The sequence below is a fragment of the Phyllobates terribilis genome, unplaced genomic scaffold (assembly GCF_046119375.1).
Source record: "Phyllobates terribilis strain yellow unplaced genomic scaffold, ASM4611937v1 Scaffold_204__1_contigs__length_3514536, whole genome shotgun sequence".
NCBI classification, from domain to species: Eukaryota; Metazoa; Chordata; class Amphibia; order Anura; family Dendrobatidae; genus Phyllobates; species Phyllobates terribilis.
The window spans coordinates 1,634,720-1,923,077 of record NW_027362964.1 but is presented as its reverse complement, the minus strand read 5'-3'; positions in this window follow the sequence as shown (position 1 = coordinate 1,923,077).

Below are 288,358 nucleotides of genomic sequence, written 5' to 3'. Positions count from 1 at the left end.
GGAAGAGTGGTGGAGGTTAGAGTGGAATAAAAGGACAATACCAATGCTCCTTGGTAGAGCTGTAGAGTTCAGAGTGGTTTAAATTGACGGTTTTAAGCCCCTTGGAAGAGACGTGGAGGTCACAGTGGATTAAAAAGACAAAATCAATGCCGCTTGGAAGAGAGGTGGAGGTCACAGTAGCTTAACAAGACGGTTTTAATGCCCCTTGGAAGAAAGGTGGAGGTTGCAGTTGATTAAAAAGACAATATCAATGCCACTTGGAAGAGTGGTAGTGGTCGCTGTGGAATGAAAAGTCAATATCAATGCCCCTTGGAAGAGTGGTGGAGGTTACAGTCGAATAAAAAGACAATATCAATGCTCCTTGGAGGAACTGTGGAGTACAGAATGGTTTAACCAGATGGTTTTATTGCCCCTTGTAAGAGACATAGAGGTCACAGTAGCTTATCAAGACTGTTCTAATGCCCCTTGGAAGAGAGGTGAAGGTTACATTGGAATAAAAAGACAATATCAATGCACCCGTGGAATAGACATTGAGGTTACAGCAGCTTAACAAGACGGTTTTAACGCCCCTTCGAAGAGTGCTGGAGATTACAATGGAATAAAAAGACAATATTAATGCCTCTTGCAAGAGCTGTGGAGTTCAGAGTGGTTTAAATTGATGGCTTTAATGCCCCCTGGAAGAGAAGTGGAGGTCACAGTAGCTTAATAAGACGGTTTTAATGCCACATGGAAAAGTGGTGGAGGTCGCAGTGGATTAAAAAGACAATATCAATGCCTCGAGGAAGAGTGGTGGAGGTCGCAGTGGAATAAAAATACAATATCAATGTCCCTTGGAAGAGTGGTGGAGGTTACAGTGGAAAAAAAAGACAATATTAATGCCCCGTGGAAGAGACGTGGAGGTCACAGTAGCTTAACAAGACGGTTTTAATGCCCCTTGAAAGATTGGTGAAGGTCACAGTTGATTAACAAGACTGTTTTAATGCCCCTTGGAAGAGTGGTGGAGGTCGAAATGGATTAAAAAGACAATGTCAATGCTCCTTGAAGGAGTGATTGAAGTCTCAGTGGAATAAAAAGACAATATCAATGCCCCTTGGAAGAGTGGTGGAGGTCGCAGTGGATTAAAAAGACAATATCAATGCCCCTTAGAAGAGAGGTGGAACTCGCAGTGGAATAAAAAGACAATATCAATACCCCTTGGAAGAGTGGTGGAGGATACAGTGGAATAAAAAGATAATATCAATGCCCCGTGGAATAGACATGGAAGTTACAGTAGCTAAACAAGATGTTTTTAATGCACCTTGGGAGAGTGGTGGAAGTCGTAGTGGAATAAAAAGACAATATCAATGCCCCTTGAAAGAGTGCTGTAGGTTACAGTGGAATACAAAGACAATATCAATGCCTCTTGCAAGAGCTGTGAAGTTCAGAGTGGCTTAAATTGACGGTTTTAATGCACCTTGGAAGAGACGTGGAGGTCACAGTAGCTTAACAATACGGTTTTAATGCCCCTTGGAAAAGTGGTGGAGGTCGCAGTGGATTTAAAAGACAATATCAATGCCACTTGGAAGAGTGGTGAAGGTCCCAGTGGAATAAAAAGACAATATCAATGCCCCTTGGAAGAGTGGTGGAGGTTACAGTGGAATAAAAAGACAATATCAATGCCCCGTGAAAGAAACGTGGAGGTCACAGTAGCTTAACAAGACGGTTTTAATGCCCCTTGGAAGAGAGGTGGAAGTTGCAGTGGAATAAAAAGACAATATCAATGCCCCTTGGAAGAGTGCTGGAGGTAACATTGGAATAAAAAGACAATATCAATGCCCCTTGCAAGAGCTGTGGAGTTCAGAGTGGTTTAAATTGACGGTTTTAATGCCCCGTGGAGTTGACGTGGAGGTCAAGGTAGCTTAGCAACACGGTTTTAAGGGCCCTTGGAAGAGTGGTGGAGGTCGCAGTTGATTAAAAAGACAATATAAATGCCCCTTAGAAGAGTGGTAGAGGTCGAGGTGGAATTAAAAGACAATATCAATGACCCTTGGAAGAGAAGTGGAGGTCGCAGTGGAAGAAAAAAACAATATCAATGCCCCTTGGAAGAGTGGTGGAGATAACAGTGGATTAAAAAGACAATCTCAATGCCCCTTGGAAGAGCAGTGGAGTTCAGAGTAGTTAAACCAGACAGTTTTAATGCCCAATGGAAGTGACGTGGAGGTCACAGTAGCTTAAAAAGACATTTTTAATGCCCCTTGGAAAAGTGGTGGAGTTCGCAGTGGATTAAAAAGACAATATCAATGCCCCTTGGAAGAGTGGTGGAGGTGGCAGTGGAATAAAATGACAATACAATGCCCCTTGGAAGAGTGGTGGAGATTACAGTGGAATAAAAAGACAATATCAATGCCCCGTGAAAAAGACGTGGATGTCACAGAAGCTTAACAAGACGGTTTTAATATCCCTTTGAAGAGAGGTGAAAGTCTCAGTGGAATAAAAAGACAATATCAATGCCCCTTGGAAAAGTGCAGGAGGTTACAGTGGAATAAAAAACAATATCAAAACCCTTGCAAGAGCTGTGGAGCTGAGAGTGGTTTAAATTGACGGTTTTAATGCCCCTTGGAAGAGACTTTGAGGTCACAGTAGATTAACAAGAATTTTTTAATGCCCCTTGGAAGAGTGGTGGAGGTCGAAGTGGAATAAAAAGACAATATCAGTGCCCTGTGGAAGAGACATGGAGGTCACAGTAGCTTAACAAGATGGTTTTAATACCCCTTGGAAGAGTGGTGGAGGTCGCAGTGAATTAAAAAGTCAATATCAATGCCCCTTGGAAGAGTGGTGGAGAATACAGTGGAATAAAAAGACAATATCAATGCCCCTTGGAAGATCTGTGGAGTTCAGATTGGTTTAACCATACAGTTTTAATGCCCCATGGAAGAGACGTGGAGGTCGCAGTAGCTTAACAAGACGGTTTTAATGCCACATGGAAGAGTGGTGGAGCTTGCAGTGGATTAAAAAGACAATATCAATGCCCCGAGGAAGAGTGGTGGAGGTCGCAGTGGCATAAAAAGACAAAATCAATGCCCCTTGGAAGAGTGGTGGAGGTTACAGTGGAATAAAAAGACAATATCAATGCCCCTTGGAAGAGCTGTGGAGTTCAGAGTGGTTTAACCAGACGGTTTTAATGCTCCTCGGAAGAGACGTGGAGGTAACAGTAGCTTAACAAGATGGTTTTAATGCCCTTTGGAAGAGTGGTGGAGGTCGTAGTGGATTAAAAAGACAATATCAATGCCCTTTGGAAGAGTGGTGGAGGTCGCCCTGGAATAAAAATACAATATCAATGCCCCTTTGTAGAGTGGTGGAGGTTACAGTGGAATTTAAAGACAATATCAATGCCCCGTGGAAGAGATGTGGAGGTCACTGTAGCTTAACAGGACAGTTTTAATGCCCCTTGGAAGAATGGTGGAGGTCGCAGTGGAATAAAAAGACAATGTCAATGCCCCTTGGAAGAGTGGTGGATGTTAGAGTGGAATAAAAAGACAATACCAATGCCCCTTGGAAGAGCTGTGGAGTTCAGAGTGGTTTAATAAAACGGTTTTAATGGCCATTGGAAGTGACGTGGAGGTCACAGTAGCTTAAAAAGACGTTTTTAATGCCCCTTGGAAAAGTGGTGAAGGTGGCAGTGGATTAAAAAGACAATATCAATGCCCCTTGGAAGAGTGGTGGAGGTGGCAGTGGAATAAAAAGACAATATCAATGCCCCTTGGAAAAATGATGGAGATCGCAGTGGAATAAATAGACAATGTCAATGCCCCTTGGAAGAGCTGTGGAGTTCAGAGTGGTTTAACCAGACGGTTTTAATGCCCCTCGCAAGAGACGTGGAGGTAACAGTAGCTTAACAAGATGGTTTTAATGCCCTTTGGAAGAGTGGTGGAGGTCGTAGTGGATTAAAAAGACAATATCAATGCCCTTTGGAAGAGTGGTGGAGGTCACACTGGAATAAAAATACAATATCAATGCCCCTTTGTAGAGTGGTGGAGGTTACAGTGGAATTTAAAGACAATATCAATGCCCCGTGGAAGAGATGTGGAGGTCACTGTAGCTTAACAGGACAGTTTTAATGCCCCTTGGAAGAATGGTGGAGGTCGCAGTGGAATAAAAAGACAATGTCAATGCCCCTTGGAAGAGTGGTGGAGGTTAGAGTGGAATAAAAAGACAATACCAATGCCCCTTGGAAGAGCTGTGGAGTTCAGAGTGGTTTAATAAAATGGTTTTAATGGCCATTGGAAGTGACGTGAAGGTCACAGTAGCTTAAAAAGACGTTTTTAATGCCCCTTGGAAAAGTGGTGGAGGTCGCAGTGAATTAAAAAGACAATATCAATGCCCCTTGGAAGAGTGGTGGAGGTGGCAGTGGAATAAAAAGACAATATCAATGCCCCTTGGAAGAATGATGGAGGTCACAGTGGAATAAAAAGAGAATGTCAATGCCCCTTGGAAGAGTGGTGGAGGGTGGAGTGGAATGAAAAGACAATACCAATGCCCCTTGGAAGACATGTGGAGGACACAGTAAATTAACAAGACAGTTTTAATGCCCCTTGGAAGAGTGGTGGAGGTCGCAGTGGAAAAAAAAGACAATATCAATGCCCCTTGGAAGAGCTGTGGAGTTCAGAGTAGTTTAACCAGACAGTTTTTTTGCCCCGTGGAAGAGACCTGGAGGTCACAGTAGATTAACAAGATGGTTTTAATGCCCCTTGGAAAAGTGGTGGAGGTCACAGTGGATTAAAAAGACAATATCAATGCCCCGTGGAAGACATGTGGAGGACACAGTAGATTAACAAGACAGTTTTAATGCCCCTTGGAAGAGTGGTGGAGGTCGCAGTGGAATAAAAAGACAATATCAATGCCACTTGGAAGAGCTGTGGATTTCAGAGTGGTTTAACCAGACAGTTTTAATGCCCCTTGGAAGAGACGTGGAGGTCACAGTAGCTTAACAAGACTGTTTTAATGCCTCTTGGAAGAGTGGTGGAGTTCGCAGTGGAATAAAAAGACAATATCAATACCCCTTGGAAGAGTGGTGGAGGATACAGTGGAATAAAAAGACAGTATCAATGCCCCGTGGAATAGACATGGACATTATAGTAGCTAAACAAGATGTTTTTAATGCACCTTGGGAGAATGGTGGAAGTCGTAGTTGAATAAAAAGACAATATCAATGCCCCTTGAAAGAGTGTTGTAGGTTACAGTGGAGTAAAGTGACAATATCAATGCCTCTTGCAAGAGCTGTGGAGTTCAGATTGGTTTAAATTGATGGTTTTAATGCACCTTGGAAGGGACGTGGAGGTCACAGTAGCTTAACAATACGGTTTTAATACCCCTTGGAAGAGTGGTGGAGGTCGCAGTGGATTAAAAAGACAATATCAATGCCACTTTGAAGAGTGGTGAAGGTCCCAGTGGAATAAAAAGACAATATCATTGCCCCTTGGAAGAGTGGTGGAGGTAACAGTGGAAAAAAAATACAATCTCAATGCCCCTTGGAAGAGGGCATTGAGAAATTGACGGTTTTAATGCCCCTTGGAAGGGACGTGGAGGTGACAGTAGCTTAATAAGACGGTTTTAATGCCCCTTGAAGAGTGGTGGAGGTCGCAGTGGATTAAAAAGACATTATGAATGCCACTTGGAAGAGTGCTGGAGGTTACATTGGAATAAAAAGACAATATCAATGTCCCTTGCAAGAGCTGTGGAGTTCAGAGTGTTTTAAATTGACGGTTTTAATGCCCCTTGGAAGGGACGTGGAGGTGACAGTAGCTTAACAAGACGGTTTTAATTCCCCTTGGAAGAGTGGTGGAGGTCGCAGTGCATTAAAAAGACAATATCAATACCCCTTGGAAGAATGGCGGAGGTTTCAGTGGAATAAAAAGACAATATCAATGCCGCTTGGAAGAGCTGTGGAGTTCAGAGTGGTTTAACCAGACGGTTTTAATGCCCCTTGGAAGAGATGTGGAGGTCACAGTTGCTTAACAAGACTGTTTTAATGCCTCTTGGAAGAGTGGTGGAGGTCGCAGTGGATTAAAAAGACAATATCAATGCCCCTTAGAAAAGAGTCGGAAGTCGCGGTGGAATAAAAAGACAATATCAATGCCCCTTGAAAGAGTGGTGGAGAATACAGTGGAATAAAAAGACAGAAACAATGCCCCGTGGAATAGACATGGACAGTACAGTAGCTAAACAAGATGTTTTTAATGCACCTTGGGATAGCGGTGGAAGTCGTATTGGAATTAAAAGACAATATCAATGCCCCTTGAAAGAGTGTTGTAGGTTACAGTGGAGTAAAAAGACAATATCAATGCCCCTTGCAAGAGCTGTGGAGTTCAGAGTTGTTTAAATTGACAGTTTTAATGCCCCCTTGAAGGGACGTGGAGGTGACAGTAGCTTAACAAGACGGTTTTAATGCCCCTTGGAAGAGTGGTGGAGGTCGCAGTGTATTAAATAGACAATATTAATGCCTCTTTGAAGAGTGCTGGAGGTTACATTGGAATAAAAAGACAATATCAATGCCTCTTGCAAGAGCTGTGAAGTTCAGAGTGGTTTAAATTGATGGTTTTAATGCACCTTGGAAGAGACGTGGAGGTCACAGAAGCTTAACAATACGGTTTTAATGCCCCTTGGAAGAGTGGTGGAGGTCGCAGTGGATTAAAAAGACAATATCAATGCCACTTGGAAGAGTGGTGAAGGTACCAGTGGAATAACAAGACAATATCAATGCCCCTTGGAAGAGTGGTGGAGGTTACAGTGGAATAAAAAGACAATATCAATGCCCCATGAAAGAAACGTGGAGGTCACAGCAGCTTAACAAGATGGTTTTAATGCCCCTTGGAAGAGAGGTGGAAGTTGCAGTGGAATAAAAAGACAATATCAATGCCCCTTGGAAGAGTGCTGGAGGTTACATTGGAATAAAAAGACAATATCAATGCCCCTTGCAAGAGCTGTGGAGTTCAGAGTGGTTTAAATTGACGGTTTTAATGCCCCGTGGAATTGACGTGAAGGTCAAGGTAGCTTAGCAACACGGTTTTAATGGCCCTTGGAAGAGTGGTGGAGGTCGCAGTTGATTAAAAAGACAATATAAATGCCCCTTAGAAGAGTGGTAGAGGTCGCAGTGGAATTAAAAGACAATATCAATGACCCTTGGAAGAGTAGTGGAGGTCGCAGTGGAAGAAAAAAACAATATCAATGCCCCTTGGAAGAGTGGTGGAGATAACAGTGGATTAAAAAGACAATCTCACTGCCCCTTGGAAGAGCAGTGGAGTTCAGAGTAGTTTAACCAGACAGTTTTAATGCCCATTGGAAGTGATGTGGAGGTCACAGTAGCTTAAAAAGACATTTTTAATGCCCCTTGGAAAAGTGGTGGAGTTCGCAGTGGATTAAAAAGACAATATCAATGCCCCTTGGAAGAGTGGTGGAGGTGGCAGTGGAATAAAAAGACAATATCAATGCCCCTTGGAAGAGTGGTGGAGATTACAGTGGAATATAAAGACAATATCAATACCCCTTGCAGGAGCTGTGGAGTTCAGGGAGGTTTAAATTGACGGTTTTAATGCCCCTTGGAAGGGACGTGGAGGTGACAGTAGCTTAACAAGACGGTTTTAATGCCCCTTGGAAGAGTGGTGGAGGTCGCAGTGGATTAAAAAGACAATATGAATGCCACTTGGAAGAGTGCTGGAGGTTACATTGGAATAAAAAGACAATATCAATGTCCCTTGCAAGAGCTGTGGAGTTCAGAGTGTTTTAAATTGACGGTTTTAATGCCCCTTGGAAGGGACGTGGAGGTGACAGCAGCTTAACAAGACGGTTTTAATGCCCCTTGGAAGAGTGGTGGAGGTCGCAGTGCATTAAAAAGACAATATCAATACCCCTTGGAAGAATGGTGGAGGTTACAGTGGAATAAAAAGACAATATCAATGCCCCTTGGAAGAGCTGTGGAGTTCAGAGTGGTTTAACCAGACGGTTTTAATGCCCCTTGGAAGAGATGTGGAGGTCACAGTTGCTTAACAAGACTGTTTTAATGCCTCTTGGAAGAGTGGTGGAGGTCGCAGAGGATTAAAAAGACAATATCAATGCCCCTTAGAAAAGAGGTGGAAGTCGCAGTGGAATAAAAAGATAATATCAATACCCCTTGGAAGAGTGGTGGAGGATACAGTGGAATAAAAAGACAGTAACAATGCCCCGTGGAATAGACATGGACTGTACAGTAGCTAAACAAGATGTTTTTAATGCACCTTGGGATAGCGGTGGAAGTCGTAGTAGAATTAAAAGACAATATCAATGCCCCTTGAAAGAGTGTTGTAGGTTACAGTGGAGTAAAATGACAATATCAATGCCTCTTGCAAGAGCTGTGGAGTTCAGAGTGGTTTAAATTGACAGTTTTAATGCACCTTGGAAGAGATGTGGAGGTCACAGTAGCTTAACAATTCGGTTTTAATGCCCCTTGGAGAGTGGTGGAGGTCGCAGTGGATTAAAAAGACAATATCAGTGCCACTTGGAAGAGTGGTGAAGGTCCCAGTGGAATAAAAAGACAATATCAATGCCCCTTGGAAGAGTGGTGGAGGTTACAGTGGAATAAAAAGACAATATCAATGCCCCTTGGAAGAGTGCTGGAGGTTACATTGGAATAAAAAGACAATATCAATGCCCCTTGCAAGAGCTGTGGACTTCAGAGTTGTTTAAAATGACAGTTTTAATGCCCCCTAGAAGGTACGTGGAGGTGACAGTAGCTTAACAAGACGGTTTTAATGCCCCTTGGAAGAGTGGTGGAGGTCGCAGTGGATTAAATAGACAATATTAATGCCGCTTTGAAGAGTGCTGGAGGTTACATTGGAATAAAAAGACAATATCAATGACCCTTGCAAGAGCTGTGGAGTTCAGAGCGGTTTAAATTGACGGTTTTAATGCACCTTGGAAGTGAGGTGGAGGTGACAGTAGCTTAACAAGACGGTTTTAATGGTCCTTGGAAGAGAGGTGGAGGTTGCAGTGGATTAAAAAGACAATATGAATGCCCCTTGTAAGAGCGGTGGAGGTCGCAGTGGAATAAAAAGACAATATCAATGCCCCTTGGAAGAGTGGTGGAGGTTACAGCTGAATAAAAAGACAATATCAATGCCCCTTGGAAGAGTAATGGAGGATACAGTGGAATAAAAAGACAATATCAATGTCCCTTTGAACAGTGGTGGAGGTTACAGTTAAATAAAAAGACAATATCAATGCCCCGTGGAAGAGATGTGGAGGTCACAATAGCTTAACAAGACGGTTTTAATGCACCTTGGGAGAGTGGTGCAGGTCGCAGAGGAATAAAAAGACATTATCAATGAACCCTTGGAAGAGTGGTGGAGGTTACAGTGGAATAAAAAGACAATTTCAATGCCCCGTGGAAGAGACGTGGAGGTCACAGTAGCTTAACAAGACTGTTTTAATGCCTCTTGGAGGACTGACGGAGGTCGCAGTGGAATAAAAAGACAATATCAATGCCCCTTGGACGAGTGGTGGAGGTTACAGTGAAATAAAAAGACAATTTCAATGCCCCGTGGAAGAGACGTGGAGGTCACAGTAACTTAACAAGACGGTTTTAATGCCCCTTGGAAGAGTGGTGGAGGTCGCAGTGGAATACAATAACAATATCAATGCGCCTTGGAAGATTGGTGGAGGTCGCAGTGGAATAAAAAGACAATATCAATGCCCGGTGGAAGAGATGTGGAGTATAGAGTGGAATAAAAAGACAATATAAATGCCCCTTGGAAGAGCTGTGGAGTTCAGAGTGGTTTATCCAGATGGTTTTAATGCCCCTTGGAAGAGAAGTCGACGTCACTGTAGCTTAACAATATGGTTTTAATGCCCCTTGGAAGAGTGGTGGAGGTCGCAGTGGAATAAAAAGACAATGTCAATGTCCCTTGGAAGAGCGGTGGAGTATAGAGTGGAATAAAAAGACAATATAAATGCCCCTTGGAAGAGCTGTGGAGTTCAGAGTGGTTTATCCAGATGGTTTTAATGCCCCTTGGAAAAGAAGTCGACGTCACAGTACCATAACAAGACGGTTTTAATGCCCCTTGGAAGAGTGGTGGAGTTCGTAGTGGATTAAAAAGACAATATCAATGCCCCTTGGAAGAGTGGTGGAGGTCGCAGTCGAATAAAAAGACAATATCAATGCCCCGTGGAAGGGACGTGGCGGTCACAGTAGCTTAACAAGACACTTTTATTGCCCCTTGGAAGAGTGGTGGAGGTTGCAGTGGAATAAAAAAACAAAATGAATGCCCCTTGGAAGAGTGGTGGAGGTTACAGTGGAATAAAAAGACAATATCAATGCCCCTTGGAAGAGCTGTGGAGTTCAGAGTGGTTTAACCAGACGGTTTTAATGCCCTTTGGAAGGGACATGGAGGGCAGAGTAGCTTAACAAGTTGATTTTAATGCTCCTTGGAAGAGAGGTGGAGGTCGCAGTGGAATAAAAAGACAATATCAGTGCCCCTTGGAAGAGTGGTGGAGGTTACAGTGGAATAAAAAGACAATCTCAATGCCCCTTGGAAGAGTGGCGGAGATCGCAGTGGATAAAAAGACAATATCAACGCCCCGTGGAAGAGACGTGGAGATCAGAGTTTCACAAGACGGTTTTAATGCTTCTTGGAAGAGAGTTGGAGGTCGCAGTTGATTAAAAAGACAATATCAATGCCCCTTGGATGAGTCGTGGACGTCGCAGAGGAATAAAAAGACAATATCAATGCACATGGAAGAGTGCAGGAGGTTACAATGGAATAAAAAGACATTGCCAATGCCCCTTGGAAGAGCTGTGGAACTCAGAGCGGTTTAACCAGACGGTTTTAATGCCCCTTGGAAGAGACTTGGAGGTCACAGTAGCTTAACAAGACGGTTTTAATGCCCCTTGGAAGAGTGGTGGTGGTCGCAATGGAATAAAAAGACAATATCAATGCCCTGTGGAAGAGTGGTGGAGGTCGCAGTGGAAAACAGAGACAATATCAATGCCCCTTGGAAGAGTGGTGGAGGTTACAGTCGATTAAATAGACAATATCAATGGCTCTTGGAAGAGCTGTGGAGTACAGAGTGGTTTAACCAGACGGTTTAATGCCCCTTGGAAGAGACGTGGAGGTCACAGTAGCTTATCAAGACTGTTTTAATACCCCTTGGAAGAGTGGTGGAGGTCGCAGTGGATTAAAAAGACAATATCAATTCCCCTTAGAAGAGTGGTGGAGGTCGCAGTGGAATAAAAAGACAATATCAATTCCCCTTGGAAGAGATGTGGTGGTCGCAGTGCAATAAAAAGACAATATCAATGCCTCGTGGAAGAGACTTGGAGGTCAGAGTAGCTTAACAAGTTGGTTTTAATGCCCCTTGAAAGAGAGGTGGAGTTCGCAGTGGAATAAAAAGACAATATCAGTGCCCCTTGGAAGAGTGGTGGAGGTTACAGTGGATTAAAAAGACAATATCAATGCCCCTTGGAAGAGTGGTGGAGGTCGCAGTGGAATAAAAAGACAATATCAACGCCCCGTGGAAGAGACGTGGAGGTCACAGTAGCTTAACAAGACGGTTTTAATGCTCCTTGAAAGAGAGGTGGAGGTCGCAGTTGATTAAAAAGACAATATCAATGTCGCTTGGAAGAGTGGTGGAGTTCGCAGTGGATTAAAAAGACACTATCAATGCCCCTTGGAAGAGTGGTGGAGATCGCAGTGGATAAAAAGACAATATCAACGCCCCGTGGAAGAGACGTGGAGATCAGAGCTTCACAAGACGGTTTTAATGCTTCTTGGAAGAGAGGTGGAGGTCGCAGTTGATTAAAAAGACTATATCAATGCCCCTTGGATGAGTCGTGGACGTCGCAGAGGAATAAAAAGACAATATTAATGCACTTGGAAGAGTGCAGGAGGTTACAATGGAATAAAAAGACATTGTCAATGCCCCTTGGAAGAGCTGTAGAACTCAGAGCGGTTTAACCAGACGGTTTTAATGCCCCTTGGAAGAGACTTGGAGGTCACAGTAGCTTAACAAGACGGTTTTAATGCCCCTTGGAAGAGTGGTGGTGGTCGCAATGGAATAAAAAGACAATATCAATGCCCTGTGGAAGAGTGGTGGAGGTCGCAGTGGAAAACAGAGACAATATCAATGCCCCTTGGAAGAGTGGTGGAGGTTACAGTCGATTAAATAGACAATATCAATGCCTCTTGGAAGAGCTGTGGAGTACAGAGTGGTTTAACCAAACGGTTTAATGCCCCTTGGAAGAGACGTGGAGGTCACAGTAGCTTATCAAGACTGTTTTATTACCCCTTGGAAGAGTGGTGGAGGTCGCAGTGGATTAAAAAGACAATATCAATTCCCCTTAGAAGAGTGGTGGAGGTCGCAGTGGAATAAAAAGACAATATCAATTCCCCTTGGAAGAGATGTGGTGGTCGTAGTGCAATAAAAAGACAATATCAATGCCTCGTGGAAGAGACTTGGAGGTCAGAGTAGCTTAACAAGTTGGTTTTAATGCCCCTTGAAAGAGAGGTGGAGGTCGCAGTGGAATAAATAGACAATATCAGTGCCCCTTGGAAGAGTGGTGGAGGTTACAGTGGAATAAAAAGACAATATCAATGACTATTGGAAGAGTGGTGGAGGTCGCAGTGGAATAAAAAGACAATATTAATGCCCCTTGGAAGAGTGGTGGAGGTTAAAGTCGAATAAAAAGACAATATCAATGCCTCTTGGAAGAGCTGTGTAGTTCAGAGTGGTTTAACCAGATGGTTATAATGCCCCTTGGAAGAGATGTGGAGGTCACAGTAGCTTATCAAAACTGTTTTAATGCCCCTTGGAAGAGTGGTGGAGGTCGCAGTAAAATAAAAAGACAATACCAATGCCCCTTGGAAGAGTGGTGGAGGTTACAGTGGAAAAAAAAGACAATATCAATGCCCCTTGGAAGAACTGTGGAGTTCACAGTGGTTTAACCAGAAGGTTTTAAGGCACCGCGGAATATACCTGGAGGTCACAGTAGCTTAACAAGACGGTCTTAATGCTTCTTGGAAGAGAGATGGAGGTCGCACTGGATTAAAAAGACAAAATCAATGCCCCTTGGAAGAGTGGTCGAGGTTACAGTGGAACAAAAAGACAATATCAATGCCTCTTGCAAGAGCTGTGGAGTTCAGAGTGGTTTAGATTGACGGTTTTAATGCCCCTTGGAAGAGACGTGGAGGTCACAGTAGCTTAACAAGACGGTTTTAATGCCCCTTGGAAGAATGGTGGAGGTCGCAGTGGATTAAAAAGACAATATCAATGTCCCTTGGAAGAGTGGTGGAGGTCACAGTGGATTAAAAAGACAATATCAAGGCCCCTTGGAAGAGTGGTGGAGGTTACAGAGGAATAAGAAGTCAATATCAATGCCCTGTGTAAGAAACTTGGAGGTCACCGTAGCTTAACATGACGTTTTTAATGCCCCTTGGAAGAGTCGTGGACGTCGCAGAGGAATAAAAAGACAATATCAATGCACTTGGAATAGTGCAGAAGGTTACAATGGAATAAAAAGACAATATCAATGCCCTGTGGAAGGGACGTGGAGGTCACAGTAGCATAACAAGACGGTTTTAATGCCCATTGGAAGAGTGGTGGAGGTCGCAGTGGATAAAAAAGACAATATCAAACCCCTTGGAAGAGTGGTGGAGGTCGCAGTGGAAAACAGAGACAATATCAATGTCCCTTTGAACAGTGGTGGAGGTTACAGTTAAATAAAAAGACAATATCAATGCCCCGTGGAAGAGATGTGGAGGTCACAATAGCTTAACAAGACAGTTTTAATGCACCTTGGGAGAGTGGTGCAGGTCGCAGAGGAATAAAAAGACATTATCAATGAACCCTTGGAAGAGTGGTGGAGGTTACAGTGGAATAAAAAGACAATTTCAATGCCCCGTGGAAGAGACGTGGAGGTCACAGTAACTTAACAAGACGGTTTTAATGCCCCTTGGAAGAGTGGTGGAGGTCGCAGTGGAATACAAAAACAATATCAATGCGCCTTGGAAGATTGGTGGAGGTCGCAGTGGAATAAAAAGACAATATCAATGCCCCGTGGAAGAGATGTGGAGTATAGAGTGGAATAAAAAGACAATATAAATGCCCCTTGGAAGAGCTGTGGAGTTCAGAGTGGTTTATCCAGATGGTTTTAATGCCCCTTGGAAGAGAAGTCGACATCACTGTAGCTTAACAATATGGTTTTAATGCCCCTTGGAAGAGTGGTGGAGGTCGCAGTGGAATAAAAAGACAATGTCAATGCCCCTTGGAAGAGCGGTGGAGTATAGAGTGGAATAAAAAGACAATATAAATGCCCCTTGGAAGAGCTGTGGAGTTCAGAGTGGTTTATCCAGATGGTTTTAATGCCCCTTGGAAGAGAAGTCGACGTCACAGTACCATAACAAGACGGTTTTAATGCCCCTTGGAAGAGTGGTGGAGTTCGCAGTGGATTAAAAAGACAATATCAATGCCCCTTGGAAGAGTGGTGGAGGTCGCAGTCGAATAAAAAGACAATATCAATGCCCCGTGGAAGGGACGTGGCGGTCACAGTAGATTAACAAGACACTTTTATTGCCCCTTGGAAGAGAGGTGGAGGTTGCAGTGGAATAAAAAGACAAAATCAATGCCCCTTGGAAGAGTGGTGGAGGTTACAGTGGAATAAAAAGACAATATCAATGCCCCTTGGAAGAGCTGTGGAGTTCAGAGTGGTTTAACCAGACGGTTTTAATGCCCCTTGGAAGGGACATGGAGGGCAGAGTAGCTTAACAAGTTGGTTTTAATGCCCCTTGGAAGAGAGGTGGAGGTCGCAGTGGAATAAAAAGACAATATCAGTGCCCCTTCGAAGAGTGGTGGAGGTTACAGTGGAATAAAAAGACAATATCAATGCCCCTTGGAAGAGTGGTGGAGATCGCAGTGGATAAAAAGACAATATCAACGCCCCGTGGAAGAGACGTGGAGATCAGAGTTTCACAAGACGGTTTTAATGCTTCTTGGAAGAGAGGTGGAGGTCGCAGTTGATTAAAAAGACAATATCAATGCCCCTTGGATGAGTCGTGGACGTCGCAGAGGAATAAAAAGACAATATCAATGCACTTGGAAGAGTGCAGGAGGTTACAATGGAATAAAAAGACATTGCCAATGCCCCTTGGAAGAGCTGTGGAACTCAGAGCGGTTTAACCAGACGGTTTTAATGCCCCTTGGAAGAGACTTGGAGGTCACAGTAGCTTAACAAGACGGTTTTAATGCCCCTTGGAAGAGTGGTGGTGGTCGCAATGGAATAAAAAGACAATATCAATGCCCTGTGGAAGAGTGGTGGAGGTCGCAGTGGAAAACAGAGACAATATCAATGCCCCTTGGAAGAGTGGTGGAGGTTACAGTCGATTAAATAGACAATATCAATGCCTCTTGGAAGAGCTGTGGAGTACAGAGTGGTTTAACCAGATGGTTTAATGCCCCTTGGAAGAGACGTGGAGGTCACAGTAGCTTATCAAGACTGTTTTAATACCCCTTGGAAGAGTGGTGGAGGTCGCAGTGGATTAAAAAGACAATATCAATTCCCCTTAGAAGAGTGGTGGAGGTCGCAGTGGAATAAAAAGACAATATCAATTCCCCTTGGAAGAGATGTGGTGGTCGCAGGGCAATAAAAAGACAATATCAATGCACTTGGAAGAGTGCAGGAGGTTACAATGGAATAAAAAGACATTGCCAATGCCCCTTGGAAGAGCTGTGGAACTCAGAGCGGTTTAACCAGACGGTTTTAATGCCCCTTGGAAGAGACTTGGAGGTCACAGTAGCTTAACAAGACGGTTTTAATGCCCCTTGGAAGAGTGGTGGTGGTCGCAATGGAATAAAAAGACAATATCAATGCCCTGTGGAAGAGTGGTGGAGGTCGCAGTGGAAAACAGAGACAATATCAATGCCCCTTGGAAGAGTGGTGGAGGTTACAGTCGATTAAATAGACAATATCAATGCCTCTTGGAAGAGCTGTGGAGTACAGAGTGGTTTAACCAGATGGTTTAATGCCCCTTGGAAGAGACGTGGAGGTCACAGTAGCTTATCAAGACTGTTTTAATACCCCTTGGAAGAGTGGTGGAGGTCGCAGTGGATTAAAAAGACAATATCAATTCCCCTTAGAAGAGTGGTGGAGGTCGCAGTGGAATAAAAAGACAATATCAATTCCCCTTGGAAGAGATGTGGTGGTCGCAGTGCAATAAAAAGACAATATCAATGCCTCGTGGAAGAGACTTGGAGGTCAGAGTAGCTTAACAAGTTGGTTTTAATGCCCCTTGAAAGAGAGGTGGAGTTCGCAGTGGAATAAAAAGACAATATCAGTGCCCCTTGGAAGAGTGGTGGAGGTTACAGTGGATTAAAAAGACAATATCAATGCCCCTTGGAAGAGTGGTGGAGGTCGCAGTGGAATAAAAAGACAATATCAACGCCCCGTGGAAGAGACGTGGAGGTCACAGTAGCTTAACAAGACGGTTTTAATGCTCCTTGAAAGAGAGGTGGAGGTCGCAGTTGATTAAAAAGACAATATCAATGTCGCTTGGAAGAGTGGTGGAGTTCGCAGTGGATTAAAAAGACACTATCAATGCCCCTTGGAAGAGTGGTGGAGATCGCAGTGGATAAAAAGACAATATCAACGCCCCGTGGAAGAGACGTGGAGATCAGAGCTTCACAAGACGGTTTTAATGCTTCTTGGAAGAGAGGTGGAGGTCGCAGTTGATTAAAAAGACTATAACAATGCCCCTTGGATGAGTCGTGGACGTCGCAGAGGAATAAAAAGACAATATCAATGCACTTGGAAGAGTGCAGGAGGTTACAATGGAATAAAAAGACATTGTCAATGCCCCTTGGAAGAGCTGTGGAACTCAGAGCGGTTTAACCAGACGGTTTTAATGCCCCTTGGAAGAGACTTGGAGGTCACAGTAGCTTAACAAGACGGTTTTAATGCCCCTTGGAAGAGTGGTGGTGGTCGCAATGGAATAAAAAGACAATATCAATGCCCTGTGGAAGAGTGGTGGAGGTCGCAGTGGAAAACAGAGACAATATCAATGCCCCTTGGAAGAGTGGTGGAGGTTACAGTCGATTAAATAGACAATATCAATGCCTCTTGGAAGAGCTGTGGAGTACAGAGTGGTTTAACCAAACGGTTTAATGCCCCTTGGAAGAGACGTGGAGGTCACAGTAGCTTATCAAGACTGTTTTATTACCCCTTGGAAGAGTGGTGGAGGTCGCAGTGGATTAAAAAGACAATATCAATTCCCCTTAGAAGAGTGGTGGAGGTCGCAGTGGAATAAAAAGACAATATCAATTCCCCTTGGAAGAGATGTGGTGGTCGTAGTGCAATAAAAAGACAATATCAATGCCTCGTGGAAGAGACTTGGAGGTCAGAGTAGCTTAACAAGTTGGTTTTAATGCCCCTTGAAAGAGAGGTGGAGGTCGCAGTGGAATAAAAAGACAATATCAGTGCCCCTTGGAAGAGTGGTGGAGGTTACAGTGGAATAAAAAGACAATATCAATGACTATTGGAAGAGTGGTGGAGGTCGCAGTGGAATAAAAAGACAATATTAATGCCCCTTGGAAGAGTGGTGGAGGTTAAAGTCGAATAAAAAGACAATATCAATGCCTCTTGGAAGAGCTGTGTAGTTCAGAGTGGTTTAACCAGATGGTTATAATGCCCCTTGGAAGAGATGTGGAGGTCACAGTAGCTTATCAAAACTGTTTTAATGCCCCTTGGAAGAGAGGTGGAGGTCGCAGTAAAATAAAAAGACAATACCAATGCCCCTTGGAAGAGTGGTGGAGGTTACAGTGGAAAAAAAAGACAATATCAATGCCCCTTGGAAGAACTGTGGAGTTCACAGTGGTTTAACCAGAAGGTTTTAAGGCACCGCGGAATAGACCTGGAGGTCACAGTAGCTTAACAAGACGGTCCTAATGCTTCTTGGAAGAGAGATGGAGGTCGCACTGGATTAAAAAGACAAAATCAATGCCCCTTGGAAGAGTGGTCGAGGTTACAGTGGAACAAAAAGACAATATCAATGCCTCTTGCAAGAGCTGTGGAGTTCAGAGTGGTTTAGATTGACGGTTTTAATGCCCCTTGGAAGAGACGTGGAGGTCACAGTAGCTTAACAAGACGGTTTTAATGCCCCTTGGAAGAATGGTGGAGGTCGCAGTGGATTAAAAAGACAATATCAATGTCCCTTGGAAGAGTGGTGGAGGTCACAGTGGATTAAAAAGACAATATCAAGGCCCCTTGGAAGAGTGGTGGAGGTTACAGAGGAATAAGAAGTCAATATCAATGCCCTGTGTAAGAAACTTGGAGGTCTCCGTAGCTTAACATGACGTTTTTAATGCCCCTTGGAAGAGTCGTGGACGTCGCAGAGGAATAAAAAGACAATATCAATGCACTTGGAATAGTGCAGAAGGTTACAATGGAATAAAAAGACAATATCAATGCCCTGTGGAAGGGACGTGGAGGTCACAGTAGCATAACAAGACGGTTTTAATGCCCATTGGAAGAGTGGTGGAGGTCGCAGTGGATAAAAAAGACAATATCAAACCCCTTGGAAGAGTGGTGGAGGTCGCAGTGGAAAACAGAGACAATATCAATGCCCCTTGGAAGAGTGGTGGAGGTTACAGTGGAATAAGAAGACAATATCAATGCCCATTGGAAGAGTTGTGGAGGTCACTGTAGCTTAACAAGATGGTCTTAATGCCCCTTGGAAGAGTGGTGGAGGTCGCAGTGGAATAAATAGACAGTGTCAATGCCCCTTGGAAGAGTGGTGGAGGTTAGAGTGGAATAAAAAGACAATACCAGTGCTCCTTGGAATAGCTGTGGAGTTCAGAGTGGTTTAAATTGACGGTTTTATTGCCCCTTGGAAGAGACGTGGAGGTCACAGTGGATTAAAAAGACAATATCAATGCCCCTTGGAAGAGTGGTGGAGGTCACAGTGGATTAAAAAGACAATATCAATGCCCCTTGGAAGAGAGGTGGAGGTCGCAGTGGAATAAAAAGACAATATCAGTGCCCCTTGGAAGAGTGGTGGAGGTTACAGTGGAATAAAAAGACAATACCTATGACTCTTGGAAGAGTGGTGGAGGTCGCAGTGGAATAAAAAGACAATATTAATGCCCCTTGGAAGAGTGGTGGAGGTTAAAGACGAATAAAAAGACAATATCAATGACTCTTGGAAGAGCTGTGGAGTTCAGAGTGGTTTAACCAGACGGTTTTAATGCTCCTTGGAAGAGACGTGGAGGTCACAGTAGCTTATCAAAACTGTTTTAATGCCCCTTGGAAGAGTGATGGAGGTCGCAGTAAAATAAAAAGACAATACCAATGCCCCTTGGAAGAGTGGTGGAGGTTATAGTGGAATAAAAAGACAATATCAATGGCCCTTGGAAGAGTTGTGGAGTTCACTGTGGTTTAACCAGAAGGTTTTAAGGCACCGTGGAATAGACCTGGAGGTCACAGTAGCTTAACAAGACGGTCTTAATGCTTCTTGGAAGAGAGATGGAGGTCGCAGTGGATTAAAAAGACAAAATCAATGCCCCTTGGAAGAGTGGTCGAGGTTACAGTGGAATAAAAAGACAATATCAATGCCTCTTGCAAGAGCTGTGGAGTTCAGAGTGGTTTAGATTGACGGTTTTAATGCGCCTTGGAAGAGACGTGGAGGTCACATTAGCTTAACAAGACGGTTTTAATGACCCTTGGAAGAATGGTGGAGGTCGCAGTGGATTAAAAAGACATTATCGATGCCACTTGGAAGAGTGGTGGAGGTCGCAGTGGAATAAAAAGAAAATATCAATGCCCCTTAGATGAGTGGTGGAGGTTACAGTGGAAAAAAAGACAATATCAATGTTCCTTAGAAGAGGAGTGAAGGTCGCAGTGGAATAAAAAGACAATATCAATGTCCCTTGGAAGAGTAGTGAGGTCGCAGTGGATTAAAAAGACAATATCAATGCCCCTTGGAAGAGTGGTCGAGGTTACAGTGGAATAAAAAGACAATATCAATGCCTCTTGCAAGAGCTGTGGAGTTCAGAGTGGTTTAGATTGACGGTTTTAATGCGCCTTGGAAGAGACGTGGAGGTCACATTAGCTTAACAAGACGGTTTTAATGACCCTTGGAAGAATGGTGGAGGTCGCAGTGGATTAAAAAGACATTATCGATGCCACTTGGAAGAGTGGTGGAGGTCGCAGTGGAATAAAAAGAAAATATCAATGCCCCTTAGATGAGTGGTGGAGGTTACAGTGGAAAAAAAGACAATATCAATGTTCCTTAGAAGAGGAGTGAAGGTCGCAGTGGAATAAAAAGACAATATCAATGTCCCTTGGAAGAGTAGTGAGGTCGCAGTGGATTAAAAAGACAATATCAATGCCCCTTGGAAGAGTGGTGGAGGTTACAGTGGAATAAGAAGTCAATATCAATGCCCTGTGTAAGAAACTTGGAGGTCACAGTAGCTTAACATGACGGTTTTAATGCCCCTTGGAAGAGTCGTGGACGTCGCAGAGGAATAAAAAGACAATATCAATGCACTTGGAAGAGTGCAGAAGGTTACAATGGAATAAAAAGACATTATCAATGCCCTGTGGAAGGGACGTGGAGGTCACAGTAGCATAACAAGACGGTTTTAATGCCCATTGGAAGAGTGGTGGAGGTCGCAGTGGATAAAAAAGACAATATCAAAGCCCCTTGGAAGAGTGGTGGAGGTCGCAGTGGAAAACAGAGTTAACATCAATGCCCCTTGGAAGAGTGGTGGAGGTTACAGTGCAATAAAAAGACAATATCAATGCCCAATGGAAGAGTTGTGGAGGTCACTGTAGCTTAACAAGATGGTCTTAATGCCCCTTGGAAGAGTGGTGGAGGTCGCAGTGGAATAAATAGACAGTGTCAATGCCCCTTGGAAGAGTGGTGGAGGTTAGAGTGGAATAAAAAGACAATACCAATGCTCCTTGGAAGAGCTGTGGAGTTCAGAGTGGTTTAAATTGACGGTTTTAATGCCCCTTGGAAGAGACGTTGAGGTCACAGTGGATTAAAAAGACAATATCAATGCCCCTTGGAAGAGTGGTGGAGGTCGCAGTGGATTAAAAAGACAATATCAATGCCCCTTGGAAGAGTGGTGGAGGTCGCAGTGGAATAAAAAGACAATATCAATGCCCCGTGGTAGGGACGTGGAGGTCACAGTAGCTTCACAAGACGGTTTTAATGCCCCTTGGAAGAGAAGTGGAGGTCGCAGTTGATTAAAAAGACAATATCAATGCCCCTTGGAAGAGTGGTGGAGGTCGCAGTGGAATAAAAAGACAATATCAATGCCGCTTGGAAGAGTGGTGGATGTTACAGTCGAATAAAAAGACAATATCAATGACTTTTGTAAGAGCTGTGGAGATCAGAGTGTTTAACCAGACGGTTTTAATGCCCCTTGGAAGAGACGAGGAGGTCACAGTAGCTTAACAAGACTGTTTTAATGCCCCTTGGAAGAGTGGTGGAGATCGTTGTGGATTTAAAAGACAATATCAATGCCCCTTAGAAGTGTTTTGGAGGTCGCAGTGGAATAAAAAGACAATATCAATTCCCCTTAGAAGATTGGTGGAGGTTACAGTGGAATAAAAAGACAATATCAATGCCCCTTGGAAGAGAGGTGGAGGTTACATTGGAATAAAAGAACAATATCAATACCCTGTGTAAGAAACTTGGAGGTCACAGTAGCTTAACAAGACGGTTTTAATGCCCCTTGGAAGAGTCGTGGACGTCGCAGAGGAATAAAAAGACAATATCAATGCACTTGGAAGAGTGCAGAAGGTTACAATGGAATAAAAAGACATTGTTAATGACCCTAGGAAGAGCTGCGGAGCTCAGAGCAGTTTAACCAGACGGTTTTAATGCCCCTTGGAAGAAACTTGGAAATCACAAAGCTTAACAAGACGGTTTTAATGCCCCTTGGAACAGTGGTGGAGGTTGCAATGGAATAAAAAGACAATATCAATGCCCCGTGGAATGGACGTGGAGGTCACAGTAGCATAACAAGAAGGTTTTAACGCCCATTGGAAGAGTGGTGGAGGTCGCAGTGGATAAAAAAGAGAATATCAAAGCCCCTTGGAAGAGTGGTGGAGGTCGCAGTTTAAAACAGAGACAATATCAATGCCCCTTGGAAGAGAGGTGGATGTTACAGTCGAAAAAAAAGACAATAACAATGCCTCTTGGAAGAGCTGTGGAGTACAGAGTGGTTTAACCAGACGGTTTAATGCCCCTTGGAAGAGACGTGGAGGTCACAGTAGCTTATCAAGACTGTTTTAATGCCCCTTAGAAGAGATGTGGAGGTCGCAGTGGAACAAAAAGACAATATCAATGCCCCTTGGAAGAGTGGTCGTTGTTACAGTGGAATAAAAAGACAATATCAATGACCGTTGGAAGAGTGGTGGAGGTCACAGTGGAATAAAAAGATAATATTAATGCCCCTTGGAAGAGCTGTTGAGTTCAGAGAGGTATAACCAGACGGTTTTAACGCTCCTTGGAAGTGACGTGGAGGTCACAGTAACTTAACAAGACAGTTATAATGCCCTTGGAAGAGTGGTGGAGGTCGCAGTGGAATAAAAAAACAATATCAATGCCCCTTGGAAGATTGGTGGAGGTTGCAGTGGATTAAAAAGACAATATCAATGCCCATTGGAAGAGTGGTGGTGGTTACGGTGGAATAAAAAGACAATACCAGTGCTCCTTGGAAGAGCTGTGGAGTTCAGAGTGAATTAAATTGACGGTTTTAAAGCCCCTTGGAAGAGTGGTGGAGGTCGCAGTGGATTCAAAATACAATATCAATGCCACTTGGAAGAGTGGTGGAGTTCGCAGTGGAATAAAAAGACAATATCAATGCCCCGTGGAAGGGACGTGGAGGTCACAGTAGCTTCACAAGACGGTTTTAATGCCCCTTTTTAAGAGAGGTGGAGGTCGCAGTTGATTAAAAAGACAAATATCAATGCCCCTTGGAAGAGTGGTGGAGGTCGCAGTGGAGTAAAAAGACAATATCAATGCTGCCTGGAAGAGTAGTGGATGTTGCAGTCGAAGAAAAAGACAATATCAATGCCTCTTGTAAGAGCTGTGGAGTTCAGAGTGTTTAACCAGACGGTTTTAATGCCCTTTGGAAGAGACGAGGAGGTCACAGTAGCTTAACAAGACTGTTTTATTGCCCCTTGGAAGAGTGGTGGAGATCGTTGTGGATTTAAAAGACAATATCAATGACCCCTTAGAAGAGTGGTGGCGGTTGCAGTGGAATAAAAAGACAATATCATTGCCCCTTGGAAGAGTGGTGGAGTTTACAGTGGAATAAAAAGACAATATCAATGCCCTGTGTAAGAAACTTGGAGGTCAGAGTAGCTTAACAAGACTGTTTTAATGCCCCTTGGAAGAGTCGTGGACGTTGCAGAGGAATAAAAAGACAATATCAATGCACTTGGAAGAGTGCTGAAGGTTACAATGGAATAAAAAGACATTGTCAATGCCCCTTGGAAGAGCTGTGGAGTTCAGAGTGGTTTAACCAGATGGTTTTATTGACCCTTGGAAGAGACGTTGATGTCACAGTAGATTAACAAGACGGTTTTAATGCCCCTTGGAATAGTGGTGGAGGTCGCAGTGCATTAAAAAGACAATATCAATACCCATTGGAAGAATGGTGGAGGTTACAGTGGAATAAAAAGACAATATCAATGCCCCTTGGAAGAACTGTGGCGTTCAGAGTGGTTTAACCAGACGGTTTTAATGCCCCTTGGAAGAGATGTGGAGGTCACAGTAGCTTAACAAAACTGTTTTAAGGCCTCTTGGAAGAGTGGATGAGGTCGCAGTGGATTAAAAAGACAATATCAATGCCCCAAAGAAGAAAGGTGGAAATCCCAGTTGAATAAAAAGACAATATCAATACCCCTAGGAAGAGTGGTGGAGGATACAGTGGAATAAAAATACAATATCAATGCCCAGTGGAATAGACATGGAGGTTACAGTAGCTAAACAAGATGTTTTTAATGCACCTTGGAAGAGTGGTGGAAGTCGTAGTGGAATAAAAAGACAATATCAATGCCCCTTGAAAGAGTGCTGTAGGTTACAGTGGAGTAAAAAGACAATATCAATGCCTCTTGCAAGAGCTGTGGGGCTCAGAGTGTTTTAAATTGACGATTTTAATGCACCTTGGAAGAGACGAGGAGGTCACAGTAGCTTAACAATACGGTTTTAATGCCACTTGGAAGAGTGGTGGAGGTCGCAGTGGATTTAAAAGACAATATGAATGCCCCTTGGAAGAGTGGTGGAGGTCGCAGTGGAATAAAAAGACAATATCAATGCCCCCTGGAAGAGTGGTGGAGGTTACAGTTAAATAAAAAGACAATGTCATTGCCCCTTGGAACAGTGGTGGAGGTTACAGTTAAATAAAAAGACAATATCAATGCCCCGTGGAAGAGATGTGGAGGTCACAATAGCTTAACAAGACGCTTTTAATGGCCGTTGGAAGAGTGGTGGAGGTCGCAGTGGATTAAAAAGACAATATCAATGAGCCTTGTAAGAGTGGTGGAGGGCGCAGTGGAATAAAAAGCCAATATAAATGCCCCTTGGACGAGTGGTGGAGGTTACAGTGGAATAAAAAGACAATTTCAATGCCCCGTGGAAGAGACGTGGAGGTCACAGTAGCTTAGCATGACGGTTTTAAGGCTTCTTGGAAGAGTGGTGGAGGTCGCAGTGGATTAAAAAGACAATATCAATGCCCCTTAGAAGAGAGGTGGAAGTTGCAATGGAACTAAAAGACAATATCCTTGCCCCTTGGAAGAGTGGTGGAGGATACAGTTTAATAAAAAGACAATATCAATGCCCCGTGGAATAGACATGGACGTTACAGTAGCTAAACAAGATGTTTATAATGCACCTTGGGAGAGTGGTGGAAGTCGTAGTGGAATAAAAAGACAATATCAATGCCCCTTGAAAGAGTGCTGTAGGTTACAGTGGAGTAAAAAGACAATATCAATGCCTCTTGCAAGAGCTGTGTAGTTCAGAGTGGATTAAATTGACGGTTTTAATGCACCTTGGAAGAGACGTGGAGATCACAGTAGCTTAATAATACGGTTTTAATGCCCCTTGGAAGAGTGGTGGAGGTCGCAGTGGATTAAAAAGACAATATCAATGCCACTTGGAAGAGTGGTGAAGGTCCCAGTGGAATAAAAAGACAATATCAATGCCCCTTGGAAGAGTGGTGGAGGTTACGATGGAATAAAAAGACAATATCAATGCCCCGTGAAAGAGACGTGGAGGTCACAGTAGCTTAACAAGACGGTTTTAATGCCCCTTGGAAGAGAGGTGGAAGTTGCAGTGGAATAAAAAGACAATATCAATGCCCCTTGGAAGAGTGCTGGAGGTTACATTGGAATAAAAAGACAATATCAATGCCCCTTGCAAGAGCTGTGGAGTTCAGAGTGGTTTAAATTGACGGTTTTAATGCCCCTTAGAAAGGACGTGGAGGAGACAGTAGCTGAACAAGACAGTTTTAATGCCGCTTGTAAGAGTGGTGGAGGTCGCAGTGGATTAAAAAGACAATATGAATGCCCCTTGGAAGAGTGGTGGAGGTCGCAGTGGAATAAAAAGACAATATCAATGCCCCTTGGAAGAGTGGTGGAGGTTACAGTTGAATAAAAAGACAATATCAATGTCCCTTGGAAGAGTGATGGAGGTTACAGTGCAATAAAAAGACAATGTCAATGCCCCTTGGAACAGTGGTGGAGGTTACAGTTAAATAAAAAGACAATATCAATGCCCCGTGGAAGAGATGTGGATGTAACAATAGCTTAACAAGACAGTTTTAATGCCCCTTGGAAGAGTGGTGGAGGTCGCAGTGGATTAAAAAGACAATATCAATGAGCCTTGGAAGAGTGATGGAGGTCGCAGTGGAATAAAAAGACATTATCATTGCCCCTCGGAAGAGTGGTGGAGGTCGCAGTGGAATAAAAAGACAATATAAATGCCCCTAGGACGAGGGGTGGAGGTTACAGTGGAATAAAAAGACAATTTCAATGCCCCTTGGAAGAGACGTGGAGGTCACAGTAGCTTAACAAGACGGTTTTAATGCATCTTGGAGGACTGGTGGAGGTCGCAGTGGAATGAAAAGACAATATCAATGCCCCTTGGAAGAGTGGTGGAGGTTTCAGTGGAATAAAAAGACAATAATAATGCCCCTTGGAAGAGCTGTGGAGTTCAGAGTGGTATAACCAGATGGTTTTAACGCTCCTTGGAAGAGACATGGAGGTCACAGTAACTTAACAAGACGGTTGTAATGCCCGTTGGAAGAGACGTGAAGGTCACAGAAGCTTATCAAGACTGTTTTAAAGACCCTTGGAGGAGTGGTAGCGGTCGCTGTGGATTAAAAAGACAATATCAATGCCCCTTGGAAGAGCTGTGGAGTTCACAATAGTTTAACCAGAAGGTTTTAAGGCACCATGGAATAGACGTGGAGGTCACAGTAGCTAAACAAGACGTTTTTAATGCTTCTTGGAGGAGAGTTGGAGGTCGCAGTGGATTAAAAAGACAAAATCAATGCCCCTTGGAAGAGTGGTGGAGGTTACTGTGGAATAAAAAGACAATATCAATGCCTCTTGCAAGAGCTGTGGAGTTCAGAGTGGTTTAAATTGACGGTTTAATGCCCCTTGGAAGAGTGGTGGAGGTCGCAGTGGATTAAAAAGACATTATCGATGCCCCTTGGAAGAGAGGTGGAGGTCGCAGTGGAATAAAAAGAAAATATCAATGCCCTTTAGAAGAGTGGTGAAGGTTACAGTGGAAAAAAAAGACAATATCAATGTTCCTTGGAAGAGGGGTGAAGGTCGCAGTGGATTAAAAAGACAATATCAATGTCCCTTGGAAGAGTGGTGGAGGTCGCAGTGGATTAAAAAGACAATATCAATGCCCCTTGGAAGAGTGGTGGAGGTCGCAGTGGAATAAAAAGACAATATCAATGCCCGTGGAAGGGACGTGGAGGTCACAGTAGCTTAACAAGACGGTTCTAATGCCCCTTGGAAGAGTGGTGGAGGTCGCAGTGGATTAAAAAGACTATCAAATCCCCTTGGAAGAGTGGTGGAGGTCGGAGTGGAAAAAAAAGACAATATCAATGCCCCTTGGAAGAGTGGTGGAGGTTACAGTTGAATAGAAAGACAATATCAATGCCTCTTGGAAGAGCTGTGGAGTTCAGATTGGTTTAACCATGCGGTTTTAATGCCACTTGGAAGAGCCGTGGAGGTCACAGAAGCTTATTACGACTGTTTTAAAGCACCTTGGAGGAGTGGTAGAGGTCGCAGTGGATTAAAAAGACAATATCAATGCCCCTTGGAAGAGTGATGGAGGTTACAGTGGAATAAAAAGATAATATCAATGCCTCTTGGAAGAGTGGTGGAGGTTACAGTGGAATAAAAAGACAATATCAATGTCCCTTGGAAGAATGGTGGAGGTTACAGTGGAATAAAAAGACAATAACAATGACCCTTGGAAGAGTGGTGGAGGTTCCAATTAAATAAAAAGACAATATCAAAGCCCCTCGGAAGAGACGTGGAGATCACAGTGGAATAAAAAGACAATATTAATGCCCCTTGGAAGAGTGGTGGAGGTCGCAGTAAAATAAAAAGACAATATCAATGCCCCTTGGAATAGTGGTGAAGGTTAGAGTGGAATAAAAAGACAATATCAATGCCCCTTGGAAGAGCTGTGGAGTTCACAGTGGTTTAACCAGAAAGTTTTAATGCACCGTGGAATAGAGGTGGAGGTCACATTATCTTAACAAGACGGTTTCAATGCTTCTTGGAAGAGTGATGGAGGTCGCAGTGGATTAAAAAGACAATATCAATGCCCTGTGTAAGAAAGTTGGAGGTCACAGTAGCTTAACAAGGCGGTTTTAATGCCCCTTGGAAGAGTCGTGGACGTCACAGAGGAATAAAAAGACAATATCAATGCACTTGGAAGAGTGCAGAAGGTTACAGTGGAATAAAAATACAATGTAAATGCCCCTTGGAAGAGCTGTGGAGCTCAGAGCGGTTTAACCAGACGGTTTTAATGCCCCTTGGAAGAGACTTGTACGTCACAGTTGCTTAACAAGATGGTTTTAATGCCCCTTGGAAGAGTGGTGGAGGTCACAGTGGAATAAAAATACAATATCAATGCCCCTTGAAAGAGTGGTGGAAGTTACAGTGAAATAAAAAGACAATATCAATGCCCCTTGGAAGAGCTGTGGAGTACAGAGTGGTTTAACCAAATGGTTTTAGTGCCCCTTGGAAGAGACGTGGAGGTCACAGTAGGTTAACAAGACGGTTTTAATGCCCCTTGGAAGAGTGGTGGAGGTCGCAGTGGATTAAAAAGACAATATCAATGAACCTTGGAAGAGTGGTGGAGGTCGCAGTGGAATAAAAAGACAATATCAATGCCACTTGGAAGAGTGGTGGAGGTTACAGTGGAATAAAAAGACAATATCAATGCCTCTTGGAAGAGTGGTGGAGGTTACAGTGGAATTAAAAGACAATATCATTGCCCCGTGGAAGAGACGTGGACATCACAGTAGCTTAACAAGACGGTTTTAATGCCCTTGACAGAGTGGTGGAGGTCGCAGTGGAATAAAAAGACAATAACAATGCCCTGTGGTAGAGACGTGGAGGTCACAGTTGCTTAACAAGACGGTTTTAATGCCCTTTGGAAGAGTGGCGGAGGTCGCAGTGGAATAAAAAGACAATATCAATGCCCCTTGGAAGAGTGGTGGAGGTCGCAGTGGAATAACCTCACTGGTACATGCTCTGCATAACTTCTCTGCTTGCTGTGTCTGCTGTAATCTAATGCTCTGCTTTGCTGATTCACCTCACTGGTACATGCTCTGCATAACTTCTCTGGTTTATCTGTCCCACTCCATTCAATACCCACATATGTCTGTCCCTTCCCCACTATAGATCTTATCTGATTTTTAGAGGTGCTATACTGCAGAGACTAGAGTCCTAGCTCTGTGTTTGATCACCCAGCCATCTCCTGGTGAGACCACCAGCTGCTAATTTAGCCATATGCAGCTCCCACAATGCCCTTCACCTGATAGTTTAATGTGCCCTATTTATTTAGAAGCTCTGTAAGGGGTGCACTTGTGCTGGGGTGTGCACGCGTCTTCTCGTGCAAAGTGGCTTCGTAGATTAGTGGCAGTTATTTCAGAGGCAGTTAGTCAGGGCAGGAGTCAGGTAACCAACACTTTGACTACTTACTCTCTTTTAACTATGTTTCTGTTAGCTCTCACTTTTTCCTCTATAGTCCTCCACTTTCTAGTAACCCCTCAAATCCCTACACCTAGTAAGAAACTCTTCATCTCTCCCTCCATCCTCCCCATTCATCTCACCTCCTCCTCCAAATTATTCCTAAACACTCAATCCTGGATCTCCAAACACAGACAGCCACCTCATGCTCTCTCTTGCTCCCACCTGCTAACACTTTCTCTGCTCCTCCTCACTGCTGGAGATATCTCTCCAAATCCTGGTCCTCCTCGCCATAACCCCACAGTTACTTCTTCCTCCTATCCACGCCCTTCCGCAAACTGTCGCAACCCTTCTAACCTCATATCCATCCAACCAATCCCCACTCCCTTAGTTGATCTAACAGGAGCTCTATGGAACGCTCGCTCTGTCTGCAACAAACTTTCCTTCATCAACGATCTTTTCATTACAAACAAACTTTCCTTCCTCACCATCACTGAAACCTGGCTCACCCCCTCTGACACAGCCTCCCCAGCTGCACTTTCATATGGCGGATTCCACCTTTCCCACACCCCTCGCCCCAACAGCAAACATGGCGGACGCGTAGGTTTTCTCCTATCAGAACACTGCGCTTTCACCCAAATCCCACTGCCACCCTCCGTTACACTCCCCTCTTTTGAGGTGCACTGTGTGTGCATCTATTCCCCCTCCAACCTCCAACTGGCTGTCTTTTACCGACCCCCAGGGCAAGCCACCACCTTCTTAGACCACTTCACCACCTGGCTGCTTCACTTCCACTCCACTGACATCACCACTATCATAATGGGTGACTTCAACATCCCCATTAACACTTCCCACTCGTCTGTCTCTAAGTTCCTATCTCTCACTTCCTCCTTCGGACTCACTCAATGGTCTTCCACACTCACCCACAAAGATGGCCACACACTGGACCTCATCTTCACCTGCCTCTGTTCCCTATCTAACCTCTCTAACTCACCTCTCCCTCTCTCTGATCACAGCCTACTTACATTCTCTTCTCTCTCCTCCCCGGGCAACAATCCCCACTCCACAAACTTGCATACCCTCGCTGAAATCTCAAACACCTTGACTTACACTCACTCTCTGAATCCCTCCTCCCTCTTAAATTCCTTACACGATGCAGACGTTGCTGCTGCTCCATATAACACCACAATAGCTGCAGCTGTAGACTTGATCGCCCCCCTCACACACACCACATCTCGCACACGCAACAGTCAACCCTGGCACACTAAACTTACTAAATAACTGCGCCGGGCCTCCAGGGTTGCGGAGCGGAGATGGAAAAGGTCTCACTCCATCGAGCACTTCATCGCATTCAAGCAATCCCTCACTAATTTCAAGTCCGCACTCACTACAGCAAAACAAATCTACTTCTCATCTCTCATATCCTCCCTATCTCACAACCCTAAACAGCTATTTAACACTTTCAACTCTCTCCTTCGTCCCCCAGCACCTCCTCCCTCTTCTCTCATCTCAACCGACGACTTTGCCTCATTCTTCAAACAGAAGATTGACACCATCAGACAAAACTTTTGCCTTAAGTCCACACAACCCCTCCTCATATCTATTAAACCCTCCTCATCCAAACCCCACTTCTCCACCATTACAGAAGGTCAAGTCTCCTCTTTACTCTCCAAATCACACCTTACCACCTGCGAACTTGACCCAATCCCATCCCACCTCATCACTAACCTTACCACAGTCTTCATCCCAACCCTAACCCACCTCTTCAATCTGTCACTAACAACCGGTGTCTTACCCTCATGTTTCAAACATGCAGCAATCACACCCATCCTCAAAAAGCCCTCCCTTGACCCTTCCTCTCAGACTAGCTACCACCCAATATCACTCCTCCCCTTTGCCTCAAAACTACTAGAACAACATGTCCACCTTGAACTGTCCTCCCACCTCTCCTCCTGCTCCCTCTTCGACCGCCTGCAATCTGGCTTCCGACCGCATCACTCGACTGAAACTGCCCTGACCAAACTCACCAACAACCTACTAAATGCCAAATCCAAGCGACACTACTCCATCCTCCTCCTTCTGGACCGGTCATCTGCCTTTGACACAGTGGACCATTCCCTCTTACTCCAGATTCTCTCATCTCTTGGCATCACGGACTTGGCTCTATCTTGAATCTCCTCATACTTAACAGACAGGACATTCAGCGTCTCGCACTCATGCACCACCTCCTCATCTCGCCCCCTATCTGTCGGTGTCCCCCAAGGTTCAGTTCTAGGACCTCTGCTCTTCTCCATCTACACCTTTGGCCTGGGACAGCTCATAGAGTCTCACGGTTTTCAGTATCACCTCTATGCTAACGACACACAGATCTACCTCTCTGGACCCAATATCTCCTCCCTACTAACCAAAATCCCATAATGTCTGTCTGCCATGTCATCCTTCTTCTCTGACAGATTTCTAAAAATCAACATGGATAAAACAGAGTTCATCATCTTTTCACCCTCTCATTCACATCCCCCATCTGACCTAGCCATCAACGTCAATGGCTGTTCATTCTCCCCAGTCCCACAAGCTCACTGCCTTGGAGTAACCCTGGACTCTGATTTCTCCTTCAAGCCACATATCCAAGCCCTTTCCACTTCCTGCCGACTCCAACTCAAAAACATCTCCCGGACCCGTGCATTCCTCAGCAAAGACTCTGCAAAAACACTAGTGCATGCCCTCATCATATCCCGCCTCGACTACTGAAACCTCCTGCTCCGTGGCCTCCCTTACAACACTCTTGCGCCTCTCCAATCTATCCTCTCTGTCAATCTCTTCACTGGCTCCCCATTGTCCAGAGAATCCAGTTCAAAACTCTAACCATGGCATACAAAGCCATCCACAAACTGTCTCGCCCATACATCTGTGAACTAGTCTCCCGGTACTTACCTGCACTCAACCTCCGATCCTCACAAGATCTCCTTCTCTACTCCCCTCTTATATCCTCCTCCCACAATTGTATACAAGATTTCTCCCTGCATCCCCCCTACTCTGGAACGCTCTACCCCAACACAACAGACCCTCGCTGACCGTGGAAAACTTCAAAAGAAACCTGAAGACCCACCTCTTCCGACAAGCCTACAAACTGCAGTAACCACCGTTACACGACCAGTTCTACCCTCACCTAATGTATCCTCACCCATCCCTTCTAGAATGTGAGCCCTCAGGGGCAGGGTCCTCGCTCCTCCTGTACAAGTCGCTGACTCGTTTTGTTAAGAATATGTAAATGCTTTTGTTATGTATATCCCTATCACATGTAAAGCGCCATGGAATAAATGGCGCTATAATAATTAATAATAATAATAATAAATATAAAAAGACAATATCAATTCCCATAGGAAAAGTGGTGGAGGTTACAGTGGATTAAAAAGACAATATCAATGCCCCTTAGAAGAGAGGTGGAAGTCGCAGTGGAATAAAAAAACAATCTCAATGCCCCTTGGAAGAGTGGTGGAGGTGGCAGTAGAATAAAAAGACAATATCAATGCCCCTTGGAAGAATGATGGAGGACGCAGTGGAATAAAATGACAACATCAATGCCAAGTGGAATAGACATGGAGGTTACAGCAGCTTAACAAGACAGTTTTAATGCCCCTTCGAAGAGTGGTGGAGGTTAGATTCAAATAAAAAGACAATACCAATGCCCCTTGAAAGAGCTGTGGAGTTCAGAGTGGTTTAACCAGACGGTTTTAATGCCCATTGGAAGTGATGTGGAGGTCACAGTAGCTTAAAAAAACGTTTTTAATGCCCCTTGGAAAAGTGGTGGAGGTCTCAGTGTATTGAAAAGACAATATCAATGCCTCTTGGAAGAGTGGTGGAGGTGGCAGTGGAACAAAAAGACAATATCAATGCCCCTTGGAAGAATGATGAAGTTCGCAGAGGAATAAAAAGACAATGTCAATGCCCCTTGGAAGAGTGGTGGAGGTTAGAGTGGAATAAATAGACAATACCAATGCCCCTTGGAAGAGCTGTGGAGTTCAGAGTAGTTTAATCAGATGGTTTTATTCCCCCTTGGAAGAGACGTGGAGGTCACAGTAGATAAACAAGACGGTTTTAATGCCCCTTGGAAAAGTGGTGGAGGTCACAGTGGATTAAAAAGACAATATCAATGCCCAGTGGAACACACGTGGAGGTCACAGTAGCTTAACAAGACAGTATTAATGCCCCTTGGAAGAGTGGTGGAGGTCGCAGTGGAATAAAAAGACAACATCAATGTCCCTTGAAAGAGTGGTGGAGGTTACAGTGAAATAAAAAGACAATATCAATGCCTCTTGAAAGAGCTATGGAGTTCAGAGTGGTTTAACCAGATGGTTTTAATGCCCCTTGGAAGAGTGGTGGCGGTCGCAGTGCATTAAAAAGACAATATCAATACCCCTTGGAAGAATGGTATAGGTTACAGTGGAATAAAAAGACAATATCAATGCCCCTTGGAAGAGCTGTGGAGTTCAGAGTGGTTTAACCAGACGGTTTTAATGCCCCTTGGAAGAGATGTGGAGGTCACAGTAGCTTAACAAGACTGTTTTAATGCCTCTTGGAAGAGTGGTGGAGGTCGCAGTGGATTAAAAAGACAATATCAATGCCCCTTAGAAGAGAGGTGGAAGTCGCAGTGGACTAAAAAGACAATATCAATGCCCATAGAAAGAGTGCTGTAGGTTACAGTGGAATAAAAAGACAATATCAATGCCTCTTGCAAGAGCTGTGGAGTACAGAGTGGTTTAAATTGACGGTTTTAATGCACCTTGGAAGATACGTGGAGGTCACAGTAGCTTAACAATATCGTTTTAATGCTCCTTGGAAGAGTGGTGGAGGTCACAGTGCATTAAAAAGACAATATCAATGCCACTTGGAAGAGTGGTGAAGGTCCCAGTGGAATAAAAAGACAATATCAATGCCCCTTGGAAGAGTGGTGGAGGTTACAGTGGAAAAAAAAGACAATATCAATGCCCCGTCAAAGAGACATGGAGGTCACAGAAGCTTAACAAGACCGTTTTAATGCCTCGTGGAATTGACGTGGAGGTCAAAGTAGCTTAACAAGACAGGTTTTAATGGCCCTTGGAAGAGTGGTGGAGGTCGCAAATGATTAAAAAGACAATATAAATGCCCCTTTGAAGAGTCGTGGAGGTCGCAGTGGAATAAAAAGACAATATCAATGCCCCTTGGAAGAGCAGTGGAGTTCAGAGTAGTTAAACCAGATGGTTTTATTGCCCATTGGAAGTGACGTGGAGGTCACAGTAGCTTAAAAAGACGTTTTTAATGCCCCTTGGAAAATAGGTGTAAGTTGCAGTGGAATAAAAAGACAATATCAATGCCCCTTGGAAGAGTGCTGGAGGTTACAGTGGAATTAAAAACAATATCAAAGCCCCTTGCAAGAGCTGTGGAGTTGAGAGTGGTTTAAATTGAAGGTTTTAATGCACCTTGGAAGAGACGTGGAGGTCACAGTAAATTAACAAGACTGTTTTAATGCCCCTTGGAAGAGTGGTGGAGGTCGAAGTGGATTAAAAAGTCAATGTCTATGCTCCTTGAAGGAGTGTTTGAAGTCTCCGTGGAATAAAAAGACAATATCAATGCCCCTTGGAAGAGTGTTGGAGGTTACAGTGGAATAAAAAGACAATATCAATGCCCTGTGGAAGAGACATGGAGGTCACAGTAGCTTAACAAGACGGTTTTAATGCCGCTTGAAAGAGTAGTGGAGGTCGTAGTGGAAAAAAAAGACAATATCAATGCCCCTTGGAAGAGTGGTGGAGGATACAGTGGATTAAAAAGACAATATCAATGCCCCTTGGAAGATCTGTGGAGTTCAGATTGGATAACCATACGGTTTTAATGCCCCTTGCAAGAGACGTGGAGGTCACAGTAGCTTAACAAGACGGTTTTAATACCACATGGAAGAGTGGTGGAGGATGTAGTGGAATAAAAAGACAATATCAATGCCCCGTGGAAGAGACGTGGAGGTCACAGTAGCTTAACAAGATGGTTTTAATGCCCTTTGGAAAAGTGGTGGAGGTCGCAGTGGATTAAAAAGACAATATCAATGCCCTTTGGAAGAGTGGTGGAGGTGGCAGTGGAATAAAAATACAATATCAATGCCAATTGGTAGAGTGGTGGAGGTTACATTGTAATTTAGAGACAAAATCAATTCCCCGTGGAAGAGATGTGGTGGTCACTGTAGCTTAATAAGACAGTTTTAATGCCCCTTGGAAAAATGGTGGAGGTCGCAGTGGAATAAAAAGACAATGTCAATGCCCCTTGGAAGAGTGGTGGAGGTTAGAGTGGAATAAAAAGACAATACCAATGCCCCTTGGAAGAGCTGTGGAGTTCAGAGTGGTTTAACCAGACGGTTTTAATGCCCACTGGAAGTGACGTGGAGGTCACAGTAGGTTAAAAAGATGTTTTTAATGACCTTTGGAAAAGTGGTGGAGGTCGCAGTGGATTAAAAAGACGATATCAATGCCCCTTGGAAGAGTGGTGGAGGTGGCAGTGGGATAAAAAGACAATATCAATGCCCCTAGGAAGAATGATGGATGTCGCAGTGGAATATAAAGACAATGTCAATGCCCATTGGAAGAGTGGTGGAGCTTAGAGTGGAATAAAAAGACAACACCAATGCCCCTTGGAAGAGCTGTGGAGTTCAGAGTAGTTTAACCAGATGGTTTTATTGCCCCTTGGAAGAGACGTGGAGGTCAAAGTAGATTAACAAGACGGTTTTAATGCCCCTTGGAAAAGTGGTGGAAGTCACAGTGGATTAAAAAGACAATATCAATGCCCCGTGGAAGACACGTGGAGATCACAGTAGCTTAACAAGACAGTTTTAATGCCCCTTGGAAGAGTGGTGGAGGTCGCAGTTGAATAAAAAGACAATATCAATGCCCCTTGAAAGAGTGGTGGAGGTTACAGTGAAATAAAAAGACAATATCAATGCCTCTTGAAAGAGCTATGGAGTTCAGAGTGGTTTAACCAGACAGTTTTAATGCCCTTTGGAAGAGTGGTGGAGGTCTCAGTGCATTAGAAAGACAATATCAATACAACTTGGAAGAATGGTGGAGGTTGCAGTGGTATAAAAAGACAATATCAATGCCACTTGGAAGAGCTGTGGATTTCAGAGTGGTTTAACCAGACGGTTTTAATGCCCCTTGGAAGAGATGTGGAGGTCACAGTAGGTTAAGAAGACTGTTTTAATGCTTCTTGGAAGAGTCGTGGAGGTCGCAGAGTATAAAAAAGACAATTTCAATGCCCTTTAGAAGAGAGGTGGAAGTCGCAGTGGAATAAAAAGACAATATCAATACCCCTTGGAAGAGTGGTGGAGGATACAGGGGAATAAAAAGACAATATCAATGCCCCATGGAAAAGACATGGACGTTACAGTAGCTAAACAAGCTGTTTTTAATGTACCTTGGGAGAGTGGTGGAAGTCGTAGTGGAATAAAAGACAATATCAATGCCCCTTGAAAGAGTGCTGTAGGTTACAGTGGAGTAAAAAGACAATATCTATGCCTCTTGTAAGAGCTATGGAGTTCAGAGTGGTTTAAATTGACAGTTTTAATGCACCTTGGAAGAGATGTGGAGGTCACAGTAGCTTAACAATGCGGTTTTAATGCACCTTGGAAGAGTAGTGGAGGTCGCAGTGGAATAAAAAGACAATATCAATGCCACTTGGAAGAGGGGTGAAGGTCCCAGTGGAATAAAAAGACAACATCAATGCCCCTTGGAAGAGCCGTGGAGGTTACAGTGGAATAAAAAGACAATATCAATGTCCCGTGAAAGAGACGTGGAGGTCACAGTAGCTTAACAAGACGGTTTTAATGCCCCTTGGAAGAGAGGTGGAAGTTGCAGTGGAATAAAAAGACAATATCAATGCCCCTTGGAAGAGTGCTGGAGGTTACATTGGAATAAAAAGACAATATCAATGCCCCTTGCAAGAGCTGTGGAGTTCAGAGTGGTTTAAATTGACGGTTTTAATGCCCCTTGAAAGAGTGGTGGAGATCGCAGTGGAATAAAAAGACAATATCAATGCCCCTTGAAAGAGTGGTGGAGGTTACAGTTGAATAGAAAGACAATATCAATGCCCCTTGGAAGAGTGATGGAGGTTACAGTGGAAAAAAAAGACAATATCAATGCCCCTTGGAACAGTGGTGGAGGTTACATTGGAATAAAAAGACAATATCAATGCCCCTTGCAAGAGCGGTGGAGTTCAGAGTGGTTTAAATTGACGGTTTTAATGCCCCTTGAAAGAGTGGTGGAGGTCGCAGTGGAATAAAAAGACAATATCAATGCCCCTTGAAAGAGTGGTGGAGGTTACAGTTGAATAGAAAGACAATATCAATGCCCCTTGGAAGAGTGGTGGAGGTCGCAGTGGAATAAAAAACAATATCAATGCCCCTTGGAAGATTGGTGGAGGTTACAGTGGAATAAAAAGACAATATCAATGCCCCGTGGAAGAGATGTGGAGAACTCTGTAGCTTAAAAAGATGGTTTTAATGCCCCTTAGAAGAGTGCTGGAGGTCGAAGTGGAATAAAAAGACAATGTCAATGCCCCTTGGAAGAGTGGTGGAGGTTAGAGTGGAATAAAAAGACAATACAAATGCCCCTTGGAAAAGCTGTGGAGTTCTGAGTGGTTTAACCAGATGGTTTTAATGCCTCTTGGAAGAGAAGTCGACGTCACAGTAGCATAACAAGTCAGTTTTAATGCCCCTTGGAAGAGTGGTGGAGTGCGCAGTGGATTAAAAAGACAATATCAATGCCCCTTGGAAGAGTGGTGGAGGTCGCAGTGGAATAAAAAGACAATATCAATGCCCCGTAGAAGGGACGTGGAGGTCACAGTAGCTTAACAAGACAGTTTTAATGCCCCTTGGAAAAGTGGTGGAGGTTGCAGGGGATTAAAAAGACAATAACAATGCCCATTGGAAGAGTGTTGAAGGTCGCACTGGAATAAAAAGACAAAATCAATGCCCCTTGGAAGAGTGGTGGAGGTTACAATGGAACAAAAGGACAATATCAATGCCGCTTGGAAGAGCTGTGGAGTTCAGAGTGGTTTAACCAGACTGTTTTAATGCCCCTTGGAAGAGACGTGGAGGTCACAGTAGCTTAACATGACTGTTTTAATGCCCCTTGGAAGAGTGGTGGAGGTCGCAGTAGATTAAAAAGACAATATCAATGCCCCTTAGAAGAGAGGTGGAAGTCGCAGTGGAATAAAAAGACCATGTCAATGCCACTTGGAAGAGTGGTGGAGGTTACAGTGGAATAAAAAGACAATATCAATGCCCCGTGGAATAGACATGGACGTGACAGTAGCTTTACAAGACGGCTTTAATGTCCCTTGGAAGAGTGGTGGAGGTAGCAGTGGATTAAAAAGACAATATCAATGCCCATTGGAAGAGTGGTAGAGGTCGCAGTGGAATAAAAAGACAAAATCAATGCCCCTTGGAAGAGTGGTGGAGGTTACAGTGGAATAAAAAGTCAATATCAATGCCCCATGGAAGAGTTGTGGAGGTTACTGTAGATTAACAAGATGGTCTTAATACCCCTTGGAAGAGTGGTGGAGGTCGCAGTGGAATAAATAGACAATGTCAATGCCCCTTGGAAGAGTGGTGGAGGTTAGAGTGGAATAGAAAGACAATACCAGTTCTCCTTGGAAAAGCTGAGGAGTTCAGAGAGTATTAAATTGACGGTTTTAATGCCCCTTGGAAGTGACGTGGAGGTCGCAGTGGATTAAAAAGACAATATCAATGCCCATTGGAAGAGTGGTGGAGGTCGCAGTGGATTAAAAAGACAATATCAATGCCCATTGGAAGAGTGGTGGAGTTCACAGTGCAATAAAAAGACAATATCAATGCCCGTAGTAGGGACATGGAGTTCAGAGTGTTTAACCAGACGGTTTTAATGCCCCTTGGAAGAGACAAGGAGGTCACAGTAGCTTAACAAGACTGTTTTAATGCCCCTTGGAAGAGTGGTGGAGATCGTTGTGGATGTAAAAGACAATATCAATGCCCCTTAGAAGAGTGGTGGAGGTCGCAGTGGAATAAAAAGACAATATCAATGCCCCTTGGAAGATTGGTGGAGATTACAGTGGAATAAAAAGACAATAGCAGTGCCACTTGGAAGAGTGGTGGAGGTTACAGTGGAATAAAAAGACAATATCAATGCCCTGTGTAAGAAACTTGGAGGTCACAGTAGCTTAGCAAGACAGTTTTAATGCACCTTGGAAGAGTCGTGGACGTCGCAGAGGAATAAAAAGACAATATCAATGCACTTGGAAGAGTGATGGAGGTTACAGTGGAATAAAAAGACAATATCAATGCCCCTTGGAACACTGGTGGAGGTTACAGTGGAATAAAAAGATAATAATAATGCTCCTTGGAAGAGCTGTGGAGTTCAGAGTGGTATAACCAGATGGTTTTACCTCTCCTTGGAAGAGAGGGGGAGGTCACAGTAACTTAACAAGATGGTTTTAATGCCCCTTGGAAGAGTGGTGGAGGTCGCAGTGGAATAAAAAAACAATATCAATGCCCCTTGGAAGATTGGTGGAGGTTACAGTAGAATAAAAAGACAATATCAATGCCCCGTGGAAGAGATGTGGAGATCTCTGTAGCTTAACAATATGGTTTTAATGCCCCTTGGAAGAGTGGTGGAGGTCGCAGTGGAATAAAAAGACAATGTCAATGCCCCTTGGAAGAGTGGTGGAGGTTAGAGTGGAATAAAAAGACAATACAAATGCCCCTTGGAAGAGCTGTGGAGTTCAGAGTGGTTTAACCAGATGGTTTTAATGCACCTTGGTAGAGAAGTCGACGTCACAGTAGCATAACAAGACGGTTTTAAAGCCCCTTGGAAGAGTGGTGGAGTTCGCAGTGGATTAAAAAGACAATATCAATGCCCTTTGGAAGAGTGTTGGAGGTCGCAGTGGAATAAAAAGACAATATCAATGCCCCGTGGAAGGGAAGTGGAGGTCACAGCAGCTTAACAAGATGGTTTTAACGCCCCTTAGAAGAGTGGTGGAGGTCGAAGTGGAATAAAAAGACAATGTCAATGCCCCTTGGAAGAGTTGTGGAGGTAGCAGGGGATTAAAAAGACAATAACAATGCCCCTTGGAAGAGTCGTGGAGGTCGCAGTGGAATAAAAAGACAAAATCAATTCCCCTTGGAAGAGTGGTGGAGGTTACAGTGGAATAAAAAGACAATATCAATGCCCCTTGGAAGAGCTGTGGAGTTCAGAGTGGTTTAACCAGATGGTTTTAATGCCCCTTGGAAGAGACGTGGAGGTCACAGTAGCTTAACAAGACTGTTTTAATGCCCCTTGGAAGAGTGGTGGAGGTCGCAGTGGATTAAAAAGACAATATCAATGCACCTTAGAAGAGAGGTGGAAGTCGCAGTTGAATAAAAAGACAATGTCAATGCCACTTGGAAGAGTGGTGGAGGTTACAGTGGAATAAAAAGACAATATCAATGCCCCGTGGAATAGACATGGACGTGACAGTAGCTTAGCAAGACGGCTTTAATGCCCCTTGGAAGAGTGGTGGAGGTTGTAGTGGATTAAAAAGACAATATCAGTGCCCATTGCAAGAGTGGTAGAGGTCGCAGTGGAATAAAAAGACAAAATCAATGCCCCTTGGAAGGGTGGTGGAGGTTACAGTGGAATAAAAAGACAATATCAATGCTCCATGGAAGAGTTGTGGAGGTCACAGTAGCTTAACAAGATGCTTTTAATGCCCCTTAGAAGAGTGGTGGAGGTTGAAGTGGAATAAAAAGGCAATGTCAATGCCCCTTGGAAGAGTGGTGGAGGTTAGAGTGGAATAAAAAGACAATACAAATTCCCCTTGGAAGAGCTGAGGAATTCAGAGTGGTTTAACCAGATGGTTTTAATGCCCCTTGGAAGAGAAGTCGACGTCACAGTAGCATAACAAGTCAGTCTTAATGGCCCTTGGAAGAGTGGTGGAGTTCGCAGTGGATTAAAAAGACAATATCAATGCCCCTTGGAAGAGTGGTGTAGGTCGCAGTGGAAAAAAAAGACAATATCAATGCCCCGTGGAAGGGACGTGGAGGTCACAGTAGCTTAACAAGACGGTTTTAATGCCCCTTGGAAAAGTGGTGGAGGCTGCAGGGGATTAAAAAGACAATAACAATGCCCATTGGAAGAGTGGTGGAGGTCGCAGTGGAATAAAAAGACAAAATCAATGCCCCTTGGAAGAGTGGTGGAGGTTACAATGGAACAAAAGGACAATATCAATGCCCCTTGGAAGAGCTGTGGAGTTCAGAGTGGTTTAACCAGACTGTTTTAATGCCACTTGGAAGAGACGTGGAGGTCACAGTAGCGTAACATGACTGTTTTAATGCCCCTTGGAAGAGTTTGTGGAGGTCGCAGTAGATTAAAAAGACAATATCAATGCCCCTTAGAAGAGAGGTGGAAGTCGCAGTGGAATATAAAGACCATGTCAATGCCACTTGGAAGAGTGGTGGAGGTTACAGTGGAATAAAAAGACAATATCAATGCCCCGTGGAAAAGACATGGACGTGACAGTAACTTAACAAGATGGCTTTAATGTCCCTTGGAAGAGTGTTGAAGGTAGCAGTGGATTAAAAAGACAATATCAATGCCCATTGGAAGAGTGGTAGAGGTCGCAGTGGAATAAAAAGAAAAAATCAATGCCCCTTGGAAGAGTGGTGGAGGTTACAGTGGAATAAAAAGACCATATCAATGACCCTTGGAAGAGTGGTGGAGGTCGCAGTGGATTAAAAAGACAATATCAATGCCCCTTAGAAGAGTGGTGGAGGTTGCAGTGGAATAAAATGACAATATCAATTCCACTTGGAAGAGATGTAGAGGTCGCAGTGGAATAAAAAGAAAATTTCAATGCCCCTTAGAAGAGTGGTGGAGGTTACAGTGGCAAAAAAAGACAACATCAATGTCCATTGGAAGAGTGGTGGAGTTCACAGTGGAATAAAAAGACAATATCAATGCCCGTGGTAGGGACGTGGAGTTCAGAGTGTTTAACCAGACGGTTTTAATGCCCCTTGGAAGAGACAAGGAGATCACAGTAGCTTAACAAGACTGTTTTAATGCCCCTTGGAAGAGTGGTGGAGATCGTTGTGGATTTCAAAGACATTATCAATGCCCCTTAGAAGAGTGGTGGAGGTCGCAATGGAATAAAAAGACAACAACAGTGCCACTTGGAAGAGTGGTGGAGGTTACAGTGGAATAAAAAGACAATATCAATGCCCTGTGTAAGAAACTTCGAGGTCACAGTAGCTTAGCAAGACAGTTTTAATGCCCCTTGGAAGAGTCGTGGACGTCGCAGAGGAATAAAAAGACAATATCAATGCACTTGGAAGAGTGATGGAGGTTACAGTGGAATAAAAAGACAATATCAATGCCCCTTGGAACAGTGGTGGAGGTTACAGTGGAATAAAAAGACAATAATAATGCCCCTTGGAAGAGCTGTGGAGTTCAGAGTGGTATAACCAGATGGTATTAACTCTCCTTGGAAGAGACGTGGAGGTCACAGTAACTTAACAAGACGGTTTTAATGCCCCTTGGAAGAGTGGTGGAGGTCGCAGTGGAATAAAAAAACAATATCAATGCCCCTTGGAAGATTGGTGGAGGTTACAGTGGAATAAAAAGACAATATCAATGCCCCGTGGAAGAGTTGTGGAGGTCTCTGTAGCTTAACAATATTTTTTTAATGACCCCTTGGAAGAGTGGTGGAGGTCGCAGTGGTATAAAAAGACAATGTCAATGCCCCTTGGAAGAGTGGTGGAGGTTAGAGTGGAATAAAAAGACAATACAAATGCCCCTTGGAAGAGCTGTGGAGTTCAGAGTGGTTTAACCAGATGGTTTTAATGCCCCTTGGAAGAGTTGTGGAGGTTGCAGGGGATTAAAAAGACAATAACAATGCCCCTTGGAAGAGTGGTGGAGGTCGCAGTGGAATAAAATGACAAAATCAATTCCCGTTGGAAGAGTGGTGTAGGTTACAGTGGAATAAAAAGACAATATCAATGCCCCTTGGAAGAGCTGTGCAGTTCAGAGTGGTTTAACCAGACGGTTTTATTGCCCCTTGGAAGAGACCTGGAGGTCACAGTAGCTTAACAAGACTGTTTTAATGCCCCTTGGAAGAGTGGTGGAGGTCGCAGTGGATTAAAAAGACTATACCAATGCCCCTTAGAAGAGAGGTGGAAGTCGCAGTGGAATAAAAAGACCATGTCAATGCCACTTGGAAGAGTGGTGGAGGTTACAGAGGAATAAAAAGACAATATCAATGCCCCGTGGAATAGACAAGGACGTGACAGTAGCTTAGCAAGACGACTTTAATGCCCCTTGGAAGAGTGGTGGAGGTTGTAGTGGATTTAAAAGACAATATCAATGCCCATTGGAAGAGTGGTAGAGGTCGCATTGGAATAAAAAGACAAAATCAATGCCCCTTGGAAGAGTGGTGGAGGTTACAGTGGAATAAAAAGACAATATCAATGCCCCATGGAAGAGTTGTGGAGGTTACAGTAGCTTAACAAGATGGTCTTCATGCCCCTTGGAAGAGTGGTGGAGGTCGCAGTGGAATAAATAGACAATGTCAATGACCCTTGGAAGAGTGGTGGAGGTTAGAGTGGAATAAAAAGACAATACCAGTGCTCCTTGGAAGAGCTGTGGAGTTCAGAGTGGTTTAAATTGATGGTTTTAATGCCCTTTGAAAGAGACTTGGAGGTCACAGTGGATTAAAAAGACAATAGCAATGCCCCTTGTAAGAGTGGTGGAGGTCGCATTGGATTAAAAAGACAATATCAATGCCCCTTGGTAGAGTGGTGGAGTTCGCAGTGGAATAAAAAGACAATATCAATGCCCAGTGGAAGGGATGTGGAGTTCAGAGCGTTTAACCAGATGGTTTTAATGCACCTTGGAAGAGACGAGGAGGTCACAGTAGCTTAACAAGACTGTTTTAAAACCCCTTGGAAGAGTGGAGGAGATCGTTGTGGATTTAAAAGACAATATCAATGCCCCTTAGAAGAGTGGTTGAGGTCGCAGTGGAATAAAAAGACAATGTCAATGCCCCTTGGAAGATTGGTGGAGGTTACAGTGGAATAAAAAGACAATATAAATGCCCCTTGGAAGAGTGGTGGAGGTTACAGTGGAATAAAAAGACAATATCAATGCCCTGTGTAAGAAACTTGGAGGTCACAGTAGATAAGCAATACGGTTTTAATGTCCCTTGGGAGAGTACTGGACGTCGCAGAGGAATAAAAAGACAATATCAATGCACTTGGAAGAGTGTAGAAGGTTACAATGGAAGAAAAATACATTGCCAATGCCCCTTGGAAGAGCTGTTGAGCTCAGAGCGGTTTAACCAGACGGTTTTAATGCCCCTTGGAAAAGAATTGGAGGTCACAGTAGCATAACAAGACGGTTTTAATGCCCCTTGGACGAGTGGTGGAGGTCGCAATGGAATAAAAAGACAATATCAATGCCCCGTGGAAGGGACGAGGAGGTCACAGTAGCATAACAAGATGGTATTAATGCCTATTGGTAAAGTGGCGGAGGTCGCAGTGGATAAAAAAGACAGTATCAAAGCCCCTTGGAAGAGTGGGCGAGGTCGCAGTGGAAAACAGACAATCTCAATGCCCCTTGGAAGAGTGGTGGAGGTTACAGTCGAATAAAAAGACAACATCAATGCCTCTTGGAAGAGCTGTGGAGTACAGACTTGTTTAACCAGACTGTTTAATGCCCCTTGGAAGAGACGTGGAGGTCACAGTAGCTTATCAAGACTGTTTTAATGCCCCTTGGAAGAGTGGTGGAGGTCGCAGTGGATTAAAAAGACAATATCAATGCAACTTAGACAAGTGGTGGAGATCGCAGTGGTATAAAAAGACAATATCAATTCCCCTTGGAATAGATGTGGAGGTCGCAGTGGAATAAAAAGAGAATATCAATGCCTCGTGGAAGAGACTTGGACGTCACAGTAGCTTAACAAGATGGTTTTAATGCCCATTGGAAGAGAGGTGGAGGTCGCATTGGATTAAAAAGACAATATCAATGCCCCTTGGTAGAGTGGTGGAGTTCGCAGTGGAAGAAAAAGACAATATCAATGCCCAGTGGAAGGGATGTGGAGTTCAGAGCGTTTAACCAGATGGTTTTAATGCCCCTTGGAAGAGACGAGGAGGTCACAGTAGCTTAACAAGACTGTTTTAAAACCCCTTGGAAGAGTGGTGGAGATCGTTTGTGGATTTAAAAGACAATATCAATGCCCCTTAGAAGAGTGGTTGAGGTCGCAGTGGAATAAAAAGACAATGTCAATGCCCCTTGGAAGATTGGTGGAGGTTACAGTGGAATAAAAAGACAATATAAATGCCCCTTGGAAGAGTGGTGGAGGTTACAGTGGAATAAAAAGCAATATCAATGCCCTGTGTAAGAAACTTGGAGGTCACAGTAGATAAGCAATACGGTTTTAATGCCCCTTGGGAGAGTAGTGGACGTCGCAGAGGAATAAAAAGACAATATCAATGCACTTGGAAGAGTGCAGAAGGTTACAATGGAAGAAAAATACATTGCCAATGCCCCTTGGAAGAGCTGTGGAGTTCAGAGCGGTTTAACCAGACGGTTTTAATGCCCCTTGGAAAAGAATTGGAGGTCACAGTAGCATAACAAGACGGTTTTAATGCCCCTTGGACGAGTGGTGGAGGTCGCAATGGAATAAAAAGACAATATCAATGCCCCGTGGAAGGGACGAGAAGGTCACAGTAGCATAACAAGATGGTATTAATGCCCATTGGTAAAGTGGCGGAGGTCGCAGTGGATAAAAAAGACAGTATCAAAGCCCCTTGGAAGAGTGGGCGAGGTCGCAGTGGAAAACAGACAATCTCAATGCCCCTTGGAAGAGTGGTGGAGGTTACAGTCGAGTAAAAAGACAACATCAATGCCTCTTGGAAGAGCTGTGGAGTACAGACTTGTTTAACCAGACTGTTTAATGCCCCTTGGAAGAGACGTGGAGGTCACAGTAGCTTATCAAGACTGTTTTAATGCCCCTTGGAAGAGTGGTGGAGGTCGCAGTGGATTAAAAAGACAATATCAATGCAACTTAGACAAGTGGTGGAGATCGCAGTGGTATAAAAAGACAATATCAATTCCCCTTGGAATAGATGTGGAGGTCGCAGTGGAATAAAAAGACAATATCAATGCCTCGTGGAAGAGACTTGGACGTCACAGTAGCTTAACAAGATGGTTTTAATGCCCATTGGAAGAGAGGTGGAGGTCGCAGTGGATTAAAAAGACAATATCAATGCCCCTTGGAATAGTGGTGGAGGTTACAGTGGAATAAAAAGACAATATCAATGACCCTTGGAAGAGTGGTGGAGGTCGCAGTGGAATAAAAAGACAATATTAATGCCCATTGGAAGAGTGGTGGAGGTCGCAGTAAAATAAAAAGACAATATCAATGCCCCTGGGAAGAGTGGTGGAGGTTACAGTGGATTAAAAAGACAATATCAATGCCCCTTGGAAGAGCTGTGGAGTTCACAGTGGTTTAACCAGAAGGTTTTAAGGCACCGTGGAATAGAAGTCTAGGTCACAGTAGCTAAACAAGACGTTTTCAATGCTTCTTGGAAGAGTGATGGAGGTCGCAGTGGATTAAAAAGACAAAATCAATGCCCCTTGGAAGAGTGGTGGAGGTTACAGTGGAATAAAAAGACAATATTAATGCCTCTTGCAAGAGCTGTGGAGTTCAGAGAGGTTTAAATTGACGTTTTTAATGCCCCTTGGAAGAGACGTGGAAGTCACAGTAGCTTAACAAGACGGTTTTAATGCCCCTTGGAAGAGTGGTGGAGGTGATAGTCGAATAAAAAGACAATATCAATGCCTCTTGGAAGAGCTGTGGAGTTCAGAGTGGTTTAACCAGACGGTTTTAATGCCCAATGGAAAAGACGTGGAGGTCACAGTAGCTTAACAAAACTGTTTTAATGCCCCTTGGAAGAGTGGTGGAGGTCGCAGTGGATTAAAAAGACAATATCAATGCCCCTTAGAAGAGTGGTGGAAGTCGCAGAGGAATGAAAAGACAATATCAATTCCCCTTGGAAGAGATGTGGAGGTCGCAGTGGAGTAAAAAGACAATATCAATGCCCCTTGGAAGAGTGGTGGAGGTTACAGTGGAATAAAAAGACAATATCAATGACCCTTGGAAGAGTGGTGGAGGTCGCAGTGGAATAAAAAGACAATATTAATGCCCCTTGGAAGAGTGGTGGAGGTCGCAGAAAAAAAAAGACAATTTCAATGCCCCTTGAAAGAGTGGTGGAGGTTACAGTGGAATAAAAAGACAATATCAATGCCCCTTGGAAGAGCTCTGGAGTTCACAGTGGTTTAACCAGAAGGTTTTAAGGCACCGTGGAATAGACGTGGAGGTCACAGTAGCTAAACAAGACGGTTTTAATGCTTCTTGGAAGAGAGATGGAGGTCGCAGTGGATTAAAAAGACAAAATCAATGCCCCTTGGAAGAGTGGTGGAGGTTACAGTGGAATAAAAAGACAATATCAATGCCTCTTGCAAGAGCTGTGGAGTTCAGAGTGGTTTAAATTGAAGGTTTTAATGCCTCTTGGAAGAGACGTGGAGGTCACAGTAGCTTAAGAATACGGTTTTAATGCCCCTTGGAAGAGTGGTGGAGGTCGCAGTGGGTTAAAAAGACATTATCGATGCCCCTTGGAAGAGTTGTGGAGGTCGCAGTGGAATAAAAAGAAAATATCAATGCCCCTTAGAAGAGTGGTGGAGGTTACAGTGGAAAAAAAGACAATATCAATGTTCCTTGGAAGAGGGGTGAATGTCGCAGTGGAATAAAAAGACAATATCAATGTCTGTTGGAAGAGTGGTGGAGGTCGCAGTGGATTAAAACGACAATATCAGTGCCCCTTGGAAGAGTGTTGGAGGTCGCAGTGGAATAAAAGACAATATCAATGCCCCGTGGAAGGGACGTGGGGGTCACAGTAGATTAACAAGATTGTTTTAATGCCCCTTGGAATAGTGGTGGAGGTTGCAGGGGATTAAAAAGACAATAACAATGCCCATTGGAAGATTGGTGAAGGTCGCAGTGGAATAAAAAGACAAAATCAATTCCCCTTGGAAGAGTGGTGGAGGTCGCAGTGGATTAAAAAGACAATATCAATGCCCCTTAGAAGAGAGGTGGAAGTCTCAGTGGAATAAAAAGACAATGTCAATGCCACTTGGAAGAGTGGTGGAGGTTACAGTGGAATAAAAAGACAATATCAATGCCCCGTGGAATAGACATGGACGTGACAGCAGCTTAGCAAGACGGCTTTAATGCCCCTTGGAAGAGTGTTGGAGGTTGCAGTGGATTAAAAAGACAATATCAATGCCCAGTGGACGAGTGGTAGAGGTCGCAGTGGAATAAAAAGACAAAATCAATGCCCCTTGAAAGAGTGGTGGAGGTTAAAGTGGAATAAAAAGACAATATCAATGCCTCTTTTAAGAGCTGTGGAGTTCAGAGTGGTTTAACCAGACGGTTTTAATGCCCCTTGGAAAAGACGTGGAGGTCACAGTAGCTTAACAAATTTGTTTTAATGCCGCTTGGAAGAGTGGTGGAGGTCGCAGTGGATTAAAAAGACAATATCAATGCCCCTTAGAAGAGTTGTGGAGGTCGCAGTGGAATGAAAAGACAATATCAATTCCCCTTGGAAGAGATGTGGAGGTTGCAGTGGAATAAAAAGACAATATCAATGCCTCGTGGAAGAGACTTGGAGGTCACAGTAGCTTAACAAGATGGTTTTAATGCCCCTTGGAAGAGAGGCAGAGGTCACAGTGGAATAAAAAGACAATATCAATGCCCCTTGGAAGAGTGGTGGAGGTTACAGTGGAATAAAAAGACAATATCAATGACCCTTGGAAGAGTGGTGGAGGTCGCAGTGGAATAAAAAGACAATATTAATACCCCTTGGAAGAGTGGTGGAGGTCGCAGTAAAAAAAAAAGACAATATCAATGCCCCTTGGAAGAGTGGTGGAGGTTACAGTGGAATAAAAAGACAGTATCAATGCCCCTTGGAAGAGCTCTGGAGTTCACAGTGGTTTAACCAGAAGGTTTTAAGGCACCGTGGAATAGACGTGGAGGTCACAGTAGCTAAACAAGACGGTTTTAATGCCCCTTGGAAGAGTGGTGGAGGTCGCAGTAAAAAAAAAAGACAATATCAATGCCCATTGGAAGAGTGGTGGAGGTTACAGTGGAATAAAAAGACAATATCAATGCCTCTTGCAAGAGCTGTGGAGTTCAGAGTGGTTTAAATTGAAAGTTATAATGCCCCTTGGAAGCGACGTTGAGGTCGCAGTAGCTTAAGAAGACGGTTTTAATGCCCCTTGGAAGAGTGGTGGAGGTCGTAGTGGGTTAAAAAGACATTATCGATGCCCCTTGGAAGAGTTGTGGAGGTCGCAGTGGAATAAAAAAAAAATATCAATGCCCCTTAGAAGAGTGGTGGAGGTTACAATGGAAAAAAAGACAATATCAATGTTCCTTGGAAGAGGGGTGAAGGTCGCAGTGGAAAAAAAAGACAATATCAATGTCTGTTGGAAGAGTGGTGGAGGTCGCAGTGGATTAAAACGACAATATCAATGCCCCTTGGAAGAGCAGTGGAGGTTACAGTGGAATAAAAAGACAATATCAATGCCCCTTGGAAGAGTGGTGGAGGTTACAGTGGAATAAAAAGACAATATCAATGCCCTGTGTAAGAATCTTGGAGGTCAGAGTAGCTTAATAAGACTTTTATAATGCCCCTTGGAAGAGTCGTGGACGTTGCAGAGGAATAAAAATACATTATCAATACACTTGGAAGAGTGCAGAAGATTACAATGGAATAAAAAGACATTGTCAATGCCCCTTGGAAGAGCTGTGGTGCTCAGAGTTGTTTAACCAGACGGTTTTAATGCCCCTTGGAAGAGACTTGGAGGTCATAGTAGCTTAACAAGACCGTTTTAATGCCCCATGGAAGATTGGTGGAGGTCACAGTGGAATAAAAATACAATATCAATGCCCCTTGAAAGAGTGGTGGAAGTAACAGTGAAATAAAAAGACAATCTCAATGCCCCTTGGAAGAGCTGTGGAGTACAGAGTGGTTTAACCAAATGGTTTTAGTGCCCCTTGGAAGAGATATGGAGGTCAAAGTAGCTTAACAAGACGGTTTTAATACCCCTTGGAGGAGTGGTGGAGGTCGCAGTGGATTAAAAGACAATATCAATGAACTTTGGAAGAGTGGTGGAGGTTACAGTGGAATAAAAAGTCAATATCAATGTCCCTTGGAAGAGTGGTGGAGGTTACAGTGGAATAAAAAGACAATATCAATGCCTCTTGGAAGAGTGGTGGAGGTTACAGTGGAATAAAAAGACAATATCAATGCCCCGTGGAAGAGACGTGGACATCACAGTAGCTTAACAAGACGGTATTAATGCCCCTTGGCAGAGTGGTGGAGGTCGCAGTGGAATAAAAAGACAATAACAATGCCCTGTGGAAGAGACGTGGAGGTCACAGTAGCTTAACAAGATGGTTTTAATGCCCCTTAGAACAGTGGTGGAGGTTACAGTGGAATAAAAGACAATATCAATGCCCTTTGGAAGAGTGGCGGAGGTCGCAGTGGATTAAAAAGACAATATCAATGCCCCTTGGAAGAGTGGTGGAGGTCGCAGTGGAATAACCTCACTGGTACATGCTCTGCATAACTTCTCTTCTTGCTGTGTCTGCTGTAATCTAATGCTCTGCTTTGCTGATTCACCTCACTGGTACATGCTCTGCATAACTTCTCTGCTTGCTGTGTCTGATGTAATCTAATGCTCTGCTTTGCTGATTCACCTCACTGGTACATGCTCTGCATAACTTCTCTGCTTTATCTGTCCCACTCCATTCAATACCCACATATGTCTGTCCCTTCCCCACTATAGATCTTATCTGATTTTTAGAGGTGCTAAACTGCAGAGACTAGAGTCCTAGCTCTGTGTTTGATCACCCAGCCATCTCCTGGTGAGACGACCAGCTGCTAATTTAGCCATATGCAGCTCCCACAATGCCCTTCACCTGATAGTTTAATGTGCCCTATATATTTAGAAGCTCTGTAAGGGGTGCACTTGTGCTGGGGTGTGCACGCGTCTTCTTGTGCAAAGTGGCTTCGGAGGTTATGTGGCAGTTATTTCAGAGGCAGTTAGTCAGGGCAGGAGTCAGGTAACCAACACTTTGACCACTTACTCTCTTTTAACTATGTTTCTGTTAGCTCTCACTTTTTCCTCTATAGTCCTCCACTTTCTAGTAACCCCTCAAATCCCTACACCTAGTAAGAAACTCTTCATCTCTCCCTCCATCCTCCCCATTCATCTCACCTCCTCCTCCAAGTTATTCCTAAACATTCAATCCTGGATCTCCAAACACAGACAGCCACCTCATGCTCTCTCTTGCTCCCACCTGCTAACACTTTCTCAGCTCCTCCTCACTGATGGAGATATCTCTCCAAATCCTGGTCCTCCTCGCCATATCCCCACAGTTACTTCTTCCTCCTATCCACGACCTTCCACAAACTGTCGCAACCCTTCTAACCTCATACCCATCCAACCAATCCCCACTCCCTTAGTTGCTCTAACAGGAGCTCTATGGAACGCTCGCTCTGTCTGCAACAAACTTTCCTTCATCCACGATCTTTTCATTACAAACAAACTTTCCTTCCTCGCCATCACTGAAACCTGGCTCACCCCTCTGACACAGCCTCCCCAGCTGCACTTTCATATGGCGGATTCCACCTTTCCCACACCCCCCGCCCCAACAGCAAACATGGCAGAGGCGTAGGTTTTCTCCTATCAGAACACTGCGCTTTCACCCAAATCCCACTGCCACCCTCCGTTACACTCCCCTCTTTTGAGGTGCACTGTGTGCGCATCTATTCCCCCTCCAACCTCCAACTGGCCGTCATTTACCGACCCCCTGGGCAAGCCACCACCTTCTTAGACCACTTCACCACCTGGCTGCTTCACTTCCTCTCCACTGACATCCCCACTATCATAATGGGTGACTTCAACATCCCAATTAACACTTCCCACTCGTCTGTCTCTAAGTTCCTATCTCTCACTTCCTCCTTCGGACTCACTCAAAGGTCTTCCACACCCACCCACAAAGATGGCCACACACTGGACCTCATCTTCACCCGCCTCTGTTCCCTATCTAACCTCTCTAACTCACCTCTTCCTCTCTCTGATCATAGCCTACTTACATTCTCTTCTCTCTCCTCCCCGGGGCAACAATCGCCACTCCACAAACTAGCATACCCTCGCAGAAATCTCAAACACCTTGACTTACACTCACTCTCTGAATCCCTCCTCCCTCTTACAGACATAAATTCCTTACACGATGCAGACGTTGCTGCTGCTTCATATAACACCACAATAGCTACAGCTCTAGACTCGATCGCCCCTCTCACACACACCACATCTCGCACATAAAACAGGCAACCCTGGCACACTAAACTTACTAAAGAACTGCGCCGGGCCTCCAGAGTTGCGTAGCGGAGATGGAAAAGGTCTCACTCCATCGAGCACTTCATCGCATTCAAGCAATCCCTCACTAATTTCAAGTCCGCACTCACTACAGCAAAACAAACCTACTTCTCATCTCTCATATCCTCCCTATCTCACAACCCTAAACAGCTATTTAACACTTTCAACTCTCTGCTTCGTTCCCCAGCACCTCCTCCCTCTTCTCTCATCTCAGCCGACGACTCTGCCTCATTCTTCAAACAGAAGATTGACACCATCAGACAAAACTTTTGCCTAAAGTCCACACAACCCCTCCTCATATCTATTCAACCCTCCTCCTCCAAACCCCACTTCTCCACCATTACAGAAGATCAAGTCTCCTCTTTACTCTACAAATCACACCTGACCACCTGCGAACTTGACCCAATCCCATCCCACCTCATTACTAACCTTACCACAGTCTTCATCCCAACCCTAACCCACCTCTTCAATCTGTCACTAACAACCGGTGTCTTCCCCTCATGTTTCAAACATGCCGCAATCACACCCATCCTCAAAAAGCCCTCCCTTGATGCTTCCTCTCTGACTAACTACCGCCCCATATCACTCCTCGCCTTTGCCTCAAAACTACTAGAACAACATGTCCACCTTGAACTGTCCTCCCACCACTCCTCCTGCTCCCTCTTCGACCGCCTGCAATCTGGCTTCCGACCGCATCACTTGACTGAAACTGCCCTGACCAAAGTCACCAACGACCTACTAAATGCCAAATCCAAGTGACACTACTCCATCCTCCTCCTTCTGGACCTGTCATCTGCCTTTGACACAGTGGACCATTCCCTCTTACTCCAGATTCTCTCATCTCTTGGCATCACGGACTTGGCTCTATTTTTAATCTCCTCATACTTAACAGACAGGACTTTCAGTGTCTCCCACTCACGCACCACCTCCTCATCTCGCCCCCTATCTGTCGGTGTCCCCCAAGGCTCAGTTCTAGGACCTATGCTCTTCTCCATCTACACCTTTGGCCTGGAACAGCTCATAGAGTCTCACTGTTTTCAGTATCACCTCTATGCTGACGAAACACAGATCTACCTCTCTGGACCCGATATCTCCTCCCTACTAACCAAAATCCCACAATGTCTGTCCGCCATGTCATCCTTCTTCTCTGACAGATTTCTAAAACTCAACATGGAAAAAACAGAGTTCATCATCTTTCCACCCTCTCTTACACATCCCCCATCTGACCTAGCCATCAACGTCACTGGCTGTTCACTCTCCCCAGTCCCACAAGCACGCTGCCTTGGAGTAACCCTGGAGTCTGATCTCTCCTTCAAGCCACATATCCAAGCCCTTTCCACTTCCTGCCGACTCGAACTCAAAAACATCTTCCGAATCCGTGCATTCCTCAGCAAAGACTCTGCAAAAACACTAGTGCATGCCCTCATCATATCCCGCCTCGACTACTGCAACCTCCTGCTCCGTGGCCTCCCTTACAACACTCTTGCGCCTCTCCAATCTATCCTAAACTCTGCTGCTCGACTAATTCACCTGTCCCCCCGCTATTCCCCGGCCTCTCCTTTCTGTCAATCTCTTCACTGGCTCCCCATTGCCCAGAGAATCCAGTTCAAAACTCTAACCATGGCATACAAAGCCATCCACAACCTGTCTCCCCCATACATCTGTGACCTAGTCTCCCGGTACTTACCTGCACGCAACCTCCGATCCTCAAAAGATCTCCTTCTCTACTCCCCTCTTATCTCCTCCTCCCACAATCGTATACAAGATTTCTCCCGTGCATCCCCCCTACTCTGGAACTCTCTAACCCAACATATCAGACTCTCTCCGACCGTGGAAACCTTCAAAAGAAATCTGAAGACCCACCTATTCCGACAAGCCTACAACCTGCAGCAACCACCGCTGCACGACCAGCTCTACCTTCACCTAATGTATCCTCACCCATCCCTTCTAGAATGTGAGCCCTCGCGGGCAGGGTCCTCGCTCCTCCTGTACCAGTCGCTGACTCGTTTTTTTATGATTATGTAAATGCTTTTGTTATGTATATCCCTATCACATGTAAAGCGCCATGGAATAAATGACGCTATAATAATAATAAATAATAATAATAATAATAAAAGAAAGAAAATATCAATTCCCATAGGAAAAGTGGTGGAGGTTACAGTGGATTAAAAAGACAATATCAATGCCCTTTAGAAGAGAGGTGGAAGTCGCAGTGGAATAAAAAGACAATGTCAATGCCACTTGGAAGAGTGGTGGAGGTGGCAGTGGAATAAAAAGACAATATCAATGCCCCTTGAAAAAATGATGGAGGTTGCAGTGGAATAAAAAGACAATCTCAATGCCCCTTGGAAGTGTGGTGGAGGTTAGAGTGGAGTAAAAATACAATATCAATGCCTCTTGCAAGAGCTGTGGAGTTCAGAGAGGTTTAAATTGACTGTTTTAATGCCCCTTGGAAGAGACGTGGAGGCCACAGTAGCTTAACAAAACTGTTTTAATGACCCCTTGGAAGAGTGGTGGAGGTCGCAGTGGATTAAAAAGACAATATCAATGCCCGTTAGAAGAGTGGTGGAGGTCGCAGTGGAATAAAAAGACAATATCAATTCCCCTTGAAAGAGATGTGGAGGTCGCAGTGGAATAAAAAGACAATATCAATGCCTCGTGGAAGAGACTTGGAGGTCACAGTAGCTTAACAAGATGGTTTTAATGCCCCTTGGAAGAGAGGTGGAGGTCGCAGTGAAATAAAAAGACAATATCAATGCCCCTTGGAAGAGTGGTGGAGGTTACAGTGGAATAAAAAGACAATATCAATGACCCTTAGAAGAGTGGTGGAGGTTACAGTGGAATAAAAAGACAATATCAATGCCCCTTGGAAGAGCTCTGGAGTTCACAGTGGTTTAACCAGAAGGTTTTAAGGCACCGTGGAATAGACGTGGAGGTCACAGTAGCTAAACAAGACGGTTTAAATGCTTCTTGGAAGAGAGATCAAGGTTGCAGTGGATTAAAAAGACAAAATCAATGCCCCTTGGAAGAGTGGTGGAGGTTACAGTGGAATAAAAAGACAATATCAATGCCTCTTGCAAGAGCTGTGGAGTTCAGAGTGGTTTAAATTGAAGGTTATAATGCCCCTTGGAAGCGACGTTGAGGTCGCAGTAGCTTAAGAAGACGGTTTTAATGCCCCTTGGAAGAGTGGTGGAGGTCGCAGTGGGTTAAAAAGACATTATCGATGCCCCTTGGAAGAGTTGTGGAGGTCGCAGTGGAATAAAAAGAAAATATCAATGCCCCTTGGAAGAGTGGTAGAGGTCGCAGTGGAATAAAAAGACAATATCAATTCCCCTTGGAAGAGTAGTGGAGGTCGCAGTGGAATAAAAAAACAATACCAATGCCCCTTGGAAGAGTGGTGGAGGTAACAGTGGATTAAAAAGACAATATCAATGCCCCTTGGAAGAGCAGTGGAGTTCAGAGTAGTTAAACCAGACGGTTTTAATGCCCATTGGAAGTGACGTGGAGGTCACAGTAGCTTAAAAAGACGTTTTTAATGCACCTTGGAAAAGTGGTGGAGGTTGCAGTGGATTAAAAAGACAATATCAATGCCCCTTGGAAGAGTGGTGGAGGTGGCAGTGGAATAAAAAGACAATATCATTGCCCCTTTGAAGAGTGGTGGAGTTTACAGTGGAATAAAAAAAAATATCAATGCCCCGGGAAAGATATGTGGATGTCACAGTAGCTTAACAAGATGGTTTTAATGTCCCTTGGAAGAGAGGTGAAAGTCGCAGTGTAATAACAAGACAATATCAGTGCCCCTTGGAAGAGTGCTGGAGGTTACAGTGGAATAAAAAACAATATCAAAGCCCTTTGCAAGAGCTGTGGAGTTGAGAGTGGTTTAAATTGACGGTTTTAATGCCCCTTGGAAGAGACGTGGAGGTCACAGTATATTAACAAGACTGTTTTAATGCCCCTTTGAAGAGTGGTGGAGGTCGAAGTGGATTAAAAAGACAATGTCAATGCTCCTTGAAGGAGTAGTTGAAGTCTCAGTGGAATAAAAAGACAATATCAATGCACCTTGGAAGAGTGTTGGAGGTTCCAGTGGAATAAAAAGACAATATCAATGCCCTGTGGAAGAGACATGGAGGTCACAGTAGCTTAACAAGACGGTTTTAATGCCCCTTGGAAGAGTGGTGGAGGTCGCAGTGGAATAAAAAGACAACAACAATGCCCCTTGGAAGAGGGGTGGAGGATACAGTGGAATAAAAAGACATTATCAATGCCCCTTGGAAGATCTGTGGAGTTCAGATTGGTTTAACCATATGGTTGTAATGCCTCTTGGAAGAGACGTGGAGGTCACAGCAGCTTGACAAGATGGTTTTAATGCCCTTTGGAAGAGTGGTGGAGGTCGCAGTGGATTAAAAAGACAATATCAATGCCCTTTGGAAGAGTGGTGGAGGTCGCAGTGGAATAAAAATACAATATCAATGCCTCTTGGTAGAGTGGTGGAGGTTACAGTGGAATTTAAAGACAATATCAATGCCCCGTGGAAGAGATGTGGAGGTCACTGTAGCTTAACAAGACAGTTTTAATGCCCCTTGGAAGAATGGTGGAGGTCGCAGTGGAATAAAAAAACAATGTCAATGCCCCTTGTAAGAGTGGTGGAGGTCAGAGTGGAATAAAAAGACAATACCAATGCCCCTTGGAAGAGCTGTGGAGTTCAGAGTGGTTTAACCAGAGAGTTTTAATGCCCATTGAAAGTGACGTGGAGGTCTCAGTAGCTTAAAAAGACGTTTTTAATGACCCTTGGAAAAGTGGTGGAGGTTGCAATGGATTAAAAAGACAATATCAATGCCCCTTGGAAGAGTGGTGGAGGTGTCAGTGGAATAAAAAGACAGTATCAATGCCCCTTGGAAGAATGATGGAGGTCGCAGTGGAATAAAAAGACAATGTCAATGCCCATTAGAAGAGAGGTGGAGGTTAGAGTGGAATGAAAAGACAATACCAATGCCCCTTAGAAGAGCTGTGGAGTTCAGAGTGGTTTAACCAGATGGTTTTATTGCCCTTTGGAAGAGACGTGGAGGTCACAGTAGATTAACAAGACGTTTTTAATGCCCCTTGGAGAAGTGGTGGAGGTTACAGTGGATTAAAAATACAATATCAATGCCTCATGGAAGACACGTGGAGGTCACAGTAGCTTATCAAGACAGTTTTAATGCCCCTTGGAAGAGTGGTGGAAGTTGCAGTGGAATAAAAAGACAATATCAATGCCCTTTGAAAGAGTGGTGGAGGTTACAGTGAAATAAAAAGACAATATCAATGCCTCTTGAAAGAGCTATGGAGTTCAGAGTCTTTTAACCAGATGGTTTTAATGCCCCTTGGAAGAGTGGTGGAGGTCGCAGTGCATTAAAAAGACAATATGAATACCCCTTGGAAGAATGGTGGAGGTTACAGTGGAATAAAAAGACAATATCTATGCCCCTTGGAAGAGCTGTGGAGTTCAGAGTGGTTTTGCCAGATGGTTTTATTGCCCCTTGGAAGAGACGTGGAGGATACAGTGGAATAAAAAGACAATATCAATGCCCCGTGGAATAAACATGGATGTTACAGTAGCTAAACAAGATGTTTTTAATGCACCTTGGGAGAGTGGTGGAAGTCGTAGTGGAATAATAAGTCAATATCAATGCCACTTGAAAGAGTGCTGTAGGTTACAGTGGAGTAAAAAGACAATATCAATGCCTCTTGCAAGAGCTGTGGAGTTCAGAGTGGTTTAAATTGGCGGTTTTAATGCACCTTGGAAGAGAAGTGGAGGTCACAGTAGCTTAACAATACGGTTTTAATGCCCCTTGGAAGAGTTGTGGAGGTCGCAGTGGATTAAAAAGACAATATCAATGCCACTTGGAAGAGTGGTGAAGGTCCCAGTGGAATAAAAAGACAATAACAATGCCCCTTGGAAGAGTGGTGGAGGTTACAGTGGAATAAAAAGACAATATCAATGCCCCGTGAAAGATACGAGGAGGTCACAGTAGCTTAGCAAGACGGGTTTAATGCCCCTTGGAAGAGAGGTGGAAGTTGCAGTGGAATAAAAAGACAATATCAATGCCCATTGGTAGAGTGCTGGAGGTTACATTGGAATAAAAAGACAATATCAATGCCCCTTGCAAGAGCTGTGGAGTTCAGAGTGGTTTATATTGGAGGTGTTAATGCCCCTTGGATGGGACGTGGAGGTGACAGTAGCTTAACAAGATGGTTTTAATGCCCTTTGGAAGGGTGGTGGAGGTCGCAGTGGATTAAAAAGACAATATCAAAGCCCCTTGGAAGAGTGGTGGAGATTACAGTTGAATAAAAAGACAATATTAATGCCCCTTGGAAGAGTGATGTAGGTTACAGTGGAAAAAAAAGACAATATCAATGCCCCTTGGAACAGTGGTGGAGGTTACAGTTAAATAAAAAGACAATATCAATGCCCAGTGGAAGAGATGTGGAGGTCACAATAGCTTAACAAGACGGTTTTAATGCCCCTTGGAAGAGATGTGGAGGTCGCAGTGGATTAAAAAGACAATATCAATGCCCCTTGGAAGAGTGGTGGAGGTCGCAGTGCATTAAAAAGACAATATGAATACCCCTTGGAAGAATGGTGGAGGTTACAGTGGAATAAAAAGACAATATCTATGCCCCTTGGAAGAGCTGTGGAGTTCAGAGTGGTTTAACCAGACGGTTTTAATGCCCTTTGGAAGAGATGTGGAGGTCACAGTAGCTTAACAAGACTTTTTTAATGCCTCTTGGAAGAGTGGTGGAGGTCGCAGTGGAATAAAAAGACAATATCAATGCCCCTTAGAAGAGAGGTGGTAGTCGCAGTGGAATAAAATGACAATATCAATACCCCTTGGAAGAGTGGTGGAGGATACAGTGGAATAAAAAGACAATATCAATGCCCCGTGGAATGGACATGGATGTTACAGTAGCTAAACAAGATGTTTTTAATGCACCTTGGGAGAGTGGTGGAAGTCGTAGTGGAATAATAAGACAATATCAATGCCACTTGAAAGAGTGCTGTAGGTTACAGTGGAGTAAAAAGACAATATCAATGCCTCTTGCAAGAGCTGTGGAGTTCAGAGTGGTTCAAATTGGCGGTTTTAATGCACCTTGGAAGAGAAGTGGAGGTCACAGTAGCTTAACAATACGGTTTTAATGCCCCTTGGAAGAGTTGTGGAGGTCGCAGTGGATTAAAAAGACAATATCAATGCCACTTGGAAGAGTGGTGAAGGTCCCAGTGGAATAAAAAGACAATAACAATGCCCCTTGGAAGAGTGGTGGAGGTTACAGTGGAATAAAAAGACAATATCAATGCCCCGTGAAAGATACGAGGAGGTCACAGTAGCTTAGCAAGACGGGTTTAATGCCCCTTGGAAGAGAGGTGGAAGTTGCAGTGGAATAAAAAGACAATATCAATGCCCCTTGGTAGAGTGCTGGAGGTTACATTGGAATAAAAAGACAATATCAATGCCCCTTGCAAGAGCTGTGGAGTTCAAAGTGGTTTATATTGGCGGTGTTAATGCCCCTTGGATGGGACGTGGAGGTGACAGTAGCTTAACAAGATGGTTTTAATGCCCCTTGGAAGGGTGGTGGAGGTCGCAGTGGATTAAAAAGACAATATCAAAGCCCCTTGGAAGAGTGGTGGAGATTACAGTTGAATAAAAAGACAATATTAATGCCCCTTGGAAGAGTGATGTAGGTTACAGTGGAAAAAAAAGACAATATCAATGCCCCTTGGAACAGTGGTGGAGGTTACAGTTAAATAAAAAGACAATATCAATGCCTAGTGGAAGAGATGTGGAGGTCACAATAGCTTAACAAGACGGTTTTAATGCCCCTTGGAAGAGAGGTGGAGGTCGCAGTGGATTAAAAAGACAATATCAATGCCCCTTGGAAGAGTGGTGGAGGTAGCAGTGGAATAAAAAGACAATATCAATGCCCCTTGGATGAGTGGTGGAGGTTACAGTGGAATGAAAAGACAATTTCAATGCCCCATGGAAGAGACGTGGAAGTCACAGTAGCTTAACAAGACGGTTTTAATGCCTCCTGGAGGACTGGTGGAGGACGCAGTGGAATAAAAAGACAATATCAATACCCCTTGGAAGAGTGGTGGAGGTTACAGTGGAATAAAAAGACAATAATAATGCCCCTTGGAAGAGCTGCGGAGTTCAGAGTGATATAACCAGACGGTTTTAACGCTCCTTGGAAGAGACGTGGAGGTCACAGTAACTTAACAAGACGGTTTTAATGCCCCTTGGAAGAGTGGTGGAGGTCGCAGTGGAATAAAAAGACAATATCAATGCCTTTTGAAAGAGCTATGGAGTTCAGAGTGGTTTAACCAGATGATTTTAATGGCCCTTGGAAGAGTGGTGGAGGTAGCAGTGCATTAAAAAGACAATATCAATACCCCTTGGAAGAATGGTGGAGGTTACAGTGGAATAAAAAGACCATATCAATGCCCCGTGGAAGAGTTGTGGAGGTCACTGTAGCTTAACAATATGGTTTTAATGCTCCTTGGAAGAGTGGTGGAGGTCGCAGTGGAATAAAAAGACAATGTCAGTGCCCCTTGGAAGAGTGGTGGAGGTTAGAGTGGAATAAAAAGACAATACCAATGCCCCTTGGAAGAGCTGTGGAGTTCAGAGTGGTTTTGCCAGATGGTTTTATTGCCCCTTGGAAGAGACGTGGAGGTCACAGTAGATTAACAAGACGGTTTTAATGCCGCTTGGAAAAGTGGTGGAGGTCACAGTGGATTAAAAAGACAATATCAATGCCCCTTGGAAGACAAGTGGAGGTCACAGTAGCTTAACAAGACAGTTTTAATGCCCCTTGGAAGAGTGGTGGAGGTCGCAGTGAAATAAAAAGACAATATCAATGCCTTTTGAAAGAGCTATGGAGTTCAGAGTGGTTTAACCAGATGATTTTAATGGCCCTTGGAAGAGTGGTGGAGGTAGCAGTGCATTAAAAAGACAATATCAATACCCCTTGGAAGAATGGTGGAGGTTACAGTGGAATAAAAAGACAATATCAATGCCCCTTGGAATAGCTGTGGAGTTCAGAGTGGTTTAACCAGACGGTTTTAATTCCCTTGGAAGAGACGTGGAGGTCACAGTAGCTTAACAAAACTGATTTAATGCCCCTTGGAAGAGTGATAGAGGTCGCAGTGGATTAAAAAGACAATATCAATGTCCCTTAAAAGAAAGGTGGAAGTCGCAGTGGAATAAAAAGACAATGTCAATGCCAGTTGGAAGAGTGGTGGAGGTTAGAGTGGAATAAAAAGACAATATCAATGCCCCGTGGAATAGACATGGATATGACAGTAGCTTAACAAGACGGCTTTAATGCACCTTTGAAGAGTGGTGGAGGTTGCAGTGGATTAATAAGACAATATCAATGCCCATTGGAAGAGTGGTAGAGGTCGCAGAGGAATAAAAAGACAAAATCAATGCCCCTTGGAAGAGTGGTGGAGGTTACAGTGGAATAAAAAAACAATATCAATGCCCCATGGAAGAGTTGTGGAGGTCACTGTAGCTTAACAAGATGGTCTTAATGCCCCTTGGAAGAGTGGTGGAGGACGCAGTGGAATAAAAAGACAATATCAATGCCCCTTGGACGAGTGGTGGAGATTACAATGGAATAAAAAGACAATAATAATGCCTCTTGGAAGAGCTGTGGAGTTCAGAGTGGTATAACCAGACGGTTTTAACGCTCCTTGGAAGAGACGTGGAGATCACAGTAACTTTACAAGACGATTTTAATGCCCCTTGGAAGAGTGGTAGAGGTCGGGGTGGAATTAAAAAACAATATCAATGCCCCTTGGAAGATTGGTGGAAGTTACAGTGGCATAAAAAGACAATATCAATGCCCTGTGGAAGAGATGTGGAGGTCACTATAGCTTAACAATATGGTTTTAAAGCCCCTTGGAAGAGTGGTGGAGGTCGCAGTGGAGTAAAAAGACAATATCAATGGCCTGTGGAAGGGACGTGGAGGTCACAGTAGCTTAACAAGACGGTTTTAATTCACCTTGGAAGAGTGGTGGAGGTTGCGGGGGATTAAAAAGACAATAACAATGCCCATTGGAAGAGTAGTGGTGGTCGCAGTGGAATAAAAAGACAAAATCAATGCCCCTTGGAAGAGTAGTGGAGGTTACAGTGGAATAAAAAGACAATATCAATGCCCCTTGGAAGAGCTGTGGAGTTCAGAGTGTTTTAACCAGACGGTTTTAATGCCCCTTGGAAGAGACGTGGAGGTCGCAGTAGCTTAACAACACTGTTTTAACGCCCCTTGGTAGAGTGGTGGAGGTCGCAGTGGATTAAAAAGACAATATCAATGCCCCTTGGAAGATTGGTGGAGGTTACAGTGGAATAAAAAGACAATATCAATGCCCCGTGGAAGAGATGTGGAGGTCACTATAGCTTAACAATATGGTTTTAATGCCCCTTGGAAGAATGGTGGAGGTCGCTGTGGAATTAAAAAACAATGTCAATGCCCTTGAAAGAGTGGTGGAGGTCAGAGTGGAATAAAAAGCCAATACCAATGCCCCTTGGAAGAGCTGTGGAGTTCAGAGTGGTTTAACCAGACGGTTTTAATGCCCATTGAAAGTGACGTGGAGGTCACAGTAGCTTAAAAAGACGTTTTTAATGACCCTTGGAAAAGTGGTGGAGGTCGCAATGGATTAAAAAGACAATATCAATGCCCCTTGGAAGAGTGGTGGAGGTGGCAGTGGAATAAAAAGACAATATCAATGCCCCTTGGAAGAATGATGGAGGTCGCAGTGGAATAAAAAGACAATGTCAATGCCCCTTGGAAGAGAGGGGGAGGTTAGAGTGGAATGAAAAGACAATACCAATGCCCCTTAGAAGAGCTGTGGAGTTCAGAGTGGTTTAACCAGATGGTTTTATTACCCTTTGGAAGAGACGTGGAGGTCACAGTAGATTAACAAGACCGTTTTAATGCCCCTTGGAAAAGCGGTGGAGGTTACAGTGGATTAAAAATACAATATCATTGCCTCGTGGAAGACACGTGGAGGTCACAGTAGCTTATCAAGACAGTTTTAATGCCCCTTGGAAGAGTGGTGGAAGTCGCAGTGGAATAAAAAGACAATATCAATGCCCTTTGAAAGAGTGGTGGAGGTTACAGTGAAATAAAAAGACAATATCAATGCCTCTTGAAAGAGCTATGGAGTTCAGAGTGTTTTAACAAGATGGTTTTAATGCCCCTTGGAAGAGTGATGGAGGTCGCAGTGCATTAAAAAGACAATATCAATACGCCTTGGAAGAATGATGGAGGTTACAGTGGAATAAAAAGACAATATCTATGCCCCTTGGAAGAGCTGTGGAGTTCAGAGTGGTTTAATCAGACGGTTTTAATGCCCCTTGGAAGAGATGTGGAGGTCACAGTAGCTTAACAAGACTGTTTTAATGCCTCTTGGAAGAGTGTTGGAGGTCGTAGTAGAATAAAAAGACAATATCAATGCACCTTAGAAGAGAGGTGGTAGTCGCAGTGGAATAAAAAGACAATATCAATACCCCTTGGAAGAGTGGTGGAGGATACAGTGGAATAAAAAGACAATATCAATGCCTCGTGGAATAGACATAGATGTTACAGTAGCTAAACAAGATGTTTTTAATGAACCTTGGGAGAGTGGTGGAAGTCGTAGTGGAATAATAAGACAGTATCAATGACACTTGAAAGAGTGCTGTAGGTTACAGTGGAGTAAAAAGACAATATCAATGCCTCTTGCAAGAGCTGTGGAGTTCAGAGTGGTTTAAATTGACGGTTTTAATGCCCCTCGGAAGAGAGGTGGAGGTCGCAGTGGATTAAAAAGACAATATCAATGCCCCTTGGAACAGTGGTGGAGGTCGCAGTGGAATAAAAAGACAATATCAATGCCCCTTGGACGAGTGGTGGAGGTTACAGTGGAATGAAAAGACAATATCAATACCCCTTGGAAGAGTGGTGGAGGTTACAGTGGAATAAAAAGACAATAATAATGCCCCTTGGAAGAGCTGCGGAGTTCAGAGTGGTATAACCAGATGGTTTTAACGCTCCTTGGAAGAGACGTGGAGGTCACAGTAACTTATCAAGACGGTTTTAATGCCCCTTGGAAGAGTGGCGGAGGTCGCAGTGGAATAAAAAAACAATATCAATGCCCATTGGAATATTGGTGGAGGTTACAGTTGAATAAAAAGACAATATCAATGCCCCGTGGAAGAGTTGTGGAGGTCACTGTAGCATAACAATATGGTTTTAATGCCCCTTGGAAGAGTGGTGGAGGTCGCAGTGGAATAAAAAGACAATGTCAGTGCCCCTTGGAAGAGTGGTGGAGGTTAGAGTGGAATAAAAAGACAATACTAATGCCCCTTGGAAGAGCTGTGGAGTTCAGAGTGGTTTTGCCAGATGGTTTTATTGCCCCTTGGAAAAGTGGTGGAGGTCATAGTGGATTAAAAAGACAATATCAATGCCCCGTGGAAGACACGCGGAGGTCACAGTAGCTTAACATGACAGTTTTAATGCCCCTTGGAAGAGTGGTGGAGGTCGCAGTGGAATAAAAAGACAATATCAATGCCCCTTGAAAGAGTGGTGGAGGTCGCAGTGAAATAAAAAGACAATATCAATGCCTGTTGAAAGAGCTAAGGAGTTTAGGATGGTTTAACCAGATGGTTTTAATGGCCCTTGGAAGAGTGGTGGAGGTAGCAGTGCATTAAAAAGACAATATCAATACCCCTTGGAAGAATGGTGGAGGTTACAGTGGAATAAAAAGACAATATCAATGCCCCTTGGAAGAGCTATCTAGTTCAGAGTGGTTTAACCAGACGGTTTTAATTCCCCTTGGAAGAGACGTGGAGGTCACAGTAGCTTAACAAAACTGTTTTAATGCCCCTTGGAAGAGTTGTGGAGCTCGCAGTGGATTAAAAAGACAATATCAATGCCACTTGGAAGAGTGGTGAAGGTCCCAGTGGAATAAAAAGACAATATCAATGCCCCTTGGAAGAGTGGTGGAGGTTACAGTGGAATAAAAAGACAATATCAATGCCCCGTGAAAGATACGAGGAGGTCACAGTAGCTTAACAAGACGGTTTTAATGCCCCTTGGAAGAGAGGTGGAAGTTGCAGTGGAACAAAAAGACAATATCATTGCCCCTTGGTAGAGTGCTGGAGGTTACATTGGAATAAAAAGACAATATCAATGCCCCTTGCAAGAGCTGTGGAGTTCAGAGTGGTTTATATTGACAGTGTTAATGCCCCCTGGATGGGACGTGGAGGTGACAGTAGCTTAACAAGATGGTTTTAATGCCCCTTGGAAGAGTGGTGGAGGTCGCAGTGGATTAAAAAGACAATTTCAAAGCCCCTTGGAAGAGTGGTGGAGGTTACAGTTGAATAAAAAGACAATATCAATGCCCCTTGGAAGAGTGATGTAGGTTACAGTGGAAAAAAAAGACAATATCAATGTCCCTTGGAACAGTGGTGGAGGTTACAGTTAAATAAAAAGACAATATCAATGCCCAGTGGAAGAGATGTGCAGGTCACAATAGCTTAAAAAGACGGTTTTAATGCCCCTTGGAAGAGAGGTGGAGGTCGCAGTGGATTAAAAAGACAATATCAATGCCCCTTGGAAGAGTGGTGGAGGTCGCAGTGGAATAAAAAGACAATATCAATGCCCCTTGGACGAGTGGTGGAGGTTACAGTGGAATGAAAAGACAATTTCAATGCCCCGTGGAAGAGACGTGGAGGTCACAGTAGCTTAACAAGATGGTTTTAATGCCTCCTGGAGGACTGGTGGAGGTCGCAGTGGAATAAAAAGACAATATCAATACCCCTTGGAAGAGTGGTGGAGGTTACAGTGGAATAAAAAGACAATAATAATGCCCCTTGGAAGAGCTGCGGAGTTCAGAGTGGTATAACCAGATGGTTTTAACGCTCCTTGGAAGAGACGTGGAGGTCACAGTAACTTATCAAGACGGTTTTAATGCCCCTTGGAAGAGTGGCGGAGGTCGCAGTGGAATAAAAAAACAATATCAATGCCCATTGGAATATTGGTGGAGGTTACAGTTGAATAAAAAGACAATATCAATGCCCCGTGGAAGAGTTGTGGAGGTCACTGTAGCATAACAATATGGTTTTAATGCCCCTTGGAAGAGTGGTGGAGGTCGCAGTGGAATAAAAAGACAATGTCAGTGCCCCTTGGAAGAGTGGTGGAGGTTAGAGTGGAATAAAAAGACAATACCAATGCCCCTTGGAAGAGCTGTGGAGTTCAGCGTGGTTTTGCCAAATGGTTTTATTGCCCCTTGGAAAAGTGGTGGAGGTCATAGTGGATTAAAAAGACAATATCAATGCCCCGTGGAAGACACGTGGAGGTCACAGTAGCTTAACAAGACAGTTTTAATGCCCCTTGGAAGAGTGGTGGAGGTCGCAGTGGAATAAAAAGACAATATCAATGCCCCTTGAAAGAGTGGTGGAGGTGGAAATGAAATAAAAAGACAATATCAATGCCTGTTGAAAGAGCTAAGGAGTTTAGGATGGTTTAACCAGATGGTTTTAATGGCCCTTGGAAGAGTGGTGGAGGTAGCAGTGCATTAAAAAGACAATATCAATACCCCTTGGAAGAATGGTGGAGGTTACAGTGGAATAAAAAGACAATATCAATGCCCCTTGGAAGAGCTGTCTAGTTCAGAGTGGTTTAACCAGACGGTTTTAATTCCCCTTGGAAGAGACGTGGAGGTCACAGTAGCTTAACAAAACTGTTTTAATGCCCCTTGGAAGAGTTGTGGAGCTCGCAGTGGATTAAAAAGACAATATCAATGCCACTTGTAAGAGTGGTGAAGGTCCCAGTGGAATAAAAAGACAATATCAATGCCCCTTGGAAGAGTGGTGGAGGTTACAGTGGAATAAAAAGACAATATCAATGCCCCGTGAAAGATACGAGGAGGTCACAGTAGCTTAACCAGACGGTTTTAATGCCCCTTGGAAGAGAGGTGGAAGTTGCAGTGGAATAAAAAGACAATATCATTGCCCCTTGGTAGAGTGCTGGAGGTTACATTGGAATAAAAAGACAATATCAATGCCCCTTGCAAGAGCTGTGGAGTTCAGAGTGGTTTATATTGACGGTGTTAATGCCCCTTGGATGGGACGTGGAGGTGACAGTAGCTTAACAAGATGGTTTTAATGCCCCTTGGAAGAGTGGTGGAGGTCGCAGTGGATTAAAAAGACAATTTCAAAGCCCCTTGGAAGAGTGGTGGAGATTACAGTTGAATAAAAAGACAATATTAATGCCCCTTGGAAGAGTGATGTAGGTTACAGTGGAAAAAAAAGACAATATCAATGCCCCTTGGAACAGTGGTGGAGGTTACAGTTAAATAAAAAGACAATATCAATGCCCAGTGGAAGAGATGTGGAGGTCACAATAGCTTAACAAGACGGTTTTAATGCCCCTTGGAAGAGAGGTGGAGGTCGCAGTGGATTAAAAAGACAATATCAATGCCCCTTGGAAGAGTGGTGGAGGTAGCAGTGGAATAAAAAGACAATATCAATGCCCCTTGGACGAGTGGTGGAGGTTACAGTGGAATGAAAAGACAATTTCAATGCCCCATGGAAGAGACGTGGAAGTCACAGTAGCTTAACAAGACGGTTTTAATGCCTCCTGGAGGACTGGTGGAGGACGCAGTGGAATAAAAAGACAATATCAATACCCCTTGGAAGAGTGGTGGAGGTTACAGTGGAATAAAAAGACAATAATAATGCCCCTTGGAAGAGCTGCGGAGTTCAGAGTGATATAACCAGACGGTTTTAACGCTCCTTGGAAGAGACGTGGAGGTCACAGTAACTTAACAAGACGGTTTTAATGCCCCTTGGAAGAGTGGTGGAGGTCGCAGTGGAATAAAAAGACAATATCAATGCCTTTTGAAAGAGCTATGGAGTTCAGAGTGGTTTAACCAGATGATTTTAATGGCCCTTGGAAGAGTGGTGGAGGTAGCAGTGCATTAAAAAGACAATATCAATACCCCTTGGAAGAATGGTGGAGGTTACAGTGGAATAAAAATACAATATCAATGCCCCGTGGAAGAGTTGTGGAGGTCACTGTAGCTTAACAATATGGTTTTAATGCTCCTTGGAAGAGTGGTGGAGGTCGCAGTGGAATAAAAAGACAATGTCAGTGCCCCTTGGAAGAGTGGTGGAGGTTAGAGTGGAATAAAAAGACAATACCAATGCCCCTTGGAAGAGCTGTGGAGTTCAGAGTGGTTTTGCCAGATGGTTTTATTGCCCCTTGGAAGAGACGTGGAGGTCACAGTAGATTAACAAGACGGTTTTAATGCGGCTTGGAAAAGTGGTGGAGGTCACAGTGGATTAAAAAGACAATATCAATGCCCCTTGGAAGACAAGTGGAGGTCACAGTAGCTTAACAAGACAGTTTTAATGCCCCTTGGAAGAGTGGTGGAGGTCGCAGTGAAATAAAAAGACAATATCAATGCCTTTTGAAAGAGCTATGGAGTTCAGAGTGGTTTAACCAGATGATTTTAATGGCCCTTGGAAGAGTGGTGGAGGTAGCAGTGCATTAAAAAGACAATATCAATACCCCTTGGAAGAATGGTGGAGGTTACAGTGGAATAAAAAGACAATATCAATGCCCCTTGGAATAGCTGTGGAGTTCAGAGTGGTTTAACCAGACGGTTTTAATTCCCTTGGAAGAGACGTGGAGGTCACAGTAGCTTAACAAAACTGTTTTAATGCCCCTTGGAAGAGTGATAGAGGTCGCAGTGGATTAAAAAGACAATATCAATGTCCCTTAAAAGAAAGGTGGAAGTCGCAGTGGAATAAAAAGACAATGTCAATGCCACTTGGAAGAGTGGTGGAGGTTAGAGTGGAATAAAAAGACAATATCAATGCCCCGTGGAATAGACATGGATATGACAGTAGCTTAACAAGACGGCTTTAATGCACCTTTGAAGAGTGGTGGAGGTTGCAGTGGATTAATAAGACAATATCAATGCCCATTGGAAGAGTGGTAGAGGTCGCAGAGGAATAAAAAGACAAAATCAATGCCCCTTGGAAGAGTGGTGGAGGTTACAGTGGAATAAAAAAACAATATCAATGCCCCATGGAAGAGTTGTGGAGGTCACTGTAGCTTAACAAGATGGTCTTAATGCCCCTTGGAAGAGTGGTGGAGGACGCAGTGGAATAAAAAGACAATATCAATGCCCCTTGGACGAGTGGTGGAGGTTACAATGGAATAAAAAGACAATAATAATGCCTCTTGGAAGAGCTGTGGAGTTCAGAGTGGTATAACCAGACGGTTTTAACGCTCCTTGGAAGAGACGTGGAGATCACAGTAACTTTACAAGACGATTTTAATGCCCCTTGGAAGAGTGGTAGAGGTCGCGGTGGAATTAAAAAACAATATCAATGCCCCTTGGAAGATTGGTGGAAGTTACAGTGGCATAAAAAGACAATATCAATGCCCCGTGGAAGAGATGTGGAGGTCACTATAGCTTAACAATATGGTTTTAAAGCCCCTTGGAAGAGTGGTGGAGGTCGCAGTGGAGTAAAAAGACAATATCAATGGCCTGTGGAAGGGACGTGGAGGTCACAGTAGCTTAACAAGACGGTTTTAATTCACCTTGGAAGAGTGGTGGAGGTTGCGGGGGATTAAAAAGACAATAACAATGCCCATTGGAAGAGTAGTGGTGGTCGCAGTGGAATAAAAAGACAAAATCAATGCCCCTTGGAAGAGTAGTGGAGGTTACAGTGGAATAAAAAGACAATATCAATGCCCCTTGGAAGAGCTGTGGAGTTCAGAGTGTTTTAACCAGACGGTTTTAATGCCCCTTGGAAGAGACGTGGAGGTCGCAGTAGCTTAACAAGACTGTTTTAACGCCCCTTGGTAGAGTGGTGGAGGTTGCAGTGGATTAAAAAGACAATATCAATGCCCCTTGGAAGATTGGTGGAGGTTACAGTGGAATAAAAAGACAATATCAATGCCCCGTGGAAGAGATGTGGAGGTCACTATAGCTTAACAATATGGTTTTAATGCCCCTTGGAAGAATGGTGGAGGTCGCTGTGGAATAAAAAAACAATGTCAATGCCCTTGAAAGAGTGGTGGAGGTCAGAGTGGAATAAAAAGCCAATACCAATGCCCCTTGGAAGAGCTGTGGAGTTCAGAGTGGTTTAACCAGACGGTTTTAATGCCCATTGAAAGTGACGTGGAGGTCACAGTAGCTTAAAAAGACGTTTTTAATGACCCTTGGAAAAGTGGTGGAGGTCGCAATGGATTAAAAAGACAATATCAATGCCCCTTGGAAGAGTGGTGGAGGTGGCAGTGGAATAAAAAGACAATATCAATGCCCCTTGGAAGAATGATGGAGGTCGCAGTGGAATAAAAAGACAATGTCAATGCCCCTTGGAAGAGAGGGGGAGGTTAGAGTGGAATGAAAAGACAATACCAATGCCCCTTAGTAGAGCTGTGGAGTTCAGAGTGGTTTAACCAGATGGTTTTATTACCCTTTGGAAGAGACGTGGAGGTCACAGTAGATTAACAAGACCGTTTTAATGCCCCTTGGAAAAGCGGTGGAGGTTACAGTGGATTAAAAATACAATATCATTGCCTCGTGGAAGACACGTGGAGGTCACAGTAACTTATCAAGACGGTTTTAATGCCCCTTGGAAGAGTGGCGGAGGTCGCAGTGGAATAAAAAAACAATATCAATGCCCATTGGAATATTGGTGGAGGTTACAGTTGAATAAAAAGACAATATCAATGCCCCGTGGCAGAGTTGTGGAGGTCACTGTAGCATAACAATATGGTTTTAATGCCCCTTGGAAGAGTGGTGGAGGTCGCAGTGGAATAAAAAGACAATGTCAGTGCCCCTTGGAAGAGTGGTGGAGGTTAGAGTGGAATAAAAAGACAATATCAATGCCCCGTGGAAGACACGTGGAGGTCACAGTAGCTTAACAAGACAGTTTTAATGCCCCTTGGAAGAATGGTGGAGGTCGCAGTGGAATAAAAAGACAATATCAATGCCCCTTGAAAGAGTGGTGGAGGTCGAAATGAAATAAAAAGACAATATCAATGCCTGTTGAAAGAGCTAAGGAGTTTAGGATGGTTTAACCAGATGGTTTTAATGGCCCTTGGAAGAGTGGTGGAGGTAGCAGTGCATTAAAAAGACAATATCAATACCCCTTGGAAGAATGGTGGAGGTTACAGTGGAATAAAAAGACAATATCAATGCCCCTTGGAAGAGCTGTCTAGTTCAGAGTGGTTTAACCAGACGGTTTTAATTCCCCTTGGAAGAGACGTGGAGGTCACAGTAGCTTAACAAAACTGTTTTAATGCCCCTTGGAAGAGTTGTGGAGCTCGCAGTGGATTAAAAAGACAATATCAATGCCACTTGTAAGAGTGGTGAAGGTCCCAGTGGAATAAAAAGACAATATCAATGCCCCTTGGAAGAGTGGTGGAGGTTACAGTGGAATAAAAAGACAATATCAATGCCCCGTGAAAGATACGAGGAGGTCACAGTAGCTTAACAAGACGGTTTTAATGCCCCTTGGAAGAGAGGTGGAAGTTGCAGTGGAATAAAAAGACAATATCATTGCCCCTTGGTAGAGTGCTGGAGGTTACATTGGAATAAAAAGACAATATCAATGCCCCTTGCAAGAGCTGTGGAGTTCAGAGTGGTTTATATTGACGGTGTTAATGCCCCTTGGATGGGACGTGGAGGTGACAGTAGCTTAACAAGATGGTTTTAATGCCCCTTGGAAGAGTGGTGGAGGTCGCAGTGGATTAAAAAGACAATTTCAAAGCCCCTTGGAAGAGTGGTGGAGGTTACAGTTGAATAAAAAGACAATATCAATGCCCCTTGGAAGAGTGATGTAGGTTACAGTGGAAAAAAAAGACAATATCAATGTCCCTTGGAACAGTGGTGGAGGTTACAGTTAAATAAAAAGACAATATCAATGCCCAGTGGAAGAGATGTGCAGGTCACAATAGCTTAACAAGACGGTTTTAATGCCCCTTGGAAGAGAGGTGGTGGTCGCAGTGGATTAAAAAGACAATATCAATGCCCCTTGGAAGAGTGGTGGAGGTCGCAGTGGAATAAAAAGACAATATCAATGCCCCTTGAAAGAGTGGTGGAGGTTACAGTGGAATGAAAAGACAATTTCAATGCCCCGTGGAAGAGACGTGGAGGTCACAGTAGCTTAACAAGATGGTTTTAATGCCTCCTGGAGGACTGGTGAAGGTCGCAGTGGAATAAAAAGACAATATCAATACCCCTTGGAAGAGTGGTGGAGGTTACAGTGGAATAAAAAGACAATAATAATGCCCCTTGGAAGAGCTGCGGAGTTCAGAGTGGTATAACCAGATGGTTTTAACGCTCCTTGGAAGAGACGTGGAGGTCACAGTAACTTATCAAGACGGTTTTAATGCCGCTTGGAAGAGTGGCGGAGGTCGCAGTGGAATAGAAAAACAATATCAATGCCCATTGGAATATTGGTGGAGGTTACAGTTGAATAAAAAGACAATATCAATGCCCCGTGGAAGAGTTGTGGAGGTCACTGTAGCATAACAATATGGTTTTAATGCCCCTTGGAAGAGTGGTGGAGGTCGCAGTGGAATAAAAAGACAATGTCAGTGCCCCTTGGAAGAGTGGTGGAGGTTAGAGTGGAATAAAAAGACAATACCAATGCCCCTTGGAAGAGCTGTGGAGTTCAGAGTGGTTTTGCCAGATGGTTTTATTGCCCCTTGGAAAAGTGGTGGAGGACATAGTGGATTAAAAAGACAATATCAATGCCCCGTGGAAGACACGTGGAGGTCACAGTAGCTTAACAAGACAGTTTCAATGCCCCTTGGAAGAGTGGTGGAGGTCGCAGTGGAATAAAAAGACAATATCAATGCCCCTTGAAAGAGTGGTGGAGGTCGCAGTGAAATAAAAAGACAATATCAATGCCTGTTGAAAGAGCTAAGGAGTTCAGGATGGTTTAACCAGATGGTTTTAATGGCCCTTGGAAGAGTGGTGGAGGTAGCAGTGCATTAAAAAGACAATATCAATACCCCTTGGAAGAATGGTGGAGGTTACAGTGGAATAAAAAGACAATATCAATGCCCCTTGGAAGAGCTGTCTAGTTCAGAGTGGTTTAACCAGACGGTTTTAATTCCCCTTGGAAGAGACGTGGAGGTCACAGTAGCTTAACAAAACTGTTTTAATGCCCCTTGGAAGAGTGATAGAGGTCGCAGTGGATTAAAAAGACAATATCAATGCCTCTTAAAAGAGAGGTGGAAGTCGCAGTGGAATAAAAAGACAATGTCAATGCCACTTGGAAGAGTGGTGGAGGTTACAGTGGAATAAAAAGACAATATCAATGCCCCGTGGAATAGACATGGATGTGACAGTAGCTTAACAAGACGGCTTTAATGCACCTTTGAAGAGTGGTGGAGGTTGCAGTGGATTAAGAAGACAATATCAATGCCCATTGGAAGAGTGGTGGAGGTCGCAATGGAATAAAAAGACAATATCAATGCCCCTTGGACGAGTGGTGGAGTTTACAGTGGAATAAAAAGGCAATTTCAATGCCCCGTGGAAGAGACGTGGAGGTCACAATAGCTTAACAAGACGGTTTTAATGCCTCTTGGAGGACTGTTGGAAGTAGCAGTGGAATAAAAATACAATATCAATGCCCCTTGGAAGAATGGTGGAGGTTACAGTGGAATAAAAAGACAATAATAATGCCCCTTGGAATAGCTGTGGAGTTCAGAGTGGTATAACCAGACGGTTTTAACGCTCCTTGGAAGAGACGTGGAGATCACAGTAACTTAACAAGACGATTTTAATGCCCCTTGGAAGAGTGGTGGAGGTCGCAGTGGAATTAAAAAACAATATCAATGCCCCTTGGAAGGGACGTGGAGGTCACATTAGCTTAACAAGACGGTTTTAATTCACCTTGGAAGAGTGGTGGAGGTTGCAGGGGATTAAAAAGACAAAATCAATGCCCCTTGGAAGAGTGGTGGAGGTTACAGTGGAATAAAAAGACAATATCAATGCCCCTTGGAAGAGCTGTGGAGTTCAGAGTGGTTTAAACAGACGGTTTTAATGACCCTTGGAAGAGACGTGGAGGTCGCAGTAGCTTAACAACACTGTTTTAACGCCCCTTGTTAGAGTGGTGGAGGTCGCAGTGGATTAAAAAGATAATATCAATGCCCCTTAGAAGAGAGGTGGAAGTCACAGTGGAATAAAAAGACAATGTCAATGCCACTTGGAAGAGTGGTGGAGGTTAGAGTGGAATAAAAAGACAATACCAAGGCCCCTTGGAAGAGCTGTGGAGTTCAGAGTGGTTTTGCCAGATGGTTTTATTGCCCCTTGGAAAAGTGGTGGAGGACATAGTGGATTAAAAAGACAATATCAATGCCCCTTGGAAGGGACGTGGAGGTCACATTAGCTTAACAAGACGGTTTTAATTCACCTTGGAAGAGTGGTGGAGGTTGCAGGGGATTAAAAAGACAATAACAATGCCCATTGGAAGAGTGGTGGTGGTCGCAGTGGAATAAAAAGACAAAATCAATGCCCCTTGGAAGAGTGGTGGAGGTTACAGTGGAATAAAAAGACAATATCAATGCCCCTTGGAAGAGCTGTGGAGTTCAGAGTGGTTTAAACAGACGGTTTTAATGACCCTTGGAAGAGACGTGGAGGTCGCAGTAGCTTAACAACACTGTTTTAACGCCCCTTGGTAGAGTGGTGGAGGTCGCAGTGGATTAAAAAGATAATATCAATGCCCCTTAGAAGAGAGGTGGAAGTCACAGTGGAATAAAAAGACAATGTCAATGCCACTTGGAAGAGTGGTGGAGGTTACAGTGGAATAAAAAGACAATATCAATGCCCCGTGGAATAGACATGGACGTGACAGTAGCTAAACAAGACGGCTTTAATGCCCCTTGGAAGAGTGGTGGAGGTAGCAGTAGATTAAAAAGACAATATCAATGCCCATTGGCGGAGTGGCAGAGGTCGCAGTGGAATAAAAAGACAAAATCAATGCCCCTTGGAAGAGTGGTGGAGGTTAGAGTGGAATAAAAAGACAATATCAATGCACCATGGAAGAGTTGTGGAGGTGACTGTAGCTTAACAAGATGTTGTTTATACCCCTTTGAAGAGTGGTGGAGGTCGCAGTAGAATAAATAGACAATGTCAATGCCCCTTGGAAAAGTGGTGGAGGTTAGAGTGGAATAAAAGACAATACCAGTGCTCCTTGGAAGAGCTGTGGAGTTCAGAGTGGTTTAAATTGACGGTTTCAATGCCCCTTGGAAGCGACGTGGAGGTCACCGTGGATTAAAAAGACATTACCAATGCCCCTTGGAAGAGTGGTGGAGGTCGCAGTGGATTAAAAAGACAATATCAATGCCCCTTGGAAGAGTGGTGGAGGTCGCAGTGGAATAAAAAGACAATATCAATGCCCCGTGGAAGGGAGTTGGAGGTCACATTAGCTTCACAAGACGGTTTTAATGCCCCTTGGAAGAGAGGTGGAGGTCGCAGTTGATTAAAAATACAATATCAATGCCCCTTGGAAGAGTGGTGGAGGTCGCAGTGGAATAAAAAGACAATATCAATGCCGCTTGGAAGAGTGGTGGATGTTACAGTCGAATAAAATGACAATATCAATGCCTCTTGTAAGAGCTGTGGAGTTCAGAGTGTTTAAAGAGACGGTTTTAATGCCCCTTGGAAGAGACGAGGAGGTCACAGTAGCTTAACAAGACTGTTTTATTGCCCCTTGGAAGAGTGGTGGAGATCGTTGTGGATTTAAAAGACAATATCAATGCCCCTTAGGAGAGTGGAGGAGGTCGCAGTGGAATAATAAGACAATGTCAATGCCCCTTGGAAGATAGGTGGAGGTCACAGTGGAATAAAAAGACAATATCAATGCCCCTTGGAAGAGTGGTGGAGGAAACAGTGCAATAAAAAGACAATATCAATGCCCTGTTTAAGAAACTTGGAGGTCACAGTAGCTTAACAAGACGGTTTTAATGCCCCTTGGAAGAGTCGTGGACGTCGCAGAGGAATAAAAAGACAATGTCAATGCCACTTGGAAGAGTGGTGGAGGTTACAGTGGAATAAAAAGACAATATCAATGCCCCGTGGAATAGACATGGAAGTGACAGTAGCTTAACAAGACGGCTTTAATGCACCTTTGAAGAGTGGTGAAGGTTGCAGTGGATTAATAAGACAATATCAATGCCCAATGGAAGAGTGGTAGAGGTCGCAGTGGAATAAAAAGACAAAATCAATGCCCCTTGGAAGAGTGGTGGAGGTTACAGTGGAATGAAAAAACAATATCAGTACCCCATGGAAGAGTTGTGGAGGTCACTGTAGCTTAACAAGATGGTCTTAATGCCCCTTGGAAGAGTGGTGGAGGTCGCAGTGGAATAAAAAGACAATATCAATGCCCCTTGGACGAGTGGTGGAGGTTACAGTGGAATAAAAAGACAATTTCAATGCCCCGTGGAAGAGACGTGGAGGTCACAGTAGCTTAACAAGATGGTTTTAATGCCTCTTGGAGGACTGGTGGAGGTAGCAGTGGAATAAAAAGACAATATCAATGCTCCTTGGAAGAATGGTGGAGGATACAGTGGAATAAAAAGACAATAATAATGCCCCTTGGAAGAGCTGTGGAGTTCAGAGTGGTGTAATCAGACTGTTTTAACGATCCTGGGAAGAGACGTGGAGGTCACAGTAACTTAACAAGATGATTTTAATGCCCCTTGGAAGAGTAATGGAGGTCGCAGCGGAATTAAAAAACAATATCAATGCCCCTTGGAAGATTGGTGGAGGTTACAGTGGAATGAAAAGACAATATCAATGCCCCGTCGAAGAGATGTGGAGGTCACTATAGCTTAACAATATGGTTTTAATGCCCCTTGGAAGAGTGGTGGAGGTCGCAGTGGAATAAAAAGATAATATCAATGCCCCGTGGAAGGGATGTGGAGGTCACAGTAGCTTAACAAGACGGTTTTAATTTCCCTTGGAAGAGTGGTGGAGGTTGCAAGGGATTAAAAAGACAATAACAATGCCCATTGGAAGAGTTGTGGATTTCAGAGTGGAATAAAAAGACAAAATCAATGCCCCATGGAAGAGTGGTGGAGGTTACAGTGGAATAAAAAGACAATATCAATGCCCCTTGGAAGAGCTGTGGAGTTCAGAGTGGTTTAAACAGACGGTTTTAATGCCCTTTGGAAGAGACGTGGAGGTCGCAGTAGCTTAACAAGACTGTTTTAACGCCCCTTGGTAGAGTGGTGGAGGTCGCAGTGGATTAAAAAGACAATATCAATGCCCCTTAGAAGAGAGGTGGAAGTCACAGTGGAATAAAAAGACATTGTCAATGCCACTTGGAAGAGTGGTGGAAGTTACAGTGGAATAAAAAGACAATATCAATGCCCCGTGGAATAGACATGGACGTGACAGTAGCTAAACAAGACGGCTTTAATGCCCCGTGGAAGAGTGGTGGAGGTAGCAGTGGATTAAAAACACATTATCAATGCCCATTGGAGGAGTGGTAGAGGTCGCAGTGGAATAAAAAGACAAAATCAATGCCCCTTGGAAGAGTAGTGGAGGTTAGAGTGGAATAAAAAGACAATATCAATGCCCCATGGAAGAGTTGTGGAGGTCACTGTAGCTTAACAAGATGGTGTTTATGCCCGTTTGAAGAGTGGTGGAGGTCGCAGTAGAATAAATAGACAATGTCAATGCCCCTTGGAAAAGTGGTGGAGGTTAGAGTTGAAGAAAAAGACAATACCAGTGCTCCTTGGAAGAGCTGTGGAGTTCTGAGTGGTTTAAATTGACGGTTTTAATGCCCCTTGGAAGAGACGTGGAGGTCACCATGGATTAAAAAGACAATATCAATGCCCCTTGGAAGAGTGGTGGAGGTCGCAGTGGATTAAAAAGACAATATCAATGCCCCTTGGAAGAGTGGTGGAGGTCGCAGTGGAATAAAAAGACAATATCAATGCCCCGTGGAAGGGACGTGGAGGTCACAGTAGCTTCACAAGACGGTTTTAATGCCCCTTGGAAGAGAGGTGGAGGTCGCAGTTGATTAAAAATACAACATCAATGCCCCTTGGAAGAGTAGTGGAGGTCGCAGTGGAATAAAAAGACAATATCAATGCCGCTTGGAAGAGTGGTGGATGTTACAGTCGAATAAAACGACAATATCAATGCCTCCTGTAAGAGCTGTGGAGTTCAGAGTTTTTAACCAGACAGTTTTAATGCCACTTGGAAGAGACGAGGAGGTCACAGTAGCTTAGCAAGACTGTTTTAATGCCCCTTGGAAGAGTGGTGGAGATCGTTGTGGATTTAAAAGACAATATCAATGCCCCTTAGGAGAGTGGTGGAAGTCGCAGTGGAATAAAAAGACAATATCAATGCCTCTTAAAAGAGAGGTGGAAGTCGCAGTGGAATAAAAAGACAATGTCAATGCCACTTGGAAGAGTGGTGGAGGTTACAGTGGAATAAAAAGACAATATCAATGCCCCGTGGAATAGACATGGATGTGACAGTAGCTTAACAAGACGGCTTTAATGCACCTTTGAAGGGTGGTGGAGGTTGCAGTGGATTAAGAAGACAATATCAATGCCCATTGGAAGAGTGGTAGAGGTCGCAGAGGAATAAAAAGACAAAATCAATGCCCCTTGGAAGAGTGGTGGAGGTTACAGTGGAATAAAAATACAATATCAATGCCCCATGGAAGAGTTGTGGAGGTCACTGTAGCTTAAAAAGATGGTCTTAATGCCCCTTGGAAGAGTGGTGGAGGTCGCAATGGAATAAAAAGACAATATCAATGCCCCTTGGACGAGTGGTGGAGTTTACAGTGGAATAAAAAGGCAATTTCAATGCCCCGTGGAAGAGACGTGGAGGTCACAGTAGCTTAACAAGACGGTTTTAATGCCTCTTGGAGGACTGTTGGAAGTAGCAGTGGAATAAAAATACAATATCAATGCCCCTTGGAAGAATGGTGGAGGTTACAGTGGAATAAAAAGACAATAATAATGCCCCTTGGAATAGCTGTGGAGTTCAGAGTGGTATAACCAGACGGTTTTAACGCTCCTTGGAAGAGACGTGGAGATCACAGTAACTTAACAAGACGATTTTAATGCCCCTTGGAAGAGTGGTGGAGGTCGCAGTGGAATTAAAAAACAATATCAATGCCCCTTGGAAGGGACGTGGAGGTCACATTAGCTTAACAAGACGGTTTTAATTCACCTTGGAAGAGTGGTGGAGGTTGCAGGGGATTAAAAAGACAATAACAATGCCCATTGGAAGAGTGGTGGTGGTCGCAGTGGAATAAAAAGACAAAATCAATGCCCCTTGGAAGAGTGGTGGAGGTTACAGTGGAATAAAAAGACAATATCAATGCCCCTTGGAAGAGCTGTGGAGTTCAGAGTGGTTTAAACAGACGGTTTTAATGACCCTTGGAAGAGACGTGGAGGTCGCAGTAGCTTAACAACACTGTTTTAACGCCCCTTGGTAGAGTGGTGGAGGTCGCAGTGGATTAAAAAGATAATATCAATGCCCCTTAGAAGAGAGGTGGAAGTCACAGTGGAATAAAAAGACAATGTCAATGCCACTTTGAAGAGTGGTCGAGGTTACAGTGGAATAAAAAGACAATATCAATGCCCCGTGGAATAGACATGGACGTGACAGTAGCTAAACAAGACGGCTTTAATGCCCCTTGGAAGAGTGGTGGAGGTAGCAGTAGATTAAAAAGACAATATCAATGCCCATTGGAGGAGTGGCAGAGGTCGCAGTGGAATAAAAAGACAAAATCAATGCCCCTTGGAAGAGTGGTGGAGGTTAGAGTGGAATAAAAAGACAATATCAATGCACCATGGAAGAGTTGTGGAGGTCACTGTAGCTTAACAAGATGTTGTTTATACCCCTTTGAAGAGTGGTGGAGGTCGCAGTAGAATAAATAGACAATGTCAATGCCCCGTGGAAAAGTGGTGGAGGTTAGAGTGGAATAAAAAGACAATACCAGTGCTCCTTGGAAGAGCTGTGGAGTTCAGAGTGGTTTAAATTGACGGTTTCAATGCCTCTTGGAAGAGACGTGGAGGTCACCGTGGATTAAAAAGACATTACCAATGCCCCTTGGAAGAGTGGTGGAGGTCGCAGTGGATTATAAAGACAATATCAATGCCCCTTGAAAGAGTGGTGGAGGTCGCAGTGGAATAAAAAGACAATATCAATGCCCCGTGGAAGGGAGTTGGAGGTCACATTAGCTTCACAAGACGGTTTTAATGCCCCTTGGAAGAGAGGTGGAGGTCGCAGTTGATTAAAAATACAATATCAATGCCCCTTGGAAGAGTGGTGGAGGTCGCAGTGGAATAAAAAGACAATATCAATGCCGCTTGGAAGAGTGGTGGATGTTACAGTCGAATAAAATGACAATATCAATGCCTCTTGTAAGAGCTGTGGAGTTCAGAGTGTTTAAAGAGACGGTTTTAATGCCCCTTGGAAGAGACGAGGAGGTCACAGTAGCTTAACAAGACTGTTTTAATGCCCCTTGGAAGAGTGGTGGAGATCGTTGTGGATTTAAAAGACAATATCAATGCCCCTTAGGAGAGTGGAGGAGGTCGCAGTGGAATAATAAGACAATGTCAATGCCCCTTGGAAGATAGGTGGAGGTCACAGTGGAATAAAAAGACAATATCAATGCCCCTTGGAAGAGTGGTGGAGGAAACAGTGCAATAAAAAGACAATATCAATGCCCTGTTTAAGAAACTTGGAGGTCACAGTAGCTTAACAAGACGGTTTTAATGTCCCTTGGAAGAGTCGTGGACGTCGCAGAGGAATAAAAAGACAATGTCAATGCCACTTGGAAGAGTGGTGGAGGTTACAGTGGAATAAAAAGACAATATCAATGCCCTGTGGAATAGACATGTAAGTGACAGTAGCTTAACAAGACGGCTTTAATGCACCTTTGAAGAGTGGTGAAGGTTGCAGTGGATTAATAAGACAATATCAATGCCCATTGGAAGAGTGGTAGAGGTCGCAGTGGAATAAAAAGACAAAATCAATACCCCTTGGAAGAGTGGTGGAGGTTAGAGTGGAATAAAAAGACAATATCAATACCCCATGGAAGAGTTGTGGAGGTCACTGTAGCTTAACAAGATGGTCTTTATGCCCCTTGGAAGAGTGGTGGAGGTCGCAGTGGAATAAATAGACAATGTCAATGCCCCTTGGAAAAGTGGTGGAGGTTAGAGTGGAATAAAAAGACAATACCAGTGCTCCTTGGAAGAGCTGTGGAGTTCAGAGTGGTTTAAACTGACTGTTTTAATGCCCCTTGGAAGAGACGTGGAGGTCACCGTTGATTAAAAAGACAATATCAATGCCCCTTGGAAGAGTGGTGGAGGTCGCAGTGGATTAAAAAGACAAAATCAATGCCCCTTGGAAGAGTGATGGAGGTCGCAGTGGAATAAAAATACAATATCAATGCCGCTTGGAACAGTGGTGGTTGTTACAGTCGAATAAAACGACAATATCAATGCCTCTTGTAAGAGCTGTGGAGTTCAGAGTGTTTAACCAGAAGGTTTTAATGCCCCTTGGAAGAGACGAGGAGGTCACAGTAGCTTAACAAGACTGTTTTAATGCCCCTTGGAAGAGTGGTGGAGATCGTTGTGGATTTAAAAGACAATATCAATGCCCCTTAGGAGAGTGGTGGAGTTCGCAGTGGAATAAAAAGACAATATCAATACCCCTTGGAAGATAGGTGGAGGTCACAGTGCAATAAAAAGACAATTTCAATGCCATCTGGAAGAGTGGTGGAGGTTACAGTGCAATAAAAAGACAATATCAATGCCCTGTGTAAGAAACTTGGAGGTCACAGTAGCTTAACAAGATGATTTTAATGCCACTTGGAAGAGTCGTGGACGTCGCAGAGGAATAAAAAGACAATATCAATGCACTTGGAAGAGAGCAGAAGGTTACAATGGAATAAAAAGACATTGTGAATGCCCCTTGGAAGAGCTGTGGAGCTCAGAGCGGTTTAACCAGACGGTTTTAATGCCCCTTGGAAGAGACTTGGAGGTCACAGTAGCTTAACAAGACGGTTTTAATGCCCCTTGGAAGAGTGGTGGAGGTCGCATTGGAATAAAAAGACAATATCAATGCCCCGTGGAAGGGATGTGGAGCTCACAGTAGCATAACAAGATGGTTTTAATGCCCATTGGAAGAGTGGTGGAGGTCGCAATGGACAAAAAGACAATATCAAAGCCCCTTGGAAGAGTGGTGGAGGTCGCAGTGTAAAACAGAGACAATATTAATGCCCCTTGGAACAGTGGTGGAGGTTACAGTCGAATAAAAAGACAATATCAACGCCTCTTGGAAGAGCTGTGGAGTGCAGAGTGGTTTAACCAGACTGTTTAATGCCCCTTGGAAGAGACGTGGAGGTCACAGTAGCTTAACAAGACTCTTTTAATGCCCCTTGATAGAGTGGTGGAGGTCGCAGTGGAATAAAAAGACAATATCATTGCCCCTTGGAAGAGTGGTGGACGTTACAGTGGAATAAAAAGACAATATCAATGACCCTTGGAAGAGTGGTGGAGGTCGCAGTGGAATAAAAAGACAATATTAATGATCCTTGGAAGAGTGGTGGAGGTCGCAGTAAAATAAAAAGACAATATCAATGACCCTTGGAAGAGTGGTGGAGGTTACAGTGGAATAAAAATACAATATCAAAGCCCCTTGGAAGAATGGTGGATGTCGCAGTGGAAAACAGAGACAATATCAATGCCCCTTGGAAGAGTGGTGGAGGTTACAGTCGAATAAAAAGACAATATCAATGCCTCTTGGAAGAGCTGTGGAGTACAGAGTGGTTTAACCAGATGCTTTAATGCCCCTTGGAAGAGACGTGGAGGTCACAATAGCTTATCAAGACTGTTTTAATGCCCCTTTGAAGAGTGGTGGAGGTCGCAGTGGATTAAAAAGACAATATCAATGCCACTTGGAAGAGTGGTGAAGGACCCAGTGGAATAAAAAGACAATATCAATGCCACTTGGAAGAGTGTTGGAGGTTACAGTGGAATAAAAAGACAATATCAATGCCCCTTGGAAGAGTGCTGGAGGTTACATTGGAATAAAAAGACAATATCAATGCCACTTGCAAGAGCTGTTGAGTTCAGAGTGGTTTAAATTGACGGTATTAATGCCCCTTGGAAGGGACGTGGAGGTGACAGTAGCTTAACAAGACGGTTTTAATGCCCCTTGGAAGAGTGGTGGAGGTCGCAGTGGAATAAAAAGACAATATCAATGCCCCTTGGAAGAGTGGTGGAGGTTACAGTTGAATAAAAAACAATATCAATGCCCCATGGAAGAGTGATGGAGGATACAGTGGAATTTAAAGACAATATCAATGCCCCTTGGAACAGTGGTGGAGGTTACAGTTAAATAAAAAGACAATATCAATGCACCGTGGAAGAGATGTGTAGGTCACAATAGCTTAATAAGACGGTTTTAATGCCCCTTGGAAGAGCGGTGGAGTTCGCAGTGGATTACAAAGACAATATCAATGCCCCTTGGAAGAGTGGTGGAGGTCGCAGTGGAATAAAAAGACAATATTAATGCCCCGTGGAAGGGGCGTGGAGGTCACAGTAGCTTAACAACACGGTTTTAATGCCCCTTGGAAGAGTGGTGGAGGTTGCAGGGGATTAAAAAGACAATAACAGTGCCCCTTGGAAGAGTGGTGGAGGTCGCAGTGGAATAAAAAGACAATATCAATGCCCCGTGGAAGGGACGTGGAGGTCACAGGAACTTAACAAGATGGTTTTAATGCCCCTTGGAAGAGTGATGGAGGTCGCAGTGGAATGAAAAAACAATATCAATGCCCCTTGGAAGATTGGTGGAGGTTACAGTGGAATAAAAATACAATACCAATACCCCGTGGAAGAGATGTGGAGTTCAGAGAGGTTTAACCAGATGATTTTAATGCCCCGTGGAAGAGAAGTCGACGTCACAGTAGCATAACAAGACGGTTTTAATGCCTCTTGGAAGAGTGGTGGTGTTCTCAGTGGATTAAAAAGACAATATCAATGCCCCTTGGAAGAGTGGTGGAGGTTGTAGTGGAATTTAAAGACAATATCAATGCCCCGTGGAAGGGACGTGGAGGTCACAGTAGCTTAACAAGACGGTTTTAATTCCCCTTGGAAGAGTGTTGGAGTTTGCAGGGGATTAAAAAGACAATAACAATGCCCATTGGAAGAGTTATGGAAGTCGCGGTGGAATAAAAAGACAAACTCAATGCACTTGGAAGAGTGCAGAAGGTTACAATGGAATAAAAAGACATTGTCAATGCCCCTTGGAAGAGCTGTGGAGCTCAGAGCGGTTTAACCAGAGAGTTTTAATGCCCCTTGGAAGAAACTTGGAGGTCACAGTAGCTTAACAAGACGGTTTTAATGCCCCTTGGAAGAGCGGTGGAGATCGCAATGGAAGAAAAAGACAATATCAATGCCCCGTGTGTTATGCACACGCCCGGGCTGAGCGGCGTGTGCATGTGATTGTAGTGATTCCACTGGACCGTGCCGGAGAGTGAATGCCTGGAGGGGCGTAACTGGGTATTCACCCGATTCGACCAGGGTCGCACGACGGCATACGACGCCAGTGCACCAAGGAGGAACCGAGCAGAGGGACCAGGTGCTACTCCAGGACAGACCCCGGACACGGCTGTTGACCCACACAGGGGAATACAGGAACAGACTGGTAGGCTGGCACACAGACTGGTGGGTATAGGCAGGCACGACTGGTATGCAGGCAGGCGGGTAAGCAGGCAGGGGGGTACAGGCAAGCACAGCTAGAGTGCAGACAGGGAGGCACTAGCAGGTAGGAACACAGGCGGGATAGGACCCAGTACACACTGGGACTCAGGAACAATACAGGCAGAGGGGTACAGGCAAGCACAGCTAGAGTGCAGACAGGGAGGCACTAGCAGGTAGGGACACTGGCGGGATAGGACCCAGTACACACTGGGACTCAGGAACAGAACCACAGATGTGGCGGACAAACACAGCAGAGTGAGGCCGCCCAGAGAGGTGAGCGAGAACAGGGCAGGACAAGGCCGCCTGGAGCGGTGAGCAAGAGTAGAGCAGGACAAGGCCGCCAGGAGCGGTGAACAAAGGGTCATAGCTGAGCGAGACTGCCGGAGCAGTGAGCAAGAGTAAAGCAGGACGAGGCTGCCTGGAGCGGTGAGCAAGAGTGGAGCAAGACTGCCGGAGCAGTGAGCAAAAGGATAAGAGCGGGGTGAGACTGCCGGAGCAGCGAGCAAAAGGGTCCGAGCGGAGCAAGGCTGCCGGAGCAGCGAGCAAAGGAGTCAGAGCAGGCTAGAACCGCCGGAGCGGTGAGCAAAGAAGTCAGAGCAGGCTAGAACCGCCGGAGCGGTGAGCAAAGGAGTCAGAGCAGGCTAGAACCGCCGGAGCGGTGAGCAATGGAGTCAGAGCAGGCTAGAACCGCCGGATCGGTGAGCAAAGAAGTCAGAGCAGGCTAGAACCGCCGGAGCGGTGAGCAAAGGAGTCAGAGCAGGCTAGAACAGCCGGAGCGGTGAGCAAAGGAGTCAGAGCAGGCTAGAACCGCCGGAGCGGTGAGCAAAGGAGTCAGAGCAGGCTAGAACCACCAGAGCGGTGAGCAAAGGAGTCAGAGCAGGCTAGAACCGCCGGAGCGGTGAGCAAAGGAGTCAGAGCAGGCTAGAACCGCCGGAGCAGTGAGCAAAGGAGTCAGAGCAGGCTAGAACCGCCGGAGCAGTGAGCAAAGGAGTCAGAGCAGGCTAGAACCGCCGGAGCGGTGAACAAAGGAGTCAGAGCAGGCTAGAACCGCCAGAGCGGTGAACAAAGGAGTAGGAGCAGGCTAGAACCGCCGGAGCGGTAAGCAAGGCAGAGCAGGGGGGACAGGGCTCTGTTCACACGGAACAGACAGGAAGAGAAAGGCAGAGCCAGATACCCACAGGATACTTGCAGTGAAGTAGCGAGTGGACCACAAACTCACAAACGGGAGTACAGAGACAACAAGCAGGAGTTAGGTACGAGTTCAGACTCTGCAGAAAAAGGAAGGGAACGGACATAGAGGTAAAACAGGTAAAGGATAGGAAAGAGTTCAGACTGGAACTGAGTGTACGGAGGAGACCGACACTGCAGCGGGATACAGGAGCGGGTCTGGGAATACGGCCCCCAGAGAGGCGGGACGAACAGGCAAGGAGCGTGTTCAGGCAGGACAGACAAGATACAGGAACAGGTCTAGGTAATCGGCCCCTAGAAGGCGGGAGGAACAGGCTAGGAGCGAGTTCAGACAGGCCTGGAAATACAGCCTCCAGGATAGGCAGACAAGAGAACACAGACAGGACTCAGTTCAGACACGGGAACTGATACCGCAAGGCAGGAGACATAGACAGGACTCAGCTCAGACACGGGAACTGATACCGCAAAGCAGGAGACAAAGAACAGGACCTGGCACCCTCAGAGTGCAAGCACACACTGAATGAAACACTATGCTCAGGCAGGGATAGATGGGAGCAGCTGAGCTATATACCAGGTGACAGACAGCAATAGGCTGAGGACGCACAAGGGGTGTGACCCACAGCAGGTACAAAAAGCAGGAAGTGATCGGGCGCCGCCCTTAAGCAGCAGAAACAGACACAAACAGACAGCATGGAGGGAAGCCAGAGAGACATTCTGGACTGGAGATCAAGTGCGCGCTCTTGCACAGTGGGAGATGGACCACCATGCAAGGACGCCGCCAGGTATGTTACACCGTGGAAGGGACGTGGAGCTCACAGTAGCATAACTAGACGGTTTAAATGCCCATTGGAAGAGTGGTGGAGGTCGCAATGGATAAAAAGACAATATCAAAGCCCCTTGGAAGAGTGGTGGAGTAGAGATGAGCGTTGTTCTACTCGAACTGTTCGCCAATCTCAAATTCGAGCTGTTTTGGGTGGTGTTCGAGCCGTTCGGCGAACACGAACAATTTGAGAAAAATTCGGCTGTTCGAGGTTATGTTCGATAACTGTTCGTGCACCAAAATCATAACTGGATTTTTTCTCAGTAATGATGAAAATTAATGTTCATACGCAGTTTGAGTGTACAGCGGGGTGGGGGGAGGGGCAGGGGATGGATCTCTGCAGGAACAATGAAGATCTCCATTTTTTTTTTCTCTTTCCCGCATTTACAGTGGGGAGGTGCAATCTGTCAGCCTATCAGCAGAGCACACACGGAGCGAAGTGCTTTTTTTCACACAAGCAAGGGCATGTGTCATTGGCAGTGTATGTCACATGTCCTTGCCCTATAAGACCAAGCCATTTTCCCCGTCGCCACCATTTTCTCACTGCTGCAGCTGCGTGTTAGACGGCACCGCTGTTGCTGTGTGCGCTATACCTTGTTAATTTCAAGCCAATTTTCGCACAAATCTACAGATAGCTTGGGAGTAGGGAATAGTTGTGATTGCATTCCTTTTAAAGACTAGGTTACAGCATTTCCTACGACTTTTATCAGGCAGGTCTGTGCTCTTAAATAGATAGATTGTGGGAGTAAAGACTAATTGTAATTGGAGTCCTTTTCAGGACTAGGTTACATCAGTTCCTATCAGTTTTTGCCAGGCAGGTCTGTGCCAGTGCTGTGCAAGTTTTTTTCACAGCATTTGGCTGAATCTAGCAAAGCTAATCCTTTTTGGCCTATTGCAGAGTGTGTTAGTCAGTGGAGTAGCCTATCTGTGTTGCAAGATATACCACCTGTGTATAGAATACCAATTTTTTTACTGCACCTAGTGAAGTAAAATCTTTTGGGCATAGCATCATTCTATTAGTCCATCTATACTGACCTCCATCAGGTTGCAAATTGAATATAATTTTTTTCTGCATCTAGCTCTGAAAAAATATTGGGCTTCTAGCAGTGTGTGGGACTTGTTGTATTAGTCCATCTATACTGACCTCCATCAGGTTGCAAACTGCATATATTTTTTTCTTCATCTACCTCTGAAAAAATATTGGGCTTCTAGCTGTGTGTGGGACTTGTTCTATTAATCCATCTATACAGACCTCCATCAGGTTGCAAACTGAATATATTTTTTTCTGCATCTACCTCTGAAAAAATATTGGGCTTCTAGCTGTGTGTGGGACTTGTTGTATTAGTCCATCTATACTGACCTCCATCAGGTTGCAAACTGAATATATTTTTTTCTGCATCTACCTCTGAAAAAATATTGGGCTTCTAGCTGTGTGTGGGACTTGTTCTATTAATCCATCTATACAGACCTCCATCAGGTTGCAAACTGAATATATTTTTTTCTGCATCTACCTCTGAAAAACTATTGGGCTTCTAGCTGTGTGTGGGACTTGTTGTATTAGTCCATCTATACTGACCTCCATCAGGTTGCAAACTGAATATATTTTTTTCTGCATCTACCTCTGAAAAAATATTGGGCTTCTAGCTGTGTGTGGGACTTGTTCTATTAATCCATCTATACAGACCTCCATCAGGTTGCAAACTGAATATATTTTTTTCTGCATCTACCTCTGAAAAAATATTGGGCTTCTAGCTGTGTGTGGGACTTGTTGTATTAGTCCATCTATACTGACCTCCATCAGGTTGCAAACTGAATATATTTTTTTCTGCATCTACCTCTGAAAAAATATTGGGCTTCTAGCTGTGTGTGGGACTTGTTCTATTAATCCATCTATACAGACCTCCATCAGGTTGCAAACTGAATATATTTTTTTCTGCACCTACCTCTGAAAAAATATTGGGCTTCTAGCTGTGTGTGGGACTTGTTGTATTAGTCCATCTATACTGACCTCCATCAGGTTGCAAACTGAATATATTTTTTTCTGCATCTACCTCTGAAAAAATATTGGGCTTCTAGCTGTGTGTGGGACTTGTTCTATTAATCCATCTATACAGACCTCCATCAGGTTGCAAACTGAATATATTTTTTTCTGCATCTACCTCTGAAAAAATATTGGGCTTCTAGCTGTGTGTGGGACTTGTTGTATTAGTCCATCTATACTGACCTCCATCAGGTTGCAAACTGAATATATTTTTTTCTGCATCTACCTCTGAAAAAATATTGGGCTTCTAGCTGTGTGTGGGACTTGTTGTATTAGTCCATCTATACTGACCTCCATCAGGTTGCAAACTGAATATATTTTTTTCTGCATCTACCTCTGAAAAAATATTCGGCTTCTAGCTGTGTGTGGGACTTGTTCTATTAATCCATCTATACAGACCTCCATCAGGTTGCAAACTGAATATATTTTTTTCTGCATCTACCTCTGAAAAAATATTCGGCTTCTAGCTGTGTGTGGGACTTGTTCTATTAATCCATCTATACAGACCTCCATCAGGTTGCAAACTGAATATATTTTTTTCTGCATCTACCTCTGAAAAAATATTCGGCTTCTAGCTGTGTGTGGGACTTGTTGTATTAGTCCATCTATACTGACCTCCATCAGGTTGCAAACTGAATATATTTTTTTCTGCATCTACCTCTGAAAAAATATTGGGCTTCTAGCTGTGTGTGGGACTTGTTCTATTAATCCATCTATACAGACCTCCATCAGGTTGCAAACTGAATATATTTTTTTCTGCATCTACCTCTGAAAAAATATTGGGCTTCTAGCTGTGTGTGGGACTTGTTGCATTAGTCCATCTATACTGACCTCCATCAGGTTGCAAACTGAATATATTTTTTTCTGCATCTACCTCTGAAAAAATATTGGGCTTCTAGCTGTGTGTGGGACTTGTTCTATTAATCCATCTATACAGACCTCCATCAGGTTGCAAACTGAATATATTTTATTCTGCATCTACCTCTGAAAAAATATTTGGCCTTCTAGCAGTGTGTGGGACTTTCTCTATTAGTCCATCTATACTGACCTCCATCAGGTTGCAAATTAAAAATAATTTTTATCTGCATCTAGCTCTGAAAAAATATTTGGCCTTCTAGCAGTGTGTGGGACTTTCTCTATTAGTCCATCTATACTGACCTCCATCAGGTTGCAAATTAAAAATAATTTTTATCTGCATCTAGCGCTGAAAAAATATTTGGCCTTCTAGCAGTGTGTGGGACTTTCTCTATTAGTCCATCTATACTGATCTCCATCAGGTTGCAAATTAAAAATAATTTTCATCTGCATCTAGCTCTGAAAAAATATTTGGCCTTCTAGCAGTGTGTGGGACTTTCTCTATTAGTCCATCTATACTGACCTCCATCAGGTTGCAAATTGAATATAATTTTTTTCTGCATCTAACCCAGCCAATAGTTTTGGCCTAATACCACAGTTTGGCCACTCAGCTCTGCTCGGTTCCCATCCATTGTTTTTTTGTGCAAACAACTCCAGAGTTGTGAATTAGTTAACCACCAAAATGAGTGGAAAAAGGCCTGCTGCTGGTGGAAAGGGGAATAGGCGTGTTGGGAAGGGGAAAAAAGGTTGTGTCCGTGGGGTAGGTGTTAAAGCAACAGTAACATCTGCAGAAGAAAGACCATCTTCCAGCCAAACTAAAATGTCTACTTCTTTTAGCGGACAATGTGATAAGATCCCTTTCTTACGGCCACACCAATCGCTACAAATTCCAGAAGAGGCACAAAAACAGCAGGTGCTTCAACGGATATCAAGTGCTCCTTTAAGTGGGCTCTCCTCCACATCAACTTCAACATCACAAATACTCCAGTCCTCAAAGGTGTCACCCCAATCGCACTTGCTTCCTCACAGCTCCCAAATCTCCAGCTGCCCGTCTGAGTATGAGGTAGAACAGATGGTTGAGTCTGCAGAGCTGTTTACTCATACTATAGCCTGGGAATCAGAGGTCGACTCCAGCGCTTCTGTGAATCCAGACGAGGAAATGATCTGCACTGATGCCCAGAATCTTTATGAGTCGGATCCAGGACCAGACGCAGAAGGTTCTGACCATAATGTAGACCCTCATTCTCAAACTGTAACTCCTGTTGGTGGAGACAATGAGGAAGACGATGATAAGACTCAAATACCTGATTGGAGCGACAACTTTAGTTTTTTGTCAGGGCAGGAACAGGTTGGCTCTGAGGACGACGGGTGTGATAACGCACAGGGTGATGATGATGAGATTGGAGATCCCACTTACTGTCAACCCACAGTCAGCCAAGAGATGAGGTCAGCAGAGGAGGTGGAGGAAGATGCTAGTGACGACGAGGTCAGGTTGCGCCTTCCTGGACAGAGACGTAGTACTGGAAGCACGTCAACAACTGCATCCTCAAACACAACTCTGCCTCTCACCACAAGTCGTGGTGGCTCTTCAGGTCGCATGGGTGCTAAGCCTTGCATAGCCTGGGCATTTTTTCAGATCGATAAAGATGACCCAACTCGTGTTATCTGTAACATTTGTCAGCAAAAGCTAAGTAGAGGCCAAAAAATACATAGTTTGAGTGCTTCATGCATGAACCGGCACATGGACATGAAGCATAAGTTGCAGTGGGAAGCTCAGTGTGCTACAATGCGGCCTAGCCGGCCGGGCCAACCACCGTCTGCCATATCTTGTGCATCCGCGGCCTCTTCATCCTCTGTGACTGGGGGGACAGCAGTCACACCTGTTTTGGGGCGCAGACCTGCCACCTCTTTACCCGCAACAGCCAGCGTGATTGGCAGGTCATCATTTTCTTTGGAGGTGGTAACACCAGCTGGTGTTGAGCGCTGTCCGACATCGATAGCACCACCTTTGGATCAAGGCAACCTAACATGTCCGCCTGCATCTTCCTCACAGACCGGCAGTTTGCCGGGGACACCCTTATCAACCCCGTCTAAGCACAATAGCCAGCCCTCGGTCCCTCAGATGTGGACAAGTAAAAGACCATTTCCTCCTAGCCATGAGAAAGCTAAGAGGTTGAATTTCACCATCTGCAAGCTCTTGGCTACAGAAATGCTGCCTTTCCGCCTGGTGGACACAGAGGATTTTCGAGACCTTATGTCCGTCGCAGTGCCCCAGTACCAGATGCCCAGTCGGCACTACTTCCATGCTCCACCAGCATGTCGCACACAACATCACCGCTTCTTTGAGAAACTCTGTGTGTGACAGGGTGCATTTCACCACAGACACTTGGACGAGTAGGCATGGACAGGGGCGTTACATGTCGCTGACTGGGCACTGGGTAACTATGGTGACAGCAGGACAAGGGGCTGCTGTCCAAGTCTTGCCGTCCCCACGAGTTGTGCGTCAATCCTCTTTATGTCAAAGTTCCTCCACTGCTTCTGCCTCCTCAACCTCCTCTCGGTCTTCCACCTGCACCCAAAGCCTGTCTGGTCATGCCACAAGCTTTCTAACTGCGCAGAAGGGATCCTGCACACCTCCTTACTATGCTGGCAGTAGGGCTCAACGTCATCAGGCGGTTTTTACATTGAAATGTCTGGGAAATGTGAGTCACACAGCTGAGGAGTTGTGGTCAGCTCTGGAGAACCAATTTCATGAATGGTTGTCTCCACTGGACCTGAAACCAGGGAAGGCCGTGTGCAACAATGCTGCAAACCTGGGTGCGGCCCTTCACCGGGGCAATGTCACACACGTGCCTTGTATGGCTCACGTGTTGAACCTGGTTGTCCAGCAATTTTTAGCCCACTATCCCAGACTAGATGGCCTTCTGCAGAGGGCACGGTCGCTGTGTGCTCACTTTCGCCATTCGCATCCCGCAGCTCAGCGACTTACATCTCTACAGAAGTCGTTGGGCCTGCCACTTCACCGGCTAAAATGCGATGTGCCTACCCGGTGGAATTCAACTCTGCACATGTTGCAGCGACTGTGGCAGCACCGACAAGCCCTGGTGCAATACGTTCTGACGTATAGCCTGGGCCAACGAGATCCAGAGGTGGGGCAAATCACGCTGGAGGAGTGGTCTCAGATCAGGGACCTATGCACCCTTCTGCACAGTTTTGAAATGGCGACGAAGATGTTTAGTGCTGACGATGCCATTATCAGCATGACTATTCCGGTGATTTACATGCTGGAGCACATGTTAAACAGAATTCGGAGTCAGGTGGTGGCACAAGAGGAGGTGGAGGAAGTAGAGGAGGAGGAGTTGTATGCGGAAGGGCTAACATCTGCAAGGTCCAGACGGTCGGCAGCACCAAGGCGGCAGGCATGTGAGGGTGGGGGAGATGGTTTTACCAGGGCGCATTGTAGCAGCCAAACTAGTGAGGAAGGTGCAGGAGCCCAGGAAGAAGTGGAGGACGAACTGATGGAAGACTCATCAGATGAGGGAGACCTTGATCACATTTCTGTTGTGCGAGGTTGGGGGGAGAGGACAGAGGAAGGAAGCATGATTGTTACCTCGCCACCAACACAACAGGGACTTGGTGCTCCTGGATGCGCAACACACATGAGTGCCTTCTTGCTGCACTACCTGCAACGTGACCCTCGAATTGTGAGAATTAGAAATAATCCTGACTACTGGGTTGCCACACTGTTAGATCCCCGGTACAAAAGTAAATTTGCAGAAATTATTCCTGCCATAGAAAGGGATGCACGCATGCAGGAGTATCAGCAGAGACTGTTGCAGAATCTTACATGTGCTTTTCCACAAAATACCAGTGGTGCACGTAGTGAATCTCACAGTTCCAACTTGCCAACCGTGGGACCGTCAAGTGTTCAGCACTCAAACCGTAACAGAACCACAGTATCAGCTGGTAACATCAATTTTGCGGAATCATTTCACCACTTTTTTAGCCCATCCTTTGCAAGGCCACAGGAGACAAGAAGTCTGACACATAGTCAACGCCTAGAGACGATGGTACAGGAGTATCTCCAAGTAAACATTGAAGCCACGACTGTGTCACTGGACCCTTGCTCTTTTTGGGCTTCCAATCTGGATAAATGGCCGGAGCTAGCCACTTACGCCTTGGAGATCTTGTCATGCCCCGCAGCCAGCGTTCTGTCTGAACGTGTGTTCAGCGCTGCTGGTGGTGTGCTGACAGATAAGCGCACGCGGCTCTCCACTGATAATGTAGACAGACTCACGTTAATAAAGATGAACAAATCATGGATCCGAAACGACTTTTCTAGCCCTGTGTCATCCTGGGGAGAGTAAAAGCTTGATGATTGGTTAAAATCACCCTACCAACCGTTTTAAGCTTTCAAATTACTAATCATGTTTATCTGTATCTTGGCTGGAAAATAATTTGGGCTTTGTAGCAGTGTGCAGCACTGATTCTATTAGGCCATCTATAATAAGCTCCACCAGATTTAAAATTACTAATCATGTTTATCTGTATCTTGACTGGAAAATAATTTGGGCTTTGTAGCAGTGTGCAGCACTGATCCTATTAGGCCATCTATACTAAAGCTTCACCAGATTTAAAATTAATAATAATTTTTAGCTGCATCTAGCCCGGAAAATAATTTTGGGGCTCCGAGATGAGCAAGACACATAAGTGCCTTCTTGCTGCACTACCTGCAGCATGACCCTCATATTGTCAGAATTCGAAGTAATCATGACTACTGGGTTGCCACACTCTTAGATCCCCCAAACTTTTCGATCAACCTTTTCATTTTAATAAAGACCAAAAAAATGGTCATTTTTGAAATTATAAGCATTAGCAGGTTGTTAGAAACTGAAATCAAACAGTTTTCAACTCAAAACTTTATTCTAGGTGATGTTACATTTTCACATAGGACCCCTTGTTCGAAAGGAGCTTCTGAACTCTCTCGTCCATTGAATTTGTCAGGTTTTGGATGGTTTCTGCTTCAATTGTTTTGCATGAGGACAGAATACCCTCCCAGAGCTGTTGCTTAGATGTGAACTGCCTCCCGCCATCATAGACACTCCTTTTAATGATGCTCCAAAGGTTCTGAATGGGGTAGAGGTCAGGGGAGCATGGGGGTCACACCATAAGTTTGTCCGCTTTTATGCCCATATCAGCCAGAGATGCAGATGTTTTATGTGCAGCATGAGATGGTGCATTATCATGCAGAAAAATGATCTTGCTGTGAAATACACGGTTCTTCTTCTTGAACCATGGCAGGAAGTGCTGTTTGAGAAAATCCACATACATTATGGAGTTCATCTTTAGCGCCTTCAGGGATCCTAAAGGGGCCGACAATCTCTCTCCCCATGATTCCAGCCCAAAACATTACTCCACCTCCTCCTTGTTGGCGCTGTAGCCGTGTTTGCGTGGGGTGTCCATCAACCAGCCATCCTCCACTCCATCCATCTGGACCATCGAGCGCTGCACGGCACTCATCCGTGAACAAAACAGTTTTGAAATCAGTCTTCATGTAATGTTTGGCCCACTGGAGCCGTTTCTGCTTGTGTGAAGTGGATAGAGGAGGTCGACAGGATGGCGTATGCACAGCTGCAAACCTCTGAAGGACCCTGCATCTTGTTGTTCGGGGGACGTTGGAGGCACAAGCAGCTTCAAAAACTTGTCTGCTGCTATGACAAGGCTTTTTTGCCGCTGCTCTTTCAACCTGACGTAATTGCCTGTAGGAAAGAGTCCTCAATTTGCTCTTATCAGCACGCACACGTGTGTACTGTGAATCAGCTACATACTTCTTGATTGCCAAGACACTTCATCCTGATCATCGCACAATGTTGATTGTAGTCATGCCTTGACCTAAACACTCCACAATTTGTTGCTTCTCAGCAGCCGACACATCCTTTTTCTTTCCCATTTTGGCAGAAAATGTAGGCTGCTTAATAATGTGAGACAGCCTTCTTAAGTAGTCTTGCCTTTCATTGGACACACCTGCCAAACTAATTAGCACAGGTGTCTGCAATTGCTTACAGTGATATAAAGAGCCCTGACACACATCACCATCAATGAGTTTAACTGACAAACAAACAAATTCTTCCCTTATCACTCCTAAACACTTTTTGCATAATAATTTGGAACACAGTGTACATGTGCTTTTCCACAAACCACCAGTGGTTCACGTAGTGAATCTTACAGTTCTAACTTGCCAACCGTGGTCTGTATGGAGTTGTTCAATAAAGGGCCCAAAATTAAGATAACATAGATGGGAGAGGTCTCTATGAATAGGAATTCCTAAGTATTTGATACCCTGTGAGGGCCAGGCAAAGGGAAAGTTGGACTGGATGGAATCCTATATGGATTTGGGGAGGGAGACATCGAGGGCCTCAGACTTCGCTGCATTGATTTTAAAATTTGACCATGTAACAAAGTGATCTATTTCAGCCATAACAGCATGGATGGATATATGTGATTGAGTGATATATACTAGGACATCATCAGCAAATAGAGAGCACTTGTACTCGGTGCCTCCCACCTCAATCCACCTAATATTGGGGTTATGGCGAATTGATGAGAGCAGGTGCTCCATCACTAGGATGTATAAGAGAGGGGACAGAGAACATCCCTGCCTTGTCCCATTGGTGATTGTGAAAGGTGATGAAAATGTTCTGACGTGCCCCCTGGGCCTTGGGACACCCGGAGCCGGACCCTTTTTGGTGGATGCTGGTGGTTGTAGTCTCCGTGGCGGCAACCCGGTTCCGTGGCTCAGGGCAGTCAAACCAGTGGCGGAACTACTTATGTGGTTTTGATGTTTAAATGTCCGACTACGCCACCCGTGGATTGCGGTCAGAGTGAACCGCCGCTCCAGGGCAGACCGCTGAGGCTGGTGTTGTGGGTGCAGCAGAGCGTAGCATAACTCCCCACGGGAGGAGTATAGCCTCAGGGCAGTGTATGCGGAGGATGGGGGTGATGGTGCAGGGCAGCAGCAGTAATGACACGGAGTCAGTGATGCAGTTCAGGGCCTTAAATCACAGTTCTTATTATCCAGACCACGTCTGCAGGTAACGGCTGCCCACGTCGTACTGTGCTCACCAGGTGAGGGGCTCAGACAACTCCCAGATAACTTTGGAGCGCTTCACAGGACCCCCTTTGTGTGTCCTTTGTCTGGCCTTTCTTACCAACCCTTCTGTCCGGCTGCCTCGGGCCTCCTCTTGGTAAACTTGGCGCCAGTTTCCCTGACCCTATGTGGTGCCTTCCTAGCGGGTGTAGCGAGGGGCTGCGCCACATAAAATGTCACAGCCTCCTGTTTCTAGCTGAGGGTCGTTTCCTGCGTCCACTAGTTTCGGGGACCGGTCTCCCCCTTTGGCCTGACCCCTCCACGCAGGTGGATTCGGGCGTGCGGTGGCGACTCGCCCGTCCGCACCCCTGAGATCCCTTCGTTCCTCGTTCCTGGAGCCTTCTCCGCTCCTCTTCCTTCCTTCTCCCTCTTCCAGGCCTGGGCCTCTGTTACTAGGCCCGCCTCCGGAGCAGAGCTCATGCAGAGCCCCTGCTCCCTGCCACTTCTGCTCAGACTTCTCTGCACTGAACTAAGATGGTGCCCACCTTTTATACTCCCTTCTCAATGCACCCAGGAACTGCTTCCTCCCTGCTCCTGCACTACAGGGTTCCCCTTCCTCAGTGTTCCCTCCCCCCACTCCAGCCAGGGACAGGGACTGTCGTGCCCATCTCAGGGGCATATTGGTCGCCCTGCCCCACGGCAATGTGGTGTAATGCATGCAGGTGTCGGGTCCTGATCCACACTACAACCTTACCTGAGAGTGAGATATCACACCTCTGGGTGAGGTGCAATACCTCTGTAGCAACCGAGCCCTCAGGGTGCTACAGTTCCATTTATCTTCAGCCTAGGTGACGTATTGCGATACAGGGCCGTGATTTTGGCTATAAAAGGGTCCCCTAGACCCCTACCCCAAGCTTTTTAAGAGAATCATATATGGCGTGCCAGGAGACTCTATGGAATGCTTTCTCAGCATCCAACGAGAGTATCTAATTACAAATTTTTAACTGCATCTAGCCCAGGAAATACTTTGTGCCTAGTAGCAGTGTCTGCTAGTCAGCGGATTATCCCGGCTGTTAACCAAGCTACACCACCTGTAGTTTGGACACTTAATTTTTTCAAAGGAAATGCTTCGGGACCACGGGATACTCAGTGAAGAGCATCAGGAGGCACCCCAAGGCATAGGGGCTGGGACTGGCAGTAGGATGCCTTGCGGTGGACAGCCGAGCTCGATCCTTATAAAAGCTTTTTAACTGCAGCAGCTTTAGTGGACGCTACTGGAGCTGGAATTACGCGGCTGCTGGCATGAGACTTGCCCTCCAATAGATCCTTGTAAATGGATTTAAAGTGTATTCATTCAAATTAGAGAGACAATTTAAATTAAAAAGCTTAGAGCTGCCTCCACCACAGGGGGGCTCGCTCGACCCACCAGCGGACAGGCACCAGTATTGGGAGAGGGGGGCTGGCCGTCAGGGTTCACCGCGGCTCTGGCACAAACCCGGCGACGCGGAGGTGGCACGGGCAGGAGCGGACTGAACGTGTCGGCTTCTCACTTTTTGGATTTTAGAAGGGCATGAAATGCCTATATCTGTGTCTCCCCCTCCGTTTACTCCTCCACCTCTTTTCTTTTCGCATGACTATATGTACTTGTCACTTTTCCATGTGTTAGTTGTGTCTTCTGAGCAGTTTGTAAGCTTTTGGACACCTTTGAAGGTGTTTTCTATGTGTTTCTATGTGTTTTTGTTTGCCTGCCATTGGTTTTAACGGTGTTCAAAAGTGTTCGACGAACAGTTCGATGAACAGTTCGGCGAACACACGGGTGTTCGACGAACCGAACCGAACTCGAACACTACGGGGGTGGCTCAACACTATGGTGGAGGTCGCAGTGGAAAACAGAGACAAAATCAATGCCCCTTGGAAGAGTGGTGGAGGTTACAGTCGAATAAAAAGACAACATCAATTCCTCTTGGATGAGCTGTGGAGTACAGAGTAGTTTAACCAGACAGTTTAATGCCCCTTGGAAGAGACGTGGAGGTCACAGAAGCTTAACAAGACTCTTTGAATGCCCCTTGGAAGAGTGGTGGAGGTCGCAGTGGAATAAAAAGACAATATCAATTCCCCTTGGAAGAGAGGTGGAGGTCGCAGTGGAATAAAAAGACAATATCAATGCACCTTGGATGAGTGGTGGAGGTTACAGTGGAATAAAAAGACAATATCAATGACCCTTGGAAGAGTGGTGGAGGTCGCAGTGGAATAAAATGACAATATTAATGATCCTTGGAAGAGTGGTGGAGGTCGCAGTAAAATAAAAAGACAATATCAATGCCCCTTGGAAGAGTGGTGGAGGTTACAGTGGAATAAAAAGACAATATCAATGCCCCTAGGAAGAGCTGTGGAGTTCACAGTGGTTTAACCAGAAGGTTTTAAAGCACAGTGGAAAAGACGTGGAGTTCACAGTAGCTAAACAAGACGGTTTTAATGCTTCTTGGAAGAGTGATGGATGTCGCAGTGGATTAAAAAGACAAATTCAAAGCCCCTTGGAAGAGTGTTGGAGGTTACAGTGGAATAAAAACACAATATCAATGCCTCTTGCAAGAGCTGAGGAGTTCAAAGTGGTTTAAATTGATGGTTTTAATGCACCTTGGAATTGACGTAGAGGTCACAGCAGCTTAACAATACGGTTATAATGCCCCTTGGAATAGTGGTGGAGGTCGCAGTGGATTAAAAAGACAATATCAATGCCACTTGGAAGAGTGGTGAAGGTCCCAGTGGAATAAAAAGACAATATCAATGCAACTTGGAAGAGTGGTGGAGGTTACAGTTGAATAAAAAAACAATATCAATGCCCCTTGGAAGAGTGGTGGAGGTCGCAGTGGAATAAAATGACAATATTAATGATCCTTGGAAGAGTGGTGGAGGTCGCAGTAAAATAAAAAGACAATATCAATGCCCCTTGGAAGAGTGGTGGAGGTTACAGTGGAATAAAAAGACAATATCAATGCCCCTAGGAAGAGCTGTGGAGTTCACAGTGGTTTAACCAGAAGGTTATAATGCCCCGTGAAAGAGACGTGGAGGTCACAGTAGCTTAAAAAGACGGTTTTAATGCCCCTTGGAAGAGAGGTGGAAGTTGCAGTGGAATAAAAAGACAATATCAATGCCCCTTGGAAGAGTGCTGGAGGTTACATTGGAATAAAAAGACAATATCATTGCCCCTTGCAAGAGCTGTGGAGTTCAGAGTGGTTTAAATCGACGGTTTTAATGCCCCTTGGAAGGGACGTGGAGGTGACAGTAGCTTAACAAGACGTTTTTTTTTGCCCCTTGGAAGAGTGGTGGAGGTCGCAGTGAATTAAAAAGACAATATGAATGCCCCTTGGAAGAGTGGTGGAGGTGGCAGTGGAATAAAAAGACAATATCAATGCAACTTGGAAGAGTGGTGGAGGTTACAGTTGAATAAAAAAACAATATCAATGCCCCTTGGAAGAGTGATGGAGGTTACAGTGGAATTTAGAGACAATATCAATGCCCCTTGGAACAGTGGTGGAGGTTACAGTTAAATAAAAAGACAATATAAATGCCCCGTGGAAGAGATCTGTAGGTCACAATAGCTTAATAAGACAGTTTTAATGCCCCTTGGAAGAGCGGTGGAGTTCGCAGTGGATTACAAAGACAATAACAATGCCCATTGGAAGAGTGGTGGAGGTCGCAGTGGAATAAAAAGACAAAATCAATGCCCCTTGGAAGAGTGGTGGAGGTTACAGTGGAATAAAAAGACAATATCAATGCCCCTTGGAAGAGCTTTGGAGTTCAGAGTGGTTTAAAAAGACAGTTTTAATGACCCTTGGAAGAGAAATGGAGGTCACAGTAGCTTAACAAGACGGATTTAATGCCCCTTGGAAGAGTGGTGGAGGTCGCAATGGAATAAAAAGACAATATCAATGCCCCGTGGAAGGGAAGTGGGGGTCACAGTATCATAACAAGACGGTTTTAATGCCCATTGGAAGAGTGGTGGAGGTCGCTGTGGATAAAAAGACAATATCAAAGCCCCTTGCAAGAGTGGTGGAGGTCGCAGTGGAAAACAGAGACAATATCAATGCTCCTTGGAAGAGTGGTGGATGTTACAGTCGAATAAAAAGACAATATCAATGACTCTTGGAAGAGCTGTGGAGTACAGAGTGGTTTAACCAGACGGTTTAATGCAACTTGGAAGAGACGTGGAGGTCACAGTAGTTTATCAAGACTGTTTTAATGCCCCTTGGAAGAGTGGTGGAAGTCGCAGTGGATTAAAAAGACATTATCAATGCCCCTTAGAAGAGTGGTGGAGGTCGCAGTGGAATAAAAAGACAATATCAATTCCCCTTGGAAGAGATGTGGAGGTCGCAGTGGAATAAAAAGACAATATCAATGCCTCGTGGAAGAGACTTGGAGGTCACAGGAGCTTAACAAGATGGTTTTAATGCCCTTTGGAAGACAGGTGGAGGTCGCAGTGGAAAAAAAAGACAATATCAATGCACCTTGGAAGAGTGGTGGAGGTTTCAGTGGAATAAAAAGACAATATTAATGACCCTTGGAAGAGTGGTGGAGGTCGCAGTGGAATGAAAAGAAAATATAAATTCCCCTTGGAAGAGATGTGGAGGTCGCAGTGGAATAAAAAGACAATATCAATGCCTCGTGGAAGAGACTTGGAGGTCACAGGAGCTTAACAAGATGGTTTTAATGCCCCTTCGAAGAGAGGTGGAGGTCGCAGTGGAATAAAAAGACAATATCAATGCCCCTTGGAAGAGTGGTGGAGGTTACAGTGGAATAAAAAGACAATATCAATGTCCCTTGGAAGAGTGGTGGAGGTCGCAGTGGAATAAAAAGACAATATTAATGATCCTTGGAAGAGAGGTGGAGGTCACAGTGGATTAAAAAGACAATATCAATGCCTCATGGAAGAGACTTGGAGGTCACAGGAGCTTAACAAGATGGTTTTAATGCCCCTTGGAAGAGATGTGGAGGTCGCAGTGGAATAAAAAGACAATATCAATGCTCCTTGGAAGAGTGGTGGAGGTTACATAGGAATAAAAAGACAATATCAATGAATCGTGAAAGAGACGTTGAGGTCACAGCAGCTTAACAAGACGGTTTTAATGTACCTTGGAAGAGAGGTGGAAGTTGCAGTGGAATAAAAAGACAATATCAATGCCTCTTGGAAGAGTGCTGGAGGTTACATTGGAATAAAAAGACAATATCAATGCGCCTTGCAAGAGCTATGGAGTTCAGAGTGGATTAAATTGACGGTATTAATGCCACGAGGAATTGACGTGGAGGTCAAAGTAGCTTAACAACACGGTTTTAATGGCCCTTGGAAGAATGGTGGAGGTCGCATTTGATTAAAAAGACAATATAAATGCCCCTTAGAAGAGTGGTGGAGGTCGCAGTGGAATAAAAAGACCATATCAATGCCCCTTGGAAGAGTAGTGGAGGTAAGAGCAGATTAAAAAGACAATATCAATGCCCCTTGGAAGAGCTGTGGAGTTCAGAGTAGTTAAACCAGACGGTTTTAATGCCCTTTGGAAGTGACGTGGAGGTCACAGTAGCTTAAAAAGACGTTTTTAATGCCCCTTGGAAAAGTGGTGGAGGTCGCAGTGGATTAAAAAGACAATACCAATGCCCCTTGGAAGAGTGGTGGAGGTGGCAGTGGAATAAAAAGACAATATCAATGCCCCGTGAAAGGGACGTGGATGTCACAGTAGCTTAACAAGAGGGTTTTAATGTCCCTTGGAAGAGAGGTGAAAGTCGCAGTGTTATAAAAAGACAATATCAATGCCCCTTGTTAGAGTGCTGGAGGTTACAGTGGAATAAAAAACAATATCAAAGCCCCTTCCAAGAGCTGTGGAGTTGAGAGTGGTTTAAATTGACGGTTTTAATGCCCCTTGGTAGAGACGTGGAGGTAAGAGTGGATTAAAAAGACAATATCAATGCCCCTTGGAAGAGTGGTGGAGGTCGCAGTGGATTAAAAATACATTATCGATGCCCCTTGGAAGAGTGATGAAGGTCACAGTGGAATAAAAAGAAAATATCAATGCCCCTTAGAAGAGTGGTGGAGGTTACAGTGGAAAAAAAGACAATATCAATGTTCCTTGGAAGAGGCGTGAAGGTCGCAGTGGAATAAAAAGACAATATCAATGTCCCTTGGAAGAGTGGTGGAGGTCGCAGTGGATTAAAAATACACTATCAATGCCCCTTGGAAGAGTGGTGGAGGTCGCAGTGGAATAAAAAGACAATATCAATGCCAGGTGGAATGGACGTGGAGGTCACAGTAGCTTAACAAGACGGTTTTAATGCCCCTTGGAAGAGTGGTGGAGGTCGCAGTGGATTAGAAAGACCATCAAATCACCTTGGAAGAGTGGTGGAGGTCGCAGTGGAAAAAAAAGACAATATCAATGCCCCTTGGAAGAGTGGTGGAGGTTACAGTTGAATAAAAAGACAATATCAATGCCTCTTGGAAGAGCTGTGGAGTTCAGAGTGGTTTAACCATTCAGTTTTAATGCCCCTTGGAAGAGACGTGGAGGTCACAGAATCTTATCAAGACTGTTTTAAAGCCCCTTGGAGGAGTGGTAGAGGTCGCAGTGGATTAAAAAGACAATATCAATGCCCCTTGGAAGAGTGGTGGAGGTTACAGTAGAATAAAAAGACAATATCAATGTCCCTTGGAAGAATGGTGGATGTGACAGTGGAATAAAAAGACAATATCAATGCCTCTTGGAAGAGTGGTGGAGGTTCCAATTAAATAAAAAGACAATTTCAATGCCCCTTGGAAGAGACGTGGAGGTCACAGTGGAATAAAAAGACAATATTAATGCCCCTTGGAAGAGTGATGGAGGTTAGAGTGGAATAAAAAGACAATATCAATGCCCCTTGCAAGAGCTGTGGAGTTCAGAGTGGTTTAAATTGACGGTTTTAATGCCCCTTGGAAGGGACGTGAAGGTGACAGTAGCTTAACAAGACGGTTTTAATGACCCTTGGAAGAGTGGTGGAGATCGTTGTGGATTTAAAAGACAATATCAATGCCCCTTAAGAGAGTGGTGGAGGTCGCAGTGGAATGAAAAGACAATATCAATGCCCCTTGGAAGATTGGCGGAGGTTACAGTGGAATAAAAAGACAATATCAATGCCCCTTGGAAGAGTGGTGGAGGTTACAGTGGAATAAAAAGACAATATCAATGCCCTGTGTAAGAAACTTGGAGGTCACAGTAGCTTAACAAAACGGTTTTAATGCCCCTTGGAAGAGTCGTGGACGTCGCAGAGGAATAAAAAGACAATATCAATGCACTTGGAAGAGTGCAGAAGGTTACAATGGAAAAAAAAGACATTGTCAATGCCCCTTGGAAGAGCTGTGGAGCTCAGAGCGGTTTAACCAGACATTTTTAATGCCCCTTGGAAGAGACTTGGAGGTCACAGTAGCTTAACAAGACGGTTTTAATGCCCCTTGGATGAGTGGTGGAGGTCGCAATTGAATAAAAAGGCAATATCAATGCCCCGTGGAAGGGACGTGGAGGTCACAGTAGCATAACAAGAGGGTTTTAATGCCCATTGGAAGAGTGGTGGAGGTCACAGTGGATAAAAAGACAATATCAAAGCCCCTTGGAAGATTGGCGGAGGTTACAGTGGAATAAAAAGACAATATCAATGCCCCTTGGAAGAGTGGTGGAGGTTACAGTGGAATAAAAAGACAATATCAATGCCCTGTGTAAGAAACTTGGAGGTCACAGTAGCTTAACAAAACGGTTTTAATGCCCCTTGGAAGAGTCGTGGACGTCGCAGAGGAATAAAAAGACAATATCAATGCACTTGGAAGAGTGCAGAAGGTTACAATGGAAAAAAAAGACATTGTCAATGCCCCTTGGAAGAGCTGTGGAGCTCAGAGCGGTTTAACCAGACATTTTTAATGCCCCTTGGAAGAGACTTGGAGGTCACAGTAGCTTAACAAGACGGTTTTAATGCCCCTTGGATGAGTGGTGGAGGTCGCAATTGAATAAAAAGGCAATATCAATGCCCCGTGGAAGGGACGTGGAGGTCACAGTAGCATAACAAGAGGGTTTTAATGCCCATTGGAAGAGTGGTGGAGGTCACAGTGGATAAAAAGACAATATCAAAGCCCCTTGGAATAGTGGTGGAGGTTACAGTCGAATAAAAAGACAATATCGATGCCTCTTGGAAGAGCTGTGGAGTACAGAGTGGTTTAACCAGACCGTTTATTGCCCCTTGGAAGAGACTAGTGTTGAGCCACCCCCGTAGTGTTCGAGTTCGGTTCGGTTCGTCGAACACCCGTGTGTTCGCCGAACTGTTCGTCGAACTGTTCGTCGAACACCTTCGAACACCGTTAAAATCAATGGCAGGCAAACAAAAACACATAGAAACACATAGAAAACACCTTCAAAGGTGTCCAAAAGCTGACAAACTGCTCAGAAGACATAACTAACACATGGAAAAGTGACAAGTACATATAGTCATGCGAAAATAAAAGAGGTGGAGGAGTAAAAGGAGGGGGAGACACAGATATAGGCATGTCATGCCCTTCTACAATCCAAAAAGTGAGAAGCCGACATGGCCAGTCCGCTCCTGCCCGTGCCACCTCCGTGTCGCCGGGTTTGTGCCAGAGCCGCGGTGTACCCTGATGGCCAGCCCCCCTCTCCCAATACTGGTGCCTGTCCGCTGGTGGGTCGAGCGAGCCCCCCTGTGGTGGAGGCAGCTCTAAGCTTTTTAATTTAAATTGTCTCTCTAATTTGAATGAATACACTTTAAATCCATTTACAAGGATCTATTGGAGGGCAAGTCTCATGCCAGCAGCCGCGTAATTCCAGCTCCAGTAGCGTCCACTAAAGCTGCTGCAGTTAAAAAGCTTTTATAAGGATCGAGCTCGGCTGTCCACCGCAAGGCATCCTACTGCCAGTCCCAGCCCCTATGCCTTGGGGTGCCTCCTGATGCTCTTCACTGAGTATCCCGTGGTCCCGAAGCATTTCCTTTGAAAAAATGAAGTGTCCAAACTACAGGTGGTGTAGCTTGCTTAACAGCCGGGATAATCCGCTGACTAGCAGACCCTGCTACTAGGCACAAAGTATTTCCTGGGCTAGATGCAGTTAAAAATTTGTAATTAGATACTCTCGTTGGATGCTGAGAAAGCATTCCATAGAGTCTCCTGGCACGCCATATATGATTCTCTTAAAAAGCTTGGGGTAGGGGTCTAGGGGACCCTTTTATAGCCAAAATCACGGCCCTGTATCGCAATACGTCACCTAGGCTGAAGATAAATGGAACTGTAGCACCCTGAGGGCTCGGTTGCTACAGAGGTATTGCACCTCACCCAGAGGTGTGATATCTCACTCTCAGGTAAGGATGCAGTGTGGATCAGGATCCGACACCTGCATGCATTACACCACATTGCCGTGGGGCAGGGCGACCAATATGCCCCTGAGATGGGCACGACAGTCCCTGTCCCTGGCTGGAGTGGGGGGAGGGAACACTGAGGAAGGGGAACCCTGTAGTGCAGGAGCAGGGAGGAAGCAGTTCCTGGGTGCATTGAGAAGGGAGTATAAAAGGTGGGCACCATCTTAGTTCAGTGCAGAGAAGTCTGAGCAGAAGTGGCAGGGAGCAGGGGCTCTGCATGAGCTCTGCTCCGGAGGCGGGCCTAGTAACAGAGGCCCAGGCCTGGAAGAGGGAGAAGGAAGGAAGAGGAGCGGAGAAGGCTCCAGGAACGAGGAACGAAGGGATCTCAGGGGTGCGGACGGGCGAGTCGCCACCGCACGCCAGAATCCACCTGCGTGGAGGGGTCAGGCCAAAGGGGGAGACCGGTCCCCGAAACTAGTGGAGGCAGGAAACGACCCTCAGCTAGAAACAGGAGGCTGTGACATTTTATGTGGCGCAGCCCCTCGCTACACCCGCTAGGAAGGCACCACATAGGGTCAGGGAAACTGGCGCCAAGTTTACCAAGAGGAGGCCCGAGGCAGCCGGACAGAAGGGTTGGTAAGAAAGGCCAGACAAAGGACACACAAAGGGGGTCCTGTGAAGCGCTCCAAAGTTATCTGGGAGTTGTCTGAGCCCCTCACCTGGTGAGCACAGTACGACGTGGGCAGCCGTTACCTGCAGACGTGATCTGGATAATAAGAACTGTGAGTAAAGGCCCTGGACTGCATCACTGACTCCGTGTCATTACTGCTGCGGCCCTGCACCATCACCCCCATCCTCCGCATACACTGCCCTGAGGCTATACTCCTCCCGTTGGGAGTTATGCTACTCTCTGCTGCACCCACAACACCAGCCTCAGCGGTCTGCCCTGGAGCGGCGGTTCACTCTGACCGCAATCCACGGGTGGCGTAGTCGGACATTTAAACATCAAAACCACATAAATAGTTCCGCCACTGGTTTGACCGCCCTGAGCCACGGAACCGGGTTGCCGCCACGGAGACTACAACCACCAGCATCCACCAAAAAGGGTCCGGCTCCGGGTGTCCCAAGGCCCAGGGGGCGCGTCAGAACATTTTTATCACCTTTCACAATCACCAATGGGACAAGGCAGGGATGTTCTCTGTCCCCTCTCTTATACATCCTAGTGACGGAGCACCTGCTCTCATCAATTCGCCATAACCCCAATATTAGGTGGATTGAGGTGGGAGGCACCGAGTACAAGTGCTCTCTATTTGCTGATGATGTCCTAGTATATATCACTCAATCACATATATCCATCCATGCTGTTATGGCTGAAATAGATCACTTTGTTACATGGTCAAATTTTAAAATCAATGCAGCGAAGTCTGAGGCCCTCGATGTCTCCCTCCCCAAATCCATATAGGATTCCATCCAGTCCAACTTTCCCTTTGCCTGGCCCTCACAGGGTATCAAATACTTAGGAATTCCTATTCATAGAGACCTCTCCCATCTATGTTATCTTAATTTTGGGCCCTTTATTGAACAACTCCATACAGACCACGGTTGGCAAGTTAGAACTGTAAGATTCACTACGTGAACTGTAGCACCCTGAGGATCCGGCTGCTACAGGAGTATTGCACCTCAGCCAGAGGTGTGATATTCCACTCCCGGGTAAGGATGGAGTGTGGGGCTGAGCTCGGTAGGCTGCATGCACTACATACATCCCATTTCCGAGGAGCAGGCCGACGGTACTCCCACTTAGAAATGTGCAGGTACAACCGAGCCTGTTCCTGGCTGGAGTGGGAGGGGGGTGGAACATCCCATGTAGTGTAGGGGCAGATAGGGGGAGCAGCCTGGGTAAAGTTAGGAGCTCATTGGGTGCTGGTCACCTGAGCTCACACATAGAGGGTTATATAAGGTGGGAACCAACAAAGATCAGGGTCAGTTGTAGAGAGTCAGTTGTCAGACGTCAGACAGTCAGTCTGCTGCAGAGAGGAAGTGAGTCAGCCTTTTGCAGAGGAGTCAGAGGAAGAGAGCAGAAGAGAAGCAGAGCAGCCTCAGGCCCAGAGTGAGAGAGGAGAAGAAAGACCCAGAGGGGGTAAAGCAAAAGGACTCTGAGATCCCAAATTCAATTACCGGGTGAAGAGTCGGCAGCAGGGTACCGGATCCCAAACTGGTGGGGGCTAAAGCACACCCTAGCCAGAGACCGGAGGCCGTGGGCAGCGTTTGCCACGGCCACCTACCACATCCACCCCGAAGGCACACCACATGCAGGGTCAGGGAACCCAAGGCCAAGGGTCTCCCAACAGAAGGCCCGAGGGAGCTGGACCTAGGTGGATCCCTGGTGGGGACGGCCAGAAGACAGGACAGGAAGGAGGGCTCAGGGTCACGCTCCGGACTTACTTGGGGGTTGGCCGAGTCCAGGACCTGGTGGACGCAGCACGGCTCGGGTGGTCACTTGAAGCTAGAGTGACCGGAACATCAGCAGTAAGTAAATACCCTAAACTGCACAACCCGACTATGTCTTTAATTACCATCTACGCTGCACCACCACAACCCCCATCCTCTGCACCTGACCCCCTGAGGCTATTCCCCTCCCGTTGGGGGTTATACTATCAAAAGCTGCACCAACACCATCAGCCTCAGCGGACCCTGCTGCAGCGGCGGCCGTAGTGACCGCAATCCAACAGGTGGCGTAGTCGACATAACGAACTTTGTAACATCTGTAGGACTGCCACACACACTGAGCTTGACGCCCTGGGCACGGACCGGGTCACAGCCACTCGGAGACTACAACCCCCCCCATCTGATCCGGCTCCGGGTATTCCCCTAAAGAATATGGCCCAGGGGGCGCGTCAACTTTGGCGTAGTCGGCAGGATTACGTGCCCGCAACAACCGGGTACTGCGTGCCTGAAGAAAAATGCAAGTTTACCTCAGAAAGAAGTCTCCTGCCGGTTCCGGAGGGTCCCCGCCATCGGACCCCATCAACAGTCGATTCCCGCCGGTTGTCCGCCATTAACAGCTTTTTCCCGCCATCTGCCGAGTTTCCCGCCACTGGGCGACGATTCCCGCCATTTCCCGGGATTTCCCGCCTTGGAAGAGCGGACGCCATTATGGGCGTGCCAGGGGACGGCAAGAGGCCACCTCCCATCGTGGGCCAGGACCGAAAATGGCGCCAAAAGTGGAAACCGCCCCCACCAACAGAGACTGTGATGCTAGAGGTGTCTGTCAGCGTGAAAGAACTGCCCCTGGAGCTGACAATCACCGAGTTACCCCGGGACCGCCCTCGAAGTGGGAGGAGACGAAAGAAAAGAGCAAAGATGGGTGCCGCCTGGAGCAGTCTAGAGCGAGCGCACCCGGAGACGAGCAGTCTAGAGCGAGCTTACCCGGAGATGGAGGAAGAGCAGAGCAGCACCGGCCCGCTGGCCAGGAGCCTGCTGGAAGAAGAGCAGAGCAGCACCGACCCGTTGGTCAGGAGCCTGCTAGAAACCACGACCCCACTAGGCTTAGTGGAGGTCCTCGCACAGCTCCCCCGAGACCGGGAGTGTGCGCAGACTGCCCTGGAGGGCCTCGCACGGAGGATGGCCCGGGTACAGCGAGAGACATTGGCGGAGTGGAGCCGAGAGATGGCCCAGCAAACCAAGACCCGGAGCACGCCAACCAAGACGAGGAGACAGACCGCCTCTGAGGATGGCGCGGGAGGACCCAAGGCCGGAGATGGCGCTGAAAAGGGAGCCGAACGTACGGAGGCAGGTAAAGGGGACGCCTATACCCCGAACCGGGAAACCGCTTACCTGCCCCAGCTCCCCGTCGCAGAGCCCGAAAGTCCCCCTGCCGTGCCCGTAACCGCCATGTCACCGCCACGGACTAGGCCCCGACCGGAAGCCGCCGCCGCGACCCCGATGACATCACACGCCTCGACCCGGAGCGTGACTAAGCGGGAAGAGCCTCCGGCCTGGTCGCAAGGCCTAGTACCCCCGGGAGCCGCATCACGAACAGCGCCCCCTACCTCCGCGGAGCCTCCGGCCTGGTCGCAAGGCCAGGTAGCCCAGGGCGCCGCCGTGTTAACGGTGCCCTTCACCTTCCAGATGCCCCAGGCCTGGCCGCAAGGCCTGGGCAACCCGGGCGTTGCCACCACCGCGCCCGCGCCCGTAAGACCAAGGGTGCCACATCTGGGGGAGGACTTGTTCAACCAGCTCACATGGCCGGACGGGCGGCCCTTCATCTGGCCCGAAGAGTTCTATGAGCTGGAGCGGCAGCGGAGACTAGGGCCCTTGTGTGAGCCCCTGATTCCGGCTCCGAAGCCCGTGGCACGGGTCTCGCCTCCTCTGGAAGAAGCCCAATTTGCGTGGGACCCCACGGGAGAAGATCTAATGGGGTTCACCGGAGAGACCCGGGCAGCTGCAGCAGAGCGCGCTGAGTGCTGCCGTCAGCAGCTCGCGGAGTTCGCGAGGGAACGGGAAGAGAGGCGGGTCCGAGAACAACAGGCCCAAATACGGAGTGCCGAGCAGAAGAGCCGGACCAGGAGGGACCCCCGTGCAGCGCATCGTCCCCGCACCATCGGGACGGTGATTAAGTTCAACCAGCAGCATGGGTGGGGCTTTATTCGGGACCGCAACACCCTCGGCGACGTTTTCGTAACGCGCAGAGACGTCGAGTCCCATCTGCCGGAGGGTCATAAAGGTCGTGACCTCTACGTCGGAGATGAGGTCACTTTCACCCGGCACAAGTGTGCCAAAGGACCTTACGCCCTCCACGTGCACCGCCTGACGGAGGAGGAGTTGCGGTGCGGGGAGGAGGAGCCAGGGGACCCGGACGGGTCTGAAGCTACACGGTACTACGAAGAAGGAGGAGGAGAACGCCGTCATTAAGGACGGTAATGAAAGAAACTGTACATAGTTACCCGTCGGGGTACCCAAGAAAATATTGCTGCTTTAAATTTAGTCCCCGTTGGGACCAGTGAACAGTTTGCCCGTGTGATCCCGTATCCATACCAGGCTGAGGACTGTGAGCAGCCATCCCTTCCCTTTACCTGGCCGAGGACTGAGAGCGGCCACTTCCCTTGTATATAGTTGCGCTTCCCAAAGCGCCCCCTACTGGTTTTATAGGAAAGCCACGAGTTCAAAGGACTGTCGCGTTTTACCCGGTCACACGTTGCACAGTGACCGGAGGAGGAGCCAGAAGCGACGAGAATGTTATATTTATGAAAAGTTTTATATATATATATATATGTGATATGTTTTATATGTTATGTTGTTTATATGAAAAAAATGTATGTTTTGGTGTTTTGTCTTTACAGCCCGAGGACGTGCTGTGGTTTACCAGGGGGGAATGTAGCACCCTGAGGATCCGGCTGCTACAGGAGTATTGCACCTCAGCCAGAGGTGTGATATTCCACTCCCGGGTAAGGATGGAGTGTGGGGCTGAGCTCGGTAGGCTGCATGCACTACATACATCCCATTTCCGAGGAGCAGGCCGACGGTACTCCCACTTAGAAATGTGCAGGTACGACCGAGCCTGTTCCTGGCTGGAGTGGGAGGGGGGTGGAACATCCCATGTAGTGTAGGGGCAGATAGGGGGAGCAGCCTGGGTAAAGTTAGGAGCTCATTGGGTGCTGGTCACCTGAGCTCACACATAGAGGGTTATATAAGGTGGGAACCAACAAAGATCAGGGTCAGTTGTAGAGAGTCAGTTGTCAGACGTCAGACAGTCAGTCTGCTGCAGAGAGGAAGTGAGTCAGCCTTTTGCAGAGGAGTCAGAGGAAGAGAGCAGAAGAGAAGCAGAGCAGCCTCAGGCCCAGAGTGAGAGAGGAGAAGAAAGACCCAGAGGGGGTAAAGGAAAAGGACTCTGAGATCCCAAATTCAATTACCGGGTGAAGAGTCGGCAGCAGGGTACCGGATCCCAAACTGGTGGGGGCTAAAGCACACCCTAGCCAGAGACCGGAGGCCGTGGGCAGCGTTTGCCACGGCCACCTACCACATCCACCCCGAAGGCACACCACATGCAGGGTCAGGGAACCCAAGGCCAAGGGTCTCCCAACAGAAGGCCCGAGGGAGCTGGACCTAGGTGGATCCCTGGTGGGGACGGCCAGAAGACAGGACAGGAAGGAGGGCTCAGGGTCACGCTCCGGACTTACTTGGGGGTTGACCGAGTCCAGGACCTGGTGGACGCAGCACGGCTCGGGTGGTCACTTGAAGCTGGAGTGACCGGAACATCAGCAGTAAGTAAATACCCTAAACTGCACAACCCGACTCTGTCTTTAATTACCATCTACGCTGCACCACCACAACCCCCATCCTCTGCACCTGACCCCCTGAGGCTATTCCCCTCCCGTTGGGGGTTATACTATCAAAAGCTGCACCAACACCATCAGCCTCAGCGGACCCTGCTGCAGCGGCGGCCGTAGTGACCGCAATCCAACGGGTGGCGTAGTCGACATAACGAACTTTGTAACATCTGTAGGACTGCCACACACACTGAGCTTGACGCCCTGGGCACGGACCGGGTCACAGCCACTCGGAGACTACAACCCCCCCCATCTGATCCGGCTCCGGGTATTCCCCTAAAGAATATGGCCCAGGGGGCGCGTCATGAACCACTGGTGTTTTTTGGAAAAGCACATGTACACTGTGTTCCAAATTATTATGCAAAAAGTGTTTAGGAGTGATAAGGGAAGAATTTGTTTGTTTGTCAGTTAAACTCATTGATGGTGATGTGTGTCAGGGCTCTTTATATCACTGTAAGCAATTGCAGACACCAGTGCTAATTAGTTTGGCAGGTGTGTCCAATGAAAGGCAAGACTACTTAAGAAGGCTCTGTCACATTATTCAGCAGCCTACATTTTCTGCCAAAATGGGAAAGAAAAAGGATGTGTCGGCTGCTGAGAAGCAACAAATTGTGGAGTGTTTAGGTCAAGGCATGACTACAATCAACATTGTGCGATGATCAGGATGAAGTGTCTTGGCAATCAAGAAGTATGTAGCTGATTCACAGTACACACGTGTGCGTGCTGATAAGGGCAAATTGAGGACTCTTTCCTACAGGCAATTACGTCAGGTTGAAAAAGCAGCGGCAAAAAAGCCTTGTCATAGCAGCAGACAAGTTTTTGAAGCTGCTTGTGCCTCCAACGTCCCCCGAACAACAAGATGCAGGGTCCTTCAGAGGTTTGCAGCTGTGCATACGCCATCCTGTCGACCTCCTCTATCCACTTCACACAAGCAGAAACGGCTCCAGTGGGCCAAACATTACATGAAGACTGATTTCAAAACTGTTTTGTTCACGGATGAGTGCCGTGCAGCGCTCGATGGTCCAGATGGATGGAGTGGAGGATGGCTGGTTGATGGACACCCCACGCAAACACGGCTACAGCGCCAACAAGGAGGAGGTGGAGTAATGTTTTGGGCTGGAATCATGGGGAGAGAGATTGTCGGCCCCTTTAGGATCCCTGAAGGCGCTAAAGATGAACTCCATAATGTATGTGGATTTTCTCAAACAGCACTTCCTGCCATGGTTCAAGAAGAAGAACCGTGTATTTCACAGCAAGATCATTTTTCTGCATGATAATGCACCATCTCATGCTGCACATAAAACATCTGCATCTCTGGCTGATATGGGCATAAAAGGGGACAAACTTATGGTGTGACCCCCATGCTCCCCTGACCTCTACCCCATTCAGAACCTTTGGAGCATCATTAAAAGGAGTGTCTATGATGGCGGGAGGCAGTTCACATCTAAGCAACAGCTCTGGGAGGGTATTCTGTCCTCATGCAAAACAATTGAAGCAGAAACCATCCAAAACCTGACAAATTCAATGGACGAGAGAGTTCAGAAGCTCCTTTCGAACAAGGGGTCCTATGTGAAAATGTAACATCACCTAGAATAAAGTTTTGAGTTGAAAACTGTTTGATTTCAGTTTCTAACAACCTGCTAATGCTTATAATTTCAAAAATGACCATTTTTTTGGTCTTTATTAAAATGAAAAGGTTGATCGAAAAGTTTGGGGGATCTAAGAGTGTGGCAACCCAGTAGTCATGATTACTTCGAATTCTGACAATATGAGGGTCATGCTGCAGGTAGTGCAGCAAGAAGGCACTTATGTGTCTTGCGCATCTCGGAGCCCCAAAATTATTTTCCGGGCTAGATGCAGCTAAAAATTATTTTTAATTTTAAATCTGGTGGAGCTTATTATAGATGGCCTAATAGGATCAGTGCTGCACAATGCTACAAAGCCCAAATTATTTTCCAGTCAAGATACAGATAAACATGATTAGTAATTTGAAAGCTTAAAACGGTTGGTAGGGTGATTTTAACCAATCATCAAGCTTTTACTCTCCCCAGGATGACACAGGGGTAGAAAAGTCGTTTCGGATCCATGATTTGTTCATCTTTATGAACGTGAGTCTGTCTACATTATCAGTGGAGAGCCGCGTGCGCTTATCTGTCAGCACACCACCAGCAGCGCTGAACACACGTTCAGACAGAACGCTGGCTGCGGGGCATGACAAGATCTCCAAGGCGTAAGTGGCTAGCTCCGGCCATTTATCCAGATTGGAAGCCCAAAAAGAGCAAGGGTCCAGTGACACAGTCGTGGCTTCAATGTTTACTTGGAGATACTCCTGTACCATCGTCTCTAGGCGTTGACTATATGTCAGACTTCTTGTCTCCTGTGGCCTTGCAAAGGATGGGCTAAAAAAGTGGTGAAATGATTCCGCAAAATTGATGTTACCACCAGATACTGTGGTTCTGTTACGGTTTGAGTGCTGAACACTTGACGGTCCCACGGTTGGCAAGTTGGAACTGTGAGATTCACTACGTGCACCACTGGTATTTTGTGGAAAAGCACATGTAAGATTCTGCAACAGTCTCTGCTGATACTCCTGCATGCGTGCATCCCTTTCTATGGCAGGAATAATTTCTGCAAATTTACTTTTGTACCGGGGATCTAACAGTGTGGCAACCCAGTAGTCAGGATTATTTCTAATTCTCACAATTCGAGGGTCATGTTGCAGGTAGTGCAACAAGAAGGCACTCATGTGTGTTGCGCATCCAGGAGCACCAAGTCCCTGTTGTGTTGGTGGCGAGGTAACAATCATGCTTCCTTCCTCTGTCCTCTCCCCCCAACCTCGCACAACAGAAATGTGATCAAGGTCTCCCTCATCTGATGAGTCTTCCATCAGTTCGTCCTCCACTTCTTCCTGGGCTCCTGCACCTTCCTCACTAGTTTGGCTGCTACCATGCGCCCTGGTAAAACCATCTCCCCCACCCTCACATGCCTGCCGCCTTGGTGCTGCCGACCGTCTGGACCTTGCAGATGTTAGCCCTTCCGCATACAACTCCTCCTCCTCTACTTCCTCCACCTCCTCTTGTGCCACCACCTGACTCTGAATTCTGTTTAACATGTGCTCCAGCATGTAAATCACCGGAATAGTCATGCTGATAATGGCATCGTCAGCACTAAACATCTTCGTCGCCATTTCAAAACTGTGCAGAAGGGTGCATAGGTCCCTGATCTGAGACCACTCCTCCAGCGTGATTTGCCCCACCTCTGAATCTCGTTGGCCCAGGCTATACGTCAGAACGTATTGCACCAGGGCTTGTCGGTGCTGCCACAGTCGCTGCAACATGTGCAGAGTTGATTTCCACCGGGTAGGCACATCGCATTTTAGCCGGTGAAGTGGCAGGCCCAACGACTTCTGTAGAGATGTAAGTCGCTGAGCTGCGGGATGCGAACGGCGAAAGTGAGCACATAGCGACCGTGCCCTCTGCAGAAGGCCATCTAGTCTGGGATAGTGGGCTAAAAATTGCTGGACAACCAGGTTCAACACGTGAGCCATACAAGGCACGTGTGTGACATTGCCCCGGCGAAGGGCCGCACCCAGGTTTGCAGCATTGTCGCACACGGCCTTCCCTGGTTTCAGGTCCAGTGGAGACAACCATTCATGAAATTGGTTCTCCAGAGCTGACCACAACTCCTCAGCTGTGTGACTCACATTTCCCAGACATTTCAATGTAAAAACCGCCTGATGACGTTGAGCCCTACTGCCAGCATAGTAAGGAGGTGTGCAGGATCCCTTCTGCGCAGTTAGAAAGCTTGTGGCATGACCAGACAGGCTTTGGGTGCAGGTGGAAGACCGAGAGGAGGTTGAGGAGGCAGAAGCAGTGGAGGAACTTTGACATAAAGAGGATTGACGCACAACTCGTGGGGACGGCAAGACTTGGACAGCAGCCCCTTGTCCTGCTGTCACCATAGTTACCCAGTGCCCAGTCAGCGACATGTAACGCCCCTGTCCATGCCTACTCGTCCAAGTGTCTGTGGTGAAATGCACCCTGTCACACACAGAGTTTCTCAAAGAAGCGGTGATGTTGTGTGCGACATGCTGGTGGAGCGCAGGCACACCTTTCTTTGAGAAGTAGTGCCGACTGGGCATCTGGTACTGGGGCACTGCGACGGACATAAGGTCTCGAAAATCCTCTGTGTCCACCAGGCGGAAAGGCAGCATTTCTGTAGCCAAGAGCTTGCAGATGGTGAAATTCAACCTCTTAGCTTTCTCATGGCTAGGAGGAAATGGTCTTTTACTTGTCCACATCTGAGGGACCGAGGGCTGGCTCTTGTGCTTAGACGGGGTTGATAAGGGTGTCCCCGGCAAACTGCCGGTCTGTGAGGAAGATGCAGGCGGACATGTTAGGTTGCCTTGATCCAAAGGTGGTGCTATCGATGTCGGACAGCGCTCAACACCAGCTGGTGTTCCCACCTCCAAAGAAAATGATGACCTGCCAATCACGCTGGCTGTTGCGGGTAAAGAGGTGGCAGGTCTGCGCCCCAAAACAGGTGTGACTGCTGTCCCCCCAGTCACAGAGGATGAAGAGGCCACGGATGCACAAGATATGGCAGACGGTGGTTGGCCCGGCCGGCTAGGCCGCATTGTAGCACACTGAGCTTCCCACTGCAACTTATGCTTCATGTCCATGTGCCGGTTCATGCATGAAGTACTCAAACTATGTATTTTTTGGCCTCTACTTAGCTTTTGCTGACAAATGTTACAGATAACACGAGTTGGGTCATCTTTATCGATCTGAAAAAATGCCCAGGCTATGCAAGGCTTAGCACCCATGCGACCTGAAGAGCCACCACGACTTGTGGTGAGAGGCAGAGTTGTGTTTGAGGATGCAGTTGTTGACGTGCTTCCAGTACTACGTCTCTGTCCAGGAAGGCGCAACCTGACCTCGTCGTCACTAGCATCTTCCTCCACCTCCTCTGCTGACCTCATCTCTTGGCTGACTGTGGGTTGACAGTAAGTGGGATCTCCGACCTCATCATCATCACCCTGTGCGTTATCACATCCGTCGTCCTCAGAGCCAACCTGTTCCTGCCCTGACAAAAAACTAAAGTTGTCGCTCCAATCAGGTATTTGAGTCTTATCATCGTCTTCCTCATTGTCTCCACCAACAGGAGTTACAGTTTGGGAATGAGGGTCTACATTATGGTCAGAACATTCTGCGTCTGGTCCTGGATCCGACTCATAAAGATTCTGGGCATCAGTGCAGATCATTTCCTCGTCTGGATTCACAGAAGCGCTGGAGTCGACCTCTGATTCCCAGGCTATAGTATGAGTAAACAGCTCTGCAGACTCAACCATCTGTTCTACCTCATACTCAGACGGGCAGCTGGAGATTTGGGAGCTGTGAGGAAGCAAGTGCGATTTGGGTGACACCTTTGAGGACTGGAGTATTTGTGATGTTGAAGTTGATGTGGAGGAGAGCCCACTTAAAGGAGCACTTGATATCCGTTGAAGCACCTGCTGTTTTTGTGCCTCATCTGGAATTTGTAGCGATTGGCGTGGCCGTAAGAAAGGGATCTTATCACATTGTCCGCTAAAAGAAGTAGACATTTTAGTTTGGCTGGAAGATGGTCTTTCTTCTGCACCTACCCCACGGACACAACCTTTTTTTCCCTTCCCAACACGCCTATTCCCCTTTCCACCAGCAGCAGGCCTTTTTCCACTCATTTTGGTGGTTAACTAATTCACAACTCTGGAGTTGTTTGCACAAAAAAACAATGGATGGTAACCGAGCAGAGCTGAGTGGCCAAACTGTGGTATTAGGCCAAAACTATTGGCTGGGTTAGATGCAGAAAAAAATTATTTTTAATTTGCAACCTGATGGAGGTCAGTATAGATGGACTAATAGACCAAGTCCCACACACCGCTAGAAGCCCAAATATTTTTTCAGAGATAGATGCAGAAAATTTTTTGATTCAATTTGCAACCTGATGGAGGTCAGTATAGATGGACTAATAGACCAAGTCCCACACACTGCTAGAAGCCCAAATATTTTTTCAGAGCTAGATGCAGAAAAAAATTATTTTTAATTTGCAACCTGATGGAGGTCAGTATAGATGGACTAATAGACCAAGTCCCACACACCGCTAGAAGCCCAAATATTTTTTCAGAGCTAGATGCAGAAAATTTTTTGATTCAATTTGCAACCTGATGGAGGTCAGTATAGATGGACTAATAGACCAAGTCCCACACACTGCTAGAAGCCCAAATATTTTTTCAGAGCTAGATGCAGAAAAAAATTATTTTTAATTTGCAACCTGATGGAGGTCAGTATAGATGGACTAATAGACCAAGTCCCACACACCGCTAGAAGCCCAAATATTTTTTCAGAGCTAGATCCAGAAAATTTTTTGATTCAATTTGCAACCTGATGGAGGTCAGTATAGATGGACTAATAGACCAAGTCCCACACACTGCTAGAAGCCCAAATATTTTTTCAGAGCTAGATGCAGAAAAAAATTATTTTTAATTTGCAACCTGATGGAGGTCAGTATAGATGGACTAATAGACCAAGTCCCACACACCGCTAGAAGCCCAAATATTTTTTCAGAGCTAGATGCAGAAAATTTTTTGATTCAATTTGCAACCTGATGGAGGTCAGTATAGAAGGACTAATAGAACAAGTCCCACACACTGCTAGAAGCCCAAATATTTTTTCAGAGCTAAATGAAGAAAAAAATTATTTTTAATTTGCAACCTGATGGAGGTCAGTATAGATGGACTAATAGACCAAGTCCCACACACTGCTAGAAGCCCAAATATTTTTTCAGAGCTAAATGAAGAAAAAAATTATTTTTAATTTGCAACCTGATGGAGGTCAGTATAGATGGACTAATAGACCAAGTCCCACACACCGCTAGAAGCCCAAATATTTTTTCAGAGCTAGATGCAGAAAAAAATTATTTTTAATTTGCAACCTGATGGAGGTCAGTATAGATGGACTAATAGACCAAGTCCCACACACCGCTAGAAGCCCAAATATTTTTTCAGAGCTAGATGCAGAAAATTTTTTGATTCAATTTGCAACCTGATGGAGGTCAGTATAGATGGACTAATAGACCAAGTCCCACACACCGCTAGAAGCCCAAATTTTTTTTCAGAGCTAGATGCAGAAAAAAATTATATTCAATTTGCAACCTGCTGGAGGTCAGTATAGAAGGACTAATAGAACAAGTCCCACACACTGCTAGAAGCCCAAATATTTTTTCAGAGCTAAATGAAGAAAAAAATTATTTTTAATTTGCAACCTGATGGAGGTCAGTATAGATGGACTAATAGACCAAGTCCCACACACCGCTAGAAGCCCAAATATTTTTTCAGAGCTAGATGCAGAAAAAAATTATTTTTAATTTGCAACCTGATGGAGGTCAGTATAGATGGACTAATAGACCAAGTCCCACACACCGCTAGAAGCCCAAATATTTTTTCAGAGCTAGATGCAGAAAATTTTTTGATTCAATTTGCAACCTGATGGAGGTCAGTATAGATGGACTAATAGACCAAGTCCCACACACCGCTAGAAGCCCAAATTTTTTTTCAGAGCTAGATGCAGAAAAAAATTATATTCAATTTGCAACCTGCTGGAGGTCAGTATAGAAGGACTAATAGAACAAGTCCCACACACTGCTAGAAGCCCAAATATTTTTTCAGAGCTAAATGAAGAAAAAAATTATTTTTAATTTGCAACCTGATGGAGGTCAGTATAGATGGACTAATAGAGAAAGTCCCACACACAGCTAGAAGCCCAAATATTTTTTCAGAGCTAGATGCAGAAAAAAATTATTTTTAATTTGCAACCTGATGGAGGTCAGTATAGATGGACTAATAGACCAAGTCCCACACACCGCTAGAAGCCCAAATATTTTTTCAGAGCTAGATGCAGAAAATTTTTTGATTCAATTTGCAACCTGATGGAGGTCAGTATAGATGGACTAATAGACCAAGTCCCACACACCGCTAGAAGCCCAAATTTTTTTTCAGAGCTAGATGCAGAAAAAAATTATATTCAATTTCCAACCTGCTGGAGGTCAGTATAGAAGGACTAATAGAACAAGTCCCACACACTGCTAGAAGCCCAAATATTTTTTCAGAGCTAAATGAAGAAAAAAATTATTTTTAATTTGCAACCTGATGGAGGTCAGTATAGATGGACTAATAGAGAAAGTCCCACACACAGCTAGAAGCCCAAATATTTTTTCAGAGCTAGATGCAGAAAAAAATTATTTTTAATTTGCAACCTGATGGAGGTCAGTATAGATGGACTAATAGACCAAGTCCCACACACCGCTAGAAGCCCAAATATTTTTTCAGAGCTAGATGCAGAAAATTTTTTGATTCAATTTGCAACCTGATGGAGGTCAGTATAGATGGACTAATAGACCAAGTCCCACACACTGCTAGAAGCCCAAATATTTTTTCAGAGCTAGATGCAGAAAAAAATTATTTTTAATTTGCAACCTGATGGAGGTCAGTATAGATGGACTAATAGACCAAGTCCCACACACCGCTAGAAGCCCAAATATTTTTTCACAGCTAGATGCAGAAAAAAATTATATTCAGTTTGCAACCTGATGGAGGTCAGTATAGATGGACTAATAGAATGATGCTATGTCCAAAAGATTTTACTTCACTAGGTGCAGTAAAAAAATTGGTATTCTATACACAGGTGGTATATCTTGCAACACAGATAGGCTACTCCACTGACTAACACACTCTGCAATAGGCCAAAAAGGATTAGCTTTGCTAGATTCAGCCAAATGCTGTGAAAAAAACTTGCACAGCACTGGCACAGACCTGCCTGGCAATAACTGATAGGAACTCATGTAACCTAGTCCTGAAAAGGACTCCAATTACGATTAGTCTTTACTCCCACAACCTATCTATTTAAGAGCACAGACCTCCCTGATAAAAGTCGTAGGAAATGCTGTAACCTAGTCCTTAAAAGGACTGCAATCACAACTATTCCCTACTCCCAAGCTATCTGTATATTTGTGCAAAAATTGGCTTGAAATTAACAAGGTATAGCGCACACAACAACAGCGGTGCCGTCTAACACGCAGCTGCAGCAGTGAGAAAATGGTGGCGACGGGGAAAATGGCTTGGTCTTATAGGGCAAGGACATGTGACATACACTGCCAATGACACATGCCCTTGCTTGTGTGAAAAAAAGCACTTCGCTCCGTGTGTGCGCTGCTGATAGGCTGACAGATTGCACCTCCCCACTGCAAATGCGGGAAAGAGAAAAAAAAATGGAGATCTTCATTGTTCCTGCAGAGATCCATCCCCTGCCCCTCCCCCCACCCCGCTGTACACTCAAACTGCGTATTAACATTAATTTTCATCATTACTGAGAAAAAATCCAGTTATGATTTTGGTGCACGAACAGTTATCGAACATAACCTCGAACAGCCGAATTTTTATCAAATTGTTCGTGTTCGCCGAACGGCTCGAACACCGCCCAAAACAGCTCGAATTTGAGATTGGCGAACAGTTCGAGTAGAACAACGCTCATCTCTAGAAGAGACGTGGAGGTCACAGTAGCTTATCTAGACTGTTGTAATGCCCATTGGAAGAGCTGTGGAGTTCACAGTGGTTTAACCAGAAGGTTTTAAGACACCGTGGAATAGACGTGGAGGTCACAGTAGCTAAACAAGACGGTTTTAATACTTCTTGGAAGAGAGATGGAGGTCATAGTGGAATAAAAAACAATATTAATGCCCCTTGGAAGAGTGGTGGAGTTTACAGTGGAATAAAAAGACAATATCAATGCCCCTTGGAAGAGTGGTGGAGGTACCAATTAAATAAAAAGACAATATCATTGCCCCTTGGAAGAGACATGGAGGTCATAGTATAATAAAAAGACAATATTAATGCCCCTTGGAAGAGTGGTGGAGGTTGCAGTAAAATAAAAAGACAATATCAATGCCCCTTGGAAGAGTGGTGGAGGTTACAGTGGAATAAAAAGACAATATCAATGCCCCTTGGAAGAGTGGTGGAGGTACCAATTAAATAAAAAGACAATATCATTGCCCCTTGGAAGAGACATGGAGGTCATAGTGGAATAAAAATACAATATTAATGCCCCTTGGAAGAGTGGTGGAGGTCGCAGTAAAATAAAAAGACAATATCAATGCCCCTTGGAAGAGTGGTGGAGGTTACAGTGGAATAAAAAGACAATATCAATGCCCTGTGTAAGAAACTTGGAGGTCACAGTAGCTTAACAGGACGGTTTTAATGCCCCTTGGAAGAGTCGTGGACGTCGCAGAGGAATAAAAAGACAATATCAATGCACTTGGAAGAGCGCAGAAGTTTACAATGGAATTAAAAGACATTGTCAATGCCCCTTGGAAGAGCTGTGGAGCACAGAGCGGTTTAACCAGACGGTTTTAATGCCCCTTGGAAGAGACTTGGAGGTCACAGTAGCTTAACAAGACGGTTTAAATGCCCCTTGGAACATTGGTGGAGGTCGTAATAGAATAAAAAGACAATATCAATGCCCCTTGAAAGAGTGGTGGAGGTTACAGTGGAATAAAAAGACAATATCAATGCCTTTTGGATGAGTGGTGGAGGTTACAGTGGAATAAAAAGACAATATCAATCCCCCGTGGAAGAGACGTGGACATCACAGAAACTTAACAAGACGGTTTTAATGCCCCTTGTCAGAGTGGTGGAGGTCTCAGTGGAATAAAAAGACAATAACAATGCCCTGTGGAAGAGACGCGGAGGTCACAGTAGCTTAACAAGACGGTTTTAATGCCCCTTAGAACAGTGGTGGAGGTCGCCGTGGAATAACCTCATTGGTACATGCTCTGCATAACTTCTCTGCTTGCTGTGTCTGCTGTAATCTAATGCTCTGCTTTGCTGATTCACCTCACTGGTACATGCTCTGCATAACTTCTCTGCTTGCTGTGTCTGCTGTAATCTAATGCTCTGCTTTGCTGATTCACCTCACTGGTACATGCTCTGCATAACTTCTCTGCTTGCTGTGTGTGCTGTAATCTAATGCTCTGCTTTGCTGATTCACCTCACTGGTACATGCTCTGCATAACTTCTCTGCTTTATCTGTCCCACTCCATTCAATACCCACATATGTCTGTCCCTTCCCCACTATAGATCTTATCTGATTTTTAGAGGTGCTAAACTGCAGAGACTAGAGTCCTAGCTCTGTGTTTGATCACCCAGCCATCTCCTGGTGAGACGACCAGCTGCTAATTTAGCCATATGCAGCTCCCACAATGCCCTTCACCTGATAGTTTAATGTGCCCTATATATTTAGAAGCTTTGTAAGGGGTGCACTTGTGCTGGGGTGTGCACGAGTCTTCTTGTGCAAAGTTGCTTCGGAGATAAGTGGCAGTTATTTCAGAGGCAGTTAGTCAGGGCAGGAGTCAGGTAACCAACACTTTGACCACTTACTCTCTTTTAACTATGTTTCTGTTAGCTCTCCCTTTTTCCTCTATAGTCCTCCACTTTCTATTAACCCCTCAAATCCCTACACCTAATAAGAAACTCTTCATCTCTCCCTCCATTCTCTCCATTCATCTCACCTCCTCCTCCAAATTATTCCTAAACATTCAATCCTGGATCTCCAAACACAGACAGCCACCTCATGCTCTCTCTTGCTCCCACCTGCTAACACTTTCTCTGCTCCTCCTCACTGCTGGAGATATCTCTCCAAATCCTGGTCCTCCTCGCCATATCCCCACAGTTACTTCTTCCTCCTATCCACGACCTTCCACAAACTGTCGCAACCCTTCTAACCTCATACCCATCCAACCAATCCCCACTCCCTTAGTTGCTCTAACAGGTGCTCTATGGAAAGCTCGCTCTGTCTGCAACAAACTTTCCTTCATCCACGATCTTTTCATTACAAACAAACTTCATCGCCATCACTGAAACCTGGCTCACCCCCTCTGACACAGCCTCCCCAGCTGCACTTTCATATGGCGGATTCCACCTTTCCCACACCCCCCGCCCCAACGGTAAACATGGCGGAGGCGTAGGTTTTCTCCTATCAGAACACTGCGCTTTCACCCAAATCCCACTGCCACCCTCTGTTACACTCCCCTCTTTTGAGGTGCACTGTGTGCGCATCTATTCCCCCTCCAACCTCCAACTGGCCGTCGTGTACCGACCCCCAGGGCAAGCCACCACCTTCTTAGACCACTTCACCACCTGGCTGCTTCACTTCCTCTCCACTGACATCCCCATTATCATAATGGGTGACATCAACATCCCCATTAACACTTCCCACTCGTCTGTCTCTAAGTTCCTATCTCTCACTTCCTCCTTCGGACTCACTCAATGGTCTTCCACATCCACCCACAAAGATAGCCACACACTGGACCTCATCTTCACCCACCTCTGTTCCCTATCTAACCTCTCTATCTCTCCTCTCCCTCTCTCTCATCACAGTCTACTTACATTCTCGTCTCTCTTCTCCCCGTGGCAACAATCCCCACTCCACAAACTTGCATACCCTCGCAGAAATCTCAAACACCTTGACTTACACTCACTCTCTGAATCCCTCCTCCCTCTTACAGACATAAATTCATTACACGATGCAGACGTTGCTGCTGCTTCATATAACACCACAATAGCTGCAGCTCTAGACTTGATCGCCCCTCTCACACACACCACATCTCGCACATTCAACAGGCAACCCTGGCACACTAAACTTACTAAAGAACTGCGCCGGGCCTCCAGGGTTGCGGAGCGGAGATGAAAAGGTCTCACTCCATTGAGCACTTCATCGCATTCAAGCAATCCCTCACTAATTTCAAGTCCGCACTCACTACAGCAAAACAAACCTACTTCTCATCTCTCATATCCTCCCTATCTCACATCCCTAAACAGCTATTTAACACTTTCAACTCTCTCCTTCGTCCCCCAGCACCTCCTCCCTCTTCTCTCATCTCAGCCGACGACTTTGCCTCATTCTTCAAACAGAAGATTGACACCATCAGACAAAACTTTTGCTTAAAGTCCACACAACCCCTCCTCATATCTATTCAACCCTCCTCCTCCAAATCCCACTTCTCCACCATTACAGAAGGTCAAGTCTCCTCTTTACTCTCCAAGTCACACCTCACCACCTGCGAACTTGACCCAATCCCATCCCACCTCATCACTAACCTTACCATAGCCTTCATCCCAACCCTAACCCACCTCTTCAATCTGTCACTAACAACCGGTGTCTTCCCCTCATGTTTCAAACATGCCGCAATCACACCCATCCTCAAAAAGAACTCCCTTGACCTTTACTCTCTGACTAGCTACCGCTCCATATCACTCCTCCAGTTTGCCTCAAAACTACTAGAACAACATGTCCACCTTGAACTGTCCTCCCACCTCTCCTCCTGCTCCCTCTTCGACCGCCTGCAATCTGGCTTCCGACTGCATCACTCGACTGAAACTGCCCTGACCAAACTCACCAACGACCTACTAAATGCCAAATCCAAGTGATACTACTCCAATCATCTCCTTCTGGACCTGTCATCTGCCTTTGACACAGTGGACCATTCCCTCTGACTCCAGATTCTCTCATCTCTTGGCATCACGGACTTGGCTCTATTTTGGATCTTCTCATACTTAACAGACAGGACATTCAGCGTCTCCCACTCACGCACCACCTCCTCATCTCGCCCCCTATCTGTCGGTGTCCCCCAAGGTTCAGTTCTAGGACCTCTGCTCTTCTCCATCTACACCTTTGGCCTGGGAAAGCTCATAGAGTCTCACGGTTTTCAGTATCACCTCTATGCTGACGACACAAAGATCTACCTCTCTGGACCCGATATCTCCTCCCTACTAACCAAAATCCCACAATGTCTGGTCGCCATGTCATCCTTCTTCTCTGATTGATTTCTAAAACTCAACATGGATAAAACAGAGTTCATCATCTTTCCACCCTCTCATTCACATCCCCCATCTGACCTAGCCATCAACATCAATGGCTGTTCACGCTTCCCAGTCCCACAAGCTCGCTGCCTTGGAGTAACCCTGGACTCTGATCTCTCCTTCAAGCCACATATCAAAAGCCCTTTCCACTTCCTGCCGACTCCAACTCAAAAACATCTCCCGGATCCGTGTATTCCTCAGCAAAGACTCTGCAAAAACACTAGTGCATGCCCTCATCATATACCGCCTCGACTACTGCAACCTCCTGCTCCGTGGCCTCCCTTACAACACTCTTGCACCTCTCCAATCAATCCTAAACTCTGCTGCTCGACTAATTCACCTGTCCCCGCGCTATTCCCCGGCCTCTCCTCTCTGTCAATCTCTTCACTGGCTCCCCGTTGCCCAGAGAATCCAGTTCAAAACTCTAACCATGGCATACAAAGCCATCCACAACCTGTCTCCCCCATACATCTGTGACCTAGTCTATCGGCACTTACCTGCACGCAACCTCCGATCCTCACAAGATCTCCTTCTCTACTCCCCTCTTATCTCCTCCTCCCACAATCGTATACAAGATTTCTCCCGTGCATCCCCCCTACTCTGGAACTCTCTACCCCAACACATCAGACTCTCGCCGACCCTGGAAACCTTCAAAAGAAACCTGAAGACCTAACTCTTCCGACAAGCCTACAACCTGCTGTAACCACCGCTGCATGACCAGCTCTACCCTCACCTAATGTATCCTCACCCATCCCTTCTGGAATGTGAGCCCTCGCGGGCAGGGTCCTCGCTCCTCCTGTACCAGTCGCTGACTCGTTTTGTTAAGATTATGTAAATGCTTTTGTTATTTATATCCCTATTACATGTAAAGCGCCATGGAATAAATGGCGCTATAATAATAAATAATAATAATAATAATAATAAAAAGACAATATCAATTCCCATAGGAAAAGTGGTGGAGGTTATAGTGGAATAAAAAGACAATATCAATGCCCCTTTGATGAGCTGTGGAATTCAGAGTGGTTTAACTAGACGGTTTTAATGCCCCTTGGAAGAGACGTGGAGGTCATAGTAGCTTAATAAGATGTTTTTAATGCCTCTTGGAAGAGTGGTGGAGGTCGCAGTGGTTTAAAAAGACAATATCACTGCCCCTTAGAAGAGTGGTGGAGGTTACATTGGAATAAAAAGACAATATCAATGCCCCGTGGAATAGACATGGAGGTTACAGCAGCTTAACAAGACAGTTTTAATGCCCCTTGGAAGAGTGGTGGAGGTCGCAGTTGATTAAAAAGACAATATAAATGCCCCTTAGAAGAGTGGTGGAGATCGCAGTGGAATAAAAAGACAATATCAATGCCCCTTGGAAGAGTAGTGGAGGTCGCAGTGGAATAAAAAACAATATCAATGCCACTTGGAAGAGTGGTGGAGGTAACAGTGGATTAAAAAGACAATATCAATACCCCTTGGAATAGTGGTGGAGGTTACAGTGAAATAAAAAGACAATATCAATGCCTCTTGAAAGAGTTATGGAGTTCAGAGTGGTTAAACCAGATGTTTTTAATTCCCCTTGGAAGAGTGGTGGAGGTCGCAGTGCATTAAAAAGACAATATCAATACCCCTTGGAAGAATGGTGGAGGTTACAGTGGAATAAAAAGACAATATCAATGCCCCCTGGAAGAGCTGAGGAGTTCAGAGAGGTTTAACCAGACGGTTTTAATGCCCCTTGGATGAGATGTGGAGGTCACAGTAGCTTAACAAGACTGTTTTATTGCCTCTTGGAAGAATGGTGGAGGTCGCAGTTGATTAAAAAGACAATAGCAATGCACCTTATAAGAGAGGTTGAAGTCGCAGTGGAATAAAAAGACAATATCAATGCCCCTTGGAAGAGTGGTGGAGGTTACAGTAGAATAAAAAGACAATATCAATGCCCCGTGGAATAGACATGGACGTGACAGTAGCTTAACGAGACGGTTTTAATGCCCCTTGGAAGAGTGGTGGGGGTCACAGTGGATTAAAAAAACAATATGAATGCCCATTAGAAGAGTGGTTAAGGTCGCAGTGGAATAAAAAGACAAAATCAATGCCCCTTGGCAGAGTCTTGGAGGTTACAGTGGAAAAAAAGACAATATCATTGCCCCTTGGAAGAGCTTTGGAGTTCAGAGTGGTTTAACCAGACGGTTTTAATGCCCCTTGGAAGAGACGTGAAGGTCACAGTAGCTTAACAAGACTATTTTAATGCCCTTGGAAGAGTAGTGGAGGTCGCAGTGGATTAAAAATACAATATCAATAACCTTTAGAAGAGTGGTGGAGGTTACAGTGGAATAAAAGACAATATCAATGCCCCGTGGAAGAGTTGTGGAGGTCACTGTAGCTTAACAAGATGGTCTTAATGCCTCTTGGAAGAGTGGTGGAGGTCGCAGTAGAATAAAAAGACAATGTCAATGCCCCTTGGAAGAGTGGTGGAGGTTAGAGTGGAATAAATAGACAATACCAATGCTCCTTGGAAGAGCTGTAGAGTTCAGAGTGGTTTAACCAGACGGTTTTAATACCACTTGGAAGAGACGTGAAGGTCACAGTAGCTTAACAAGACTATTTTAATGCCCTTGGAAGAGTGGTGGAGGTCGCAGTGGATTAAAAAGACAATAACAATAACCTTTAGAAGAGTGGTGGAGGTCACAGTGGATTAACAAGACAATATCAATGCCACGTGGAAGGGACGTGGAGGTCACAGTAGCTTAACAAGATGGTTTTAATGCACCTTGGAAGAGAGGTGGAGGTCGCAGTTGATTAAAAAGACAATATCAATGCCTCTTGGAAGTGTCGTGGAGGTCGCAGTGGATTAAAAAGTCAATATCAATGCCCCTTGGAAGAGTGGTGGAGGATACAGTCGAATAAAAAGACAATATCAATGCTCCTTGGAAGAACTGTGGAGTACAGAATGGTTTAACCAGACGGTTTTATTGCCCCTTGTTTGAGACGTAGAGGTCACAGAAGCTTATCAAGACTGTTTTAATGCCTCTTGGAAGAGAGGTGAAGGTCGCAGTGGTTTAAAAAGACAATATCACTGCCCCTTAGAAGAGTGGTGACAGTTACACAGGAATAAAAAGACAATATCAATACCCCGTGGAATAGTCATGGAGGTTACAGCAGCTTAACAAGACGGTCTTAATGCCCCTTTGGAAAGTGGTGGAAGTCGAAGTGGAATGAAAAGACAATATCGATGCCCCTTGGAAGAGTGCTGGAGATTACAATGGAATAAAAAGACAATATCAATGCCTCTTGCAAGAGCTGTGGAGTTCAGAGTGGTTTAAATAGACGGCTTTAATGCCCCTTGGAAGAGAAGTGGAGGTCACAGTAGCTTAATAAGGCGGTTTTAATACCACATGGAAAAGTGTGGAGGTTGCAGTGGATTAAAAAGATAATATCAATGCCCCGAAGAAGAGTGGTGGATGTCGCAGTGGAATAAAAAGACAATATCAATGCCCCTTGGAAGAGTGGTGGAGGTTACAGTAGAAAAAAAAGACAATATCAATGCCCCGTGGAAGAGACATGGAGGTCACAGTAGGTTAACAAGATGGTTTTAATGCCCCTTGGAAGAGTGGTGAAGGTCACAGTTGATTAAAAAGACAATATCAATGCCCCTTGGAAGAGAGGTGGAGGTTGCAGTGGAATAAAAAGGCAATATCAATGCCCCGTGGAAGAGACGTGGAGGTCACAGTAGCTTAACAACACGGTTTTAATGGCCCTTGGAAGAGTGGTGGAGGTCGCAGTGGAATAAAAAGAAAATATCAATGCCCCTTGGAAGAGTAGTGGAGGTCGCAGTGGAATAAAAAACAATATCAATGCCCCTTGGAAGAGTGGTGGAGGTAACAGTGGATTAAAAAGACAATATCAATGCCCATTGGAAGAGCAGTGGAGTTTAGAGTAGTTAAACCAGACGGTTTTAATGCCCATTGGAAGTGACGTGGAGGTCACAGTAGCTTAAAAAGATGTTTTTAATGCCCCTTGGAAAAGTGGTGGAGGTCGAAGTGGATTAAAAAGACAATATCAATGCCCCTTGGAAGAGTGGTGGAGTTGGCAGTGGAATAAAAAGACAACATCAATGCCCCTTGGAAAAGTGGTGGAGTTCAGAGTGGTTTAACCAGACGGTTTTAATGCCCCTTGGATGAGACGTGGAGGTCACAGTATCTTAACAAGACTGTTTTAATGCCCCTTGGAAGAGTGGTGGAGGTCGCAGTAGATTAAAAAGATAATATAAATGCCCCTTAGAAGAGAGGTGGAATTCGCAGTGGAATAAAAAGACAATGTCAATGCCACTAGGAAGAGTGGCGGAGGTTATAGTGGAAAAAAAGACAATATCAATGCCCCGTGGAATAGACATGGACGTGACAGTAGCTTAACAAGACGGCTTTAATGCCCCTTGGAAGAGTGGTGTAGGTTGCAGCGGATTAGAAAGACAATATCACTGCCCCTTGGAAGAGTGGTGGAGGTTACAGTGGAATAAAAAGACAATATCAATGCCCCATGGAAGAGTTGTAGAGGTCACTGTAGCTTAACAAGATGGTCTTAATGCCCCTTGGAAGAGTGGTGGAGGTCGCAGTGGAATAAATAGACAATATCAATGCCACTTGGAAGAGTGATGGAGGTTAGAGTGGAATAAAAAGACAATACCAGTGCTCCTTGGAAGAGCTGTGGAGTTCAGAGTGGTTTAAATTGACGCTTTTAATGCCCCTTGGAAGAGACGTGGAGGTCACAGTGGATTAAAAAGACAATATCAATGACCTTTGGAAGAGTGGTGGAGGTCGCAGTGGATTAAAAAGACAATATCAATGCCCCTTGGAAGAGTGGTGGAGGTCGCAGTGGAATAAAAAGACAATATCAATGCCCCGTGAAAGGGACGTGGAGGTCACAGTAGCTTCACAAGACGGTTTTAATGCCCCTTGGAAGAGAGGTGGAGGTTGCAGTTGATTAAAAAGACAATATCTATGCACTTGGAAGAGTGCTGTAGGTTACAGTGGAGTAAAAAGACAATATCAATGCCTCTTGCAAGAGTTGTGAAGTTCAGAGTGGTTTAAATTGACGGTTTTAATGCACCTTGGAAGAGACGTGGAGTTCACAGTAGCTTAAAAATACGGTGTTAATGCCTCTTGGAAGAGTGGGGAAGTCGCAGTGTATTAAAAAGACAATATCAATGCACTTGGAAGAGTGCTGTAGGTTACAGTGGAGTAAAAAGACAATATCAATGCCTCTTGCAAGAGTTGTGAAGTTCAGAGTGGTTTAAATTGACGGTTTTAATGCCCCTTGGATGAGACGTGGAGGTCACAGTATCTTAACAAGACTGTTTTAATGCCCCTTGGAAGAGTGGTGGAGGTCGCAGTAGATTAAAAAGACAATATAAATGCCCCTTGGAAGAATGGTGGAGGTTACAGTAGAATAAAAAGACAATATCAATGCCCCTTGGAAGAGTGGTGGAGGTTACAGTGGAATAAAAAGACAATATCAAAGCCCCTTGGAAGAGCTGTGGAGTTCACAGTGGTTTAACCAGAAGGTTTTAAGGCACTGTGGAATAGACGTGGGGGTCACAGTAGCTAAACAAGACGGTATTAATGCTTCTTGGAAGAGTGATGGAGGTAGCAGTGGATTAAAAAGTCAAAATCAATGCCCCTTGGAAGAGTGGTGGAGGCTATAGTGGAATAAAAAGACAATATCGATGCCTCTTGGAAGAGCTGTGGAGTTCAGAATAGTTTAACCAGACGGTTTTAATGCCCCTTGGAAGAGACGTGGAGGTCACAGTAGCTTAACAAGACGGTTTTAATGCCCCTTGGAAGAGTGGTGGAGGGCACAGTGGATTAAAAAGACAATATCAATGCCCCTTCAAAGAGTGGTGGAGGTCGCAGTGGAATAAAAAGACAATATTAATTCCACTTGGAAGAGATGTGGAGGTCGCAGTGAAATAAAAAGACAATATCAATACTTCGTGGAAGAGACTTGGAGGTCACAGTAGCTTAACAAGATGGTTTTAATGTCCCTTGGAAGAGAGGTGGAGGTCGCAGTGGAATAAAAAGACAATATCAATGCCCATTGGAAGAGTGGTGGTGGTTACAGTGGAATAAAAAGACAATATCAATGACCCTTGGAAGAGTGGTGGAGGTGGCAGTGGAATAAAAAGACATTATTAATGCCCCTTGGTAGAGTGGTGGAGGTCGCAGTAAAATAAAAAGACAATATCAATGCCCCTTGGAAGAGTGGTGGAGGTTACAGTGGAATAAAAAGACAATATCAATGCCCCTTGGAAGAGCTGTGGAGTTCACAGTGGTTTAACCAGAAGGTTTTAAGGCACCGTGGAATAGATGGTTTTAATGCTTCTTGGAAGAGAGATGGAGGTCACAGTGGATTAAAAAGACAAAATCAGTGCCCCTTGGAAGAGTGGTGGAGGTGACAGTGGAATAAAAAGACAATATCAATGCCTCTTGCAAGAGCTGTGGTGTCCAGAGTGATTTAAATTGACGATTTTAACGCCCCTTGGAAGAGACGTGGAGGTCACAGTAGCTTAACAAGACGGTTTTAATGCCCCTTGGAAGAGTGGTGGAGGTCGCAGTGGATTAAAAAGACATTATCGATGCCCCTTGGAGAGTGGTGGAGGTCGCAGTGGAATAAAAAGAATATATCAATGCCCCTTAGAAGAGTGGTGGAGGTTACAGTGGAAAAAAACGACAATATCAATGTTCCTTGGAAGAAGGGTGAAGGTTGCAGTGGAATAAAAAGACAATATCAATATCCCTTGGAAGAGTGGTGGAGGTCGCAGTGGATTAAAAAGACAATATCAATGCCCCTTGGAAGAGTGGTGGAGGACGCATTGGAATAAAAAGACAATATCAATGCCCCGTGGAAGGGACGTAGAGGTCACAGTAGCTTAACAAGACAGTTTTAATGCCCCTTGGAAGAGTGGTGGAGGTCGCAGTGGATTAAAAAGACTATCAAATCCCCTTGGAAGAGTGGTGGAGGTCGCAGTGGAAAAAAAAGACAATATCAATGCCACTTGGAAGAGTGGTGGAGGTTACAGTTGAACAAAAAGACAATATCAATGCCTCTTGGAAGAGCTGTGGAGTTCAGAGTGGTTTAACCATGCGTATTTAATGCCCCTTGGAACAGACGTTGAGGTCACAGAAGCATATCAAGACTGTTTTAAAGCCCTTTGGAGGAGTGGTAGAGGTCGCAGTGGATAAAAAAGACAATATCAATGCCCCTTGGAAGAGTGGTGGAGGTTACAGTGGAATAAAAAGACAATATCAATGCCCCTTGGAAGAGTGGTGGAGGTTACAGTGGAATAAAAAGACAATATCAATGTCCCTTGGGAGAATGGTGGAGATTACAGTGGAAGAAAAAGACAATATCAATGCCCCTTGGAAGAGTGGTGGAGGTTCCAATTAAATAAAAAGACAATATCAATGACCCTTGGAAGAGACGTGGAGATCACAGTGGAATAAAAAGACAATATTAATGTCCCTTGGAAGAGTGGTGGAGGTCGCAGTGGAATAAAAAGAAAATATCAATGCCCCGTGAAAGGGACGTGGAGGTCACAGTAGCTTCACAAGACGGTTTTAATGCACCTTGGAAGAGAGGTGGAGGTTGCAGTTGATTAAAAAGACAATATCAATGCACTTGGAAGAGTGCAGAAGGTTACAATGGAATAAAAAGACATTGTCAATGCCCCTTGAAAGAGCTGTGGAGCTCAGAACGGTTTAATCAGACGGTTTTAATGCCCCATGGAAGAGACTTGGAGGTCACAGTAGCTTAAGAAGACGGTTTTAATGCCCCTTGGAAGATTGGTGGAGGTCACAGTGGAATAAAAATACAATATCAATGCCCCTTGAAAGAGTGGTGGAAGTTACAGTGAAATAAAAAGACAATATCAATGCCCCTTGGAAGAGCTGTGGAGTAGAGTTGTTTAACCAAACGGTTTTAGTGCCCCTCGGAAGAGACGTGGAGGTCACCGTAGCTTAACAAGATGGTTATAATGCCCCTTGGAAGAGTGGTGGAGGTCGCAGTGGATTAAAAGACAATAACATTGAACCTGGGAAGAGTGGTGGAGGTCGCAGTGGAATAAAAAGACAATATCAATGCCCCTTGGAAGAGTGGTGGAGATTACAGTGGAATAAAAAGACAATATCAATGCCTCTTGGAAGAGTGGTGGAGGTTACAGTGGAATAAAAAGACAATATCAATGCCCCGTGGAAGAGACGTGGACATCACAGTAGCTTAACAAGACGGTTTTAATGCTCCTTGGCAGAGTGGTGGAGGTCGCAGTGGAATAAAAAGACAATAACAATGCCCCTTAGATGAGTGGTAGAGGTCGCAGTGGAAAAAAAAGACAATATCAATTCCCCTTGGAAGAGATGTGGAGGTCGCAGTGGAATAAAAAGACAATATCAATGCCTCGTGGAAGAGACTTGGAGGTCACAGTAGCTTAACAAGATGGTTTTAATGCCCCTTGGAAGAGAGGTGGAGGTCGCAGTAGAAAAAAAAGACAATATCAATGCCCCTTGGAAGAGTGGTGGAGGTAACAGTGGAATAAAAAGACAATATCAATGACCCTTGGAAGAGTGGTGGAGGTCGCAGTGGAATAAAAAGACAATATTAATGCCCCCTGGCAGAGTGGTGGAGGTCGCAGTAAAATAAAAAGACAATATCAATGGCCCTTGGAAGAGTGGTGGAGGTTACAGTGGAATAAAAAGACAATATCAATGCCCCTTGGAAGAGCTGTGGAGTTCACAGTGGTTTAACCAGAAGGTTTTAAGGCACTGTGGAATAGACGTGGAGGTCACAGTAGCTAAACAAGATGGTTTTAATGCTTCTTGGAAGAGTGATGGAGGTCGCAGTGGATTAAAAAGACAAAATAAATGCCCCTTGGAAGAGTGGTGGAGGTGACAGTGGAATAAAAAGACAATATCAATGCCTCTTGCAAGAGCTGTGGAGTTCAGAGTGGTTTAAATTGACGTTTTTAATGCCCCATGGAAGAGACGTGGAGGTCACAGGAGCTTAACAAGACGGTTTTAATGCCCCTTGGAAGAGTGGTGGAAGTCGCAGTGGAATGAAAAGACAATATCAATGCCCCTTGGAAGAGTGCAGGAGATTACAATGGATTAAAAAGACAATATCAATGCCTCTTGCAAGAGCTGTGGAGTTCAAAGTGGTTTAAATTGACGGCTTTAATGCCCCTTGGAAGATAAGTGGAGGTCACAGTAGCTTAATAAGACGGTTTTAATGCCACATGGAAAAGTGATGGAGGTCGAAGTGGATTAAAAAGACAATATCAATGCCCCGAGGAAGAGTGGTGAAGGTTACTGTGGAAAATAAAGACAATATCAATGCACAGTGGAAGAGACGTGGAGGTCACAGTAGCTTAACAAGACGGTTTTAATGCCGTTTGGAAGAGTGGTGAAGGTCACAGTTGATTAAAAAGACAATATCAATGCCCCTTGGAAGAGTGGTGGAGGATACAGTGGAATAAAAAGGCAATATCAATGCCCCGTGGAATTCACGTGGAGGTCAAAGTAGCTTAACAACACGGTTTTAATGGCCTTTGGAAGAGTGGTGGAGGTCGCAGTTGATTAAAAAGACAATATCAATGCCCCTTAGAAGAGTGGTGGAGGTCGCAGTGGAATAAAAAGACAATATCAATGCCCCTTGGAAGAGTAGTGGAGGTTGCAGTGGAATAAAAAAACAATATCAATGCCCCTTGGAAGAGTGGTGGAGGTAACAGTGGATTAAAAAGACAATGACAATGCCCCTTGGAAGAGCAGTGGAGTTTATAGTAGTTAAACCAGACGGTTTTAATGCCCATTGGAAGTGACGTGGAGGTCACAGTAGCTTAAAAAGACGTTTTTAATGCCCCTTGGAAAAATGGTGGAGGTCGGAGTTGATTAAAAAGACAATATCAATGCCCCTTGGAAGTGTGGTGGAGGTGGCAGTGGAATAAAAAGACAATATCAATGCCCCTTGGAAGAGTAGTGGAGTTTACAGTGGAATAAAAAGACAATATCAATGCCCCGTGAAAGAGAAGTGGATGTCACGGTAGCTTAACAAGACGGTTTTAATGTCCCTTGGAAGAGAGGTGAAAGTCGCAGTGGAATAAAAAGACAATATCAATGCCCCTTGGAAGAGTGCTGGAGGTCACAGTGGAATAAAAAACAATATCAAAGCCCCTTGCAAGAGCTGTGGAGTTGAGAGTGGTTTAAATTGACGGTTTTAATGTCCCTTGGAAGAGACGTGGAGGTCACAGTAGATTAACAAGATTGTTTTAATGCCCCTTGGAAGAGTGGTGGAGGTCGAAGTGGATTAAATAGACAATGTCAATGCTCCTTGATGGAGTGGTTGAAGTCTCAGTGGAATAAAAAGACAATATTAATGCCTCTTGGAAGAGTGTTGGAGTTTCCAGTGGAATAAAAAGGCAATATCAATGCCCTGTGGAAGAGACATTGAGGTCACAGTAGCTTAACAAGACGGTTTTAATGCCCCTTGGAAGAGTAGTGGAAGTCGCAGTGGAATAAAAAGACAATATCAATGCCCTTTGGAAGAGTGATGGAGGTTACAGTGGAATTTAAAGACAACGTCAATGTCCCGTGGAAGAGATGTGGAGGTTACTGTAGCTTAACTAGACAGTTTTAATGCCCCTTGGAAGAATGGTGGAGGTCGCAGTGGAATAAAAAGACAATGTCAATGCCCCTTGGAAGAGTGGTGGAGGATACCGTGGAATAAAAAGACAATATCAGTGCCCCGTGGAATAGACATGGATGTTACAGTAGCTAAACAAGATGTTTTTAATGCACCTTGGGAGAGTGGTGGAAGTCGTAGTGGAATAAAAAGACAATATCAATGCCCCTTGAAAGAGTGCGTAAAAAGACAATATCAATGTCTCTTGCAAGAGCTGTGGAGTTCAGAGCGGTTTAAATTGACTATTTTACTACACCTTGGAAGAGACGTGGAAGTCACAGTAGCTTAACAATGCGGTTTTAATGCCCCTTGGAAGAGTGGTGGAGGTCGCAGTGTATTAAAAAGACAATATCAATGCCACTTGGAAGATTGGTGAAGGTCCCAGTGGAATAAATAGACAATATCAATGCCCCTTGGAAGAGTGGTGGAGGTTACAGTGGAATAAAAAGACAATATCAATGCCCCGTGAAAGAGACGTGGAGGTCACAGTAGCTTAACAAGACGGTTTTAATGCCCTTTGGAAGAAAGGTGGAAGTTGCAGTGGAATAAAAAGACAATATCAATGCCCCTTGGAAGAGTGCAGGAGATTACATTGGAATAAAAAGACAATAGCAATGCCCCTTGCAAGAGCTCTGGAGTTCAGAGTGGTTTAAATTGAGGGTTTTAATGCCCCTTGGAAAGGACGTGTGTAACATACCTGGCGGCGTCCTTGCATGGTGGTCCATCTCCCACTGTGCAAGAGCGCGCACTTGATCTTCAGTCCAGAATGTCTCTCTGGCTTCCCTCCTTGCTGTCTGTTTGTCTGTTTTGGCTGCATAGGGCGACACCCGCTGAACTTCCTGTTTCTTGTACCTGCTGCGGACACGCCCCTGTTGCACCTTCAGCCTATTGCTGTCCATCTTTGGGTATTTATACCACCTTCTTCCTCAAGATGGCGCCTGAGCATTGTGTCCTGTCAGTTGGCTTTTTGTCTCTGACGTGCCAGGTCCTATCCTGTTTTCCTGCCTGTTCTCCAGTTCTGTTTCTGAACTGTGGTCTGTTCTTGTGAACACGCTTCTAGCCTGTTCTTTCTCCTTCTAGGGGCTGTATTCCTAGATCTGCCTGTCTGTGCCTTGCGGTATCTGTTCCCGTCTGAACAGAGTCCTGTTTGTGTCCCAGCCTTGCTGTATTTGTTCCCGTTCCTCTGTTTCCAGTTGTCTGTGCCTTGCGGTATCTGTTCCCGTCTGAACAGAGTCCTGTTTGTGTCCCAGCCTTGCTGTATTTGTTCCCGTTCCTCTGTTCCCAGTTGTCTGTGCCTCGTTTCTACTTTAGCCTTTTCTCCCTTTTCCCTCTATGTCTGTTTTCTGCGCCTTTCTGCAGAGTCTGAACTTGCTCCTAAATTCCTTCTCGTCGTCTCTGTACCTCTGTTGTAAATTTAGTGTACGCTCGCTACTTCTTTGCAAGTACTTTGTGTGCTTCTGGTTCTGCCTTTCCTTCTCTGTCTGTTCTTTGTGAACAGAGTCCTATCTCCTTGCCTTGTCTCGTTTGCCGCTCTGCGGTTCCCGCTCTGCTCCTGCCTTGTTTGCCGCTCTGCGGTTCCCGCTCTGCTCCTGCCTTGTTTGCCGCTCTGCGGTTCCCGCTCTGCTCCTGCCTTGTTTGCCGCTCTGCGGTTTCCGCTCTGCTCCTGCCTTGTTTACCGCTCTGCGGTTTCCTCTCTGCTCCTGCTTAGCTTGCCGCTCTTGCGGTTTCTGCTCTGCTCTTGCCTTGCTTGCCGCTCCTGCGGTTTCCGCTCTGATCCTGCCTTGTTTGCTGCTCTGCGGTTTCCGCTCTGCTCCTGCCTTGTTTGCCGCTCTGCGGTTTCCGCTCTGCTCCTGCCTTGTTTTCCGCTCTGCGGTTTCCGCTCTGCTCCTGCCTTGTTTGCCGTTCTGCGGTTTCCGCTCTGCTCCTGCCTTGTTTACCGCTCTGCGGTTTCCGCTCTGCTCTTGCCTACTTAGCCGCTCTGCGGTTTCCGCTCTGCTCCTGCCTTGTTTACCGCTCTGCGGTTTCCGCTCTGCTCCTGCCTTGTTTGCCGCTCTGCGGTTTCCGCTCTGCTGCGGCCTTCTTAGCCGCTCTGCGGTTTCCGCTCTGCTCCTGCCTTGTTTACCGCTCTTGCGGTTTCCACTCTGCTCTTGCCTTGCTTGCCGCTCCTGCGGTTTCTGCTCTGCTTCTGCTCGCTGCTCCGGCAGCCCCGTCCGGCTCTGCATCTGCTCGCTGCTCCGGCAGTCCTGTCCTGCTCTGCTTGTGCTCGCTGCTCCGGCAGTCCCGTCCTGCTCTGCTCTTGCCCACCGCTTCGGGCGTTCCCTCTCTGCTGTGTTTGGCTACCGCATCTGCGGTTCTGTTTCTGTGTCCCAGTCTGTACTGGGCCTTGTCCTCTCTGAGCTCCAGCCCGTCCTTTCTGCCAGTACCTCCCTGCCTGCATACTCGCCTGTATCCACCCGTCTGCATACCTGCCGTGTTCGCTTATATCCACCAGTCTGAGCCAGCCTAACCTGCCAGTTCCAGTAATCCCTGTGTGGGTCAACCCCCGTGTCTGGAGTTTGACCTGGAGTAGCACCTGGTCCCTCTGCCCGGTTTCTCCCTGGTGCACTGGCGTCGTATGCCGTCGTGCCACCTTGGTCGGATCGGCCAGATACTTAGTCATGCCCCTCCAGGCACTCTCCGGTTCATGGTCCAGTGGAACTACTTCTCCCGCACACGCCAGTCAGTCCGGGCGTGTGCATAACAGCGTGGAGGTGACAGTAGCTTAACAAGACGGTTTTAATGCCCCTTGGAAGAGTGGTGAAGGTCGCAGTGGATTAAAAAGACAATAGGAATGCCCCTTGGAAGAGTTGTGGAGGTTACAGTTGAATAAAAAGACAATATTAATGCCCCTTGCAAGAGTGATGGAGGTTACAGTGGAATAAAAAGACAATATCAATGCCCCTTGGAACAGTGGTGGAGGTTATTGTTAAATAAAAAGACAATATCAATGCCCCGTGGAAGAGATGTGGAGCTCACAATAGCTTAACAAGACAGTTTTAATGCTCCTTGGAAGAGTGGTGGAGGTCGCAGTAGTTAAAAAGACAATATCAATGAGCCTTGGAAGAGTGGTGGAGGTCGCAGTGGAATAAAAAGACATTATCAATGCCCCTTGGAAGAGTGGTGGAGGTCGCAGTGGAATAAAAAGACAATATCAATGCCCCTTGGACGAGTGGTGGAGGTTACAGTGGAATAAAAAGACAATTTCGATGCCATGTGGAAGAGACGTGGAGGTCACAGTAGCTTAACAAGACGGTTTTAATGCCTCTTAGAGGACTGGTGGAGGTAGCAGTGGAATAAAAAGACAATATCAATGCCCCTTGGAAGAGTGATGGAGTTTACAGTGGAATAAACAGCCAATAATAATGTCCCTGGGAAGAGATGTGGAGATCAAGTGGTATAACCAGACGGTTTTAACGCTCCTTGGTAGAGACGTGGAGGTCACAGTAACTAAACAAGACGGTTTTAATGCCCCTTGGAAGAGTGGTGGAGGTCGCAGTGGAATAAAAAAACAATATCAATGCCCCTTGGAAGATTGGTGGAGGTTACAGTGGAATAAAAAGACAATATCAATGCCCCGAGGAAGAGATGTGGAGGTCACTGTAGCTTAAAAATATGGTTTTAATGCCCCTTGGAAGAGTTGTGGAGATCGCAGTGGAATAAAAAAACAATGTCAATGCCCCTTGGAAGAGTGGTGGAGGTTAGAGTGGAATAAAAAGACAATACAAATGCCCCTTGGAAGAGCTGTGGAGTTCAGAGTGGTTTAACCAGATGGTTTTAATGCCCCTTGGAAGAGAAGTCGATGTCACAGTAGCATAACAAGATGGTTTTAATGCCCCTTGGAAGAGTGGTGGAATTCGCTGTGGATTAAAAAGACAATATCAATGCCCCTTGGAAGAGTGGTGGAGGTCGCAGTCGAATAAATAGACAATATCAATGCCCCGCGGAAGGGACGTGGAGGTCACAGTAGCTTAACAAGACGGTTTTAATGCCCCTTGGAAGAGTGGTGGAGGTTGCAGAAGAATAAAAAACAATAACAGTGCCCATTGGCAGAGTGGTGGAGGTCGCAGTGGAATAAAAAGACAAAATCAATGCCCCTTGGAAGAGTGGTGGAGGTTACAGTAGAATAAATAGACAATATCAATGCCCCTTGGAAGAGCTGTGGAGTTCAGAGTGGTTTAACCAGACGGTTTTAATGCCCCTTGGATGAGACGTGGAGGTCAGAGTAGCTTAACAAGACTGTTTTAATGCCCCTTGGAAGAGTGGTGGAGGTCGCAGTGGATTAAAAAGACAATATCAATGCCCCTTAGAAGAGAGGTGGAAGTCGCAGTGGAATAAAAAGACAATATCAATGCCACTTGCAAGAGTGGTGGAGGTTACAGTGGAATAAAAAGACAATATCAATGCCCCATGGAAGAGTTGTGGAGGTCACTGTAGCTTAACAAGATGGTCTTAATGCCACTTGGAAGAGTGGTGGAGGTCGCAGTGGAATAAATAGACAATGTCAATGCCCATTGAAAGGGTGGTGGAGGTTAGAGTGGAATAAAAAGACAATACCAGTGCTCCTTGGAAGAGCTGTGGAGTTCAGAGTGGTTTAAATTGACGGTTTTAATGCCCCTTGGAAGGGACGTGGAGGTCACAGTGGATTAAAAAGACAATATCAATGCCCCTTGGAAGAGTGGTGGAGGTCGCAGTGGATTAAAAAGACAATATCAATGGCCCTTGGAAGAGTGGTGGAGGTCGAAGTGGATTAAAAAGACGATGTCAATGCTCCTTGAAGGAGTGGTTGAAGTCTCAGTGGAATAAAAAGTCAATATCAATGCACCTTGGAAGAGTGTTGGAGGTTCCAATGGAGTAAAAAGACAATATCAATGTCCTGTGGAAGAGACATGGAGGTCACAGTAGGTTAACAAGACGGTTTTAATGCCCCTTGGAAGAGTGTTGGAGGTCGCAGTGGATTGAAAATACACTGTCAATGCCCCTTGGAAGAGTGGTGGAGGATACAGTGGAATAAAAAGACAATATCAATGCCCATTGGAAGAGCTGTGGAGTTCAGATTGGTTTAACCATCCGGTTTTAATGCCCCTTGGAAGAGTGGTGGAGGTTGCAGTGGATTAAAAAGACAATATCAATGCCCCGAGGAGGAGTGGTGGAGGTCGCAGTGGAATAAAAAGACAATATCAATGCCCCTTGGAAGAGACGTGGAGGTCATAGTAGCTTAAGAAGATGGTTATAATGACCTTTGGAAGAGTGGTGGAGGTCGCAGTGGATTAAAAAGACAATATCAATGCCCTTTGGAAGAGTGGTGGAGGTCGCAGTGGAATAAAATTACAATATCAATACCCCTTGGTAGAGTGGTGGAGGTTACAGTGGAATTTAAAGACAATATCAATGCCCCGTGGAAGAGATGTGGAGGTCACTGTAGCTTAACAAGACAGTTTTCATGCCCCTTGCAAGAATGGTGGAGGTCGCAGTGGAGTAAAAAGACAATGTCAATGCCCCTTGGAAGAGTGGTGGAGGTTAGAGTGGAATAAAAAGACAATATCAATGCCCCTTGGAAGAATGATGGAGGTCGCAGTGGAATAAAAAGACAATGTCAATGCCCCTTGGAAGAGTGGTGGAGGTTAGAGTGGAATAAAAAGACAATACCAGTGCCCCTTGGAAGAGCAGTGGAGTTCAGTGTGGTTTAACCAGATGGTTTTATTGCCCCTTGGAAGAGACGAGGAGGTCACAATAGATTAACAAGATGGTTTTAATGCCCCTTGTAAAAGTGGTGGAGGTCACAGTGGATTAAAAAGTCAATATCAATGCCCTGTGGAAGACACGTGGAGGTCACAGTAGCTTAACAAGACAGTTTTAATGCCCCTTGGAAGAGTGGTGGAGGTCACAGTGGATTAAAAAGATATTATCAATGCCCATTGAAAGAGTGGTGGAGGTTACAGTGAAATAAAAAGACAATATCAATGCCTCTTGAAAGAGCTATGGAGTATAGAGTAGTTTAACCAGATGGTTTTAATGCCCCTTGGAAGAGTGGTGGAGGTCACAATGCGTTAAGAAGACAATATCAATACCCCTTGGAAGAATGGTGGAGGTTACAGTGGAATAAAAAGACAATATCAATGCCCCTTGGAAGAGCTGTGAAGTTCAGAGTGGTTTAACCAGACGGTTTTAATGCCCCTTGGAAGAGATGTGGAGGTCACAGTAGCTTAACAAGACTGTTTTAATGCCTCTTGGAAGAGTGGTGGAGGTCGCAGTGGATTTACAGGACAATATCAATGCCCCTTAGAAGAGAGGTGGAAGTCACAGGGGAATAAAAATACAATATCAATACACCTTGGAAGAGTGGTGGAGGATACAGTGGAATAAAAAGACAATATCAATGCCCCGTGGAATAGACATGGACGTTACAGTAGCTAAACAAGATGTTTTTAATGCACCTTGGGAGAGTGGTGGAAGTCGTAGTGGAATAAAAAGAAAATATCAATTCCCCTTGAAAGAGTGCTGTAGGTTACAGTGGAATAAAAAGACAATATCAATGCCTCTTGCAAGAGCTGTGGAGTTCAGAGTGGTTTAAATTGACGGTTTTAATGCACCTTGGAAGAGACGTGGAGTTCACAGTAGCTTAACAATATGGTCTTAATGCCCCTTGGAAGAGTGGTGGAGGTCGCAGTGGATTAAAAAGACAATATCAATGCCACTTGGAAGAGTGGTAAAGGTCCCAGTGGAATAAAAAGACAATATCAATACCCCTTGAAAGAGTGGTGGAGGTTACAGTGGAATAAAAAGACAATATCAATGCCCCGTGAAAGAGACGTGGAGGTCACAGTAGCTTAACAAGACGGTTTAATGCCCCTTGGAAGAGAGGTGGAAGTTGCAGTGGAATAAAAAGACAATATCAATACCCCTTGGTAGAGTGCTGGAGGTTACATTGGAATAAAAAGACAATATCAATGCCCCTTGCAAGAGCTGTGGAGTTCAGAGTGGTTTAAAATGACGGTTTTAATGCCCCGTGGAATTGACTTGGAGGTCAAAGTAGCTTATAAGATGTTTTTAATGCCCATTGGAAAAGTGGTGGAGGTCGCCGTGGATTAAAAAGACAATATCAATGCCCCTTGGAAGATTGGTGGAGGTGGCAGTGGATTAAAAGACAATATCAATGCCCACTTGGAAGAGTGGTGGAGTTTAGAGTGGAATAAAAAGACAATATCAATGCCCTGTGAAAGAGATGTGGATGTCACAGGTAGCTTAACAAGACGGTTTTAATGTCCCTTGGAAGAGAGGTGAAAGTCACAGTGGAATAAAAAGACAATATCAATGCCCCTTGTAAGAGTGCTGGAGGTTACAGTGGAATAAAAAACAATATCAAAGCCCCTTCCAAGAGCTTTGGAGTTGAGAGTGGTTTAAATTGACGGTTTTAATGCCACTTGGAAGACACGTGGAGGTCACAGTAGATTAACAAATCCGTTTTAATGCCCCTTGGAAGAGTGGTGGAGGTCGAAGTGGATTAAAAAGACAATGTCAATGCTACTTGAAGGAGTGGTTGAAGTCTCAGTGGAATAAAAAGACAATATCAATGCACCTTGGAAGAGTGTTGGAGGTTCCAGTGGAGTAAAAAGACAATATCAATGCCCTGTGGAAGAGACATGGCCCCTTGCAAGAGATGTGGAGTTCAGAGTGGTTTAAATTGACGGTTTTAATGCCCCTTCGAAGGAACGTGGAGGTGACAGTAGCTTAACAAGACGGTTTTAATGCCCCTTGGAAAAGTGGTGGAGGTCGCAGTGGATTAAAATGACAATATGAATGCCCCTTGGAAGAGTGGTGGAGGTCGCAGTGGAATAAAAAGACAATATGAATGCCCCTTGGAAGAGTGATGGAGGTAACAGTGGAATAAAAAGACAATATCAATGCCACTTGGAACAGTGGTGGAGGTTACAGTTAAATAAAAAGACAATATCAATGCCCCGTGGAAGAGATGTGGAGGTCACAATAACTTAACAAGACTGTTTTAATGCCCATTGGAAGAGTGGTGGAGGTCGCAGTGGTTTAAAAAGACAATATCAATGAGCCTTGGAATAGTGTGGGAGGTCGCAGTGGAATAAAAAGACATTATTAATGCCCCTTGTTAGAGTGGTGGAGGTCGCAGTGGAATAAAAAGACAATATCAATGTCCCTTGGACGAGTGGTGGAGGTTACAGTGGAACAAAAAGACAATTTCATTGCCCCGTGGAAGAGACGTGGAGGTCACAGTAGCTTAACAAGGCGGTTTTAATGCCTCTTAGAGGACTGGTGGAGGTCGCAGTGGAATAAAAAGACAATATCAATGCCCCTTGGAAGAGTGGTGGAGGTTACAGTGGAATTAAAAAGACAATAATAATGCCCCTTGGATGAGCTGTGGAGTTCAGAGTGGAATAAACAGATGGTTTTAACGCTCCTTGGAAGAGACGTGGAGGTCACAGTAACTTAACAAGACGGTTGTAATGCCCCTTGGAAGAGTGGTGGAGGTCGCAGTGGAATAAAGAAACAATATCAATGCCCCTTGGAAGATTGGTGGAGGTTACAGTGGAATAAAAAGACAATATCAATGCCCCGTGGAAGAGATGTGGAGGTCACTGTAGCTTTACAATATGGTTTTAGTGCCCATTGGAAGAGTGATGGAGGTCACAGTGGAATAAAAAGACAATGTCAATGCCCCTTGTAAGAGTGGTGGAGGTTAGAGTCGAATAAAAAGACAATACCAGTGCTAATTGGAAGAGCTGTGGAGTTCAGAGTGGTTTAACCAGATGGTTTTAATGCCCCTTGGAAGAGAAGTCGATGTCACAGTAGCATAACAAGATGGTTTTAATGCCCCTTGGAAGAGTGGTGGAATTCGCTGTGGATTAAAAAGACAATATCAATGCCCCTTGGAAGAGTGGTGGAGGTCGCAGTCGAATAAATAGACAATATCAATGCCCCGCGGAAGGGACGTGGAGGTCACAGTAGCTTAACAAGACGGTTTTAATGCCCCTTGGAAGAGTGGTGGAGGTTGCAGAAGAATAAAAAACAATAACAGTGCCCATTGGCAGAGTGGTGGAGGTCGCAGTGGAATAAAAAGACAAAATCAATGCCCCTTGGAAGAGTGGTGGAGGTTACAGTAGAATAAATAGACAATATCAATGCCCCTTGGAAGAGCTGTGGAGTTCAGAGTGGTTTAACCAGACGGTTTTAATGCCCCTTGGATGAGACGTGGAGGTCAGAGTAGCTTAACAAGACTGTTTTAATGCCCCTTGGAAGAGTGGTGGAGGTCGCAGTGGATTAAAAAGACAATATCAATGCCCCTTAGAAGAGAGGTGGAAGTCGCAGTGGAATAAAAAGACAATATCAATGCCACTTGCAAGAGTGGTGGAGGTTACAGTGGAATAAAAAGACAATATCAATGCCCCATGGAAGAGTTGTGGAGGTCACTGTAGCTTAACAAGATGGTCTTAATGCCACTTGGAAGAGTGGTGGAGGTCGCAGTGGAATAAATAGACAATGTCAATGCCCATTGAAAGGGTGGTGGAGGTTAGAGTGGAATAAAAAGACAATACCAGTGCTCCTTGGAAGAGCTGTGGAGTTCAGAGTGGTTTAAATTGACGGTTTTAATGCCCCTTGGAAGGGACGTGGAGGTCACAGTGGATTAAAAAGACAATATCAATGCCCCTTGGAAGAGTGGTGGAGGTCGCAGTGGATTAAAAAGACAATATCAATGGCCCTTGGAAGAGTGGTGGAGGTCGAAGTGGATTAAAAAGACGATGTCAATGCTCCTTGAAGGAGTGGTTGAAGTCTCAGTGGAATAAAAAGTCAATATCAATGCACCTTGGAAGAGTGTTGGAGGTTCCAATGGAGTAAAAAGACAATATCAATGTCCTGTGGAAGAGACATGGAGGTCACAGTAGGTTAACAAGACGGTTTTAATGCCCCTTGGAAGAGTGTTGGAGGTCGCAGTGGATTGAAAATACACTGTCAATGCCCCTTGGAAGAGTGGTGGAGGATACAGTGGAATAAAAAGACAATATCAATGCCCATTGGAAGAGCTGTGGAGTTCAGATTGGTTTAACCATCCGGTTTTAATGCCCCTTGGAAGAGTGGTGGAGGTTGCAGTGGATTAAAAAGACAATATCAATGCCCCGAGGAGGAGTGGTGGAGGTCGCAGTGGAATAAAAAGACAATATCAATGCCCCGTGGAAGAAACGTGGAGGTCACAGTAGCTTAACAAGATGGTTTTAATGCCCCTTGGAAGAGTGGTGTAGGTTGCTGGCGATTAAAAAGACAATAACAATGCCCATTGGAAGAGTGGTGGAGGTGGCAGTGGAATAAAAAGACAAAAACAATGCCCCTTGGAAGAGTGGTGGAGGTTACAGTGGTATAAAAAGACAATATCAATGCCCCTTGGAAGAGCTGTGGAGTTCAGAGTGGTTTAACCAGACGGTTTTATTGCCCCTTGGTAGAGACATGGAGGTCACAGTAGCTTAACAAGACTGTTTTAATGCCCCTTGGAAGAGTGGTGGAGGTAGCAGTGGATTAAAAAGACAATATCAATGCCCCTTAGAAGAGAGGTGGAAGTCGCAGTGGAATAAAAAGACAATGTCAATGCCAATAGGAAGAGTGGTGGAGGTTGCAGTGGAATAAAAAGACAATATCAATGCCCCGTGGAATAGACATGGACGTGACAGTAGCTTAACAAGACGGCTTTAATGCTCCTTGGAAGAGTGGTGGAGGTTGCAGTGGATTAAAAAGGCAATATCAATGCCCCTTGGAAGAATGGTGGAGGTTACAGTGGAATAAAAAGACAATATTAATGCCCCATGGAAGAGTTGTGGAGGTCACTGTAGCTTAACAAGATCGTCTTAATGCCCGTTGGAAGAGTCGTGGAGGTCACAGTGGATTAAAAAGAAAATATCAATGCCCCTTGGAAGAGTGGTGGAGGTCGCAGTGGATTAAAAATACAATATCAATGCCCTTTGGAATAGTGGTGGAGGTTGCAGTGGAGTAAAAAGACAATATCAATGCCCCGTGGAAGGGAAGTGGAGGTCACAGTAGCTTCACAACACGGTTTTAATGCCCCTTGGAAGAGAGGTGGAGGTCGCAGTTGATTAAAAAGACAATATCAAAGCCCCTTGGAAGAGTGGTGGGGGTCGCAGTGGAATAAAAAGACAATATCAATGCCGCTTGGAAGAGTGGTGGATGTTACAGTCGATTAAAAAGACAATATCAATGCCTCTTGTCCGAGCTGTGGAGTTCAGAGTGTTTAACCAGACTGTTTTAATACCCATTGGAAGAGACGAGGAGGTCACAGTAGCTTAACAAGACTGTTTTAATGCTCCTTGAAAGAGTGGTGGAGATCGTTGTGGATTTAAAAGACAATATCAATGCCCCTTAGAAGAGTGGTGGAGGTTACAGCGGAATAAAAAGACAATATCAATGCACCTAGGAAGAGTGGTGGAGGTTACAGTGGAATAAAAATACAATATCAATGCCCTGTGTAAGAAACTTGGAGGTCACACTAGCTTAACAAGACGGTTTTAATGCCCCTTGGAATAGTCGTGGACGTCGCAGAGGAGTAAAAAGACAATATCAATGCTCTTGGAAGAGTGAAGAAGGTTACAATAGAATAAAAAGACATTGTCAATGCCCCTTGGAAGAGTTGTGGAGCTCAGAACGGTTTAACCAGACGGTTTTAATGCCCCTTGGAAGAGACTTGGAGGTCACAGTAGCTTAACAAGATGGTTTTAATGCCCTTGGAAGAGTGGTGGAGGTCGCAATGGAATAAAAAGACAATATCAAAGCCCCGTGGAAGGGATGTGGAGGTCACAGTAGCATAACAAGACGGTTTTAATGCCCATTGAAAGAGTGGTAGAGGTTGCAGTGGATAAAAAAGACGATATCAAAACCCCTTGGAAGAGTGGTGGAGGTCGCAGTGGAAAACAGAGACAATATCAATGCCCCATGGAAGAGTGGTTGAGGTTACATTAAAAAAAAAAGACAATATCAATGCCTCTTGGAAGAGCTGTGGAGTACAGTGTGGTTTAACCAGACGGTTTATTGCCCCTTGGAAGAGACGTGGAGGTCACAGTAGCTTTTCAAGACTGTTTTAATGCCCCATGGAAGAGTGGTGGAGGTCGCAGTGGATTAAAAAGACAATATCAATGCCCCTTGGAAGAATGGCGGAGGTTACAGTGGAATTTAAACACAATATCAATGCCTCTTGAAAGCTATGGAGTTCAGAGTGGTTTAACCAGATGGTTTTAATGCCCCTTGGAAGAGTGGTGGAGTTCACAGTGCATTAAAAAGACAATACCAATACCCCTTGGAAGAGTGGTGGATGTCGCCGTAAAAAAAAAAGACAATATCAATGCCCCTAGGAAAAGTGGTGGAGTTCGCAGTGGAATAAAAAGACAATATCAATGCCCCGTAGAAGAGACATGGAGGTCACAGTAGCTTAACAAGATGGTTTTAATGACCTTTGGAAGAGTGGTGGAGGTCGCAGTGAATTAAAAAGACAATATCAATGCCCTTTGGAAAAGTGGTGGAGGTCGCAGTGGAATAAAAATACAATACTAATGCCCCTTGGTATAGTGGCGGAGGTTACAGTGGAATTTAAAGACAATATCAATGCCCCTTGTGAAGAGATGTGGAGGTCACTGTAGCTTAACAAGACAGTTTTAATGCCCCTTGGAAGAATTGTGGAGGTCGCAGTGGAATAAAAAGACAATGTCAATGCCCCTTGGAAGAGTGGTGGAGGTTAGAGTGGAATAAAAAGACAATACCAATGCCCCTTGGAAGAGCTGTGGAGTTCAGAGTGGTTTAACCAGATGGTTTTATTGCCCCTTGGAAGAGACGTGGATATCACAGTAGATTAACAAGACGGTTTTAATGCCCCTTGGAAAAGTGGTAGAGGTCACAGTAGATTAAAAAGACAATATCAATGCCGCTTGAAAGAGTGGTGGAGGTTACAGTGAAATAAAAAGACAATATCAATGCCTTTTGAAAGAGCTATGGAGTTCAGGGTGGTTTAACCAGATGGTTTTAATGCCTCTTGAAAGAGTGGTGGAGGTCGCAGTGCATTAAAAAGACAATATCAATACCCCTTGGAAGAATGGTGGGGGTTACAGTGGAATAAAAATACAATATCAATGCCCCTTGGAAGAGTGCTGGAGATTACAGAGGAATAAAAATCAATATCAAACCCCTTGCAAGAGCGGCTGAGTTGAGAGTGGTTTAAATTGACGGTTTTAATGCCCCTTGGAAGAGACGTGGAGGTAACAGTAGATTAACAAGACTGTTTTTATGCCCCTTGGAAGAGTGGTGGAGGTCGCAGTGGAATAAAAAAACAATATCAATGCCCCTTGGAAGATTGGTGGAGGTTACAGTGGAATAAAAAGACAATATCAATGCCCCGTGGAAGAGATGTGGAGGTCACTGTAGCTTAACAATATGGTTTTAATACCCCTTGGAAGAGACATGGAGGTCACAGTAGATTAACAAGATGGTTTTAATGCCCCTTGGAAAAGTGATGGAGGTCACAGTGGAATAAAAAGACAATATCAATGCCCAGTCGAAGACACGTTGAGGTCACAGTAGCTTAACAAGACAGTTGTAATGCCCCTTGGAAGAGTGGTGCAGTTCAGAGTGGTTTAACCAGATGGTTTTAATGCCCCTTGGAAGAGAAGACGACGTCACAGTAGCATAACAAGACGGTTTTAATGCCACTTGGAAGAGTGGTGGAGTTCGCAGTAGATTAAAAAGACAATATCAATGAGCCTTGGAAGAGTAGTGGAGGTCGCCGTGGAATAAAAAGACAATATCAATGCCCCGTGGAAGGGACGTGGAGGTCACAGTAGCTTAACAAGACGGTTTTAATGCCGCTTGGAAGAGTGGTGGACGTTGCAGGGGATTAAAAAGACAATAGCAATGCCCATTGGAAGAGTGGTGGAGGTCGCAGTGGAATAAAGAGACAAAATCAATGCCCCTTGGAAGAGTGGTGGAGGTTACAGTGGAATAAAAAGACAATATCAATGCCCCATGGAAGAGCTGTGGAGTTCAGAGTGGTTTAACCAGACGGTTTTAATGCCCCTTGGAAGAGACCTGTAGGTCACAGTAGCTTAACAAGGCTGTCTTAATGCCCGTTGGAAGAGTGGTGGAGGTCGCAGTGGATTAAAAAGACAATATCAATGCCCCTTAGAAGCGAGGTGGAAGTCGCAGTGGAATAAAAAGACAATGTCAATGCCACTTGGAAGAGTGGTGGAGGTTACAGTGGAATAAAAAGCCAATATCAATGCCCCGTGGAATAGACATGGACGTGGCTGTAGCTTAACAAGACGGCTTTAATGCCCCTTTGAAGATTGTTGGAGGTCGCAGTGGAATAAATAGACAATGTCAATGCCTCTTGGAAGAGTGTTGGAGGTTAGAGTGGAATAAAAAGACAATACTAGTGCTCCTTGGAAGAGCTGTGGAGTTCAGAGTGGTTTAAATTTACGGATTTAATGCCCCTTGGAAGAGACGTGGAGGTTACAGTGGATTAAAAAGACAATATCAATGCCCCTTGGAAGAGTGGTGGAGGTCGCAGTGGATTAAAAAGACAATATCAATGCCCTTTGGAAGAGTGGCGGAGTTCGCAGTGGAATAAAAAGACAATATCAATGCCTCTTGGAAGAGTGGTGGAGGTTACAGTGAAATAAAAAGACAATATGAATGCGCTTTGGAAGAGCTGTGGAGTACAGAGTGTTTTAATCAAACGGTTTTAGTGCCCCTTGGAAGAGACGTGGAGGTCACAGTAGCTTTACTAAGACGGTTTTAATGCCCCTTGGAAGAGTGGTGGAGGTTGCAGTGGATTAAAAATACAATATCAATGAACCTTGGAAGAGTGGTGGAGGTTACAGTGGAATAAAAAGACAATATCTATGCCCCGTGGTAGAGACGTGGAGGTCACAGTAGCTTAACAAGACGGTTTTAATGCCCTTTGGCAGAGTGGTGTAGGTCGCAGTGGAATAAAAAGACGATAGCAATGCCCTGTGGAAGAGACGTGGAGGTCACAGTAGCTTAAAAAGATGGTTTTAATGCCCCTTAGAACAGTGGTGGAGGTTACAGTGGAATAAAAGACAATATCAATGCCCTTTGGAAGAGTGGCGGAGGTCACAGTGGAATAAAAAGACAATATCAATGCCCCGTGGAAGAGATGTGGAGGTCACTGTAGCTTAACAAGACAGTTTTAATGCCCCTAGGAAGAATGGTGGAGGTCGCAGTGGAATAAAAATACAATGTCAATGCCCCTTGGAAGAATGGTGTGGGTTAGAGTGGAATAAAAAGACAATACCAATACCCCTTGGAAGAGCTGTGGAGTTCAGAGTGGTTTAACCAGATGGTTTTAATGCCGATCGGAAGTGACGTGGAGGTCACAGTAGCTTAAAAAGACGTTTTTAATGCCCCTTGGAAAAGTGGTGGAGGTCGCAGTGGATTAAAAAGACAATATCAATGCCCCTTGGAAGAGTGGTGGAGGTGGCAGCGGAATAAAAAGACAATATCAATGCCCCTTGGAAGAATGATGGTGGTCGCAGTGGAATAAAAAGACAATGTCAATGCCCCTTGGAAGTGTGGTGGAGGTTAGAGTGGAATAAAAAGACAATACCAATGCCCCTTGGAAGAGCTGTGGAGTTCAAAGTGGTTTAACCAGATGGTTTTATTGCCCCTTGAAAGAGACATGGAGGTCACAGTAGATTAACAAGACGGTTTTAATACCGATTGGAAAAGTGGTGGAGGTCACAGTGGATTAAAAAGACAATATCAATGCCCCGTTGAAGACACATGGAGGTCACAGTAGCTTAACAAGAATGTTTTAACGCCCCTTGGAAGAATGGTGGAGGTTGCAGTGGAATAAAAAGACAATGTCAATGCACGTTGAAAGAGTGGAGGAGGTTACAGTGAAATAATAAGACAATATCAATGCCTCTTGAAAGAGCTATGGAGTTCAGAGTGGTTTAACCAGATGGTTTTAATGCCCCTTGAAAGAGTGGTGGAGGTCGCAGTGCATTAAAAAGACAATATCAATACCCCTTGGAAGAATGGTGGAGGTTACAGTGGAATAAAAAGACAATATCAATGCCCTTGGAAGAGCTGTGGAGTTCAGAGTGGTTTAACCAGACGGTTTTAATGCCCCTTGGAAGAGATGTGGAGGTCACAGTAGCTTAACAAGACTTTTTTAATACCTATTGGAAGTCGTGGAGGTCGCAGTGGATTAAAAAGACAATATCAATGCACCTTAGAAGAGAGGTGGAAGTCGCAGTGTAATAAAAAGACAATATCAATACCCCTTGGAAGAGTGGTGGAGGATACAGTGGAATAAAAAGACAATATGAATGCCCCGTGGAATAGACATGGACATTACAGTAGCTAAACAAGATGTTTTTAATGCACCTTGGGAGAGTGGTGGAAGTCATAGTGGAATAAAAAGACAATATCAATGCCCCTTGAAAGAGTGCTGTAGGTTACAGTGGAGTAAAAAGACAATGTCAATGCCTCTTGCAAGAGCTGTGGAGTTCAGCGTGGTTTAAATCTACAGTTTTAATGCACCTTGGAAGAGACGTGGAGGTCACAGTAGCTTAACAATACGGTTTTAATGCCTCTTGGAAGAGTGGTGGAGGTCGCAGTGCATTAAAAAGACAATATCAATGCCACTTGGAAGAGTGGTGAAGGTCCCAGTGGAATAAAAAGACAATATCAATACCCCGTGAAAGAGACGTGGAGGTCACAGTAGCTTAATAAGACGGTTTTAATGGCCCTTGGAAGAGAGGTGGAAGTGGCAGTGGAATAAAAAGACAATATCAATGCCCCTTGGAAGAGTGCTGGAGGATACATTGGAATAAAAAGACAATATCAATGCCCCTAGCAAGAGCTGTGGTGTTCAGAGTGGTTTAAATTGACTGTTTTAATGCCCCTTGGAAGGGACGTGGAGGTGACAGTAGCTTAAGAAGACGGTTTTAATGCCCCTTGGAAGAGTGGTGGAGGTCGCAGTGGATTAAAAAGACAATATCAATGAACCTTGGAAGAGTGGTGGAGGTCGCAGTGGAATAAAAAGACAATATCAATGCCCCTTGGAAGAGTGGTGGAGGTTACAGTGGAATTAAAAGACAATATCAATGCCTCTTGGAAGAGTGGTGGAGGTTACAGTGGAATAAAAAGACAATACCAATGCCCCATGGAAGAGACGTGGACATCACAGTAGCTTAACAAGACGGTTTTAATGCCCCTTGGCAGAGTGGTGGAGGTCGCAGTGGAATAAAAAGACAATAACAATACACTGTGGAAGAGACGTGTAGGTCACAGTAGCTTAACAAGACGGTTTTAATGCCCCTAAGAACAGTGGTGGAGGTCGCAGTGGAATAACCTCACTGGTAAATGCTCTGCATAACTTCTCTGCTTGCTGTGTCTGCTGTAATCTAATACTCTGCTTTGCTGATTCACCTCACTGGTCCATGCTCTGCATAACTTCTCTGCTTGCTGTGTCTGCTGTAATCTAATGCTCTGCTTTGCTGATTCACCTCACTGGTACATGCTCTGCATAACTTCTCTGCTTGCTGTGTCTGCTGTAATCTAATGCTCTGCTTTGCTGATTCACCTCACTGGTACTTGCTCTGCATAACTTCTCTGCTTTATCTGTCCCACTCCACTCAACACCCATAAGTCTGGCCCTTCCCCACTATAGATCTTATCTGATTTTTAGAGGTGCTAAACTGCAGAGACTAGAGTCCTAGCTCTGTGTTTGATCACCCAGCCATCTGCTGGTGAGATGACCAGCTGCTAATTTAGCCATATGCTGCTCCCACAATGCCCTTCACCTGATAGTTTAATGTGCCCTATATATTTAGAAGCTCTGTAAGGAGTGCACTTGTGCTGGGGTGTGCACGCGTCTTCTTGTGCAAAGAGGCTTTGGAGATAAGTGGCAGTTATTTCAGAGGCAGTTAGTCAGGGCAGGAGTCAAGTATCCAACACTTTGACCACTTACTCTCTTTTAACTATGTTTCTGTTAGCTCTCACTTTTTCCTCTATAGTCCTCCACTTTCTAGTAACCCCTCAAATCCCTACACCTAGTAAGAAACTCTTCATCTCTCCCTCCATCCTCCCCAATCATCTCACCTCCTCCTCCAAATTATTCCTAAACATTCAATCCTGGATCTCCAAACACAGACAGCTACCTCATGCTCTCTCTTGCTCCCACCTGCTAACACTTTCTCTGCTCCTCCTCACTGCTGGAGATATCTCTACAAATCCTGGTCCTCCTCGCCATATCCCCACAGTTACTTCTTCCTCCTATCCACGTCCTTCCACAAACTGTCGCAACCCTTCTAACCTCATACCCATCCAACCAATCCCCACTCCCTTAGTAGCTCTAACAGGAGCTCTATGGAAAGCTCTCTCTGTCTGCAACAAACTTTCATTCATCCACGATCTTTTCATTACAAACAAACTTTCCTTCCTCGCCATTACTGAAACCTGGCTCACCCCCTCTGACACAGCCTCGCCAGCTGCACTTTCATATGGCGGATTACACCTTTCCCACACCCCCCGCCCCAACGGCAAACATGGCGGAGGCGTAGGTTTTCTCCTATCAGAACACTGCGCTTTCACCCAAATCCCACTGCCACCCTCCGTTACACTCCCCTCTTTTGAGGTGCACTGTGTGCGCATCTATTCCCCCTCCAACCTCCAACTGGCCGTCATTTACCGACCCCCAGGGCAAGCCACCAGCTTCTTAGACCAATTCACCACCTGGCTGCTTCACTTCCTCTCCACTGACATCCCCACTATCATAATGGGTGACTTCAAAATCCCCATTAACACTTCCCACTCGTCTGTCTCTATGTTCCTATCTCTCACTTCCTCCTTCGGACTCACTCAATGGTCTTCCACACCCACCCACAAAGATGGCCACACACTGGACCTCATCTTCACCCGCCTCTGTTCCCTATCTAACCTCTCTAACTCACCTCTCCCTCTCTCTGATCACAGCCTACTTACATTCTCTTCTCTCTCCTCCCCGGGGCAACAATCCCCACTCCACAAACTTGCATACCCTCGCAGAAATCTCAAACACCTTGACTTACACTCACTCTCTGAATCCCTCTTCCCTCTTACAGACATAAATTCCTTACACGATGCAGATGTTGCTGCTGCTTCATATAACACCACAATGGCTGCAGCTCTAGACTCGATCGCCCCTCTCACTCACACCACATCTCGCACATTCAACAGGCAACCTTGGCACACTAAACTTACTAAAGAACTGCGCCGGGTCTCCAGGGTTGCGGAGCAGAGATGGAAAAGGTCTCACTCCATCGAGCACTTCATCGCATTCAAGCAATCCCTCACTAATTTCAAGTCCGCACTCACTACAGCAAAATAAACCTACTTCTCATCTCTCATATCCTCCCTATCTCACAACCCTAAACAGATATTTAACACTTTCAAACTCTCTCCTTCATCCCGCAGCACCTCCTCCCTCTTCTCTCATCTCAGCCGACGACTTTGCCTCATTCTTCAAACAGAAGATTGACATCATCAGACAAAACTTTTGCCTAAAGTCCACACAACCCCTCCTCATATCTATTCAACCTTCCTCCTCCAAACCCCAATTCTCCACCATTACAGAAGGTCAAGTCTCCTCTTTACTCTCCAAATCATACCTCACCACCTGCGAACTTGACCCAATCCCATCCCACCTCATCACTAACCTTACCACAGTCTTCATCCCAACCCTAACCCACCTCTTCAATCTGTCACTAACAACCGATGTCTTCCCCTCATGTTTCAAACATGCCGCAATCACACCCATCCTCAAAAAGCCCTCCCTTGACTCTTCCTCTCTGACTAGCTACCGCCCCATATCACTCCTCCCCTTAGCCTCAAAACTACTAGAACAACATGTTCACCTTGAACTGTCCTCCCACCTCTCCTCCTGCTCCCTCTTCGGCCGTCTGAAATCTGGCTTCCGACTGCATCACTCGACTGAAACTGCCCTGACCAAAGTCACCAACGACCTACTAAATGCCAGATCCACGCCATCCTCCTCCTTCTGGACCTGTCATCTGCCTTTGACACAGTGGACCATTCCCTCTTACTCCAGATTCTCTCATCTCTTGGCATCACGGACTTGGCTCTATCTTGGATCTTCTCATACTTTACAGACAGGACATTCAGAGTCTCCCACTCACGCACCACCTCCTCAACTCGACCTCTATCTGTCGGTGTCCCCCAAGGTTCAGTTCTAGGACCTCTGCTCTTCTCCATCTACACCTTTGGCCTGGGACAGCTCATAGAGTCTCACAGTTTTCAGTATCACCCCTATACTGACGACACACAGATCTACCTCTCTGGACCCGATATCTCCTCCCTACTAATCAAAATTTCACAATGTCTGTCCGCCATGTCATCATTCTTCTCTGACAGATTTCTAAAACTCAACATGGATAAAACAGAGTTCATCATCTTTCCACCCTCTCATTCACATCCCCCATCTGACCTAGCCATCAACGTCAATTGCTGTTCACTCTCCCCAGTCCCACAAGCTCGCTGCCTTGGAGTAACCCTGGACTCTGATCTCTCCTTCAAGCCACATATCCAAGCCCTTTCCACTTCCTGCCGACTCCAAATCAAAAACTTCTCCCGGATCCGTGCATTTCTCAGCAAAGACTCTGCAAAAACACTAGTGCATGCCCTCATCATATCCCGCCTCGACTACTGCAACCTCCTGCTCTGTGGCCTCCCTTACAACACTCTGGCGCCTCTCCAATCTATCCTAAGCTCTGCTGCTCGACTAATTCACCTGTCCCCCCACTATTCCTCGGCCTCTCCTCTCTGTCAATGTCTTCACTGGCTCCCCATTGCCCAGAGATTCCAGTTCAAAACTCTAACCATGGCATACAAAGCCATCCACAACGTGTCTCCCCTATACATCTGTGACCTAGTCTCCTGGTACTTACCTGCACGCAACCTCCGATCCTCACAAGAACTCCTTCTCTACTCCCCTCTTATCTCCTCCTCCCACAATCGTGTACAAGATTTCTCCCGTGCATCCCCTCTACTCTGGAACTCTCTACCCCAACACAACAGACTCTCGCCGACCGTGGAAACCTTCAAAAGAAACCTGAAGACCCTCCTCTTCCGACAAGCCTACAACCTGCAGTAACCACCGCTGCACGACCAGCTCTACCCTCACCTAATGTATCCTCACCCATCCCTTCTGGAATGTGAGCCCTCGCGGGCAGGGTCCTCGCTCCTCCTGTACCAGTCGCTGACTCGTTTTGTTAAGATTATGTAAATGCTTTTGTTATTTATATCCCTATTACATGTAAAGCGCCATGGAATAAATGGCGCTATAATAATAAATAATAATAATAATAATAATAAAAAGACAATATCAATTCCCATAGGAAAAGTGGTGGAGGTTATAGTGGAATAAAAAGACAATATCAGTGCCCCTTTGATGAGCTGTGGAATTCAGAGTGGTTTAACTAGACGGTTTTAATGCCCCTTGGAAGAGACGTGGAGGTCATAGTAGCTTAATAAGATGTTTTTAATGCCTCTTGGAAGAGTGGTGGAGGTCGCAGTGGTTTAAAAAGACAATATCACTGCCCCTTAGAAGAGTGGTGGAGGTTACATTGGAATAAAAAGACAATATCAATGCCCCGTGGAATAGACATGGAGGTTACAGCAGCTTAACAAGACAGTTTTAATGCCCCTTGGAAGAGTGGTGGAGGTCGCAGTTGATTAAAAAGACAATATAAATGCCCCTTAGAAGAGTGGTGGAGATCGCAGTGGAATAAAAAGACAATATCAATGCCCCTTGGAAGAGTAGTGGAGGTCGCAGTGGAATAAAAAACAATATCAATGCCACTTGGAAGAGTGGTGGAGGTAACAGTGGATTAAAAAGACAATATCAATACCCCTTGGAATAGTGGTGGAGGTTACAGTGAAATAAAAAGACAATATCAATGCCTCTTGAAAGAGTTATGGAGTTCAGAGTGGTTAAACCAGATGTTTTTAATTCCCCTTGGAAGAGTGGTGGAGGTCGCAGTGCATTAAAAAGACAATATCAATGCCCCTTGGAAGAGTGGTGGAGGTGGCAGTGGAATAAAAAGAGAATATCAATGCCCATTGGAAGAGTGGTGGAGTTTACAGTGGAATAAAAAGACAATATAAATGCCCTGTTAAAGAGACGTGGATATCACAGTAGCTTAACAAGACGGTTTTAATGTCCATTGGAAGAGAGGTGAAAGTCGCAGTGGAATAAAAAGACAATATCAAGGCCCCTTGGAAGAGTGCTGGAGGTTAAATTGGAATAAAAAACAATATCAAAGCCCATTCCCAGAGCTGTGGGGTTGAGAGTGGTTTAAATTGACGGTTTTAATGCCCCTTGGAAGAGACGTGTAGGTCACAGAAGATTAACAAGACTGTTTTAATGCCCGTTGGAAGAGTATTGGATGTCGAAGTGGATTAAAAAGACAATGTCAATGCTCCTTGAAGTAGTGGTTGAAGTCTCAGTGGAATAAAAAGACAATATCAATGCCCATTGGAAGAATGTTGGCGGTTCTAGTGGAATAAAAAGACAATATCAATGTCCTGTGGAAGAGACATGGAGGTCACAGTAGCTTAACAAGACGGTTTTAATGCCCCTTGGAAGAGAGGTGGAAGTTGCAGTGGAATAAAAAGACAATATCAATGCCCCTTGGAAGAGTGCTGGAGGTTACATTGGAATAAAAAGACTCAATGACTCTTGCAAGAGCTGTGGATTTCATTGTGGCTTAAATTGACGGTTTTAATGCACCTTGGAAGAGAAGTGGAGGTCACAGTAGCTTAACAAGACGGTTTTAATGCCCCTTGGAATAGTGGTGGAGGTCGCAGTGGATTAAAAAGACAATATCAATGCCACTTGGAAGAGTGGTGAAGGTCCCAGTGGAATAAAAAGACATTATCAATGCCCCTTGGAAGAGTGGTGGAGGTTACAGTGGATTAAAAAGACAATATCAATGCCCCGTGAAAGAGACGTGGAGGTCACAGTAGCTTAACAAGACGGTTTTAATGCCCCTTGGAAGAGAAGTGTAAGTTGCAGTGGAATAAAATGACAATATCAATGCCCCTTGGAAGAGTGCTGGAGGTTACATTGGAATAAAAAGACAATATCAATGCCCCTTGAAAGAGCTGTGGAGTTCAGAGTGGTTTAAATTGACGGTTTTAATGCCCCTTGGAAGGGACGTGAAGGTGACAGTAGCTTAACAAGACGGTTTTAATGCCCCTTGGAAGAGTGGTGGAGGTCGCAGTGGAATAAAAAGACAATATCAATGCCCCTTGAAAGAGTGTTGGAGGTTACAGTGAAATAAAAAGACAATATCAATGCCTCTTGAAAGAGCTATGGAGTTCAGAGTGGTTTAACCAGATGTTTCTAATGCCCCTTGGAAGAGTGGTGGAGGTCGCAGTGCATTAAAAAGACAATATCAATACCCCTTGGTAGAATGGAGGAGGTTACAGTGGAATAAAAAGACAATATCAATGCCCCTTTGAAGAGCTGTGGAGTTCCGAGTGGTTTATCCAGACGGTTTTAATGCCGCTTGGAATAGATGTGGAGGTCACAGTAGCTTAACAAGACTGTTTTAATGCCTCTTGGAAGAGTGGTGGAGGTCGCAGTGGATTAAAAAGACGATATCAAAGCCCCTTAGAAGAGAGGTTGAAGTCGCAGTGGAATAAAAAGACAATAACAATACTCCTTGGAAGAGTGGTGGAGTATACAGTGGAATAAAAAGACAATATCAATGCCCCGTGGAATAGACATGGACGTTACAGTAGCTAAACAAGATGTTTTTAATGCACCTTGGGAGTGTGGTGAAAGTCGTAGTGGAATAAAAAGGCAATATCAATGCCCCTTGAAAGAGTGCTGTAGGTTACAGTGGAATAAAAAGACAATATCAATGCCTCTTGCAAGAGCTGTGGAGTTCAGAGTGGTTTAAATTGACGGTTTTAATGCACCTTGTAAGAGACTTGGAGGTCACAGTAGCTTAACAAGACGGTTTTAATGCCCCTTGGAAGAGTGGTGGAGGTCACAGAGGATTAAAAAGACAATATCAATGCCACTTGGAAGAGTGGTGAAGGTCCCAGTGGAATAAAAAGACAATATCAATGCCCCTTGGAAGAGTGGTGGAGGTTACAGTGGAATAAAAAGACAATATCAATGCCCTGTGAAAGAGACGTGGAGGTCACAGTAGCTTAACAAGATGGTTTTAATGCCCCTTGGAAGAGAGGTGGAAGTCGTAGTGGAATAAAAAGACAATATCAATGACCCTTGAAAGAGTGCTGTAGGTTACAGTGGAGTAAAAAGACAATATCAATGACTCTTGCAAGAGCTGTGGAGTTCATTGTGGCTTAAATTGATGGTTTTAATGCACCTTGGAAGAGAAGTGGAGGTCACAGTAGCTTAACAAGACGTTTTTAATGCCCCTTGGAATAGTGGTGGAGGTCGCAGTGGATTAAAAAGACAATATCAATGCCACTTGGAAGAGTGGTGAAGGTCCCAGTGGAATAAAAAGACATTATCAATGCCCCTTGGAAGAGTGGTGGAGGTTACAGTGGATTAAAAAGACAATATCAATGCCCCGTGAAAGAGACGTGGAGGTCACAGTAGCTTAACAAGACGGTTTTAATGCCCCTTGGAAGAGAGGTGTAAGTTGCAGTGGAATAAAAAGACAATATCAATGCCCCTTGGAAGAGTGCTGGAGGTTACATTGGAATAAAAAGACAATATCAATGCCCCTTGCAAGAGCTGTGGAGTTCAGAGTGGTTTAAATTGACAGTTTTAATACCCCTTGGAAGGGACGTGAAGGTGACAGTAGCTTAACAAGACGGTTTTAATGCCCCTTGGAAGAGTGGTGGAGGTCGCAGTGGAATAAAAAGACAATATCAATGCCCCTTGAAAGAGTGGTGGAGGTTACAGTGAAATAAAAAGACAATAGCAATGCCTCTTGAAAGAGCTATGGAGTTCAGAGTGGTTTAACCAGATGTTTCTAATGCCCCTTGGAAGAGTGGTGGAGGTCGCCGTGCATTAAAAAGACAATATCAATACCCCTTGGTAGAATGGAGGAGGTTACAGTGGAATAAAAAGACAATATCAATGCCCCTTTGAAGAGCTGTGGAGTTCCGAGTGGTTTATCCAGACAGTTTTAATGCCGCTTGGAAGAGATGTGGAGGTAACAGTAGCTTAACAAGACTATTTTAATGCCTCTTGGAAGAGTGTTGGAGGTCGCAGTGGATTAAAAAGATAATATCAATGCCCCTTAGAAGAGAGGTTGATGTCGCAGTGGAATAAAAAGACAATATCAATACTCCTTGGAAGAGTGGTGGAGTATACAGTGGAATAAAAAGACAATATCAATGCCCCGTGGAATAGACATGGACGTTACAGTAGCTAAACAAGATGTTTTTAATGCACCTTGGGAGAGTGGTGAAAGTCGTAGTGGAATAAAAAGACAATATCAATGCCCCTTGAAAGAGTGCTGTAGGTTACAGTGGAATAAAAAGACAATATCAATGCCTCTTGCAAGAGCTGTGGAGTTCAGAGTGGTTTAAATTGACGTTTTTAATGCACCTTGTAAGAGACTTGGAGGTCACAGTAGCTTAACAAGACAGTTTTAATGCCCCTTGGAAGAGTGGTGGAGTTCACAGAGGATTAAAAACACAATATCAATGCCACTTGGAAGAGTGGTGAAGGTCCCAGTGGAATAAAAAGACAATATCAATGCCCCTTGGAAGAGTGGTGGAGGTTACAGTGGAATAAAAAGACAATATCAATGCCCCGTGAAAGAGACGTGGAGGTCACAGTAGCTTAACAAGATGGTTTTAATGCCCCTTGGAAGAGAGGTGGAAGTTACAGTGGAATAAAAAGACAATATCAATGCCCCTTGGTAGAATGGAGGAGTTTACAGTGGAATAAAAAGACAATATCAATGCCCCTTTGAAGAGCTGTGGAGTTCCGAGTGGTTTATCCAGACTGTTTTAATGCCGCTTGGAAGAGATGTGGAGGTCACAGTAGCTTAAGAAGACTGTTTTAATGCCTCTTGGAAGAGTGGTGGAGGTCGCAGTGGATTAAAAAGATAACATCAATGCCCCTTAGAAGAGAGGTTGAAGTCGCAGTGGAATAAAAAGACAATATCAATACTCCTTGGAAGAGTGGTGGAGTATACAGTGGAATAAAAAGACAATATCAATGCCCCGTGGAATAGACATGGACGTTACAGTAGCTAAACAAGATGTTTTTAATGCACCTTGGGAGAGTTGTGAAAGTCGTAGTGGAATTAAAAGACAAAATCAATGCCCCTTGAAAGAGTGCTGTAGGTTACAGTGGAATAAAAAGACAATATCAATGCCTCATGCAAGAGCTGTGGAGTTCATAGTGGTTTTAATTGACAGTTTTAATGCACCTTCTAAGAGACTTGGAGGTCACAGTAGCTTAACAAGACGGTTTTAATGCCCCTTGGAAGAGTGGTGGAGGTCACAGAGGATTAAAAAGACAATATCAATGCCACTTGGAAGAGTGGTGAAGGTCCCAGTGGAATAAAAAGACAATATCAATGCCCCTTGGAAGAGTGGTGGAGGTTACAGTGGAATAAAAAGACAATATCAATGCCCCGTGAAAGAGACGTGGAGGTCACACTAGCTTAACAAGATGGTTTTAATGCCCCTTGGAAGAGAGGTGGAAGTCGTAGTGGAATAAAAAGACAATATCAATGACCCTTGAAAGAGTGCTGTAGGTTACAGTGGAGTAAAAAGACAATATCAGTGACTCTTGCAAGAGCTGTGGAGTTCATTGTGGTTTAAATTGATGGTTTTAATGCACCTTGGAAGAGAAGTGGAGGTCACAGTAGCTTAACAAGACGGTTTTAATGCCCCTTGGAATAGTGGTGGAGGTCGCAGTGGATTAAAAAGACAATATCAATGCCACTTGGAAGAGTGGTGGAGGTTACAGTGAAATAAAAAGACAATATCAATGCCTCTTGAAAGAGCTATGGAGTTCAGAGTGGTTTAACCAGATGGTTTTAATGCCCCTTGGAAGGGTGGTGGAGGTCGCAGTGCATTAAAAAGACAATATCAATACCCCTTGGAAGAGCTGTGGAGTTCAGAGTGGTTTATCCAGACGGTATTAGTGCCGCTTGGAAGAGATGTGGAGGTCACAGTAGCTTAACAAGACTCTTTTAATGCCTCTTGGAAGAGTGGTGGAGGTCTCAGTGGTTTAAAAAGACAATATCAATGCCCCTTAGAAGAGAGGTGAAAGTCACAGTGGAATAAAAAGACAATATCAATACCCCTTGGAAGAGTGGTGGAGGATACAGTGGAATAGAAACACAATATCAATGCCCCGTGGAATAGACATGGCCGTTACAGAAGCTAAACAAGATGCTTTTAATGCACCTTGGGAGAGTGGTGGAAGTCGTAGTGGAGTAAAAAGACAATATCAATGACTCTTGCAAGAGCTGTGGAGTTCATTGTGGTTTAAATTGACGGTTTTAATGCACCTTGGAAGAGAAGTGGAGGTCACAGTAGCTTAACAAGACGGTTTTAATGCCCCTTGGAATAGTGGTGGAGGTCGCAGTGGATGAAAAAGACAATATCAATGCCACTTGGAAGAGTGGTGAAGGTCCCACTGGAATAAAAAGACATTATCAATGCCCCTTGGAAGAGTGGTGGAGGTTACAGTGGATTAAAAAGACAATTTCAATGCCCCGTGAAAGAGACGTGGAGGTCACAGTAGCTTAACAAGACGGTTTTAATGCCCCTTGGAAGAGAGGTGTAAGTTGCAATGGAATAAAAAGACAATATCAATGCCCCTTGGAAGAGTGCTGGAGATTACATTGGAATAAGATGACAATATCAATGCCCCTTGCAAGAGCTGTGGAGTTCAGAGTGGTTTAAATTGACGGTTTTAATGCCCCTTGGAAGGGACGTGAAGGTGATAGTAGCTTAACAAGACGGTTTTAATGCTCCTTGGAAGAGTGGAGGAGGTCGCAGTGAAATAAAAAGACAATATCAATGCCCATTGAAAGAGTGTTGGAGGTTACAGTGAAATAAAAAGACATTATCAATGCCTCTTGAAAGAGCTATGTAGTTCAGAGTGGTTTAACCAGATGGTTCTAATGCCCCTTGGAAGAGTGGTGGAGGTCGCAGTGCATTAAAAAGACAATATCAATACCCCTTGGTAGAATGGAGGAGGTTACAGTGGAATAAAAAGACAATATCAATGCCCCTTTGAATAGCTGTGGAGTTCCGAGTGGTTTATCCAGACGGTTTTAATGCCGCTTGGAAGAGATGTGGAGGTCACAGTAGCTTAAAAAGACTGTTTTAATGCCCCTTGTAAGAGAGGTGGAGGTTACATTGGAATAAGAAGACAATATCAATGCCCCTTGAAAGAGTGCTGTAGGTTACAGTGGAGTAAAAAGACAATATCAATGCATCTTGCAACAGCTGTGGAGTTCAGAGTGGTTGAAATTGACGGTTTTAATGCACCTTGGAAGAGACGTGGTGGTCACAGTAGCTTAACAAGACGTTTTTAATGCCCCTTGGAAGAGTGGTGGAGGTCGCAGTGGATTAAAAAGACAATATCATTGCCACTTGGAAGAGTGGTGAAGGTCCCAGTGGAATAAAAAGACATTATCAATGCCCCTTGGAACAGTGGTGGAGGTTACAGTTAAATAAAAAGACAATATCAATGCCCTGTGGAAGAGATGTGGAGGTCACAATACCTTAACAAGACGGTTTTAATCCCCTTGGTAGAGTGGTGGAGGTCGCAGTGGATTAAAAAGACAATATCAATGAGCCTTGGAAGAGTGCTGGAGGTCGCATTGGAATAAAAAGACAATATCAATGCCCCTTGGAAGAGTGGTGGAGGTCGCAGTGGAAAAAAAAGACATTATCAATGCCCCTTGGACGAGTGGTGGAGGTTACAGTGGAATAAAAAGACAATTTCAATGCCGCGTGGAAGAGACGTGGAGGTCACAGTAGTTTAACAAGACGGTTTTAATGCCTCTTGGAGAACTGGTGGAGGTCGCAGTGGAATAAAAAGACAATATAAATGCCCCTTGGAAGAGTGGTGGAGGTTACAGTGGAATAAAAAGACAATAATAATGCCCTTTGGAAGATCTGTGGAGTTCAGAGTGGTATAACCAGATGGTTTTAACGCTTCTAGGAAGAGGCGTGGAGGTCACAGTAACTTCACAAGATGGTTTTAATGCACCTTGGAAGAGTGGTGGAGGTCACAGTGGAATAAAAAAACAATATCAATGCCCCTATGAAGATTGGTGGAGGTAACAGTGGAATAAAAAGACAATATCAATGACCCGTGGAAGAGATATGGAGGTCACTGTAGCTTAACAATATGGTTTTAATGCCCCTTGGAAGAGTGGTGGAGGTCGCACAGGAATAAAAAGACAATGTCAATGCCCCTTGGAAGTGTGGTGGAGGTTAGAGTGGAATAAAAAGACAATACAAATGCCCCTTGGAAGAGCTCTGGAGTTCAGAGTGGTTTAACCAGATGGTTTTAATGCCCCTTGGAAGAGAAGTCGACGTCACAGTAGCATAACAAGACGGTTTTAATGCCCCTTGGAATAGTGGTGGAGGTCGCAGTGGATGAAAAAGACAATATCAATGCCACTTGGAAGAGTGGTGAAGGTCCCACTGGAATAAAAAGACATTATCAATGCCCCTTGGAAGAGTGGTGGAGGTTACAGTGGATTAAAAAGACAATTTCAATGCCCCGTGAAAGAGACGTGGAGGTCACAGTAGCTTAACAAGACGGTTTTAATGCCCCTTGGAAGAGAGGTGTAAGTTGCAATGGAATAAAAAGACAATATCAATGCCACTTGGAAGAGTGCTGGAGATTACATTGGAATAAGATGACAATATCAATGCCCCTTGCAAGAGCTGTGGAGTTCAGAGTGGTTTAAATTGACGGTTTTAATGCCCCTTGGAAGGGACGTGAAGGTGATAGTAGCTTAACAAGACGGTTTTAATGCTCCTTGGAAGAGTGGAGGAGGTCGCAGTGAAATAAAAAGACAATATCAATGCCCATTGAAAGAGTGTTGGAGGTTACAGTGAAATAAAAAGACATTATCAATGCCTCTTGAAAGAGCTATGTAGTTCAGAGTGGTTTAACCAGATGGTTCTAATGCCCCTTGGAAGAGTGGTGGAGGTCGCAGTGCATTAAAAAGACAATATCAATACCCCTTGGTAGAATGGAGGAGGTTACAGTGGAATAAAAAGACAATATCAATGCCCCTTTGAATAGCTGTGGAGTTCCGAGTGGTTTATCCAGACGGTTTTAATGCCGCTTGGAAGAGATGTGGAGGTCACAGTAGCTTAAAAAGACTGTTTTAATGCCCCTTGTAAGAGTGGTGGAGGTTACATTGGAATAAGAAGACAATATAAATGCCCCTTGAAAGAGTGCTGTAGGTTACAGTGGAGTAAAAAGACAATATCAATGCCTCTTGCAACAGCTGTGGAGTTCAGAGTGGTTGAAATTGACGGTTTTAATGCACCTTGGAAGAGACGTGGAGGTCACAGTAGCTTAACAAGACGTTTTTAATGCCCCTTGGAAGAGTGGTGGAGGTCGCAGTGGATTAAAAAGACAATATCATTGCCACTTGGAAGAGTGGTGAAGGTCCCAGTGGAATAAAAAGACATTATCAATGCCCCTTGGAACAGTGGTGGAGGTTACAGTTAAATAAAAAGACAATATCAATGCCCTGTGGAAGAGATGTGGAGGTCACAATACCTTAACAAGACGGTTTTAATCCCCTTGGTAGAGTGGTGGAGGTCGCAGTGGATTAAAAAGACAATATCAATGAGCCTTGGAAGAGTGCTGGAGGTCGCATTGGAATAAAAAGACAATATCAATGCCCCTTGGAAGAGTGGTGGAGGTCGCAGTGGAAAAAAAAGACATTATCAATGCCCCTTGGACGAGTGGTGGAGGTTACAGTGGAATAAAAAGACAATTTCAATGCCGCGTGGAAGAGACGTGGAGGTCACAGTAGTTTAACAAGACGGTTTTAATGTCTCTTGGAGAACTGGTGGAGGTCGCAGTGGATTAAAAAGACAATATAAATGCCCCTTGGAAGAGTGGTGGAGGTTACAGTGGAATAAAAAGACAATAATAATGCCCTTTGGAAGATCTGTGGAGTTCAGAGTGGTATAACCAGATGGTTTTAACGCTTCTAGGAAGAGGCGTGGAGGTCACAGTAACTTCACAAGATGGTTTTAATGCACCTTGGAAGAGTGGTGGAGGTCACAGTGGAATAAAAAAACAATATCAATGCCCCTATGAAGATTGGTGGAGGTAACAGTGGAATAAAAAGACAATATCAATGACCCGTGGAAGAGATATGGAGGTCACTGTAGCTTAACAATATGGTTTTAATGCCCCTTGGAAGAGTGGTGGAGGTCGCACTGGAATAAAAAGACAATGTCAATGCCCCTTGGAAGTGTGGTGGAGGTTAGAGTGGAATAAAAAGACAATACAAATGCCCCTTGGAAGAGCTCTGGAGTTCAGAGTGGTTTAACCAGATGGTTTTAATGCCCCTTGGAAGAGAAGTCGACGTCACAGTAGCATAACAAGACGGTTTTAATGCCCCTTGGAAGAGTGGGGGAGTTCATAGTGGATTAAAAAAACAATATCAATGCCCCTTGGAAGAGTGGTGGAGGTCGCAGTGGAATAAAAAGACAATATCAATGCCTCGTGGAAGGGACGTGGAGCTAACAGTAGCTTAACAAGATGGTTTTAATGCCCCTTGGAAGAGAGGTGAAGGTCACAATGAAACAAAAAGACAATATCAATTCAACTTGGAAGAGATGTGAAGGTCGCAGTGGAATAAAAAGACAATATCAATGCCTCGTGGAAGAGACTTGGAGGTCACAGTAGCTTAACAAGATGGTTTTAATGCCCCTTGGAAGAGAGGTGAAGGTCACAGTGGAATAAACAGACAATATCAATGCCCCTTGGAAGAGTGGTGGAGGTTACAATGGAATAAAAAGACATTGTCAATAACCCTTGGAAGAGCTGTGGAGCTCAGAGCGGTTTAGCCAGACGGTTTTATTGCCGCTTGGAAGAGACTTGGAGGTCACAGTAGCTAAACAAGACGGTTTTAATGCCCCTTGGAAGAGTGGTGGAGGTCGCAGTGGATTAAAAAAACATTATCGATGCCCCATGGAAGAGTGGTGGAGGTCGCAGTGGAATAAAAAGAAAATATTAATGCCCCTTAGAAGACTGGTGGAGGTTACAGTGGAAAAAAAAGACAATATCCATGATCCTTGGACGAGGGGTGAAGGTTGCAGTGGAATAAAAAGACAATATCAATGTCCCTTGGAAGAGTGGTGGAGGTCGCAGTGGATTAAAAAGATAATATCAATGCCCCTTGGAAGAGTGCTGGAGGTTAAAGTGGAATAAAAAACAATTTCAAAGCCCCTTGCAAGAGCCGTGGAGATGAGAGTGGTTTAAATTGACGGTTTTAATGCCCCTTGGAGGAGTGGTGGAGGTCGCAGTGGATTAAAAAGACAATATCAATGAGCCTTGGAAGAGTGGTGGAGGTAGCAGTGGAATAAAAAGATATTATCAATGCCCCTTGGAAGAATGGTAGAGGTCGCAGTGGAATAAAAATACAATATCAAGGCCACTTGGACGAGAGGTGGAGGTTACAGTGGAATAAAAAGACAATTTCAATGCCCCGTGGAAGAGACGGGGAGGTCACAGTAGCTTAACAAGACAGTTTTAATGCCTCTAGGAGGACTGGCGGAGGTCGCAGTGGAATAAAAAGACAATATCAATGCCCCTTGGAAGAGCTGTAGAGTTCAGAGTGGTATAACCAGACGGTTTTAACGCTCCTTGGAAGAGACGTGGAGGTCACAGTAACTTAACAAGTCGGTTTTAATGCCTCTTGGAAGAGTAGTGGAGGTCGCAGTGGAATAAAAAAACAATATCAATACCACTTGGAAGATTGGTGGAGGTTACAGTGGAATAAAAAGACAATATCAATGACCCATGGAAGAGATGTGGAGGTCACTGTAGCTTAACAATATGGTTTTAATGCCCCTTGGAAGAGTGGTGAAGGTCGCAGTGAAATAAAAAGACAATGTCAATGCCCCTTGGAAGAGTGGTGGAGGTTAGAGTGGAATAAAAAGACAATATCAATGCCCCTTGGAAGAGCTGTGGAGTTCATAGTGGTTTAACCAGAAGGTTTTAAGGCACCGTGGAATTTGAAGAGAAGTCGACGTCACAGTAGCATAGCAAGACGGTTTTAATGCCGCTTGGTAGATTGGTGGTGGTCGCAGTGGATTAAAAAGACAATATCAATTTCCCTTTGAAGAGTGGTGGAGGTCGCAGTGGAATAAAAAGACAATATCAATGCCCCGTGGAAGGGACAAGGAGGTCATAGTAGCTTAACAAGACGGTTTTAATGCCCCTTGGAAGAGTGGTGGAGGTTGCAGGGGACTAAAAAGAGAATAACAATGACCATTGGAAGAGTGGTGGAGGTCGCAGTGGAATACAAAGACAAAATCAATACCCCTTGGAAGAGTGGTGGAGGTTACAGTTGAATAAAAAGACAATATCAATGCCCCTTGGAAGAACTGTGGAGTTCAGAGTGTATTAACCCGATGGTTTTAATGCCCCTTGGAAGAGACATGGAGGTCACAGTAGCTTAACAAGACTGTTTTAATGCCCCATGGAAGAGTGGTGGAGGTCGCAGTGGATTAAAAAGACAATATCAATGCCCCTTAGAAGAGAGGTGGAAGTCGCAGTGGAATAAAAAGACAATATCAATGCCCCGTGGAATAGACATGGACGTGACAGTAGCTTAACAAGACGGCCTTAATGCCCCTTGGAAGAGAGGTGGAGGTCACAGTAGCTTAACAAGACGGTTTTAATGCCACATGGAAGAGTGGTGGAGGTTGCAGTGGATTAAAAAGACAATATCAATGCCCCGAGGAAGAGTGATGGAGGTCGCAGTGGAATAAAAAGACAATATCAATGCCCAGTGGAAGAGACGTGGAGGTCACAGTAGCTTAACAAGATGGTTTTAATGCCCCTTGGAAGAGTGGTGAAGGAAGCAGTGGATTAAAAAGACAATATCAATGCCCTTTGGAAGAGTGGTGGAGGTCGCAATGGAATAAAAATACAATATCAATGCCCCTTGGCAGAGTGGTGGAGGTTACAGTGGAATTTTAAGACAATATCAATGCCCCGTGGAAGAGATGTGGAGGTCACTGTAGCGTAACAAGACAGTTTTAATGCCACTTGGAAGAATGGTGGAGGTCGCAGTGGAATAAAAAGACAATGTCAATGCCCCTTGGAAGAGTGGTGGAGGTTAGAGTGGAATAAAAAGACAATACCAATGCCCCTTGGAAAAGCTGTGGAATTCAGAGAGGTTTAAACAGACGGTTTTAATGCCCATTGGAAGTGACGTGGAGGTCACAGTAGCTTAAAAAGACATTTTTAATGCCCCTTGGCAAAGTGGTGGAGGTCGCAGTGGATTAAAAAGACAATCTCAATGCCCCTTGGAAGAGTGGTGGAGTTCAGAGTGGTTTAACCAGACGGTTTTAATGCCCCTTGGAAGAGATGTGGAGGTCACAGTAGCTTAACAAGACTGTTTTAATGGCTCTCGGAAGAGTGGTGGATTTTGCAGTGGATTAAAAAGACAATATCAATGCACCATAGAAGAGAGGTGGTAGTCGCAGTGGAATAAAAAGACAAAATCAATACCCCTTGGAAGAGTGGTGGAGGATACAGTGGAATCAAAAGACCATATCAAAGCCCCGTGGAATAGACATGGACTTTACAGTAGCTAAACAAGATGTTTTTAATGCACCTTGGGAGAGTGGTGGAAGTCTTAGTGGAATAAAAAGACAATATCAATGCCCCTTAAAAGAGTGCTGTAGGTTACAGTGGAGTAAAAAGACAATATCAATGCCTCTTGCAAAAGTTGTGGAGATCAGAGTGGTTTAAATTGACAGTTTTAATGCACCATGGAAGAGACGTGGAGGTCACAGTAGCTTAACAATACGGTTTTAATGCCCCTTGGAAGAGTGGTGGAGGTCGCAGTGGAATAAAAAGACAATATCAATGCCCCTTGGAAGAGTGCTGGAGGTTACATTGGAATAAAAAGACAATATCAATGCCCCTTTGAAGAGCTGTGGAGCTCAGAGCGGTTTAACCAGACGGTTTTAATGCCCCTTGAAAGAGACTTGGAGGTCACAGTAGCTTAACAAGACGGTTTTAATGAACCTTGGAAGAGTGGTGGAGGTCGCAATGGAATAAAAAGACAATATCAATGCCCCGTGGAAGGGACGTGGAGGTCACAGTAGCATAACAAGACGGTTTTATTGCCCATCGGAAGAGTGGTGGAGGTCACACTGGATAAAAAAGACAATATCAAAGCCCCTTGGATGAGTGGTGGAGGTCGCATTGGAAAACTGAGACAATTTCAATGCCCCTTGGAAGAGTGGTGGAGGTTACAGTCGAATAAAAAGACAATATCAACGCCTATTGGAAGAGCTGTGGAGTACAGAGTCGTTTAACCAGATGGTTTAATGCCACTTGGAAGAGTGGTGGAGGTTACAGTCGAATAAAAAGACAATATCAATGCCTCTTTGAAGAGCTGTGGAGTTCAGAGTGGTTTAACCAGATGATTTTAATGCCCCTTGGAAGAGACGAGGAGGTCACAGTAGCTTGTCAAAACTGTTTTAATGCCCCTTGGAAGAGTGGTGGAGGTCGCAGTGGAATAAAAAGACAATATCAATTCCACTTGGAAGAGATGTGGAGGTTGCAGTGGAATAAAAAGACAATATCAATGCCTCGTGGAAGAGCTGTAGAGTTCAGAGTGGTTTAGCCAGACGGTTTTAATGCCCCTTGGAAGAGACGAGGAGGTCACAGTAGCTTAACAAGACTGTTTTAATGCCCGTTAGTAAAGTGGTGGAGATCCTTGTGCATTTAAAAGACAATATCAATGCCCCTTAGAAGAGTGGTGGAGGTCACAGTGGAATAAAAAGACAATATCAATGCCCCTTGGAAGATTGGTGGAGGTTACAGTGGAATAAAAAGACAATATCAATGCCCCTTGGAAGAGTGGTGGAGGTTACAGTGGAATAAAAAGACAATATCAATGCTCTGTGTAAGAAACTTGGAGGTCACAGTAGCTTAACAAGATGGTTTTAATGCCCCTTCGAAGAGTCGAGGATGTCACAGAGGAATAAAAAGACAATATCAATGCACTTGGAAGAGTACAGAAGGTTAAAATGGAATAAAAAGACATTGTCAATGCCCCTTGGAAGAGCTGTGGATCTCAGAGCAGTTTAACCATACGGTTTTAATGCCCCTTGGAAGAGACTTGGAGGTCACAGTAGCTTAACAAGACGGTTTTAATGCCCCTTGGAAGAGTGGTGGAGGTCGCAATGGAATAAAAAGACAATATCAATGCCCCGTGGAAGGGACGTGGATGTCACAGTAGCATAACAAGACGGTTTTAATGCCCATTGGAAGAGTGGTGGAGGTCGCAGGGGATAAAAAAGACAATATCAAAGCCCCTTGGAAGAGTGGTGGAGGTCGCAGTGGAAAACAGAGACAATATCAATGCACCTTGGAAGAGTGGTTGAGGTTACAGTCGAATAAAAAGACAATATCAATGCCTCTTGGAAGAGCTGTGGAGTACAGAGTGGTTTAACCAGATGGTTTAATGGCCATTGGAAGAGACGTGGAGGTCACAATAGCTTATCAAGACAGTTTTAATGCCCTTGGAAGAGTGGTGGAGGTCGCAGTAGATTAAAAAGACAATATCAATGCCCTTTGGAAGAGTGCTGGAGGTCGCAGTGGAATAAAAAGACAATATCAATGCCGCTTGGAAGAGTGGTGGAAGTTGCAGAAGATTAAAAGACAATGTCAATGCCCCGTGGAAGAGTTGTGGAGGTCACTGTAGCTTAACAAGATGGTCTTAATGCCACTTGGAAGAGTGGTGGAGGTCGCAGTGGAATAAAAGACAATGTCAATACCCCTTGGAAGAGTGGTGGAGGTTAGAGTGGTATAAAGAGACAATACCAGTGCTCCTTGGAAGAGCTGTGGAGTTCAGAGTGGTTTAAATTGAGGCTATTAATGCCATTTGGAAGAGACGAGGAGGTCACAGTCTATTAAAAAGACAATATCAATACCCCTTGGAGGAGTGGTGGAGGTCGCAGTGGATTAAAAAGACAATATCAATGCCCCTTGGAAGAGTGGTGTAGGTCGCAGTGGAATAAAAAGACAATATCAATGCCCCGTGGAAGGGACGTGGAGGTCACAGTAGCTTCACAAGACGGTTTTAATGCACCTTGGAAGAGAGGTGGAGGTCGCAGTTGATTAAAAAGACAATATCAATGCCCCATGGAAGAGTGGTGGAGGTCGCAGTGGATTAAAAAGACAATATCAATGCCCTTTGGAAGAGTGGTGGAGGTCGCAGTGGAATAAAAAGACAATATCAATGCCCCTTGGAAGAGTGGTGGAGGTTGCAGAGCAATAAAAGACAATATCAATGCCCCGTGGAAGAGCTGTGGAGGTCACTGTAGTTTAACAAGATGGTTTTAATGCCGCTTGGAAGACTGGTGGAGGTCGCAGTGGAATAAAAAGACAATATCAATGCCCCGTGGAAGGAACGTGGAGGTCACAGAAGCTTCACAAGACGGTTTTAATGCACCTTGGAAGAGAGGTGGAGGTCGCAGTTGATTAAAAAGGCAATATCAATGCCCCTTGGAAGAGTGGTGGAGGTCGCAGTGGAATAAAAAGACAACATCAATGCAGCTTGGAAGACTGGTGGATGTTACAGTCGAATAAAAAGACAATATCAATGCCTCTTGTAAGAGCTGTAGAGTTCAGAGTGGTTTAACCAGACGGTTTTAATGCCCCTTGGAAGAGACGAGGTGGTCACAGTAGCTTAACAAGACTGTTTTAATGCCCGTTGGTAGAGTGGTGGAGATCGTTGTGGATTTAAAAGACAATATCAATGCCCCTTAGAAGATTGGTGGAGGTTACAGTGGAATAAAAAGACAATATCAATGCCCCTTGGAAGAGTGTTGGAGGTTACAGAGGAATAAAAAGATAATATCAATGCACTTGAAAGAGTGCAGAATGTTACAATGGAATAAAAAGACATTGTCAATGCCCCTTGGAAGAGCTGTGGAGCTCAGAGCGGTTTAACCATACGGTTTTAATGCCCCTTGGAAGAGACTTGGAGGTCACAGTAGCTTAACAAGATGGTGTTAATGCCCCTTGGAAGAGTGGTGGAGGTCGCTATGGAATAAAAAGACAATATCATTGCCCCGTGGAAGGGACGTGGAGGTCACAGTAGCATAACAAGATGGTTTTAATGTCCATTGGAAGAGTGGTGGAGGTCGCAGGGGATAAAAAAGACAATATCAAAGGCACTTGGAAGAGTGGTGGAGGTCGCAGTGGAAAACAGAGACAATATCAATGCCCCTTGGAAGAGTGGTTGAGGTTACAGTCGAATAAAAAGACAATATCAATGACTCTTGGAAGAGCTGTGGAGTACAGAATGGTTTAACCCGATGGTTTAATGGCCATTGGAAGAGACGTGGAGGTCACAGTAGCTTATCAAGACTGTTTTAATGCCCCTTGGAAGAGTGGTGGAGGTCGCAGTGGATTAAAAAGACAATATCAATGCCCTTTAAAAGAGTGGTGAAGGTCGCAGTGGAATAAAAAGACAATATCAATTCCCCTTGGAAGAGATGTGGAGATCGAGGTGGAATAAAAAGACTATATCAATGCCTCGTGGAAGAGACTTGGAAGTCACAGCAGCTTAACAAGATGAATTTAATGCCCCTTGGAAGAAAGGTGGAGGTCGCAGTGGAATAAAAAGACAATATCAATGCCCCTTGGAAGAGTGGTGGAGGTTACAGTGGAATAAAAAGACAATATCAATGACCCTTGGAAGAGTGGAGGAGGTCGCAGTGGAATAAAAAGACAATATTAATGCCCATTGGAAGAGTGGTGGAGGTAGCAGTAAAATAAAAAGACAATATCAATGCCCCTTGGAAGAGTGGTGGAGGTTACAGTGGAAAAAAAGACAATATCAATGCCCCTTGGAAGAGCTGTGGAGTTCACAGTGGTTTAACCAGAAGGTTTTAAGGCACCGTGGAATAGACGTGGAGGTCACAGTAGCTAAACAAGACGTTTTTTTATGCTTCTTGGAAGAGTGATGGAGGTCGCAGTGGATTAAAAAGACAATATCAATAACTCTTGCAAGAGCTGTGGAGTTCAGAGTGGTTTAACAAGATGGTTTTATTGCCCCTTGGAAGAGACGTGGAGGTCACAGTAGCTTAACAAGACGTTTTAATGCCCCTTGGAAGAGTGGTGGAGGTTACAGTCGAATAAAAAGACAATATCAATGCCTCTTGGAAGAGCTGTAGAGTTCACAGTGGTTTAACCAGACGGTTTTAATGCCCCTTGGAAGAGACGTGGAGGTCACAGTAGCTTATCAAAACTGTTTTAATGCCCCTTGGAAGAGTGGTGGAGGTCGCAGTGGATTAAAAAGACAATATCAATGCCCCTTAGAAGAGTGGTGGAGGTTGCAGTGGAATAAAAAGACAATATCAATTCCACTAGAAAGAGATGTGGAGGTCGCAGTGGAATAAAAAGACAATACCAATGCCTCGTGGAAAAGACTTGGAGGTCACAGTAGCTTAACAAGATGGTTTTAATGCCCCTTGGAAGAGAGGTGGAGGTCACAGTGGAATAAAAAGACAATATCAATGCCCCTTGGAAGAGTGGTGGAGGTTACAGTGGAATAAAAAGACAATATCAATGACCCTTGGAAGAGTGGTGGAGGTCGCAGTGGAATAAAAATACAATATTAATGCCCCTTGGAAGAGTAGTGGAGATCGAAGTAAAATAAAAAGACAATATCAATGCCCCTTGGAAAAGTGGTGGAGGTTACAGTGGAAAAAAAAGACAATATCAATGCAACTTTGAAGAGCTGTGGAGTTCACAGTGGTTTAACCAGAAGGTTTTAAGGCACCCTGGAATAGACGTGGAGGTCAAAGTAGCTAAACAAGACGGTTTTATTGTTTCTTGGAAGAGTGGTGGAGGTCGCAGTGGATTAAAAAGACAAAATCAATGCCCCTTGGAAGAGTGGTGGAGGTTACAGTGGAATAAAAAGACAATATCAATGCCTCTTGCAAGAGCTGTGGAGTTCAGAGTGGTTTAAATTGACGGTGTTATTGCCCCTTAGAAGAGTTTTTGGAGGTTACAGTGGAAAAAAAAGACAGTATCAATGCTCCATGGAAGAGGGGTGAAGGTCGCAGTGGATTAAAAAGACAATATCAATGTCCCTTGGAAGAGTGGTGGATTTAGCAGTGGATTAAAAAGACAATACAAATGCCCCTTGGAAGAATGGTGGAGGTCGCAGGGGAATAAAAAGACAATATCAATGCCCCGTGGAAGGGACATGGAGGTCACAGTAGCTTAACAAGACGGTTTTATTGCCCCTTGGAAGAGTGGTGGAGGTCGCAGTGGATTAAAAAGACTATCAAATCCCCTTGGAAGAGTGGTGGAGCTCGCAGTGGAAAAAAAAGACAATATCAATGCCCCTTGGAAGAGTGGTGGAGGTTACAGTTGAATAAAAAGACAATATCAATGGCTCTTGGAAGAGCTGTGGCGTTCAGAGTCGTTTAAACATGCAGTTTTAATGCACCTTGGAAGAGACGTGAAGGTCACAGAAACTTATCAAGACTGTTTTAAAGCCCCTTGGAGGAGTGGTAGAGGTCGCAGTGGATTAAAAAGACAATATCAATGCCCCTTGGAAAAGTGGTGGAGGTTAGAGTGGAATAAAAAGACAATATCAATGCCCCTTGGAAGAGTGGTGGAGGTTACAGTGGAATAAAAAGACAATATCAATGTCCCTTGGAAGAATGGTGGAGGTTACAGTGGAATAAAAAGACAATATCAATGCCCCTTGGAAGAGTGGTGGAGGTTCCAATTAAATAAAAAGACAATATCAATGCCCCTTGGAAGAGACGTGGAGGTCACAGTGGAATAAAAAGACAATATTAATGCCCCTTGGAAGAGTGGTGGAGGTCACAGTAAAATAAAAAGACAATATCAATGCCCCTTGGAAGAGTGGTGGAAGTTAGAGTGGAAATGACAATATCAATGCCCATTGGAAGAGCTGTGGAGTTCACAGTGGTTTAACCAGAAAGTTTTAATGCACCGTGGAATAGACGTGGAGGTCACAGTACCTTAGCAAGATGGTTTCAATGCTTCTTGGAAGAGTGATGGAGGTCGCAGTGGATTAAAAAGACAATATCAATGCCCCTTGGAAGAGTGGTGGAGGTTACAGTGGAATAAAAAGACAAAATCAATGACCTGTGTAAGAAACTTGGAGGTCACAGTAGCTTAACAAGATGGTTTTAATGCCTCTTGGAAGAGTCGTGGCCTTCGCAGAGGAATAAAAAGACAATATCAAAGCACTTGGAAGAGTGCAGAAGTTTACAATGGAATAAAAAGACATTGTCAATGCCCCTTGGAAGAGCTGTGGCGCTCAGAGCGGTTTAACTAGATGATTTTAATGCCCCTTGGAAGAGACTTGGAGGTCACAGTAGCTTAACAATACGGTTTAATGCCCCTTGGAAGAGTGGTGGAGGTCACAGTGGAATAAAAATACAATTTCAATGCCCCTTGAAAGAGTGGTGGAATTTACAGTGAAATAAAAAGACAATATCAATGCCCCTTGGAAGAGCTCTGGAGTACAGAGTGGTTAACCAAACGATTTTAGTGCCCCTTGGAAAAGACGTGGAGGTCACAGTAGCTTAACAAGATGGTTTTAATACCCCTTGGAAGAGTGGTGGAGGTCGCAGTGGATTAAAAAGACAATAACAATGAACCTTGGAAGAGTGGTGGAGGTTGCAGTGGAATAAAAAGACAATATCAATGCCCCTTTGAAGAGTGGTGGAGGTTACAATGGAATAAAAAGACAATATTAATGCCTCTTGGAAGAGAGGTGGAGGTTACAGTGGAATAAAAAGACAATATCAATGCCCCGTGGAAGAGACGTGGACATCACAGTAGCTTAACAAGACGGTTTTAATGTCCCTTGGCAGAGTGGTGGAGGTCGCAGTGGAATAAAAAGACAATAACAATGTCCTGTGGAAGAGACGTGGAGGTCACAGTATCTTAACAAGACGGTTTTAATGCCCCTTAGAACAGTGGTGGAGGTCGCAGTGGAATGAAAGACAATATCAGTGCCCTTTGGATGAGTGGCGGAGGTCGCAGTGGAATAAAAAGACAATATCAATGCCCCTTGGAAGAGTGGTGGAGGTCGCAGTGGAATAACCTCACTGGTACATGCTCTGCATAACTTCTCTGCTTGCTGAGTCTGCTGTAATCTAATGCTCTGCTTTGCTGATTCACCTCACTGGTACATGCTCTGCATAACTTCTCTGCTTGCTGTGTCTTCTGTAATCTAATGCTCTGCTTTGCTGATTCACCTCACTGGTACATGCTCTGCATAACTTCTCTGCTTGCTGTGTTTGCTGTAATCTAATGCTCTGCTTTGCTGATTCACCTCACTGGTACATGCTCTGCATAACTTCTCTGCTTGCTGTGTCTGCTGTAATCTAATGCTCTGCGTTGCTGATTCACCTCACTGGTACATGCTCTGCATAACTTCTCTGCTTTATCTGTCCAAGTCCATTCAATACCCACATATGTCTGTCCCTTCCCCACTATAGATCTTATCTGATTTTTAGAGGTGCTAAACTGCAGAGACTAGAGTCCTAGCTCTGTGTTTGATCACCCAGCCATCTCCTGGTGAAACGACCCGCTGCTAATTTAGCCATATGCAGCTCCCACAATGCCCTGCACCTGATAGTTTAATCTGCCCTATATATTTAGAAGCTCTGTAAGGGGTGCATGCGTCTTCTTGTGCTAAGTGGCTTCGGAGATAAGTGGCAGTTATTTCAGAGGCAGTTAGTCAGGGCACGAGTCAGGTAACCAACACTTTGACCACTTACTCTCTTTTAACTATGTTTCTGTTAGCTCTCACTTTTTCCTCTATAGTCGTCCACTTTCTAGTAACCCCTCAAATCCCTACACCTAGTAATAAACTCTGCATTTCTCCCTCCATCCTCCCCATTCATCTCACCTCCTCCTCCAAATTATTCCTAAACATTCAATCCTGGATCTCCAAACACAGACAGCCACCTCATGCTCTCTCTTGCTCCCACCTGCTAACACTTTCTCTGCTCCTCCTCACTGCTGGAGATATCTCTCCAAATCCTGGTCCTCCTCGCCATATCCCCACAGTTACTTCTTCCTCCTATCCACGACCTTCCACAAACTGTCGCAACCCTTCTAACCTCATACCCATCCAACCAATCCCCACTCCCTTAGTTGCTCTAACAGGAGCTCTATGGAACGCTCGCTCTGTCTGCAACAAACTTTCCTTCATCCACGATCTTTTCATTACAAACAAACTTTCCTTCCTCGCCATAACTAAAACCTGGCTCACCCCCTCTGATACAGCCTCCCCAGCTGCACTTTCATATGGCGGATTCCACCTTTTCCACATCCCCCGCCCCAACGGCAAACATGGCGGAGGCGTAGGTTTTCTCCTATCAGAACACTGCTCTTTCACCCAAATCCCAATGCCACCCTCCATTACACTCCCCTCTTTTGAGGTGCACTGTGTGCGCATCTATTCCCCCTCCAACCTCCAACTGGCTGTCGTTTACCGACCCCCAGGGCAAGCCACCACCTTCTTAGACCACTTCACCACCTGGCTGCTTCACTTCCTCTCCACTGACATCCCCACTATCATAATGGGTGACTTCAACATCCCCATTAACACTTCCCACTCGTCTGTCTCTAAGTTCCTATCTCTCACTTCCTCCTTCGGACTCACTCAATGGTCTTCCACACCCACCCACAAAGATGGCCACACACTGGACCTCGTCTTCACCCGCCTCTGTTCCCTATCTAACCTCTCTATCTCACCTCTCTCTCTCTCTGATCACAGCCTACTTACATTCTCTTCTCTCTCCTCCCCGGGGCAACAATCCCCACTCCACAAACTTGCATACCCTCACAGAAATCTCAAACACCTTGACTTACACTCACTCTCTGAATCCCTCCTCCCTCTTACAGACATAAATTCCTTACACGATGCAGACGTTGCTGCTGCTTCATATAACACCACAATAGCTGCAGTTCTAGTCTCAATCGCCCCTCTCACACACACCACATCTCGCACATTCAACAGGCAACCGTGGCACACTAAAGTTATTAAAGAACTGCGCCAGGCCTCCAGGGTTGCGGAGCGGAGATGGAAAAGGTCTCACTCCATCGAGCACTTCATCGCATTCAAGCAATCCCTCACTAATTTCAAGTTCGCACTCGCTACAGCAAAACAAACCTACTTCTCATCTCTCATATCCTCCCTATCTCACAACCCTAAACAGCTATTTAACACTTTCAACTCTCTCCTTCGTCCCCCAGCACCTCCTCCCTCTTCTCTCATCTCAGCCGACGACTTTGCCTCATTCTTCAAACAGAAGATTGACACCATCAGACAAAACTTTTGCCTAAAGTCCACACAACCCCTCCTCATATCTATTCAACCCTCCTCCTCCAAACCCCACTTCTCCACCATTACAGAAGGTCAAGTCTCCTCTTTACTCTCCAAATCACACCTCACCACCTGCGAACTTGACCCAATCCCATCCCACCTCATCACTAACCTTACCACAGTCTTCATCCCAACCCTAACCCACCTCTTCAATCTGTCACTAACAACCGGTGTCTTCCCCGCATGTTTCAAACATGCCGCAATCACACCCATCCTCAAAAAGCCTTCCCTTGACCTTTCCTCTCTGACTAGATATCGCCCCATATCACTCCTCCCATTTGCCTCAAAACTACTAGAACAACATGTCCACCTTGAACTGTCCTCCCACCTCTCCTCCTGCTCCCTTTTCGACCGTCTGAAATCTGGCTTCCAACCGCATCACTCGACTGAAACTGCCCTGACCAAAGTCACCAACGACCTACTAAATGCCAGATCTAAGCGACACTATTCCATCCTCCTCCTTCTGGACCTGTCACCTGCCTTTGACACAGTGGACCATTCCCTCTTACTCCAGATTCTCTCATCACTTGGCATCACGGACTTGGCACGATCTTGGATCTCCTCATACTTAACAGACAGGACATTCAGCATCTCCCACTCACGCACCACCTCCTCATCTCGCCCCCTATCTGTCGGTGTCCCCCAAGGTTCAGTTCTAGGACCTCTGCTCTTCTCCATCTACACCTTTGGCCTGGGACAGCTCATAGAGTCTCACGGTTTTCAGTATCAACTCTATGCTGACGACACACAGATCTACCTCTCTGGACCCGATATCTCCTCCCTACTAACCAAAATCCCACAATGTCTGTCCGCCATGTCATCCTTCTTCTCTGACAGATTTCTAAAACTCAACATGGATAAAACAGAGTTCATCATCTTTCCACCCTCTCATTCACATCCCCCATCTGACCTAGCCATCAACGACAATGGCTGTTCACTCTGCCCAGTCCCACAAGCTCGCTGCCTCGGAGTAACCCTGGAGTCTGATCTCTCCTTCAAGCCACATATCCAAGCCCTTTCCACTTCCTGCTGGCTCCAACTCAAAAACATATCCCGGATCCGTCCATTCCTCAGCAAAGACTCTGCAAAAACACTAGTGCATGCCCTCATCATATCCCGCCTCGACTACTGCAACCTCCTGCTCCGTGGCCTCCCTTACAACACTCTTGCGCCTCTCCAATCTATCCTAAACCCTGCTGCTCGACTAATTCACCAGTCCCCCCGCTATTCCCCGGCCTCTCCTCTCTGTTAATCTCTTCACTGCCTCCCCATTGCCCAGAGAATCCAGTTCAAAACTCTAACCATGGCATACAAAGCCATCCACAACCTGTCTCCCCCATACATCTGTGACCTAGTCTCCCGGTACATACCTGCACGCAACCTCCGATCCTCACAAGATCTCCTTCTCTACTCCCCTCTTATCTCCTCCTCCCACAATCGTATACAAGATTTCTCCCGTGCATCCCCCTTACTCTGGAACTCTCTACCCCAACACATCAGACTCTCGCCGACCGTGGAAACCTTCAAAAGAAACCTGAAGACCCACCTCTTCCGACAAGCCTACAACCTGCAGTAACCACCGCTGCACGACCAGCTCTACCCTCACCTATTGTATCCTCACCCATCCCTTCTAGAATGTGAGCATTCACGGGCAGGGTCCTTGCTCCTCCTGTACCAGTCGATGACTCGTTTTGTTAAGATTATGTAAATGCTTTTGTTATGTATATCCCTATCACATGTAAAAAGCCATGGAATAAATGGCGCTGGAATAAAAATACAATATCAATGCCCCTTGGAAGAGTGCTGGAGATTACAATGGAATAAAAAGACAATATCAATGCCTCTTGCAAGAGTTGTGGAGTTCAGAGTCATTTAAATTGACGGCTTTAATGCCCCTTGGAAGAGAAGTGGAGGTCACAGTAGCTTAATAAGACGGTATTAATGCCACATGGAAAAGTGGTGGAGGTCGCAGTGGATTAAAAAGACAATGTCAATGCCCCGAGGAAGAGTGGTGGAGGTCGCAGTGGAATAAAAAGTAAATATCAATGCCCCTTGGAAGAGTGGTGGAGGTTACAGTGGAAAAAAAAGTTAACATCAATGCCCCGTGGAAGAGACGTGGAGGTCACAGTAGCTTATCAAGACGGTTTTAATGCCCCTTGGAAGAGTGGTGAAGGTCACAGTTGATTAAAAAGACAATATCAATGCCCCTTGGAAGAGTGGTGGAGGTTGCAGTGGAATAAAAAGGCAATATCAATGCCCCGTGGAATTGACGTGGTGGTCAAAGTAGCCTAACAACACGGTTTTAATGGCCCTTGGAAGAATGGTGGAGGTCGCAGTTGATTAAAAAGAAAATATAAATGCCCCTTAGAAGAGTGGTGGAGGTCGTAGTGGAATAAAAAGACAATATCAATGCCCCTTGGAAGAGTAATGGAGGTCGCAGAGGAATAAAAAAACAATATCAATGCCCCTTGGAAGAGTGGTGGAGGTAACAGTGGATTTAATAGACAATATCAATGCCCCGAGGAAGAGCAGTGGAGTTTAGAGTAGTTAAACCAGATGGTTTTAATGCCCGTTGGAAGTGACATGGAGGTCACAGTAGCTTAAAAAGATGCTTTTAATGCCCCATGGAAAAATGGTGGAGGTCGCAGTGGATTAAAAAGACAATATAAATGTGTCTTGGAAGACTGGAGAGGTGGCAGTGGAATAAAAAGACAATATCAATGCCCCTTGGAAGAGCGGTGGAATTCAGAGGAGTTTAACCAGACGGTTTTAATGCCACTTGGAAGAGATGTGGAGGTCACAGTAGCTTAACAAGACTGTTTTAATGACCCTTGGAAGAGTGGTGGAGGTCACAGTGGATTAAAAAGACAATATCAATGACCCTTATAAGAGTGGAATAAAATGACAACGTCAATGCCACTAGGAAAAGTGGTGGAGGTTACAGTGGAATAAAAAGACAACGACAATGCCACTTGGAAGAGTAGTGGAGGTTAAAGTGGAATAAAAAGACAATACCAATGCCCCGTGGAATAGACATGGACGTGACAGTATCTTAACAAGACGGGTTTAATGCCCCTTGGAAGAGTGGTGGAGGTTGCAGTGGATTAAAAAGACAATATCAATGCCCATTGGAAGAGTGGTAGAGGTCGCAGTGGAATAAAAAGACAAAATCAATGCCCCTTGGTAGAGTGGTGGAGGTTACAGTGGAATAAAAAGACAATATCAATGCCCCATGGAAGAGTTGTGGAGGTCACTGTAGCTTAACAAGATGATCTTAATGCCCCTTGGAAGAGTGGTGTAGGTCACAATGGAATAAATAGACAATGTCAATGCCCCTTGGAAGAGTGCTGGAGGTTAGAGTGGAATAAAATGACAATACCAATGCTCCTTGGCAGAGCTGTGGAGTTCAGAGAGGTTTAAATTGACGGTTTTAATGCCCCTTGGAAGAGACGTGGAGGTCACAGTGGAATAAAAAGACAATATCAATGCCCCTTCAAGAGTGGTGAAGGACGCAGTGGATTAAAAAGACAATATCAATGCCCCTTGGAAGAGTGGTGGAGGTCACAGTGGAATAAAAAGACAATATCAATGCCCCGTGGAAGGGACGTGGAGGTCACAGTAGCTTCACAAGACAGTTTTAATGCCCTTGGAAGAGACGTGGAGGTCGCAGTTGATTAAAAAGACAATATCAGTGCCCCTTGGAAGATTGGTGGAGGTCGCAGTGGAATAAAAAGACAATATCAATGCGCTTGGTAGAGTGGTGGATGTTACAGTCGAAAAAAAAGACAATATCAATGCCTCTTGTAAGAGCTGTGGAGTTAAGAGTGTTTAACCAGATGGTTTTAATGCCCCTTGGAAGAGACAAGGAGGTCACAGTAGCTAAACAAGACTGTTTTAATGCCCCTTGGAAGAGTGGTGAAGGTCGCAGTCGAATAAAAAGACAATATCAATGCCCCTTGGAGGATTGGTAGAGTTTACAGTGGAATAAAAAGACAATATCAATGCCCCTTGGAAGAGTGGTGGAGGTTACAGTGGAATAAAAAGACAATATCAATGCCCTGTGTAAGAAACGTGGAGGTCACAGTAGCTTAACAATACGGTTTTAATACCCCTTGGAAGAGTCGTGGACGTCGCAAAGGAATAAAAAGACAATATCAATGCACTTGGAAGAGTGCAGAAGGTTACAATGGAATAAAAAGAGATTGTCAATGCCCCTTGGGAGAGCTGTGGATCTCAGAGCGGTTTAGCCAGACTGTTTTAATGCCCCTTGGAAGAGACTTCGAGGTCACATTCGCTTAACAACACTGTTTTAATGCCCCTTGGAAGAGTGGTGGAGGTCGCAGTGGATTAAAAAGACAATATCAATGCCCCTTAGAAGAGTGGTGGAGGTTACAGTGGAATAAAAAGACAATATCAATGCCCCACGGAAGAGCTGTGGAGTTCACAGTGGTTTAACCAGAAGGTTTTAAGGCAACGTGGAATAGACGTGGAGGTCACAGTAGCTAAACAAGACGGTTTTAATGCTTCTTGGAAGAGAGATGGAGGTCGCAGTAGACTAAAAAGACAAAATCAATGCCTTTGGAAGACTGGTGGAGGTTACAGTGGAATAAAAAGACAATATCAATGCCTCTTGCAAGAGCTGTGGAGTTCAGAGTGGTTTAAATTGACGGTTTTAATGCCCCTTAGAAGAGACGTGGAGGTCACAGTAGCTTAACAAGACGGTTTTAATGCCCCTTGGAAGAGTGGTGGAGGTCGCAGTGGATTAAAAAGACATTATCGATGCCCCTTGGAAGAGTGGTGGAGGTCGCAGAGGAATGAAAAGAAAATATCGATGCCCCTTAGAAGAGTGGTGGAGGTTACAGTGGAAAAAAAAGACAATATCAGTGTTCCTTGTAAGAGGGGTGAAGGTCGCAGAGTAATAAAAACACAATATCAATGTCCCTTGGAAGAGTGGTGGAGGTCACAGTAGCTTAAAAAGAAGGTTTTAATGCCCCTTGTAGGAGTGGTGGAGGTCGCAGTGGATTAAAAAGGCTATCAAATCCCATGGGAAGAGTGGTGGAGGTCGCAGTGGAATAAAAAGACAATATCAATGCCCCTTGGAAGAGTGGTGGAGGTTACAGTTGAATAAAAAGACAATATCAATGCACTTGGAAGAGTGCAGAAGGTTACAATGGAATAAGAAGACATTGTCAATGCCCCTTGGAAGAGTTGTGCAGCTCAGAGCGGTATAACCAGACGGGTTTAATGCCCCTTGGAAGAGACTTGGAGGTCACAGTAGCTTAACAAGACGGTTTTAATGCCCCTTGGAAGAGTGGTGGAGGTTGCAATGGAATAAAAAGACAATATCAATGCCCCGTGGAAGGGACGTGGAGGTCACAGTAGCATAACAAGTTGGTTTTAATGCCCATTGGAAGAGTGGTGGAGGTTGCGGTGGATAAAAAGGACAATATCAAAGCCCCTTGGAAGAGTTGTGGAGGTCGCAGTGGAAAACAGAGACAATATCAATGCCCCTTGGATGAGTGGTGGAGGTTACAGGCGAATAAAAAGACAATATCAATGCCCCTTGGAAGAGCTGTGGAGTTCACAGTGGTTTAACCAGAAGTTTTTAAGGCAACGTGGAATAGACGTGGAGGTCGCAGTAGCTGAACAAGACGGTTTTAATGCTTCTTGGAAGAGTGGTGGAGGTCGCAGTGGATTAAAGAGACAAAATCAATGCCCATTGGAAGAGTGCTGCATGTTATAGTGTGTAGCGTCGGCGTCCCTGCCCTCTGCTAGGCAGGGACGCTGTTCTCCTCACCTCCCTGCTCCGAGCCCTGCGTCCTCCTCCCGCTCTGCTGTCAGCGCGCGCTCCTTCCCGGCGTCCTCCTCCCGCTCTGCTGTCAGCGCGCGCTCCTTCCTGGCGTCCTCCTCCCGCTCTGCTGTCAGCGCGCGCTCCTTCCCGGCCCTGTGCTTAGGGCGCGCGCGCGCGCGCTCCCCTCCTCTTAAAGGGGCCGCGCGCGTCGTCCTAAGGAGTCCCCGGCCAATGGCCGGAGGACTTCATCATATATAAGGCACCTCCTCCAAAATGGAGGTGCCCGAGCAATGTTGTTTGCACCTGTGTCTCACCTGTGCTTCAGCCCTCAGGTCCCGTTGCCAGTTACCTGCCAGTTACCTGCCAGATTCCTGCCAGCCTGCTATCTTTGTCCTGCCTGATATCCAGTCACCTGCCTGCCAGCCTGAGGTCCGACGGTCTGCCTACCAACTCCAGTCAGTCTGTCTAAGGACCAGCTTGCCCGCTCACCCGGGAGCGCACATCCGCTACCTGCCTGCTACCCTGAGGTCCGACGGTCTGCCTTCCAATTCCTGTCAGTCTGTCTAAGGACCAGCTTGCCCGCTCACCTGGGAGCGCACATCAGTTACCTGCCTGCTAGCCTACCTGGAGGCTCCGGCGTCACGTGCTGTGACCATCTGCCATTCCAGAGACTCTTGCCCGCTCACCTGGGAGCGCCCACCTGTTACCTGCCTGCTAGCCTACCTGGAGGCTTCGCCGTCACGTGCTGTGACCACCAACCTTTCCAGAGACTCTCGCTTGCTCACCTGGGAGCACACATCTACCATCTGCCTGCTAGCCTACCCGGAGGCTCTGCCATCACAGGTCGTACCTACCCTTTACCCAGAGACTGCCCTGATCACTTGCCGTAACTCCCTGTCCGTTCATCCAGAGACTGCCACCCGCTCCCTTACAAGGGCCGCCCCCTTGTATAGTAGCTCAGAGGTTCCGCCTCCCAGACCCGTTACAGTTTGCTCGGGCCATGGAACCCGGTGGCACCCAAGCTCCCTCGCTCTCGGACCTGTGTCATGAACTGTCCCGTCAGAGGTCCCAACAGGAGTCCATCCTGGGTCACCTACGGAATGTTAATTCTCGCCTGGACACTCTGACTGCTCCACCTGCAACCACCGCCAGTACCATGACTCGCAACCCGGCAGCTCCGCTACCCACTAATACCATGGTATCCTACCCCGGACCCCGGCTGTCTGCACCTCCTCGCTTCGGAGGCGACTCCGCCCAGGCTCTGGGCTTCATAAATCAGTGCACCCTGCACTTTGAACTTTTGTCCCATCAGTTTAACTCCGACCGGGCCAAAATTGCCTTTATCATGTCCCATCTCACCGGGGAGGCCCTGGCCTGGCTAAATCCTCTATGGGAGAGAGGAGACCCCCTGGTGTCCAACTTGCCTGCTTTTCTCTCGGCTTTCCGGAAAGTCTTCGACGAACCCGGACGGAAGACCTCATCCGCATCCTCACTGCTACGCCTCCGTCAGGAAGGTCTCACCGTGGGCCAATATGCCATACGGTTCCGTACCCTTGCCTCGGAGCTGGCCTGGGATAACGACGCTCTGGTATCCGTCTTCTGGGAGGGTCTGTCCGGCCGTATTAAAGATGAACTTGCCGGTCGGGACATTCCTACCACTCTCGATGATCTTATAACTCTTGCCACCCGGATTGACCTACGGTTCCAGGAGCGTGCCAAAGAGGTCACCCGTGAGAGGAGGATTCCACGTTTAGCTCCTACTTTTCAGAAACCCTCCGTCTCTCCCCAGGTACACTCTCCTGAGCCTATGCAGGTCGACCAGACCAAGATGGTCAAAACCCGTCAGGACTCACACCGTGCCGAGGGGAGATGCTTCTACTGTGGCAGTAAGGAGCACCGGATCCGTGCCTGCCCGGAGAGGTCGGGAAACGCCTGTGTCTAGGTTCGCTCAGAGAGGTCGACCTAGACAAGAATAAATCCTCTCCATCTCTGTTGCTGTCAGTCTCAATCATCTGCGGGGAGAACCGTTATTCCGAACTAGCCCAACTTGACTCTGGAGCAGCCGGGAATCTTATTTCACAGTCCCTGGTAGAAAAATACCGCATTCCCACCAAACCTCTGGCTGTACCATTATCCGTCGCTGCTGTGGATGGGGGCCTCTTACCACGTCCCATCCAACTCATCACCGAATCCATAACCCTGCAGGTGGGAATGCTGCATTCTGAAAACATCTCTTTTCATGTTCTGCCTGGACTCTCTCACGCCCTCTTACTAGGTCTACCTTGGCTCCAGAGACATGCACCCGTGCTTGACTGGCAGACCGGAGAGGTCCTTCGCTGGGGACAGGACTGTCATAAGACTTGTTTGGTTCCTGTTCATCCCGTCCGTCCTTCTCCTACCCCAACTAATCTACCTGGACTTCCGATTCCCTATTGGTCATTTGCTGATGTCTTTAATAAAAAGGAGGCAGAGACATTACCCCCTCATAGACCATACGACTGTCCTATCGATCTGTTACCCGGTACTACTCCTCCCCGTGGGCGTATTTACCCATTGTCCGCTGCTGAGACCCGGTCGATGTCCGAATATATTGAGGAGAATTTGGCCAGGGGATTCATCCGGAAATCTACCTCCCCGGCGGGAGCAGGATTCTTCTTCGTAAAAAAGAAGGATGGCTCTCTCCGTCCCTGTATAGACTATAGAGGTCTTAACCAGATTACGGTGAAGAATAAGTACCCTCTTCCGCTCATTCCATAATTATTTGATCGCCTGAGGGGGGCTAGAGTCTTCACCAAACTGGACCTCCGATGGGCGTACAACCTGGTCCGTATCCGTCAAGGGGGTGAATGGAAGACTGCATTCAACACCCGGGACGGCCACTACGAATATCTGGTAATGCCCTTTGGTCTCTGTAACGCCCCTGCCGTCTTTCAAGAGTTGGTCAATGACATCTTCCGGGACCTTCTCTACTCCTGCGTTGTGGTGTACCTGGACGACATCTTGGTCTTCTCTCCGGATCTCCAGACTCACCGGAGGGACGTTCGTCAGGTCCTGTTCAGACTCAGGCAGAATCACCTCTTCGCTAAATATGAGAAGTGCCTCTTTGAGCAGACCTCGCTTCCATTTTGGGCTACATTATTTCTCAGACCGGCCTACGAATGGATCCAGAGAAACTGTCTGCCATCGAGAAATGGCCCCGACCGGAGGGGTTGAAGGCCATTCAGCGGTTCCTGGGCTTCGCCAACTACTACCGCCTCTTCATACCACACTTCTCTTCCCGGACTGCCCCAATTTCCGCTCTCACTCGTAAGGGTACTAATCCCAAAGAGTGGCCGCCCGAAGCAGAGGAGGCCTTTCTTTCCTTAAAACAGGCCTTCTCTTCCGCCCCGGTACTGCATCGCCCGGACGGCAACAAGCAATTCTTCCTGGAAGTTGACGCCTCCTCCTCTGGAGCCGGAGCGGTACTTACTCAAAAATCATCTTCCGGGAGGATGGTAACTTGCGGCTTCTTCTCTAAACTCTTCTCCTCCTCAGAGCGCAATTATTCCATAGGAGACCGAGAGTTGTTGGCCATCAAACTGGCATTGGAGGAGTGGCGTTACCTGCTCGAGGGGGCTCTTCATCCGGTAATAATTTACACTGACCACAAGAACTTGGCTTATCTTCAGCATGCCCAGAGACTTAACCCACGCCAAGCCCGGTGGTCCTTGTTTTTTGCTCGCTTTGATTTTGTTCTTCATTTTCGCCCGGCTGACAAGAACATCAAAGCAGACGCCTTGTCCCGATCCTTTCTGGTGTCTGACCTCGAGGAGGAACCTAAACATATCATCGATCCCGCCAGAGTAATGCAGGTGGCTCCCGTGAGTCTAAATCGTCTCCCTCCCGGTAAGACGTTCGTATCAGTACCTGATCGGGAGAAGATCCTACACTGGGGTCATTCGTCTAAACTAGCTGGCCACGCCGGTCAGAAAAAGACCCTCCAGCTTATTACCCGGCACTACTGGTGGCCTAACCTGCACAAGGATGTAATAGACTTTGTTTCTGCCTGTGTGTCCTGCGCCCGCAACAAAGTTCCGAGACACCTGCCAGCCGGCCGCCTTCTTCCTCTGCCAGTACCTGCTGCCCCCTGGCAGCATATAGCGATGGACTTCATAACTGATCTGCCCGTCTCTGCCGGTTGTACGGTCATTTGGGTGGTCGCTGACCGCTTTTCCAAGATGGCTCACTTCATTCCCCTGCCAGGCCTTCCGTCTGCACCCGAGCTGGCTAGAGACTTTATCCGCCACATCTTCCGTCTTCATGGCCTGCCCCGTCACATCGTGTCGGATCGAGGGGTACAGTTCACTTCTCGTTTCTGGAGAGCCACTTGTAAATTGCTAGACGTCACCCTGGACTTCTCCTCCGCTTACCACCCACAGTCTAATGGTCAAGTGGAGCGGATCAATCAGAACCTGACCAGTTACCTCCGGCACTTCGTTAATGCCCACCATTCTGACTGGGTGGATCTCCTGCCATGGGCTGAATTCTCGTACAACAATCACGAGAGCGAATCTTCCTCCAAATCCCCGTTTTTTGTAGTCTACGGTCAGCATCCTCGGATCCCGTTTCCCGTCTCCACCTCGGTGGACAATCCGGCTGCGGAATCTCTTGTCAACAAATTTTCCTCCATATGGGAGAGTACACGGTCCGCTCTCCTTCTGTCTTCCGAGCGTATGAAAAGACATGCTGACAAAAAACGTCTGGACCCTCCTCAATTCCGTCCTGGGGATAAAGTCTGGCTCTCGTCCAAATATGTCCGGCTCAAGATCCCTTCCTATAAGTTAGGGCCTCGGTTCATCGGCCCACTGGAGGTCATCAGTCAGATCAACCCAGTGGCCTATAAATTGAAACTCCCGGCCAACTTGCGGATTCCTAACTCCTTCCATGTATCTCTCCTCAAACCTGTGGTACTTAACTCTTTTTCCAAGTCTACAGGCCCGCCTCTTGCTCCGGTTTCCGCTGAAAACGAGTTTGAGGTAGAGAACATTCTGGCCACCAAAAGGGTAAGAGGTAAAACCTTTTTTCTGGTAGATTGGAGGGGGTTTGGTCCTGAGGAGAGAACATGGGAGCCCCGGGAGAACATCCATGCCCCTCTCATTCTTGCTAAATTTCTTTCTGGCCTAAAAAAGGGGGGGCCTAAAGGGGGGGTACTGTAGCGTCGGCGTCCCTGCCCTCTGCTAGGCAGGTACGCTGTTCTCCTCACCTCCCTGCTCCGAGCCCGGCGTCCTCCTCCCGCTCTGCTGTCAGCGCGCGCTCCTTCCCGGCGTCCTCCTCCCGCTCTGCTGTCAGCGCGCGCTCCTTCCCGGCGTCCTCCTCCCGCTCTGCTGTCAGCGCGCGCTCCTTCCCGGCCCTGTGCTTAGGGCGCGCGCGCGCGCGCTCCCCTCCTCTTAAAGGGGCCGCGCGCGTCGTCCTAAGGAGTCCCCGGCCAATGGCCGGAGGACTTCATCATATATAAGGCACCTCCTCCAAAATGGAGGTGCCCGAGCAATGTTGTTTGCACCTGTGTCTCACCTGTGCTTCAGCCCTCAGGTCCCGTTGCCAGTTACCTGCCAGTTACCTGCCAGATTCCTGCCAGCCTGCTATCTTTGTCCTGCCTGATATCCAGTCACCTGCCTGCCAGCCTGAGGTCCGACGGTCTGCCTACCAACTCCAGTCAGTCTGTCTAAGGACCAGCTTGCCCGCTCACCCGGGAGCGCACATCCGCTACCTGCCTGCTACCCTGAGGTCCGACGGTCTGCCTTCCAACTCCTGTCAGTCTGTCTAAGGACCAGCTTGCCCGCTCACCTGGGAGCGCACATCAGTTACCTGCCTGCTAGCCTACCTGGAGGCTCCGGCGTCACGTGCTGTGACCATCTGCCATTCCAGAGACTCTTGCCCGCTCACCTGGGAGCGCCCACCTGTTACCTGCCTGCTAGCCTACCTGGAGGCTTCGCCGTCACGTGCTGTGACCACCAACCTTTCCAGAGACTCTCGCTTGCTCACCTGGGAGCACACATCTACCATCTGCCTGCTAGCCTACCCGGAGGCTCTGCCATCACAGGTCGTACCTACCCTTTACCCAGAGACTGCCTTGATCACTTGCCGTAACTCCCTGTCCGTTCATCCAGAGACTGCCACCCGCTCCCTTACAAGGGCCGCCCCCTTGTATAGTAGCTCAGAGGTTCCGCCTCCCAGACCCGTTACACAGTGGAATAAAAAGACAATATCAATGCCTCTTGCAAGAGCTGTGGAGTTCAGAGTCGTTTAAATTGACGGTTTTAATGCGCCTTGCAAGAGACGTGGAAATCACAGTAGCTTAACAAGACGGTTTTAATGCCCCTTGGAAGAGTGGTGGAGGTTACTGTCGAATAAAAAGATAATATCAATGCCTCTTGGAAGAGCTGTGGCGTTCAGAGTGGTTTACCAGTTGGTTTTAATGCCCCTTGGAAGAGACCTGGAGGTCACAGTAGCTTATCAAAACTGTTTTAATGCCCCTTGGAAGAGTGGTGGAGGTCGCAGTGGATTAAAAAGACAATATCAATGCCCCTTAGAAGAGTGGTGGAGGTCGCAGTGGAATAAAAAGACAATATCAATTCCACTTGGAAGAGATGTGGATTAAAAAGACAATATCAATGCCCCTTAGAAGAGTGCTGGAGGTCGCAATGGAATAAAAAGACAATATCAATTCCACTTGGAAGAGATGTGGAGGTCGCAGTGGAATAAAAAGACAATATCAATGCCTCGTGGAAGAGACTTGGAGGTCACAGTAGCTTAACAAGATGGTTTTAATGCCCCTTGGAAGAGAGGTGGAGGTCGCAGTGGAATAAAAAGACAATATCAATGCCCCTTGAAAGAGTGGTAGAGGTTACAGAGAAATAAAAAGACAATATCAATGCCTCTTGAAAGAGCTATGGAGTTCAGAGTGGTTTTACCAGATGGTTTTAATGCCCCTTGTAAGAGTAGTGGAGGTCGCAGTGCATTAAAAAGACAATATCAGTACCCCTTGGAAGAATGGTGGAGGTTACAGTGGAATAAAAAGACAATATCAATGCCCCTTGGAAGAGCTGTGGAGTTCAGAGTGGTTTAACCAGACGGTTTTAATGCCCCTTGGAAAAGATGTGGAGGTCACAGTAGCTAAACAAGACTGTTTTAATGCCTCTTGGAAGAAAGGTGGAGGTTGCAGTGGATTAAAAAGACAATATCAATGCCCCTTAGAAGAGAGGTGGAAGTCGCAGTGGAATAAAAAGACAATATCAATACCCCTTGGAAGAGTGGTGGAGGATACAGTGGAATAAAAAGACAATATCAATGCCCATGGAATAGACATGGACGTTACAGTAGCAAAACAATTTGTTTTTAATGCACCTTGGGAGAGTGGTGGAAGTCGTAGTGGAATAAAAAGACAATATCAATGACCCTTGAAAGAGAGCTGTAGGTTACAGTGGAGTAAAAAGACAATATCAATGCTTCTTGCAAGAGCTGTGGAGTTCAGAGTGGTTTAAATTGACTGTTTTAATGCACCGTAGAAGAGACATGGAGGTCACAGTAGCTTAACAATAAGGTTTTAATGCCACTTGGAAGAGTGATGGAGGTCGCAGTGGATTAAAAAGACAATATCAATGCCACTTGGAAGAGTGGTGAAGGTCCCAGTGGAATAAAAAGACAATATCAATGCCCCTTGCAAGAGCTGTGGAGTTCAGAGTGGTTTAAATTGACGGTTTTAATGCCCCTTGGAAGGGACATGGTGGTGACAGTAGCTTAACAAGACGGTTTTAATGCCCCTTTGAAGAGTGGTGGAGGTCGCAGTGGACTAAAAAGACAATATGAATGCCCCTTTGAAGAGTAGTGGAGGTCGAAGTGGAATAAAAAGACAATATAAATGTCCCTTGGAAGAGTGGTGGAGCTTACAGTTGAATAAAAAGACAATATCAATGCCCATTGGAAGAGTGATGGAGGTTACAGTGGAATAAAAAGACAATATCAATGCTCCTTGGAACAGTGGAGGAGGTTACAGTTAAACAAAAAGACAATATCAATGCCCCGTGGAAGAGATGTGGAGGTCACAATAGCTTAACAAGACGGTTATAATGCCCCTTGGAAGAGTGATGGAGGTCGCAGTGGATTAAAAAGACAATATCAATGAGCCTTGGAAGAGTGGTGGAGGTCGCAGTGGAATAAAAATACATTATCAATGCCCCTTTGAAGATGGGTGGAGATTACAGTGGAATAAAAAGACAATACCAATGCCCCGTGGAAGAGATGTGGAGGTCACAGTAACTTAACAAGACGGTTTTAATGTCCCTTGGAAGAGTGGTGGAGGTCGCAGTGGAATAAAAAAACAATATCAATGCCCCTTGGAAGATTGGTGGAGGTTACAGTGGAATAAAAAGACAATATCAATGCCCCGTGGAAGAGATGTGGAGGTCACTGTAGCTTAACAATATGGTTTTAATGCCCTTTGGAAGAGAGGTGGAGGTGGCAGTGGAATAAAAAGACAATGTCAACGCCCCTTGGAAGAGTGGTGGAGGTTAGAGTGGAATAAAAAGACACTATCAATGCCCCTTGGAAGAGTGGTGGAGGTCGCAGTGGAATAAAAAGACAATATCAATGCCCCGTGGAAGGGACGTGGAGGTCACAGTAGCTTAACAAGATGGTTTTAATGACCCTTGGAAGAGTGGTGGAGGTTGGAGGGGATTAAAAACACAAAAACAATGCCCATTGGAAGAGTGGTGGAGATAGCAGTGGAATAAAAAGACAAAATCAATGCATCTTGGAAGATTGGTGGAGGTTACAGTGGAATAAAAAGACAATATCAAAGCCCCTTGAAGAGCTGTGGAGTTCAGAGTGGTTTAACCAAAAGGTTTTAATGCCCAATGGAAGAGACGTGGAGGTCACAGTAGCTTAACAAGACTGTTTTAATGCCCCTTGGAAGAGTGGTGTAGGTCGCAGTGGATTAAAAGACACTTTCAATGCCCCTTAGAGGAGAGGTGGAAGTCGCAGTGGAATAAAAAGACAATGTCAATGCCACTTGGAAGAGTGGTGGAGGTTACAGTGGAATAAAAAGACAATATCAATTCCCCGTGGAATAGACATGGACGTGACAGTAGCTTTTCAAGATGGCTTTAATGCCCCTTGGAAGAGTGGTGGAGGTTGCACTGGATTAAAAAGACAATATCAATGCCCATTGGAAGAGTGGTAGAGGTCACATTGTAATAAAAAGACAAAATCAATGCCCCTTGGAAGAGTAGTGGAGGGTACAGTGGAATAAAAAGACAATATCAATGCCCCATGGAAGAGTTGTGGAGGTCACTGTAGCTTAGCAAGATGGTCTTAATACACCTTTGAAGAGTGGTGGAGGTCGCAGTGGAATAAATAGACAATGTCAATGCCCCTTGGAAGAGTGGTAGAGGTTAGAGTGGGAAAAAAAGATAATACCAGTGCTCCTTGGAAGAGCTGTGGAGTTCAGAGTGGTTTAAATTGACGGTTTTAATGCCCCTTGGAAGAGACGTGGAGGTCACAGTGGATTAAAAAGACAATATCAATGCACCTAGGAAGAGTGGTGGAGGTCACAGTGGATTAAAAAGACAATATCAAAGCCCCGTGGAAGGGACGTGGAGGTCACAGTAGCTGCACTAGACGTGGGAAAAAAAGATAATACCAGTGCTCCTTGGAAGAGGTGTGGAGTTCAGAGTGGTTTAAATTGACGGTTTTAATGCCCCTTGGAAGAGACGTGGAGGTCACAGTGGATTAAAAAGACAATATCAATGCCCTTAGGAAGAGTGGTGGAGGTCACAGTGGATTAAAAAGACAATATCAAAGCCCCTTGGAAGAGAGGTGGAGGTCGCAGCTGATTAAAAAGACAATATCAATGCCCCTTGGAAGAGTGGTGGAGGTCGCAGTGAAATAAAAGAACAATATCAATGCAGCTTGGAAGAGTGGTGGATGTTACAGTCAAATGAAAAGACAATATCAATGCCTCTTGTAAGAGCTTTGGAGTTCGGTGTGTTTAACATGACGGTTTTAATGCCCCTTGGAAGAGACGAAGAGGTCACAGTAGCTTAACAAGACTGTTTTAATGCCCCTTGGAAGAGTGGTGGAGATCGTTGTGAATTTAAAAGACAATATCAATGCCCCTTAGAAGAGTGGTGGAGGTCGCAGTGGAATAAAAAGACAATATCAATGCACCTTTGAATATTGGTGGAGGTTACAGTGGAATAAAAAGACAATATCAATGCCCCTTGGAAGAGTGGTGGAGGTTACAGTGGAATAAAAAGACAATATCAATGCCCTGTGTAAGAAACTTGGAGGTCACAGTAGCTTAACAAGACGGTTTTAATGCCCCTTGGAAGAGTGATGGACGTCGCAGTGAATTAAAAAGACAAAATCAATGCCCCTTGGAAGAGTGGTGGAGGTTACGGTGGAATAAAAAGACAATATCAATGCCTCTTGCAAGAGCTGTGGAGTTCATAGTGGTTTGAATTGACGGTTTTAATGAGCCTTGGAAGAGACGTGGAGGACACAGTAGCTTAGCAAGGTGGTTTAAATGCCCCTTGGAAGAGTGGTGGAGGTTACAGTCGAATAAAAAGACAATATCAATGCCTCTTGGAAGAGCTGTGGAGTTCAGAGTGGTTTAACCAGACGGTTTTAATGCCCCTTGGAAGAGACGTGGAGGCCACAGTAGATTATCAAAACTGTTTTAATGCCCCTTGGAAGAGTGGTGGAGGTCGCAGTGGAATAAAAAGACAATATCAATTCCACTTGGAAGAGATGTGGAGGTGGCAGTGGAATAAAAAGACAATCTCAATGCCTCGTGGAAGAGACTTTGAGGTCACAGTAGTTTAATAAGATGGTTTTAATGCCCCTTGGAAGAGAGTTGGAGGTCGCAGTGGAATAAAAAGACAATATCAATGCCCCTTGGAAGAGTGGTGGAGTTTACAGTGGAATAAAAAGACAATACCAATGACCCTTGGAAGAGTGGTGGAGGTTGCAGTGGAATTAAAAGACAATATTAATGCCACTTGGAAGAGTGGTGAAGGGCGCAGTAAAATAAAAAGACAATATCAATGCCCCTTGGAATAGTGGTGGAGGCTACAGTTGAATAAAAAGACAATATCAATGCCTCTTGGAAGAGCAGTGGAGTTCAGAGTGGTTTAACCATGCAGTTTTAATGCCCCTTGGAAGAGACGTGTAGGTCACAGAAGCTTTTCAAGACTGTTTTAAAGCCCCTTGGAGGAGTGGTAGAGGTCGCAGTCGATTAAAAAGACAATATCAATGCCCCTTGGAAGAGTGGTCGAGGTTACAGTGGAATAAAAAGACGCTATCAATGCCCCTTGGAAGAGTGGTGGAGGTTACAGTGGAATAAAAAGACAATATCAATGTCCCTTGGAAGAATGGTGGAGGTTACAGTGGAATAAAAAGACAATATCAATGCCCCTTGGAAGAGTGGTGGAGGTTCCAATTAAATAAAAAGACAATATCAATGCCCCTTGGAAGAGTGGTGGAGGTCGCAGTGGAATTAAAAGACAATATTAATGCCACTTGGAAGAGTGGTGGAGGGCGCAGTAAAATAAAAAGACAATATCAATGCCCCTTGGAAGAGTGGTGGAGGTTAGAGTGAAAAAAAAAGACCATATCAATGCCCCTTGGAAGAGCTGTGGTGTTCACAGTGGTTTAACCAGAAGGTTTTAAGGCACCGTGGAATAGACGTGGAGGTCACAGTAGCTAAACAAGACGGTTTTAATGCTTCTTGGAAGAGAGAAGGAGGTCGCAGTTGATTAAAAAGACAAAATCAATGCCCCTTGAAAGAGTGGTGGAGGTTACAGTGGAATAAAAAGACAATGTCAAAGCCTCTTGCAAGAGCTGTGGAGTTCAGAGTGGTTTAAATTGACGGTTTTAATGCCCCTTGGAAGAGACGTGGAGGTCACAGTAGCTTAACAAGACAGTTTTTATGCCCCTTGGAAGAGTCGTGGAGGTTGCAGTGGATTAAAAAGACATTATGGATGCCCCTTGGAAGAGTGTTGGAGGTCGCAGTGGAATAAAAAGAAAATATCATTGCCCCTTAGAAGAGTGGTGGAGGTTACAGTGGAAGAAATAGACAATATCATTGTTCCTTGGAAGAGTGGTGAGGGTCGCAGTGGAATAAAAAGACAATATCAATGTCCCTTGGAATAGTGGTGGAGGTCGCAGTGGATTAAAAAGACAAAATTAATGCCCCTTGGAAGAGTGGTGGATGTCGCAGTGGAATAAAAAGACAATATCAATGCCATGTGGAAGGGACGAGGAGGTCACAGTATCTTAAGAATACGGTTTTAATGCCACTTGGAAGAGTGGTGGAGGTCGCAGTGGATTAAAAAGACTATCAAATCCCCTTGGAAGAGTGGTGGAGGTCGCAGTGAAAAAAAAAAGACAATATCAATGCCCCTTGGAAGAGTGGTGGAGGCTACAGTTGAATAAAAAGACAATATCAATGCCTCTTGGAAGAGCTGTGGAGTTCAGAGTGGTTTAACCATGCGGTTTTAATGCCCCTTGGAAGAGACGTGTAGGTCACAGAAGCTTTTCAAGACTGTTTTAAAGCCCCTTGGAGGAGTGGTAGAGGTCGCAGTGGATTAAAAAGACAATATCAATGCCCCTTGGAAGAGTGGTCGAGGTTACAGTGGAATAAAAAGACGCTATCAATGCCCCTTGGAAGAGTGGTGGAGGTTACAGTGGAATAAAAAGACAATATCAATGTCCCTTGGAAGAATGGTGGAGGTTACAGTGGAATAAAAAGACAATATCAATGCCCCTTGGAAGAGTGGTGGAGGTTCCAATTAAATAAAAAGACAATATCAATGCCCCTTGGAAGAGTGGTGGAGGTCGCAGTGGAATTAAAAGACAATATTAATGCCACTTGGAAGAGTGGTGGAGGGCGCAGTAAAATAAAAAGACAATATCAATGCCCCTTGGAAGAGTGGTGGAGGTTAGAGTGGAAAAAAAAGACAATATTAATGCTCCTTGGAAGAGCTGTGGAGTTCACAGTGGTTTAACCAGAAGGTTTTAAGGCACCGTGGAATAGACATGGAGGTCACAGTAGCTAAACAAGACGGTTTTAATGCTTCTTGGAAGAGAGATGGAGGTCGCAGTTGATTAAAATGACAAAATCAATGCCCCTTGAAAGAGTGGTGGAGGTTACAGTGGAATAAAAAGACAATATCAATGCCTCTTGCAAGAGCTGTGGAGTTCAGAGTGGTTTAAATTGACGGTTTTAATGCCCCTTGGAAGAGACGTGGAGGTCACAGTAGCTTAACAAGACAGTTTTTATGCCCCTTGGAAGAATGGTAGAGGTCGCAGTGGATGAAAAAGACATTATCGATGACCCTTGGAAGAGTGGTGGAGGTCGCAGTGGAATAAAAAGAAAATATCATTGCCCCTTAGAAGAGTGGTGGAGGTTACAGTGGAAGAAATAGACAATATCAATGTTCCTTGGAAGAGTGGTGAAGGTCGCAGTGGAATAAAAAGACAATATCAATGTCCCTTGGAAGAGTGGTGGAGGTTGCAGTGGAATAAAAAGACAATATCAATGCCATGTGGAAGGGACGAGGAGGTCACAGTAGCTTAAGAATACGGTTTTAATGCCACTTGGAAGAGTGGTGGAGGTCGCAGTGGATTAAAAAGACTATCAAATCCCCTTGGAAGAGTGGTGGAGGTCGCAGTGAAAAAAAAAAGACAATATCAATGCCCCTTGGAAGAGTGGTGGAGGCTACAGTTGAATAAAAAGACAATATCAGTGCCCCTTGGAAGAGCTGTGGAGTTCACAGTGGTTTAACCAGAAAGTTTTAATGCACCGTGGAATAGACGTGGAGGTCACAGTAGCTTAACAAGATGGTTTCAATGCTTCTTGGAAGAGTGATCGAAGTTACAGTGGAATAAAAAGACAATATCAATGCCCTGTGTAAGAAACTTGGAGGTCACAGTAGCTTAACAAGACGGTTTTAATGCCCCTTGGAAGAGTCGTGGGCGTCACAGAGGAATAAAAAGACAATATCAATGCACTTGGAAGAGTGCAGAAGGTTACAATGGAATAAAAAGACATTGTCAATGCCCCGTGGAAGAGCTGTGGAGCTCAGAGTGGTTTAACCAGACGGTTTTAGTGCCCCTTGGAAGAGACGTCGAGGTCACAGTAGCTTAACAAGACGGTTTTAATGCTCCATGGAAGAGTGGTGGAGGTCACAGTGGAATAAAAATACAATATCAATGCCCCTTGAAAGAGTGGTGGAAGTTACAGTGAAATAAAAAGACAATATCAATGCCCCTTGGAAGAGCTGTGGAGTACAGAGTGGTTTAACCAAACGGTTTTAGTGCCCCTTGGAAGAGACGTCGAGGTCACAGTAGCTTAACAAGACGGTTTTAATGCACCTTGGAAGAGTGATGGAGGCCGCAGTTGTTATGTTCTGCTACCAAAGCTAAGGAAAGAGAGGAGATCTGTCCCTACTATAGGACTCAGCTGAATCCCTACGATGTAACAGGGAACCTGATCCTGCGATCAGACCTGCTAAAGTCCTAATCTAGTCTGTACGAAGACCTATAGATGTGGGGAGGGAATCCCTACAAGTACTAAGGACTGGGAGGAATATGGGACACCTCCTAACAGAAATAGTAGCAGACAGACGAACAAACAAAATAGATAGAACATAGAGGTCCGAAGACCAAGCAAACTAACAGAGTAGATACAGAGCACAGGCTAGCTAGAAAGTAGATATACAATGAAGTCCAGCAAGGCCAGAAGGGTGGAGCAGGATTAAATAGGCCAACAAGGTCATGTGACCAGCAAAGGAAAAAAAACCTAACAGCAAGGTTCTAACAGTACCCCCCCTTCTAAGAGGATCCTCCGGATCCCCTAGGACCAGGCTTATCAGGAAATCTCCTGTGAAACGCTCTGATAAGTCTGGACGCGGAAACATCATCTGACCTCACCCAAGAGTTATCCTCGGGTCCGAAACCTTTCCAGGCCACAAGATACTGCAAACTACCTCTATACCGTCTAGAGTCAAGGATGCGAGAAATTTCATATTCCCCGTCCTCCACCACCGGAGGAACAGAGGCAGAGGCGTCACCATCCGACACAACAGCTTTTTTTAACAGAGAGACATGAAAGACCGGATTAATTCTCCAGGAGGTAGGAACCTCCAACCTAACAGCAGATTGGTTGACAACCTGAAGCACCTTAAAGGGCCCTACAAACTTGGGACCCAATTTCTTAGAAGGAATCCTCAACCGCAGATTCCTAGAGGACAACCAAACCATGTCACCAACAGCGAACAAAACCTCCTGTCGTTTCCTATCAAAGTAGTCTTTAGATTTTCTGTTGGCCTCCTGAAGATTACCACGCACATCCGTCCAAACTCTTTCCAAATCACCGGAAAAATTCTCCTCCTCAGGCACAGCAGATCCCAACTTGGAGAACGACCCAAACGACGGATGTCTCCCAGAACAACAGAAAAAAGGCGAACAACCAGCAGAAGAAGATGTATGATTGTTCAGAGCAAATTCGGCAAGTGGCAGAAACTCAGACCACCCCTCTTGATTGTCTGCCACAAAACAACGCAAGAACTGCTCAACATCCTGGTTTTTCCTTTCTGTCTGGCCATTAGATTCAGGATGATATCCGGATGAAAACGACAAATGAATTCCCAACCTGTCACAAAAGGCACGCCAAAAACGAGCCACGAACTGAGGACCCCTATCAGAAACAATGTCAGTAGGAACGCCATGAAGTCTGACAATTTCCTTGACAAAGGCCTTAGCGAGAGTTTTAGCGCAGGGCAGTTTGACGAAGGGAACCAAGTGACACATCTTGCTAAAACGGTCCACGACCACCCAGATGACAGTAAAACCCTCAGAGGGGGGAAGGTCAGTTATAAAGTCCATAGCCAAATGTGTCCAAGGAGCACTGGGGACCTCCAAAGGACAAAGCAACCCCGCAGCAGGAGTATGTGAGGACTTAGATCTAGCACATATAGTACATTGGCGCACCCACTTAATGACTTCCTTCTGCCATCCAGGCCACCAAAAACTGCGACCCACCAGTCTCTTGGTCTCAGAGATTCCGGGATGACCTGCCAACCGAGATTCGTGACACTCAACAAACAAATTTCTCCTAAAGGTCCCAGGCACAAACAACCTCCCATGAGGAGTGTTAGATGGGGCATTCTCCTGAGCTTTAAGAATCTCATCTTCCAAAACGGAGTCTAAAGCAGCTATCACAACACCTTCTTGTAAAATGTTTTCCTCTTTCTCAGCACCGACTATGGGAGAAAAACTGCGAGACAAGGCATCCGCCTTAACATTCTTAGTACCAGGGATGTAAGTAACGGAGAAATTAAACCGCGAGAAAAACAGTGCCCACCTAGCCTGACGGGCATTCAGGCGCTTGGCAACATCAAGATATATCAGATTTTTATGATCTGTAAGAACCTGAACGGGAAATTCCGCACCTTCCAAGAAGTGGCGCCAGTGTTCAAATGCGAGTTTAATAGCCAATAATTCCCGATTACCAATATCGTAATTCAATTCAGTCTCCGAAAATTTTTTTGAAAAAAAGGCACAGGGATGTAATCCATCCCCGTTATCCTGAGACAATACTGCGCCAACCCCCACAGAGGAAGCATCAACCTCAACCAAAAACGGCCTAGTAACATCAGGCTGCATAAGGATAGGAGCAGAGGTGAACCTCTCCTTGAGATACACGAAAGCTTCAATGGCCTCAGAAGACCACTGAACCGCATCAGCACCTTTCCTGGTGAGATCAGTCAGAGGTTTGACAATACTAGAAAAATTTTTTATGAATTTTCTATAGTAATTGGCGAAACCCAAAAACCTCTGTATCGATTTCAAACCAATAGGCCTAGGCCATTCCTGCACAGCCTGAACCTTAACCGGATCCATCTAAAAACCTTTGCTGGAGATAATGTAACCCAAAAAACTAATTCTCTGTACAGCGAACTCACATTTCTCCAGCTTAGCAAAAAGCGAATTGTCCATTAATAACTGTAATACCTCACGCACGCTCCGCCAATGAGACTCCAGATCTGGCGAATAAATCAAAATGTCATCCAAATACACAACCACATTTTTACCGATCAAAGGTCTAAGGATGTCATTAATCAGATTCTGAAAAAATGCAGGAGCATTAGTAAGACCAAAAGGCATAACCAGATTCTCAAAATGACCCACAGGAGTGTTAAAAGCAGTCTTCCATTCATCACCCTCCTTCATGCGCAACAGATTGTATGCCCCCTTAAGGTCAATTTTAGAGAACCACTTGGCCCCCAATAACTGGTTAAACAGATCAGGAATCAATGGCAGTGGGTAAGGATTGCGTACCGTAATTTTGTTAATCTCACGAAAATCCAGACAAGGACGTAAACCGCCATCCTTTTTTTTTACAAAAAAAAATCCAACCGCCACAGGAGACTTAGAGGGCCTAATGTGACCGGCGGCCAAACTTGTCTGTATGTATTCCTCCAAAGCCTTCCTCTCAGGAATAGTAAGGTTAAATAAACGACTTTTAGGAAGAGTCGCTCCAGGGACAAATTCAATAGAACAATCATAGTCTCTATGGGGAGGCAAAACCTGCGATTCCTTCTCAGAAAAAACTCTCCAAAAATCCTGAATAGGAACAGGCAATTCTCCCCTATCCAAAGCTGCAATACGCCCGTTACAACACTTGTCATAACATTTATGGCTCCAGGATTTAATTTCACTGGTAGACCAATCCAGTACAGGATTGTGAAATTTTAACCAGGGCAATCCCAATATTACTGGAGAAGGCAAGTTATTCAACACTACCAAATCCAATTTCTCATGGTGAACACCATTAATAGTGAGAGGAAATTCACTGACCTTGAGAGTAATATTCTTCAAAGGGGAGCCATCCACAGAAACCACAGCAATGGGGGATGATAAAGGTTCAGGTTTTAAATTGAGTTTTTCCACGAATCCCCCATCAATTACATTCAGTGTAGACCCGCAATCAACAAACACCCGAAATTCCATTAATTTTTCCTGAGCAATCGTGGAAGCAGCTAAAAATATACCCTTGGAATTTAAACAGGCAATACGGGCGTGACTGACCATTTTTTTTTCTTTCTTCATACAAAGCTCACAGCCTTTAATCAAATGACCAGATTTTCCGCAATAGAAACACAAGCCTTCCGAAAAACGACGGTCTTTTTCTTGAGAGCGAGGTGCCACCGATCCAATCTCCATCGGTTCACCACTGTTAGTACACACATTATCATAACCAGAAACTGACATAGCAGAGGATTTGCTCTCATTAACCCTAGCACGCAGTCTCCTATCCACCCGTATAGCTAATTGCATAGCCTGTTGCAAATCCTCAGGTGTAGGATAAGCAATTAGCAGGTCTTTAACCCTTTCACTGAGCCCAGCAAGAAATAGACTTTTCAGAGCAGAATCGTTCCACCCTGTTTGAGTGGACCAACGACGAAAATGAGTACAATATTTTTCAACATTGCCTGATCCTTGTTTTAAACGTCTCAACTCAGTCTCAGCTGATGCCACACGGTCAGGATCATCATATAATAGTCCTAAAGCAGAAAAAAAACTATCCACTGATCTGAAGCATGTATCACTAGGTTGCAAAGAAAAGGCCCACTCCTGAGGCTCTTTGCGCAAAAGTGACATTATGAACCCTACGTGCTGGGATTCATCCCCAGAGGACTTGGGTCTCAAACGAAAATACAATAAGCAAGCATTTTTAAATGAAAAAAATTCTCGATGTTCACCAAAAAATAAATCCGGCAAACATACCTTAGGCTCCAAGAAATATGCTCCAGGACAGTTACTCACGTGCTGACGGAGCTTGGCCACTTCCAGAGAGAGTCCCTGCAGGTGTTTAGCCAAATCCTGAACCGACACCATGATGGAACAAAAAAAAAAAAAAAAAAATCTTTCCTTAGAGAATTTGCAGGCTGGACTTACTGTTATGTTCTGCTACCAAAGCTAAGGAAAGAGAGGAGATCTGTCCCTACTATAGGACTCAGCTGAATCCCTACGATGTAACAGGGAACCTGATCCTGCGATCAGACCTGCTAAAGTCCTAATCTAGTCTGTACGAAGACCTATAGATGTGGGGAGGGAATCCCTACAAGTACTAAGGACTGGGAGGAATATGGGACACCTCCTAACAGAAATAGTAGCAGACAGACGAACAAACAAAATAGATAGAACATAGAGGTCCGAAGACCAAGCAAACTAACAGAGTAGATACAGAGCACAGGCTAGCTAGAAAGTAGATATACAATGAAGTCCAGCAAGGCCAGAAGGGTGGAGCAGGATTAAATAGGCCAACAAGGACATGTGACCAGCAAAGGAAAAAAAACCTAACAGCAAGGTTCTAACAGCAGTGGATTAAAAAGACAAAATCAATGAACCTTAGAAGAGTGGTGGAGGTCGCAGTGGAATAAAAAGAAAATATCATTGCCCCTTGGAAGAGTGGTGGAGGTTACAGTGGAATAAAAAGACAATATCAATGCACCGTGGAAGAGACGTGGACATCACAGTAGCTTAACAAGACGGTTTTAATGTCCCTTGGCAGAGTGTTGGAGGTCGCAGTGGAATAAAAAGACAATAACAATGCCCTGTGGAAGAGACATGGAGGTCACAGTAGCTTAACAAGACGGTTTTAATGCCCCTTAGAACAGTAGTGGAGGTCGCAGTGGAATAAAAAGACAATATCAATGTTCCTTGGAAGAGGGGTGAAGGTCGCAGTGGAATAAAAAGACAATATCAATGTCCCTTGGAAGAGTGGTGGAGGTCGCAGTGGATTAAAAAGACAATATCAATGCCCCTTGAAAGAGTGGTGGAGGTCGCAGTGGAATAAAAAGACAATATCAATGCCCCGTGGAAGGGACGTGGAGGTCACAGTAGCTTAACAAGACGGTTTTAATGCCCCTTGGAAGGGTGGTGGAGGTCGCAGTGGAATAAAAGACAATATTAATGCCCTTTGGAAGAGTGGTGGAGGTCGCAGTGGAATAAAAATACAACATCAATGCCCCTTGGTAGAGGGTGGAGGTTACAGTGGAAGTTAAAGACAATATCAATGCCCCCTGGAAGAGATGTGGAGGTTACTGTAGCTTAACAAGACAGTTTTAATGCCCCTTGGAAGAATAGTGGAGGTCGCAGTGGAATAAAAAGACAATGTCAATGCCCATTGGAAGAGTGGTGGAGGTTAGAGTGGAATAAAAAGACAATACCAATGCCCCTTGGAAGAGCTGTGGAGTTCAGAGTGGTTTAACCAAATGGTTTTAATGCCCATTGGAAGTGACGTGGAGGTCACAGTAGCTTAAAAAGACGCTTTAAATGCCCCTTGGAAAAGTGGTGGAGGTCGCAGTGGATTAAAAAGATAATATCAATGCCCCTTGGAAGGGTGGTGGAGGTGGCAGTGGAATAAAAAGACAATATCAATGCCCCTTGGAAGAATGATGGAAGTCGCAGTGGAATAAAAAGACAACGTCAATGCCCCTTGGAAGAGTGGTGGAGGTTAGAGTTAAAAAAAAAAAAAATACCAATGCCCCTTGGAAGAGCTGTGGAGTTCAGAGTGGTTTAAATAGATGGTTTTATTGCCCCTTGGAAGAGAAGAGGAGGTCACAGTAGATTAACAAGACAGTTTTAATGCCCCTTGGAAAAGTGGTGGAGGTCACAGTAGTTAAAAAGACAATATCAATGCCCCGTGGAAAACACGTGGAGGTCACAGTAGCTAAATAAGACAGTTTTAATGCCCCTTGGAAGCGTGGTGGAGGTCGCAGTGGAATAAAAAGACAATATAAATGCCCTTTGAAAGAGTGGTGGAGGTTACAGTGAAATAAAAAGACAATATCAATGCCTCTTGAAAGAGCTATGGAGTTCAGAGTGGTTTAACCAGATGGTTTTCATGCCCCTTGGAAGAGTGATGGAGGTCACAGTGCATTAAAAAGACAATATCAAATCCCCTTGGAAGAATGGTGGAGTTTATAGTGGAATAAAAAGACAATATCAATGCCCCTTGGTAGAACTGTGGAGTTCAGATTGGTTTAACCAGACGGTTTTAATGCCCCTTGGAAGAGATGTGGAGGTCACAGTAGCTTAACAAGACTGTTTTAATGCCTCTTGGAAGAGTGGTGGAGGTCGCAGTGGATTTAAAAGACTATATCAATGCCCCTTAGAAGAGAGGTGGAAGTCGCAGTGGAATAAAAAGACAATATCAATACCCCTTGGAAGAGTGGTGGAGGATACAGTGGAATAAAAAGACAATATCAATGCCCCTTGGAATAGACATGGACGTTACAGTAGCTAAACAAGATGTTTTAAATTTTCCTTGGGAGAGTGGTGGAAGTCGTAGTGGAATAAAGAGACAATATCAATGCCCCTTGAAAGAGTGCTGTAGGTTACAGTGGAGTAAAAAGAAAATATCAATGTCTCTTGCAAGAGCTGTGGAGTTCAGAGTGGATTAAATTGACGGTTTTAATGCACCTTGGTAGAGACGTGGAGGTCACAGTAGCTTAACAAATACGGTTATAATGCCCCTTGGAAGAGTGGTGGAGGTAGCAGTGGATTAAAAAGACAATATCAATGCCATTTGGAAGAGTGGTGAAGGTCCCAGTGGAATAAGAAGACAATATCAATGCCCCGTGAAAGAGACGTGGAGGTCACAGTAGCTTAACAAGACGTTTTTAATGCCCCTTGGAAGAGAGGTGGAAGTTGCAGTGGAATAAAAAGACAACATCAATGCCCCTTGTAAGAGCTGTGGAGTTCAGAGTGGTTTAAATTGACGGTTTTAATGCCCCTTGGAAGGGACGTGGAGGTGACAGTAGCTTAACAAGACGGTTTTAATGCCCTTTGGAAGAGTGGTGGAGGTCGCAGTGGATAAAAAAGACAATTTGAATGCCCTTTGGAAGAGTGGTGGAGGTCGTAGTGGAATAAAAAGACAATATCAATGAGCCTTGGAAGAGTGGTGGAGGTCGCAGTGGAATAAAAAGACATTATCAATGCCCCTTGGAAGAGTGGGGGAGGTCGCATTGGAATAAAAAGACAATATCAATGCCTCTTGGACGAGTGGTGGAGGTTACAGTGGAATAAAAAGACAATTTCAGTGCCCCGTGGAAGAGACGTGGAGGTCACAGTAGCTTAACAAGATGGTTTTAATGCCTCTTGGAAGAGTGGAGGAGGTCGCAGTGGAATAAAAAGACAATGTCAATGCCCCTTGGAAGTGTTGTGGAGGTTAGAGTGGAATAAAAAGACAATACAAATGCCCCTTGGAAGAGCTGGGGAGTTCAGAGTAGTTTAACCAGATGATGTTAATGCCCCTTGGAAGAGAAGTCGACGTCACAGTAGCATAACAATACGGTTTTAATGCCCCTTGGAAGGGTGGTGGAGTTCGCCGTGGATTAAAAAGACAATATCAATGCCCCTTGGAAGAGTGGTGGAGGCTACAGTTGAATAAAAAGACAATATCAATGCCTCTTGGAAGAGCAGTGGAGTTCAGAGTGGTTTAACCATGCAGTTTTAATGCCCCTTGGAAGAGACGTGTAGGTCACAGAAGCTTTTCAAGACTGTTTTAAAGCCCCTTGGAGGAGTGGTAGAGGTCGCAGTCGATTAAAAAGACAATATCAATGCCCCTTGGAAGAGTGGTCGAGGTTACAGTGGAATAAAAAGACGCTATCAATGCCCCTTGGAAGAGTGGTGGAGGTTACAGTGGAATAAAAAGACAATATCAATGTCCCTTGGAAGAATGGTGGAGGTTACAGTGGACTAAAAAGACAATATCAATGCCCCTTGGAAGAGTGGTGGAGGTTCCAATTAAATAAAAAGACAATATCAATGCCACTTGGAAGAGTGGTGGAGGTCGCAGTGGAATTAAAAGACAATATTAATGCCACTTGGAAGAGTGGTGGAGGGCGCAGTAAAATAAAAAGACAATATCAATGCCCCTTGGAAGAGTGGTGGAGGTTAGAGTGAAAAAAAAAGACCATATCAATGCCCCTTGGAAGAGCTGTGGAGTTCACAGTGATTTAACCAGAAGGTTTTAAGGCACCGTGGAATAGACGTGGAGGTCACAGTAGCTAAACAAGACGGTTTTAATGCTTCTTGGAAGAGAGAAGGAGGTCGCAGTTGATTAAAAAGACAAAATCAATGCCCCTTGAAAGAGTGGTGGAGGTTACAGTGGAATAAAAAGACAATGTCAAAGCCTCTTGCAAGAGCTGTGGAGTTCAGAGTGGTTTAAATTGACGGTTTTAATGCCCCTTGGAAGAGTCGTGGAGGTTGCAGTGGATTAAAAAGACATTATGGATGCCCCTTGGAAGAGTGTTGGAGGTCGCAGTGGAATAAAAAGAAAATATCATTGCCCCTTAGAAGAGTGGTGGAGGTTACAGTGGAAGAAATAGACAATATCATTGTTCCTTGGAAGAGTGGTGAAGGTCGCAGTGGAATAAAAAGACAATATCAATGTCCCTTGGAATAGTGGTGGAGGTCGCAGTGGATTAAAAAGACAAAATTAATGCCCCTTGGAAGAGTGGTGGATGTCGCAGTGGAATAAAAAGACAATATCAATGCCATGTGGAAGGGACGAGGAGGTCACAGTATCTTAAGAATACGGTTTTAATGCCACTTGTAAGAGTGGTGGAGGTCGCAGTGGATTAAAAAGACTATCAAATCCCCTTGGAAGAGTGGTGGAGGTCGCAGTGAAAAAAAAAAGACAATATCAATGCCCCTTGGAAGAGTGGTGGAGGCTACAGTTGAATAAAAAGACAATATCAATGCCTCTTGGAAGAGCTCTGGAGTTCAGAGTGGTTTAACCATGCGGTTTTAATGCCCCTTGGAAGAGACGTGTAGGTCACAGAAGCTTTTCAAGACTGTTTTAAAGCCCCTTGGAGGAGTGGTAGAGGTCACAGTGGATTAAAAAGACAATATCAATGCCCCTTGGAAGAGTGGTCGAGGTTACAGTGGAATAAAAAGACGCTATCAATGTCCCTTGGAAGAATGGTGGAGGTTACAGTGGAATAAAAAGACAATATCAATGCCCCTTGGAAGAGTGGTGGTGGTTCCAATTAAATAAAAAGACAATATCAATGCCCCTTGGAAGAGTGGTGGAGGTCGCAGTGGAATTAAAAGACAATATTAATGCCACTTGGAAGAGTGGTGGAGGGCGCAGTAAAATTAAAAGACAATATCAATGCCCCTTGGAAGAGTGGTGGAGGTTAGAGTGGAAAAAAAAGACAATATTAACGCTCATTGGAAGAGCTGTGGAGTTCACAGTGGTTTAACCAGAAGGTTTTAAGGCACCGTGGAATAGACATGGAGGTCACAGTAGCTAAACAAGACGGTTTTAATGCTTCTTGGAGGAGAGATGGAGGTCGCAGTTGATTAAAAAGACAAAATCAATGCCCCTTGAAAGAGTGGTGGAGGTTACAGTGGAATAAAAAGACAATATCAATGCCTCTTGCAAGAGCTGTGGAGTTCAGAGTGGTTTAAATTGACGGTTTTAATGCCCCTTGGAAGAGACGTGGAGGTCACAGTAGCTTAACAAGACAGTTTTTATGCCCCTTGGAAGAATGGTGGAGGTCGCAGTGGATGAAAAAGACATTATCGATGCCCCTTGGAAGAGTGGTGGAGGTCGCAGTGGAATAAAAAGACAATATCAATGTCCCTTGGAAGAGTGGTGGAGGTCGCAGTGGAATAAAAAGACAATATCAATGCCATGTGGAAGGGACGAGGAGGTCACAGTAGCTTAAGAATACGGTTTTAATGCCACTTGGAAGAGTGGTGGAGGTCGCAGTGGATTAAAAAGACTATCAAATCCCCTTGGAAGAGTGGTGGAGGTCGCAGTGAAAAAAAAAAGACAATATCAATGCCCCTTGGAAGAGTGGTGGAGGCTACAGTTGAATAAAAAGACAATATCAGTGCCCCTTGGAAGAGCTGTGGAGTTCACAGTGGTTTAACCAGAAAGTTTTAATGCACCGTGGAATAGACGTGGAGGTCACAGTAGCTTAACAAGACGGTTTCAATGCTTCTTGGAAGAGTGATCGAAGTTACAGTGGAATAAAAAGACAATATCAATGCCCTGTGTAAGAAACTTGGAGGTCACAGTAGCTTAACAAGACGGTTTTAATGCCCCTTGGAAGAGTCGTGGGCGTCACAGAGGAATAAAAAGACAATATCAATGCACTTGGAAGAGTGCAGAAGGTTACAATGGAATAAAAAGACATTGTCAATGCCCCGTGGAAGAGCTGTGGAGCTCAGAGTGGTTTAACCAGACGGTTTTAGTGCCCCTTGGAAGAGACGTCGAGGTCACAGTAGCTTAACAAGACGGTTTTAATGCCCTTTGGAAGAGTGGTGGAGGTCGCAGTGGATTAAAAAGACAATTTGAATGCCCCTTGGAAGAGTGGTGGAGGTCGCAGTGGAATAAAAAGACAATATCAATGAGCCTTGGAAGAGTGGTGGAGGTCGCAGTGGAATAAAAAGACATTATAAATGCCCCTTGGAACAGTGGTGGAGGTCGCATTGGAATAAAAAGACAATATCAATGCCATGTGGAAGGGACGAGTAGGTCACAGTAGCTTAAGAATACGGTTTTAATGCCACTTGGAAGAGTGGTGGAGGTCGCAGTGGATTAAAAAGACTATCAAATCCCCTTGGAAGAGTGGTGGAGGTCGCAGTGAAAAAAAAAAGACAATATCAATGCCCCTTGGAAGAGTGGTGGAGGCTACAGTTGAATAAAAAGACAATATCAGTGCCCCTTGGAAGAGCTGTGGAGTTCACAGTGGTTTAACCAGAAAGTTTTAATGCACCGTGGAATAGACGTGGAGGTCACAGTAGCTTAACAAGACGGTTTCAATGCTTCTTGGAAGAGTGATCGAAGTTACAGTGGAATAAAAAGACAATATCAATGCCCTGTGTAAGAAACTTGGAGGTCACAGTAGCTTAAAAAGACGGTTTTAATGCCCCTTGGAAGAGTCGTGGGCGTCACAGAGGAATAAAAAGACAATATCAATGCACTTGGAAGAGTGCAGAAGGTTACAATGGAATAAAAAGACATTGTCAATGCCCCGTGGAAGAGCTGTGGAGCTCAGAGTGGTTTAACCAGACGGTTTTAGTGCCCCTTGGAAGAGACGTCGAGGTCACAGTAGCTTAACAAGACGGTTTTAATGCCCTTTGGAAGAGTGGTGGAGGTCGCAGTGGATTAAAAAGACAATTTGAATGCCCCTTGGAAGAGTGGTGGAGGTCGCAGTGGAATAAAAAGACAATATCAATGAGCCTTGGAAGAGTGGTGGAGGTCGCAGTGGAATAAAAAGACAATATCAATGCCTCTTGGACGAGTGGTGGAGGTTACAGTGGAATAAAAAGACAATTTCAGTGCCCCGTGGAAGAGACGTGGAGGTCACAGTAGCTTAACAAGATGGTTTTAATGCCTCTTGGAAGAGTGGAGGAGGTCGCAGTGGAATAAAAAGACAATGTCAATGCCCCTTGGAAGAGTGGTGGAGGTTAGAGTGGAATAAAAAGACAATACAAATGCCCCTTGGAAGAGCTGGGGAGTTCAGAGTGGTTTAACCAGATGATGTTAATGCCCCTTGGAAGAGAAGTCGACGTCACAGTAGCATAACAATACGGTTTTAATGCCCCTTGGAAGAGTGGTGGAGTTCGCCGTGAATTAAAAAGACAATATCAATGCCCCTTGGAAAAGTGGTGGAGGCTACAGTTGAATAAAAAGACAATATCAATGCCTCTTGGAAGAGCAGTAGAGTTCAGAGTGGTTTAACCATGCAGTTTTAATGCCCCTTGGAAGAGACGTGTAGGTCACAGAAGCTTTTCAAGACTGTTTTAAAGCCCCTTGGAGGAGTGGTAGAGGTCGCAGTCGATTAAAAAGACAATATCAATGCCCCTTGGAAGAGTGGTGGAGGTTACAGTGGAATAAAAAGACAATATCAATGTCCCTTGGAAGAATGGTGGAGGTTACAGTGGAATAAAAAGACAATATCAATGCCCCTTGGAAGAGTGGTGGAGGTTCCAATTAAATAAAAAGACAATATCAATGCCCCTTGGAAGAGTGGTGGAGGTCGCAGTGGAATTAAAAGACAATATTAATGCCACTTGAAAGAGTGGTGGAGGGCGCAGTAAAATAAAAAGACAATATCAATGCCCCTTGGAAGAGTGGTGGAGGTTAGAGTGAAAAAAAAAGACCATATCAATGCCCCTTGGAAGAGCTGTGGAGTTCACAGTGATTTAACCAGAAGGTTTTAAGGCACCGTGGAATAGACGTGGAGGTCACAGTAGCTAAACAAGATGGTTTTAATGCTTCTTGGAAGAGAGAAGGAGGTCGCAGTTGATTAAAAAGACAAAATCAATGCCCCTTGAAAGAGTGGTGGAGGTTACAGTGGAATAAAAAGACAATGTCAAAGCCTCTTGCAAGAGTTGTGGAGTTCAGAGTGGTTTAAATTGACGGTTTTAATGCCCCTTGGAAGAGTCGTGGAGGTTGCAGTGGATTAAAAAGACATTATGGATGCCCCTTGGAAGAGTGTTGGAGGTCGCAGTGGAATAAAAAGAAAATATCATTGCCCCTTAGAAGAGTGGTGGAGGTTACAGTGGAAGAAATAGACAATATCATTGTTCCTTGGAAGAGTGGTGAAGGTCGCAGTGGAATAAAAAGACAATATCAATGTCCCTTGGAATAGTGGTGGAGGTCGCAGTGGATTAAAAAGACAAAATTAATGCCCCTTGGAAGAGTGGTGGATGTCGCAGTGGAATAAAAAGACAATATCAATGCCATGCGGAAGGGACGAGGAGGTCACAGTATCTTAAGAATACGGTTTTAATGCCACTTGTAAGAGTGGTGGAGGTCGCAGTGGATTAAAAAGACTATCAAATCCCCTTGGAAGAGTGGTGGAGGTCGCAGTGAAAAAAAAAAGACAATATCAATGCCCCTTGGAAGAGTGGTGGAGGCTACAGTTGAATAAAAAGACAATATCAATGCCTCTTGGAAGAGCTCTGGAGTTCAGAGTGGTTTAACCATGCGGTTTTAATGCCCCTTGGAAGAGACGTGTAGGTCACAGAAGCTTTTCAAGACTGTTTTAAAGCCCCTTGGAGGAGTGGTAGAGGTCACAGTGGATTAAAAAGACAATATCAATGCCCCTTGGAAGAGTGGTCGAGGTTACAGTGGAATAAAAAGACGCTATCAATGCCCCTTGGAAGAGTGGTGGAGGTTACAGTGGAATAAAAAGACAATATCAATGTCCCTTGGAAGAATGGTGGAGGTTACAGTGGAATAAAAAGACAATATCAATGCCCCTTGGAAGAGTGGTGGAGGTTCCAATTAAATAAAAAGACAATATCAATGCCCCTTGGAAGAGTGGTGGAGGTCGCAGTGGAATTAAAAGACAATATTAATGCCACCTGGAAGAGTGGTGGAGGGCGCAGTAAAATAAAAAGACAATATCAATGCCCCTTGGAAGAGTGGTGGAGGTTAGAGTGGAAAAAAAAGACAATATTAATGCTCCTTGGAAGAGCTGTGGAGTTCACAGTGGTTTAACCAGAAGGTTTTAAGGCACCGTGGAATAGACATGGAGGTCACAGTAGCTAAACAAGACGGTTTTAATGCTTCTTGGAAGAGAGATGGAGGTCGCAGTTGATTAAAAAGACAAAATCAATGCCCCTTGAAAGAGTGGTGGAGGTTACAGTGGAATAAAAAGACAATATCAATGCCTCTTGCAAGAGCTGTGGAGTTCAGAGTGGTTTAAATTGACGGTTTTAATGCCCCTTGGAAGAGACGTGGAGGTCACAGTAGCTTAACAAGACAGTTTTTATGCCCCTTGGAAGAATGGTGGAGGTCGCAGTGGATGAAAAAGACATTATCGATGCCCCTTGGAAGAGTGGTGGAGGTCGCAGTGGAATAAAAAGAAAACATCATTGCCCCTTAGAAGAGTGGTGGAGGTTACAGTGGAAGAAATAGACAATATCAATGTTCCTTGGAAGAGTGGTGAAGGTCGCAGTGGAATAAAAAGACAATATCAATGTCCCTTGGAAGAGTGGTGGAGGTCGCAGTGGAATAAAAAGACAATATCAATGCCATGTGGAAGGGACGAGGAGGTCACAGTAGCTTAAGAGTACGGTTTTAATGCCACTTGGAAGAGTGGTGGAGGTCGCAGTGGATTAAAAAGACTATCAAATCCCCTTGGAAGAGTGGTGGAGGTCGCAGTGAAAAAAAAAAGACAATATCAATGCCCCTTGGAAGAGTGGTGGAGGCTACAGTTGAATAAAAAGACAATATCAGTGCCCCTTGGAAGAGCTGTGGAGTTCACAGTGGTTTAACCAGAAAGTTTTAATGCACCGTGGAATAGACGTGGAGGTCACAGTAGCTTAACAAGACGGTTTCAATGCTTCTTGGAAGAGTGATCGAAGTTACAGTGGAATAAAAAGACAATATCAATGCCCTGTGTAAGAAACTTGGAGGTCACAGTAGCTTAACAAGACGGTTTTAATGCCCCTTGGAAGAGTCGTGGGCGTCACAGAGGAATAAAAAGACAATATCAATGCACTTGGAAGAGTGCAGAAGGTTACAATGGAATAAAAAGACATTGTCAATGCCCCGTGGAAGAGCTGTGGAGCTCAGAGTGGTTTAACCAGACGGTTTTAGTGCCCCTTGGAAGAGACGTCGAGGTCACAGTAGCTTAACAAGACGGTTTTAATGCCCTTTGGAAGAGTGGTGGAGGTCGCAGTGGATTAAAAAGACAATTTGAATGCCCCTTGGAAGAGTGGTAGAGGTCGCAGTGGAATAAAAAGACAATATCAATGAGCCTTGGAAGAGTGGTGGAGGTCGCAGTGGAATAAAAAGACATTATAAATGCCCCTTGGAAGAGTGGTGGAGGTCGCATTGGAATAAAAAGACAATATCAATGCCTCTTGGACGAGTGGTGGAGGTTACAGTGGAATAAAAAGACAATTTCAGTGCCCCGTGGAAGAGACGTGGAGGTCACAGTAGCTTAACAAGATGGTTTTAATGCCTCTTGGAAGAGTGGAGGAGGTCGCAGTGGAATAAAAAGACAATGTCAATGCCCCTTGGAAGAGTGGTGGAGGTTAGAGTGGAATAAAAAGACAATACAAATGCCCCTTGGAAGAGCTGGGGAGTTCAGAGTGGTTTAACCAGATGATGTTAATGCCCCTTGGAAGAGAAGTCGACGTCACAGTAGCATAACAATACGGTTTTAATGCCCCTTGGAAGAGTGGTGGAGTTCGCCGTGAATTAAAAAGACAATATCAATGCCCCTTGGAAGAGTGGTGGAGGCTACAGTTGAATAAAAAGACAACATCAATGCCTCTTGGAAGAGCAGTGGAGTTCAGCGTGGTTTAACCATGCAGTTTTAATGCCCCTTGGAAGAGACGTGTAGGTCACAGAAGCTTTTCAAGACTGTTTTAAAGCCACTTGGAGGAGTGGTAGAGGTCGCAGTCGATTAAAAAGACAATATCAATGCCCCTTGGAAGAGTGGTGGAGGTTACAGTGGAATAAAAAGACAATATCAATGTCCCTTGGAAGAATGGTGGAGGTTACAGTGGAATAAAAAGACAATATCAATGCCCCTTGGAAGAGTGGTGGAGGTTCCAATTAAATAAAAAGACAATATCAATGCCCCTTGGAAGAGTGGTGGAGGTTGCAGTGGAATTAAAAGACAATATTAATGCCACTTGGAAGAGTGGTGGAGGGCGCAGTAAAATAAAAAGACAATATCAATGCCCCTTGGAAGAGTGGTGGAGGTTAGAGTGAAAAAAAAAGACCATATCAATGCCCCTTGGAAGAGCTGTGAAGTTCACAGTGATTTAACCAGAAGGTTTTAAGGCACCGTGGAATAGACGTGGAGGTCACAGTAGCTAAACAAGACGGTTTTAATGCTTCTTGAAAGAGAGAAGGAGGTCGCAGTTGATTAAAAAGACAAAATCAATGCCCCTTGAAAGAGTGGTGGAGGTTACAGTGGAATAAAAAGACAATGTCAAAGCCTCTTGCAAGAGCTGTGGAGTTCAGAGTGGTTTAAATTGACGGTTTTAATGCCCCTTGGAAGAGACGTGGAGGTCACAGTAGCTTAACAAGACAGTTTTTATGCCCCTTGGAAGAGTCGTGGAGGTTGCAGTGGATTAAAAAGACATTATGGATGCCCCTTGGAAGAGTGGTGGAGGTCGCAGTGGAATAAAAAGAAAATATCATTGCCCCTTAGAAGAGTGGTGGAGGTTACAGTGGAAGAAATAGACAATATCATTGTTCCTTGGAAGAGTGGTGAAGGTCGCAGTGGAATAAAAAGACAATATCAATGTCCCTTGCAAGAGTGGTGGAGGCTACAGTTGAATAAAAAGACAATATCAATGCCTCTTGGAAGAGCTGTGGAGTTCAGAGTGGTTTAACCATGCGGTTTTAATGCCCCTTGGAAGAGACGTGTAGGTCACAGAAGCTTTTCAAGACTGTTTTAAAGCCCCTTGGAGGAGTGGTAGAGGTCACAGTGGATTAAAAAGACAATATCAATGCCCCTTGGAAGAGTGGTCGAGGTTACAGTGGAATAAAAAGACGCTATCAATGCCCCTTGGAAGAGTGGTGGAGGTTACAGTGGAATAAAAAGACAATATCAATGTCCCTTGGAAGAATGGTGGAGGTTACAGTGGAATAAAAAGACAATATCAATGCCCCTTGGAAGAGTGGTGGAGGTTCCAATTAAATAAAAAGACAATATCAATGCCCCTTGGAAGAGTGGTGGAGGTCGCAGTGGAATTAAAAGACAATATTAATGCCACCTGGAAGAGTGGTGGAGGGCGCAGTAAAATAAAAAGACAATATCAATGCCCCTTGGAAGAGTGGTGGAGGTTAGAGTGGAAAAAAAAGACAATATTAATGCTCCTTGGAAGAGCTGTGGAGTTCACAGTGGTTTAACCAGAAGGTTTTAAGGCACCGTGGAATAGACATGGAGGTCACAGTAGCTAAACAAGACGGTTTTAATGCTTCTTGGAAGAGAGATGGAGGTCGCAGTTGATTAAAAAGATAAAATCAATGCCCCTTGAAAGAGTGGTGGAGGTTACAGTGGAATAAAAAGACAATATCAATGCCTCTTGCAAGAGCTGTGGAGTTCAGAGTGGTTTAAATTGACGGTTTTAATGCCCCTTGGAAGAGACGTGGAGGTCACAGTAGCTTAACAAGACAGTTTTTATGCCCCTTGGAAGAATGGTGGAGGTCGCAGTGGATGAAAAAGACATTATCGATGCCCCTTGGAAGAGTGGTGGAGGTCGCAGTGGAATAAAAAGAAAACATCATTGCCCCCATAGAAGAGTGGTGGAGGTTACAGTGGAAGAAATAGACAATATCAATGTTCCTTGGAAGAGTGGTGAAGGTCGCAGTGGAATAAAAAGACAATATCAATGTCCCTTGGAAGAGTGGTGGAGGTCGCAGTGGAATAAAAAGACAATATCAATGCCATGTGGAAGGGACGAGGAGGTCACAGTAGCTTAAGAGTACGGTTTTAATGCCACTTGGAAGAGTGGTGGAGGTCGCAGTGGATTAAAAAGACTATCAAATCCCCTTGGAAGAGTGGTGGAGGTCGCAGTGAAAAAAAAAAGACAATATCAATGCCCCTTGGAAGAGTGGTGGAGGCTACAGTTGAATAAAAAGACAATATCAGTGCCCCTTGGAAGAGCTGTGGAGTTCACAGTGGTTTAACCAGAAAGTTTTAATGCACCGTGGAATAGACGTGGAGGTCACAGTAGCTTAACAAGACGGTTTCAATGCTTCTTGGAAGAGTGATCGAAGTTACAGTGGAATAAAAAAACAATATCAATGCCCTGTGTAAGAAACTTGGAGGTCACAGTAGCTTAACAAGACGGTTTTAATGCCCCTTGGAAGAGTCGTGGGCGTCACAGAGGAATAAAAAGACAATATCAATGCACTTGGAAGAGTGCAGAAGGTTACAATGGAATAAAAAGACATTGTCAATGCCCCGTGGAAGAGCTGTGGAGCTCAGAGTGGTTTAACCAGACGGTTTTAGTGCCCCTTGGAAGAGACGTCGAGGTCACAGTAGCTTAACAAGACGGTTTTAATGCCCTTTGGAAGAGTGGTGGAGGTCGCAGTGGATTAAAAAGACAATTTGAATGCCCCTTGGAAGAGTGGTGGAGGTCGCAGTGGAATAAAAAGACAATATCAATAAGCCTTGGAAGAGTGGTGGAGGTCGCAGTGGAATAAAAAGACATTATAAATGCCCCTTGGAAGAGTGGTGGAGGTCGCATTGGAATAAAAAGACAATATCAATGCCTCTTGGACGAGTGGTGGAGGTTACAGTGGAATAAAAAGACAATTTCAGTGCCCCGTGGAAGAGACGTGGAGGTCACAGTAGCTTAACAAGATGGTTTTAATGCCTCTTGGAAGAGTGGAGGAGGTCGCAGTGGAATAAAAAGACAATGTCAATGCCCCTTGGAAGAGTGGTGGAGGTTAGAGTGGAATAAAAAGACAATACAAATGCCCCTTGGAAGAGCTGGGGAGTTCAGAGTGGTTTAACCAGATGATGTTAATGCCCCTTGGAAGAGAAGTCGACGTCACAGTAGCATAACAATACGGTTTTAATGCCCCTTGGAAGAGTGGTGGAGTTCGCCGTGAATTAAAAAGACAATATCAGTGCCCCTTGGAAGAGTGGTGGAGGCTACAGTTGAATAAAAAGACAATATCAATGCCTCTTGGAAGAGAAGTGGAGTTCAGAGTGGTTTAACCATGCAGTTTTAATGCCCCTTGGAAGAGACGTGTAGGTCACAGAAGCTTTTCAAGACTGTTTTAAAGCCCCTTGGAGGAGTGGTAGAGGTCGCAGTCGATTAAAAAGACAATATCAATGCCCCTTGGAAGAGTGGTGGAGGTTACAGTGGAATAAAAAGACAATATCAATGTCCCTTGGAAGAATGGTGGAGGTTACAGTGGAATAAAAAGACAATATCAATGCCCCTTGGAAGAGTGGTGGAGGTTCCAATTAAATAAAAAGACAATATCAATGCCCCTTGGAAGAGTGGTGGAGGTCGCAGTGGAATTAAAAGACAATATTAATGCCACTTGGAAGAGTGGTGGAGGGCGCAGTAAAATAAAAAGACAATATCAATGCCCCTTGGAAGAGTGGTGGAGGTTAGAGTGAAAAAAAAAGACCATATCAATGCCCCTTGGAAGAGCTGTGGAGTTCACAGTGATTTAACCAGAAGGTTTTAAGGCACCGTGGAATAGACGTGGAGGTCACAGTAGCTAAACAAGACGGTTTTAATGCTTCTTGGAAGAGAGAAGGAGGTCGCAGTTGATTAAAAAGACAAAATCAATGCCCCTTGAAAGAGTGGTGGAGGTTACAGTGGAATAAAAAGACAATGTCAAAGCCTCTTGCAAGAGCTGTGGAGTTCAGAGTGGTTTAAATTGACGGTTTTAATGCCCCTTGGAAGAGACGTGGAGGTCACAGTAGCTTAACAAGACAGTTTTTATGCCCCTTGGAAGAGTCGTGGAGGTTGCAGTGGATTAAAAAGACATTATGGATGCCCCTTGGAAGAGTGGTGGAGGTCGCAGTGGAATAAAAAGAAAATATCATTGCCCCTTAGAAGAGTGGTGGAGGTTACAGTGGAAGAAATAGACAATATCATTGTTCCTTGGAAGAGTGGTGAAGGTCGCAGTGGAATAAAAAGACAATATCAATGTCCCTTGGAATAGTGGTGGAGGTCGCAGTGGATTAAAAAGACAAAATTAATGCCCCTTGGAAGAGTGGTGGATGTCGCAGTGGAATAAAAAGACAATATCAATGCCATGTGGAAGGGACGAGGAGGTCACAGTATCTTAAGAATACGGTTTTAATGCCACTTGGAAGAGTGGTGGAGGTCGCAGTGGATTAAAAAGACTATCAAATCCCCTTGGAAGAGTGGTGGAGGTCGCAGTGAAAAAAAAAAGACAATGTCAATGCCCCTTGCAAGAGTGGTGGAGGCTACAGTTGAATAAAAAGACAATATCAATGCCTCTTGGAAGAGCTGTGGAGTTCAGAGTGGTTTAACCATGCGGTTTTAATGCCCCTTGGAAGAGACGTGTAGGTCACAGAAGCTTTTCAAGACTGTTTTAAAGCCCCTTGGAGGAGTGGTAGAGGTCGCAGTGGATTAAAAAGACAATATCAATGCCCCTTGGAAGAGTGGTCGAGGTTACAGTGGAATAAAAAGACGCTATCAATGCCCCTTGGAAGAGTGGTTGAGGTTACAGTGGAATAAAAAGACAATATCAATGTCCCTTGGAAGAATGGTGTAGGTTACAGTGGAATAAAAAGACAATATCAATGCCCCTTGGAAGAGTGGTGGAGGTTCCAATTAAATAAAAAGGCAATATCAATGCCCCTTGGAAGAGTGGTGGAGGTCGCAGTGGAATTAAAAGACAATATTAATGCCACTTGGAAGAGTGGTGGAGGGCGCAGTAAAATAAAAAGACAATATCAATGCCCCTTGGAAGAGTGGTGGAGGTTAGAGTGGAAAAAAAAGACAATATTAGTGCTCCTTGGAAGAGCTGTGGAGTTCACAGTGGTTTAACCAGAAGGTTTTAAGGCACCGTGGAATAGACATGGAGGTCACAGTAGCTAAACAAGACGGTTTTAATGCTTCTTGGAAGAGAGATGGAGGTCGCAGTTGATTAAAAAGACAAAATCAATGCCCCTTGAAAGAGTGGTGGAGGTTACAGTGGAATAAAAATACAATATCAATGCCCCTTGAAAGAGTGGTGGAAGTTACAGTGAAATAAAAAGACAATATCAATGCCCCTTGGAAGAGCTGTGGAGTACAGAGTGGTTTAACCAAACGGTTTTAGTGCCCCTTGGAAGAGACGTCGAGGTCACAGTAGCTTAAATAGATGGTTTTAATGCACCTTGGAAGAGTGATGGAGGCCGCAGTGGATTAAAAAGACAATATCAATGAACCTTGGAAGAGTGGTGGAGGTCGCAGTGGAATAAAAAGAAAATATCATTGCCCCTTGGAAGAGTGGTGGAGGTTACAGTGGAATAAAAAGACAATATCAATGCACCGTGGAAGAGACGTGGACATCACAGTAGCTTAACAAGACGGTTTTAATGTCCCTTGGCAGAGTGTTGGAGGTCGCAGTGGAATAAAAAGACAATAACAATGCCCTGTGGAAGAGACATGGAGGTCACAGTAGCTTAACAAGACGGTTTTAATGCCCCTTAGAACAGTAGTGGAGGTCGCAGTGGAATAAAAAGACAATATCAATGTTCCTTGGAAGAGGGGTGAAGGTCGCAGTGGAATAAAAAGACAATATCAATGTCCCTTGGAAGAGTGGTGAAGGTCGCAGTGGATTAAAAAGACAATATCAATGCCCCTTGAAAGAGTGGTGGAGGTCGCAGTGGAATAAAAAGACAATATCAATGCCCTGTGGAAGGGACGTGGAGGTCACAGTAGCTTAACAAGATGGTTTTAATGCCCCATGGAAGAGTGGTGGAGGTCACTGTTGCTTAACAAGATGGTCTTTATGCCCCTTGGAAGAGTGGTGGAGGTCGCAGTGGAATAAATAGACAAAGTCAATGCCCCTTGGAAGAGTGGTGGAGGTTAGAGTGGAATAAAAAGACAATACCAGTGCTCCTTGGAAGAGCTGTGGAGTTCAGAGTGTTTTAAATTGATGGTTTTAATGCCCCTTGGAAGAGACATGGAGGTCAGCGTGGATTAAAAAGACAATATCAATGCCCCTTGGAAGAGTGGTGGAGGTCGCAGTGGATTAAAAAGACAATATCAATGCCCCTTGGAAGAGTGGTGGAGGTAGCAGTGGAATAAAAAGAGGATATCAATGCCCTGTGGAAGGGACGTGGAGGTCACAGTAGCTTCACAAGACGGTTTTAATGCCCCTTGGAAGAGAGGTGGAGGTCGCAGTTGATTAAAAAGACTATATCAATGCCCCTTGGAAGAGTGGTGGAGGTCGCAGTAGAATAAAAAGACAATATCAATGCCGCTTGGTAGAGTGGTGGATGTTACAGTCGAATAAAACGACAATATCAATGCCTCTTGTAAGAGCTGTGGAGTTCAGAGTGTTTAACCAGACGGTTTTAATGCCCCTTGGAAGAGACGAGGAGGTCACAGTAGCTTAACGAGACAGTTTTAATGCCCCTTGAAAGAGTGGTGGACATCGTTGTGGATTTAAAAGACAATATCAATGCCCCTTAGGAGAGTGGTGGAGGTCGCAGTGGAATAAGAAGACAATATCCATGCCCCTTGGAAGATAGGTGGAGGTCACAGTGGAATAAAAAGACAATATCAATGCCCCTTGGAAGAGTGGTGGAGGTTACAGTGGAATAAAAAGACAATATCAATTCCCCGTGGAAGAGACGTGGACATCACAGTAGCTTAACAAGACGGTTTTAATGTCCCTTGGCAGAGTGTTGGAGGACGCAGTGGAATAAAAAGACAATATCAATGAACCTTGGAAGAGTGGTGGAGGTCGCAGTGGAATACAAAGAAAATATCATTGCCCCTTGGAAAAGTGGTGGAGGTTACAGTGGAATAAAAAGACAATATCAATGCCCCGTGGAAGAGACGTGGACATCACAGTAGCTTAACAATACGGTTTTAATGTCCCTTGGCAGAGTGTTGGGGGTCGCAGTGGAATAAAAAGACAATAACAATGCCCTGTGGAAGAGACATGGAGGTCACAGTAGCTTAACAAGACGGTTTTAATGCCCCTTAGAACAGTATTGGAGGTCGCAGTGGAATAAAAAGACAATATCAATGTCCCTTGGAAGAGTGGTGGAGGTCGCAGTGGATTAAAAAGACAATATCAATGCCCCTTGGAAGAGTGGTGGAGGTCGCAGTGGAATAAAAAGACAATATCAATGCCCAGTGGAAGGGACGTGGAGGTCACAGTAGCTTAACAAGACGGTTTTAATGCCCCTTGGAAGAGTGGTGGAGGTCGCAGTGGAATAAAAGACAATATCAATGCCCTTTGGAAGAGTGGTGGAGGTCGCAGTGGAATAAAAATACAATATCAATGCCCCTTGGTAGAGTGGTGGAGGTTACAGTGGAAGTTAAAGACAATATCAATGCCCCGTGGAAGAGATGTGGAGGTTACTGTAGCTTAACAAGACAGTTTTAATGCCCCTTGGAAGAATAGTGGAGGTCGCAGTGGAATAAAAAGACAATGTCAATGCCCATTGGAAGAGTGGTGGAGGTTAGAGTGGAATAAAAAGACAATACTAATGCCCCTTGGAAGAGCTGTGGAGTTCAGAGTGGTTTAACCAAATGGTTTTAATGCCCATTGGAAGTGACGTGGAGGTCACAGTAGCTTAAAAAGACGCTTTAAATGCCCCTTGGAAAAGTGGTGGAGGTCGCAGTGGATTAAAAAGACAATATCAATGCCCCTTGGAAGAGTGGTGGAGGTGGCAGTGGAATAAAAAGACAATATCAATGCCCCTTGGAAGAATGATGGAAGTCGCAGTGGAATAAAAAGACAATGTCAATGCCCCTTGGAAGAGTGGTGGAGGTTACAGTTAAAAAAAAAAAATACCAATGCCCCTTGGAAGAGCTGTGGAGTTCAGAGTGGTTTAAATAGATGGTTTTATTGCCCCTTGGAAGAGACGAGGACGTCACAGTAGATTAACAAGACTGTTTTAATGCCCCTTGGAAAAGTGGTGGAGGTCACAGTAGTTAAAAAGACAATATCAATGCCCCGTGGAAAACACGTGGAGGTCACAGTAGCTTAACAAGACAGTTTTAATGCCCCTTGGAAGAGTGGTGGAGGTCGCAGTGGAATAAAAAGACAATATAAATGCCCTTTGAAAGAGTGGTGGAGGTTACAGTGAAATAAAAAGACAATATCAATGCCTCTTGAAAGAGCTATGGAGTTCAGAGGGGTTTAACCAGATGGTTTTCATGCCCCTTGGAAGAGTGGTGGAGGTCACAGTGCATTAAAAAGACAATATCAATACCCCTTGGAAGAATGGTGGAGGTTATAGTGGAATAAAAAGACAATATCAATGCCCCTTGTAAGAGCTGTGGAGTTCAGAGTGGTTTAAATTGACGGTTTTAATGCCCCTTGGAAGGGACGTGGAGGTGACAGTAGCTTAACAAGACGGTTTTGATGCCCTTTGGAAGAGTGGTGGAGGTAGCAGTGGATTAAAAAGACAATTTGAATGCCCCTTGGAAGAGTGGTGGAGGTCGCAGTGGAATAAAAAGACAATATCAATGAGCCTTGGAAGAGTGGTGGAGGTAGCAGTGGAATAAATAGACATTATCAATGCCCCTTGGAAGAGTGGTGGAGGTCGCATTGGAATAAAAAGACAATATCAATGCCTCTTGGACGAGTGGTGGAGGTTACAGTGGAATAAAAAGACAATTTCAGTGCACCGTGGAAGAGACGTGGAGGTCACAGTAGCTTAACAAGATGGTTTTAATGCCTCTTGGAAGAGTGGAGGAGGTCGCAGTGGAATAAAAAGACAGTGTCAATGCCCCTTGGAAGAGTGGTGGAGGTTAGAGTGGAATAAAAAGACAATACAAATGCCCCTTGGAAGAGCTGTGGAGTTCAGAGTGGTTTAACCAGATGATGTTAATGCCCCTTGGAAGAGAAGTCGACGTCACAGTAGCATAACAATACGGTTTTAATGCCCCTTGGAAGAGTGGTGGAGTACGCAGTGGATTAAAAAGACAATATCAATGCCCCTTGGAAGAGTAGTGGAGGTCGCAGTTGAATAAAACGACAATATCAATGCCCCGTGGAAGGGACGAGGAGGACACAGTAGCTTAACAAGACGGTTTTAATTCCACTTGGAAGAGTGGTGGAGGTTGCAGTGGATTAAAAAGACAACAACAATGCCCTTTGGAAGAGTGGTGGAGGTCGCAGTGGAATAAAAAGACAAAATCAATGCCCCTTGGAAGAGTGGTGGAGGTTACAGTTCAATAAAAAGACAATATCAATGCCCCTTGGAAGAGCTGTGGAGTTCAGAGTGGTTTAACCAGACGGTTTTAATGCCCCTTGGAAGAGACGAGGAGGTCACAGTAGCTTAATAAAACTGCTTTAATGCCCCTTGGTAGAGTGGTGGAGGTCGCAGTGGATTAAAAAGACAATATCAATGCCCGTTAGAAGAGAGGTGGAAGTCGCAGTGGAATAAAAAGACAATGTCATTGCCTCTTGGTAGAGTGGTGGAGGTTACAGTGGAATAAAAAGACAATATCAATGCCCCGTGGAATAGACATGGACGTGACAGTAGCTTAACAAGACGGCTTTAATGCCCCTTGGAAGAGTGGTGGAGGTCGCAGTGGAATAAAAACACAAAATCAATGCCCCTTGGAAGAGTGGTGGAGGTTACAGTGGAATAAAAAGACAGTATCAATGCCCCATGGAAGAGTTGTGGAGGTCACTGTAGCTTAACAAGATGGTCTTTATGCCCCTTGGAAGAGTGGTGGAGGTCGCAGTGGAATAAATAGACAATGTCAATGCCCCTTGGAAGAGTGGTGGAGGTTAGAGTGGAATAAAAAGACAATACCAGTGCTCCTTGGAAGAGCTGTGGAGTTCAGAGTGGTTTAAATTGACGGTTTTAATGCCCCTTGGAAGAGACATGGAGGTCACCGTGGATTAAAAAGACAATATCAATGCCCCTTGGAAGAGTGGTGGAGGTCGCAGTGGATTAAAAAGACAATATCAATGCCCCTTGGAAGAGTTGTGGAGGTAGCAATGGAATAAAAAGAGGATATCAATGCCCTGTGGAAGGGACGTGGAGGTCACAGTAGCTTCACAAGACGGTTTTAATGCCCCTTGGAAGAGAGGTGGAGGTCGCAGTTGATTAAAAAGACTATATCAATGCCCCTTGGAAGAGTGGTGGAGGTCGCAGTAGAATAAAAAGACAATATCAATGCCGCTTGGTAGAGTGGTGGATGTTACAGTCGAATAAAACGACAATATCAATGCCTCTTGTAAGAGCTGTGGAGTTCAGAGTGTTTAACCAGACGGTTTTAATGCCCCTTGGAAGAGACGAGGAGGTCACAGTAGCTTAACGACACAGATTTAATGCCCCTTGAAAGAGTGGTGGAGATCGTTGTGGATTTAAAAGACAATATCAATGCCCCTTAGGAGAGTGGTGGAGGTCGCAGTGGAATAAAAAGACAATATCCATGCCCCTTGGAAGATAGGTGGAGGTCACAGTGGAATAAAAAGACAATATCAATGACTCTTGCAAGAGCTGTGGAGGTCAGAGTGGTTTAAATTGACGCTTTTAATGCCCCTTGGAAGAGACGTGGAGGTCACAGTAGCTTAACAAGACGGTTTTAATGCCCCTTGGAAGAGTGGTGGAGGTTACAGTGGAATAAAAAGACAATATCAATGCCAAGTGTAAGAAACTTGGAAGTCACAGTAGCTTAACAAGACGGTTTTAATGCCCCTTGGAAGAGTCGTAGACGTCGCAGAGGAATAAAAAGACAATATCAATGCACTTGGAAGAGTGCAGAAGGTTATAATGGAATAAAAAGACATTGTCAATGCCCCTTGGAAGAGCTGTGGAGCTCCGAGCGGTTTAACCAGACGGTTTTTATGCAACTTGGAAGAGACTTGGAGGTCACAGTAGCTTAACAAGACGGTTTTAATGCCCCTTGGAAGAGTGTTGGAGGTCGCAATGGAATAAAAAGACAATACCAATGCCCCGTGGAAGGGACATGGAGGTCACAGTAGCATAACAAGACGGTTTTAATGCCCATTGGAAGAGTGGTGGAGGTCGCAATGGATAAAAAGACAATATCAAAGCCCCTTGTAAGAGTGGTGGAGGTCGCAGTGGAAAACAGAGACAATATCAATGCCTCCTGAAAGAGCTATCGAGTTCAGAGTAGTTTAACCAGATGGTTTTAATGCCCCTTGGAAGAGTGGTGTAGGTCACAGTGCATTAAAAAGACAATATCAATACCTCTTGGAAGAATGGTGGATGTTATAGTGGAATAAAAAGACAATATCAATGCCTCTTGGTAGAGCTGTGGAGTTCAGAGTGGTTTAACCAGACGGTTTTAATGCCTCTTGGAAGAGATGTGGAGGTCACAGTAGCTTAACAAGACTGTTTTAATGCCTCTTGGAAGAGTGGTGGAGGTCGCTGTGGATTAAAAAGACAATATCAATGCCCCTTAGAAGAGAGGTGGAAGTCGCAGTGGAATAAAAAGACAATATGAATACCCCTTGGAAGAGTGGTGGAGGATACAGTGGAATAAAAAGACAATATCAATGCCCCGTGGAATAGACATGGACGTTACAATAGCTAAACAAGATGTTTTTAATGCACCTTGGGAGAGTGGTGGAAGTCGTAGTGGAATAAAAAGACAATATCAATGCCCCTTGAAAGAGTGCTGTAGGTTATAGTGGAGTAAAAAAAAAATATCAATGCCTCTTGCAAGAACTGTGGAGTTCAGAGTGGTTTAAACTGACGGTTTTAATGCACCTTGGAAGAGACGTGGATGTCACAGTAGCTTAACAATACTGTTATAATGCCCCTTGGAAGAGTGGTGGAGGTCGCAGTGGATTAAAAAGACAATATCAATGCCACTTGAAAGAGTGGTGAAGGTCCCAGTGGAATAAAAAGACAATATCAATGCCCCTTGGAAGAGTGGTGGAGGTTACAGTGGAATAAAAAGACAATATCAATGCCCCGTGAAAGAGACGTGGAGGTCACAGTAGCTTAACAAGAAGGTTTTAATGCCCCTTGGAAGAGAGGTGGACGTTGCAGTGGAATAAAAAGACAATATCAATGCCCCATGGAAGAGTGCTGGAGGTTACATTGGAATAAAAAGACAATATCAATGACCCTTGCAAGAGCTGTGGAGTTCAGAGTGGTTTAAATTGACGGTTTTAATGCCCCTTGGAAGGGACGTGGAGGTGAAGGTAGCTTAACAAGACGGTTTTAATGCCCCTTCGAAGAGTGGTGGAGGTCGCAGTGGATTAAAAACACAATTTGAATGCCCCTTGGAAGAGTGGTGGAGGTCGCAGTGGAATAAAAAGACAATATCAATGAGCCTTGGAAGAGTGGTGGATGTCGCAGTGGAATAAAAAGACAATATCAATGCCCCTTGGAAGAGTGGTGGAGGTCGCAGTGGAATAAAAAGACAATATCAATGCCCCTTGGAAGATTGGTGGAGGTTTCAGTGGAATAAAAAGACAATATCAATGCCCAGTAGAAGAGATGTGGAGGTCACTGTAGCTTTGCAATTTGGTTTTAATGCCCCTTGGAAGAGTTGTGGAGGTCGCAGTGGAATAAAAAGACAATGTCAATGCCCCTTGGAAGAGTGGTGGAGGTTAGAGTGGAATAAAAAGACAATACAAATGCCCCTTGGAAGAGCTGTGGAGTTCAGAGTGGTTTAACCAGATGATCTTAATGCTCCTTGGAAGAGAAGTCGACGTCACTGTAGCATAACAAGACGGTTTTAATGCCCCTTGGAAGAGTGGTGGAGGTCGTAGTGGAATAAAACGACAATATCAATGCCCCGTGTAAGGAACGTGGAGGACACTGTAGCATATCAAGACGGTTTTAATTCCCCTTGGAAGAGTGGTGGAGGTTGCAGGGGATTAAAAAGACAACAACAATGCCCCTTGGAAGAGCTGTGGAGTTCAGAGTGGTTTAACCAGACTGTTTTAATGCCCCTTGGTAGAGTGGTGGAGGTCGCAGTGGATTAAAAAGACAATATCAATGCCCCTTAGAAGAGAGGTGGAAGTCGCAGTGGAATAAAACGACAATGTCAATGCCACTTGGAAGAGTGGTGGAGGTTAAAGTGGAATAAAAAGACAATATCAATGCCCCGTGGAATAGACATGGACATGACAGTAGCTTAACAAGACGGCTTTAATGCCCCTTGGAAGAGTGGTGGAGCTTGCAGTGGATTAAAAAGACAATATCAATGACCATTGGAAGAGTGGTAGAGGTCGCAGTGGAATAAAAAGACAAAATCAATGCCCCTTGGAAGAGTGGTGGAGGTTACAGTGGAATAAAAAGACAATATCAATGCCCCATGGAAGAGCTGTGGAGGTCACTGTAGCTTAACAAGATGGTCTTTATGCCCCTTGGAAGAGTGGTGGAGGTCGCAGTGGAATAAATAGACAATGTCAATGCCCCTTGGAAGAGTGGTGGAGGTTAGAGTGGAATAAAAAGACAATACCAGTGCTCCTTGGAATAGCTGTGGAGTTCAGAGTGGTTTAAATTGACGGTTTTAATGCCCCTTGGAAGAGACATAGAGGTCACCGTGGATTAAAAAGACAATATCAATGCCCCTTGGAAGAGTGGTGGAGGTCGCAGTGGATTAAAAAGACAATATCAATGCCACGTGGAAGAGTGGTGGATGTTACAGTCGAATAAAACGACAATATCAATGCCTCTTGTAAGAGCTGTGGAGTTCAGAGTGTTTAACCAGATGGTTTTAATGCCCCTTGGAAGAGACAAGGAGGTCACAGTAGCTTAACAAGACAGTTTTAATGCCCCTTGGAAGAGTGGTGTTGATCGTTGTGGATTTAAAAGACAATATCAATGCCCCTTAATAGAGTGGTGGAGGTCGCAGTGGAATAAAAAGACAATTTCAATGCCCCTTGGAAGATAGGTGGAGGTCACAGTGGAATAAAAAGACAATATCAATGCCCCTTGGAAGAGTGGTGGAGGTTACAGTGGAATAAAAAGACAATATCAATGCCCTGTGTAAGAAACTTGGAGGTCACAGTAGCTTAACAAGACGGTTTTAATGCCCCTTGGAAGAGTCATGGACGTCGCAGAGGAATAAAAAGACAACATCAATGCACTTGGAAGAGTGCAGAAGGTTACAATGGAATAAAAAGACATTGTCAATGCCTCTTGGAAGAGCTGTGGAGCTCAGAGCGGTTTAACCAGACGGTTTTTAAGCCCCTTGTTAGAGACTTGGAGGTCACAGCAGCTTAACAAGACGGTTTTAATGCCCTTGGAAGAGTGGTGGAGGTCGCAATGGAATAAAAAGACAATATCAATGCCCCGTGGAAGGGAAGTGGAGTTCACAGTAGCATAACAAGACGGTTTTAATGCCCATTGAAAGAGTGGTGGAGGTCGCAATGGATAAAAAGACAATATCAAAGACCCTTGGAAGAGGGGTGGAGGTCGCAGTGGACAACAGAGACAATATCAATGCCTCTTGGAAGAGCTGTGGAGTACAGAGTGGTTTAACCAGACCGTTTAATGCCCCTTGGTAGAGACGAGGAGGTCACAGTAGCTTATCAAGACTGTTTTAATGCCACTTGGAAGAGGTGGTGGTCGCAGTGGATTAAAAAAACAATATCAATTCCAATTGGAAAAGATGCGGAGGTCGCAGTGGAATAAAAAGACAATATCAATGCCTAGTGGAAGAGACTTGGAGGTCACAGGAGCTTAACAAGATGGTTTTAATGCCCCTTGGAAGAGAGGTGGAGGTCACAGTGGAATAAAAAGACAATATCAATGCCCCTTGGAAGAGTGGTGGAGGTTACAGTGGAATAAAAGGACAATATCAATGACCCTTGGAAGAGTGGTGGAGGTCGCAGTAAAATAAAAAGACAATATCAATACCCCTTGGAAGAGTGGTGGAGGTTACAGTGGAATAAAAAGACAATATCATTGCCCCTTGGAATAGCCGTGGAGTTCAGTGTGGTTTAACCAGAAGGTTTTAAGGCACCGTGGAATAGACGTGGAGGTCACAGTAGCTAAACAAGACGGTTTTAATGCTTCTTGGAAGAGTGATGGAGGTCGCAGTGGATTAAAAAGACAATATCAATGCCACTTGGAAGAGTGGTGAAGGTCCCAGTGGAATAAAAAGACGATATCAATGCCCCTTGGAAGAGTGGTGGAGGTTACAGTGGAATAAAAAGACAATATCAATGCCCCGTGAAAGAGACGTGGAGGTCACAGTAGCTTAACAAGATGGTTTTAATGCCCCTTGAAAGAGAGGTGGAAGTTGCAGTGGAATAAAAAGACAATATCAATGCCCCTTGGAAAAGTGCTGGAGGTTACATTGGAATAAAAAGACAATATCAATGCCCCTAGCAAGAGCTGTGGAGTTCAGAGTGGTTTAAATTGACGGTTTTAATGCCCCTTGGAAGGGAAGTGGAGGTGACAGTAGCTTAACAAGACGGTTTTAATGCCCCTTGGTAGAGTGGTGGAGGTCGCAGTGGATTAAGAAGACAATATGAATGCCCCTTGGAAGAGTGGTGGAGGTCGCAGTCGAATAAAAACACAATATCAATGCCCCTTGGAAGAGTGGTGGAGGTTACAGTTGAATAAAAAAACAATATCAATGCCCCTTGGAAGAGCGATGGAGGTTACAGTGGAATTTAAGGACAATATCAATGCCCCTTGTAAGAGTGGTGAAGGTTACAGTTAAATAAAAAGACAATATCAATGCCCCGTGGAAGAGATGTGTAGGTCACAATAGCTTAATAAGACGGTTTTAATGCCCCTTGGAAGAGTGGTGGAGGTCACAGTGGATTAAAAAGACAATATCAATGAGCCTTGGAAGAGTGGTGGAGGTCGAAGTGGAATGAAAAGACATTATCAATGCACCTTGGAAGAGTGGTGGAGGTCGCAGTGGAATAAAAAGACAATATCAATGCCCCGTTGAAGAGACGTGGAGGTCACAGTAGCTTAACAATATGGTTTTAATGCCTCTTGGAGGACTGGTGGAGGTCGCAGTCAAATAAAAAGACAATTTCAATGCCCCTTGGAAGAGTGGTGGAGGTTACAGTGGAATAAAAAGACAATAATAATGCCCTTTGGAAGAGCTGTGGAGTTCAGAGTGGTATAAACAGATGGTTTTAACGCTCCTTGGAAGAGACGTGGAGGTCACAGTAACTTAACAAGACGGTTTTAATGCCCCTTGGAAGAGTTGTGGAGGTCGCAGTGGAATAAAAAAACAATATCAATGCCCCTTGGAAGAGTGGTGGAGGTTAGAGTGGAATAAAAAGACAATACAAATGCCCCTTGGAAGAGATGTGGAGCTCAGAGTGGTTTAACCAGATGGTTTTAATGCCCCTTGGAAGAGTGGCGGAGTTCGCAGTGGATTAAAAAGACAATATCAATGCACCGTGGAAGGGACGTGGAGGTCACAGTAGCTTAACAAGACGGTTTTAATGTCCTTTGGAGGAGTGGTGGAGGTTGCAGGGGATTAAAAAGACAAAATCAATGCCCCTTGGAAGAGTGGTGGAGGTTACAGTGGAATAAAAAGACAATATCAATGCCCCTTGGTAGATTGGTGGAGGTTACAGTGGTATAAAAAGACAATATCAATGCCCCGTGGAAGAGATGTGGAGGTCACTGTAGCTTAACAATACGGTTTTAATGCCCCTTGGAAGAGTTGTGGAGGTCGCAGTGGAATAAAAAGACAATGTCAATGCCCCTTGGAAGAGTGGTGGATTATAGAGTGGAATAAAAAGACAATACAAATGCCCCTTGGAAGAGATGTGGAGTTAAGAGTGGTTTAACCAGATGGTTTTAATGCCCCTTGGAGGAGAAGTCAACGTCACAGTAGCATAACAAGACGGTTTTAATGCCCCTTGGAAGAGTGGTGTAGTTCGCAGTGGATTAAACAGACAATATCAATGACCCTTGGAAGAGTGGTGGAGGTCGCAGTGGAATAAAAAGATAATATCAATGCCCCGTGGAAGGGACGTGGAGGTCACAGTAGCTTAACAAGAAAGTTTTAATGCCCCTTGGAAGAGTGGTGGAGGTTGCAGGGGATTAAAAAGACAATAACAATGCCCAATGGAAGAGTGGTGGAGGTCGCAGTGGAATAAAAAGACAAAATCAATGCCCCTTGGTAGAGTGGTGGAGGTTACAGTGGAATAATAAGACAATATCAATGCCCATTGGAAGAGCTGTGGAGTTCAGAGTGTTTTAACCAGACGGTTTTAATGCCTCTTGAGAGAGACGTGGAGGTCACAGTAGCTTAAAAAGACTGTTTTAATGCCCCTTGGTAGAGTGGTGGAGGTCAAGTGCATTAAAAGGACAATATCAATGCACCTTAGAAGAGAGGTGGAAGTCGCAGTGGAATAAAAAGACAATGTCAATGCCACTTGGAAGAGTGGTGGAGGTTACAGTGGAATAAAAAGATAATATCAATGCCCCATGGAATAGACATGGACGCGACAGTAGCTTAACAAAACGGCTTTAATGCCCCTTGGAAGAGTGGTGGAGGTTGTAGTGGATTAAAAAGACAATATCAATGCCCATTGGAAGAGTGGTAGAGGTCGCAGTGGAATAAAAAGACAAAATCAATGCCCCTTGGAAGAGTGGTGGAGGTTACAGTGAATTAAAAAGATAATATCAATGCCCCATGGAAGAGTTGTGGAGTTCAGAATGTTTAACCAGACGGTTTTAATGCCCCTGGGAAGAGATGATGAGGTCACAGTAGCTTTACAAGACTGTTTTAATGCCCCTTGGAAGAGTGGTGGAGATTGTTGTGGATTTAAAAGACAATATCAATGCCCCTTAGGGGAGTGGTGGAGGTCGCAGTGGAATAAAAAGACAATATCAATGCCCCTTGGAAGATTGGTGGAGGTTACAGTGGAATAAAAAGAGAATATCAATGCCCCTTGGAAGAGTGGTGGAGGTTACAGTGGAATAAATAGACAAGATCAATGCCCCTTGGAAGGGACGTGGAGGTCACAGTAGCATAACAAGACGGTTATAATGCCCCTTGGAAGAGTGGTGGAGGTTACAGTCGAATAAAAAGTCAATATCAATGCCTCTTTGAAGAGCTGTGGAGTACAGAGTGGTTTAACCAGACGGTTTAATGCCCCTTGGAAGAGACGTGGAGGTCACAGTAGCTTATCAAGACTGTTTTAATGCCCCTTTGAAGAGTGGTGGAGGTCGCAGTGTATTGAAAAGACAATATCAATGCCCCTTAGAAGAGTGGTGGAGGTCGCAGTGGAATAAAAAGACAATATCAATTCCCCTTGGAAGAGATGTGGAGGTCGCAGTGGAATAAAAAGACAATATCAATGCCACGTGGAAGAGACGTGGAGGTCACATTAGCTTATCAAAACTGTTTTAATGCCCCTTTGAAGAGTGGTGGAGGTCGCAGTGTATTGAAAAGACAATATCAATGCCCCTTAGAAGAGTGGTGGAGGTTACAGTTGAATAAAAAGACAATATCAATGCCCCTTGGAAGAGTGATGGTGGTTACAGTGGAATAAAAAGACAATATCAATGCCCCTTGGAACAGTGGTGGAGTTACAGTTAAATAAAAAGACAATGTCAATGCCCAGTGGAAGAGATGTGGAGGTCAAAATAGCTTAACAAGACGGTTTTAATGCCCCTTGGAAGAGTGGTGGAGGTCGGAGTGGATTAAAAAGACTATATCAATGAGCTTTGGAAGAGTGGTGGAGGTCGAAGTGGAATAAAATTACATTATCAATGCCCCTTGGAAGAGACGTGGAGGTCACAGTAGCTTAACAAGACGGTTTTAATGCTCCTTGGAAGAGTGGTGGAGGTTACAGTCGAATAAAAAGACAATATCAATGCCTCTTGGAAGAGCTGCGGAGTTCAGAGAGGCTTAACCAGACTTTTTTAATGCCCCTTGGAAGAGACTTGGAGGTCACAGTAGCTTAACAAGACGGTTTTAATGCCCCTTGGAAGAGTCGTGGAGGTCACAGTGGAATAAAAATACAATATCAATGCCACTTGAAAGAGTGGTGGAAGTTACAGTGAAATAAAAAGACAATATCAATGCCCCTTGGAAGAGCTGTGGAGTACAGATTGGTTTAACCAAACGGTTTTAGTGCCCCTTGGAAGAGACGTGGAGGTCACAGTAGCTTAACAAGACGTTTTTAATTCCCGTTGGAAGAGTGTTGGAGGTCGCAGTGGATTAAAAAGACAATATCAATGAACCTTGGAAGAGTGGTGGAGGTCACAGTGGAATAAAAAGACAATATCAATGCCCCTTGAAAGAGTGGTGGAGGTTACAGTGGAATAAAAAGCAATATCAATGCCCCTTGGAAGAGAAGTGGACATCACAGTAGCTTCACAAGACGGTTTTAATGCCCCTTGGCAGAGTGGTGGAGATCGCAGTGGAATAAAAAGACAATAACAATGCCCTGTGGAAGAGACGTGGAGGTCAGAGTAGCTTAACAAGACGGTTTTAATGCCCCTTAGAACAGTGGTGGAGGTTACAGTGGAATAAAAGACAATATCAATGCCCTTTGGAAGAGTGGCAGAGGTCACAGTGAAATAAAAAGACAATATCAATGCCCCTTGGCAGAGTGGTGGAGGTTACAGTAGAATAAAAAGACAATTTCAATGACCCGTGGAAGACAAGTGGAGGTCACAGTAGCTTAACAAGACAGTTTTAATGCCCCTTGGAAGAGTGGTGGAGGTCGCAGTGGAATAAAAAGACAATATCAATGCCCCTTGAAAGAGTGGTGTAGGTTACAGTGAAATAAAAAAACAATATCAATGCATCTTGAAAGAGTTATGGAGTTCAGAGTGGTTTAACCAGATGGTTTTAATGCCCCTTGGAAGAGTGGTGGAGGTCACAGTGCATTAAAAAGACAATATCAATACCCCTTGGAATAATGGTGAAGGTTACAGTGGAATAAAAAGACAATATCAATGCCCCTTGGAAAAGCTGTGGAGTTCAGAGTGGTTTAACCAAATGGTTTTAATGCCCCTTGGAAGAGATGTGTATGCCACAGCAGCTTAACAAGACTGTTTTAATGCCTCTTGGAAGAGTGGTGGAGGTCGCAGTGAATTAAAAAGACAATATCAATGCCCCTTAGCAGAGAGGTGGAAGTCGCAGTGGAATTAAAAGACAATATCAATACCCCTTGGAAAAGTGGTGGAGGATACAGTGGAATAAAAAGACAAAATCAATGCCCCGTGGAATAGACATGGACGTTACAGCAGATAAACAAGATGTTTTTAATGCACCTTGGGAGAGTGGTGGAAGTCGTAGTGGAATAAAAAGACAATATCAATGCCCCTTGAAAGAGTGCTGTAGGATACAGTGGAGTAAAAAGACAATATCAATGCCTCTTGCAAGAGTTGTGGAGTTCAGAGTCGTTTAAATTGACGGTTTTAATGCACCTTGGAAGAGAGGTGGAGGTTACAGTATCTTAACAATACTGTTTTAATGCCCCTTGGAAAAGTGGTGGAGGTTGCAGTGGAATAAAAAGACAATATCAATGCCCCTTGGACGAGTGGTGGAGGTTACAGTGGAATAAAAAGACAATTTCAATGCCCCATGGAAGAAACGTGGAGGTCACAGTAGCTTAACAAGACTGCTTTAATGCCTCTTGGAGGACTAGTGGAGGTCGCAGTGGAATAAAAAGACAATATCAATGCCCCTTAGAAGAGTGGTGGAGGTTACAGTGGAATAAAAAGACAATAATAATGCCCCTTGGAAGAGCTGTGGAGTTCAGAGTGGTATAACCGGACGGTTTTAACGCTCCTTGGAAGAGACGTGGAGGTCACTGTAATTTAACAAGATGGTTTTAATGCCCCTTGGAAGAGTGGTGGAGGTCGCAGTGGAATAAAAAAACAATATCAATGCCCCTTGGAAGATTAGTGGAGGTTACAGTGGAATAAAAAGACAATATCAATGCCCCGTGGAAGAGATGTGGAGGGTCACTGTAGCTTAACAATATGGTTTTAATGCCACTTGGAAGAGTGGTGGAGGTCGCAGTGGAATAAAAAGACAATGTCAATGCCCCTTGGAAGAGTGATGGAGGTTAGAGTGGAATAAAAAGACAATACAAATGCCCCTTGGAAGAGCTGTGGAGTTCAGAGTGGTTTAACCAGATGGTTTTAATGCCCCTTGGAAGAGAAGTCGACGTCACAGTAGCATAACAAGATGGCTTTAATGCCCCTTGGAAGAGTGGTGGAGTTCGCAGTGGATTAATAAGACAATATCAATGCCCCTGGAAGAGTGGTGGAGGTCGCAGTGGAATAAAAAGACAACACAAATGCCCCGTGGAAGGGACGTGGAGGTCACAGTAGCTTATCAAGATGGTTTTAATGCCCCTTGGAAGAGTGGTGGAGGTTACAGGTGATTAAAAAGACAATAACAATGCCCATTGGAAGAGTGGTGGAGGTTATAGTGGAATAAAAAGACAATATCAATGACCCTTGGAAGAGCTGTGGAGTTCAGAGTGGTTTAACCAGACGCGTTTAATGCCCCTTCGAAGAGACGTAGAGGTCACAGTAGCTTAACAATACGGTTTTAATGCCCCTTGGAAGAGTGGTGGAGGTCGCAGTGGATTAAAAAGACAATATCAATGCCACTTGGAAGAGTGGTGAAGGTCCCAGTGGAAAAAAAAGACAATATCAATGCCCCTTGGAAGAGTAGTGGAGGTTACAGTGGAATAAAAAGATAATATCAATGCCCTGTGAAAGAGACGTGGAGGTCACAGTAGCTTAACAATACGGTTTTAATGCCCCTTGGAAGAGAGTTGGAAGTTGCAGTGGAATAAAAAGACAATGTCAATGCCCCTTGGAAGAGTGTTGGAGGTTAGAGTGGAATAAAAAGACAATACAAATGCCCCTTGGAAGAGCTGTGGAGTTCAGAGTGGTTTAACCAGATGGTTTTAAGGCCCCTTGGAAGAGAGGTGGAATTAGCAGTGGAATAAAAAGGCAATGTCAATACCCCTTGGAATACTGGTGGAGGTTGAAGTGGAATAAAAAGACAATTTCAATGCCCCGTGGAATAGACATGGACGTTACAATAGTTAAACAAGATGTTTTTAATGCACCTTGGGAGAGTGGTGGAAGTCGTAGTGGAATAAAAAGACAATATCAATGCCCCTTGATAGAGTGCTGCAGGTTACAGTGGAGTAAAAAGACAATATCAATGCCTCTTGCAAGAGCTGTGGAGTTCAGAGTGGTTTAAATTGATGGTTTTAATGCACCTTGGAAGAGACGTGGAGGTTACAGTAGCTTAACAATACGGTTTTAATGCCCCTTGGAAGAGTGGTGGAGGTCGCAGTGGATTAAAAAGACAATATCAATGCCACTTGGAAGAGTGGTGAATGTCCCAGTGGAAAAAAAAGACAATATCAATGCCCCTTGGAAGAGTGGTGGAGGTTACAGTGGAATAAAAAGATAATATCAATGCCCTGTGAAAGAGACGTGGAGGTCACAATAGCTTAACAAGACTGTTTTAATGCCTCTTGGAAAAGTGGTGGAGGTCGCAGTGGATTAAAAAGACAATATCAATGCCCCTTAGCAGAGAGGTGGAAGTCGCAGTGGAATTAAAAGACAATATCAATACCCCTTGGAAAAGTGGTGGAGGATACAGTGGAATAAAAAGACAAAATCAATGCCCCGTGGAATAGACATGGACGTTACAGCAGCTAAACAAGATGTTTTTAATGCACCTTGGGAGAGTGGTGGAAGTCGTAGTGGAATAAAAAGACAATATCAATGCCCCTTGAAAGAGTGCTGTAGGATACAGTGGAGTAAAAAGACAATATCAATGCCTCTTGCAAGAGTTGTGGAGTTCAGAGTCGTTTAAATTGACGGTTTTAATGCACCTTGGAAGAGAGGTGGAGGTTACAGTATCTTAACAATACTGTTTTAATGCCCCTTGGAAAAGTGGTGGAGGTTGCAGTGGAATAATAAGACAATATCAATGCCCCTTGGACGAGTGGTGGAGGTTACAGTGGAATAAAAAGACAATTTCAATGCCCCATGGAAGAAACGTGGAGGTCACAGTAGCTTAACAAGACTGTTTAAATGCCTCTTGGAGGACTAGTGGAGGTCGCAGTGGAATAAAAAGACAATATCAATGCCCCTTAGAAGAGTGGTGGAGGTTACAGTGGAATAAAAAGACAATAATAATGCCCCTTGGAAGAGCTGTGGAGTTCAGAGTGGTATAACCGGACGGTTTTAACGCTCCTTGGAAGAGACGTGGAGGTCACTGTAATTTAACAAGATGGTTTTAATGCCCCTTGGAAGAGTGGTGGAGGTCGCAGTGGAATAAAAAAACAATATCAATGCCCCTTGGAAGATTAGTGGAGGTTACAGTGGAATAAAAAGACAATATCAATGCCCCGTGGAAGAGATGTGGAGGTCACTGTAGCTTAACAATATGGTTTTAATGCCACTTGGAAGAGTGGTGGAGGTCGCAGTGGAATAAAAAGACAATGTCAATGCCCCTTGGAAGAGTGATGGAGGTTAGAGTGGAATAAAAAGACAATACAAATGCCCCTTGGAAGAGCTGTGGAGTTCAGAGTGGTTTAACCAGATGGTTTTAATGCCCCTTGGAAGAGAAGTCGACGTCACAGTAGCATAACAAGATGGCTTTAATGCCCCTTGGAAGAGTGGTGGAGTTCGCAGTGGATTAATAAGACAATATCAATGCCCCTGGAAGAGTGGTGGAGGTCGCAGTGGAATAAAAAGACAACACAAATGCCCCGTGGAAGGGACGTGGAGGTCACAGTAGCTTATCAAGATGGTTTTAATGCCCCTTGGAAGAGTGGTGGAGGTTACAGGTGATTAAAAAGACAATAACAATGCCCATTGGAAGAGTGGTGGAGGTCCCAGTGGAATAAAAATACAAAATAAATGCCACTTGGAAGAGTGGTGGAGGTTACAGTGGAATAAAAAGACAATATCAATGCCCCTTGGAAGAGCTGTGGAGTTCAGAGTGGTTTAACCAGACGGGTTTAATGCCCCTTGGAAGAGACGTAGAGGTCACAGTAGCTTAACAATACGGTTTTAATGCCCCTTGGAAGAGTGGTGGAGGTCGCAGTGGATTAAAAAGACAATATCAATGCCACTTGGAAGAGTGGTGAAGGTCCCAGTGGAAAAAAAAGACAATATCAATGCCCCTTGGAAGAGTGGTGGAGGTTACAGTGGAATAAAAAGATAATATCAATGCCCTGTGAAAGAGACGTGGAGGTCACAGTAGCTTAACAATACGGTTTTAATGCCCCTTGGAAGAGAGTTGGAAGTTGCAGTGGAATAAAAAGACAATGTCAATGCCCCTTGGAAGATTGTTGGAGGTTAGAGTGGAATAAAAAGACAATACAAATGCCCCTTGGAAGAGCTGTGGAGTTCAGAGTGGTTTAACCAGATGGTTTTAAGGCCCCTTGGAAGAGAGGTGGAATTAGCAGTGGAATAAAAAGGCAATGTCAATACCCCTTGGAAGAGTGGTGGAGGTTGAAGTGGAATAAAAAGACAATTTCAATGCCCCGTGGAATAGACATGGACGTTACAATAGTTAAACAAGATGTTTTTAATGCACCTTGGGAGAGTGGTGGAAGTCGTAGTGGAATAAAAAGACAATATCAATGCCCCTTGATAGAGTGCTGCAGGTTACAGTGGAGTAAAAAGACAATATCAATGCCTCTTGCAAGAGCTGTGGAGTTCAGAGTGGTTTAAATTGATGGTTTTAATGCACCTTGGAAGAGACGTGGAGGTTACAGTAGCTTAACAATACGGTTTTAATGCCCCTTGGAAGAGTGGTGGAGGTCGCAGTGGATTAAAAAGACAATATCAATGCCACTTGGAAGAGTGGTGAATGTCCCAGTGGAAAAAAAAGACAATATCAATGCCCCTTGGAAGAGTGGTGGAGGTTACAGTGGAATAAAAAGATAATATCAATGCCCTGTGAAAGAGACGTGGAGGTCACAATAGCTTAACAATACGGTTTTAATGCCCCTTGGAAGAGAGTTGGAAGTTGCAGTGGAATAAAAAGACAATACAAATGCCCCTTGGAAGAGCTTTGGAGTACAGAGTGGTTTAACCAGATGGTTTTAAGGCCCCTTGGAAGAGAAGTTGACATTACAGTAGCATAACAAGACGGTTTTAATGCCCCTTGGAAGAGTGGTGGAGTTTGCAGTGGATTAAAAAAACAATATCAATGCCCCTTGGAAGAGTGGTGGAGGTCGCAGTGGAATAAAAAGACAATATCAATGCCCCGTGGAAGGGACGTGGAGGTAACAGTAGCTTAACAAGACGGTTTTAATGCCCTTTGGAAGAGTGGTTGAGGTTGCAGGTGATTAAAAAGACAATAACAATGCCCATTGGAAGAGTGGTAGAGGTCGCAGTGGAATAAAAAGACAAAATCAATGCCCCTTGGAAGAGTGGTGGAGGTTACAGTGGAATAAAAAGACAATATCAATGGCCCTTGGAAGAGCTGTGGAGTTCAGAGTGGTTTAGCCAGATGGTTTTAATGCCCCTTGGAAGAGACGTGGAGGTCACAGCATCTTAACAAGACTGTTTTAAAGCACCTTGGAAGAGTGGTGGAGGTCGCAGTGGAGTAAAAAGACAATATCAATGCCCCTTAGAAGAGAGGTGGAGGTCGCAGTGGAATAAAAAGACAATATCAATTCCACTTGGAAGAGATGTGGAGGTTGCAGTGGAATAAAAAGACAACAACAATGCCCCGTGAAAGAGATGTTGATGTCACAGTAGCTTAACAAGCCGGTTTTAATGTCCCTTGGAAGAGTGATGGAGGTCACAGTGGAATAAAAAACAATATCAAAGCCCCTTGCAAGAGCTGTGGAGGTGAGAGTGGTATAAATTGACGGTTTTAATGCCCCTTGGAAGAGACGTGGAGGTCACAGTAGATTAACAAGACTGTTTTAATGCCCCTTGGAAGAGTGGTGGAGGTCGAAGTGGATTAAAAAGATAATATCAATGCCCCTTGGAAGAGTGGTGGAGGTCACAGTGGATGAAAAAGACAATATCAATGCCCCTTGGAAGAGCAGTGGAGTTCAGAGTAGTTAAACCAGACGGTTTTAATGCCCATTGGAAGTGACATGGAGGTCAGTAGCTTAAAAAGACGTTTTTAATGCTCTTTGGAAAAGTGGTGGAGGTCGCAGTGGTTTAAAAAGACAATATCAATGCCCCTTGGAAGAGTGGTGGAGGTGGCTGTGGAATAAAAAACAATATCAATGCCCCTTGGAAGAGTAGTTTAGTTTACAGTGGAATAAAAATACAATATCAATGCCCCTTGGAAGAGTGCTGGAGGTTACAGTGGAATAAATAACAATATCAAAGCCCTTTGCAAGAGCTGTCGAGTTGAGAGTGGTTAAAATTGATGTTTTTAATGCCCCTTGGAAGAGACGTGGAGGTCACAGTAGATTAACAAGACTGTTTTAATGCCCCTTGGAAGAGTGGTGGAGGTCTAGGTGGATTAAAAAGACAATGTCAATGCTCCTTGAAGAAGTGGTTGAAGTCTCAGTGGAATAAAAAGACAATATCAATGCACCTTGGAAGAGTGTTGGAGGTTCCAGTAGAATAAAAAGACAATATCAATGCCCTGTGGAAGAGACATGGAGGTCACAGGAGCTTAACAAGACGGTTTAAATGCCCCTTGGAAGAGTGGTGGAGGTCACAGTGGAATAAAAAGACAATATCAATGCCCCTTGAAAGATCTGTGGAGTTCAGATTGGTTTAACCATACGGTTTTAATGCCCCTTGGAAGAGACGTGGAGGTCACAGCAGCTTAACAAGACAGTTTTAATGCCACATGGAAGAGTGGTGGAGGTTGCAGTGGATTAAAAAGACAATTTCAAAGCCCTGAGGAAGAGTGGTGGAGGTCGCAGTGGAAAAAAAAGACAATATCAATGCCCCGTGGAATTGACGTGGATGTCAATGTAGGTTAACAAGACTGTTTTAATGCCCCTTGGAAGAGTGGTGGAGATCACAGTGGATTAAAAAGAGAATATCAATGCCCATTGGAAGAGTTTTGGAGGTCGCAGTGGAATAAAAAGACAATATCAGTGCCCCTTGGAAGAGTGGTGGAGGTTACAGGGGAATAAAAAGACAATATCAATGCCCCTTGGAAGAGCTGTGGAGTTCACAGTGGTTTAACCAGAAGGTTTTAAGGCACCGTGAAATAGACGTGGAGGTCACAGTAGCTAAACAAGATGGTGTTAATGCTTCTTGGAAGAGTGATGGAGGTCGCAGTGGATTAAAAAGACAAAATCAATGCCCCTTGGACGAGTGGTGGAGGTTACAGTGGAATAAAAAGACAATATCAATGCCTCTTTCAAGAGCTGTGGAGTTCAGAGTGGTTTAAATTGACGGTTTTAATGCCCCTTGGAAGAGACGTGGAGGTCACAGTAGCTTAACAAGAATGTTTTAATGAACCTTGGAAGAGTGGTGGAGGTTACAGTCGAATAAAAAGACAATATCAATGCCTCTTGGAAGAGCTGTGGAGTGCAGAGTAGTTTAACCTGACGGTTTTAATGCCCCTTGGAACAGACGTGGAAGTCACAGTGGATTAAAAAGACAATATCAATGCCCCTTAGAAGAGTGGTGGAGGTCGCAATGGAATAAAAAGACAATATCAATTCCACTTGGAAAAGATGTGGAGGTCGCAGTGGAATAAAAAGACAATATCAATGCCTCGTGGAAGAGACTTGGAGGTCACAGTAGCTTAACAAGACAGTTTCAATGCCTCTTGGAAGAGTGGTGGAGGTCACAGTGGATTAGAAAGACAATATCAATGCCCCTTAGAAGAGAGGTGGAAGTCGCAGTGGAATAAAAAGACAATATCAATACCCCTTGGAAGAGTGGTGGAGGATACAGTGGAATAAAAAGACAATATCAATGCCCCGTGGCATAGACATAGACGTTACAGTAGCTAAACAAGAAGTTTTTAATGCACCTTGGGAGAGTGGTGGAAGTGGTAGTTGAATAAAAAGACAATATCAATTTCCCCTTGAAAGAGTGCTGTAGTTTACAGTGGAATAAAAAGACAATATCAATGCCTCTTGCAAGAGCTGTGGATTTCAGAGTGGTTTAAATTGACGGTTTTAATGCACCTTGGAAGAGACGTGGAGGTCACAGTAGCTTAAAAATACGGTTTTAATGCCCCTTGGAAGAGTGGTGGAGGTCGCAGTGGATTAAAAAGACAATATCAATGCCACTTGGAAGAGTGGTGAAGGTCCCAGTGGAAAAAAAAGACAATATCAATGCCCCTTGGAAGAGTAGTGGAGGTTACAGTGGAATAAAAAGACAATATCAATGTCCCGTGAAAGAGATGTGGAGGTCACAGTAGCTTAACAAGACGGTTTTAATGCCACATGGAAGAGTGGTGGAGGTTGCAGTGGATTAAAAAGACAATTTCAAAGCCCCGAGGAAGAGTGGTGGAGGTCGCAGTGGAAAAAAAAGACAATATCAATGCCCCGTGGAATTGATGTGGATGTCAATGTAGGTTAACAACACGGTTTTAATGCCACTTTTAAGAGTGGTGGAGGTCGCAGTTGATTAAGAAGACAATCTAAATGCCCCTTGGAAGAGTGGTGGAGGTCGCAGTGGAAAAAAAGACAATATCAATGCCACTTGGAAGAGTAGTGGAGGTCGCAGTGGAATAAAAAGACAATATCAATGCCCCGTGGAAGAGACGTAGAGGTCACAGTAGCTTAACAAAATGGTTTTAATGCCCTTTGGAAGAGTGGTGGAGGTCACAGTGGATTAAAAAGACAATATCAATGTCCTTTGGAAGAGTGGTGGAGGTCGCAGTGGAATAAAAATACAATATCAATGCCCCTTGGTAGAGTGGTGGAGGTTACAGTGGAATTTAAAGACAATATCAATGCCCAGTGGAAGAGATGGGGAGGTCACTGTAGCTTAACAAGATAAATTTAATGCCCCTTGGAAGAATGGTGGAGGTCGCAGTGGAATAAAAAGACAATATCAATTCCCGTTGGTAGAGATGTGGAGGTCGCAGTGGAATAAAAAGACAATATCAATGCCTCGTGGAAGAGACTTGGAGGTCACAGTAGCTTAACAAGATGGCTTTAATGCCCCTTGGAAGAGAAGTGGAGGTCGCAGTAAAATAAAAAGACAATATTAATGCCCCTTGGAAGAGTGGTGGAGGTCGCAGTAAAATAAAAAGACAATATCAATGCCCCTTGGAAGAGTGGTGGAGGTTACAGTGGAATAAAAAGACAATATCAATGACCCTTGGAAGAGTGGTGGAGGTCGCAGTGGAATAAAAAGACAATATTAATGCCCCTTGGAAGAGTGGTGGAGGTCGCAGTAAAATAAAAAGACAATATCAATGCCCCTTGGAAGAGTGGTGGTGGTTACAGTGGAATAAAAAGACAATATCAATGACCCTTGGAAGAGTTGTGGAGGTTGCAGTGGAATAAAAAGACAATATTAATGCCCCTTGGAAGAGTGGTGGAGGTCGCATTAAAATAAAAAGACAATATCAATGCCACTTGGAAGAGTGGTGGAGGTTACAGTGGAATAAAAAGACAATATCAATGCCCCTTGGAAGAGCTGTGGAGTTCACAGTGGTTTAACCAGAAGGTTTTAAGGCACCGTGGAATAGACGTGGAGGTCACAGTAGCTGAACAAGACGGTTTTAATGCTTCTTGGAAGAGTGATGGAGGTCGCAGTGGATTAAAAAGACAAAATCAATCCAACTTGGAAGAGTGGTGGAGGTTACAGTGGAATAAAAAGACAATATCAATGCCTCTTGGAAGAGCTGTGGAGTTCAGAGTGGTTTAAATTGACGGTTTTAAAGCCCCTTGGAAGAGACGTGGAAGTCACAGTAGCTTAAAAAGACGGTTTTAATGCCCCTTGGAAGAGTGGTGGAGGTTACAGTCAAATAAAAAGACAATATCAATGCCTCTTGGAAGAGCTGTGGAGTTCAGAGTGGTTTAACCAGACAGTTTTAATGCCCCTTGGAAGAGACGTGGAGGTCACAGTAGCTTATCAAAACTGTTTTAATGCCCCTTAGAAGAGTGGTGGAGGTCGCAGTGGATTAAAAAGACAATATCAATGCCCCTTAGAAGAGTGGTGGAGGTCGCAGTGGAATAAAAAGACAATATGAATTCCACTTGGAAGAGATGTGGAGGTCGCAGTGGAATAAAAAGACAATATCAATGCCTCGTGGAATAGACTTGGAGGTCACAGTAGCATAACAAGATGGTTTTAATGCCCCTTGGAAGAGAGGTGGAGGTCGCAGTGGAATAAAAAGACAATATCAATGACCCTTGGAAGAGTGGTGGAAGTTAGAGTGGAATAAAAAGACAATATCAATGACACTTGGAAGAGTGGTGGAGGTCGCAGTGGAATAAAAAGACAATATTAATGCCCCTTGGAAGAGTGGTGGAGGTCGCAGTAAAATAAAAAGACAATATCAATGCCCCTTGGAAGAGTGGTGGAGGTTACAGGGGAATAAAAAGACAATATCAATGCCCCTTGGAAGAGCTGTGGAGTTCACAGTGGTTTAACCAGAAGGTTTTAAGGCACCATGGAATAGACGTGGAGTTCACAGTAGATAAACAAGATGGTTTTAATGCTTCTTGGAAGAGAGATGGAGGTCGCAGTGGATTAAAAAGACAAAATCAATGGCCCTTGGAAGAGTGGTGGAGGTTACAGTGGAATAAAAAGACAATATCAATGCCTCTTCCCAGAGCTGTGGAGTTCAGAGTGGTTTAAATTGACGTTTTTAATGCCCCTTATAAGAGATGTGGAGGTCACAGTAGCTTAACAAGACGGTTTTAAGGCCCCTTGGAAGAGTGGTGAAGTTCGCAGTGGATTAAAAAGACATTATCGATGCCCCTTGGAAGAGTGGTGGAGGTCGCAGTGGAATAAAAAGAAAATATCAATGACCCTTAGAAGAGTGGTGGAGGTTACAGTGGAAAAAAAAGACAATATCAATGTTCCTTGGTAGAGGGGTGAAGGTCGCAGTGGAATAAAAAGACAATATCAATGTCCCTTGGAAGAGTGGTGGAGGTCGCAGTGGATTCAAAATACAATATCAATGTCCCTTGGAAGTGTGGTGGAGGTCGCAGTGGAATAAAAAGACAATATCAATGCCCCGTGGAAGGGACGTGGAGGTCACAGTAGCTTATCAAGACGGTTTTAATGCCCCTTGGAAGTGTGGTGGAGATCGCAGTGGAACAAAAAGACTATCAAATCCCCTTGGAAGAGTGGTGGAGGTCTCAGTGGAAAAAAAGACAATATCAATGCCCCTTGGAATAGTGGTGGAGGTTACAGTTGAATAAAAAGACAATATCAATGCCTCTTGGAAGAGCTGGTGAGTTCAGAGTGGTTTAACCATGCGGTTTTTAATGCCCCTTGGAAGAGACGTGGAGGTCACAGAAGCTTATCAAGACTGTTTTAAAGCACCTTGGAGGAGTGGTAGAGGTCGCCGTGGATGAAAAAGACAATATCAATGCCTCTTGGAAGAGTGGTGGAGGTTACAGTGGAATAAAAAGACAATATCAATGCCCCTTGGAAGAGTGGTGGAGGTACCAATTAAATAAAAAGACAATATCAATGCCCCTTGGAAGAGACGTGAAGGTCACAGTGGAATAAAAAGACAATATTAATGAACCCTTGGAAGAGTGGTGGAGGTTGCATTAAAATAAAAAGACAATATCAATGACCCTTGAAGAGTGGTGGAGGTTAGTGTGGAATAAAAAGACAATATCAATGCCCCTTGGAAGAGCTGTGGAGATCACAGTGGTTTAACCAGAAAGTTTTAATGCACTGTGGAATAGACGTGGAGGTCACAGTAGCTTAATAAGACGGTTTCAATGCTTCTTGGAAGAGTGATGGAGGTCGCAGTGGATTAAAAAGACAATGTCAATGACCCTTGGAAGAGTGGTGGAGGTTGCAGTGGAATAAAAAGACAATATTAATGCCCCTTGGAAGAGTGGTGGAGGTTGCAGTAAAATAAAAAGACAATATCAATGCACCTTGGAAGAGTGGTGGAGGTTACAGTGGAATAAAAAGACAATATCAAAGTCCCTTGGAAGAATGGTGGAGGTTACAGTGGAATAAAAAGACAATATCAATGCCCCTTGGAAGAGTGGTGGAGGTACCAATTAAATAAAAAGACAATATCAATGCCCCTTGGAAGAGACGTGAAGGTCACAGTGGAATAAAAAGACAATATTAATGACCCTTGGAAGAGTGGTGGAGGTCGCAGTAAAATAAAAAGACAATATCAATGACCCTTGGAAGAGTGGTGGAGGTTAGAGTGGAATAAAAAGACAATATCAATGCCCCTTGGAAGAGCTGTGGAGATCACAGTGGTTTAACCAGAAAGTTTTAATGCACTGTGGAATAGACGTGGAGGTCACAGTAGCTTAACAAGACGGTTTCAATGCTTCTTGGAAGAGTGATGGAGGTCGCAGTGGATTAAAAAGACAATATCAATGACCCTTGGAAGAGTGGTGGAGGTTGCAGTAGAATAAAAAGACAATATTAATGCCCCTTGGAAGAGTGGTGGAGGTTGCAGTAAAATAAAAAGACAATATCAATGCCCCTTGGAAGAGTGGTGGAGGTTACAGTGGAATAAAAAGAAAATATCAATGACCCTTGGAAGAGTGGTGGAGGTTGCAGTGGAATAAAAAGACAATATTAATGCCCCTTGGAAGAGTGGTGGAGGTCCCATTAAAATAAAAAGACAATATCAATGCCACTTGGAAGAGTGGTGGAGGTTACAGTGGAATAAAAAGACAATATCAATGCCCCTTGGAAGAGCTGTGGAGTTCACAGTGGTTTAACCAGAAGGTTTTAAGGCACCGTGGAATAGACGTGGAGGTCACAGTAGCTGAACAAGATGGTTTTAATGCTTCTTGGAAGAATGATGGAGCTCGCAGTGGATTAAAAAGACAAAATCAATGCAACTTGGAAGAGTGGTGGAGGTTACAGTGGAATAAAAGGACAATATCAATGCCTCTTGGAAGAGCTGTGGAGTTCAGAGTGGTTTAAATTGACGGTTTTAATGCTCCTTGGAAGAGACGTGGAGGTCACAGTAGCTTAACAAGATGGTTTTAATGCCCCTTGTAAGAGTGGTGGAGGTTACAGTCGAATAAAAAGACAATATCAATGCCTCTTGGAAGAGCTGTGGAGTTCAGAGTGGTTTAACCAGACAGTTTTAATGCCCCTTGGAAGAGACGTGGAGGTCACAGTAGCTTATCAAAACTGTTTTAATGCCCCTTAGAAGAGTGGTGGAGGTCGCAGTGGATTAAAAAGACAATATCAATGCCCCTTAGAAGAGTGGTGGAGTTCGCAGTGGAAAAAAAAGACAATATGAATTCCACTTGGAAGAGATGTGGAGGTCGCAGTGGATTAAAAAGACAATATCAATGCCTCGTGGAATAGACTTGGAGGTCACAGTAGCATAACGAGATGGTTTTAATGCCCCTTTGAAGAGAGGTGGAGGTCGCAGTGGAATAAAAAGACAATATCAATGCCCCTTGGAAGAGTGGTGGAAGTTAGAGTGGAATAAAAAGACAATATCAATGACACTTGGAAGAGTCGTGGAGGTCGCAGTGGAATAAAAAGACAATATTAATGCCCCTTGGAAGAGTGGTGGAGGTCGCAGTAAAATAAAAAGACAATATCAATGCCCCTTGGAAGAGTGGTGGAGGTTACAGTGGAATAAAAAGACAATATCAATGCCCCTTGGAAGACCTGTGGAGATGACAGTGGTTTAACCAGAAAGTTTTAATGCACTGTGGAATAGACGTGGAGGTCACAGCAGCTTAACAAGACGGTTTCAATGCTTCTTGGAAGAGTGATGGAGGTCGCAGTGGATTAAAAAGACAATATCAATGACCCTTGGAAGAGTGGTGGAGGTTGCAGTGGAATAAAAAGACAATATTAATGCCCCTTGGAAGAGTGGTGGAGGTCGCAGTAAAATAAAAAGACAATATCAATGCCCCTTGGAAGAGTGGTGGAGGTTACAGTGGAATAAAAAGACAATATCAATGACCCTTGGAAGAGTGGTGGAGGTTCCAGTGGAATAAAAAGACAATATTAATGCCCCTTGGAAGAGTGGTGGAGGTCGCATTAAAATAAAAAGACAATATCAATGCCACTTGGAAGAGTGGTGGAGGTTACAGTGGACTAAAAAGACAATATCAATGCCCTGTGTAAGAAACTTGGAGGTCACATTAGCTTAACAAGACAGTTTTAATGCCCCTTGGAAGAGTCGTGGACGTCGCAGAGGAATAAAAAGACAATATCAATGCACTTGGAAGAGTGCAGAAGGTTACAATTGAATAAAAAGACATTGTCAATGCCCCTTGGAGGAGCTGTGGAGCTCAGAGCGGTTTAACCAGACGGTTTTAATGCCCCTTGGAAGAGACTTGGAGGTCACAGTAGCTTAACAAGACGGTTTTAATGCCCCTTGGCAGAGTGGTGGAGTTCGCAGTGGATTAAAAAGACAATCTGGAGTACAGAGTGGTTTAACCAGACGGTTTAATGCCCCTTGGAACAGACGTGGAGGTCACAGTAGCTTATCAAGACTGTTTTAATGCCCCTTGGAAGAGTGGTGGAGGTCGCAGTGGATTAAAAAGACAATATCAATGCCCCTTAGAAGAGTGGTGGAGGTCGCAGTGGTATAAAAATGCAATATCAATTCCCCTTGGAAGAGATGTGGAGGTCGCAGTGGAATAAAAAGACAATATCAATGCCTCGTGGAATGGACTTGGAAGTCACAGTAGCTTAACAAGATGGTTTTAATGCCCCTTGGAAGAGAGGTGGAGGTCGCAGTGGAATAAAAAGACAATATCAATGCCCCTTGGAAGAGTGGTGGAGGTTACAGTGGAATAAAAAGACAATATCAATGCCCCTTGGAAGAGTGGTGGAGGTCGCAGTGGAATAAAAAGACAATATCAATGCCTCTTGGAAGAGTGGTGGATGTTACAGTGGAATAAAAATACAATATCAATGCCCCTTGGAAGAGCTGTGGAGTTCACAGTGGTTTAGACAGAAGGTTTTAAGGATCCGTGGAATAGACGTGGAGGTCTCAGTAGCTTAACAAGACGGTTTTAATGTCCCTTGGTAGAGAGGTGAAAGTCGCAGTGGAATAAAAAGACAATATCAATGCCCCTTGGAAGAGTTCTGGAGGTTGCAGTGGAATAAAAAGACAATATCAATGACCCTTGGAAGAGTGGTGGAGGACGCAGTGGAATAAAAAGACAATATTAATGCCCCTGGAATAGACGTGGAGGTCTCAGTAGCTTAACAAGACGGTTTTAATGCTTCTTGGAAGAGTGATGGAGGTCGCAGTGGATTAAAAAGACAAAATCAATGACCCTTGGAAGTGTGGTGGAGGTTACAGTGGAATAAAAAGACAATATCAATGCCTCTTGCAAGAGGTGTGGAGTTCAGAGTGGTTTACATTGACCGTTTTAATGCCCCTTGGAAGAGACGTGGAGGTCTCAGTAGCTTAACAAGAAGGTTTTAATGCCCCTTGGAAGAGTGGTGGAGGTTACAGTCGAATAAAAAGACAATATCAATGCATCTTGGAAGAGCTGTGGAGTTCAGAGTGGTTTAACCAGACGGTTTTCATGCCCCTTGGAAGAGACGTGGAGGTCACTGTAGTTTATCAAAACTATTTTAATGCGCCTTGGAAGAGTGGTGGAGGTCGAAGTGGATTAAAAAGACAATATCAATGCCCCATAGAAGAGTGGTGGAGGTCGCAGTGGAATAAAAAGACAATATCAATTCCACTTGGAAGAGATGTGGAGGTCGCAGTGGAATAAATAGACAATATCAATGCCTCCTGGAAGAGACTTGGAGGTCACAGTAGCTTAACAAGATGGTTTTAATGCCCCTTGGAAGAGAGGTGGAGGTCGCAGTGGAATAAAAAGACAATATCAATGCCCCTTGGAAGAGTGGTGGAGGTTGCAGTGGAATAAAAAGACAATATCAATGACCCTTGGAAGAGTGGTGGAGGTCGCAGTGGAATAAAAAGACAATATTAATGCCCCTTGGAAGAGTGGTGGAGGTGGCAGTAAAATAAAAAGACAATATCCATGCCCCTTGGAAGAGTGGTGGTGGTCGCAGTGGAATAAAAAGACAATAATAATACCCCTTGGAAGAGCTGTGGAGTTCAGAGTGGTATAACCAGACGGTTTTAACGCTCCTTGGAAGAGACGTGGAGGTCACAGTAACTTAACAAGACGGTTTTAATGCCCCTTGGAAGAGTGGTGGAGGTCGGAGTGGAATAAAAAAACAATATTAATGCTCCTTGGAAGAGTGGTGAATGTCGCAGTAAAATAAAAAGACAATATCAATGCCCCTTGGAAGAGTGGTGAATGTCGCAGTAAAATAAAAAGACAATATCAATGCCTTTTGGAAGAGTGGTGGAGGTTACAGTGGAATAAAAAGACAATATCAATGCCCCTTGGAAGAGCTGTGAAGTTCACAGTGGTTTAGCCAGAAGGTTTTAAGGCACCGTGGAATAGACGTGAAGGTCTCAGTAGATTAACAAGGCAGTTTTAATGCTTCTTGGAAGAGTGTTGGAGGTCGCAGTGGATTAAAAAGACAAAATCAATGACCCTTGGAAGTGTGATGGAGGTTACAGTGGAATAAAAAGACAATATCAATGCCCCTTGGACGATTGGTGGAGGTTACAGTAGAATAAAAAGACAATATCAATGCCCCTTGTGAAGAGTGGTGGAGGTTACAGTGGAATAAAAAGACAATATCAATGCCTCTTGCAAAAGCTGTGGAGTTCAGAGTGGTTTAAATTGATGGTTTTAATGCCCCTTGGAAGAGACGTGGAGGTCACAGTAGCTTAAAAAGACGGTTTTAATGCCCCTTGGAAGAGTGGTGGAGGTTACAATCGAATAAAAAGACAATATCAATGCATCTTGGAAGAGCTGTGGAGTTCAGAGTGGTTTAACCAGACGGTTTTAATGCCCCTTGGAAGAGACGTGGAGGTCACAGTAGTTTATCAAAACTATTTTAACGAGCCTTGGAAGAGTGGTGGAGGTTGCAGTGGATTAAAAAGACAATATCAATGACCCTTAGAAGAGTGGTGGAGGTCGCAGTGGAATAAAAAGACAATATCAATTCCACATGGAAGAGATGTGGAGGTCGCAGTGGAATAAAAAGACAATATCAATGCCTCCTGGAAGAGACTTGGAGGTCACAGTAGCTTAACAAGATGGTTTTAATGCCCCTTGGAAGAGAGGTGGAGGTTGCAGTGGAATAAAAAGCCAATATCAATGCCCCTTGGAAGAGTGGTGGAGGTTGCAGTGGAATAAAAAGATAATATCAATGACCCTTGGAAGAGTGGTGGAGGTCGCAGTGGAATAAAAATACAATATTAATGCCCCATGGAAGAGTGGTGGAGGTCGCAGTAAAATAAAAAGACAATATCAATGCCCGTTGGAAGAGTGGTGGTGGTCGCAGTGGAATATAAAGACAATAATAATGCCCCTTGGAAGAGCTGTGGAGTTCAGAGTGGTATAACCAGACGGTTTTTAACGCTCCTTGGAAGAGACGTGGAGGTCACAGTAACTTAAGAAGACGGTTTTAATGGTGGAGGTCGGAGTGGAATAAAAAAACAATATCAATGCCCCTTGGAAGATTGGTGGAGGTTACAGTGGAATAAAAGACAATATCAATGCCCCGTGGAAGAGATGTGGAGGTCACTGTAGCTTAACAATATGGTTTTATTGCCCCTTGGAAGAGTGGTGGAGGTCGCAGTGGAATAAAAAGACAATGTCTATGCCCCTTGGAAGAGTGGTGGAGTTTAGAGTGGAATAACAAAACAATACAAATGCCCCTTGGAAGAGCTGTGGAGTTCAGAGTGGTTTAACCAGATGTTTTAATGCCCCTTGGAAGAGAAGTCACCGTCACCGTCACAGTAGCATAACAAGACGGTTATAATGCCCTTTGGAAGAGTGGTGGAGTTCGCCGTGGATTAAAAAGACAATATCAATGCCCCTTGGAAGAGTGGTGGAGGTCGCAGTTTAATAAAAAGACAATATCAATGCCTCGTGGAAGGGACGTGAAATTCACAGTAGCTTAACAAGATGGTTTTAATGCCCCTTGGAAGAGTGGTGGAGGTTGCAGGGGATTAAAAAGACAATAACAATGCCCATTTGAAGAGTGGTGGAGGTTGCAGTGGAATAAAAAGACAAAATCAATGCCCCTTGGAAGAGTGGTGGAGGTTACAGTGGAATAAAAAGACAAAATCAATGCCCCTTGGAAGAGCTGTGGAGTTCAGAGTAGTTTAGCCAGACTGTTTTAATGCACCTTGGAAGAGACATGGAGGTCACAGTAGCTTAAAAAGACTGTTTTAATGCCCCTTGTAAGAGTGGTGGAGGTTGCAGTGGATTAAAAAGACAATATCAATGCCCATTGGAAGAGTGGTAGAGGTCGCAGTGGAATAAAAAGATAAAATCAATGCCCCTTGGTAGAATAGTGGAGGTTACAGTGGAATAAAAAGACAATATCAATGCCCCATGGAAGAGTTGTGGAGGTCACTGTAGCTTAACAAGATAGTCTTAATGCCCCTTGGCAGAGTGGTGGAGGTCGCAGTGGAATAAATAGACAATGTCAATGCCCCTTGGAAGAGTGGTGGAGGTTAGAGTGGAATAAAAAGACAATATCAAAGCCCCTTGGAAGAGTAGTGGAGGTCGCAGTGGAAAACAGAGACAAAATCAATGCCCCTTGGAAAAGTGGTGGAGGTTACAGTCGAATAAAAAGACAATATCTATGCCTCTTGGAAGAGCTGTGGAGTACAGAGTGGTTTAACTAGATGGTTTAATGCCCCTTGGAAGAGACGTGGAGGTCACAGTAGCTTATCAAGACTGTTTTAATGCCCCTTGGAAGAGTGGTGGAGTTCGCAGTGGATTAAAAAGACAATATCAATGCCCCTTAGAAGAGTGGTGGAGGTCGCACTGGAATAAAAAGACAATATCAATGCCTCGTGGAAGAGACTTGGAGGTACCTGTAGCTTAACAAGATGGTTTTAATGCCCCTTGGAAGAGTGGTGGAGGTTACAGTCGAATAAAAAGACAATATCAATGCCTCTTGGAAGAGCTGTGGAGTTCAGAGTGGTTTAACCAGACGGTTTTAATGCCCCTTGGAAGAGACCTGGATGTCACAGTAGCTTATCAAAACTGTTTTAATGCCCCTTGGAAGAGTGATGGAGGTCGCAGTGGATTAAAAAGACAATATCAATGCCTCGTGGAAGAGACTTGGATGACACAGTAGCTTAACAAGATGGTTTTAATGCCCCTTAGAAGAGAGGTGAAGGTCGCAGTGGAATAAAAAGACAATATCAATGCCCCTGGAAGAGTGGTGCAGGTTACAGTGGATTAAAAAGACAATATCAATGCCCCTTAGAAGAGAACTGGAAGTCGCATTTGAATAAAAAGACAATATCAATACCCCTTGGAAGAGTGGTGGAGAATACAGTGGAATAAAAAGACAATATCAATGCCCCATTGAATAGACATGGACGTTACACTAGCTAAACAAGATGTTTTTCATGCACCTTGGGAGAGTGGTGGAAGTCGTAGTGGAATAAAAAGATAATATCAATGCCCCTTAAAAGAGTGCTGTAGGTTACAGTGGAATAAAATGACAATATCAATGCCTCTTGCAAGAGCTGTGGAGTACAGAGTGGTTTAAATTGACGGTTTTAATGCACCTTGGAAGAGACGTGGAGGTCACAGTAGCTTAACAATACGGTTTTAATGCCACTTGGAAGAGTGGTGGATGTCGCAGTGGATTAAAAAGACAATATCAATGCCACTTGAAGGAGTGGTGAAGGTCCCAGTGGAATAAAAAGACAATATCAATGCACCTTGGAAGAGTGGTGGAGGTTACAGTGGAATAAAAAGACAATATCAATACCCCGTGAAAGAGACGTGGAGGTCACAGTAGCTTAACAAGATGGTTTTAATGCCCCTTGGAAGAGAGGTAGAAGTTGCACTGGAATAAAAAGACAATATCAATGCCCCTTGGAAGAGTGCTGGAGGTTACATTGAATAAAATGACAATATCAATGCCCCTTGCAAGAGCTGTGGAGTTCAGAGTGGTTTAAATTGACGCTTTTAATGCCCTGTGGAATTGACGTGGAGGTCAAAGTAGCTTAACAACACGGTTTTAATGGCCCTTGAAAGAAAGAGTGGTGGAGGTCGCAGTTGATTATAAAGACAATATAAATGCCCCTTAGAAGAGTGGTGGAGGTCGCAGTGGAATAAAAAGACAATATCAATGCCGCTTGGAAGAGTAGTGGAGTTCGCAGTGGAATAAAAAAAACATATCAATGCCCCTTGGAAGAGTGTTGGAGGTGGCAGTGGAATAAAAAGACAATATCAATGCCCCTTGGAAGAGTGGTGGAGTTTACAGAAGAATAAAAAGACAATATCAATGCCCCTTGAAAGAGACGTGGAGGTCACAGTAGATTCACAAGACGGTTTTAATGCACCATGGAAGAGTGGTGGAGGTCGCAGTGGAATAAAAAGACAATATCAATGCCCCTGGAAGAGTGGTGCAGGTTACAGTGGAATAAAAAGACAATATCAATGACCCTTGGAAGAGTGGTGGAGGTCGCGGTGGAATAAAAAGATAATATTAATGCCCTTGGAAGAGTGGTGGAGGTCGCAGTAAAATAAAAAGACAATATCAATGCCCCTTGGAAGAGTGGAGGAGGTTAGAGTGGAATAAAAAGACAATATCAATGCCCCTTGGAAGAGCTGTGGAGTTCACAGTGGTTTAACCAGATGGTTTTAAGGCACCGTGGAATAGACGTAGAGGTCACAGTAGCTAAACAAGATGGTTTTAATGCTTCTTGGAAGAGAGATGGAGGTCGCAGTGGATTAAAAAGACAAAATCAATGCCCCTTGCAAGAGTGGTGGAGGTTACAGTGGAATAAAAAGACAATATCAATGCCTCTTGCAAGAGCTGTGTAGTTCAGAGTGGTTTAAATTAACGGTTTTAATGCCCCTTGGAAGAGACGTCTAGGTCACAGTAGCTTAACAAGATGGTTTTAATGCCCTTTGGAAGAGTGGCGGAGGTCGCAGTGGATTAAAAAGACATTATGGATGTCCCTTGGAAGAGTGGTGGAGGTCGCAGTGGAATAAAAAGAAAATATCAATGCCCCTTAGAAAAGTGGTGGAGGTTACAGTGGAAAAAAAAGACAATATCAATGTTCCTTGGAAGAGGGGTGAAGGTCGCAGTAGAATAAAAAGACAATATCAATGTCCCTTGGAAGAGTTGTGGAGGTCGCAGTGGATTAAAAAGACAATATCAATGCCCATTGGATAAGTGGTGGAAGTCGCAGTGGAATGAAAAGACAATATCAATGCCCCGTGAAAGGGACGTGGAGGTCACAGTAGCTTAACAAGACGGTTTTAATGGCCCTTGGAAGAGTGGTGGAGGTCGCAGTGGATTAAAAAGACAATATCAATGACCCTTAGAAGACTGGTGGAGGTTACAGTGGAATAAAAAGAGAATATCAATGACCCTTGGAAGAGTGGTGGAGGTCGCAGTGGCGTAAAAAGACAATATTAATGCCCCTTGGAAGAGTGGTGGAGGTCGCAGTAAAATAAAAAGACAATATCAATGCCCCTTGGAAGAGTGGTGGAGGTTACAGTGGAATAAAAAGACAATATCAAAGCCCCTTGGAAGAGCTGTGGAGTTCAGAGTGGTTTAACCATGCTGTTTTAATGCCATTTGGAAGAGACGTGGAGGTCACAGAAGCTTATCAAGACTGTTTTAAAGCCCCTTGGAGGAGTGGTAGAGGTCGCAGTAAAATAAAAACACAATATCAATGCCCCTTGGAAGAGTGGTGGAGGTTACAGTTGAATAAAAAGACAATATCAATGCCCCTTGAAGAGACGTGGAGGTCACAGTGGAATAAAAAGACAATATTAATGCCCCTTGGAAGAGTGGTGGAGGTCGCAGTAAAATAAAAAGACAATATCAATGCCCCTTGGAAGAGTGGTGGAGGTTAGAGTGGAATAAAAAGACGATATCAATGCCCATTGGAAGTGACGTGGAGGTCACAGTAGCTTAAAAAGACGTTTTTAATGCCCCTTGGAAAATTGGTGGAGGTCGCAGTGGATTAAAAAGACAATATCAATGCCCCTTGGAAGAGTGGTGGAGGTGGCAGTGGAATAAAAAGACAATATCAATGCCCCTTGGAAGAGTGGTGAAGTTTACAGTGGAATAAAAAGACAATATAAATGAACCGTGAAAGAGATGTGGATGTCACCGTAGCTTAACAAGACGGTTTTAATGTCCCTTGGAAGAGTGTTGGAGGTGGCAGTGGAATAAAAAGACAATATCAATGCCCCTTGGAAGAGTGGTGGAGTTTACAGAAGAATAAAAAGACAATATCAATGCCCCTTGAAAGAGACGTGGAGGTCACAGTAGATTCACAAGACGGTTTTCATGCACCATGGAAGAGTGGTGGAGGTCGCAGTGGAATAAAAAGACAATATCAATGCCCCTGGAAGAGTGGTGCAGGTTACAGTGGAATAAAAAGACAATATCAATGACCCTTGGAAGAGTGGTGGAGGTCGCGGTGGAATAAAAAGATAATATTAATGCCCTTGGAAGAGTGGTGGAGGTCGCAGTAAAATAAAAAGACAATATCAATGCCCCTTGGAAGAGTGGAGGAGGTTAGAGTGGAATAAAAAGACAATATCAATGCCCCTTGGAAGAGCTGTGGAGTTCACAGTGGTTTAACCAGATGGTTTTAAGGCACCGTGGAATAGACGTAGAGGTCACAGTAGCTAAACAAGATGGTTTTAATGCTTCTTGGAAGAGAGATGGAGGTCGCAGTGGATTAAAAAGACAAAATCAATGCCCCTTGCAAGAGTGGTGGAGGTTACAGTGGAATAAAAAGACAATATCAATGCCTCTTGCAAGAGCTGTGTAGTTCAGAGTGGTTTAAATTAACGGTTTTAATGCCCCTTGGAAGAGACGTCTAGGTCACAGTAGCTTAACAAGATGGTTTTAATGCCCTTTGGAAGAGTGGCGGAGGTCGCAGTGGATTAAAAAGACATTATGGATGTCCCTTGGAAGAGTGGTGGAGGTCGCAGTGGAATAAAAAGAAAATATCAATGCCCCTTAGAAAAGTGGTGGAGGTTACAGTGGAAAAAAAAGACAATATCAATGTTCCTTGGAAGAGGGGTGAAGGTCGCAGTAGAATAAAAAGACAATATCAATGTCCCTTGGAAGAGTTGTGGAGGTCGCAGTGGATTAAAAAGACAATATCAATGCCCATTGGATAAGTGGTGGAAGTCGCAGTGGAATGAAAAGACAATATCAATGCCCCGTGAAAGGGACGTGGAGGTCACAGTAGCTTAACAAGACGGTTTTAATGGCCCTTGGAAGAGTGGTGGAGGTCGCAGTGGATTAAAAAGACAATATCAATGACCCTTAGAAGACTGGTGGAGGTTACAGTGGAATAAAAAGAGAATATCAATGACCCTTGGAAGAGTGGTGGAGGTCGCAGTGGCGTAAAAAGACAATATTAATGCCCCTTGGAAGAGTGGTGGAGGTCGCAGTAAAATAAAAAGACAATATCAATGCCCCTTGGAAGAGTGGTGGAGGTTACAGTGGAATAAAAAGACAATATCAAAGCCCCTTGGAAGAGCTGTGGAGTTCAGAGTGGTTTAACCATGCTGTTTTAATGCCATTTGGAAGAGACGTGGAGGTCACAGAAGCTTATCAAGACTGTTTTAAAGCCCCTTGGAGGAGTGGTAGAGGTCGCAGTAAAATAAAAACACAATATCAATGCCGCTTGGAAGAGTGGTGGAGGTTACAGTTGAATAAAAAGACAATATCAATGCCCCTTGAAGAGACGTGGAGGTCACAGTGGAATAAAAAGACAATATTAATGCCCCTTGGAAGAGTGGTGGAGGTCGCAGTAAAATAAAAAGACAATATCAATGCCCCTTGGAAGAGTGGTGGAGGTTAGAGTGGAATAAAAAGACGATATCAATGCCCATTGGAAGTGACGTGGAGGTCACAGTAGCTTAAAAAGACGTTTTTAATGCCCCTTGGAAAATTGGTGGAGGTCGCAGTGGATTAAAAAGACAATATCAATGCCCCTTGGAAGAGTGGTGGAGGTGGCAGTGGAATAAAAAGACAATATCAATGCCCCTTGGAAGAGTGGTGAAGTTTACAGTGGAATAAAAAGACAATATAAATGAACCGTGAAAGAGATGTGGATGTCACCGTAGCTTAACAAGACGGTTTTAATGTCCCTTGGAAGAGTGTTGGAGGTGGCAGTGGAATAAAAAGACAATATCAATGCCCCTTGGAAGAGTGGTGGAGTTTACAGAAGAATAAAAAGACAATATCAATGCCCCTTGAAAGAGACGTGGAGGTCACAGTAGATTCACAAGACGGTTTTCATGCACCATGGAAGAGTGGTGGAGGTCGCAGTGGAATAAAAAGACAATATCAATGCCCCTGGAAGAGTGGTGCAGGTTACAGTGGAATAAAAAGACAATATCAATGACCCTTGGAAGAGTGGTGGAGGTCGCGGTGGAATAAAAAGATAATATTAATGCCCTTGGAAGAGTGGTGGAGGTCGCAGTAAAATAAAAAGACAATATCAATGCCCCTTGGAAGAGTGGAGGAGGTTAGAGTGGAATAAAAAGACAATATCAATGCCCCTTGGAAGAGCTGTGGAGTTCACAGTGGTTTAACCAGATGGTTTTAAGGCACCGTGGAATAGACGTAGAGGTCACAGTAGCTAAACAAGATGGTTTTAATGCTTCTTGGAAGAGAGATGGAGGTCGCAGTGGATTAAAAAGACAAAATCAATGCCCCTTGCAAGAGTGGTGGAGGTTACAGTGGAATAAAAAGACAATATCAATGCCTCTTGCAAGAGCTGTGTAGTTCAGAGTGGTTTAAATTAACGGTTTTAATGCCCCTTGGAAGAGACGTCTAGGTCACAGTAGCTTAACAAGATGGTTTTAATGCCCTTTGGAAGAGTGGCGGAGGTCGCAGTGGATTAAAAAGACATTATGGATGTCCCTTGGAAGAGTGGTGGAGGTCGCAGTGGAATAAAAAGAAAATATCAATGCCCCTTAGAAAAGTGGTGGAGGTTACAGTGGAAAAAAAAGACAATATCAATGTTCCTTGGAAGAGGGGTGAAGGTCGCAGTAGAATAAAAAGACAATATCAATGTCCCTTGGAAGAGTTGTGGAGGTCGCAGTGGATTAAAAAGACAATATCAATGCCCATTGGATAAGTGGTGGAAGTCGCAGTGGAATGAAAAGACAATATCAATGCCCCGTGAAAGGGACGTGGAGGTCACAGTAGCTTAACAAGACGGTTTTAATGGCCCTTGGAAGAGTGGTGGAGGTCGCAGTGGATTAAAAAGACAATATCAATGACCCTTAGAAGACTGGTGGAGGTTACAGTGGAATAAAAAGAGAATATCAATGACCCTTGGAAGAGTGGTGGAGGTCGCAGTGGCGTAAAAAGACAATATTAATGCCCCTTGGAAGAGTGGTGGAGGTCGCAGTAAAATAAAAAGACAATATCAATGCCCCTTGGAAGAGTGGTGGAGGTTACAGTGGAATAAAAAGACAATATCAAAGCCCCTTGGAAGAGCTGTGGAGTTCAGAGTGGTTTAACCATGCTGTTTTAATGCCATTTGGAAGAGACGTGGAGGTCACAGAAGCTTATCAAGACTGTTTTAAAGCCCCTTGGAGGAGTGGTAGAGGTCGCAGTAAAATAAAAACACAATATCAATGCCGCTTGGAAGAGTGGTGGAGGTTACAGTTGAATAAAAAGACAATATCAATGCCCCTTGAAGAGACGTGGAGGTCACAGTGGAATAAAAAGACAATATTAATGCCCCTTGGAAGAGTGGTGGAGGTCGCAGTAAAATAAAAAGACAATATCAATGCCCCTTGGAAGAGTGGTGGAGGTTAGAGTGGAATAAAAAGACGATATCAATGCCCATTGGAAGTGACGTGGAGGTCACAGTAGCTTAAAAAGACGTTTTTAATGCCCCTTGGAAAATTGGTGGAGGTCGCAGTGGATTAAAAAGACAATATCAATGCCCCTTGGAAGAGTGGTGGAGGTGGCAGTGGAATAAAAAGACAATATCAATGCCCCTTGGAAGAGTGGTGAAGTTTACAGTGGAATAAAAAGACAATATAAATGAACCGTGAAAGAGATGTGGATGTCACCGTAGCTTAACAAGACGGTTTTAATGTCCCTTGGAAGAGTGTTGGAGGTGGCAGTGGAATAAAAAGACAATATCAATGCCCCTTGGAAGAGTGGTGGAGTTTACAGAAGAATAAAAAGACAATATCAATGCCCCTTGAAAGAGACGTGGAGGTCACAGTAGATTCACAAGACGGTTTTAATGCACCATGGAAGAGTGGTGGAGGTCGCAGTGGAATAAAAAGACAATATCAATGCCCCTGGAAGAGTGGTGCAGGTTACAGTGGAATAAAAAGACAATATCAATGACCCTTGGAAGAGTGGTGGAGGTCGCGGTGGAATAAAAAGATAATATTAATGCCCTTGGAAGAGTGGTGGAGGTCGCAGTAAAATAAAAAGACAATATCAATGCCCCTTGGAAGAGTGGAGGAGGTTAGAGTGGAATAAAAAGACAATATCAATGCCCCTTGGAAGAGCTGTGGAGTTCACAGTGGTTTAACCAGATGGTTTTAAGGCACCGTGGAATAGACGTAGAGGTCACAGTAGCTAAACAAGATGGTTTTAATGCTTCTTGGAAGAGAGATGGAGGTCGCAGTGGATTAAAAAGACAAAATCAATGCCCCTTGCAAGAGTGGTGGAGGTTACAGTGGAATAAAAAGACAATATCAATGCCTCTTGCAAGAGCTGTGTAGTTCAGAGTGGTTTAAATTAACGGTTTTAATGCCCCTTGGAAGAGACGTCTAGGTCACAGTAGCTTAACAAGATGGTTTTAATGCCCTTTGGAAGAGTGGCGGAGGTCGCAGTGGATTAAAAAGACATTATGGATGTCCCTTGGAAGAGTGGTGGAGGTCGCAGTGGAATAAAAAGAAAATATCAATGCCCCTTAGAAAAGTGGTGGAGGTTACAGTGGAAAAAAAAGACAATATCAATGTTCCTTGGAAGAGGGGTGAAGGTCGCAGTAGAATAAAAAGACAATATCAATGTCCCTTGGAAGAGTTGTGGAGGTCGCAGTGGATTAAAAAGACAATATCAATGCCCATTGGATAAGTGGTGGAAGTCGCAGTGGAATGAAAAGACAATATCAATGCCCCGTGAAACGGACGTGGAGGTCACAGTAGCTTAACAAGACGGTTTTAATGGCCCTTGGAAGAGTGGTGGAGGTCGCAGTGGATTAAAAAGACAATATCAATGACCCTTAGAAGACTGGTGGAGGTTACAGTGGAATAAAAAGAGAATATCAATGACCCTTGGAAGAGTGGTGGAGGTCGCAGTGGCGTAAAAAGACAATATTAATGCCCCTTGGAAGAGTGGTGGAGGTCGCAGTAAAATAAAAAGACAATATCAATGCCCCTTGGAAGAGTGGTGGAGGTTACAGTGGAATAAAAAGACAATATCAAAGCCCCTTGGAAGGGCTGTGGAGTTCAGAGTGGTTTAACCCTGCTGTTTTAATGCCATTTGGAAGAGACGTGGAGGTCACAGAAGCTTATCAAGACTGTTTTAAAGCCCCTTGGAGGAGTGGTAGAGGTCGCAGTAAAATAAAAACACAATATCAATGCCCCTTGGAAGAGTGGTGGAGGTTACAGTTGAATAAAAAGACAATATCAATGCCCCTTGAAGAGACGTGGAGGTCACAGTGGAATAAAAAGACAATATTAATGCCCCTTGGAAGAGTGGTGGAGGTCGCAGTAAAATAAAAAGACAATATCAATGCCCCTTGGAAGAGTGGTGGAGGTTAGAGTGGAATAAAAAGACGATATCAATGCCCATTGGAAGTGACGTGGAGGTCACAGTAGCTTAAAAAGACGTTTTTAATGCCCCTTGGAAAATTGGTGGAGGTCGCAGTGGATTAAAAAGACAATATCAATGCCCCTTGGAAGAGTGATGGAGGTGGCAGTGGAATAAAAAGACAATATCAATGCCCCTTGGAAGAGTGGTGAAGTTTACAGTGGAATAAAAAGACAATATAAATGAACCGTGAAAGAGATGTGGATGTCACCGTAGCTTATCAAGACGGTTTTAATGTCCCTTGGAAGAGAGGTGAAAGTCGCAGTGGAATAAAAAGACAATATCAATGCCCCTTGGAAGCGTGCTGGAGGTTACAGTGGAATAAAAAGCAATATCAAAGCGCCTTGCCAGAGCTGTGGGGTTGAGAGTGGTTTAAATTGACGGTTTTAATGCCCCTTGGAAGAGACGTGGAGGTCACAGAAGATTAACAAGAGTGTTTTAATGCCCCATGGAAGAGTGGTGGAGGTCGAAGTGGATTAAAACGACAATGTCAATGCTCCTTGAAGTAGTGGTTGAAGTCTCAGTGGAATAAAAAGACAATATCAATGCCCCTTGGAAGAATGTTGGAGGTTCAAGTGGAATAAAAAGACAATATCAATGCCCTGTGAAAGAGACATGGAGGTCACAGTAGCTTAACAAGACAGTTTTAATGCCACATGGAAGAGTGGTGGAGGTTGCAGTGGAATAAAAAGACAATATCAATGCCCTGTGGAAGAGATGAGGAGGTCACAGTAGCTTAACAAGAAGGTTTTAATGACCTTTGGAAGAGTGGCAGAGGTCGCAGTGGATTAAAAAGACAATATCAATGCCCTTTGGAAGAGTGGTGGAGGTCGTAGTGGAATAAAAATACAATATCAATGCCCCTTGGTAGAGTGGTGGAGGTTACAGTGGAATTTAAAGACAATATCAATGCCCCGTGGAAGAGATGTGGAGATCACTGTAGCTTAACAAGACAGTTTTAATGCCCCTTGGAAAAATGGTGGAGGTCGCAGTTTAATAAAAAGACAATGTCAATGCCCCTTGGAAGAGTGGTGGAGGATAGAGTGGAATAAAAAGACAATATCAATGCCCCTTGGAAGAGCTGTGGAGTTCAGAGTGGTTTAACCAGATGGTTTTAATGCAAATTGGAAGTGAGGTGGGGTCACTGTAGCTTAAAAAGACGTTTTTAATGCCCCTTGGAAAAGTGGTGGAGGTCGAAGTGGATTAAAAAGACAATATCAATGCCGCTTGGAAGAGTGGTGGAGGTGGCAGTGGAATAAAAAGACAATATCAATGCCCCTTGAAAGAATGATGGAGGTCGCACTGGAATGAAAAGACAATGTCAATGCCCCTTGGAAGAGTGGTGGAGGTTAGAGTGGAATAAAAAGACAATACCAATGCCCCTTGGAAGAGCTGTGGAGTTCAGAGTGGTTTAACCAGATGGTTTTATTGCCCCTTGGAAGAGACGTGAAGGTCACAGTAAATTACCAAGACGTTTTTAATGCCCCTTGGAAAAGTGGTGGAGGTCACAGTGGATTAAAAAGACAATATCAATGCAACATGGAAGACACGTGGAGGTCACAGTAGCTTAACAAGACAGTTTTAATGCACCTTGGAAGAGTGGTGGAGGTCACAGTGGAATAAAAAGACAATATCAATGCCTCTTGCAAGAGCTGTGTAGTTCAGAGTGGTTTAAATTGACGGTTTTAATGCCCCTTGGAAGAGACGTCTAGGTCACAGTAGCTTAACAAGATGGTTTTAATGCCCCTTGGAAGAGTGGCGGAGGTCGCAGTGGATTAAAAAGACATTATGGATGTCCCTTGGAAGAGTGGTGGAGGTCGCAGTGGAATAAAAAGAAAATATCAATGCCCCTTAGAAAAGTGGTGGAGGTTACAGTGGAAAAAAAAGACAATATCAATGTTCCTTGGAAGAGGGGTGAAGGTCGCAGTAGAATAAAAAGACAATATCAATGTCCCTTGGAAGAGTTGTGGAGGTCGCAGTGGATTAAAAAGACAATATCAATGCCCATTGGATAAGTGGTGGAAGTCGCAGTGGAATGAAAAGACAATATCAATGCCCCGTGGAAGGGACGTGGAGGTCACAGTAGCTTAACAAGACGGTTTTAATGGCCCTTGGAAGAGTGGTGGACGTCGCAGTGGATTAAAAAGACAATATCAATGACCCTTAGAAGACTGGTGGAGGTTACAGTGGAATAAAAAGAGAATATCAATGACCCTTGGAAGAGTTGTGGAGGTTGCAGTGGCGTAAAAAGACAATATTAATGCCCCTTGGAAGAGTGGTGGAGGTCGCAGTAAAATAAAAAGACAATATCAATGCCCCTTGGAAGAGTGGTGGAGGTTACAGTGGAATAAAAATACAATATCAAAGCCACTTGGAAGAGCTGTGGAGTTCAGAGTGGTTTAACCATGCTGTTTTAATGCCATTTGGAAGAGACGTGGAGGTCATAGAAGCTTATCAAGACTGTTTTAAAGCCCCTTGGAGGAGTGGTAGAGGTCGCAGTGGATTAAAAAGACAATATCAATGCCCCTTGGAACAGTGGTGGAGGTTACAGTGGAATAAAAAGACAATATCAATGACCCTTGGAAGAGTGGTGGAGGTCGCAGTGGAATAAAAAGACAATATTAATGCCCCTTGGAAGAGTGGTGGAGGTCGCAGTAAAATAAAAACACAATATCAATGCCCCTTGGAAGAGTGGTGGAGGTTACAGTTGAATAAAAAGACAATATCAATGCCCCTTGAAGAGACGTGGAGGTCACAGTGGAATAAAAAGACAATATTAATGCCCCTTGGAAGAGTGGTGGAGGTCGCAGTAAAATAAAAAGACAATATCAATGCCCCTTGGAAGAGTGGTGGAGGTTAGAGTGGAATAAAAAGACGATATCAATGCCCATTGGAAGTGACGTGGAGGTCACAGTAGCTTAAAAAGACGTTTTTAATGCCCCTTGGAAAATTGGTGGAGGTCGCAGTGGATTAAAAAGACAATATCAATGCCCTTTGGAAGAGTGGTGGAGGTGGCAGTGGAATAAAAAGACAATATCTATGCCCCTTGAAAGAGTGGTGAAGTTTACAGTGGAATAAAAAGACAATATAAATGAACCGTGAAAGAGATGTGGATGTCACCGTAGCTTAACAAGACGGTTTTAATGTCCCTTGGAAGAGAGGTGAAAGTCGCAGTGGAATAAAAAGACAATATCAATGCCCCTTGGAAGAGTGCTGGAGGTTACAGTGGAATAAAAAGCAATATCAAAGCGCCTTGCCAGAGCTGTGGGGTTGAGAGTGGTTTAAATTGACGGTTTTAATGCCCCTTGGAAGAGACGTGGAGGTCACAGAAGATTAACAAGAGTGTTTTAATGCCCCTTGGAAGAGTGGTGGAGGTCGAAGTGGATTAAAACGACAATGTCAATGCTCCTTGAAGTAGTGGTTGAAGTCTCAGTGGAATAAAAAGACAATATCAATGCCCCTTGGAAGAATGTTGGAGGTTCAAGTGAAATAAAAAGACAATATCAATGCCCTGTGAAAGAGACATGGAGGTCACAGTAGCTTAACAAGACAGTTTTAATGCCACATGGAAGAGTGGTGGAGGTTGCAGTGGAATAAAAAGACAATATCAATGCCCTGTGGAAGAGATGAGGAGGTCACAGTAGCTTAACAAGAAGGTTTTAATGACCTTTGGAAGAGTGGCAGAGGTCGCAGTGGATTAAAAAGACAATATCAATGCCCTTTGGAAGAGTGGTGGAGGTCGTAGTGGAATAAAAATACAATATCAATGCCCCTTGGTAGAGTGGTGGAGGTTACAGTGGAATTTAAAGACAATATCAATGCCCCGTGGAAGAGATGTGGAGATCACTGTAGCTTAACAAGACAGTTTTAATGCCCCTTGGAAAAATGGTGGAGGTCGCAGTTTAATAAAAAGACAATGTCAATGCCCCTTGGAAGAGTGGTGGAGGATAGAGTGGAATAAAAAGACAATATCAATGCCCCTTGGAAGAGCTGTGGAGTTCAGAGTGGTTTAACCAGATGGTTTTAATGCAAATTGGAAGTGAGGTGGGGTCACTGTAGCTTAAAAAGACGTTTTTAATGCCCCTTGGAAAAGTGGTGGAGGTCGAAGTGGATTAAAAAGACAATATCAATGCCGCTTGGAAGAGTGGTGGAGGTGGCAGTGGAATAAAAAGACAATATCAATGCCCCTTGAAAGAATGATGGAGGTCGCACTGGAATGAAAAGACAATGTCAATGCCCCTTGGAAGAGTGGTGGAGGTTAGAGTGGAATAAAAAGACAATACCAATGCCCCTTGGAAGAGCTGTGGAGTTCAGAGTGGTTTAACCAGATGGTTTTATTGCCCCTTGGAAGAGACGTGAAGGTCACAGTAAATTACCAAGACGTTTTTAATGCCCCTTGGAAAAGTGGTGGAGGTCACAGTGGATTAAAAAGACAATATCAATGCAACGTGGAAGACACGTGGAGGTCACAGTAGCTTAACAAGACAGTTTTAATGCACCTTGGAAGAGTGGTGGAGGTCACAGTGGAATAAAAAGACAATATCAATGCCTCTTGCAAGAGCTGTGTAGTTCAGAGTGGTTTAAATTGACGGTTTTAATGCCCCTTGGAAGAGACGTCTAGGTCACAGTAGCTTAACAAGATGGTTTTAATGCCCCTTGGAAGAATGGCGGAGGTCGCAGTGGATTAAAAAGACATTATGGATGTCCCTTGGAAGAGTGGTGGAGGTCGCAGTGGAATAAAAAGAAAATATCAATGCCCCTTAGAAAAGTGGTGGAGGTTACAGTGGAAAAAAAAGACAATATCAATGTTCCTTGGAAGAGGGGTGAAGGTCGCAGTAGAATAAAAAGACAATATCAATGTCCCTTGGAAGAGTTGTGGAGGTCGCAGTGGATTAAAAAGACAATATCAATGCCCATTGGATAAGTGGTGGAAGTCGCAGTGGAATGAAAAGACGATATCAATGCCCCGTGGAAGGGACGTGGAGGTCACAGTAGCTTAACAAGACGGTTTTAATGGCCCTTGGAAAAGTGGTGGAGGTCGCAGTGGATTAAAAAGACAATATCAATGACCCTTAGAAGACTGGTGGAGGTTACAGTGGAATAAAAAGAGAATATCAATGACCCTTGGAAGAGTTTTGGAGGTCGCAGTGGCGTAAAAAGACAATATTAATGCCCCTTGGAAGAGTGGTGGAGGTCGCAGTAAAATAAAAAGACAATATCAATGCCCCTTGGAAGAGTGGTGGAGGTTACAGTGGAATAAAAAGACAATATCAAAGCCCCTTGGAAGAGCTGTGGAGTTCAGAGTGGTTTAACCATGCTGTTTTAATGCCATTTGGAAGAGAGGTGGAGGTTACAGTGGAATAAAAAGACAATATCAATGACCCTTGGAAGAGTGGTGGAGGTCGCAGTGGAATAAAAAGACAATATTAATGCCCCCTGGAAGAGTGGTGGAGGTCGCAGTAAAATAAAAACACAATATCAATGCCCCTTGGAAGAGTGGTGGAGGTTACAGTTGAATAAAAAGACAATATCAATGCCCCTTGAAGAGACGTGGAGGTCACAGTGGAATAAAAAGACAATATTAATGCCCCTTGGAAGAGTGGTGGAGGTCCCCGTAAAATAAAAAGACAATATCAATGCCCCTTGGAAGAGTGGTGGAGGTTAGAGTGGAATAAAAAGACGATATCAATGCCCATTGGAAGTGACGTGGAGGTCACAGTAGCTTAAAAAGACGTTTTTAATGCCCCTTGGAAAATTGGTGGAGGTCACAGTGGATTAAAAAGACAATATCAATGCGCCTTGGAAGAGTGGTGGAGGTGGCAGTGGAATAGAAAGACAATATCTATGCCCCTTGGAAGAGTGGTGAAGTTTACAGTGGAATAAAAAGACAATATAAATGAACCGTGAAAGAGATGTGGATGTCACCGTAGCTTAACAAGACGGTTTTAATGTCCCTTGGAAGAGAGGTGAAAGTCGCAGTGGAATAAAAAGACAATATCAATGCCCCTTGGAAGAGTGCTGGAGGTTACAGTGGAATAAAAAGCAATATCAAAGCGCCTTGCCAGAGCTGTGGGGTTGAGAGTGGTTTAATTTGACGGTTTTAATGCCCCTTGGAAGAGACGTGGAGGTCACAGAAGATTAACAAGAGTGTTTTAATGCCCCTTGGAAGAGTGGTGAAGGTCGAAGTGGATTAAAACGACAATGTCAATGCTCCTTGAAGTAGTGGTTGAAGTCTCAGTGGAATAAAAAGACAATATCAATGCCCCTTGGAAGAATGTTGGAGGTTCAAGTGGAATAAAAAGACAATATCAATGCCCTGTGAAAGAGACATGGAGGTCACAGTAGCTTAACAAGACAGTTTTAATGCCACATGGAAGAGTGGTGGAGGTTGCAGTGGAATAAAAAGACAATATCAATGCCCTGTGGAAGAGATGAGGAGGTCACAGTAGCTTAACAAGAAGGTTTTAATGACCTTTGGAAGAGTGGCAGAGGTCGCAGTGGATTAAAAAGACAATATCAATGCCCTTTGGAAGAGTGGTGGAGGTCGTAGTGGAATAAAAATACAATATCAATGCCCCTTGGTAGAGTGGTGGAGGTTACAGTGGAATTTAAAGACAATATCAATGCCCCGTGGAAGAGATGTGGAGATCACTGTAGCTTAACAAGACAGTTTTAATGCCCCTTGGAAAAATGGTGGAGGTCGCAGTTTAATAAAAAGACAATGTCAATGCCCCTTGGAAGAGTGGTGGAGGATAGAGTGGAATAAAAAGACAATATCAATGCCCCTTGGAAGAGCTGTGGAGTTCAAAATGGTTTAACCAGATGGTTTTAATGCAAATTGGAAGTGAGGTGGGGTCACTGTAGCTTAAAAAGACATTTTTAATGCCCCTTGGAAAAGTGGTGGAGGTCGAAGTGGATTAAAAAGACAATATTAATGCCGCTTGGAAGAGTGGTGGAGGTGGCAGTGGAATAAAAAGACAATATCAATGCCCCTTGAAAGAATGATGGAGGTCGCACTGGAATGAAAAGACAATGTCAATGCCCCTTGGAAGAGTGGTGGAGGTTAGAGTGGAATAAAAAGACAATACCAATGCCCCTTGGAAGAGCTGTGGAGTTCAGAGTGGTTTAACCAGATGGTTTTATTGCCCCTTGGAAGAGACGTGAAGGTCACAGTAAATTACCAAGACGTTTTTAATGCCCCTTGGAAAAGTGGTGGAGGTCACAGTGGATTAAAAAGACAATATCAATGCAACGTGGAAGACACGTGGAGGTCACAGTAGCTTAACAAGACAGTTTTAATGCACCTTGGAAGAGTGGTGGAGGTCGCAGTGGAATAAATAAACAATATCAATGCCCCTTGAAAGAGTGGTGGAGGTTACAGTGGAATAAAATGACAATATCAATGCCTCTTGCAAGAGCTGTGGAGTTCAGAGTGGTTTAAATTGACGGTTTTAATGCACCTTGGAAGAGACTTGGAGGTCACAGTAGCTTAACAATACGGTTTTAATGCCACTTGGAATAGAGGTGGAGGTCGCAGTGGATTAAAAAGACAATATCAATGCCACTTGAAGGAGTGGTGAAGGTCCCAGTGGAATAAAAAGACAATATCAATGCCCCTTGGAAGAGTGGTGGAGGTTACAGTGGAATAAAAAGACAATATCAATGCCCAGTGAAAGAGCCGTGGAGGTCACAGTAGCTTATCAAGATGGTTTTAATGCCCCTTGGAAGAGAGGTAGAAGTTGCAGTGGAATAAAAAGACAATATCAATGCCCCTTGGAAGAGTGCTGGAGGTTACAGTGGAATAATAAGACAATATCAATGCCCTTTGCAAGAGCTGTGGAGTTCAGAGTGGTTTAAATTGACGCTTTTAATGCCCTGTGGAATTGACGTGGAGGTCAAAGTAGCTTAACAACACGGTTTTAATGGCCCTTGAAAGAAAGAGTGGTGGAGGTCGCAGTTGATTAAAAAGACAATATCAATGCCGCTTGGAAGAGTAGTGGAGTTCGCAGTGGAATAAAAAAAACATATCAATGCCCCTTGGAAGAGTGGTGGAGGGAACAGTGGATTAAAAAGACAATATCAATGCCCCCTTGGAAGAGCAGTGGAGTTCAGAGTAGTTAAACCAGACGGTTTTAATGCCCACTGGAAGTGACGTGGAGGTCACAGTAGCTTAAAAAGACGTTTTTAATGCCCCTTGGAAAAGTGGTGGAGGTCGAAGTGGATTAAAAAGACAATATCAATGCCCCTTGGAACAGTATTGGAGGTGGCAGTGGAATAAAAAGACAATATCAATGCCCCTTGGAAGAGTGGTGGAGTTTACAGAGGAATAAAAAGACAATATCAATGCCCCTTGAAAGAGAAGTGGAGGTCACAGTAGATTCACAAGACGGTTTTAATGCACCATGGAAGAGTGGTGGAGGTCGCAGTGGAATAAAAAGACAATATCAATGCCCCTTGGAAGAGTGGTGGAGGATACAGTGGAATAAAAAGACAATATCAATGCCCCTTGGAAGATCTGTGGAGTTCAGATTGGTTTAACCATACGGTTTTAATGCCCCTTGGAAGAGACGTGGAGGTGACAGTAGCTTAACAAGATGGTTTTATTGCCACATGGAAGAGTGGTGGAGGTTGCAGAGGATTAAAAAGACAATATCAATGCCCCGTGGAAGAGAAGATGAGGTCACAGTAGCTTAACAAGATGGTTTTAATGCCTTTTGGAAGAGTGGTATAGGTCGCAGTGGAATAAAAATACAATATTAATGCCCCTTGGTAGAGTGGTGGAGGTTACAGTGGAATTTAAAGACAATATTAATGCCTGGTGGAAGAGATGTGGAGGTCACTGTAGCTTAACAAGACAGTTTTAATGCCCCTTGGAAAAATGGTGGAGGTCGCAGTGGAATAAAAAGACAATGTCAATGCCCCTTGGAAGAGTGATGGAGGTTAGAGTGGAATAAAAAGACAATACCAATGACCCTTGAAAGAGCTGTGGAGTTCAGAGAGGTTTCACCAGACAGTTTTAATGCCCATTGGAAGTGACGTGGAGGTCACAGTAGCTTAAAAAGATGTTTTTAATGCCCCTTGGAAATGTGGTGGAGGTTGCAGTGGATAAAAAAGACAATATCAATGCCGCTTGGAAGAGTGGTGGAGGTGGCAGTGGAATAAAAAGACAATATCAATGCCCCTGGAAGAAGGATGGAGGTGGCAGTGGAATAAAAAGACAATGTCAATGCCCCTTGGAAGAGTGGTGGAAGTTAGAGTGGAATAAAAAGACAATAGCAATGCCCCTTGGAAGAGCTGTGGAGTTCAGAGTGGTTTAACCAGATGGTTTTATTGCCCATTGGAAGAGACGTGGAGGTCACCGTAGATTAACAAGATGGTTTTAATGCCCCTTTGAAAAGTGGTGGAGGTCACAGTGGATTAAAAAGACAATATCAATGACCGGTGGAAGACACGTGGAGGTCACAGTAGCTTAACAATACAGTTTTAATGCCCCTTAGAAGAGTGGTGGAGGTCTCAGTGGAATAAAAAGACAATATCAATGCCCCTTGAAAGGGTGGTGGAGGTTACAGTGAAATAAAAACATAATATCAATACTTCTTGAAAGAGCTATGGAGTTCAGAGTGGTTTAACCAGATGGTTTTAATGCCCCTTGGAAGAATGGTGGAGGTTACAGTGGAATAAAAAGACAATATCAATGCTCCTTGGAAGAGCTGTGGAGTTCAGAGTGGTTTATCCAGACGGTTTTAATTCCGCTTGGAAGAGATGTGGAGGTCACAGTAGCTTAACAAGACTGTTTTAATGCCTCTTGGAAGAGTGGTGGAGGTCGCAGTGGATTAAAAAGACAATATCAATGCCCCTTAGAAGAGAGGTGGAAGTCTTATTGGAATAAAAAGACAATATCAATACCCCTTGGAAGAGTGGTGGAGGATACAGTGGAATAAAAAGACAATATCAATACCCCGTGGAACAGACATGGACGTTACAGTAGCTAAACAAGATGCTTTTAATGCACCTTGGGAGAGTGGTGGAAGTCGTAGTGGAATAAAAAGACAATATCAATGCCCCTTGAAAGAGTGCTGTAGGTTACAGTGAAATAAAATGACAATATCAATGCCTCTTGCAAGAGCTGTGGAGTTCAGAGTGGTTTAAATTTACGGTTTTAATGCACCTTGGAAGAGACGTGGAGGTCACAGTAGCTTAACAATACGGTTTTAATGCCCCTTGGAAGAGTGGTGGAGGTCGCAGTGGATTAAAAAGACAATATCAATGCCAATTGGTAGAGTGGTGAAGGTCCCAGTGGAATAAAAAGACAATATCAATGCCCCTTGGAAGAGTGGTGGAGGTTACAGTGGAATAAAAAGACAATATCAATGCCCAGTGAAATAGACGTGGAGGTCACAATAGCTTAACAAGACGGTTTTAATGCCCCTTGGAAGAGAGGTGGAAGTTGCAGTGGAATAAAAAGACAATATCAATGCCCCTTGGAAGAGTGCTGGAGGTTACATTGGAAAAAAAAGACAATATCAATGCCCCTTGCAAGAGCTGTGGAGTTCAGAGTGGTTTATATTGACGGTTTTAATGCCCCTTGGAAGAGTGATGGAGGTTACAGTGGAATAAAAAGACAATATCAATGCCCCTTGGAACAGTGGTGGAGGTTACAGTTAAATAAAAAGGCAATATCAATGCCCCGTGGAAGAGATGTGGAGGTCACAATAGCTTAACAAGACGGTTTTAATGCCCCTTGGAAGAGTGGTGGAGGTCGCAGTGGATTAAAAAGACAATATCAATGAGCCTTGGTAGAGTGGTGAAGGTCGCAGTGGAATAAAAAGACATTATCAATGCCCCTTGGAAGAGTGGTGGAGGTCGCAGTGGAATAAAAAGACAATATCAATGCCCCTTGGACGAGTGGTGGAGGTTACAGTGGAATAAAAAGACAATTTCAATGCCGCGTGGAAGAGACGTGGAGGTCACAGTAGCTTAACAAGACGGTTTTAATGCCTCTTGGAGGACTGGTGGAGGTCGCAGTGGAATAAAAAGACACTATCAATGCCCCTTAGAAGAGTGGTGGAGGTTGGAGTGGAATAAAAGGACAATAATAATGCCCTTTGTAAGAGCTGTGGAGTTCAGAGTGGTATAACCAGATGGTTTTAACGCTTCTTGGAAGAGGCGTGGAGGTCACAGTAACTTCACAAGGCGGTTTTAATGCCCCTTGGAAGAGTGGTGGAGGTCACAGTGGAATAAAAAAACAATATCAATGCCCCTTGGAAGATTGGTGGAGGTAACAGTGGAATAAAAAGACAATATCAATGCCCCGTGGAAGAGATGTGGAGATCACTGTAGCTTAACAATATGATTTTAATGCCCCTTGGAAGAGTGGTGGAGGTCGCAATGGAATAAAAAGACAAGGTCAATGCCCCTTGGAAGTGTGGTGGAGGTTAGAGTGGAATAAAAAGACAATACAAATGCCCCTTGGAAGAGAAGTGGTTTAACCAGATGGTTTTAATGCCCCTTGGAAGAGAAATAGACATCACAGTAGCATAACAAGACGGTTTTAATGCCCCTTGGAAGAGTGGTGGAGTTCGCAGTGGATTAAAAAGACAATATCAATGCCTCTTGGAAGAGTGGTGGAGGTCACAGTGGAATAAAAAGACAATATCAATGCCTCGTGTAAGGGACGTTGAGGTAACAGTAGCTTAACAAGACGGTTTTAATGCCCCTTGGAAGAGTGGTGGAGGTTGCAGGGGATTAAAAAGACAATAACAATGCCCACTGGAAGAGTGGTGGAGGTCGCAGTGGAATAAAAAGACAAAATCTATGCCCCTTGGAAGAGTGGTGGAGGTTAAAATGGAATAAAAAGACAATATCAATGCCCCTTGGAAGAGCTGTGGAGTTCGGAGTGGTTTAACCAGACGGTTTTAATACCCCTTGGAAGAGACAAGGAGGTCACAGTAGCTTAACAAGACTGTTTTAATGCCACTTTGAAGAGTGGTGGAGGTCGCAGTGGATTAAAAAGACAATATCAATGCCCCTTAGAAGAAAGGTGGAAGTCGCAGTGGAATAAGAAGACAATGTCAATGCCACTTGGAAGAGTGGTGGAGGTTACAGTAGAATAAAAAGATAAAATCAATGCCCCATGGAATAAACATGGACGTGACAGTAGCTTAACAAGACGGCTTTAATGCCCCTTGGAAGAGTGGTGGAGGTTGCAGTGGATTAAAAAGACAATATCAATGCCCATTGGAAGAGTGGTAGAGGTCGCAGTGGAATAAAAGGACAAAATCAATGCCCCCTGGAAGAGTGGTGGAGGTTACAGTGGAATAAAAAGACATTATCAGTGCCCCATGGAAGAGTTGTGGAGGTCACTGTAGCTTAACAAGATGGTCTTAATGATCTTTGGAAGAGTGGTGGAGGTCGCAGTGGAATAAATAGACAACGTCAATGCCCCTTGGAAGAGTGGTGGAGGTTAGAGTGGAAAAAAAAGACAATACCAGTGCTCCTTGGAAGAGCTGTGGAGTTCAGAGTGGTTTAAATTGACGGTTTTAATGCCCTTGGAAGAGACGTGGAGGTCATAGTGGATTAAAAAGACAATATCAATGCCCCTTGGAAGAGTGGTGGATGTCGCAGTGGATTAAAAAGACAATATCAATGCCCTTTGGAAGAGTGGTGGAGGTCGCAGTGGAATTAAAAGACAATATGAATGCCCCGTGGAAGGGACGTGGAGGTCATAGTAGCTTCACAAGATGGTTTTAATGGCCCTTGGAAGAGAGGTGGAGGTCGCAGTGGATTAAAAAGACAATATCAATGCCTCTTGTAAGAGCTGTGGAGTTCAGAGTATTTAACCAGACGGTTTTAATGCCCCTTGGTAGAGACGAGGAGGTCACAGTAGCTTAACAAGACTGTTTTAATGCCCCTTGGAAGAGTGGTGGAGATCGTTGTGGATTTAAAAGACAATATCAAAGCCCCTTAGATGAGTGGTGGAGGTCGCAGTGGAATAAAAAGACAATATCAATGCCCCTTGGAAGATTGGTGGAGGTTACAGTGGAATGAAAAAACAATATCAATGCCCCTTGGAAGAGTGGTGGAGGTTACAGTGGAATAAAAAGACAATATCAATGCCCTGTGTAAGAAACTTGGAGGTCACAGTAGCTTAACAAGATGGTTTAAATGCCCCTTGGAAGAGTCGTGGACATCGCAGAGGAATAAAAAGACAATATCAATGCACTTGGAAGAGTGCAGAAGGTTACAATGGAAAACAAGACATTGTCAATGCCCCTTGGAAGAGCTGTGGAGCTCAGAGCGGTTTAACCAGATGGTTTTAATGCCCCTTGGAAGAGACTTGGAGGTCACCGTACCATAACAAGAGGGTTTAATGCCCCTTGGAAGAGTGGTGGAGGTCGCAACGGAATAAAAAGACAATATCAATGCCCCGTGGAAGGGACGTGGAGGTCACAGTAGCATAACAAGACTATTTTTACGCCCCTTGGAAGAGTGGTGGAGGTCGCAGTGGAAAACAGAAACAATATCAATGCCCCTTGTAAGAGTGGTGGAGGTTGCAGTCGAATAAAAGGACAATATCATTGCCTCTTGGAAGAGCTGTGGAGTACAGAGTGGTTTAACCAGACGGTTTAATGCCCCTTGGAAGAGACGTGGAGTTCACAGTAGCTTATCAAGGCTGTTTTAATGCCCCTTGGAAGAGTGGTGGAGGTCTCAGTGGAATAAAAAGACAATATCAGTGCCTCGTGGAAGAGACTTGGAGGTCACAGTAGCTTAATAAGATGGTTTTAATGCCCCTTGGAAGAGAGGTGGAGGTCGCAGTGGAATAAAAAGACAATATCAATGCCACTTGGAAGAGTGGTGGAGGTTACAGTGGAATAAAAAGACAATATCAATGACCCTTGGAAGAGTGGTGGAGGTAGCAGTGGAATAAAAAGACCTTGTCAATACCCCTTGGAAGAGCTGTGGAGCTCAGAGCGGTTTAACCAGACGGTTTTATTGCCCCTTGGAAGAAACTTGGAGGTCACAGTAGCTAAACAAGACGGTTTTAATGCCCCTTGGAAGAGTGGTGGAGGTCGCAGTGGATTAAAAAAACATTATCGATGCCCCATGGAAGAGTGTTGGAGGTCGCAGTGGAATAAAAAGAAAATACCAATGCCCCTTAGAAGAGTGGTGTAGGTTACAGTGGAAAAAAAGGACAATATCAATGATCCTTGGAAGAGGGGTGAAGGTTGCAGTGGAATAAAAAGACAATATCAATGTCCCTTGGAAGAGTGGTGGAGGTCGCAGTGGATTAAAAAGGTACTATCAATGCCCCTAGGAAGAGTGCTGGAGGTTACAGTGGAATAAAAAACAATATCAAAGCCCCTTGCAAGAGCTGTGGAGTTGAGAGTTGTTTAAATTGACGGTTTTAATGCCCCTTGGAAGAGTGGTGGAGGTCGCAGTGGATTAAAAAGACAATATCAATGAGCCTTGAAAGAGTGGTGGAGGTAGCAGTGGAATAAAAAGATATTATCAATGCACCTTGGAAGAGTGGTAGAGGTCGTAGTGGAATAAAAAGACAATATCAATGCCCCTTGGACGAGAGGTGGATGTTACAGTGGAATAAAAAGACAATTTCAATGCCCCGTGGAAGAGACGTGGAGGTCACAGTAGCTTAACAAGACGTTTTTAATGCCTCTTGGAGGACTGGTGGAGGTCGTTGTGGAATAAAAAGACAATATCAATGCCCCTTGGAAGAGTGGTGGAGGTTACAGTGGAATAATAAGACAATAACAATGCCCCTTGGAAGAGCTGTGGAGTTCAGAGTGGTATAACCAGACGGTTTTAACGCTCCTTGGAAGAGACGTGGAGGTCACAGTAACTTAACAAGACGGTTTTAATGCCTCTTGGAAGAGTGGTGGAGGTCACAGTGGAATAAAAAGACAATATCAATGCCCCGTGGAAGAGATGTGGAGGTCACTGTAGCTTAACAATATGGTTTTAATGCCCCTTGGAAGAGTGGTGGAGGTCGCAGTGAAATAAAAAGACAATGTCAATGCCCCTTGGAAGAGTGGTGGAGGTTAGAGTGGAATAAAAAGACTACAAATGCCCCTTGGAAGAGCTGTGGAGTTCAGAGTGGTTTAACCAGATGGTTTTAATGCCCATTGGAAGAGAAGTCGACGTCACAGTAGCATAGCAAGACGGTTTTCATGCCCCTTGGAAGGGTGGTAGAGGTCGCAATGGAATAAAAAGACAATATCAATGCCCCTTGGAAGAGTGGTGGAGGTCGCAGTAAAATAAAAAGACAATATCATTGCCCCTTGGAAGAGCTGTGGAGTTCACAGTGGTTGAACCAGAAGGTTTTATATAGTTACATAGTTACATAGTTAGTAAAGCCGAATAAAGACTTGCGTCCATCAAGTTCGACCTGTTAGTTCTGTAATTGCTAAAGTTGATCCAGAGGAGGGCAAAAACCCCAAATGATTTAGCCAATCTCCACCTGAGGAAAAATTCCCTCCCGACTCTGAAACCAGCAGTCAGAATAAATCCCTGTATCAACCTACTATTTTATTTTATTTATAAGTATATGCTGAAATCTGCCTGGTATCTAGAAATGCATCCAGTCCCCGCTTGAACTGGTGTAGTGAATCCGACATTACCGTCTCCTCACTCAGTGAATTCCATATTCTCACTGCTCTTACCGTAAAGAACCCCTTCCTATGCTGGTGCTGAAACCTTTTCTCTTCCAGTCTTAGTGAGTGCCCTCTTGTTACCGTAATATCCCTCCTTTTGAACAAATCCCGGGAAAGATCTCTATACTGTCCCCTAACATATTTGTACACATTTATTATGTCCCCCCTCAACCTTCTCTTTTCCAGGCTGAATAGTCCTAGTTTTGCCAACCTCTCTAGGTATTGCAGTCCCTCCATTCCCTTTATTAATTTTGTTGCCCTCCTTTGTACCTTTTCAAGCTCATTTATATCCTTTCTATATATTGGGGCCCATAACTGAGCACAGTATTCCAAGTGTGGTCTGACCAGTGCTTTGTACAGTGGAAGAACAATGTTCTCATCCTTTGCAGCTATACCTCTTCTGATACATCCCATTACCCTGTTTGCCCTTACAGCAGCGGCCTGACTTTGGGCACTCCAATTTAGTTTGCTATCAATCAAGATGCCCAAGTCCTTCTCCATCTCTGAATTCCCCAATGATTTCCCATTCAGTGAGTACTGGTGACTTCCATTTTTCCTTCCCATATGTATGACCTTACATTTCTCCTCGTTAAACCTCATTTGCCATTTAATGCTCCACCTACCCAGCTTATCCAAATCCCTCTGTAGGTCTGCACTGTCCTCTTTTGTATTAATTGTTTTACATAACTTTGTGTCATCTGCAAATATTGATATTTTACTATTTATCCCGTTGACTATGTCGTTAATAAAGATATTAAATAACATTGGGCCTAGTACAGACCCCTGTGGTACCCCACTAGTGACGCTTACCCATTCTGAGAATATTCCATTTATAACCACCCTCTGCCTTCTATCCTTTAGCCAGTTAGCTACCCACTTGCAGACATTTTCCCCCAGCCCCATCATTCTCATTTTGTATACCAACCTATTATGTGGCACGCTATCGAACGCTTTTGAGAAGTCGAGATACATGACATCCACTGGTTCCCCCTGATCTACTCGAGAGCTAACCTCCTCGTAGAAGTCAATCAGGTTTGTTTGGCAGGAGCGATTCCTCATGAATCCATGTTGGTTCGGGATTAAAAGATTATTAGCATCAAGATGCTCCGTAATTGCCTCTTTAATGAAGCTTTCAAAAATTTTGCCCACAACGGACGTCAGACTCACCGGCCGATAGTTTCCGGTGTCACTTTTCGCTCCCTTTTTGAACATTGGCACTACATTCGCCTGTCGCCAATCAAGTGGTACAGACCCAGTCTCAACAGAGTCCTTAAATATAAGATATAACGGTCTGTCTATCACATTACTTAGTTCCCTTAGTACCCGTGGGTGTATGCCATCAGGTCCTGGTGATTTGTTTATTTTAATGTTACTGAGGCGTTTCTGTACCTCAACTTGGGTTAGATTAGTCATACTTAGTGGAGGATTAAGCTTGTCACTTCTCATTTCTCCTGTTAGTTCTATTTCCTTTGTGAATGTTGTCGAAAAAAAATTATTTAATAGATTAGCTTTTTCCTCATCTTTCTCTATGATTTTGCCTTCATCACTTTTTATCGGTCCAATATTATCCGATTTAATCCTTTTACTATTTATATACGTAAAGAACAGTTTGGGATTTGATCTACTATCCCTAGCAATACGTTTCTCTGTTTCCTCCTTCGCTATTTTTATTTGTTTTTTACAGGTTCTCGTTTTTTCCTTGTAACACATTAGTGCCTCCTTACTGTTTTCCTGTTTTAATCTCTTGAATGCCTCTTTTTTGCTATTTAACGCCCCTTTTACGTTCTTGTTCAACCATATTGGTTTCCTCTTATTTCTGGCCCTTTTATTCCCATACGGTATATACCTCTCGCACTGAGTATTCAGAATTCTTTTGAAGGTTTCCCATTTACTATTCGTATCCATTGATTAAGTACTTTGTCCCAGTCAATAAGTTGAAGGTTTTCTATCAGCTGATCAAACTTCGCCCTCCTAAAGTTTAATGTTTTAGTTGTTCCCTTATTGATAACCCTACTGAAGGGCATTTTGAAATTGATAATATTATGATCGCTATTACCTAGGTGCCCCCCTATCTGTACCTCAGTTATTCTATCAGGCCTATTAGTCAATATTAAGTCCAACACGGCCTTCCCTCTCGTTGGTTCCTGCACTAGTTGGGAGAGATAATTATCCTTAATATTTGTCAAGAACCTTTTTCCTTTCTGAGATCTACAGGTTTCAGTTTCCCAGTCAATATCCGGGTAGTTGAAATCCCCCATTACAATCACTTCATTATTTTTTGCTACTTTGTCTATTTGTCCTAATAGCAGTTTCTCATTCTCCTCTGTTATATTTGGTGGCTTATAGCAGACCCCCAGTAATATTTTATTATTATTTTTTGCCCCCTTTATCTCTACCCACATGGACTCGACCCCCTCTTCTCCCTCTCCTATATCTTCCCTTAGTCTGGGTTTTAGACATGACTTTACATATAAGCAGACTCCTCCGCCTTTCCCCTGTTTCCGGTCCCTTCTAAATAAACTATAATCTAATAAATTTACCGCCCAGTCGTAGCTATCATCTAGCCAAGTCTCTGTTATACCTACGATGTCATACCTCTCCTCCGATATAAGCGCCCGCAGCTCATCCGCCTTATTGGTCAGGCCTCTTGCATTGGTCAGCATGCAAGATAAAACTTTGGGGTTATTTAGCATCCTATTCTTCTCTAACGATCTAACTGTACTATCCCCACCCCCCTCTCCACCCTCATTATATTCACTTCTCCCCTTCCCCCTTGCTTGCCTCACATCCCACCTATTTCCTTGGTTTCCCCCCCCCGTCTCTAGTTTAAAAACTCCTCCAACCTATTAGCCATCTTCTTCCCCAGCACCGCTGCACCCTCCCCATTGAGGTGCAGCCCGTCCCTACGGTAGAGCTTGTAGCCGACCGCGAAGTCGGCCCAGTTCTCCATGAACCCAAACCCTTCTGCCTTGCACCAACTCTTTAGCCACTTATTCACCTCCCTAACTTCCCATTGGCGCTCCTGTGTGGCTCGCGGGATTGGTAGTATTTCTGAGAAAACTACCTTGGAGGTCCTTGCCCTAAGCTTCCTACCTAGGTCCCTGAAATCATTTTTAAGGACCCTCCATCTACCACTCACTTTGTCATTGGTGCCGATGTGGACCATGACCGCTCGGTCTTCGCCAGCCCCACCCAGTAACCTGTCAACCCGATCCACGATGTGCCGAACTCGAGCGCCAGGGAGGCAGCACACCGTTCGGCGATCCCGGTCTTTGTGACAGATTGCCCTGTCTGTCCCCCTAATAATAGAGTCACCCACTACCAGAACCTGTCTTGCCTGCCCTACACTTCCCCCCTCCCCCTCATTACTGGAGCATACACTCCCCCGGCGGTCAGAGGATCTGTCGTGCTCCAATAATGCCGGTTCTGAACCAGCCTTCCTATACTTCTTCCCTCTATCCCTCCTAACTGTTATCCAGCTCCCTGCCTGTTCAGCCTGCACTTCCCCTCTATGCTCCACCCCCAGTATTGACCCATTGAGTGTCTGCTCGGTGAGCAGCAAACTTCGTTCCATGTTGTCGATGCTCCTCAGTATCACTATCTGAGCACTTAGATCCAGAATTTGGGCTTCCAAGTGCATGGTATGCTCACATCTCTCGCAGCAGTATGGATCCTCGAGCGGTTGCTCACAGAATGCATACATTGCGCAAGATGTACACTGCACGGCTCCGGCCAACATGGACGTCATTCTAAATATGGGGATACAGTCAGTATATATATACAAGTACAAAACGCAATTATTTATATATAGGTGTATGGACGGGGATCAATTAGGGATGTGCAAGTGTATCAATTAGATATCGACGGGGGATCAGTTAAGTATGGACGGGGGATCAATTAATTATCAAGTATGGACGGGGAAATCAGCTAAGTAGGTCAGGTGGATTAATTAAGTAAAAAGTAAAGTAAAGAAAGAATGAAATAAAGTCAGCAATTCAGTCCTAAGTCCTCCCTTCCAAACTCCCTGAATCCAAAGTCACACACTTACTTTCGTTCGCACTTACGCTCTGGACACACGCAGCTCGTTCACACTCGCAAACTAAGAGATTTAAAGAGTTTTTTTTTTTTTTTCCTTTTCCAGCAATGTACCCTTCACCTCAATGCACTTCCAAAGGACTTGATGCCCAACAAGCTGCCCCTTATAAACCCTAATTATGACCCCTTCCCCTTAATTAACCCCTTGTGAGTAAATCTACACCTCAGGATTTTAGTGCAATGTAGTTAACCCTTAAATACACAGGTAGTAAACTAAGAAACTAAAACTGTAGTGAGAAAATAGGTGTTAAAAAGCCCAATAAATCTAAACAGGTAGAAAAGCACTCAGCAGGTCACAATGCAGCACTCACCGCAATTCACAGAGGTATTTTCTGCAGGATTCCCAATACCTCTTCACAGAAAAACAAGTCACACACTTACTTTCGTTCGCACTTAAGCTCCGGACATACGCAGCTCGTTCACAATCGTAAACTAAGATTTAAAGAGTTTTTTTTTTTTTTTTTCCTTTTCCAGCAATGTACCCTTCACCTCAATGCACTTCCAAAGTGGTGGAGGTCGCAGTGGAATAAAACAACATTATCAATGCCCCAAGGAAGAGTGGTGGAGGTCGCAGTGGAATAAAAAGACAATATCAATGCCCCTTGGACGAGTGGTGGAGGTTACAGTGGAATAAAAAGACAATTTCCATGCCCGTGGAAGAGACGTGGAGGTCACAGTAGCTTAACAAGACTGTTTTAATGCATTTTGGAGGACTGGTGGAGGTCGCAGTGGAATAAAAAGACAATATCAATGCCCCTTGGAAGAGTGGTTGAGGTTACAGTGGAATAAAAAGACAATAATAGTGCCCCTTGGAAGAACTGTGGAGTTCAGAGTGGTATAACCAGATGGTTTTAATGCTCCTTGGAAGAGACGTGGAGGTCAAATTAACTTAACAAGACGGTTTTAATGCCCCTTGGAAGAGTGGTGGAGGTCGCAGTGGAATAAAAAAACAATATCAATGCACCTTGGAAAATTGGTGGAGGTTACAGTGGAATAAAAAGACAATATCAATGCCCCGTGGAAGCAATGTGGAGGTCACTGTAGCTTAACAATATGGTTTCAATGCCCCTTGGAAGAGTGGTGGAGGTCGCAGTGGAATAAAAAGACAATGTCAATGCCCCTTGGAAGAGTGGTGGACGTTAGAGTGGAATAAAAAGACAAGAGCTGTGGAGATCAGAGTTGTTTAACCAGATGGTTTTAATGCCCCTTGGAGGAGAAGTCGACGTCACAGTAGCATAACAAGACGGTTTTAATGCCCCTTTGAAGAGTGGTGGAGTTCGCAGTGGATTAAAAAGACAATATCAATGCCCCTTGGAAGAGTGGTGGAGGTCGCAGTGGAATAAAAAGACAATATCAATTCCCCGTGAATTGACGTGGAGGCCACAGTAGCTTAACAAGGTGGTTTTAATGCCCCTTGGAAGAGTATTGGAGGTTGCAGGGGATTAAAAAGACAATAACAATGCCCATTGGAAGAGTGGTGGAGTTCGCAGTGGAATAAAAAGACAAAATCAATGC